Source organism: Schistocerca serialis, chromosome 3, assembly GCF_023864345.2.
Source record: "Schistocerca serialis cubense isolate TAMUIC-IGC-003099 chromosome 3, iqSchSeri2.2, whole genome shotgun sequence".
Classification (NCBI taxonomy): domain Eukaryota; kingdom Metazoa; phylum Arthropoda; class Insecta; order Orthoptera; family Acrididae; genus Schistocerca; species Schistocerca serialis.
In genome coordinates this window covers 793,849,843-794,086,908 of record NC_064640.1, presented here as the reverse complement: position 1 = coordinate 794,086,908, position 237,066 = coordinate 793,849,843, and the positions used below count along the sequence as shown (strand labels likewise).

Genomic DNA, 237,066 nt, shown 5'->3' with positions numbered 1-237,066 from the left:
GTCATCGAACCCATCGTTCTACCATTCCTAGACCGGCAAGGGAACTTGCTGTTCCAACAGGACAATGCACGTCCGCATGTATCCCGTGCCACCCAACGTGCTCTAGAAGGTGTAAGTCAACTACCCTGGCCAGCAAGATCTCCGGATCTGTTTCCCATTGAGCATGTTTGGGACTGGATGAAGCGTCGTCTCACGCGGTCTGCACGTCCAGCACGAACGCTGGTCCAACTGAGGCGCCAGGTGGAAATGGCATGGCAAGCCGTTCCTCAGGACTACATCCAGCATCTCTACGATCGTCTCCATGGGAGAATAGCAGCCTGCATTGCTGCGAAAGGTGGATATACACTGTACTAGTGCCGACATTGTGCATGCTCTGTTGCCTGTGTCTATGTGCCGGTGGGTCTGTCAGTGTGAACATGTGATGTATCTGACCCCAGGAATGTGTCAATAAAGTTTCCCCTTCCTGAGACAATGAATTCACGGTGTTCTTATTTCAATTTCCAGGAGTGTATGTAAAGTGAGGGGATAGGTAGTATTGTTAAATTTTTTAACTAGGAGCTAGTGATATTTGCTGAATTTCCTCAGAAGATTATAACATAACGAGTAACTGACTCAAAGTAGCAGTGTATCTTTCTGGTATCTATGTTTGTGGCACCTGAATAAATACACACCCAAAATGCCAAGCTATTCAGTTTATTTGCTAAGTAATCTATGTGTACCTCCAATTTAAAATTTTATCAAGATTTAAGATTTAAAAACTTGACTTGGTTTGCTTGTGTTATATCCTGATCATTGCAAGTTGTCTTTATTTCAATCCTTTCTGCTGATTTAGCTTCAAATTCCATTATTTTGGTTTCAGTAACATTCAGTTTTAGTCCGTTTTGATGGAACCAAGATTCGAGTTTTTCTAAAGTATTTTTGGTTTTTTCTGGAATACTTTCAGATTCCTCATTTTCAATTACAACTGATGTATCATCAGCAAATAAGACTGAATGAACATCAGTAGAAAGTGGTAGGTCATTTACGTAAAAAAGAAACAGATAGGGACCCAATATCGAATCTTGTGGGACTCTTTGGGGGAGTGTTTTCCAGTCTGAGGAATAATTGATTCCATTTGAAGTTAAACTTACTCTTTGTTTCCTATCTGACAGGTAAGAGCTAAACCATTTTAAGGCCGTGTCCCCGATTTCGTACATCTATAATTTGTGGAGGGGTAATGCATGGTTCACTGAATCGATAGCTTTAGGTAGATCACAGAATATTTCTGTGACCTTACGGTGAAACAATGTGTGTATAGTGTGCGAAGGACTGATAGTGAGATATGAGTGAACAGTGTGGCATTACATTATTTAATAAGTTATTTGTAAAAGAAGTATTGTACACCACGAGTAAATCTAATTATTGTCTCTAACTAGTAGTCTGTCAATGTATATGTATAAGAATTAGTTAATTTTAATTGCTCTAAACGTGTAAATACTGTGTCATGTCCTATATCATTGTAAAAAGAGATCTATGGATGAATAAAGCTACTACTACTACTACTACTACTACTACTAGTACTATCTTACTGTAGCTAATACGCACTTTTAACTGTACATTAACGTTTATAAAGCCAATACATTTCTGTTTCTTTATTTAACCCATACACTACAGTCTGAAGTATTTCTCGAGAAATAAAAGTATTAAAGTGAGAGGGCAGTTATATTTTTAGTTCATTGTTGCAAGCAGTACCCAGTTTTGTACGATTATTATAATAGAAGTTCTGAGTGTATTGATATGATCGATAATTTATCGCATAAAATTTCGTGTTTATATTAGTGATGTGTGAACTATCTTCAGCGACAATGTTTGAATTGTTTTTGTTTGAATTGGGAATACAGCGTTTTCATTTAAATGTGTAAAGGAAGTTAATCTTCCTTTACCAGACCTTCGTTAATATGTTATAAGCCCGATAAATCATTGTAGGCGAACTGTACGGCACTTATTAGTCTCTTCATTTTCAAATCATGGAATACTATGTGCTTTTTGAAAAAATATTTACATGTTTGGGAATGTACGAAATAAAACTAGCTGCGGGGAATTATTATTTACTTGAGTAAACGAACTGTAATATAAGTTTAGTTCACAGACGTGCCTTCTCTTTACGTGTTTTGGAAGTGTGTTTGTATGATCCTCGTAGCTTGTGGTTCAATATATATCATTACCGTGTTTGTGAATCCGACTGCTAACAGGAATATATCATGGAACTTATAATATACTCATGTGTGGACAATATTCAGTAGTGTACGAAAATGACAACTTTGTGGCGAACTGACGTTGGGGTGGTGTCATGTTTACCGGTGTCGGGAGTGCGCGTGAAATGCTAATTCTTTACTCCACTTAATCCGTTCAAGCGAATTCTGCTGCGTGGAAAATCTTGCGATATAAAGCTGCTGCAAATATTAGTGACCCTCAGAAGAGCTTCATCACTTCACCAAAGGATCGCAAACAAGACCGACAATGCTTTATTTAGAAGATTACTTGGAAAGTGAGTATTCATGTTTTTTGTGAAGTAGTAATTTTTAATATTAAGTTAACGATTCATACTTAGCACACCTGTATTTTACATTTTCTTGGCTAATAGTGGCTGACCTCCCGATGAATTGTTGTCTGTGTTATTAGCCTTACATGAACAAAATTTGGTGTTTCATTTGTTTGGGTGTGATTTTTCGATTGGCAAAATGTAAAACATTTTCTTTATGCCAAACATAGGAGTGCAAAATGTTTTATTTTCAATTATAATCACAGAGTACCACTGCAATGACCTCACAATTGCAATCAACCTGTGAATACATAATAGTGGAATTGTTGTCACACTTGTATGTGATGTATAGCAGCCTGTATATTAGAGCCATGACATTTCGCACATAGAAACATGTTTTTTTACACTGATGTGTACGTATGTCTGCACTCTTTGTTGAGTGTTGTTTGTACACACATTTTTCATAAGTAAATTTTCGCGGTTTTGCTTAAAGGATAGTTATTGATACATTTGGTATTTGACTCATCAGTTGCTCCATTGTGTAGCATCAGAAATTTTGTGTAGAACCCTTATGTATCTGAATCTGAAACATGAAAATTAAATTAATTGTGTAATTACTCATCATGACAAACTACTGAGCATAGTGATTGATACCTCATCTGAAAAGTAGCCCTGTAACATGAAACAGTTTGGGAATTTGTGATGACAACGGCGGGGTGCATTTTATAGTAGTATTACTGTATGTTTTGAAAACGCTGTGATTTTAGTGTTTAAACAAATTCTAAAATGTTCCAAATTGTCATCAGTTTAACAGATACAAATTTTAAGATACCAACATGACCTTTTTTAAATTAGCAATTATCAGTATGTAGAAATTGCATGAATTAATTCCCTCCAAAATGGAAATTAATCATCATCATTAATGTCATCCCAGTTACAGCATAGACCACACTATTATGTTTTCAGTGGTGACAGCAGTCTTCCACCTTCCCATCACAACTGCTGTCTATGATTAAATCACCCGTGAGATTATTTCTGCTGGATCAAGTGGAAATACACTTATTTTCACTGTGAACACCTGAATGTCAGCTTCATAAGTATTCAGAGCTAAACATTTTCTTTGGTACTGATTGTGGATTCAAACACTGACATCCCCAGTATCGTCTGCACTCGTGTGCATCAGTTTCCTACTCCTCAGTCGATGCAATTTCAAAGACTTCAGACAAACAGCTAATCTGTTTCAGCAGTTACAAACCTCTGCAGCGGAAAATTGTTTCAGCATATGAACAACCTTAGCACCATTGTTCAACCTTCCTTTTCTATTTTTTGACTTTCTGATACCAAAAATTTATGATGCAGCAATCTGTAGTCTACCATTGTGCAGCAGTGTTTCTTTGTAAAATAGTTTCTATTTCAGATACTTATTTGCTACTGTTGCTTGCCAGTTCTGTCATTGGAGGTATTAGCTGAAAGAGATGAAGCTCAGTCCCTCAACAACATGCCTTTACCTGCGGGCAGTGTTATATGTGAGAATGTAGATTCCTTCTCATGCTTCTCCCAATTCAACTTAAAATTCATGAATAAATTAAGTGCATTCTGCATAAAAAACAATGACCACTTGGCTAAATGACATTAATTATTGTTGTGTTAAGATGTGCACTGTTACGGTGTTTTTCGTCGATGAGTTTTCACTAGGATTCATTTGTTTTTTTAAATCATGTATGATGCATCGTAGGTTTAAGTGCCTAATGACTGTGTACGCAGAGTCAGATTCTGACAAGGGAGGATAAGATTTCATATTGAGTATTTCCTGCTTGCCTTTTGAGGGTGAAACAGTAGAGAAATAGCTTGAATGTGATTTGATGAACTCACTACCTGGTACTTAACTGTGTAGGGCAGAGTAGTCATCTGGATGTAAAATCTTTTAGCTTTAGAAGAAGACTCTTTAGTCACCAATTCAGAATCGAAGAGTGAGGCAGAACTGACAGCTCAATAAGTTGATCAGGGAACACCATTCCAGAAATAAAGGAACTAATTATTGCAAGTGTATTCATTTCTAATATATTTTCCCTGTTTTAAAATGAACATGCAAGTGACAGTGATATGTTATAAGGTAAAGAAAGTAGGAACTGTCTGTCATTGCGTATATAATGTGGAATACTTGCAAATTTTAAGCAAGTTAACTGTTGGCCATGTGGTGAATGAACATCATGCAGCAATCAGTTGTCAAATGTCTTTGTTTAAAAGTATGTAAACATCAATCTAAGACTTTGTAGAAATGAATTCTGAATTTGCTAAGTAGATCCAAATGGAACAGCTCTGAGAGTAACTTTGGGCGTGGCGAGAGACTTAAAACCAAATGTGCCCAGTACGTAAGGGGTTTATTATGCCAAATATTCATCAGTTGAGAAAGCATTCCATCACCAGAAGATACACAGACACTTACAGAAAACTTTCTCTTTTTTTGGTAGCATTACTGAATGATTAAGACACACAGAGTATGTATGTATTGTAAATAATCTTCTATCCCCAACTGAAGGTATAAAAATGCATAAAACTCAAAGAACAAACTGTTACACTCTGCCAAATATTCAGGCATAATAAGGAGAAACATTCATTTCTCCTTCACTCTATTTGTGAGTGGAACAGGAAAGGAAATGACTAGTAGTGGTACAAGGTATCCTCCACCACATACACCATTCATTGGCTTACGGACTGTGTATGTCGATGTAGGTGAAACACTTTCTTAAATCAGCATGGGTCTTGGGTGCTTGAGAATAGTTGAATAGCTTGCGCACTAACAATGGAACATTTCCAGGTGTAAATAAATGATTTTGATTAAATTTGGTGGGTATGCAGAGGAGTCAAAATGATGCACTGTATATTTTTTCATTTTTGCCTAATTTCTGTTATAAGGTGTAAAACATACCATGAAAGGTAATTTGGCATATTAGATTTAGAGGGAATATTTTCGAAACCATGATATAAGAAAACTGTGTTTCATATAAAATTTGAAATGAAATTAGCATTCTTGAAAGCTGTATGGTCAAAATTTGTAATAATTTAAGATTTTACAAAATATCCCACCACCATTAATTAATTTTGAAAATTGGAAACTTTGGAGGTACAACATGAATTAAGGAAGCTTTCACACCACCTCAATCCATGTGCTGTAAAGCTGGTTCCTCAAACACCATTTTTGGAAAGAAAGACATACACAATGTGCAGTCGCAGTATTTTCAACATACCTAATTAAAATACTTAAATGTTCATTGTCATTCTAATTATTTTTTACGTATTTTTGTTTTGTGTTTTAAATTGTTATTTTACATTCTCAATTCTTGTTTTTTTGTTTGTTTTTCAGTTTACCATTTCATATATACATATTTAGTTGACATGAAACAATAAGTCACTCATTATTATGATACAAAACTATTAGAATAATAAGAAATGCTTAAAATATAATGCCTTTTAATTTCTTTATTTCTTTATACACATCCCACACATAAAATTAATAAAATTGCTTCACATAACACACACAATGGACAACACAGTGTAAAACAAAATTCAGCCTTATTTGCAAATTGTGTGGACAATCTTCTAAATATCCTGATATGTATCAGGCATATTTCAGTTAATTGGATAACCTTCGCAAAGAGAACTTATTATATACTAGTGACTGCAGCTTGATTATATTGTTTCTCAAGTCGAGATTGATATCATAATCAATCAATAGAACTCTTTCCAAAAATCTGCTGTTCATGTTCTTCCAACATCAAATGCCTTGTTCAGCAAATGGTTGTACCTGTCCCATTGAGTTATTTGGAATCACCAGATAAATGATTTCTTTGTCCTCAGGTGTAATGCTCAAGACAGTTCTTTCACATTGACCACCCTGAAAATCTAACATAATACAGTTTTTTCTCCCACACAGGGAAAGAAAACTTCTGCCCAAATATCTTTTGATGTGGTCAGACGATAGTTTACCAGATTTTGATGGTGTCACAGGAACATTTGGGGCTTTAAAAGAGATTTTCAAATTCTTTGTCCAAACACTCCCCATTCTGAGTGTTGTACCTAAGGACAAGGAACTTCCAGAATGAGATTTTTCACTCTGCAGCGGAGTGTGCACTGATATGAAACTTCCTGGCAGATTAAAACTGTGTGCCCGACCGGGACTCGAACTCGGGACCTTTGCATTTCGCGGGCAAGTGCTCTACCACCTGAGCTACCCAAGCATGACTCACGCCCCGTCCTCACAGCTTTACTTCTGCCAGTATCTCGTCTCCTACCTTCCAAACTTTACAGAAGCTCTCGTGTGAAACTTGCAGAACTAGCACACCTGAAAGAAAGGATATTGTGGAGATATGGCTTAGCCACAGCCTGGGGGATGTTCCCAGAATGAGATTTTCACTCTGCAGTGGAGTCTGCACTGATATGAAACTTCCTGGCAGATTAAAACTGTGTGCTGGACCGAGACTCGAGCTCGGGACCTTTGCCTTTCGTGGGAACATACCCCAGGCCGTGGCTAAGCCATGTCTCCGCAGTATCCTTTCTTTCAGGAGTGCTAGTTCTGCAAGTTTCGCAGGAGAGCTTCTGTAAAGTTTGGAAGGTAGGAGACGAGATACTGGCAGAAGTAAACCTGTGAGGACGAGGCGTGAGTCGTGCTTGGGTAGCTCAGTTGGTAGAGCACTTGCCTGCGAAAGGCAAAGGTCCCGAGTTGGAGTCTCAGTCCGGCACACAGTTTTAATCTGCCAGGAAGTTTTGACAAGGAACTTGTTCACCTGGTGTTAATAAAAGGCCCAATGGGAAAAGGAAAGCCGCTGGGATGTACACGGTATTTGATATTGCAAGAATTTTGTGAAAGTATTTTCAGATCTAGTTCTGCTGAAAGATTATGGAGTCAATCTTCATGTTTTCTTCGACAAGGTTTTCCAATGCACTGAAATATGTATAATATAAGTATGGATATTTAGAGAATCACCCAGCACAATTTGTGAATCCTGTTTTACATTGTGTTGTCTATTCTGTGTATTATGTGAAGAAATTTAATTCGTTCTATATGCATGGTGTAAAAAAATGTGTTTTAAGCATGATATTATATCATAATAATGAGTTAGTTATTAATTTTAGTTAACGAAATACTCATGTGTGAAACTGTAAACTAAAAAATAAAATAACAGTGTAAGGCTTAAAACAAAAGTGAGTCAAACATATAGTTAGAATCATAATGAACGATTAGATATTTTAATTAGGTTTGTTGAAAATGCTGTGACAGCACATTGTGTACCTATTATTTTCCAGAATTGGTTTTTCAGAAACGTCCTTTATCATATATTGATGGATGTGGCATGAAAGCTTAATTTATATTTGTTTGACTTTCAGTTAACAGAATAGGCCTACTCGTTTGCGAAACTTTAAACTAAAAAATAAGATAACAGTGTAAGGCTTAAAACAGAAGTGAGTCAAACATATAATTACAATCATAATGAACAATTAGATATTTTAATTATGTTTGTTGAAAATGCTGTGACAGCACATTGTGTACGTATTATTTTCCAAAACTGGTTTTTCAGAAACGTGCTTTATTATATATAGATGGATGTTGCATCAAAGCTTAATTTATGCTTTTTTTTCAAAAATAATTAATGATTATGGTGTATTTTGCGAAATTTAAAATTATTACAAAAGTTGACTATACACATTCCAAGAACATTAATTACATTTCAGTTTTTATGTCAAACACATTTTTTATATTTCGTGGTTTCAAAGCTATTCCCTCTAAACTTACTATACCAAATTACCTTTCGGGGTGTGTTTTACCCCTTAAAAGTGAATCTGGGCAAAAACAAATAAAATATGTATTGCATTATTTTGACTCCTCTACCTACCCACCAAGTTTCATCAAGATCTGTAACTTACATGTGGGAATATTCCCTTGTGCCAACAGCCTTGCCACAGTGGTAACACTGGTTCCCATCAGATCACCAAAATTAAGCACTGTCAGGCTGGGGTAGCATGTGGATGGGTACCGTCCGGTCTGCCGAGCGCTGTTGGCAAGCAAGGTGCACTCACCCCCTTGTGAGGCAAACTGAGGAGCTACTTGATTGATGAGTAGCACCTCCGGTCTCGTAAACTGACATATGACCAGGAGAGTGGTGTGCTATCCACATGCCCCTCTGTATCCGCTTCCAGTGATGCCTATGGACTGAGGATGACACGGTGGCTGGTCAGTACTGTTGGGCCTTCCAAGGCCTGTTCGAACGGAGAGAGAGAATGTTCCCTTGTAGCACAAGAAACACCCTCAGGTAAAACCAATGACTGTGCTATTACCTGTTGGCCTTGACCTGGGACATCATCAAGGTGGCGGACACACTTATTTCAAGCTTATATAATATGGCGACCATAGCATTGCTTATTACGCACACAGACACAAATAATATGACTAAGATTTAATTGTAAAAATAACATGAAACAAACGTGACAACTGTGGGAGTTAGGGGTTTTTGGGTGGATACAAAATAAATATAAGACAATTCCACTATTGAAGACATACCAAAACAAATGGTAACATAAAAATCAAGCTCACGATATCCTCAATAATCAACAAAACTACAACTTAAAAAGTCTTGTGTCAGAAATTCGACCTATGTAGCACACACACACAGTCCACAATAGCACAAACTCGTATTTAGTTACAATACCCAGTACCAGAAATTTCAGTTGACCTGTACAGGTTAAACAAAATCCATAATACCACAAAACACACCTAACTCGATGATTCTAATATGTAGCTCTTAATTTAACTTGTGTAGCTAAAATGAAGCCCTCAGTTCAACAAACCAAAATGTGCCCTTACAATTAGTACTGACAATGTAACCTCAGCATTGTGGGTAAAAAAAACTGTATGATATCTACCGACCACAACATAACAGAATTACTAACAACAACCACCACCCAAAAAATCATAAAAAATTGTGTTAACACCGTTTTTGATATACGAGGATCATACATAAAACACACATTTCATATATACTACTGTAAAATAAAAAAAATGAAAATAAAAACATATTTACCAACAAGTGTCAGCTGTCACACAAATCTAGCAATCTAGTGGTAGGAAAAATAATATGTCATCCACACAATCTCTTGAACGGCCAGTCGAGACTTCTGAACTCGAGAACCCCTCCAGACAGAGCCCCGACAATGTCTCATGAACTGGTCTCTGGTCTGAGATGCAGCAAGTTTGGTCACTCTCCTACCTGCTCGCTAATTGTAACATTTCACATGTTCATCAGTTAAAGGGAATAACTGTAGGAATTTTAATTGTTATATGTCATCCCCCATAGTGGCCTGTGAACTTTGTCATATCCATAACTAACAAAAAACGAAACATAAAATTAAATACCAAACCATAAAAAACAAACCCAAAAATGAATGTAGTGTCCACAACTACCAACACCAGAATAACTTCTTAACAAACTACCAGGAACGCTCTCAATATTGTGCTGACAAACAGCAATCAAGGAGTTCAGTGAGTCACTAATAGCACTCAAAAACATCTTAGAAACATAAATGTCGCACACTAGAGAATGCCACCACATACTCAAACATGCCTTCTGTAAACACGATCCATTTCAAATACATTGCACCACCTTGATGTCACACACAATAACACAGTTACATTACCGAGCGAGGTGGTGCATTGGCTAACACACTGTACTCGGAGGATGACGGTTCAAACCCGCATCCAGCCTCCTGATTTAGGTTTACCATGATTTCCCTAAATTACTTCAGGTGAATGTCAGGACGGTTCCTTTGAAAGGACAGGGCCGACTTCCTTCCCAAATCCGATGGGACTGGTGACCTCACTGTTTGGTTCCTTCCCCCAAATCAATCAACCAACAGCCACATCACAGGTCAAAGCTGATGAGTGGTACCACAAACTTTGGTTGATCCGCACCCACGCAAACTGCATAAATAAATCATGTACACACCCTGCTATTTCTTGTGGATACCAAACACATCAGACTGATATGAGCCATAAGCTGAATTCAGACTGCAAGCCCCCACATTAGCTTGCCCTCTTGCATGCAGGATGGGTTAAGACAACACTTTCTACATCTGCCCCTTGTCACCCTCACTTGTAGCACGAGAGGTAGCCTCATTCACACCTAGCAGACTCCCCTCCCCTTTTCATATCCCCCCCCCCCTTACCCTCTCTGTCTCTCTCTCTGTCGGAATGACTCAATATATATGGCCTTATCACTGACTTTAGTACCTAGAGATAGACCTATTTGCCTTTTAAATTGGAATTCAGGTAGAGTCCTTAAACAGAAAAAAACAATTGTAGCACTTAATGATCACTATGGTACAGCTTTTGCTCGTTTCTCTTAGATGGATCTATCACAATCAGTTTCATTCAGGATGTGTCAATATTCCATGCGCTGTGTTAACAAACAACAGTAGTGGCAGGGTGGTAGTTCATTGGTGTTTTGTGAGTTATGTAGGTGTGTGAGATGGATATACCAAATGTTTCCCCAGTGTATGTTGCTGGGATAAAGAAGAAAATGGGGCAGTGTGAACTACTTAAGGGCACTCATTCAAGTATAGAACTTAAAGCCATATGCTAGGAGCAGGAAGCTTCATAAATGGCAGTGGGGAGAGACTAAAGCAGGTTATTGCAGTAGTTACCCCTCTCAGGCTCATCTTGCTATGATATCAGGCTTGATATCCTGGTATCTTTCTGTCAAATTGCGTGGAGTGGTGATCTACAAAACCACTTCACTGGCAGCTGTACTGAGAATATGGCCTAATTTACTTAATTGTGCCAGATATAAAGATAGAAACCAGACAGTACCAAATCCGGGTCGACAGAAGCATCCGATCCCACGCGTCGGCTTTGACCCGTGACGTAAGGGTGTTGTCGTGTGTGACGTCATGACGGCGCGGAGTTTGGTTTGAGTGTGGCTGTCTCCAGTTCTGTTTTATCTTATTTTATTTACTTTTCTGATCTGTTCGTTCTATCTCGTGAGGTTCTTTTTTTTAAATTTAAAAACACTTATTACTTATTTTAATTATCTGTTTCCTCCAATTTCTGTTTTAGTTTATTATATTTATCTTTCTGATCTGTTCGTTCTATCCCGTGAGATTTTTTTTTAAAAAGACAAAAAACACTAATCAGCTACAGAAGCATCTTTATCTTCTATGGGTTGCAGGGGTTACGACCCCTGGGGAGGTGGGTGGGTATTCATGCATGGCTGTCTTCACTTACACGTTGTAGCTACGCAAGGCGTCTAAATTTGTTTATATTTCGTTTGCCCCCCTCCCAAAACACCCCATTTCCCGCGCTTGTCCCGTTATTGTCATTAGGCTTCTTGTGGAAAGTGTGTGTGTTTGTTTTTGTTTCCACCATATTTGTGATGTCATGGGTCAAAGCAGACGGGCGGGATCGGACGCTTCCGTATTTCCCCAAATCCAACATGTGTAATTCTCTGCGTGAGGTCCAACCAACTTATTAATAAGACTGAGGAATCCCACCCATGCAGATTGAAAGTGAGCTGTATATAACATTCAGACCCTTATAAAGGTCCACAATATCTATGCTTCGAAGAAACATTTGAACTCCTTAAGCAGTGAACCCATTTTCTATAAACCTGTCCTCAGACATCTGCTAGATGCTGTGTGGCACGTGTAGAGGCATCCATAAATCTCCTGAAAGCTATTTAGTTGCTAGAAGACCCATGAAACAAAAACTGCATGACCACAGAGGCCACTACCTGTAACAAGAACCATAAGAAGATCTCAAAGAAACATGAGTAACATATGAAAAATCATGCAATGATACAAAACATGTTTTCTGTAGTAGACATGCCATTATCAGTTGAAAATAGAATGCTAATGCTGTGGCTAAAATCCAACAGGGCAGTACTCATTCATTTGAGTCATTTTTAATTTAAAACTAATAATTCCACAACTAGAAGTATGATAAGCACAGTTATGTGTTATATTGAAGGCAATGTACCAAAGAGATCAACATTCAGGTGTATAAAGTGGTGGTCAACAAGTGTTAGAAACAAGTTTGTTGTTGTCGCAATCTCTCTCTTCTTGCCCATTAATTAATCAAAGTGAAATTTCGTGAATGTTGCTAAGGTTGTTCCAGCCTTAGTAGTTGACTGACTTGTCCCTTACTTTTGCATATTTAAGAAAAAATGATTTGACAAAACCTACTGATGCTGAACATCACCCTTGACCCTTAAAATGATTGCTGTAGCATAGAATGTCATTGCTGCACAAACAGAAATAGGACACTCATTATATTTACTTTGCTTCCAATTCCACCTGTCTGCTTTGACTCATGACGTAATGGTGTTGTGGTGTGTAATGTCACGATGGCACAGTGTTTTTGAGTTATGGTATTTTTATTGTGTTTTAATTGTTCTAGGGAATATGGTGTTTTTTTGGGTTTTTGAGTTGATGGTGTTTTGGTTTAGGTGGTATTTTGTGAGTTGCATAGGTGTGTGAAGTTCGTAATTGTGATTTTTCTTTTTTTTTTTGGTTTGCCAGTTGGTATTGAGAGCTGTGTTTGAGCTTTATAGGTTAAGAGTAATGTCTGATTCGACTTTTCGGAGTTATAGTTGTTAGTTTTTTGGTATTAACAGCTTCATTTGACCTATATAGGTCGAGTGAAGTGTACTTGGTTTTGAGACTTTTTTAAATCGTATTTGTTTTGGGATGGTACTGTGTTTTGTATCCTTATATATTTAGCTGGTCCCCACCCTAAGCCCCCTATTCCTTGCAGTTATGCTGTTAGTTTCATTTTATGGTTGGAGTGAGACCTTTTTGGGACATTTTTATTTCTGTTTGCAATTGTTGGTATGTTTATGTAGTGATGACATTGTCGCCATTTTGTATACGCTGGAAGTAGGAAAGGAGGCATTTCTGCCATTTTTGATGACGTCATGGATCAAAGCAGATGGGTGGAATCAGATGCTTCTCTGATGCTGTTGGAAGATGAAAGTTGAGTTGGGAATTAGCAAAGACAACAAATGTGAATATGACGTCTTATTGTGCTGACAGAGTGGTTTGTAGTGTAGCCGAAGATATAGGGTAGATTAATAAGTGGCAATTTGTCAGTTGGTGAAGCCACTAAGTATGTTGCCATGAAATTAACCAAAATGCTTGTTATGACATATTTTATGCATATTGGACTTCTTGGAGTATTTTAATTCACTGGTTTTGGTGACGTCATGATCAATGCAGACAGACAGTATCAGTATATTCAATATCTTCGAAAATATGTTAATATTCAAAAAACAAATAAAACTCATTGTGTAGTGCCCACATCTACCTATCTTTAAAACCAAGTGTCTTGTTGTGTTGAACTGCATATCATAATACTTGTGTATTTTGTGCACTTATGTTCCCTTCTCCCATACTGGGTAATTTCGTGGCGTAATAATATAGACGAGGGCGGTGAAGTTTTTATCATGTTGAAATGAACATTGAGACTGTTACGTAGACCACTGACATTTGGTAGCTTACCTTGTTATTTGAATCGAGTTCCATACATGTGTTCGCTTTAATAAATTACATAGATGAGGGAGACTTTGATATTCAACTTTAGGTAAGAAAAACCTTTACTTGTGATGAAGTAATCATTCTTTATAGTGAAAATTTATATAATTTGTTCTAGTATTTGTATGTGTCCACAAAATAATAACGGCTGATCTGCTTTTAGATATTCTCTTTAAGAGAACTCTATATCTGTAATTCTTCTTATGTCATATAGACTATCTGTCACAGATTTGTATGTGTAATCTTAATTCTAAGTGTGACATGTTTTATTGTGTTGCAGTTGTGTATTTTCCTCATACAAACACTTTCCTTGATTATTTGTTGTCAATTCTCCGTTGAATTAATAATAATAATAATAATAATACTGATTATTTCTATAAAATAATGTATGTATGTATGTATGTATGTATGTATGTATGTAGCTGCAGTCTCACCCAGCATCATTTTACTTTGTTCTGCTATTTATGACAGTTCCATTACACTTTTTGGAGAATTTGTTCAAATCTTTTACATTAACATGTACCAATTACATACATGATGATGCATGTTACCAACTGCATTCCTAGGTTTGATAGTAAGTGAATGCTCGCGGAGTTAAATCTGTTAAATTGTCTGCACTGAATGTGTTAACAGGTTGGACCTTCAATTAATGCAACTTTTGTCTGAGAAATAATGTTTGTATGGGATTATGCTTTGCCCATATCATTGTAAAATTTCTCTGGTAAAGGGTATCTTGTGTATCCCATGATAGTGACAGTGAAGATCTTCAGTACTTTCCAATGAGGCTCAGTTCTTTGTTAGGTATTTAGTGTACTATTCCCTGAGAAAATTAAATCTGCCTACTATTGTATGTATGTATGTGCCCTTTGTGTGTGTGTGTGTGTGTGTGTGTGTGTGTGTGTGTGTGTGTGTGTGTGTGTGTGTGTTGTTTACCATTATGGGGTCTCTTGAAGTTTCTAGAGTGTTCTATATCACATACCCTCTATATTGTCTCTTGCACAATATTATCTTTTTTGTGAAGCTGCTTTTGTTATGTCATTTCCTTCTCTATCAGTATCAGTAACTAGACAGAGTTTCTGAAGTTTCCCTACAAACCTTGCAATTTTACTGTCATTTCTCAAAATTTTCTATCTTTGTGCCCATGAACTTGAATGCTTCTTCACATGTGTGTGTCATATCATACACTTTCTTAAGTGGAATTTGTTAAATCCTGAGTCTTCAGACATTTAAGTACAAAAACATTTCCATATTCATAAAGTAACATAGGCTATCTGCCCTACATTACTACATAGGATGTGTAGTCATTTGTTATGTCTGCCTAACTTCCAAAGACTTTTGGAGTTTTATTAATGCCTGTCACTTCTAATTTAACATCGCCTCAGAATAATTGTGTACAGCCAGAAATCATAAAAAGAATATTTGTGTAATAGTTCTTGCTGTCATTTAGTGAACTGAATTCCATGTTTAGTAGGCTGGAGCATAAGTGGCAGCAATTAATTTTTACCTTGAAAGAATATTGGGCAGACCTGACACGTGGGTGGGACATAGTGTCTGGTGTTTTTGAAAATAGGATAAGGTGGGGTAAATCCGACCTACTAATTTCTTGTGGCTATAAAACGCTTATCCGAGGTTTGATCTTAACATTATATACATTAAATTATAGGTAATATAAAGGAGCAACTGTTTGTAAAATATTTTTGTTATACCATGAATAGTTTTTGAGATATCCGCATTTTAAGAAACGTCCATTTTTGTCATTTGCAAAAATGGTGGGGTAAATCCGACCCCTATTTTGTTTGTCTGATTTTGCAAAGAAATAGTTCTAAATGAACGGTTTGTTTGGGAAATAATTATAAGCAATTACGTTTTTTACATAAATGAACAAAATGTATTCAAAAAATAACAATGTTTAGAGTACTAAATCTACTGAAAGTTAAATGAATGTAAATTTTAATTGGAAAAAGATGATTTCATTGCATGGCCGTGCAACAGCAATGTCGATCTCAAAATGTTAAAATCGCGAGCGACAGCTCGTAAAGACATTCCCATTTGCATTGTAGCAACTGCTCAACGAATATTGTTTTGATTGTGTTTTGTCATTTTTCATTTGTAATTTTGTACCATTTTCCTAAAAGTAAACAAAAATTCACTTTGTTTACATAAATAAATAATTCTATACACATAAACGATAAAAAATGTGCGGTCAGGTTTACCCCACCATTTAGCGGTCAGATTTACCCCACCATGCCATGTTTCATTTAACACACAGAAACAATTTACACGACATTTCCAACAAAATACATAAATAAATAATTCTATACACATAAACAATAAAAAATGTGCTGTCAGATTTACCCCACCATTTAGCGGTCAGATTTACCCCACCATGCCATGTTTCATTTAACACACAGAAACAATTTACAGGACATTTCCAACAAAAATGATACGTACACTGAATAGGTCACTAAATGCACTACAAAAATCACTTACCGTTTGTTTTGCATCATTTTATTCAATAAGGTAAATCTAGTGATGTAATTTGCACAGAAATTAAATTGAAACAATAAAAAACACACTTGTTGTCTTTTGGGTGTCTAAATGTCAAATGCAGCAAAGCTGTCAAGGTGACAAGGTGACATTTTCGTTATTTCGAATGCTCTATATGGTAACAGTAATGTGAAATCACTCCGTTATGCCATTTCTCACAAATAGAGGGCAGTCGGGTTTACCCACCCAGTCAGATTTACCCCACCTTATCCTATTTTCAATCTAGATTGTGTGTGTTCAGGGTAAGTACAGTAGTGTGAAGAAGAGAAAGGTAGCAAGGCCATAGTGGTAGTACAAAAATAAATAAATATTAAAAAATAGGCCTCTATATTGCCCTCAGATCCATAATTTGCTGTCAAAAAAGTCTTTCACTCTTTATTGTCCATTGTACCACTTATGATTGGTTCATTGTTTGAGAATACGGAAGTGTCCGATTCCACCCATGTGCTTTGACCCATGACATCATCAATATGGCAGAAATGGCTATTCTAAGAGTCTCCAATATGGTGCCTATGATAGCACTACATACACACAGCAGCAAACACGAAAATATGTATAAATAAGACATCATCTCCCTCCAAAAATACAACCAAACTAACGGGACAGCTGCAGGCAATTGGGGGTTTTAGGGAGGGGACAAGCTAAATATGACAGGGGGAAAAAGAAAACCACCCACACCACGATCCCAAAACACACAAGATGACGAACAAAACAAAAAATTACAAAATCTACAGGAATCACACACTTCCCTTGACCTATATAGGTCAGAGGCAGCTGACGATGCCAAAACACCAATGCCTACAGCAAAAACTATGGAAATTGGAATCAGACATTTCCCTTGACCACACCTCACAGTACCAAAACACCTATACCTACATATAAAAATACGAAAATTGGAATCTGTCATTTCCCTTGACCTATATAGGTCAACTATAACAACTGATACGAAAAACAATTACTTACCACCCACAAATTTCAGCCGGCCTTCACACACACACACACACACACACACACACACACACACACACACACACACACAGGATGCCATCAAACAAGAAGACAACATGTACAAACACAACCAACTCAAACCTTATCAAATTTTTTTCCTACATGAGTTTTGAGGAATGAACATTTAGAGATGACCCATGTTTGGTGCATTAAAACCCAATTATGATGACTTTCATGTTGGGTTTAGATACATACTTTCACTCCCCCCCCCCCCCCCATTTGTATGTACCAACAATTAAAATATGGAGAAAGTGACAATAAATCAAGTACTGAAATAAAGAAAATTATTTTTCAACAGAAATATCTTAAATGTTACTGTTATTGATGTTTTTATTGTAGTAGTTGTTGCTGTTGCTATTTTTTGGTAAAAAGAGAACGTTAGTGATGTCAAGCAACATTACTATTTTAGGAGGTAATTTATCAGATGTTCTGTGCACAGGTACAAGCATGGACAATAAAGAAAAGTGAGAAGAGTGTTGAAGCTTTTTGATGGAAGACGGTAAGGATTCCAATTAGTAAGGTTTCACAAGAAGGGGATACCACAAGGAAGCTCTGTGATTGTGTGAAAGTAATATTAATAATATAGGATCTACTTCAAAGAAAATCACAAAAGTACTTAACTGCAGCTGGAATTTCTGAAGCAGTTATGAAATAAATGGTGTTTGAGTGATTTCTAGTGTTGGAGGTTTAAATAACTGTGTGTGTCGTTCAGAACTGGAGTTCCAGTTTATAATTTTTGCATTTACACAGGAACAAAAAACATAGCAATTCTGTGATAAAATAGTTTAAATGTGTTGTGTGAAACCGTAACCTTAAGCATTTGTTGCCTAAAATCTGTGATACACAGGAAATCGGAGAATCACGTGTAAAAGCAACTTCAGTCAGAAGAAATGTGTGGTAGTAACTGAGACTCTTTAGAAAAATACATAATGCAGAGTTATTTAGAAGACTGTCGAGAAAGTGAGTATACTAAGGGAAAACAACTTAATGGTTTTCTTTATGTATCAATTTTTTTATGTTGTCTATAAACATGATTTTTTTTTATTATTTTTTTTATTTTTAGCTTTAGGTTATGTTGTGGGATTATGACCTCATTGATGTGTATCTAGCAAGTACGTGGATGGCAACTATGGAATCTTGAGTGGAGTGTGGTATTGCACCCATTTATTTATACCAGAGACACCTCGCATGTGTATTCTTATTTTTGTTTCACCTGCCACACTCAGCAGTTATCCCTCTTTAAGTTTAAATACTGATGTGGTATTACGACTAGTGTGTGTGTTACTTTTCCACTTTTTCATTGACTGTGCCTCGTAATGGCCTCATACGGATGGGAAAGTCCAAGGGAAGGAGGCACTTCTTATTAGAAAAGACTTGGTGGAGGCAATATTTAGCCATGGAAAGAATATTTTATTTATTGCAGGAGGTATTATTGTCACTGTGGTGCCAAAAGTATTATGGAATTTATTTTCTATGTACTCCAGATGGATCTCACCTATGAAGTTTTCAAGTAGTATGATATTAGCACTATAAGAAATTATGAATTTGAAATTTTAAAAAGGTTCAGGAGTTCGTTGCAAAATACCATCTTACAGCAGTGATAAGTGAGACATGAGAAAAAAATTACTAAGTATGGAAAAAAGCAAACAAAAAATTAACTTGCACTGGTAATAGCATAAAAAAGGAGTGCAGTAGTCAGCATATAATATATAGATACACACACTTCTGATGGATGAGTGATTGTTTTGAACAATAATATTTGTGTGTATGTAAATGAAAAACTAGTAATAAAAAACTTTTTGATAAGTTAATATAACATTCCCATACCACAAGATGAAGTTACTGAGGAGTTGTAAGGACCCATAAGCCTCTGCAAAAACTAATGTATATGCTAAATAGCATAAATAGTGTGACTGATTGTAGGCGATTAAAAATTTAGTGTGTGAGACTAACAGGAGAAGATGAGAAGAAGAAATTAAAGTATTGTGACTGATAATATGATTTGGATGAGGAATTATTTCCATTGATGCTTTTCAAGCAATTAGTTCATATTTCAAACTGAAAGAAATGTGAACAATTTGGACCATGAAGGAACAGCAGACTATAAGAGTGTGTGTGCAGATCAATGTAAAATCACTTGCTCTGTCTCATTAATAAAGACAGGTTGCTGGGAAATAACACTATCATAGTAATAAACAGAAGAAAGGTGATTTAGGGTAAAATGAGTAGAGATGAAAATCAATACAAAAGTAGCTCTGCAATTGTGTCATCCAGAGAGCTATGTTTAAGTATATAATGTGCATAAAAATTAGATCTGATGAAGATAAGTACATCATAATAATGATGATTATAAGCAATAGGGTGAGGTGAAGAATGGAGCTGAAAAACTATGTAAAAGCAAGAACAGAAGTGTTGAAATGATTGATGGGGTGTATCATGTGGTTCAAAGTGCAGGAGAAGCCCCTAAGTGTGGTGTTGCATTGGTATCTGTGGTCTCAGTTTTGTTACTTGCGTATTCAAGCAGCTTCTGACACTGGACACCATTCTAGATCTTGTTGCCATAGAAATATTCGAAATCATCACTGGGAGCCACATATGGGACCTTCACTTCAGAAACTGACTATGCATATCACTAGACTATGGATGCCACACAGACAACTTGTGCCGTGAAATAAACACTTATTTCACACAACTGCATGGATGGAAAAATCAACAAACTTGGAAGATAGCTTGAAACTAGCTGGAATGTGATTATTGTGAAAACTTGAGACTGATTCCCGTCATGATATTGGTTATAGTATATTTTCCAAAGTGATGATGTATATGATTACAGTAGTTTTGGAAAATATCTTGGTAAAGAAATGAAGTGGATGTAGGAAGTGTAGATTTTGCTCAGGTAATACGTTCATTATTAGGTACATGTTGTATACAGCCTTGGTTAGCAGAATAGCAGAGCGTAATTAGTATTGACATGGTTTCTTCTGCTTCATTTTTCATTCGTGGATAGTATAGGAAGAAAATAAAAAGAAAAGGAAAGGGTGTATTGGTAAATAGGTAATTAATTTCTGATGGAACATTATTTTTTGGTTATTTCAGATACTTTTAGCAACAAAATAAAGGGAGACAGTTACCAGTTTAAACAAACTTGTTGCAACAAAGGAGATATAAAGAGAAACTTACACCACTGTGATAAAAATAAGCTAAGAAAAGCATTAGTAATGATATTTATAGCACTGATGCTGCCATTATGGGACTTGCCATCATAAGATACATGTAAAAGTAAGGAAATGAGTTATAATTCAGGGGGTCCAGATGTATTTTTTTTCTTGGCTACTCCTGATCGGATTGTGAGAATGAAGAAGTTGTCACTCATGGTGCTACCTCGTTCTTTCCTTTCTTTCTTGCTTTCATGTATCCCCAAGTGTATAAAATTTTAGTTTCTTTTTCTCTGCCTGATCTCTAATGCTTTACGTTACAGCTCAGGAAGTGGAAACTTTTTATGTTGATGTATTTACAGGTCATCAGTTCTTATCATTTGCTTCACCTTCCAAGTCATGGTTCTGCCATCCGCGTATAAGTAATGTGTGTTTTCTCTTTTTTGATAACTGTCAGATGATATGCATGAGTATGTGTTATCACGCATGGTAGTACTAATTGATCAATGGTATCTTGATATTATGTTGCAAAGATAGAACTTTAATTTGACACATACCGTAAATAAGCCAACAAAATTGTCAGCACAATATATTTCAAAATCAAGATAATGAAAAAAAAGTTGAAATTTCTGTAATTTTGGCACATGGCTTATTGGGATGTGATTGTGTTGTTGTTTTCATGTTGTTGTTTTTTCTTTTTTTAATTATTTATTTTATGTTAAGCCTTTCAACAAACAGTAAATGGATTTTGGAAATGGGATACAAAAAGAGGAAGCTGAAAATTCTCTGTGTTAAAAATAAAATAAATTTATTAATTTTGAGTCACTTGACTCCAGCATTTTGTGTTTCAAATATTTCTAAAATATTTTGCTGCTATTTTTGGGGAATTTGAGGCTTCCTTGCAACTGTATTTTCAATTTATGATGCCAGTTGGGTGTATGTTTCAGATTTTTTTACACCAGTTCCATACTGCATTATCCAAAAAGATTTTGCAATTTTACAAACACAACAATATTTAATAATTCATAACATACTCAGTGTTTTGTGTAACTTTCTGTATCTTCTTTTGTCTAAAAAAAAACATTGTTTGTACAAGTTGTTATGTTCGTGCCAAGACTGTCGTAACATTTAGAACTCTTAATATCTTTCTTGTTTTTTCTGCATTTATGATGTGAAACTTTCTGTGTCTCAGTGATAGTTGATGACATTATTTGTCAAAATACACTACTTGCCAATGCATGGTGAATCAAGAATACATCATGCCTTAGATACTTTTGTTTCACAGATTTTAAATGTTACACAAAATACTTGAAATTTCCACATTTTTAATATCAGTGAACCAATAGTGTACACATGTCTATGGTAAAAAATCTGTTTGTGACATAACACATGTAAAAGAAATCTATGAGGATTAGTTAAGAAAGAAAAATAATTTTGTTGTTGACTTATTTGTCTTTATTTGAACTAAGTATTAAAAAATGAAAAATCTTATGTTCAATTTAGTGCCACTCTCCCCTTTTTCTAGGCATACTTGCTAAAGCATTTGAAATTTCTTGGCCCCGTACTACAAAAAATCACTTTCATAAGTTTATGAACAGTTCTGGACGAACTTCTGCTCTTGCTGATTGTCTTCAAACTGCTGTCCTTCCAGCACTTCTTAAATAACATGAACATCTGGAAATCACACACTGAATTATCTGGAACTTGTTTGTTACAATCAGAATGTTATGTTGCCCAAACTTTGAGAGTCCACAATAATCCATGTCAACAGCTAAACTAATTTGAAAATGATTCTATCTGGTGGTGTTGTTGCTTATCAAGCATCAATGTTATGTGAAGCAGTTCTTGTTCTGTAACAGCATCATGAACTTTGGTGTATTTGTTCTCCTTTTATGTGTAAATTAATTCCTGCCATTAACTCTTTCTCTGGCCTTTAAGAAACTCTACAAGAAAGACAACTAATCAGTCGTCTGTTAAAACTGTTTCAAGACTTTGGCAACTAACAAACAAATTTTCACTTCTAATGGGCATGGATTCCCTTGTATTCACCACTCCATGCTGCACATTAGCAGTCACATTAGTAGTCATCTTTTACATGTGCACTCTGCAAACCACTCAGGCTGCTTGATAGAGGGTACTTCCCATTGCATCACGTATTAGGGTTTCGTCCCGTTCCATTTGCATTTGGAGCATGGGAACAATGAGCGTCCCACCAGTGGGCTCTGAACTCTTTTATGAGTACATGCTTGGCTACAATGGGGCTCCAGCACTACTTCCCTTTCTGTGCTGCAAGCCTATGCTTCCTCTTCTGCCCTTCCATTGGATGGTCTCTCTAGTGCAGATCCCGTTTGGGCATGGTACGTGATTTAGGATCCTGTTTTTCAATTTAACTTCCAGCACACTCTACACCTTTTCATTAATAAGTACTTGGTCCCCATTGTGTATACAGTGAACTTGTGCCTGATGATACAACTTTGGAGGCTGTGGCTATTCAAGTAAGAACAATTCAGAACTTTACCATCTGTAATGTTTATGTCCTTCCCATTGGTGGAGTGCCTTAGAAGATATTGTTTGCATTGGTTCCCCATATTTACCGATCTTCGATAACTTCAGTACACATAATCCTTTGTGGGGTGAAGCGCCGATCACTGGCCGTGGTAAAGACATCGAAAACTTAATGGCAGAGGGTCACGGAAGATGGGGGGCAGGTGGCAGCCCCCCGACCTGATAAACAGCAAGTTCATTACTCAGGATACCCACGTGGTTGAGAACCCAAATGAAATCAATCAAACAAGCAGAATCGCCAAGATTGGTGAGAAGGCAGAGATCAATGGGTGGCAGGAGAAACATTGGGTGATAGCCTGCAGGCTACTTATCAAGTTCGTACATAACAAAACTTGGATGAGGGAGGACCAAGCAGAGGGTCCAATAGGTGATCATCAATTCCGCAGTAGACGTCCCACACATGGCAGGCAAGTGATGGTGTTCCACACCAACAGAAGACATGAAGGTATATCCCACGTGATCGGTGGATTTAGAGACATCAGTGGGAAAAACAATAGCATCCTGAAACTCCTGTAAGTGCAGGTGGAACAAACAATGGAATACTAGGGGAGCGAGGGAGGCTTTCGGATCCCAGAAGAGATCCACCTGAATCTGGGTCCAAGGACCTAATCAAGGGGAGGATGGTCGGGAGAGAATGTGGGGGAGAGGACAAGGAGGGGAGATGGAAATTGTGGCAGACAGAAGAGAGAGAGAGAGAGAGAGCCCAATTGGTACACACCCCTGAGGGCAGGCAGTGGGAGGGCAACATCTTGAAACCAAATAAAGAATAGAATAGGAGGGGTGAGCAGGTGAAGAGTGGGTAGTACTGGCATAGGAAACCAGGAGCTGGGACCGCCGAACCAAAATGAGAGGGATCCCAGTGTCAACCACAAGACTATCGACAAGGCTAGTGCAGAAGGCACTGGTGGTTAAATGGATACCACAATAGTGAACTGGGTCCAAGAGGAGCAGTGAGGAAGAGGCAGCTAATCCATAAACTTGATAACCACAGTCCAGATGAGACAGAACTAATGTCTGATAAAGGCAGAGGAGGGTTGAATGATCTGCACTCCAAGAGGTGTGAGCAAGGAAACGAAGGACATTGAGTTTACAAAAGAAGTAAAAAAAGTCAACCTTCCAAATGTGGATACGGAACAATAAAAAAACCTTGTCAAAAAGAAGACCCATGAAAAGGAACTGGGGGACCACAGTTAGATGTCCTTGAATCCTGGGATCTTTTATCTCCTTGCTAATTGATCATCTGCTTTGATTGGAAACTGCAGTTCGATAGGACTTTCCTCTGCACCGCCATCACAGAGCCCGACTATATGGACCATAGTATGATGACAGAAATGCACCACCCTCGACTTAAGGGGAGAGAATTGAAAATCGTGTGAGTATGTCCATGTGGAAGCTTGCCTTATGGCACACTGGAACTGTCATTCCGTAGAGGCCACCAAGTGGGAGCTAGTTTACATACAGAAATCTTCCACATACAGAGCAGGGGTGACCAATGGTCTAGTGTAGGTCACAAGTCCATTAGTAATGCTGAGAAAAAGGAGGACACTTAATATGGAGCCCTGTGGTATGGTATTCTCCTGGGTGTACAGAGAGCTGAGAACAGTGTCAACCTGAACTTTGAATGACTGGTGGGATAGGAACTGACAAACAAAACTCAGGAGGGGCCCCGAAGATCCCCTCACTGAGGGCAAGTAGGATGTAATGGCACCAAGCTGTGTCACAGGCCTGATGAAGATCGAAGAAAACTGCGACAAGATGGCAGTGCAGAGGAAAGGCCTACTGAACTTTGGTTTCCAATCAAAGCGGATGATTGATTGGAGACCATCCCTCCTAAAATCTGCATTGGTAAAGAGATAAAAGGTCCCAAGATTCAAGGACCCAACTGAGTCAACAAACCCTCATCTGTTCAGGTAAATTTCAGGTGACATTGGTCAGACTGATGGGCTGGCAACCACTGAGGGATAATGGATCCTTGCTGGGCTTAAGGACAGGAACCGCAACACTGTCCCTACATTTAGAGGGGAAAATGCCTTGGAGCTAAATAGAGTTAAACACCATGAGGAGATATCATCGCCGTGGAGGATTGAGGTGTTGAAGAAACTGGTCATGGATGGAATCAGAGCCAGGGGCTAAACTGTGGGGAAAAGAGAGGGCCAGTGGAAGTTCCCATTCAGTAAAAGGTTCATTTTAGGATTCCACCTGACAAAGAGTTATAGATAAGTGGGAAGCTTCAGACCTCTGTTTCCGGATAAGGTGGCTGGAAAGGAGGCTGACACCAATGTTGTAGCAAAATGGGTTACGAGGTGTTCCCCAATAACTGATGGATCTGTACGAAGGCCACCTGGATGGGCAAGGCCCGGAATATAAGACTGTCGATGACGACCTTGAAGGGTGAGGAGTGTAGCCCACACCCATGATGAAAGGACATAAGAACCTGGAGGAGATAAAGCATTCCCAATACACCCGCTTGCTCTGTTTTATTAAGTATTTATGCTTCTTCTCTCTCATAGGTCAAGGAGAGCAGGACAGAAAGGGAGAGCAGGCTTCTGCAAGATCTGGAACTGAAAGACAGCGGGCAACTTTGGGGGCACTGACTGGCTCCCGAGGCCAAGTTGTGGCAGTAGGTGTCCAGTCTAGGAGAAGCAGGGGGGAGGGTTTACGGGAGGGAGCCCCATCACCAGTGGGCACTGAAGAAGGGGGACGCTTCACCAGCTGGGGAGCAGGAGCAGCACACAGAGGAGAGTGCGTGGGAACTGCAGGGGAGGGGGACAGGAGAGGGAGACAGGAGAGGGAGGCGGCACTGGGGTAAAGAGGAGGGAGGAGGGAGTTGTGGCCCCACCCATGTAAGGTAGAGAGAATGTGGTGTCATCGTGTGATGTCACAAGCCTTTTGTAGGTCAAAGAAAACAGCAATAAGGTGTTGACGTTGGTCAAAAGATGTCTGAATGGCAGTAGCATCCCAGTAGGCATTGTGGAGGGAGAGATGGGGGCCCTAGGTAGTGACACTGAGGGAGGGACAGAAAGATTGGGAAATGGTCGCTACCACACAGGTCATCGTGTACCATCCAGTAGGTGGCTGGGAGAAGACCAGAGATCTAAATAGAAATATCGATGGCTGAGTAAGTTGCCGCACTGAAGTGTGTGGAGGCACCAATATTCAAGGGACAGACTCCAGCCAGGAGAGGTGGAGAGAAGAACACTGTGAGGTGTGAGTCTCCTCGATTGCACGAAGTTTATTAAACAGGGAGGTATCCTCCCACAAGAGCCAAGCCATGATCGAACAAAAAGGGATATGACACAAAGCCATAAATCTGGCCCCCGAGGGTCACGGAAGATGGGGGGCAGGTGGCAGCCCCCCCGACCTGACAAATAGCAAGTTCATTACTCAGGATACCCACGTGGTTGAGAACCCAAATGAAATCAATCAAACCATCCTCTGCCATATTTGTATTGGCCATACTAGGTTGACCCAGGGTTTTTTACTCCACAATGAGGCATCCCCACCCCCCATCCTTGGTTTTCTTCACAAAAGTGATTTGTCCTCTCAGGTTTAAGTCGTTGAATTTCCCTGTTGAATTGGAGTCCCTCGGTTAACAATGGTGTTAGTTACGGGGGCCTTGGTGTTGCTTCCACACTGGCCAAGTTCTCCCCTCCCTCCCCTCCCCCCTCCATTTTTCCCTATGTTGTGTCTGGTCTTTTTTGACATTTTGTTTCCCAATCACTTGTGTCTTTCTCTCCTGGCATTTTCCCTGTTGTGTTGTGTTTATGGTATGGTATGGAGATGATCGGGAAGGGTCACTGGTGGTGCTGGTGCCCCAACACATGTAGCGTTTCTGGGGCAACCTTGCTCTCTGCCCCCCCCCCCCCCCCTTCCTATTCATTCCTCTTCCTGCTGCCCTAACATTCCTTTTACCTCTTTGTTCGCCCCTTTTTCCATGTCAGGTGTCCTAAAAACAGTCTCTCTCTCCTCCCAAACTTATATATTGTAAAGTAAGGTCTAGCAACTGCACACCTTTCAAATATCTTTTACAATGTTCTCAAGTACTCCCCCTATGTCTCACTAGCTACCAAAATATTATCCACATATCCCATAACCTTTAGTAATTCTTTCCCTAACACTCAGTTCAGTGCCCTAATGAATGCTGACACAGACATTTTTAAGCCAAAAGGCAACATTTTGTACTAATACCATGATCTATCATATAAAATGGTGATGTGTGGTCTTGATTCTGGATATAGCAAGATTTTATGATATCCTGATGTTAAATGAGACTTGTAAAGATTTTTTTCTCATCTAAACTTTTGTATGGTTTTGCCCATATTTGCTGGGTGATCTCTTTCCAGTTTGAATAGTTTGTTAGCTTTTTGAGTGTGCAAAACAAGCCTCCCATCACCGTTCTTTTTTGCCACAATGACCAAGTGGCTGTTATGTTGACTACAAGAAGATCATTCTGTAATTCTTTCTGTGTGGCTTCTTTTCTCGCCTGAGGTATTTGATAAGATGGCCTAAAATATCCTGACAGGTGGGTCTGTAATAACTATTGGTTTCTTTGAAAACAATTTCTCTGTGTTTTTCTTCTAATTTGGTCAGCTGTTCAGCTTCTTCACTCCCTAAAGTAGCAGTCCCATAAATTTTTCTGTTAATGTCTTCCCAGGATAGTTCAGCTTCCTCTTACTTACTGGTCAGGTTTACCGTTCATCCGTTAGCATCAACCAAAGTTTCTTCTTCTTCTTCTTCTTCTTCTGCTTCATCTTCATATATTCGTGAAAAACCTGGTATCCTGTTGCTGTCATTTCCTCAAAAAACTTTTTCCTGTAGTGCAATCTCAGACTATTGGTAGAAGGCTCACTTCACCCATTATGGTAAATATTGCAATCCATTGCAAACATGCTTACCCGTGCTCATGGGAAATTGAAATGGAGATAGCTGCTGAGTAGGAGCGAGAGCATTTCTGTTGCCATGTTGTATGGTACTCGCCATCGGTATGACACTTGGTGCTGGGTGAGGCAGAGGGACAGTATCATCACATTTGATTACGACCAGGTCATGGTGTCCCACAGCATAGGCTTTCAGTCTTGGAGAACACTCAGGCATTGGGCTTTTAACATTTCACTGTGCCAAGGGTGTACCGTGAGTACCTTGATCCTGTAGGAAACTGTCATATCAAGACTTTGATGCTGCAGGACCAGTGTGCTGATAACAAGGGCTGCCACTATCACTTATTGTAGTAGCAAATAAATGTGCTACACTGTGCTCACCAGACTAATGTTGGACAACAACATCTGCTGCTGCTACTGCTGCTGCTACTACTACTACTACTACCCCACAAATGTACTTATACTCTCAACTGTTGAGTGTCTTTAATTCAAATGCTCAAGAGTTTATATTGATACTTTCAGTCTCTTGCAGGACTTGGAAACAGATTTTTGTGTTGCACAGTTATTGCTTTTTGGAAAGGCTTTGATAGAATACCACTAACAGATGAATTATGTTCTCACAAAATTATCATCTCTGTGCAAGAGCAGGATAAGAATCTTGTTGCTGATGCATCTAGCACATCAGTGTAAATGGTCATCAAAAGTACCTTAACATTGCGTGTTCATGTGGGAGTTGTGACAAGACAGTAGTATTCTTTGTGCAGAAAACACTGACATGTTTGGTGTAGTGCCAGCTCAATAAGCCCTGCATAATCTGAAAGGCTCTGCAGTAACTTAAAACTCATTTAGAAATTATGTAAAGGTAATTCACTTCAGACAGGTAATTGAAATTCCTCAATTTTGTTTCATTACAAAATCACCAGGTAACTGTAGAGTCAATGCATAACTTCAAATATATGGGCAAGAAATTTTGGAGTAGTCTCGGATGGAATAAAAGTGTGAAATAAATAGATGGAGATGTAGTTCTCAAATTGAACTTGATTTGAAACTTCTGTGGAAATGTAATTTGTGTCCATTATTAAGGTAAATGAAGAAACTCTGCCATGAAGTATTCTTGATTATTGAGTAAACAGTTTTTCATGTTGATAACTAGGGCAATGTTTTCCCTGATATGCACCACAGATTGGGAGATGTCCTCACTTTGTGGAGGAAAGATGCCCAGATTTTCAAGTAGCTCTTTACAATCAGCCTGATCACTACTTCTAGCTGTTATTCTTATGGCCCTTTTCTGCAGTTTAAAAACTGTCCATATTGTGTGTCTTTGATCTATAGAAAAGAATTTCATAGCTCAGAACTGAGTGCATGCAGATCTTGCATGCAGTCACCACAAGACATCAGCTGTTACAAACTGATGTTAAAATCATAAGAGCATAACATGCTGATGACATTCTTCTTGCCAGTATCTTTGTGTGCTCATTCCTTGTTGGCTGCTACTGTTCATCCCTAAAAACTTTGTGGTTGCTACACGATCTATATGGTTATCATCTATGCCTCATGTGACAGTGTTGTCCCCTGCTGAAGTGCACCCTGTATGTTTTTCCTATGCTTAACATTAATTTATTACGTACTGTCCAATTGTAAACATCCTTGAGGGTTTTATTTGCTTTCTGTAATAGGAATTCTGATGTTTTATCTGTGACTATGGTGTTGCTGTCATCTGTATAGAGAACTTGGCTGTGTTTTACATGGCCTTGCACATTGATATGACAATAGCACTAAATGTTATAATTCATCATCTCTACACCAGTGCTCTGTAATACGTACTACAAAGCTACTTTATTTTTGATGGACTGCACATTTTGATGAAAAATAGAACATTCTAAGCAAATTTGCTTGGTGTTCGTGCACTCCAATATGGTACTTTCTAATTTTTGCGTACGAGTTGAAGAAATCTCTAAGCAGGTTGAGATACTTTTAAGAGAGGAGCCTGTTGTCATGGTTTATTCTAAAATAATGCCTAGTTATCATACTCATGACAAGTTATTTGACTATGAGTGACCCCACATACACCTGCTTTACTCTCACCAATCAACTCCACCAACCAGCCTTCGCAGCCCTGTTGAGGTGCAGATCGTGCCTATGGTAGCCTAATGTCCTGTAGTCACTGCTGACTCCAGAGCGATGTGCATCCAATTAGGAGTCATCAGTGCCATCTCCGCATTGACTCACCATACAGCACTACCAAGACAGGCCGATCTTGCACCAGAAAAGCTTTACCATGTTGACACTGGTACTACCAGATAGGGAAGCTATCTTATTCGGGGCACCACCTATGTTGTATGCCCTGTCCCTGTACAAGCTTTCCCTGCCCCACCCATTATCACCACGTGATCATCATTTGTGAAATCCTTACACAAAAGCATTATACCCTCAGTCACCTGATTTAGCTCAGCACTTGGCTTAAAAAAGCTGGTGACCTGATACTCCTCCCATAATTTCTCTTGTAGTCAATGGCCTGCACCTCTGCTATGACTGCTGCCTTGCAGCAGTACTTACTTCTTCCCAACATTGGTGGTTTTCCTATCCTTCCTACCTGCAGGCAGAGACTACTGCACATTACCTTTTCCTACACCATCCTGAGGCTACTGTCCCCTCAACTCTGGCATCTGGAACCTGTTGCTAGTAGACACAACAAAACTATGACATCACATTTTCCTCTTGCTAGCCCTCCTACCAGCTGCCAGTTCCCAACCACCCCCTCGCCACTGCCTTCCCTCGTTCTCACAAGCTCTCTCCTAACTTTATCCATCTGTGCCTAAATGGCACAGATCATACTTTCTTGCACCTCTGTTAACCTATTTCTGTTGCATATTTTGAAATTCTATGAGAGTCGCCTCAGTGATCTGCACAGAGTCCTCCCAATGACATTCCCCCTAGCGAAACCATTTACTACAGCACCCACAATACATCCCACTACTTTATTCAGGGAACTCCCACAGTTTCCACTTATGGTCAAATAAAAAGTCTTTCTACAGCAAATGGAAAAACTTAAATATGTAGAACTAATGGAACATTATGAGGTATATTATGTGTGTTTCACTATAAAAAAAGAATGTAACTTCCAATAAGATGGTAAGTTCATTATTAGCGTATTTACAAGGGCATGCTGACAAGTAACACCTCAGAATTTACGCGAAACCTCTTAAAGCTTTTTAATTAAAACAAACTTTATTAACGTTCTACATCTTTATTCTTCATGTCTACATATTTATTTCTTAACATAATCACCTTGATAATGAACACATTTTGCCCAATGAGAGGCCAATTTATTGTTATCATCACTGTAGAATGTTTACTTTGTTGATGGAGCCACAGCCTCATCTCTGCTTGCACTGTTTCATTGCTATCAAAATGAAATCCTCGAAGGTGTTGTTTAAGTTTTGGAAACAGATAAAAATTGCATGAGGATAAGTCGGGACTTTATAGAGGATGATCGATGACAGTGAACCCAAGGCATCTGAATGTTGCAGATGTTGCAGCACTCGTGTCTGGTCTTTCATTGTTATGCTGAAGAAGAGATTGCTCCATGTGTGAATGAAGTCTTTTGAATTCATGCTTTCTGATTTGTAAGGATCACTCAGTACCATGCAGAGTTTATGGTGGTGCCTTCATGCATTCCAAATGCTCCACACCTTGAATGTCCCAGAACACACTGAGCATGACTGACTGCTGATGGCATGATCTTCAACTTATTTGGCATTGGTTATCCTTTGTGGTGAAACTCCAATGATGCTGTTATGTTTTTGGGGTAAAAATGGCGAACTCCGCTTTCATCAGGTGTCACAGTGTTGTTAAGGAACCCATAATCCTTACATTGAAAGCAAAAAAGAAATTGTTGGCAGATGACCAGTCTCCTCTGTTTCATATCAGGAGTGAGCATTTGAGGCACCCACAGCCCACACAGTTTTATGTACTGTAGTTCTGCAGTGATGACCTGTACACACTCTTATGATATGCCACACTTATCTGAGAGTTGTGTCTGTGCTATCCAATGATTTTGTCTGATGACTTCAACCCGGTTCTGATGAGCCTCGTTGCTTGCTGTACTTGGGCATCCACTCTGATCTCTGTCACACATGTTGAGGTTAGCATCACCGTATCCTTTGTCATGAGCACAAACAACCCAATATTGCAGATTAATTCTGTCCATACAATCATCAACATGATTTCAGTTGGAGGCACCATTTCTGAGATTAGAAACATGATTAGATTATGCTGTTTCCCATGTACCAACATGCTTATGTTACACACCACAATGGCACACCCTACAATTTGGTGCAGCTTGAGTCAGCAGAGCAGGAAAGTCAATCAAGTAATATGCGCGCCATATAATACCTCAACTGATATTGAAAACAGAATAAAAACTTCAGAGCAATTACTTTTCAGCATGTCCTCATAAACAAACGCCAAACAGAAGTTGCACCTAACAGCATTCAAAATAAGAATGTGACAAGAATTAGGCAGTTTAGATTCTATTGTGTTGATAAAAACTTCTGAATAATTATAACATTGATTTATTTTGTGTTAATGCATTTTTGCTACAAAATTTTTTTTATTATTGCTGGTTTTGTAATTTTTTGTTACTGCCATGTTGGAAGAACATTGGTTCTGATTTGTGTTTTCATAAAACAAACTAACTACTATTTTGAAGGTTTTCTTAAACATGTGTAATGTCACAAAATTGTTAGTAATGGTGCTAGAAACATGTTTTTCATTGTATGAATGTTTATCGTAGCTGTTACAAAAAATTTAACTTTTAAAAGTAATGTTTTCTGTTTTAATGATTTACAGTGTCCTGTAAAAATTTCTCATTTACCGAATGATGGCTTTTTTCCCATCACGTTTCAAATTTTTAGCTTCTGAATAATTTAATGTAAATGTAACTGTGACTTAGCAGTTTTCTATTGATCATGTGAAACAGAACAGTAATACCTCTTACTGAGTATTGTGCTTGATATATATGAAACAAGTATTGGCACTGATTTTGTGATAATTTGTTCACAGTGATAGAACATCTTCCCCAAGAACTGAGGGATCGTTTCACTGAAATGCGTGAGATGGACTTGACGGTCCAGAGTGAGTAATCGTTGAGAAAATATTAAAATTCTTTATGGTTCTTTTCTTCTTTATAAGTTGTTGAAAATACGCTAACTTTATCAAAGATTGGTTCATTGCCTTTCGTTTTCGTTTTGGTCTTCCATTGTCTGTCATTAGCTTTCTAATCTTTCCCATATTGCATTTAATCCACTTACGTTTTTGATAAAATGGTGGCTGAATAATAATCTTTCTGAGTTTATGTTGTGCGTGGGTGGTAAAGAGTTAGTGAGGAGTAAAACTATCTATTAGAGTAACTTTAACATATTATGTTTTTGGTTGTGATAGCCAATGATAAAATTGCTACCACTGCTGAGGTATGTCATAAGATCTAATGCTTATTTTCACTGTCAAATCATCCCTTGTATGTAATCCCAGGCCACTGTAAAATATGAGGTCGATTTAGAGATGTTATTCAGAAACACCATGATATTTTGGTTGTTACTTCACTTTCAGCTAAATGGCTTGGTAATAAAGCAAACTGATTAATTTTAATTGAAGTGTTGATGATGTCAAGAGTCTACTGCCTCTAAGACATTGTGGTTGCTACAACAGGTTTATTAATCTCATGCAAAATGAAATGTCTCTCTTCTCTATACTCATTCATTAATAAATGAGGGAGACAGGTTCAGATAAATGAAGATTTTCACTATGTAAACAAAAAATAGTGTTTGAAATTTACTCCAACTGTCACTTCTTAGACAGTGTGGATACTGTTGCAGTGATACAGCCATGAAACATTGGCAGGATGACATGAAGTTTACAGAGATCTTTTACAGTTTTTAATCTGTGTATATGGATACTTACCAGTGTCAACAATTCCCTTTTAAGCAACCACCTCTACATTGTCTTCACCTTCCAATCTATTTCTAATTGATTATTCTCATTTCATTACCTCTAACTTCCATCTGAAACATTTTATTCATATTTCTAACACTTGTCTTGGCTACGTATCTTACCATTTTAATTTCTTAACGTGTTTTTATATATTGTCCCTGCACTGGTCTTTCAGCATTCTGGTTTACATGCTTCATTTTGCCCCTTCGTCATTTTTGTCCTGTGTGAGCTAGTGTCTCGTATACGTATACTTTTTTGGGATGTTTATCATACTTTCAAATTATGCTTCATTGCATAGCTTGTACTCATTTAATTGTTTACCATCCTATCATGCCAGTCTATAACAGTTCCAATCTGCCTCATATTATCTACCCTTTTCGCAAGTGAGCATTGTTTACCATTTGAGTCCTCTTGGATTTTCATCGTTGGCACTTGGATCTTAGAATCTAGAGCTTCCATAACTTATTATTGGAACAGTTCCATCCTAGTCAAAAATTTCGTGTGTGTGTGTGTGTGTGTGTGTGTGTGTGTGTGTGTGTGTGTGAGAGAGAGAGAGAGAGAGAGAGAGAGAGAGAGAGAGAGAAGTGAATGACTTGTTCAGTTATACTGTAGTGTGCACAGGCTGATTTCCTTGAAAAGTTCAATGCAAAGTGTAAATGTTGTGTGCCACACTCTTCTGTCTCCCGAATACAGAATATCTGACAGACTTAACCTGTGGAACAGATTATGTCATTGCTGTTGATTAAACTAGGTTTGTTTAATGCTTCAGTTGATTCGCTCCTCCCCGATACCCAAGCCTTCCCAATCACCAAGTACTCCCCCCCCCCCCCCCCCCCCACATACGAAGGGTTTTTTTTTCCAACTGGGCAAATTAAGTAATTCCTTTCTGTTACATTGCATAAGAATTTGAAGAGTGAATGTGTTTGGAAGAGTTTTGAAATCTGGCATTTGTCTTAAAAAATTGAGAGAAATTCGCTAACCTAGTGTATTAAAATTTACGTGTATGTATATGTGAAAAGGATAGATTGCTATTCACCATAAAGGTGACACTTTGAGATGCAGACAGGCACAATGAAAAGTCTGTTGGACACTGAGCTTTTGGGCAAAGCCTTCTTCAGAAAAGAAAGTAGAACACACACACACACACACACACACACACACACACACACACACACACACAAAACCCGCCATCTCTGAACGCTCTAGCTGATAGCTGAACTGCAACTGTCATGTTGGATGAAAGCAATAATCTGTAGTAGAGGCAGGGAAGGAGGAAGGTTAGCAGGGTGCCGTTTGGGGAGGGGGGGGGGGGGGGGGGGAGAACAACATGCAGGGACTGAAGGCAGCGAGCCCAGGCTTCCAGGTGCAATGTTGGGATGCTGTGAGAGGAGCAGAGAGGGGAAAAGACTGGTGGGTGCATTGGCAGAGCACAGTGCACAGTGAGGGTGAGGGATGTGAATTGGGAGGAGGTGATAGGACAGAAGGGGCAGAAACTGTTGGGTGGAGGGTGTGGGGACATTGGTTATCGTAAGTTGAGGCTGGGGTAATTTTAGGAGTAGAGAATGTATTGTAAGGGTAACTCCCACCTGTGCAGTTCAGAGAAGCTGGTGGTGGAGGATCCAGATGACTCAGTTGTGAAGCAGCCAACTACTGCTCCTTTGAAGGGAAGGTATACAAATAAATTTGTGGCACAGCCATGGGCACCTGCATATCTCTGTTCTGTGCCAACCCATTTATGGGCCATCTAGACAAAATCTTCCTAGACTCCCAAAACCTCAAACACCTAGTCTAGTTCAGGTTCATTGATGATATCTTCGTGATCTACATTCAGGGCCAAGACATCCTATCCTTATTCCTTCACAACCTCAACAGCTTCTCTCCCATCCACTTCACCTGGTCCTGGTCCAGCATACCACCTTCCTGTACACTGATTTGCTCCCGTCTGATGGCTCCATCGACACCTCTGTCCACATTAAACCCACCAACCTCCAACACTACCTGCAATTCAACAGCTGCCATCCCTTCCACACCAAAATGTCCTTCCCATACAGCCTGGCCACCCGAGGAAGGCATTCTGCAGTAACAAGTATTCACTTGCCCAGTATGCTGAACGTCTCATCCTATGTATTTTCCGTCACCCTCCCAACCCTTACAATATCCTAATCCATCCGTATTCTACTCCTAATCCCAGCCCCTTACCACAGGGATCATATCCCTGTGGAAGAGCCAGGTGCGAGACATGCCCAATCCAACCAGCCAGCGCTTGCTATTCCAGTCCTGTCACAGATTTATCCTATGCCATCAGAGGCCTGGCCACATATGAAAGCAGCCATATCATATACCAGCTCTGCTGCAATTATTACATAGCTTTTTTTTGCTGGTATCACTACCAACTAGCTGTCCACCAAGATGAATGACCACCACCAAACTGTGGCCTAGAGCAAAGAGAAGTGGACCACCCTGTGGCACAACATGCTGCTGAACATAACATGCTTGATTTCAGTGGCCATTTCACAACCCTTGTCATCTGGATCCTCCCCTCCACCACCAGCTTTTCTGGACTGTGCACGTGTGAGTTATCCTTAAAACATGTTCTGCATTCTTGAAATAATCCTGGCATCAGCCTGCGATAACCAATGTCTCCATGCCTTCCACCCAACAGATTCTGCTCCCTCTGTCTTATCACCTACATCTATTTCATGTCCCCTCACCCTCATTGTGTGCCACTTCCTGCAACGCACCCACTGGTCTCATCCCCTTCTCTGATCCTCTCCTTTACTGTCCTCCCAGCCCTTTCCCCACAGCCTCCCAATGCTCTGTGTGGCAGCCTTGTCCTGTTGCCTTCTAGTCACTGCCCTCTCCATTGGACAGTGCCCTTCTCACGCACGCACACATACTGTGCTATCCCTCCACCTTTCCTGGCCCACTCTGTGTTGCTGTTGACCATTGCAGTCTGGCTACAGGGTGTATATGACCCAGGACAACCAGGAGATCTGGGAAAAACCCGGGAATTTTTTCATCTGGGAGAAAACCGGGAAAAACCCCGGAATTTTACATTGTTTTAGTTTTCAGTTAAATTTTTGTGATTTTGACTGCTAAGAACCAATACTCTAACAAAGTATATTATTGTATCCCACTTCTGCAGAATAATACTGCAGCAACAAAACATGAACAAGAGGAGGGGGAAAAAAAAATGAAAATAAAACTTGCAAACGTCTGCCAACAGCAAAGTGTGTCAAAGGCTTTAGGAAGACTATGCATGCTTCCTAACAACAAATTGCCTCCGATGAGTGTGATGTGACAGCTGTTTACATTTGATTCATTTGAGCGGTTGTGGGCGGGCTCTTGTGCGTGTGCAGTTGAGTCACATATGAGTAGTACCTTCTCCCACTTCTGGTTACAGATGTGTGGCTGGGCGCCACTACCCAGTATTGCCCCAGTTCGGAAATACTGTAGATCTGGGCTGATGCCAAGAGCAGTCTGAGTTGCAGTGGGGAGTCTCCACGTGACCCATGTTTACGTTTAGTGATTTTGCTGTTTCCTCTTCATTCATTGCTCCCACATTAAATGAAAACAAAACGGATTTCTGTGGCCGGGAGCTATCAAATGAATTAAAATACATTCACATAATTATGGAAGGCAGAAAAATGTTATTAGTTTCGCAGAACAATGAAGTTATTTTTGTCGGTTTGCTAAAGAGATTTGGCTTTTATTAATCTTTTGCACTGAGGCAGTCAATTTATTTGAAATGAGGTGTTTGATTCCACACTGTTGGCTAGTTTCAACTGTGCACATTTTCCATCTTCTAGCTCGTATGGCATTATGCCATAACAAAGAACCAAACATGAGATAATACAGTACTGGTACTCAAAAAAATGTTCATCCGATTTTGGATATATGAATGTGCACTTTAAGCCGAATTATGCATTTCAGTATGGTTCATGAAATTCCGATGCTCTGGAAGTATCCTTTGATGTCTTGTTTCTTTCATGACATAATACAAGGTCTTTTAATATTTTACACGTACGAACATGCGGACTTCCTGCGTCGTCATAGCTGCGCAAGGGCAGTGACGCCTGTTCCCTGGCACTCTCTGGCAACTGATGAAACGAACCAATTTATAACAGGTCATGGGAAGATATTGAGAATGGTGGTTTGAAAAGTGTTACTTTCAAAGTAAATTTCCTTTTATGCAAGATGAACTATGTACGAGAATGTTCGATGAATTTCATAAATCACAGAGTGTGTGTCTCTCGTTTAAAAATCAGGTCTTTGAGTACGACCATCTAGAAGGATTTCTAGCCTAGATGATCAGACATTTACGTCGTTATTAAAAATTTTACTGGCACATTTGTGTGATGTATCTTAAAGTGTAACATGTGCAAAAAAGATCAACATTATATGTGGAAGCTTAGCTTCTCTTGCAGCTTATTAATCTTAGAGACCAATATTATATGTGAAGGCTTGGTTTTTCTTGTAGCAACACTATGTATATTAATTTAAACCATTAACTTTTCTTATTTGTGTGTTCGCACTACTTAAGAGTGATCTTGCTATTGGCTGACTACATCAGGTGTCCTATGTACTCATCAGCTGGTGAGATCATGTGACATGAGCTATGACTGTCTTACAAAAGTGCATCGCAATCTCGATTTCTATGCTTCAGAAAGTAACATGTGGTGTTTGGTGGAATTCGAATTTATATCTTCGTAACACAAAAATATGCAGCGTACATGTTGCGGCACATCAAACAAAACATTTGTTTTTTTCCCCCTGAGTTTTGTTTTCTAAAGTGCGGGGAAATTCAACGTCTGTGTATAAAACCATAAACATTCTAAGGATTGATAAGTTTTACAGTGCCGAGGAAAAGTTACTGTCACTTAACACGGAAAATGCGTATTTTCACCCAGGAGAAAGTGTATTTTCAACCGGGAAATCTGGGAAAAATCCGGGAATTTTTTTGCCTTGTCCATGTATACACCCTGGGCTAGAGCAGCCAGAAATAGCCATTGCGTGTGTGATGAGTGTCTGCGTGTGTGAATGTGTGTACATTTTCATTTCTTTTCTGAAGAAGGGTTTGCCCGAAAACTCTGTGTGTAACAGCCTTTCTCCAACTCAACATGTTATTTTTATGCTGAGTAGCAATTTATCCTTTTCATAATATTGTTGATAGTCTAACCTGGACTTTCCATTGTTTTAAAGAGTAAAATTGTTGACTTGCTCAGCTATATTCTAAAGTACTTGTGCTAAATTTGCATTTTTGAAATCAGCAGGGTACGCTATGGTAGAACTCAGCAGTTCTCGTCAGCAAGACCCCCGTGATACTCAGTTTTTACCGGGGGGGGGGGGGGGGGGGGGAGGGGGGTTGGTGGGGGGATGGGGTGGGGGGTTGGTGGGGGGGGTGGGGTGGGGGTGGAAGAGGATATAATGTTCAATTGTGAAAATTTGTACATATATTTTTGTACATTGTTGTTGTTGTGGTCTTCAGTCCTGAGACTGGTTTGATGCAGCTCTCCATACTACTCTATCCTGTGCAAGCGTCTTCATCTCCCAGTACCTACTGCAGCCTACATCCTTCTGAATCTGCTTAGTGTATTCATCTCTTGGTCTCCCTCTACGATTTTTACCCTCCACACTGCCCTCCAATACTAAATTGGTGATCCCTTGATGTCTCAGAACATGTCCTACCAACCAATCCCTTCTTCTAGTCAAGTTGTGCCACAAGCTCTTCTTCTCCCCAATTCTATTCAATACCTCCTCATTAGTTATGTGATCTACCCATCTAATCTTCAGCATTCTTCTGTAGCACCACATTTCAAAAGCTTCTATTCTCTTCTTGTCTAAAGTATTTATCGTCCATGTTTCACTTCCATACATGGCTACACTCCATACAAATACTTCTAGAAACGACTTCCTGACATTTAAATCTATACTCGATGTCAACAAATTTTTCTTCTTCAGAAATGCTTTCCTTGCCCTTGCCAGTCTACATTTTATATCCTCTCTACTTCGACCATCATCAGTTATTTTGCTCCCCAAATAGCAAAACATATTGTACATATTTTATAGATATATTTTTTATATCTATAAGGTCAAAGTTTTCGACTTTCTGAACTGTGCTACATGGAATTTAACCTCAGTCTTCTTTTCATGTTTATTACACACTATTGTCTATATGTTAGTGGACCTTAGAAACCCAAAAAGAAATAAATGCATGGTACACCATAATGAGTACTGACAAAATTGTGACATGTGACACAGTGCCAAAGATTCGAGATACGTTGATAACGGGTTGTGGAGAATTCTGCCACCTGCTGTATGTGGTGCCCTACTCTGGGGCATATAGCATGTCATAGTGTGTATGATGTCCTTGAATTGCAATGTTTATTTCACATCAGGCTGACAATTGTACCTTACAGTAATACCCATCCTGCTGGGGTCCTCATGCACATAACAACATGGAGGGTTAATATGTCTGTGCGTATAGAGTGTAAGTATCCTTACATTACAGTGTTCTTCAGACAGGCACGCATATCTAAAGGACATTGTAATGTAGAGCTACCACTGTATAAGCGCAGATATTGTAACGATCCGTGATGCTATGTACATGAGTGCACAAGTCTGACATTCAACAGTTGTGGAACTGTTAGTCGAGTAAGTGCATCCACCACGGCAAGATCATACCACATGAGATAAAAAATATCAGTTTCTAAATTTCCTGTGGCGTAAAACAACAAAAAAAGATACCATGACATAGGTTTTTAATTGTCCTGAAGACAAATACAACATACGAGGGCCGTTCAGAAAGTAACCTCCACTTGATTTAAATAAATACACCAAGTTAAATAAAAATATTTTAATATATACATCTTACAACTACATATTTGCACTATTTTTCTACATAGTCTCCATAGCGATTGAGGCACTTATCGTATCTCTTCACAAGCTTTGAAATTCCTTCTGCATAAAAATCACCCGCTTGTGCCTGGAGCCAGCCTGTGACCGCATCTTTGAGCTCTTCGTCGTCATCAAACCGCTGTGACCCGAGCCATTTCTTCAAATGCATGAAGAGGTGATAATCACTTGGCGCCAGGTCGGGGCTGTAAGGTGGATGGTTGATAACGTCCCACTTGAAGGACTCAAGAAGGGCCGTTGTTCTGCGAGCAGAGTGAGGACGGGCGTTGTCGTGCAAAAAAACGATACCGGAAGTCAGCATACCACGGCGTTTGTTCTGTATAGCCCGTCGTAACTTTTTTATTGTTTCACAGTACACGTCTTGATTAATGGTCGTACCACGTTCCATGAATTCGACCAACAACACCCCTTTGGCATCCCAAAACACCGTTGCCATCAGTTTTCTGGCAGAAAAATCTTGCGAGGCTTTTCTTGGTTTGGTAGGCGAATTTGAATGTGCCCACGTCTTTGATTGTTCTTTTGTCTCAGGGTTCACGTACTTAATCCAGGTTTCGTCACCGGTCACGATTCTGTTTAACAATGGTTCTCCTTCGTCCTCATAACGTGACAGAAAGTCTAATGCAGAGGCCATTCTTTGAGTTTTGTGGTGGTCGGTAAGAATTTTGGACACCCATCATGCACAGAACTTACGGTAACCCAATCTTGCTGTCACTATCTCATACAAGAGAGTCTTAGAAATCTGTGGAAAACCAGTAGACAACTCCGACATTGAGAAACGTCGATTTTCACAAACTTTTGCATCAACTGTCTGAACGAGTTCGTCAGTCACCAATGATGGTCTACCACTCCTCTCTTCATCATGAACGTTTTCTCGTCCGCTTTTAAATAAACGTACCCATTCACGGACAACTCCTTCACTCATAACTCTTGGTCCGTACACGGCACAAAGCTCACGATGAATAGCTGCTGCAGAATATCCTTTGGCTGTAAAAAACCTTATGACAGCACGCACTTCACATTTGGCGGGGTTTTCTATTGCAGCACACATTTCAAACTGCCACAAAAACTAAACTAGCGCAGGTACGACGTTCACTCGACCACGGCTTGATGCCGACTGACCTGTTTAGTGCGTGAACGCACAGATGGCGTCGCTACTCCCCCCACAACCCGCACTGTGACCAATCGGAGGTTACTTTCTGAACCGCCCTCGTAAAAAACAACAGTGAAATCAGTTTTTAATTGCCTTGAGATGGGCACAAGACATGTTCATTAAGCTGTCTACTGTTCTCTGCTACAAACTGAAATTGAGAAACAGTGTGTTTCACAACAGATTGGAGTGTCTCAGGGATCATATTCAGAATGTGTTGTGCAATGTGTGCCTTCAGTTCAGCTACATTTGTAATCGGAGTATGGAACACTGCATCTTTCAGATACACCCACAGCCAGAAGTCACACGGGTTAAGATCAAGTGATCTGGATGGCCATACTGAAGGGAACTGACAGCTGATAATTCTAGCATTTCCAGAATGCCTCTACAGTAGCAGCTTCACTGGCTGTTCAATGCGCAGAGGAGTGCCTTCTTGCACAAAAATGATCGTACTCACACACCCATACTGTTGAATGGTTGGAATGATATCGGTGCGTAGAACACTCTCATAGCATTTACCAGTGACTGCACTTTTCTACATCACCACCTGACCCCTTCTGCAATGCTGCAGCCATACCTTCTACTGATGTCAGATCAGTTGTTTTCGTCCCTCTACCACGTTGCCCTTCAAAAGAAACTTTCTTCTCAAACTTCATAATAGTTTTCTCTAGACCCATGACAGACATCAGACCAATGCCTTTTTTCGCACCCTTGAGGGTCCAGAACTTGTGTAGGGTTACTGGTGCGCAGTCACCATTGTTGTAAAAGAGCTTTAACAGCAGCACATGATTCTACACAGAGACAGGCAGACTGAGTGTCTCATACAGCTGTGGAGCCCATGTCTTTTACTTTGCATATTGTGCCACTTAACAGTGCCAGCTAGTGGTAAAATTTTTGGTACTTCTTCCCCCCCCCAAATAACATTTTCTCCTTCTTCGATAATACTATGTTGAAATTCAACATTGTTCTGAGCAGTTGGTTTTTACAGCATTTTGAAACTGAAACTGTAATTATAAACACCTTGTAGATAATATTAAAATGAATGTTATTTACTCATAATGTTAATAGCATCTGGTGATATTAAAGTAGCATATCACTTCCCATAAATGAGTGTCTTAGTTTGCAGTTTGCTTAAGGCAGAAAAAACAAAAGTAGCTAGGACAGCTACGGAAGAGGAGAGCTACCCAAATAAGATTCCCTGCTCTTTATTTATAATGTTTGAGTTGCAGTTGGTGCATCTGGATACTATTCATAACTACCCTTCACACACAAATCATAGTTATAGAAATTCGAATAACATTCATTGGCCTATACTTGGTAGTTCTGCTTCCAGTCAGTGTGTTTGCAGCAGGTGCCACCATGCCTTTGAAGTGTCAGCTTTCCCACTGCTAACTAGCTCAAGCAACACACAGGCTGAACAGAGGTATTCTGTCTATTACTATTCTAATGGAGAACTGGCAACACTTTAGAATACATTTGTCAACTGTGTGGCCATTGATTTACTTCCTGAGAAATTTACTCAATTTTTTCCTTGTCATTAGATTAAATATTCTGAATGATTCTCATTTAAGGGATGATGTAGAGATAGAAAATGTATGTTTTTGAGTTCAGGAAGGTTGTATCAACAGAAACTGCAGCTTACTTCCCCATATACACTGGGAAAGCTCCATCTTAGCCATCACTGGAACAACAAGGGAGTGATGTCTGTTACAGCTGTACAATAGCTTACCGGTAAAGTGTTTGTCCTTTGAGGGGGAGACTGCATTTGTTTTTGGCTTTAGTCTTGCTGGAGTAAATATTTTTACCTCTTCTGTGGTAGAGCCACTAGCAGGCACACTGATGATCAGTAAAGAAATCTTAAGGCAAATTCTCCCCCATAAGTTTTGTTGCTACCTTGATTCTGTACCTCTAGAGTTGTATAGATGAAAAACTTGCATGACTGCACTTGTTAATGCCTGTTTTTTTTTGCTTTTGTCCATTGTATTGACTTAATTGTGCCACTCAATGAACTGTTAAGTGAATTTCGTTATGTATATACTCCTTCTGCTACATTTTGCATACTTCTGTGGTAGTCGTTCCTGTAACACCACTTCAATACAGTAGTGAACTGAACAAACACAGACCTGTTTTAAATACACCGAAAGTGCATATTATCCTGCCAATTTGTGACAATTTGGGATTCTCTGTTATATTAAAAAAAAGTTTTTATTAAAAATATTATGATGATAAGTTGTAATTCATTTGTATTAGTACAGTGCATACTATATGGCATTTTTCATAAGTTTATTAAATACAACAGATAAAACATAAGAGATAAATTAATCAACAACAATATAGTTTCTCAAATGATCTAAAACAGTCTGACAAGGCTCAAATAGTTTTTCAACTCCAGACCTGCAGACAGTATGTTGGTAGCACTTCATCTCCTTGCATCTTATGCTGTGGAAGAGACAATAAAGCTGTGCAGTTGGACATAATAGTAGGGTCAAGGGGCCTCACAAATTCTGTCTTAGACTGTGCATGGGAACAACTATTCTATTCAAATTTAAAAGAACTGCAGTCATCAATATCTTGTCAGTGCTGTATGTAATTGCCTGTGTGTTACATTATTATTCTACTACCCACCGATAATCAGTAAGTGAAATAAAATTAAGAAGTAGTATTACTAAAAACCAGTTACAGTTTAAAAACATTTTGAAATAGGAGCTAGTGACAACTAACAAAAATGTGCATTTTCAAGACAAGAAAAATTAAGACCTTAAAGAAACTCAGTTTATTTACGAACACCATGTATTCCCCTAGTTGAAGACTGTTTTCCATTTCAAGGTACAAAATTGTGTACGACAGATGAAGTATGACTTGATCATTCACACATTACAAACTAGTTTTAAAAATATACAGAATTTACTCACTATAAATCTCTGTATCTGAAGAATTAAAAATGTCCCCCAATATATTGCACAGAACTTAAATATATAGAACTCAAAGTATTTGCAAGTGCTGCACAAAACCTACTCTCATGCCTCACAATAACAACACAGTAGAAAATGCAAAAAACTGTTTATGGTGGATTCTAGTGCACATTTCTTCATGTGATTTTGAAATCAGTCAGTAAATTGAAACAGGGACCATTAATCATCATGTATTCCTAGGTACCTCAATGTATGACACTCTCACCTACACATTTCTTATTTTACATCTAACACAAGTTGTTAGTGGAAGACAGTGAAGCTGACACACACCACCTCTGGAACAGACACTGTGTGTACTTTTGATGTAGTGCTCTAATCTCTTGCCTAATGTGATGATGTTAAATGATGCTATGACAACTAGTTTTCTTATTACTACTTCTTTATCTGTTTCCATCTGTATAATGTTGACACTGGAACCACTTATATTTAATAACAGGTCATTACTATCTAGCAAAAAATTTGTGAACCTATATATACTGAGTGTATCTCCTAAGAGTCGTCAGGTGCATTTTCTCATGTGTTTTGGTACATATCTACAGTTTCATTTTTGCATTGTGTAGCTTGAGTCAGCCCAAATATTTTCTGCTCATTGCATCTCCCATGAGACACCCAGTGTCAACACAAAGCGTTGGCTTGTTTCAGACAAAATGATTTTTAGATTGAGATTTTATATGACCATTCAATAGGGTGCTCCCAAATTAGTCTAGTCCAGTATTCATTTTATCAATAGGTATTAACAGGACAGAAAACATGAAGAATAAACAGCAATACAGTAGCGACTCTGTATTGCTGCGTGCTTGATGGTAGCAGTCAATGCAGGCCAAGGGGATGCTGTCGCTGCTGGAGTGCTGGTTATTCTTCAGGTTTTACTGTCACTGTTAATACATACTGATAAAACAAATATTGCACGAGGTTAATCTGTCAAATGGGCATGTTAAATTCTGCATTAAAAATAATTTAATGGGGAAATGAACAGACACTTTATGCCGACACTGGGCATTGTGTGAAAGACTTGATATGCCTTTCTTTCTATTCATAGGGTGCCTTGCTATCTTGTTTCAGCTGAAAATTTTGAATGAGGAAATGTCAGACCACTTGTGTTACTGTGACAAATTCTGTGTCCTGAATTACCTGTCTGAGTTAACAGTACATGAAACCAAGCCACTAACTTCATTGCTCAGGCAAACCAATAGGGGGATGAACAACAATTGGCATTCAGACTTTGACTCTGTGCACAGCCATGTAACAAAATTTGATTCATTAGCTTACAGGTTCCTGAAATGATAAAGTAAATACTGACTGAGTATAGTGGTGCTGTGATTGAGACACTGTATTTGCATTTAGGAAAAGCATGGCTCATATCATTGTCCAGTCTTTCTGCTTTAGGTTTCCCGTAGTTTTTTTCCGATTTAGGATGGTTTCTGTGAAGAGGACACACCAGATTTCTTTCTCCACTTTCATCCTGTCCTAACTTGGCTCCGCCTGTAATGATCTTTTCTTAAGTGGGGTGCTAAATCTCCAATTTTCCTTCCTTCTTCCTTCAGTGGACTCCATGTTCTGTGACGCAAGTCAAATTTGTCCAGACTTGTTTGTATTCAATTTACGTAGACAGTCACATTCTTTTGGGTTTCAATGACTGAATCTAAATGCATTATTAGAGAGATAAGTAATTATTAATGGCAAGATATCAGCCATTTAACTGAATCTTCCATACTAAATTAAACAATTTGGAGGTTACAGAAAATAATTAATTATAATCTGGAAAATCTAATGACACTCTGGAGCCTACATGAACCAGGAATCCATTAAGGAGGGTGAAATGAAATCAGGATCATCCAGTAGTGATTTTTACAGCTTCCTCACTGGAAGCTGGTTGTTTGAGGGTGTACCATCTATTGCCTGAAATGCACTACTAGCATCAGCAGAGGTATCAGACAGTATTGGATCTGAATTCCACAGCACTTGAGTACCTTTTTGTTTTATGTTACAATCTTCCATTTAATGGACATTATCAGTGTTAACTGAGCAGAGCCATGACTAATTTGAATAAAAGAAAGAGACACATTAGCCCAGCTAATTTTTCATCATAATAATCAACCATTCAACATCTACTACTGGATGAGGGCCTGCTCTAGACTCATCATCATCATCATCATCATCATCATCATCATCATCATCATAATATTCAGATATACCAGTTGAAGTTGCTCCTGCTTGTTTTCTACTGTCATCTCCCCACCTCAAATTAGATCATGCTCTTGGTCTTTCCTTATATCTTGCAATCAGCAAAGAACTTCCTTGGTCCATCTACCAGCATTTCAACTCACTACATGTCACACTCAACTCTGTTTTCCTGTTTCTTTCCTGATCCATTTGATTGTTTTCTTGTAACTCCTAGTAATTCCTAACATTCATATCTCCATTGTTCACTGAACTACCATCAGTTTTTCAAGATTTTTCTGTTAAAAGTCCATATTTCATTGCCACAATTCAAAATTGATATTTGCGCCATCTGTAAAGGAACTTATCCATCCATTTGGTGTCCAAACAGTGGGGAGAAGGGCAATCACCACATACATACACAAGCACGTACTTTGAACTGTAGTGTCAACTTGAAGATCAGCTGACTGTCACTCTGTTTCACCTACTTCTTCTAGTGTCAGTGCAGGGATACGCTTGAGGTGTACTTCTTTTCAGTGTAATGCATTCAGAAGAATTGAAAGAGGCAGGAAGGGTTTGAGGATGGTTTACCCTTGAAATTACTTTGAAACTATCTGCAAGAACATCTTTATTTTAAATTTTATTACCGTCAGTCTACTGGTGATGCTTCCTGAATATTGTGTCCCCTTTTTGCTGTACTTGTACGTAACATCACTGTAGTCATAAAAATGTATTGGAATGAGTTTGGTGTTGTCAGTGTCAGTGACTCTCAGTAAAATGTACCCAATTTTTTGCTGTTGCTGCTGCCACATGGGAATTATATAAATGTAGCATTAAATAGCTGTACTAGTTGTCCTCTTGCTTGGTTATAAGTTACAACCAATGGACTTTTTCGGTTGATGTGAGTTGCTGTATGTGAATACATTTAGATGCAGCTTATATAAATGCTTGCACTGATGGTGTGAAAGCCAAGAATGTCTGTACAGTGACCCACACATGCTTATTACTCCTGGACAGTTGGGGCAGGATTGTCACAAATTCTTGGCGAGGCATGCTATGTTGGCATTGCCGCACAAGGATCATTAAGGCTGTGGTGGCACTCCTACTTAATGGTTTGCCTTGTCCTTTGTTTAGGAACACTTTTTTAAATCTTCCTCTTCTGATGGCAGAAGCGACTACAACAATGCTGCCCCAGATGCTGATGCATTCGCCTCCAAAGCTGCCAACACATACCCTGGGACGCGAACTGCATAGGGGATGTCTCGTAGAGGAAGGGGTTATGAATCTTCCATGTGCCCCCAGCAGCTCATTTTGTCAATGCACCTGACTATAGCAATATGCCTGATCGACAACATATTGTACCTGTTGGACACAATGAACTGTCCATACACTTGTTGACTTTTTGATTAACCAATGCTGTTAAATTTAGTTATCACACCAGAGGAAAGAGTATCACTGTATTGACTGATAATATCATTATAAATATTGGTGAAAGGTCAGGAGGCATAGTGACACAGCGCTTCAGAGAGAACTTGCATTAATAACTTTCCTCATAATACTGTTGTAATAGGGGGTGACTTCAACTTGCAAGGTACAGATTGGGGGAGACACATGATCAAAACTGGTATCAGAGACAGGTATTCGTGTGAAAATATTGTGTATGTCTTGTCCGAATATTAATTCATGTACATAATTAGTAAACCAACTCAAGACCTGCTACCAACAAACAGACCTAAACCTATACAGTGAGTTAATGTAGGGGAAAGTATCAGTGATTATAAAGCTGTGATGGCAACTGTGACTATAGGTATTACAAAGAGTGTTAGGGAATGGAGGAAAATATTTTTTCTTGGCAAGAGTTACAGGATTTAATTTGCAGACTATTTGAGTTGTCAACATCAAATATTCAACCCTGAGGAAGAAAACGCGCAGCATGAATGGGAAAAATTCAAAAACATCGTACAATATACCTTAGACAAATAGATTCCAAGCAAGGTCTTGAGGGTTGGGAATGACCCACAGTGGTTCAATAGCTTTGTTAGAAAACTGCTATATAAACAAAGAGTTTCATCGAAGATTCAAGAGAAGTCAAAAACTAACAGAAAAACAAAAGCTGAACAGAGCAAAAATAGACATAAGGAGGGGAACGAGAGAAGTGTTGAATGGATCTGAAAGTATAATTTTGTAAACCAATTTAACTAAAAATCCTACAAGGTTTCGGTATTATGTAAAATTAGTAAGGAATTCAAAATCATCTATGCAGTCACTAAGTGACCATACAGGCACCGAAATGGAAGATAACAGAGGGAAGACTGAAATACTGAATTCGGTCTTCCAAAATTGTTCCACTGCAGAAGTTGGTAATACAGTCCGTCCTTTCAATCATCATATGAACATCAAACTGGCAGATATTGACATAATAAATTGTAGAACAGAAAAGCAACTACAATTGGTTAGCTGGGGAAAGGCATCAGGACCATATGAAATACATGTAAAATTCTAAAAAGATTATGCGAAAGAAGTTTCTCCCTTTCTAGTAGTGGTTTATCGTAGTTCACTTGAGCAATGGAGGATACAAAGTGACTAGAAACGACTGCAGGTCATTCTTGTTTTCAGGGAGAGTCATAGGACAGATGCACAAAATTATAAGCATATATCATTGATGTCAGTCTGTCATAGAATTATGGAACATGTTTTAAGCTAAGAATTATGAAATTTTTGGAGGATGAAAATCTCCTCTGTGAAATCAACATGGGTTTCACAAGCAGATCTTGCAAAACTCAGTTCGTCTCTTCCTCCATGAGATCATCAACAGGTAGTACTGATAGAAGAGATAGAGAAGACTAACTGATACAGCATGAAGAGTAGCGTATTTCATCACAGGATCATTTAGTCAGTGCAAGAACTTTACAGAGGTTCCCAACAAAACTCCAGTGGCAGGTGCTACCAAGGAGGTGTTGTGCATCACAGAGAGCTTTGCTACTGAAATTTCGTGAGAATGATTTCCAGGAAGAGTCGGACAACATATTACTTCCTCCCAGCTACATCTCACAAAATGACCACAAAGAGAAAATTGGAGAAATCGGAGCTAATACAGAGGCTTGCTGACAGTGAGTCTTCCCATGTTCCAACTGCAGGTGGAACAGGGAAGCAGAGGGGATCAGTTAGCAGTACCAGAAGTACCCACCACCACACACCGTCAGTGGCTTGCGAAGTATTAATGTAAATGCAAAATATAAAGGAACATTTCATGGCAAGAGGCACACAGCAAGGCTGTTTTGGCTGATGTGGAACCATGATACCGTCACTTCTAGAATGCTCTTCATCAGGGATACTTCTGCTGAGATGAAGGCTCAGTGTAGAAAATGTTAGAGAATACCCCACTTGGAAGAACTGACTTGACCCAAAGGGCAGATCAGGAGTAGGCAAGAAAATAGTGCACACCTTTAAAATGTATTTTGAGTTTTATTTTCATAAGAAACATTGCTGGAAGCAGCTGTCGGATGTCAGGTCACTGTGTTTGCATAGCGTTTTCTGAGCTAGATCCAGGGCTTGTTCCCGAGCCTTGCTGAGATTATAGCCTCGGTCCCGGTTGATAAAGTTGTCCCTGGTGTGAATTGCAGTGGCTTCTCTAGTGACACTGCCCTATTATTTCGAAGTCTGTGCTAAAATCCTGGTATCCATTGCATAATTCTGTGACAAACAATGCTCTGTGACTGCCAACTTGTTGGGATATCGTAGTCGAGTGTGCCACTGGTATTCTCGGGATCGATCTTTGATGGTGCGCTTTGTTTGTCCAATATATCTCTTGCCACATTGGCACAGAATATGATAGACCCCAGTGTTTCGCAATCTCAGATAATTTTTTTATGCCCTTGTTTTATGCACTTGTTTTATTGGGTGGGTAAAAGACATTTCTTATTCAGTACATTTTCAGTGTGTGCCCAACTTTTCCCAATAGCACGCCATTGTACAGCATACAGGCTGTGGCTGCCTCTTCCCTCATGACTTTTACCATCTCCAAAGCTTGTACTGCAGTGGTAGGGTGAAGAACGTCAGTAATCTGCCGTAGTGTATTACCATTTTTTTCAGAACACGGTTTTGAAGCGTTCCAGTTCCTGTGGCACACTGTTTGTGTCTGAGATGGTACGTACCCTGTGTAATAGTGTTTTTAGTTCCCTGTTCCTCTGCACAGGGTGGTGGCAGCTGTCTGCAGGCAAATACAGGTCGGTGTGCATTTTCTTCAGATACACACCATGCCCCATGCTGCTATCAGCTCTTCTCTTGACCATCCAGGAATAGTATCTTCTTTCTTCTTTGGTCTCCATAGTGAATTTGGTGTTGGGATGTATGGCGTTCAGTTGTGCAAGTAAGTCAAGGAGTTTGTTCCTTCTGTGAGGTCAGATAATGAATATGACATGCACGTGCATTAGGATGATGTCAAGACTTCTTCCTTGATGTGCTCTATTGAGAGATTTGCAGCCACTGCTGAAAGTGGGCTGTCCATTGCAACTCCCTCCATTAGTTCGTTATACTCCCCATTAAGTAGAAAAAACTTGGAGTTTATGACATGCCTGAAAAGATCATAACTTATGTCCAATAAGCTCTAGTGTTCTCATAGAGGCATCCTGGAGAAAATGAGGTGATGTCAAAGCTCACTATGATATCAGAGTGCTTCAGCCTGAAGTTACTTAGGCATTTCACAAAATCTGCAGAATTTTCAGTGTGATGCAGGCATTTACCCACATAAGAGTTTAGAATTTCTATCAGGTATTTTGCCAGCAAATATATTGGAGTCCTGACATTGCTGACATTGGGGTGTAATGGCACCACATCTTTGTGGAAAATGGCGAGAATGGAAAGTGAAAAGATTGGGAATTTGTGTAGGTGCTGATAACCATACCATTGAGCACCCAACAACCCAAAATCATCATCATCACCATCACCACATTATGCTGCTTCAGGAGGTAGTCGCACCACCACCTGTTCAACTTCACTGATGATTTCCACAACCTGTGTCAACTTAGGACTGAGAGCGGAGTTAAGTCCCCTCCAGTCAGATTAATATGTCAGGCATGGGGCCTCCAGTGATGATTTGTCATTGAAACATAAAATTTTTAATGTTTAAAGACTTGTAGCCTTCCTGTGGGCAGTATCAGATGCCACCTAAGTAGCTCCATGTGTCCACTCTCAGGTCCAGAAGTTAAAATGATGGCAAGTTGAAAATGTAGTTTAAAAAGTTCATGGGAGTTGTACTCAAGACTCTACTGGGTAAAGTGTATTCTGTCATGTACCAAGGCAAGGCTGCTTGATTCTCCTGGCTACTGCAGAATCAATGTGATATATAGCCCGAGTAAAGTTTGGCACAGCATGCTTGACTTGACATCTCTTCAGAAATGCAAGAGCACTGAGCAAACACCACCTGATTTTCTTTAGGCTGCAATACATCTCCTCCTCATAAATGTGTGTGACATGGTTCTACATTTTCTCCCAGCGTATTTGTTGATTGAAAAGTTTCCCTGATAACGTGCCAGTATATGGTTTAAAGGCTGTGGCTACCTCTCCCTGCATGACATCTTCTGTTTGAACAGGTTGTACTGTAGTGGTGGGGTGAAGAGGGCACTTAATCTGTCAGTCTGAGTAGTCAATTTTTGGAACACAGTTTTGAGATGTTTCAGTTCCTGGGGCAGACACTCTGTGTCTGAGAGGGTCATGCCTTATGTAATAGTGTTTTTAGTGCTGTGTTACTCTACATAGGTTAGTGGCAGCAGTCTGCACAAGCCGTGGCCCATAGTGCCATCAGCTTTTCTCTTGACCATGGCAGGACTGATGACATAGCTGGTTAGTCCCAAACTCCCCCTCGTCTTCCTCCCCCTCTCCTCCCATCCCCTCCCCTCCCTCTCCCCTCCCTTCCCATTCCCTCCCCCTCCCCTCTCATCCCCTCCCCCTCCCTTCTCATCCTCTCCCCCTCCTCTCTCCTCTCCTCTCCTCCCCTCCCCTCTCCTCCCCCTCCCCCTGCTTCCCCCTCCCCCTGCCCTTTGCCTCCTTCCCCCTCCCCTTCCTCCTCCCTGCTCAGTCTTGACCATGACATCCTGTAATGATAGTCTTCCTTCTTCTTTGGCCTGAATATTGAATTTGATGTTGGGACGTATGGAGTTCAGATGTGCAAGGAAGTCAGAGAGTTTGATCCTTCCATGAAGCCAAAGGATGAACGATGAAGAGGCACCCTGGTGAACAATGAGACAATGTCAAAGCCTCACTAGTGCACAGGGCATGTAGATGTAGAGAGTCTGACCTAAGAACTAGAACACCTTCAATCTCTCTTCTGGGGGGGGGGGGGGGGGGGGGAACCTCTACTCAGAATGGCAGATTAAGCCCAGTCTGTGCCCCACCACAACAGCACACACAACCTGTGGAAAGGGAAGAAGTCACGGAGGAAGAGGTAGTCCCAGCCTTTATGCATGCTGTCAGGAAAAGGCGAATACGTACTGAAAATGCACTGAGTAAGAATAAAAGAAGGCGTCTACGCGGTTATGGTAAACAGTTCATTCCCCTACTGGGTCAATTCACTACCGATGTGACTTACAAATCAGTCACTCGGCCTATTACTTTTATTGTTGTCAGTGATGCGAGCTCCGCTAACCTTTTTGGCTTGGATGCCTTTCAAGATTTCAGTTTTTCTATCGCTGACACCATACAGTTGGTCTCCAAAGACGTTCCCTATCAATCATTGGAATCTTTAATCTCTGACTTTCCGGATATCTTTGAGGAGGGCCTGGGTCGTGTTTCAGACTTTGAAGCTCACTTAACGTTGAAGGCGTCGGCTCGCCCGCGTTTTCTACGTGCGAGGCAGATCCCTTTGGCTCTCCGCCCTCAGATAAAAGAAGAGCTAGACCAGCTGACAGCCCTCGGGGTCGTTCTTCCCATTTCTTCTAGTGAGTGGGCTTTGCCCCTCGTTATTGTCAGGAAACCCTCGGGAAAATTACGTCTTTGTGGCGATTTCAAGGCCACCATTAATTCCCAGTTGGTGGTGGACACCTATCCTTTGCCTCATGCTGATGAATTGTTCTCCGCCGTGGCGGAAGACCAATATTTTTCAAAAATTGATCTTTCAGAGGCTTATCATCACATACCACTTGATGAGGACTCCAAATGGCTGGCGGTCGTCAACACCCCGTTTGGCCTTTACCAATACCAGCGGTTGGCCTTCAGAATATCCAGTGCCCCGGCAATATTCCAGTGTTATCTTGAGCACGTCACGTCGACAATCCCATCCTCATTGCCAATTGTGTAGTAACACAGTTCACGTTTTCCGTCGCACTTCACGTAGCGTAGACCAGGAACTGTCTCCTAGGCATGCTCGATGTGAACTGACTGGGCACGGCCCGTGCTGCCTTAGTTGTTGTTGTTGTTGTTCCGCCAGCAGAGGTCGCGGCCGAATTCTCGCATGCCCTCTGGTGGACAGGACTCTACTTGCAGCAACTGCCGTCCGTGACATGCCATGCTGATGTGCATCTTCCGCGATCTTTCTGGTGGCTACTGCAGATATAAATAACTTGTGTTCCAGGCTTGGGGGCACCTTGTACACAATAACAGAGACTGTTGCAGTAAGAGGAGCACTTTTTTAACATGAGTACTGCTTACATAACCAAGTTAGATAATACACACTGATTGTAAACTTTACTTTCCAGGCACTTTCTAAACTTGGTTTTAAAAATCATGTTTAGTGTACCAAAAGCACTCCAGCCCTTATTTAATCTTCTGTTTTCATTTTTTATTTACTGTCAGACAAGTCACCACCAACTGCTACTCTCAATACAAAAATTCATCAGGTTCTATGGCTTTATTCTTAATGTGTACTTCTTTCATTTTGATGTCCACCTGCTTAGCTGGGTGGTAACGTGCTCACCTCCATGCAAGTGGGCCCTGGTTCAATTCCCAGCCGGGTTGGAGATTTTCTTTGATTGGGGAATGGGTGTTGTGTTGTCCTCATCATCATTTCATCCTCATCACCAGCGCGCAAGTCGCCCAATGTGACGTTGACTGAAATAAGACTTGCACTTGGTGGCTGAACTTCCCTGGATGGGGCCTCCCAGCCAACGATGCCATACACTCATTTCATTTCATTTTGATATGTTAGATATCCATTATTATAAATGAGTTGCAGGCTTACATTCAGTATTGTTCTGTTTACTGTTCAAATTCAATCTGTACCATATGCGAACAGTTCAGCGCCATCCACAAAGTGAAGGATGTTCATATATGTTCCTGTGTATTCCTTCTTCATTTTTCCAATTTCAGAGTTTGAAAATGTGCTTTTGGATTGCTGAGAATAATCTTAAACAATGGAAACTCCGGGTTGGTACATCAACAATGTAAGGAAACGATAGATTGCTACTTACTGTCAAGATGACACATTGTAAGTCACAGACGGGCACACAGGCACAATGAAGACCTGTACACATTAGGTTTCAGCCACAGTCTTCATCAGAAAAAGAAAGAAAAACACACACCATTCATTTACACAAGCAAGCACACCTCATGCACGCATGACCACAGTTGGTCGTCATGTGCATGTGAGGTGTTCTTGCTTGTGTGAATGAATGGTGTGTGTTTCCCTTTCTTTTTCTGATAAAGGCTGTGGCCGAGAGTTAATGTGTAAATGTCTTTTACTTGTGCCTGTATGCAGCGTAACATGTCATATTTGTGGTAAGTAGCAATCTATCTTTTCCTTACATTGTTGAGAATAGTTTTAGTGATATGGAGTTGCCTTGTTATTTATTTATTTATTTATTTACACGTCAAGTTCCGTAGGACCAAATTGAGGAGCAAATCTCCAAGGTCATGGAACGTGTCAGTACATGAACTTACAACATAAAAGTAATAACAGATAAAAATAAATGTTCATGAACCTGAAAAAATGTCAGTCCAGCTTAATTTTTCAAGGAACTCCTCGACAGAATAGAAGGAGTGACCCATGAGGAAACTCTTCAGTTTTGATTTGAAAGCGCATTGATTACTGCTAAAATTTTTGAATTCGAGTGGCATCTTATTGAAAATTGATGCAGCAGTATACTTATCCTTCAATTTTGAGTTTCCCACCATCATGTTGTAGTCTGAGGGAAGAGGTAACATTAACTTACATATTTTTCAGTGAAACTTCCTGGCAGATTAAAACTGTGTGCCCGACCGAGACTCGAACTCGGGACCTTTGCGTTTCGCGGGCAAGTGCTCTACCATCTGAGCTACCGAAGCACGACTCACGCCCGGTACTCCCAGCTTTACTTCTGCCAGTATCTCGTCTCCTACTATTTTTCAGTGTACTGACATTGATAGAACTGATACATTGTTTTTTATTAGTTCATAGTATGAAATCTTTCTCAAAATCTGTGACACTCAAAGGTGAAATTCACATTTATTGCCGTGTTCTGTAATTTTTTTGATGACTTGTAAAGGGGTTAATTCTGCTATATCCACTTCTAAAGCCAGCTTATTTCCTCACTTCATTAAAAGCTAATGTTTTTAATGTGGTTGGTTATAACTATTCTAAATGTTTGTACTTTATGGAGAGGAGGCCAATAGGTCAATAATTTTTTGTTTTTGTTTGTTTGTCCCCTTTGTTGTGAAGTACAACAGTTACAGTATTGTTCCATTTATAAGGAACTGTCTTCCTCCCCAGACAGTTTGTAAACAGTTTTCAAAGTTTCTTTAATATTACTTCACTTCCACCCTCAACCATTTCTATTGAAACACAATCATCTCTTGCTTTTCTTCTCTTCACACCCTCAAACGGTTTTATAAATCTGAAATGGCATTACATCTGGAATATCATTATCTTCATTATTAACTATGTGTGTTTCAGATTAATGGTAGCTATTGTGTCATCAGTGATCTTAATTGATGAAGTTTGTTGTGTCTTCTTCGTACTCTTACTTTTTTTTAGTTGTTTCACTTACTGTACTTTCATTTTATCTTCTCGTGTCCTGTTAATCCTTTAGCTGCTGTAGATGTTTTTGCTATGTGCTGAGCTCAACACTGCATCATTATCGCCAAATGTGTCTGCCTGTTCTAAGTAGTCTGCATCTGGGGTTCTGCCTGGGCTGGGGCTACACAAGTGGCCTGCCTCACCCTGTACTAAATATTTATAGAATGCTTTCTGTGATGATTCCTTCCATTGCTCTAAGATTTGTCACCACTGAGAGAAAAATAATTGTAAGTGTGAAAATTAGTTTCTGATTTTGGGGGTTGTCCGCAAATTAATGGTTATTACAAATACGCAGAGATTTAAAGATGGCTTTTCCTTCAGTAGTTTCTGATGCACCTTTGGTAATCAATTGCAATAATTACGTCTTGCTTTCAGTATACGTCAGTAGTTCATTGTTACTTCATAGCTTTGTTTCAGTTATCCCGTATGTACTGCATGTGATCTTCACTGTACTAAATAAACAAATAAATTTAAGTTAAGAAGATATTTTGGATCACACATGGGCATTTACTTTCTGTTCATGTACAATTTTACTGTTTCCTTGCAAGTGAGGCATGAGAGCCATCAATGATTTAATTTTCCTTTATGGCATTTTTGTAGTTAAGAGCAGCCTGTTACCTCTTATAATGAACAGAATATACTGATTGACTGTGACATCATTCTCATGTATTGGGATTTATTGTGAACCTCCATTAAAAACTTTTTTGTTTCACTTTTTTTGTAACCCGAGGCTTATTTGGTAGCTTAATGAACAATTTTTCGCAAGATTGGTTTAACTCTTAATCACTGGAGCAGGACAGATTGCCTGTCTGTGAGAAGTACTCTATGTAAACAGTACACTTACAGAACAGCTCTTGTCATCTTAAGAAATTTGGAAATGGGTTTCTCAAATTTCTGATAACTTCTTTTCCATCAGAAGAGGATGACCTACTTCTATGTCACACAGTTAGTAATACTTAATAACTTTAATATAACTTTTGAAATCAGGCACACATAATCCAAAATGTTCAACCTTTTCTATGTGTTTTCTGATGCAATAATTTGTTGGTAGACAGCTACAAAGGACAAGGTGGACATGGGCCTGAACAGTTTATGGGAATGTATGAAAACAGTATGCTTTGTGTGCACTTGTGCAATAAAATCTTCGAGCCTGTGGAAATCGAGATATATGAATTATTTTTGTTGGTATAGATGATTATTTATTATTTTTGTCTGCCTGATGTAATATATGCTGTATTTTTACTTTCTTGTGTTTCACAAATGAAATAGGCACCACAGGATTTCAAACCTTCAGTCTGCATATTTTTCAGCATCTTTTCTCAAAAATAACATAAAGAATGGCAGAATGCTTGTACCATTCCCTAGTTGATAGTTGTGTCCTAAAAGCGAATCATCATATGCGTGATTATGTGGATGAAAATCATTTTCTTTACAATCTAATATGTCACTAAATCATGCTTCCCTCCTAAGTTTTCATTATCACCTTCTTACTCAGATGAATTGTCAGTTACCTTTCTTGTTGAAACATAAGACTGCAATGTTACACCTGCTAATGTAGACAGCTTAAGACTGTTGCTTTCCGAATCTGTTTAGGAGTTATCAGTCTTATCAACAGACAGTTGTTCTTCCCACGAACCATACGCGACAGGAACAGAAAAGGGAGGTAATGACAGTGGCACGTAAAGTACCCTCCGCCACACACCGTTGGATGGCTTGCGGAGTATAAAATTAGATGTAGATGAATAATTTAGTCTGACTGTCACACTCTGTCAGTATCTCCACGACCTCTTCCTCAGGAGAATAGTGGATGAGACTGTCATTGTAATACCAGTTCTGATGAATAGTAATATGTAAAGAAAAATTAAATGTCACTAGACAAGATTACAACAGACAAAGTACCTGAACACAACTTAGCATCCAGAACTGCGAAAAGCTACTGATATATGGGATAGAGAATTTGCTGTATGCTTAAACATGCCAGTAGCCTGCAAGTGCCTGGTAGGTGGTATGACTGATACTCGTCATTAGTGCTCAGCAGACAGTAGTTAACTTACCAATAGCTCTCAAGGAAAACTCGCAGGCCATGCTTAAACTCATCAGCACTACCCTGGGGAGTGGAAGAGGATGATGAATTAATTTTTCATCAGCACTCAATGGGTTAAAGACATTTAGAAGTTTTGATTGATTTGGCGTATTTTATGACAGAATAGATAGTTGTTTGTGTGAAACTCGCAACTTTTAATGCTAAGAAGGCGCAGTGGACAGTCCATCAAAACTGATCACAGATCAGGCATGAAAACAGGAAGGTGTGCTGGGGGGGGGGGGGGGGGAAACAAAAAAAAAAACAAAAAACAACAACAGTGAACACACTAAGTCCGAGAAGTGCAATATAGAGCAGCCTGAAACAGCAGTATCTTTGTAGTTAAGTGTTGTGTAGAACTTTGGATAAGATACCAAAAATGGCAGTTGTCATAAATTAGTAAAAACTGCCAAGAAGAACATGTTTAACCCTAACAGTTTCTTCCAGGAAAAAAAAGGGAAGTAGACTTATCAAGGACTACTTTGAGATAAAATTAAAATTACCTATAGTTTATCAAACAATTAAGAAACTGTGCAGGATGTAACAATCATAAAGCACTTTAGTTTATAGTGAATGTAAACTCTTAAGACTAGGAGGAATGTGTTGCAAAGGAGCCATTGAAGTCGAGTGTGTTGCGCTTAGAAGCATGTCGTGGCACTCTGCTTTTCGCCACAGTTTGACTGTAGCCTTTATTCGGGTGGACAGCTGGTTGGTAGTCATGTCCACATAAAAGGCTGTACAGAAATTAAAGCAGTGCTAATATGCACTGAAGTGCCAAAGAAGCTGGTATAGGCATATGTATTCAAATACAGAGAGATGTAAACAGGCAGAATACAGCACTGTAGTTGGCAACACCTATATAAGAGAACAAGTGTCTGGTGCAGTTGTTAGATCGGTTACTGCTGCTACAATGGCACGTTATCGAGATTTGAGTGAGTTTGAACGTGGTTTTATAGTCGGCGCATGAGTGATGGGACACAGCATCTCCAAGGTAGCGATGAAATGGGGATTTTCCCGTATGACCATTTCACGAGTGTACCGTGAATATCAGCAATCCAGTAAAAGATTAAATCTCCGACATCGCTGTGACCAGAAAAAGACCCTGCAAGAATGGGACCAACGCTGACTGAATAGAATCATTCATTGTGACAGAAGTGCAATCTTTCCACAAATTGCTGCAGATTTCAGTGCTGGGCCGTCAACAAGTGTCAGCATGTGAACCATTCAACAAAACACCATTGATATGGACTTTCGGAGCCAAAGGCCCACTTGTGTACCCTTGATGACTGCACGTCACAAAGCTTTATGCCTTGCCTTGGCCCGTCAACTTCAACATAGGACTGTTGGTGACTGGAAACATGTTGCCTGGTCGGACGAGTCTCGTTTCAAATTGTATCGAGCGGATGGCCGTGTACAGGTATGGAGACAACTTCATGAATCCGTGGACACCGCATGTGAGCATGAGACTGTTCAAGCTGGTAGAGACTCTGTAATGGTGTGGGGCGTGTGCAGTTGCAGTGATACGGGACCTGTGATACGTTTAGATACGACTCTAACAGGTGACGCGCACGTGAGCATCCTGTCTGATCACCTGCATCCATTCATGTCCATTCCAATGGACTAGGGCAATTCCACTGGGACAGTGCAACACCCCACACATCCAGTATTACTACAGAGCGGCTCCAGGAACACTTTTCTGAGTTTAAACACTTCCACTGGCCAACAAACTCCCCAGAAATGAACATTATTGAGCAAATCTGGGATGCCTTGCAACGTGCTGAACAGAAGAGATCTCCACCCCCTTGTACTCTTACAGATTTATGGACAGCCCTCCAGGATTCATGGTGTCAATTCCCTCCAGCATTACTTTAGACATTAGTCGAGTCCATGCCATGCCATGTCGTGTTGCAGCACTTCTGTGTGCTCGTGGGGGCCCTACACGTTACTAGGCAGGTCTACGAGTTTCTTTATCTCTTCACTTCACTTCACAGGTGACCGTGACTCTCAAAGGATAGGTTATGCCTGTAATGGGACTGGACAAGGATCTGCTGGGTGCATGCATGAGATGGGTCCTGTACTTGGTTCTTCCACAGGGGCATAACTCGTGTGGCAACTGATTGTGAGTAGACGTGGTGATAGAAAACTAAGTAGTTTTTTTGATTGGGTGGGTGGTGGAATGCTGCTTTTGGATTGTTTGGAAGGATAATGTGTAGGATGTGCTTTTTTTACGGGTACAACGTTAAGTGGTCAAGGCCCTGGTGAATGATTTGATTAAGTTGTTCTCGTTTGAGGTGGTTTAGGATGATGAACTCTTCTGCTATTTTACGGGTGGGGTTGGAGGGTTAGGGCATGTGTGGATATGACACGAGAAAAATCTGTTTGGGGTGGGGGTGTAATGCCTTTCTGTGAAAGGCAGAATAAAGCTGTCTTCTCATGAGATGAGAAAATGCGTGTGGACAAGGAGCTGGTGACGTCACAGTGTGAAATTCCACCGTCCACTGCACTGCGAAACATAAAATGAAGACTCTGGCATGTCAGATTTTTGTCTCATGGAGAGAAATGTGACTAGTGGGATGTGACATCATTTTTACTTCACAATCGGAACTTAGAAGCCACCATATTGTATGGAGCTAAGCTCCATATTTTGTGTATGGATATAAGATGTTTCGGAGCATCAGAAAATTTAGGATTTCTCGAAAATGCGTCTTTTTAGTACGATTTGTTATAATAAAATGACAAGAATTGGCAGTTAAAGGCTTCCCGTTTTAATGCTTTAGTGTTACAACTGGTGTGCTATGAAAGTACACTTTTTCAGTGCTATGGCACGATGATAATTTATGAAAAGTGTATCATTTTGGTACAATATGTCATAGTTAAATATCAAACAGTGATATTTGTAGATGGCCATAAGCAATGTATATCATTTATAGAGGAGCAGGTGCTGTGTCCAAGCCGCAGTGTAGTTGATATAATCGTGAGCTGTAAAGAGAAAGGTAGCAGGTTCGTGTCCAGCTCCTTCCAGATTTTTTTTTCACCTTTTGTTTTCTGAAATATTCTGGGTCTTTCGTATTAAATAATAGAAGTATTATCTGCAATAGTCATTGTTATTTATTATGAATAATGTATATGTCGCAATTCTTGTTGTATAGGCCAGTGACTGGAATGTTTCCCCAGTGGTCAGAAATCTTAAAATGACCGCCAGTCTTTGTTGGAAAGTAAACACAAGTTACGTACCAGAAGTTCTTGCTATTACAAAACTGTGTGTAATATATATATCCACACATGCCCTAACCCTCCAACCCCACCCGTAAAATAGCAGAACAGTTCATCTCATATATATATATATATATATATATATATATATATATATGAGATGAACTGTTCTGCTATTTTACGGGTGGGGTTGGAGGGTTAGGGCATGTGTGGATATATATATTACACACAGTTTTGTAATAGCAAGAACTTCTGGTACGTAACTTGTGTTTACTTTCCAACAAAGACTGGCGGTCATTTTAAGATTTATATATATATATATAGTGGGATGTGACATCATTTTTACTTCACAATCGGAACTTAGAAGCCACCATATTGTATGGAGCTAAGCTCCATATTTTGTGTATGGATATAAGATGGATATATATATATATATATATATATATATATATATATATATATATATATATATATATATATATATGAGATGAACTGTTCTGCTATTTTACGGGTGGGGTTGGAGGGTTAGGGCATGTGTGGATATGACACGAGAATATACCTTTCTTAATTATGGCAAGCAGCTTTGGGAAAAATCTACTCTTTTGCTCAAATGAAATTGCAAAATGAATCTCGATCTTGAAATATATGTGATGAAGCACATTACTTCAGAGTGATGGTAGTAAATGCAACATTGAGAATACGGATATTATGCATGTGCAATTTGGCATTAAATGCCATACTTTAACAATATTCAGTTTAAAACTGAAAATTGGATGAAGATTCAATTGAACTGATTAATAAGTTCTAGTAGTATGTATTTCAGATTGTTGTACAGGATTATGTAGCATTCCTCTACCAGCAATTCACTATTTAAGTCATTGAAAAGTCCAGAATCTTCTTCACATTTTTTGCACTCTTCTTCAACACTCGTTAACAGAGTTAACATAGATATGTTTTATGTGTGTCCATTTTCATAAAGAAACTGTGTGATTTATGCAGCAGGTGCAGCTGGAAACTATCACTGGAGATTGCTGTTGTCACATATATGATGAGAAGCACACTCAGTGAGACGTAGCAGATCATGTCAGAGCATACAGTATGTGCAATGGACAACACACCTGGTGTGCTTTGCAATGAGAAACATACCCCGTGTGAGGATGACTTAAGGCCTTCTGCAAGCTGGGTATAGGATTGCTCGTCACTGCAGATACATTGTCCACCAACACAGGTGGCCCGACTATGTGGGAAAATTTTTTTACTGTGAGAAGGATTGCAGTTATCAAAGTGTAGGTACTGTTGATGATGGTTAGTGGGTTTGACATGGCCAGAAGTGGAGGTGAAGGGCCAGGTAGGTGGAACACTGGGCTGAGGTCCCGGTGAAACAGTTGGAAAAGATGTTGAAGCTATGGAGGAATGAGGATAGAGAATTTTGACCCTGAGCCAGGTTTAGGTCATTAAGATATTATCAGTGAACCTGAACCAGACAAGGGGGCTTAGGATGTTGGATTGGTATTAAGTTTTCCTCTAGATGGCTCATCAACAAGTTGGCTTGGAGGGTACCATGTGGGTGCCCACGGCCATGTTGCGGACTTGTGTGTGTATATCTGCCCTTCAAAGAAAAAATAATTATGGGCAAGGATGTAATCACACAGGACAAAAACTTCATCACCCCCTGGTAACATCATCCTAATACCATGTAACACTGCCTGTAACCTTAATAATGACTTAAACTGAGTGAGGAAGTGTGTCCCCAAGTTTCTTCAGATATTCCATACCTAGCTGAAGCCACTCATTGAAGCTTAGATCTTGTAGAGCTACCAAATTGTAGTAATTTTGATTGCTGTGTTTCAGCCTCTGTTTCAAGTAGTTCCAGCCATTTTATGTGGGATTACAATTAGATGTTTTAATGGGATACTTTCAGTATAATAGGGCTCCTGAGTGTTAACCAAACCAGGAATTTATGCGTGCAGTCAGTCCTCAGACATTGCTGCTGTCAACTTGGAAATTCTGAGTATCCGCAGCATATTCATCATGAAGAAGTAGAAGACAAGACAACACCTGTCACCAACAACATTGATATAAACCTCCTGGCGTATGTTCGTAATAACCTGAATGAGTCGCCCAGGTCATAACATGAAAGTCATCCGCAAAACATCACAGGATCGCCTCAAGCCTGAACTACACGCAGCACGCACAGAGGGTTAAACATATTATTGAGCCATTGGTGCATGATTTGAAAAGAGGTGAAGTTGCTGCTTGTTGAGCCACATACATGCCTTCAGTCAGCTCCTGTCCAAGTCCTGTGTTGTTCAGCCCATTGAAGAGTTGCATCTTTATGTGCTGCTATGAGCAATGGCCTTTTGTAAGATACCCTATTCCAGATGTCGTTGCATGCAGTTCTCTTTGTAATGTTCAGTCTGAAACTGGTTAAGATGAACCTGCACTCAGTTACAGGTACAATTCCTGTTGAGTTTGAAACTGATTATCATTAACAAGGTATGATACCCTTCTTTGACGTGTGTCGGTGAGCATCTCTTCACTACCACTATTATTTCACAGTGATACGTGGCTGCAAGTGGTGCACCATTCATTGTAGACGCTTTGGACAGTCAGCATTGATAAACTGACAAATTGAGCAACTTCATTCACAGCATGGTCATGGGCACATACAAATGTGGTAACTCTTGTCTGGCATTCCATCATATCTCCACATTGACTACACTGATTCCATGCAGCTGACTGCCATATACACATCACTTCACTACCATCACCTTTTTTCATCAGTGATGGTCCATATAACTGCCTCATAACAGTTCTTCAGTTCTTCACAATCTACTGTACTCCAGAGTGACTACTGTGCTTATTTAAAAGGCTTAGTTTCTCAGGTGTATAAGTAATGAGATAGTGGGTTTGGAGTCAATAGGGCATTGTGAGAGGTAGTGTTCAGTAGCAGCAAGGCCATGGGCATAGGGTATATTAGTGTGTAGGGAGGACACATCATCAGTGATGAGTAGGAATCTTTGGTGCTAATGGAGTGGATGTGGTTGGGAGATGGTGGAGGAAGTGGTTTGTGTCTTTGATGTGGGAAGGTAGGTTGCGGGCAATGAGCTAGAGATGTTCAAAAAAGTTTAAATTCTTTCTATAGGAACACAGTATGGTTAGGTTTTTGAATTTTGGGGCATATGTACATGCTGGCTGTGCAGGTAGTGGTGGGTGCAGGGTCCAAGGATTTGTGTAGGGACTGATGTTTATGCCAGTCTTCTGAGCAAGGATCACTATGGAAGGGTTTGTAGGTGGAGTCAGTTAGTTAGTGGATACCTCCTGTCAGGTAAACACTGCATTTAATCGTGACAAGTGGTGGAGCCTTTGTCAACAGGGAGGGTGAGTAAAGTAGGGTGTGACTTAAGGCTGTCAGTGGCTGTTCTCTCCTCTGATGAGAGGTTTATGTTTTAGGGAAAGCACCTAAGAAAGGATGGTGGGGCCAGGTTAGAGGTAAGAAATTTCTGGAATGTAACATGGGTATGCTTATGTGAGAGTGGGGGAGGGTCATGGCTGGATGAAGGAACTGGGAGAGGGAAGATTCACTGTTGTTCCTTTTGGTTTTAGTCAGAGGGATTGGTAATAAAAAAGTATTTCCATTTAGGGATCAGGAGGAGGAGAGTGGGTCTTCAATGAGTCCAGCATAACTGAATTTTAGTGTAGCACTAAATGTGTGGCCTTTGGATAGGACCTGGAACTTCTGTGGGATTGAAGGTTTTGGTAAATAGTTTGAAAACAATGTTTTTGGTTTGTTTGGTTTCTGGGTGTTGGGATGAAGTTTTGATAGATGGGTAAGATCAGGAAGGTAGGATCTGGATGCTACAACGATTTAACAAGATGTTTATTTGGGATGGGGTAAGCACCGTTGAGCAATGGTGGGTGTCATCATCATTAGTTTTATGCTGTATTAGCAGTCTTTTTGCCTTTCCATTTCCTGTGATCCATTGCTTCCTTCTTAATGCTGCTGTACGATCTGCCGTCCATCACATCATCCAGTATCTGAAATCTCTTCCTGCCTCGCATTCTCTTTTCTTCCACATACTTCTCTGAGGAAATTTTTATAACCCACGCCAACTCATTTCTTAATAGATGTCTAATCCAGTTTTGTTTTCTTCTTCTTCCTTTTTTTTTACATCCAGCAATTGTCTCTGTTCTTCCACTCTTCCTTGTATCTCATCATTTTTCAATCTATCCATCCACCTTATTCTTCCCATCATCTACCATGTCCATATTTCAGAAGCCTCCATCCGAGCTCTGTTTCTCTTCCTCAGTATCCACATTTCAGCACCAGACAAGGAGACACACCATACAAAACATTTTATTAATATTTCCCTGAAATCTTTGTCCATATAGCTGTGGAAAATTCTTCTTTTCTTACAAAAGGCCTCTTTTGCCAGTGATATTCTGGTTTTAATTTCTGTTCTGTTTTTCCAGTCAGTTTCCATCCTGATTATGAGATATGTAAAGCTTTGCACATGTTGTAACATTTCTCCATTCTCTGGTATCAGGTTCCATGGAAGTTGAATTCCTGCCAGAGGAAATGGACCTAGATGATCATTAGAGGGCATAGTATCGGCACAGCGCTGTTCTTGCGTAGCACGTGTGCGCCACCCTTCTCAGCATGTGAATATGTCGACCAGTAGTGTTCCTCACGGCCAGTATAGATACGATCACCCAGCAAATGGTCAGTCAGTTCTGTACTCACATATGATATTGTCAGTTACTATCATCGTTGTACAATGGACTATTCAATAACAACCTCACTTGTCAGTTGATTCTTCTCTCTGGTTGCATTTCGTGTTGTCTCTCTCTGTGTTCGCCTGTTGCAGCATTGTGGTGATTGTTTTCACTTTGCACCTCATTGTTGCATAGGTTGCTTTGGACTTGTTCTGGTTTATGTCTTGTCTGCTGGTCTTAGCTCGACTACCACTTGGTATCGTGTTCTCCACCACAGTCGTCTTCCTCCCCTGGGTTTTGATGCATACACTGATACCTGGTTACTCACAGATATAGCATATTCAGCATTATCTTTGCCCTTTTATTTTCTTCTACTTTACTTTTGTTTTCTTTGTATTGATTTTCATTCCATAAATCTTTCCTTTAGCTTCAGTGTTACCCAGTGTATCCTGTGACTTCTTTTCATCTGTTGCTGGAAGGTCTGTGTCACCTGCAAACCTCAAACGACATATTCTTTTTCCTCCAATTTTTACCCCCATTTTATCTAGTGGGCAGCAATCAATCATATTTTGTAAGTGTAGGTTTAAAAGTTAGGTGACAGACAGCAGCCTTGTCATACTGCTTTTCCTAGTTCTATCCAGTTTGTACTATCTTCTCTTGCTGTCACTGACTTTTTGATTTACATTAATGAGTTTACAAGTTGTCTGCTTTCACATTTCGCTCTCTCTTCCCTCATTATATGAGTTGCAAACTTGTACCAAGCCATATTATCAAATGCCTATTCTAGGTCTATAAAACACACATATAGGTCTCTTCTCTTTCCAATAAACCTCTCCCAGAATTTGCAAAACTCCTATTGCGTCGAAAAATAAATTGATCTTCAGCCAGATTTTCTGCCATTGCCTTTTCCAGTGTTTTGTCAGTGATTCTTAATGTAACTTTGCCTGCATGTGAAATGATGTTAACTGTCCTGTGCTCACTGCATTTCTTGGTTCCTTGTTTCTTTGGGGCTGGAATCAGTACTGTTGTCAAAGTCCTCTGGCCATTCACCACGTCATATATTTTGTTACATAACCTCAAGTTTTCTGTTATTCCTTCTTGGTTCAAACATTTTAGTGTTCCACCAGGTATTTTATCCGTACCTACTACTTTCCCATTTTTCATGGCAGCTGTTGCACTCTGTACTTCTTCCAATAAGATTGTTGATCCTTTCTCAGAATCATTAACACTCTTCAAGGGTTCAGGTACTGGTGTTGTCGGTTTGTGACCTATCAAGATCTTTGTACACTACATTTCTGTCTTTACTGAGAATTTTCGTAGTAGCACTGCCTGGTTTGTTTTGATCCCATGTTGTAGTCTTTACTGTGTTGTACAGTGAGTACGTATTCCCTTGCTCTATAGCTCATCAATTGCATCACATTACTCTTTTAGCCATTTTTCATAGCCTGTTCTATTTTCGTGTCCTGTACATTTTTGCCCTGCTTGTATGACATCTTCTTTCAGCATATTCCAGTGCTTTTTGACATTATCAGGTGGTTCTTTGTCTCGTAATGTGTTAGTAAGTTCAAGTGATAGCATTTCTGTAATCCTTTCTTTCCTGGATCTTATCATCTGTACTTCTTCTCCATGGCAGCTTTCTTAAGCTTTTTCATTTTTATTTCTATTTCTGCCATAAGTAAATTATGGGCACTATTAACATCTGCATCTGGGAATGTGTGCACTTTCTTGATACCATTTCTGTGTCTTTCCACCTTCGTATAAATCAGTTTGGTCTCCATATTTATCCCATGATGATTTGTAAGTTTAGGTTCTCCTCCTGGGAGTTCCAAACCATGTATCAGTCCTCCTTCCAAGGCTATGATTGCCTACTATGTTTCTCTCCTTTTCTTTTCCCACAATGGCATTCCAGTCACCCATTACTATTTTGTAGCATCCTTGGTCATTATCCATTATTTTCTCTTATATGTTGTAGGTTTCCTCTATGAGCTGGTTATCGTGTTCTGAAGTTGTCATATATTCGTCGATAATCAATATACGTTTTTGTATGCCAGTAACCCTGTCACTTGCATAGTCTACATGCATCATGCACTTAGCCATTCCCTTTGACATAATCACTCCTATTCCATTCCTTCCTTCCTTCCATCACATCCTCATCTTACCTCAGCAACTTCCACCAGCTTTGTATAATTCTCTTCCATTTCTCTTTTAATGTTGTCTAGTTTCTGTACTTGCGACAGTGGTCTGACATTCCAGGTACCAATTCTTGTTTTGATTTGATATTGTGTCTCCTTTCAAGTTGTGTCATGCCCCCCCCCCCCCCCCCCCCCATCATTTTCCCTCTCTGAGATGGGGCTATTTTACCTCCAGATATTGATTTAACATGAGGAGCAGTGTTTTGCATGGAGACTGTGTTATATAGGGAAAATAATTTGCAGTGGTATTATGTTGCCTTCTGTAGTTCTGGAGGCCACGTTTAACACGGGATACAGATGCCTTTTGCAGCCACCACCTATGGGTCGGATGATGCATTGCCTGCTGGTGCACAGGTGGTGTTTCATTTGCCTCCTACCACCCATATCTGGGGAGCATTGCTCTATCCACCACCTGGATATGCACTCTGTTGGCATAACAGGGTCTCCCGAGGAATAGTGGAAATATGACAATGGTAAATTGTGAAGCTTGTGGAGGTGGTGTCTGGGGTGCATTTTCAGATGTTGGTGTGCAAGAGTTCCAGTTTGACAGATAGGATGAAGGTAGCTGGGGTTGTACAGTAACATTATCTTATGGAAGTAAGTAGAGTTGTTTAGGGATGCCTTTGTCATTGCGATTTGTTTCTCTAGTATTAGTGTAGTTAGGGATATGGATTGGCTGAATCTGAAGATTTGAAGGTAACACAGAGTGTAATTATTATATTTAGGCTGTTGGAGGGTGGTGGGGATTCTGTGGGTCAGGCAGTATTTAAGGAACATGATGTGGAACTAGATTTTGGTTACAGATAGGGACACTGTTATGAAATGGTGTAGGTAGATGGAGCACATATCAGTTTGAAATAGGTTTTTGCTATAGGGAGCGGAAAATGATGGCAGCGAGTGATAAGTCCGAGTGTTGACTGAAAGGTAGTGCCTTTACCTTCATAACTCGTTAACAGTTGGCAGCATTGGTATGTGGCAGGTACTGTCTTGTTCTGTATCCTCTTGTCTACATCTCCAGTTGGCAGGAAGTCTCAGCATTGAACGGTTATGTTGTTACAGTGTAAAGTATGGAACCCTGCGCAGACGGTCGGTCAATGTGATTTAAGCAATGTTGTTGTTGTTGTGTTGTTGTGTTGTTGTGGTCTTCAGTCCTGAGACTGGTTTGATGCAGCTCTCCATGCTACTCTATCCTGTGCAAGCTTCTTCATCTCCCAGTACCTACTGCAACCTACATCCTTCTGAATCTGCTTAGTGTATTCATCTCTTGGTCTCCCCCTATGATTTTTACCCTCCATGCTGCCCTCCAATACTAAATTGGTGATCCCTTGATGCCTCAGAACATGTCCTACCAACCGTTCCCTTCTTCTGGTCAAGTTGTGCCACAAACTTCTCTTCTCCCCAATCCTATTCAATACTTCCTCATTAGTTATGTGATCTACCCATCTAATCTTCAGCATTCTTCTGTAGCACCACATTTCAAAAGCTTCTATTCTCTTCTTGTCCAAACTATTTATCGTCCATGTTTCACTTCCATACATGGCTACACTCCATACAAATACTTTCAGAAATAACTTCCTGACACTTAAATCTATACTCAATGTTAACAAATTTCTCTTCTTCAGAAACGCTTTCCTTGCCATTGCCAGTCTACATTTTATATCCTCTCTACTTCATCCATCATCAGTTATTTTGCTCCCCAAATAGCAAAACTCCTTTACTACTTTAAGTGTCTCTTTTCCTAATCTAATACCCTTAGCATCACCCGACTTGACTACATTCCATTATCCTCGTTTTGCTTTTGTTGATGTTCATCTTATATCCTCCCTTCAAGACACCTTCCATTCCGTTAAACTGCTCTTCCAAGTCCTTTGCTGTCTCTGACAGAATTACAATTTCATCGGCGAACCTCAAAGTTTTTATTTCTTCTCCATGGATTTTAATACCTACTCCAAATTTTTCTTTTGTTTCCTTTACTGCTTGCTCAATATAGAGATTGAATAACATCGGGGAGAGGCTACAACCCTGTCTTACTCCCTTCCCAACCACTGCTTCCCTTTCATGTCCCTCAACTCATAACTGCCATCTGGTTTCTGTACAAGTTGTAAATAGCCTTTCGCTCCCTGTATTTTACCCCTGCCACCTTTAGAATTTGAAAGAGAGTATTCCAGTCAACATTGTCAAAAGCTTTCTCTAAGTCTACAAATGCTAGAAACGTAGGTTTGCCTTTCCTTAATCTTTCTTCTAAGATAAGTCGTAAGGTCAGTATTGCCTCACGTGTTCCAGTATTTCTACGGAATCCAAACTGATCTTCCCCGAGGTTGGCTTCTACTAGTTTTTCCATTCGTCTGTAAAGAATTCGTGTTAGTACTTTGCAGCTGTGGCTTATTAAACTGATTGTTCGGTAATTTGCACATCTGTCAACACCTGCTTTCTTTGGGATTGGAATTATTATATTCTTCTTGAAGTCTGAGGGTATTTCGCCTGTTTCATACATCTTGCTCACCAGATGGTAGAGTTTTGCCAGGACTGGCTCTCCCAAGGCCGTCAGTAGTTCCAATGGAATGTTGTCTACTCCGGGGGACTTGTTTCGACTCAGGTCCTTCAGTGCTCTGTCAAACTCTTCACACAGTATCGTATCTCCCATTTCATCTTCATCTACATCCTCTTCCATTTCCATAATATTGTCCTCAAGTGCATCGCCCTTGTATAGACCCTCTATATACTCCTTCCACCTTTCTGCTTTCCCTTCTTTGCTTAGAACTGGGTTTCCATCTAAGCTCTTGATGTTCATACATGTGGTTCTCTTATCTCCAAAGGTCTCTTTAATTTTCCTGTAGGCAGTATCTATCTTACCCCTAGTGATATAAGCCTCTACATCCTTACATTTAACCGAGCGAGGTGGCGCAGTGGTTAGACACTGGACTCGCATTCGGGAGGACGACGGTTCAATCCCGCCTCCGGCCATCCTGATTTAGGTTTTCCGTGATTTCCCTAAATCGCTCCAGGCAAATGCCGGGATGGTTCCTCTGAAAGGGCACGGCCGACTTCCTTCCCCATCCTTCCCTAATCCGATGAGACCGATGACCACGCTGTCTGGTCTCCTTCCCCAAACCAACCAACCAACCAACCATCCTTACATTTGTCCTCTAGCCATCCCTGCTTAGCCATTTTGCACTTCCTGTCGATCTCATTTTTGAGACGTTTGTATTCCTTTTTGCCTGCTTCATTTACTGCATTTTTATATTTTCTCCTTTCATCAATTAAATTCAATATTTCTTCTGTTACCCAAGGATTTCTACTAACCCTCTTCTTTTTACCTACTTGATCGCCTGCTGCCTTCACTACTTTATCCCTCAGAGCTACCCATTCTTCTTCTACTGTATTTCTTTCCCCCATTCCTTTCAATTGTTCCCTTATGCTCTCCCTGAAACTCTGTACAACCTCTGGTTCTTTCAGTTTATCCAGATCCCATCTCCTTAAATTCCCACCTTTTTGCAGTTTCTTCAGTTTTAATCTACAGGTCATAACCAATAGATTGTGGTCAGAGTCCACATCTGCCCCTGGAAATGTCTTACAATTTAAAACCTGGTTCCTAAATCTCTGTCTTACCATTATATAATCTATCTGATACCTTTTAGTATCTCCAGGGTTCTTCCATGTATACAACCTTCTATCATGATTCTTAAACCAAGTGTTAGCTATGATTAAGTTGTGCTCTGTGCAAAATTCTATCAGGCGGCTTCCTCTTTCATTTCTTAGCCCCAATCCATATTCACCTACTATGTTTCCGTCTCTCCCTTTTCCTACACTCGAATTCCAGTCACCCATGACTATTAAATTTTCGTCTCCCTTCACAATCTGAATAATTTCTTTTATTTCATCATACATTTCTTCAATTTCTTCGTCATCTGCAGAGCTAGTTGGCATATAAACTTGTACTACTGTAGTAGGTGTGGGCTTCGTATCTATCTTGGCCACAATAATGCGTTCACTATGCTGTTTGCAGTAGCTTACCCGCATTCCTATTTTCCTATTCATTATTAAACCTACTCCTGCATTACCCCTATTTGACTTTGTGTTTATAACCCTGTAGTCACCTGACCAGAAGTCTTGTTCCTCCTGCCACCGAACTTCACTAATTCCCACTATATCTAACTTTAACCTATCCATTTCCCTTTTTAAATTTTCTAACCTACCTGCCCGATTAAGGGATCTGACATTCCACGCTCCGATCCGTAGAACACCAGTTTTCTTTCTCCTGATAACGACATCCTCTTGAGTAGTCCCCGCCCGGATATCCGAATGGGGGACTATTTTACCTCCGGAATATTTTACCCAAGAGGACGCCATCATCATTTAATCATACAGTAAAGCTGCATGCCCTCGGGAGAAATTACGGCCGTAGTTTCCCCTTGCTTTCAGCCGTTCGCAGTACCAGCACAGCAAGGCCGTTTTGGTTATTGTTACAAGGCCAGATCAGTCAATCATCCAGACTGTTGCCCTTGCAACTACTGAAAAGGCTGCTGCCCCTCTTCAGGAACCACACGTTTGTCTGGCCTCTCAACAGATACCCCTCCGTTGTGGTTGTACCTACGGTACGGCTATCTGTATCGCTGAGGCACGCAAGCCTCCCCACCAACGGCAAGGTCCATGGTTCATGGGGGGGTTAAGCAATGTACAGTCATTGAATTCTTGACAGCAGAAGGTGTCACCCCAAAGGAGAATCATCAGAGAATGACAGCAGTTTACGGTGATTGTGTTGATGTGAGTACTGTGCGTTGTTGGGTGAGTACGTTTAAAGACGTTGAGGTGGGGGAACATCTGACCTGTGTGACAAACAAAGAGTTGGACGTCCTGTGACAGCAACCACCGAGCTTCGATAGCAGCCACCGAGCTTCATAAGCAAAATGTTGACAGATTGATTTAGGACGATCATCGTATCACTCAGAGAGAAACTGAAGGCACAGTCGGCATTTCAGAAGAATGTGTGGGTCACATTATTGCTTTGGTTGGCTATTGGAAGATCTGTGCATGATGGGTACCCTGGATGCTGTCTCCTGAAATGAAAATGCTCAGACTTGAAATTTTCCAGGAACTCCTCTTGCGTGACAAGAATGAAGGTGATGCCTTTCTCCATTTATTTGTGACAGGAGACAAAATGTGGGTACACCATTACGTCCCCGAAATGAAACGTCAGTCTATGGAATATCGACACAAAGACTCTCCCCAGAAAAATAAATTCAAGACGCAGCCCCCAGCTGGAAAAATCATGGCCACAATGTTGTGGGAGGCAGATGGTATTATCCATGTTGATTTCCTTGATCGTGGAACAACAATAAATTCAGTGTGTTATATCACTATGCTGCGAACTCTGAAATGTCGGCTAACAGGGGTCCTGAAGGAAAAGGGAAATGTTTCCCTGCAGCATGACAATGCCAAACCACATACTTCATGTGCCACCACAGCAGAACTTCAGAGACTGAATCTCACCACCATATGGCATCCTCCATACAGTCCATATTTAGCACCGTCTGACTTCCATCTGTTCCCGATAATGAAAGATGATCTGCGGGGGACATCATTATGCTTCTCATGAAGATGTGGAGGGAACTGTGAGACTGTGGTTGCGGAAACAGTGTGTCAACTTCTTCCATGACGGCTTCAGAAAACTTGGCAGAAATGTATCCAGTTGGCTGGTGATTATGTGGAAAAGTGAATATTGGTAATTAAAAATCACATTCTAAGGATTATTTCTGCATTTTATTTAGTAAAATATTCCCATCCAAACCCAGTTAACGAAGGTGGAGGCATTACTTTTCATTCAGCCCTCATATGAGTGAACACTTGTGGGAGTACTGGAGATGAAACTGGATGATGAATGCTAGAGGGAGAAATGGAAAAATGGGAGGTACACATGTGAAGTCGGTGTGTGAAATGAGAAAAATGACCATGTGAGGTGCCTGTTCCTGTGTCCTGTACTCCCTCTGCAAGGTATTACTACTATGTAATCCCAACTATCTACACATGGTCCCCAAAGCTGAAACCCTTGCCTTCCAACATCTTGGAGAGCAGTTGAGTTTACAAGTTCTGTGTTGTTATCTGCACTGTTATGCAAAACTTAACGATGAAAATAACTTCCTCATGATGTCTCATTGCTGAGTAACTTAACTTAATGAAACATAGACCATACACAGAAAGAACTACTACAATATGGTGTGGATGGTAACTTAAAGAAATGCCCAATGAGACAAATGGCAGTGACACTTTTATTCAAAGAAACTAATTACACTGAAGTCATCAAGATTTGTGATGGTCCCCTGGACATTACAAAATGGGATCATGGTTTTTAATAGGGAGTGTGATCACTACGGATGGCACTGCATGCTCTGGAACGTCCTCCCATGCCGATCACAAGATTGGTAAGGAGTTCTTGTGGTAGGGCATTCCACTCCTCCACCACCATATTTGTCAAATGCTTGATGATTGTTAGTGCATGTGGACATGTTGCAGTATGTCTCCCCAAAACATCCCACACCTGATTGATGGGATGTAAGTCAGAGGAACAGGCAGGCTAGCCCATTCACCGAATATGCTCTCATTTCCAGAGCTACTCCACCTGCCCAGTTCAAAACTGTCATACATTGTCATTCATAAAAATAAAGTCGGGGCTGAATGCACTCCTGAAAAAAATACACATGGGGAAGGAGTAGTGTCAAAAGTAATATTGATTGGTGATGCTCAAAGATTTGAAGGTCAGACACCCACGCAACATTATGCCTCCCCACACCATAACATCTGGACGACCAAAACAATAATGTTTGACAGTGTAACTGGATGTATTGTATGTTCCCACCTCTCACCTTATGAGGGTGCGTCCAGAACCACTTATGGACAGGACCGATGACTGTCGCAGTCTGGTCCCTTGAATCCCCCAAACCAACCAACCAACCTCTTATGCACACTGAATCTGCTCCCATCCAAGAAGAGCATGCGATCCCACCCCTCATTGGTCCAGTTCTTTATGCTCTTAGTATTACAATAAATCTTTGGACGTGGTATACTCGCCAGTCAGCATTACTGTCATGCCGTGCTGCTTCCCCATGTGCATCTTTTCAGGGGTGGATTCACCCTCAACGTCATTTTTATGGATGACAAAGAATGACCACATCGAACTGTCCAGGTGTAGGAGCTCTTGGAATGTGAGGATTTTCTGCAAATGGATTGGCCTGCCAGCTTCCATGACTTAAATCCCTTCGAGCAATTGTAGGATGTGTTGGGGATGTATTGCAGCACAACCACATACACCTATGACCATTCAGCAGCAGTGAACTGCGCTGGTGGAGGAACACAATGCCACACCACAAGAACTCTTTACAAACCATGTGGCTGGTATTGCAGCATGTTGCAATGACATGTTGCAGTATGTATTGACATCTGTCAGGATCACACACCGTACTGTGAACATGTCCTGCCATTTGTAATGCCCAGGAGACCACCATGAATTGTGGTGACTTCAGTGTGATCATTATCTTTGAATAAAAGTGTAATTAATACTGTGTTTAAATTTGTCATATTTGCTTGTAATTTATACTGATGACTAGTCACGAATGTAGCTGTTTATTTTCAAACCAGACCTGCATTAATTGCGCTTATCAAAGCAAACGTCCACTGTGACATACAAGGGTAATGTCCACACAACACGTGCATATCTGATTTGCAAACGAACTGCTATACTTGAAACCACACATCAATGTAAATTACACACAACTGGGTCAGAAACTTAAATAAAGAATTGTGAAATCTAAGTTGCTGGTCTCTCCCCAACAAAATGTTGAAACTATATAAAAGTTCCATTTATGTTTGTGCCATTGCATATTTCTTTCAGTTTCCTTCTGTACTATACTGTAGCAGTTCCTTCTATGTAGGGTCCAAAGTTTCATCAACCTATGTTATTTGGCAGAGACACATCATGCAAAACGTTTTGTAGTTCTTAAGTTTTGCACACCAGCATATTTAACCATACTTCAGATAGCAAGGTGCAGTCACAGAAGCAGTTCAACATTTCCACATTTTGTAGTGACATATTCCTTCACATAGGTTAGAATATGAATGTCCCAGAACTCTCACATGGCAGTAGGGCACTGACAACCCTACTTCTGGTTTACAAGCCTCTAAAAGCCCTAAGAGTTTGAGAGTCACATGAACAGGGCTACATTTCAGCAGAGCTGTGCTTGGCTACATTTCAGCGGAACTGTGCTTGTAGCAGTCTCAGCCATGGGATCAATATGCCCAATTCACATGCTGACAACATGCCAGCTCAGAGTCCTCAAGTCAATAAATCAGCATTGTTATTGGCCAGAAAGTTGATCTGTTACTGATAATACATTTTATCCAATAGGGTAACAGACTTTTGACTTACCATGCTGTCTGCTGGGTGTATTGTTGAACATCCCGTCCGTGGTTTTTTCCCCCATAAAGTGATCCATCAAGAGTGTTTATTTGGAGACCTACCCTGATTCATTATCATCATCATCATTCTTCTTCTTCTTCTTCTTCTTCTTCAGTTTGTAGCCCCTTTCTGGGTTTGTTTGGAGCATAAGCCTCACCATCTTTTCCTGACATCCCACAACATGTCTTTCTCCACTCTGTGCCAGTCTTCTCCTCTCTTCATCACATAGTCCATCACTCCCACTGTCCATCCGTCTTTGTCTCTTGCCATTTCAAGGCTATGTCTTGGTATCCTACCAACTGCCACTCTTGTAACATGCCCCTGCTGCCTTAATCTGTGGTCTCTTGCATGTGTTTGTCTTTAACTATATTTCTCATTGTCTCATTCTTTACTGTGTCTTTTCTAGTAAGCCTGATTCTGCTTTGAAGTATCATCTCACAAGCCTGTATCCTGCTCACCTGCTTTTGCTTCATTACCCAAATTTCTGATGTATATGTGAGGAATGAAGCATAATATGCTCTCTGTAACACTTGCATTTTGGTGGTACTGTAACACTACCGCCCTACTCGGACGTAGATTAGCTATATAAAGCCTGTACTGTAATAAGTTCACGGGCTTCACCTTATGAACAAGGATTTTAGTACAAAAGTTGACCGCGTGTACCTAATAGAAGCAAGATCGGACTTATACTCAGTCAATAACTACAGTGATGCATCAAGCAAATGTACAGTATAATTATTCTTTCGCATGGACAAGAAGTACACACAGTAGATGCTACCTATAACTAACAATTCGGTCGCCAGCCTACTTAGGCAATTAGTGAGTTTTTCCCTGTACAAGTGAGTGCATGTACAAGCATAGTAACACGTAGTAATGATGCTTTATATGGCAAAGTTTGGAACCCGAAAAATCCACTGAACTAAAGTTTTCTCTTTTTGGTACTAATTTGGACGAGCTACATTTACACAACACCACACAGTAATGATTACTACGAACTGCATTTATTATGTTGAGCAGACTGAAATCGGGCATAGATTGCCCTAGCGTCGACAATCTTAAAAGTACACACACAATATCACTATGAATAATGGAAAAACACTATTACATTTAGGATTAATATAGAATTTAGCTTTACTGGTCAAATTTGATCAGTACACATCAAGGTTTGAAAGAATGGACAAGAGAAGGGGGGGGCCCTGAAACTGTTATGGTCGTTATACTGAAACTGTTAAGTACTGAAGGCAAATTAATACTTAAAATTTATCAATCTCTGGATAACTACTCTTTTGTCTTACTTCTGAATGATTTAACTGTCATTATTTCTGTCTCAAATTAATTAAATAACATCGCTAACTCAATCCAACAAAAACTCTTTTGTTCTTTACCAACATTTGCAACGATACACAGAACTTTAGATCCCTTTATGGCATAGATTAATCTGCTGATAATTTTCATTAACACAAATATTAAACTTTCAGTTTAGGATACTCGGATTGCACAATACGAGGTAAGGATCCTGTCTAGGTCAGTGATCAGGATAAGTCATGGCTAAAGCAATTCTGGTGAAAGTCACGTTATTATTGAACCATTTGAAACAGTTTCGACACTGGTCCACACAGATACACTTCTAAAGATGAAATAAATGTTTGACCTGTGCAAGTCGGTGCGGCGGTTGGCGGGCAGCGAGCTAGCGGGCAGCACGGCACACATGCTAGCACGGCTAAGGCTCACACAACATCGGCACTTTCCATCTTCTTAGCGTCGTAATCTTTCCAATTTTGTGCCTCAGAATATAGCCATGCCAAGTAGTCGTCGGAATCGGTTCATCCGAGGCTCAATGGAATCCACTTATCCTGGGTAGCCTCCTCGGTACAGTACGTGTACTTCCGACTGTTGCTCGCCTCCGACTGTGTTACTGAGCCCGTTGTGCCGAACCGCGCCCTGTGTGCGTTTTCCCGCCTCGCCTGCCTCCACCCTTTCCCGCTCCCCTACAGGTAGGGTATTCACCACAGGTTTTCTACTACACATATCCTAATGCATTACCTACGTATGGACCAAGTGTATAAATTACAATTTTCACATCTTACAATAGTTTTAACATTAAATACACTTTCCTTTGATTACCACATTATTTGAAATCTAACATAAATAATATTCGTTTCAAAAGTTACTCACAGTTTCTTTAACATGACACGAAAAGAATCGAAAAAGAAATTCAACACATTGCTATTATTAATTTGTCTAAATTCATAAAGAAAAAAAATTCTTATACGTATAATTCTCGTTACACATGCCCCTGTTTCCAGAAAATTTTCGTAAGTCCAAATTTTATGGGAACACTAAATCTTACAATTATACAGTGGTTCTGAATTTTTACTTAACTGTCCAAAAAGATTTACACTACATATTTCCTTTTGCTCACTGTATATAGGTTTACACTTTTTTAATACTTCAAGAATACTGACTTGTCATTTACTCAAGTGCCTTTTGCACAGTCCAACTTCCCATCACAATCTCTCTAAAATAGCAATTTACTTATTTTTTCTAAATTTCTCAAAGAAATAATTTAAAATTCTGGAATACAAACATTTAACTACAAAAACAATTTCATATTTTGTGTACACTATAAGAAAATTTATCGCTGCATGCTTTGAATAGCAGTCCATTTTCTTACTTACTAAACAAAACACACACACACATATTCAGAAAATTAACTACATATATTTGCTGCCTATTATGTGGATTTGGGCAGTCCTTTTTACTTCATATTGTCACATCTCCTGGATCACATTTACAATTTTCCATCGAGTATTTATCTGCCCTCATTGGTATTTGGCAGTCCTTCATATTATAGTTCATACACTGCCCATTTTCATTTTTGACAGTCCCATCTTTTATCTGGCTGATAGCATTTATCCTTTCTTTCAGCCCTTTTCTCCATACATTTTTACAGTTACAGTACAATTGGTAATCTGAAACTCACATAACTACATTAGCACACTTTCAAGGGTATACAGACATTTACAAAGACTAGATACATTTATGATAACTTGGGTTCAGCATAAGATACAGCACATTTACTCGTTCCTAGGTACATACAGTTTCAGGTCCACAATATTTCTTACACCTAAAGGTCTTTTGGATTTTGGGTAGATCAGGTAGTAAGCATTGTCGTGTGGAATATTCTGTATTAGATATGGTCCATTATAAATATATTTAAATTTTGAAATTTCATGGTTTAGTTCACTAGACTTTTCGTGGGTTTTTAAAAGAACATAATCTCCAATTTTAAATTTTGAAACTTTTAAATTTTTATTGTGTCTTTTAGATCTAGATTCAGCTTTTTGCTTTGCCCTTTTTATCACCAACTCTTTCTTTTGATCCAATCCCAAACTTGTACAAGGTGGAAACTCTAGTTTTTCTTCAATTAAACTTTTACTACTTCTGCCTAACAAAATTTCTTCCGGTGGAAATCCTGTAGTTTCATGATGTAATGTGTTCATGACATTCTCAAAATCCAATATAAATCTGCCCCAGGCTCTATGATTGTGACTGCAGTATGTTCTACACAATCTCCCTATTTCTCGCATGTACCTTTCAACCGGGTTGCTAGCAGGATGATAAGCTGAGATATATTTAACCTCCACACCATTTCTCTCCATTCCTTCTTTCCAAATTTTGGATATGAACTGGGGTCCATTGTCAGATAGTACTGCTTTGGGTTTCCCGATGGTCCTAAAGTATTCGACCATCCTATTAAATACAGCTTTTGCTGTTGCTTTTTTCAAGGGGTATAATTTCACAAATTTTGAAAATACTTCCAATATCACCAAAATATACGCACAATTTCCCGAAGTCTTCGGGAGGGGACCATATAAATCTACCGATAATAAGTCTAGGGTGTCTTCGGGCAACGTACTTTGCATTGGTCCCTTACTAGTTTTGTTCGGCACTTTGGCTTTTTGACAGACATCACATGACTTAATTCGTTCCTTTACCTTCTTACTGACACTACCAACCATCACTACTACATTATTCAATTTATCCAAACATTTCTTTGGCCCACTGTGCCCCAATGTTAAATGAAAATAATCTATGACCTCGGTATCAAACTGGTGTGGCCAACACACTCTCCATTCCTCAGTGGCTAAATCTTTCCTCCTATATAAAATGCCTTTAAATATTTTGTAATATTTCTTAATTTGAGGATACTGTACACTGTCAAAATTTACCTTCACTGATTTCCAGGTTGAATCCTCATTCTGATGGTATCTCATATTTTTACATATCTGCTCCATTTTCCTCTTTCCTGAAACCTCTTTCATATACCTTATCTGAAAAGTACCCTCTTCACCATTTTCATTTGGCACTTCACTCATACCATTAGGCAATCGAGATAAAGCATCTGCCACATAATTCTCAGTACCTTTAACATAGTAAATATCGTAATCAAATTGTTGTAGGTACAAAGCCCAACGAGTCAGCCTACCATTAAGTAAACGGCAATCTTTAAGAAAAGTTAAAGCTTTGTGGTCAGTATGTATAATGAGCTTATGGCCCCACAGATAATTTCTAAATTTCTTTAGCCCCCATATAATGGCTAAAGCTTCCTTTTCCGAAATAGTGTAGTTCCTCTCGTATTTTGTTAGAGTTCTACTTGCAAATGCGATAGTCCTGTGTTCGATTTCTTTGTCATTACAGATTTCTTGGAAAACTTCTATACCAATTCCATAAGCACTGCTGTCAGTACTCATATGGAAAGGTTCTGATAGTATGGGGTGATGCAAAATATTGTCCTTCAAAAGTTCGTTCTACAATTTTTCAAAATCTCTCATACACCCTTCAGTCCACACAAAAGCACTATTTTTCTTAAGTAAATTATTCAGATGAGGACTATTAAAAACTTGCCCCATGACGAACTTTCTATAGAACCCACATAAACCTAAAAAGGCTTTCAACTGTTTTCTATTTCTAGGAGCCGGACATCCTGATATTGCACTTAACTTTTCCGGATCCTTGCCAATGCCATTTGTAGTAATAATGTGCCCCAGAAACTTTATTTCTGATTTCACAAATTCACATTTCTTCCACTTAAGTGTCATGCCCCCTGCTTGTAGAGCAACAAAAACTTTCCGCAACAACTCGCAATGCTCTTGCCATGCTTCTGTAGCAATCAGTAAATCGTCTACATAAATGGTTAGCCGGGAACTCAGTTCTCTGCCCAACACAAAGTCCAGTGCCCTAATAAATACTGCCACAGAAGTGCTAAGCCCAAACGGCACTACTTTATACTGATAGCATTTCCCGGCGAATAGAAAAGCGGTATATTTACGGGATTCTTTACTTAATGGGATTTGCCAGTATCCGGCTGTCATATCCAGACTGGTTAAATACTTCATGTTATAAAATTTTTGGAGCATTTCGTCCAGATTTTCAGGTCTGTCTATTTCCTTCTTTACAATTTTGTTCAAAGTTCTAGCGTCGATAACTACTCTCACTCCCCCATCCCTTTTGTTCACTATGATAAGGGGACTATTATACTCGCTGCTACTTCGTTCGATTACCCCCCACTCTATCATTTTATCTATTTCCACTTGAACAGCCTGCCTCTTTGATACGGGTATCGAAAACGGTCTTACGAAGAAAGGTTTATGCTCTATGGTCTCAATCTGGTATTCAAAATTCTTAGCTAGGCCAGGTTTGTCCGAAAATACGGGGCGGTTACTATCTAAAATTTCAAGTAATTCTGCTTTCTGTTCGGGAGATATTCCCTCTAAATTTTCCACCATTCCCTTAAATTCCTGCCCCTGCTTGTCACTCTCATTTAATATTCTCTGGACATGGTACACCTCGTACTTGTTTGTCAACCCATCATTCCCTTGGTCGATCTCCAACAACAAAGAATCGATTTCTGAATCAAACACTTTCCCACTTTCTTCAAAATTTAATTCCAAATTCCTATATGTACTATTTATTTTGATCACTCCCTGGCTACAGTCAATAATAACCTTTTCTTTATCCAACCAATCTATCCCCAAAATCATTTCAGTACTCAAGTCTGCCACAACCAAGAAATCATGTTCAAAGTTTTGTCCTTTTATACTAAATTCAACCAAAATCTGGTTCTTTACCGACTTGCTAGCCTTACCAGTTGCACCAACAATTTTTACACCTGTCACTGACATAATTACTAGCCCAGGCTTATCACAAATATGTTCGAAAAATGACTGAGAAATTGCACTTATCTGAGACCCAGTATCAAGAAGTACTTGCAATTCCACGTTATAAATTTCAATTGGTATTATAGTTTGTTTAACCGTCGAATGTTTTTCATTACCGTGGTCTTCCTTGAGCAAATCCGGGTCGACAATAACATCGTCCCAAGATATGCTTTTAACATTCACTTCACATATATCTGGCGGTTTCTTGGGTTCCGGAAGTTCAAAGTTATCAATTACCTGAACTCTTCGCGAAATAAACCCTGCGTCGTCCGGTGGTTCTTTCTTTCTTTGTTCGGTCTCAACGTCTGGATTTTGCTTTGAAGTTACTTCCTCATTAGGTACAATACCGCAATTAACTGCATCCCTATTATTTTCACTGATTTTCTCATACCCTCTTTCAGTAAAAGTATATTCATTTTCCTTTACACCTGAAAATTCATCTTCACTAGAGTCATCACTACTCTCTTCCTCTACATCAGATTCACTTAAGTACGCTACTTTAGCACAATAGGGAGTGTTAGTACATTCATTTTCGTCTATATTTATTTATCTTTCATCACCCGAACTATCGTCGGAACCCGACCATTCCGGATCGCTTTCAGGTTCTAACATAAACGCTTTTCTGAGACAGGCACTAAGTTCTTCCTCTGTATTGTCGTCAGGCTTGGATTTCAATTCAATCTCCTCTTTTGGCAAAACGGCCTCATCCTCAGTTTTATTCACATCCACTGTGACTTCATATTCGGTGTAATTCTCGTGGACTTTAATTACTTTCAGGTAATCATCTACCCCTTCTACACGGTGCCTCTCGGTAGCAGCTTGTACTATTGGCGGACTGTTAGCAGAAGTTATTTCTTCGTCAATGCTGAGGATTTCATCCTCCAAATCCTTCCTATCATTAACCTTCATCCTATTGGCGGCACGCGTACTTTGCGCGGCGCTATTTATTCTCCCCTCTTCAATTTTGGGCCACGTCACTTTATGGACGTCCCTACTATCTCTCTTTCCACCAACTAATTTCTTCGCCTCATACTCCCTTTTAAAATCCTCCCACTCACATTGCTTTAGGCCCTTGTACAGATCGTCGATCTGCACACGCCAATCAGTAACTTCTGCTAATTCATTATCGCCTTTTACCTCATTGCAAACACTGCTAACCGCACCTCTCTGTGTACTCACAGTCTCATTTATTGTTTCCTTTGCCACGGAATTATCACTCATAAAATTTTCATTAGCTCTGACTGCTACGTTCGTACCTACTGCTGCCGTATTGCTAGCGGCTTCTTTCCGAACAGATGTTCGGCTAGGCTGGGCCGTTGCCCTCTGATGCTCCACTCGCCTGTTAACATGTAGCGCTCTGTGCGGCAACGATGATTCATTCTGGCTCGCACCTGACGCTTGTTTCGCCACAACACGTCGCGGCGTTCCATGACTGTCCTATCCTGTCTCGTTACATTACGGTCGGTCCGATATCTTTTCTTAAATCGGGGCCGGTATGTATTGTCCGCTTCCGTTTGGCCCGCAACGTTCGCGGAAATTAGTTTCCCGCGTCGTTATTGTTTTGCGCGGTATACCCTCTACCGCGACCTGGATTATTTCCTCTGCCTCTTCCTCTCTGTATTACATTGACGCGAAATCCATCGCCGTCGTTTCGTTCGTCATTGTGTCGGTTATTACGGTTACCAAAATTTTGATAATTGGCACGACTTTCGCGCCAATGGTCTTCATCTTCGACCCTTTCTAGAAATGCTTGGAAGCTACGATGATTGCTTCCTACGTACCTCTTGGAATCCTCCGGAAGCTTTTTATATAGCTCCCAGATAATTTCTGAATCTGATCTTCTACCTCTTAAGTGTGTCAATTTTCGGTACCAATGCTCACAGAAATCTTTCAAAGAATTCCTGCCCCGGTTATCATGCTGTTTGGCCATGATAAACTCGCGCCATAAATGGTCTTGCTTTTGTTCAGACCAATATTCTTCCGTAAATCTCTGCCTAAATTCCTCGAACGTCATTTGTTCGGTATCTAAATTTATTCCCCAACGCTTAGCGTCACCCGCTAAGGCGCTAATTACAATGTTTATCTTTTCCTGATCAGACAAGTGCTCAGGAAATACTCTCTCGCAATTTTTAATAAAATCTAACGGATGCCACCCGTTATGTTTCTTGGCTGGATCGAAGCGTTCCTCGCCTTCTAACAGCTTCGTAATTGGTGTGCCATTACAGACAACACCAGGCCTATCTTTAATTTTGCTCTCCAGATCGAAAATTCTGCCTTGAATTTTCGTAGTATTTTGTTCACAATTGTGAACACATCCGGCTACTTTTTTACTTAAATCACTTTCTGTGTCCAAAACTACCTTTTTCAATTGTGATATCCCGTGTTGACATTCGTTCACGATCTCAGTTTTAAGACCGAAAACTTTTTCGTCTACCTTAGTTTCAACCAGAGGTTCTACTTTCTCTTGGATGTTGAGAATTTCAACATCAAATCTACTATTAATGTTTCCAATTTCCTCCTGCATAGTATCCATATTTTTGTTAATGGTATCAATTTCAAGTTTCAGAGTATTTACCACAGAACTTAAATTACCCACTTTTTGTTCTACCTGTTCTATTTGTTTACTAATTTTAATTCCCTGTCCTTCGACCTGTGCTTTAATTTGATCCACCTGTGTTTTGAGTTGCTCGTCAACGTGTGTTTTGAGCTGATTAACCTGATTGCCGACTTGTTTTTGAAGTTGCTCATTCTGTGTTTTGAGCTGCTCGTCAACGTGCGTTTTAAGCTGCTCATTCTGCGTTTTGAGCTGGTGTCCCTGTGTTTTGAGCTGCTGATCAACGTGTGTTTTGATCTGCTCACTCTGTCCTGAAATTTGTTTGGTTAATTGTTCAAATAGATCGTTTATGCTTAAAATTTTCACACTGTTTTGTTCTACGGAATCGGTGTGTTCCGATCCTACTTCAAAAGTTTCTTTCGGTTCTTTCTTTATCTGTGGAGAATCAAACATGTCAGTGGATTCATTCACATACCCACTATCATCTACAAAGTCACCCTCTGCTTCCTGTTTTGTCCCTTGCTGTGTTCGAGGCGATCTCAACCTTTCAATCTGTTCATTGACGTGTTCGTGGTATTGTAAGTACACCAATTGTCTTCCGCTAACGCCATCTGTTATCTGGCCGCGTAAACTCCGGCTACTGCCAGCCGCATTCTCCATTTCGCTTGGCGCACCTACCCCGTCTACGTTTCTGTCCATACTAAATGCCAACTACACCACACTATTATACTTGGCTCACACTGCAGTTTCTTTTACTAAACTTTATTGCTATTCGTGCCACTGAACATCCACTGTTCAATCTTTACGTTAATTTGTAACCGACAACAACTGGATGTCCTGTCACCGGGAAGCCACCTGTAACACTACCGCCCTACTCGGACGTAGATTAGCTATATAAAGCCTGTACTGTAATAAGTTCACGGGCTTCACCTTATGAACAAGGATTTTAGTACAAAAGTTGACCGCGTGTACCTAATAGAAGCAAGATCGGACTTATACTCAGTCAATAACTACAGTGATGCATCAAGCAAATGTACAGTATAATTATTCTTTCGCATGGACAAGAAGTACACACAGTAGATGCTACCTATAACTAACAATTCGGTCGCCAGCCTACTTAGGCAATTAGTGAGTTTTTCCTTGTACAAGTGAGTGCATGTACAAGCATAGTAACACGTAGTAATGATGCTTTATATGGCAAAGTTTGGAACCCGAAAAATCCACTGAACTAAAGTTTTCTCTTTTTGGTACTAATTTGGACGAGCTACATTTACACAACACCACACAGTAATGATTACTACGAACTGCATTTATTATGTTGAGCAGACTGAAATCGGGCATAGATTGCCCTAGCGTCGACAATCTTAAAAGTACACACACAATATCACTATGAATAATGGAAAAACACTATTACATTTAGGATTAATATAGAATTTAGCTTTACTGGTCAAATTTGATCAGTACACATCAAGGTTTGAAAGAATGGACAAGAGAAGGGGGGGGCCCTGAAACTGTTATGGTCGTTATACTGAAACTGTTAAGTACTGAAGGCAAATTAATACTCAAAATTTATCAATCTCTGGATAACTACTCTTTTGTCTTACTTCTGAATGATTTAACTGTCATTATTTCTGTCTCAAATTAATTAAATAACATCGCTAACTCAATCCAACAAAAACTCTTTTGTTCTTTACCAACATTTGCAACGATACACAGAACTTTAGATCCCTTTATGGCATAGATTAATCTGCTGATAATTTTCATTAACACAAATATTAAACTTTCAGTTTAGGATACTCGGATTGCACAATACGTGGTAAGGATCCTGTCTAGGTCAGTGATCAGGATAAGTCATGGCTAAAGCAATTCTGGTGAAAGTCACGTTATTATTGAACCATTTGAAACAGTTTCGACACTGGTCCACACAGATACACTTCTAAAGATGAAATAAATGTTTGACCTGTGCAAGTCGGTGCGGCGGTTGGCGGGCAGCGAGCTAGCGGGCAGCACGGCACACATGCTAGCACGGCTAAGGCTCACACAACATCGGCACTTTCCATCTTCTTAGCGTCGTAATCTTTCCAATTTTGTGCCTCAGAATATAGCCATGCCAAGTAGTCGTCGGAATCGGTTCATCCGAGGCTCAATGGAATCCACTTATCCTGGGTAGCCTCCTCGGTACAGTACGTGTACTTCCGACTGTTGCTCGCCTCCGACTGTGTTACTGAGCCCGTTGTGCCGAACCGCGCCCAGTGTGCGTTTTCCCGCCTCGCCTGCCTCCACCCTTTCCCGCTCCCCTACAGGTAGGGTATTCACCACAGGTTTTCTACTACACATATCCTAATGCATTACCTACGTATGGACCAAGTGTATAAATTACAATTTTCACATCTTACAATAGTTTTAACATTAAATACACTTTCCTTTGATTACCACATTATTTAAAATCTAACATAAATAATATTCGTTTCAAAAGTTACTCACAGTTTCTTTAACATGACACGAAAAGAATCGAAAAAGAAATTCAACACATTGCTATTATTAATTTGTCTAAATTCATAAAGAAAAAAAATTCTTATACGTATAATTCTCGTTACAGTACGTCCTTGCCCTAGACTAGGCTTCTTACACACTGCGTGAAACCATAGGCTTTACTTCCTCTCTCACTAATCTCCACATCATTCCTCCCACTGTCTTTGGGTATGCTCCTCAGGTGCTTGCAACTTTCCACTTTGCTTAGTATTTGTGATATAATATTTATATCCATTACTGCTTTCCTCTTATTCCTCATTGTCACCATACCTCCACATGTCTTTACATTAAAGTTCAATCCATACTGTCGCACCACTTCCTCCCACATAATTAGCCTTTCGTGTAGCTCTCCTCATCCATTTCCCCACACCATTATATCATCTGCAAACACCATTGCTTTCATATTTTCACCCCCTATTCGCACTTCCACTCCTGTCATTATCACATCCACAATAGTGATGGAAAGCAAAGAGGATAGTATATTTCTATGCTTCAGCACATTTTTCTTTTCAAACCAGCGGGTCTTCTCTTCTACTACTTTTGCACTACTCAAACTTCTGTGATACATTTTCTCTATTCTTGTAATAGTCAACCTTCCAATTCCCCTTTTCTGAAGATTTCCCAGATGTTCCTCCTTTTCACACTACCATACACCTTCTCAGTGTCGAGTAACACCATTAGTAAATACTTACCGTGTTCGTAGGCTCTCTCTTGGAACTATCTTACACAAAAAACCAAATCCGCTGACAACTTTCTTGGTCCAAACCCATATTGTTCCTCTCACAGTCCTCCTCTTATTATCTTCTGTACTCTTTTTACGCTGATAGGTCCCCTAAATACTCACTAAGATGTAATAAAGTGCTGCCCACCCAGTTCATTGTAGAATCACCTTTTGCAGTCCAGCTAATTACCCTAATGTGTTCCTCATCAAGTGAATATTGTAGAATGTGGTCAACATATGCATAGTGTGAATTATAAAATTCAACAAAGCTTCCAGTGTAATCAGGAGATGTCATGTTACTTGTATTGACCATATGTTCTTTGCACGGTAGTAAAGGGAACTTCTAATTGTAGATGATACCATGTATTTGCCTTTGTTTGTTCTGAAAGGAAAAAGCAACATGGTAGCCCTGCCTTTTTTTTTTTTCATTATTGTACTTTGGATTTGCTTGTTCGGTGTTTTTTTGATTCTCTAGTTAGGTGTTTGATGTACAAATGATATGCAGTTATGAGGACACTGTAACAGATGAGTCTTCTGTGATGTTTAGATTGATTGCAAACCTGATTCAGGTGTCTGATGTCACTATTTTGGGAACTGTAATTTGTTACTATGCAGATGTTAACTTGTCAAAAGGTAAACTATCACATTTCAATGATACCACTGTCTTGGACTATGCAAAATAATTGAAAAGACGTTGTCATAATGTGGTTATACTTACTGTGTACACTGTTACATGTTAATGTAACCACCACATGCAGCTACACAAGCACACAATAGCAACCAGGTGGTCTCCAGGATTGCTGCTTCAATTTCCTTTGGTAACTAATAGAAAGAAACATGAGCAAAGATTCCAGAGGGAATCAGGAACTACAGTTGATGGTTAAATAATTATCATTCCCTGTGATTGTGCCAGGCTTCCCCTTTACTTTTTTATATCAAATCCTGCATGAATGGATGATAGACAGTTATACTTCTCTAGTACGATTTTCAATCACACTTAAGGTTGAAATGGCATTCGTTTGCATTGACAGTGTACACACTGTTTTGATTATATGTGACATGTAAAATTCTGCCTGGAAAAGAAGGGGATGGCTGGTGGAGCACCCAGAAGGAGAAGAGAAAATGCAATTAAAGTTTGTGATTGAGAGGGTACATGATTTTACTTCAGAGATAACAAAATCAAGTCAAATTTATGAAGAAATTGGCCGTATGAACCCACTTACCAGCACGACATTGCATACGCTCTCACCTGGATGCACGCACTGATTTTGTTGGGAAGGGTGGCATGAAGCCATTGTAGCTTATCCTGAGGCAAGCTGGCCCACAATTGTTTTCAGACATATTCTATAGGGGACAGATTTGGGGATCTTGCTGGCCACAGGAGTACCTCAACAACATACAGACATCTGTTGGGAAGCCATTGCACAACTTTATCACAAGTCAGTGTGATTATTACACACCATTTGTCATAAAAATATGTGTTTTATTTATTACAACATGTTTCAGAACTACATTATACCCATTATCAAGTTCTGTCAAGTAAGGTAACACAAATCATTACAATTTACGTTAATACAGTTATAAACATGTATGTAAGGTAAATCTATCCATATTGACCAGCGTTACATGACTTAAGATTAATATGTCATTAGGAACAGTCAAAAATAATCAGCAGGCAAGCACTAAACCTACATTGTCAAGCATATGTCTCATCCTTGTACATTTCTTAGTGGTGCATAACTCTCACAGAGCTCTGTTTGCTAACTAAAGTCAACTGCCAATCACCTACCAAAGACTGTACTATCTTGTTATGCAGATATCATAGTCACCAATGATGGAGCTGTCAACAGTAAAATATTTGAATGTTTGTGTTATGTCACAGCAGACCTAAAAACAATCTTACACCTACATTGCATGTTGGTATCTGTTGAGAATTACCCACAGGAAACATTAAAACTTGATGGCTTCTAAGGAGATTAGGTTGGTGGCTGCTTTTCACAAGAACATTGCTAAAGTGAGTCCAGAAATGCCCATTGAACACTTCTGTCTTTTTGTATAACATTTTTACATGTTCACCTCTTGAGGTACAAAATGTCTCTAATCCCTCTAAATTTGACAGCAAGCAGCCTTATTCTTCTAAATGCAGTACATTGGAGCTGTTTATGAAGTTCGTAATGAATTTTATTGAGGGCACTTTCTGCTGTGTGATTTGATAAATTATGTAAATATATAAGCGTTTTAGTTCTTAAAGGAAAAAGAGACTATAGTCAAGTCACATGAAAAGAAAATACTAGATTTTATAAAAAATAAAGGGGTGTTAAAAATGAAGTTTGTATGTGTGATGTGAGCAAAAAAACCTTTACTCTAAGGGCTACAAACTATACTAACTTAGAATCCTCCAATTAGGTAGTTGCTCTTTTACACAAAGGCTTGAAATACAATGTTCCATCCACACAAACAATGAAAAACCTCCATAAGCTAGTGGCTACAACCAAAATTATTGCAAATATTTTTAAAATGTCAAGAGAGGAGCAGTGTAATTATCATATAAGGCAAATAAAGTAATTAAAATGGATTATCAATTGGGAAAAAGAGCAGAGATGCAAAAGTGTTAAAACAAGTTAATCTGAAGCTGCAAGAAGTGTTGGTGGTGAAAACTGACAAAGGGAGCACAGACATCAGTACGAAACACAAAGATTACGTTGGTAAAGTAAATCAGATTGTAGAAGGAGAATGTGACTGTACTAGTCAGTTTCAGGCTGGTCTGAAGTAATGTCTAAAAGAAACACTATTTTTTTACTAAAAAAGAAATAGAAAACCTTACTGTAATTAACCCAGAAGCTCCATATCTGGACGTTGGATAAAGAGACAGTTAGAGGGGGGGGGGGGGGGGGGGTGCAAAGTTAGCTTCATTAGACATGACTGATTTTTATACATTTGTGCTGGTTGAGAAAACATTATAATGAGCAACATGTGTGAGCATAGAAAAATATCTTATGTAGAAATAGATATATTTATAGGATGTAAAAATAGATATATTTAGAGGATTTAGAAATAGATGTATTCATAGGACTGTTGAAGTTTGTCTTACTGGTCAGTTATTTTAAGTTCAGTGGTAAGTTTTACATACAAGAAAATGGTTTAGCAATGGGATGTACCTTGTCAGGGCAGATGCAGATGTGTTTTTGAATGCATATGAGACAACATTCTTTAAAGAAAATGTTAAGTACAGCAATAAACTGTGCATGTACACAAGATATGTTGAAGATATACTAAGTGTGTTCCCAGGCTCTGAGTAGGAAATAAGTGAATTGGTAAGTGACCTTAACAAGATGTTTGAATACCGTATTTACAGTAGAGTATTATCAATAGAAAATTTTAAATTATCGTGTTTTCATTAAAGAGATTCGAGCACACATGAAGGCTTATTGGCAATCATTCTTCCCGCAACCATTCGCAACTAGAACAGGAAAGGGGGAAGTGACAGCGGTACACAAAGTACCCTCTGCCACAAACTGCAAAGTTTCTTGCGGAGTACAGATATAGATGTAGATGTAGAACAAGAACAAGGCCAAAAATAATAAGCTAAAGACAGGAATATAAAGGTAACCCACATTCGTGGGTGTAGTAATTGATAACAGTTCATGCCACCTCGTAAACATAAAATTGCATTCTTTAAAATTGCAGTGCATAAGGTTAATGTCATTCCATTAAACTCTAAGAACAAAGATGAGGTAATGAGAACCCATAGATAAATAGTAGGAGAAAATGGTTGTAACACAGGTTTAATAGATAGAATTAGTGCAACGACTGGACACAGAAACCAACAAAATGAGATAATTCCACAGAAATATAGTCATGCCATATTGGGGAATAATCTCATAAACTGGTGAGGTTATTTAACAAGAAAGAAGTTAAAATTGCATTCCAGATGGATAAAAAATGCAGCAAAAGCTGAAACGTAAGATTAGTGTTTGTGAAAACTGGATGGTGAAAGTGAGAGTTTATGAAATAAATATTAAGATTGTGAGATGAAATACATAGGACAGTCAGGAAGAAACTTTAAAGTAACGGTTCAAGAACACATTGAAATGAATGGTTCATTGGCAGTAGCAAGGCACCTTACGAATAAGCAGCAGTCATTGGGAAGCATCACGAACAGCTTGAATGTACTGCATTTGGTTGCAGTCAAATTTAGAAGATACGGAGATATTTTTTTCTTTATAAGATGAACATGTGAAAATGGTAAACAAAAAGATAGAAGTGTCCAATGAGCATTTCTGGGCTCACTTTAGCAACGTTCTCGTGAAAAGCAACCCCCAACCTAATTGCATTAGTAGTCATTAATTTTTAATGTTTCCTGTTGGTAATTTTCAACAGATGCAAACATTGCAACATAGATATACAATTATTTTTACGATTTGCTATGACATAATACACAAACATTCAAATATTTTACTTTTGGTGGCTATAATATCTGCATAACAAGATAGTACAATCTTAGGCAAGTGATTGGCAGTTGACTTTTGTTAATAAAACAGAACTCTGTGAGAGTGTTATGTATACCAAGAGATGTACAAGAAAGACACATATGTTTAACTATGCATGTTTAGCACCTGCTTATTATTTTTGACTGTGTCCAATGACATACGAATTGAAGTATGTAAAACTACAGGACAATATAGATAGCTTTACAGGGTGTCCAGTTTCAAAATGCTGTAGAAAGAGAATTACTGCTCAGAATGGTGTCAAATTTGAACACCATATTATTGACATGGGGGGAAAAAATCAAGGAACAGAAACAATTTAACAAAAATATTAGTAATAGACGCCTCTGTTAGCAGTCTTAATGTAAATGGGGTCAGATACAAATGACAGTTGAATCACAGCAAGATGACTGTGGTTTGAGTTGCGCATTACACCATCTGCACTGTTCAGTGTGCATGACTGCAAAAGTTCGGCAGACAACAGTTGGGACACTGTTAGTTAGATAGCCCATCCACCATGACAAGTTCAAACAAGCAAGTTTGACCATCGCACAGAGTCCCATATGGATACTGTGGAATTGGTCCCTTACTTAGCTTGCTTTTATTGTGAATCTCTCACCCAGCGCAAAGTCCCAAGTGACTGGAAAAAAGCACAGGTGGTTCCTGTGTATAAGAAGAGTAAAAAACGGACCCTCAAAAGTACAGACCAGTATCCTTAACAGTTTTCTGCAGAATTCTAGAACATATTCTGAGTTCAGATATAATAAATTTCATGGAGATGAATAGCTTATGTCTGCAAATCAGTACGGTTTTAGAAATCATTGTTCATGTGAATATCAGCTTGCCCTTTCATCTCATGGTATACTGCAAACTATGGACGAAGGGCAACAGACAGTTCCATATTTTTAGATTTCCAAAAAGCATATTGCATGGTACCTCTGCAGACTGCTAACAGAGGTACGAGCATACAGAATAGATTACCAGATATGTGAGTGGCTCAAGGACTTCTTACATAATAGAATCCAGTATGTTGCCCTCTACAAGGAGTGTTGATCAGAGACTAGTGTATTGTCAGCAGTGCCCCAGGGAAATGTTATAGGACTGCTATTATTTTCTGTATAAATAAATGATCTGACAGAGCTGGCTGCAGAACAGTCCTACTGCTGCCAACATACATTTCATATGACGACAGTGAAGATAAGATACAAGAAATTATGGCATGTACGAGGCATATAGGCAATCTTTTCCCTTCACTTGATTTGTGAGTGGAACAGGAAAGGAGACGACTAGTAGTGGTACAGGGTACCCTCAACTACGTACCATATGATGACTTGCGTGGTACATATGTAGATGTAGATGTACCACATAGGATGGGAAAAATTAGTTTCTAAATATCATGAGACCAAAAATCTCATAACAAGCAAAAGGACATAAGTTTCATTGTTGTGACATGTTCAATGTGCTGTCCACTGTTTCCTGCCACAAGTTGAAATCAAGAAACAGCTTGTGCCACTACAGATAGGAGTGTATTTGGGGTCACATTCAGATTGCATTGCACAATGCATGCCTTTGTTTCACCTGCATCCATAATTGGAGCACTAAATGCACAGTCTTTGAGGTAACCCCACACCAGAAGTCACCTGGATTAAGATCAGGTGATTTGGAGAGCCAGGCTGTAGGAAAATGATGGCTGATAATTCTAGCATTTCCGAAGTGCCTCTGCAGCAGCCACTTCACTGGTTGTGTAATGTGCAGAGGAGTGCCATCTTGCATAAAAATTATCCTACATTCACATTGTTGAAGGGTTGGAATGACATTTGTGTGCAAAAGACTCACAATATGTTTACCAGTGATGGTACAGGACCGCAGGACTCATCTCCTAAAAAAAAAAAAAAAAATGCAATAAACAAAGAGATCAGCTCATACCACACAGTCGCCTTTGCAGAATGAGGTGGTACTAGTTGTTATGCGTGCAGATTTTTGGTTGCCCATGTTCTGCAATTCTGTGTATTGACATGTCATTGGAGATGGGAATGGTCTGTTGTCTATCCACAGAATGTTCCATGGCCATTCATTATCCCCTTCCATGCGAGCAAGAAATTCCAGAGAGAATGTTTGTCTTGCCAGTAAGCCAGCAGGATGCAACTCCTGAACGTGGGTGATTTTATATGGGTAGCAATGCAGGATGTTTCACAGGGTTTTATGCTCAGTTTTCAAGGTGTGTCCAACATTCGGGTGCTTCTCCATGTACTGCATGTTTGCACAGCACCACTCAACCCCTCCTGAAAAGCTGTGGCCACATCTTTAATAGATGTTGGATCCCCTTCCATGCGAGCAAGAAATTCCAGAGAGAATGTTTGTCTTGCCAGTAAGCCAGCAGGATGCAACTCCTGAACGTGGGTGATTTTATATGGGTAGCAATGCGGGATGTTTCACAGGGTTTTATGCTCAGTTTTCAAGGTGTGTCCAACATTCGGGTGCTTCTCCATGTACTGCATGTTTGCACAGCACCACTCAACCCCTCCTGAAAAGCTGTGGCCACATCTTTAATAGATGTTGGATCAGCTACTTTCTTTCCTGTTCCACATTGCACTTCAAAAGAACCATCTTTTGGAATTTTTTAATCATTTTCTCCAGACCCTTAGCACACATTGGACCAATGTCTTTTTTTTCATACCCTTGAGTGTCCGGAACTTCTGCAGGGTTACTGGCACACTGTCAGTATTCTTGTGAAAGAGCTTTACCAGTGCATGATCTTTCCTGTAGACAGTTAGGTTGGGCATCTCAGATGCAAACTGAGGAACAGCTGTGTGTTGTGTGCATATTTTGATGCATACAGTGCCATCTGCCATTCAAATTTTCATCCCTCCCCCATACAGCATTAACATGCTTTTAAAATTTGGTGTCATTCTGAGCAGTAGTTTACTTTTTACAGCATTTTGAAACTGGAACTTTAATTATGGACATGTTTATGTTACATATATGTTGATAAGTGTAGTAATGCAAAGTAATGATTTGTTTCCTTGTTTTATAGAGTTTGATAATGGGATAATGTTGTCCTGAAATGTGTCTTATTAAATAAATCACACATTTTTGGCAACTGGTGTGTAATAATATCTGTACTGATCGTAGTGACATTTCATAGGGGGACTTGCTGTGTGTGGATGAGCAGTGTCCTTTTGGAAAATGGTACCACAATACTTCCACATGAAAGGTAACACATGAGGGCGCATTATGTCTGTAACATACTGTTGTCCTGTTGGTGTCCCTTCAATCACTACCAGCAGTGACGTTAAGTCATACCTGATGGCTCCACACATCATTACACCAGAAGTAACACCACTGTGCCACTCCTAAAACATACTCACTGACAATAGTCAAGCTCTGCGATCCACCAGCAATTCATTCTTCCTGGTCATGGTGCCAGTTCAAATGCAGTCATTTGTCAACTTCTGATGATTGGGGTTCATATTCGTATAAGACTTTTTAGAAGATATCATAACCACCATTGATTGTAGACCAGTCACAAAGCTGGTCTGAAATTTTGTAAACTTGTATTTTATTCACTATTGAGTCTCATTGATGAGCAATGTGAGTTGATTTTCAGAAGATTGCTGTTAGCAGAAGCCATACATGCAGACCATTTTCTCTGAAGAGAATTTGAAATGTATGTTGGCTGCCCATATTTTTGGTTTCTCTCATGTGAACAGTGCTCATTTTGTCACCCTTCTATCAGTGAGGTTTTCATTTCCAGAAAGGGAGAGGACTGTCTATAACAGTAACATCTCAGCATTGCTAATCAGGACCTTTTTTTTTGTTTCTCCATGTATTCAACAGTGAAATCATTCTGCCACACTTAATGAGATTATGTCTAAGACAAAAGTTTCCTTTCGTGTTGGAGAAAGATGTCCTCTGGGATTACACTGGAGCAATTTCAGTAGTCACTTAAGTAGGATCGTGGTTGGAACCACATTTCCTTTGATTAAAAGTTTCCTGTTTATTGACAAGTCAAATCAATTGACTGCGTGCTTTAAATAACAGTTGGATTCTTGAGGTCAGTGTGAAGTTACTGGTGATATTGGCAACTCCATCAGGATGCCCATGTTTTGCTACCATATAATGCTCCACTATGACAGCATGAAATAAATCACTTTGTTATTAAGTTAAAGTGATTTCTTTGCATCTATGGTATCTTCTGAACATCATATTGCCAGGCAGCATCACATCTCATGGCGAGTTTATCTGACAGATCTTTCCTTTTCCTTTCTATGCATCATCCTTTTAACGCTTTAAGCTGTTCTGCATTTCTACGGTACTTTCAATTTATTATGAGAGAAAAAAATACAATGCAATAAAATCAAATAAAATGAAAAGGTCAACTTTTTATGCCCTGTAAAATTGGACACACGATCACTGGCACAGAATTTGCTGCAAAGTAATTTGAGAGATTAGTAAACTAGATTTGTGTAGTAAAGTATCATATCACTGTGATACCTAGAAATAGCTGCTTTGTTCAAAGTAGACCAGATTCATGGTAGAGACCACCACCACCACCACCACCACCACCACCACCATTATTTATCATCCACTGCTGGATAATGAACTTTTCCATACTTCTCCAATCTTCAGCTTTGTGCATTCATGTTTGCCCTGCTTGTTTCATTAGAGATCACCAATCCTTATTCCATTAGTTTGTCATGTGTATACTTTCTTGTCACAAGGAGTCCAAAACAGAATCTCCTTCATACATCTCCCATTATTTCACTTCTCTCAACTTCAGATTTGTTACAGTAATTGTCACATCTGGGATTCCTGTCTATTTTCTTACCCGTTTTTTAGTTTTTCTGTCCCTTCTTGTTATGCATCACGTATTTCCGTTACTTGTCGGGCAACACTCAGAATAAGAACATAGGAATTTGGGTAAGCTATTATGAGAGCATAGTGAGTACATAATCTTAGCCAATATAGACACTAAGCCATCACCAACCACCATACTGCAAGTTTATAGGCCAACTAGTTGTGCATATGATGAAGATATTGAGAGAATATATTCTGAGATAAAAGAAATTGTTCAAATAGTTAAGAGAGAGGAAAATTTCATTGTGACAGGTGACTGGAATTCGATTGTAGGAAAAGGAAGACAAGTGTAAATAGCTGGAGAATATGCACTGGGGAAAAGGAATGAAAGAGGAAGCTGCATGGTAGAATTTTGAAGAGCCTAAATTGAATCATCACTGACACTTAGTTTAAGAATCACGAAAGAAGGTGATATATGTGAAAGAGACCTGGAGATATTGGGAGTTTTCAGATTGATTACATAATGCTAAGACAGAGATTTCAGACCTAGATTTTAAACTTTAAGATATTTCCAGTGGCAGATGTTGGCTCTGACTATAATTTATTGGTTATTAACTGTAGGTTGCAACTGAAGAATTTGCAAAAGGGTAGGGAATTAAGGAGGTAGGACCTGGATAAATTGAAGGAACTATGGGTTGTTGAGAGTTTTAATGGGAGCATTAGGCAATGACTGACTGAAACAGGGTAATACAAAATGGGAAGCTTTGAGAAATGAAATAGAGAAGGCAGCAGATGATCAAGTAGTTAGAGAGATACAGGCTAATAGAAATCCTTTTATGTCACTGGTGATATTGAATTTAACTGATGAAAGGAGTAAATATAAAAATGCATCAAATGAAGCAGGTGAAAGGGAATACAGCAGTCTAAAAAATGACATTGACAGAGAGTACAAAATGGCTGAACAGGAATGACTAGAAGACACATGCAAGTCTGTAGAAGCATGTATAACTGGGGAAAGATAGCTAGTGCTTATAGGAAAATTGAAGAGGCATTCGGAGAAAAGAGAAGCAGCTATATGGATATCAACAGCTTGGATGGAAAACCAATATTAAGTAAAGAACGGAAAATGGAAGGTGGAAGGAATATATAAAGTGTCTGTACAAGGGGGAGGTGTACTTGAAAGCAATGTAATGGAAAAAGAAGAGGACATAAATAAATATGCAATGGGAGATACATAGTGCAAGAAGTCTTACAAAGAGGACTCAAAGAGCAAAGCCGAAACAAGGCCCCTGTAGTAGATGATACTCCCTCAGAACTGCTGATATCCTTCAGAGAGTTAGCCGTGAAAAAAATATTCCAGCTGGTATGCAGGATATTTGAGACAGGGGAAATACCCTCAGACTTCAAGAACAATGTAATAATTCCTATAACAAGGAAAGCATTTGTTGGCAGATTTGAAAGGTACAAATTGCAGGGAGGGAGACCAAGAGACGAGTACAATAAGCAGGTTGTAATGAATGTGGGTTGCAGTAGTTATTTCAGAGATGAGACTTGCATAGGATAGAATGGTGTGGAGAGCAGCATCAAGCCAGTCTTTGTACTGAAGATCCCAACAACATGTTATTTCGACCTTGTGACTTGCTGCCTTACCAATGATGTGAGTTGGAACATGGAACATTTTACTTATAAATAAGTTATCTACACTCAGAGGTACTAGTCTTTACAACATATGCAACACATTTATTGTTAAAGTTTTTTGATATCCAAACAGCCAACGGATGTATGTTGTGGATTATTGCATATATTGTAATTCATTATCTGTTTAGTTTCTGCATTATCTTTAACTGATAGGTGATGTACTGAGGATCTAATATTGTCCTTGCAAAAAGCTTGTTAATAGGGCACTTGAAAATGACCATGACCAAAAGTTTGAAATCGTGCATAAATAAACTAAAAATTAAAGCTAAAAGTGGCATGGGATCACATAAGGTTCCTCATAGTTTATAAACCCCATACTAAATGCCAACTGATGTTTGATCCTTCTTTCTGTTGTCTTGTGCTGTAGTCACTTCTAAAGCCAGCTAGTTATTTTCCCTGATTTAAGTGCAAGTTTTCTTGTAGACAATTAGTATTTTGGTAAAAATCTTGCATAACACTGACAAAAGGCAAATGGGCCTGTTGTCCTTCACATCATCTCTGTTCCCCTTCTTTTGGATTACAACAAATACAGTGTGTTCCAACTATCTGGTATCATTCTCTTAAACAAATGTGATATGAATAACTATGTAAGTTTGACTTTCATCACCTCTTGCCATGCTTCTATCATTTCTTCTGTTAGCCCACTGTTGCCAAACACTTTTCCTCGGCTCATGTACTGAATTGGATTCCCTACTTCCTCAGGTTGTCCTTCTGCTGTGTACTCATCCTCATAGAGTATTATCTGAGTGGTTTCTTTTCCTTAGGTGCTCTAAATAAATTTTTTCAAGAACTCCTCAGACACCATTAGCATGGTCTCCCAGAATGTCATAACAGTGTGCCATCTGACATCTTGACAGATGGGATATGATGTCTACCCAGCACAAGAGCCTACTTGTTTTCTTCATGCTTCGGTTTTTCTCAGTTGTCTCAGTTATAATCTTCTCATTATACTTTCTGACTTTTTCTTATAAATGTTTGGATTATTTGTGTTTAAGTTAGTTATTTACTTTTAATCCTTCTCTGTTCTTAAACAGCTATCTTGTGTCCTCTAAAATTCTGTTTTGTTTCTCCTTGCCCTTATCTGTACAATTGCTTTATTGTCTAGAGCTTTAAAGCTGTTCATATTCTTCTTCTCTTATAATTAATTTCTTTAAACAGTTAAACTGGATTTATGTTTAATGAGTAAAGTTTCTTTGTAACTTAGTGTCCAGTGCGATTCTGCATCTTACTACTGACACATCCTGTGCGATTTGTGTGTTGCTGGACAGCACATTGACAGTCTCATTTTAAATTCCATTTGGTCCTTACCATGTCCATTTTCTGCTTGAACCCAGTATGTTGTCCTGATGGTGAGTGTTCATCGGAGGTGAGGGTATCATCTGGAGTGCTCCAGGGAAGTGTGGTAGGTCCACTGTTGTTTTCTATCTACATAAATGATCTTTTGGATAGGGTGGTTAGCAATGTGCGGCTGTTTGCTGATGATGCTGTGGTGTACGGGAAGGTGTCGTCGTTCAGTGACTGTAGGAGGATACAAGATGACTTGGACAGGATTTGTGATTGGTGTAAAAAGTGGCAGCTAACTCTAAATATACATAAATGTAAATTAATGCACATGAATAGGAAAAAGAATCCCGTAATGTTTGAATACTCCATTAGTAGTGTAGCGCTTGACACAGTCATGTCGATTAAATATTTGGGCGTAACATTGCAGAGCGATATGAAGTGGGGCAAGCATGTAATGGCAGTTGTGGGGAAGGTGGATAGTCATCTTCGGTTCATTGGTAGAATTTTGGGAAGATGTGGTTCATCTGTAAAGGAGATCGCTTATAAAACGCTAATACGACATATTCTTGAGTACTGCTCGAGCGTTTGGGATTCCTATCAGGTCAGATTGAGGGAGGACATAGAAGCCATTCAGAGGCGGGCTGCTAGATTTGTTACTGGTAGGTTTGATCATCATGCGAGTGTTACGGAAATGCTTCAGGAACTCGGGTGGGAGTCTCTGGAGGAAAGGAGGCATTCTTTTCGTGAATCGCTACTGAGGAAATTTAGAGAACCATAATTTGAGGCTGACTGCAGTGCAATTTTACTGCCGCCAACTTATATTTCGCAGAAAGACCACAAAGATAAGATAAGAGAGATTAGGGCTCGTACAGAGGCATACACACAGTCATTTTTCCCTGTTCTGTTTGGGAGTGGAACAGGGAGAGAAGATGCTAGTTGTGGTACGAGGTACCCTCTGCCACGCACTGTATGGTGGATTGCGGAGTATGTATGTAGATGTAGATGTAGAAGTTTTCTTGAAAAATGTGTTTCAGATGTACATGTGCTTCTTTTCAGCAAAATTGCATCAGCATCTGTCTTCTATTGTTCATGGTATTGAATCAGAAGTTCTGTATTGAAAAATAATTTTTCTGTCTTCTTCTCACTTTTACTTTAAAGTCACCTGTTGTCTTACAGTATGAATCACTATTGTTTAACAGTTCTTGTAACTCCTCATAAAGATATAAATCTTCATCAGTGTGTGAGGTCTTGGAACTTAGAGTTTTCTATTTACAATGAGTTTCTTGTATTTTTAATGCTATTTGTGCTGTACTGTCAGAATTGTTTCAGTGTTAACCATTCAAACTTTCAAATTTCTTGCCAATGGTAGAGCCTACTATTGAGGTCTTATTTGATCCTCTTCCTTTCTTATACCTTTGTTATCCCAATGATACCCCACTCAATGTCACTTATTTCACTCTAGTTCCAATAGCTTATCTTCTGTTGTAAATGCTCTTCAGGTTTTTGTCTCTAGTGTGGTAGAGGAAGTTTACTTTTTATGAGTCATGATATTTAATTTTAACTAAACTTTGCGTAGCTAGGTGTGGGTGCAAAAGTTGTTGGAATTCCCTGTGTTATGAATATACTGCTAGAGTTCCTTCAGTCCACCACTTCTGATACACTTGAAGCCAGATTGAGACACCAACATCCTAGGAACTCAGGCATAGCACTCGGGCCTCTGACAGCCCTATCTATGGTACATTAGTCTGCAAGACTCCCAGAATTTAGTGAAACAAATGTCAAGTTTTAAACCTTCACAAAACATATCTCACAGCAGTTTCAGACAATTTGAAATTGCTTTTAATTATTGGTGATGGATGTCCACATGACCAGTTTGTGTAATAAACAGATGCCAGCAAATTGTTCTGCAGTGTGGTTAGTCAATGTTAGTCATTTAGACACTCCGGTTTTTACTGCAGAAATAATGTGGCCTGTCTGTAAAGTTTCAGACATCTTGTCCTCATGTTGTCTCTGATTCATGTTGGGGAGCTGCCTTGCTATGTATGGTCACCAAACTGAAGTTTGGGTCACTGTCACATAAGGCTGTGCTGCTAAGGGTTAATATGAATAGGATGTGGCATGATGGTGGTGATGGAATGTTGTGACACACACTTTGTGTGGTCCTGCTGGGACCTATGTGGTGTGGTTTCCCTAAATCACTCCAGGCAAATGCCGGGATGGTTCCTCTTAAAGGGCACGGCCGACTTCCTTCCCCATCCTTCCCTAATTCGATGAGACCGATGACCACGCTGTCTGGTCTCCTTCCCCAAACAACCAACCAACCAACCAACCTATGTGGCTTGTTAGGCCCTACCAGTTGTTGTGCCACTGCTGGCATAACACTCAGATGCTTGTGAACATTTAATCCTTTCTGGTCACGAGGTCAGTTCTGCGATAATGTGGCATCCCATGGAGAGATCATAACCATTGAAAATGGCACTCGGTAACAAATTGAGGTCGGTCAAGTGAGGTAATCATATCCCTTTATAGACCACCTGCATCACGAGCTGTAGGGCACAGTGCGTCAGAAGTAACTTAGAGAATATCACAAGTAAGGTTCCTGATCATGCTATTGTGATAGGTAGAGACTTCAATTTGCCATCTATAGAAAGGGAGACCAACAGAATTAAAACTGATCCCAGAGAAATGGGTTCATGTTAGATTGTTCTGAATGTCTTTACTGAAAATACTTCGAGCAAACAGTTAAAGAACCAATGCAAGAAGGCAATCTCTTAGATCTCTCAGCAATTAACAAACTCAAACTTCTCAAATCAGTTACATTGATAAGAGAATTGCTGATCATAAGGCTGTGAGAGCTTCAGTGACTATGGTTATTACAAGATATATTAAAAAAAGATAGGAAAACAGTTTTGGGTAACAAGAGTGACAAGAGAAATAACAGAGTAAGTAAGTACTCATCATCAGATATTCAGCTTTGAGGACGAAGATGTGGAGCACAAATGCATAGAACAGAAAATCAGTGTACAATATGCCATAGACAAGTATGTGCTGAGCAAGGCTATGAGGGATGGAAAGGACCAACTGTAGATAAATAGCCATGTTAGAAAGTTGCTTCAAAAGCAAAGAGAGTGTCATCTCTGATTGAAGTGAAGTCAAAGCCTGGTAGACAAACAGAAACTGAATGAAGTTGAAATGAGTGTGAGTATATTGTTGTGAGATGCATTCAATGAAACTGAAAGTGAAATTTTGCCACATGATCAGACTAAAAAATCCAAAAAGTTTTCTCTTATTTAAAATCAGTAAGCAGATCAAAATCATCTATTCAATCTCTCTGACCATATTGGTACTGAAACAGAAGATGACAGAGAGAGAGAATCTGCCATAATAATCCTACTTAGTAAGGATCCCAGACATGAGAAATAGCCAAATGAGTGCTCATGTGACTGTTGTTACGTTCCAGTTCAAAGTAGTGCATGTTGATACCTCGTAGTGCAGGCATGGAAAATTATTGTGGAAAATGCTTTTGAGGGCAGCTGCAACAGGTTGCTATTAGCATCATTGAATTTATTGATATTGAGGAGGAGAAAACAGTGAAATTGCTGATGGAAAAGATGACAAAATGTGCAAGCAAAATGTTGAGTAAGTCAGTGGTGTGCAAATTACAGCAAGAGGCAATGATGCTGAGCAGAACTGGATTTAAGTAATTACGCAAAGAGGAAAGAGCAAAGTCACATAGTAAAGATTTCACTGGCAGTATGGAAAAATGTATTACTAGGCAGCAATTTCTGCAGTGTTTTGAACTATATAAGGAAATACATTGTTCAAAAGAATTAGGGGAACACATGAATCAATGTCCAGTAGGTTAAATCTATTTTGATGCAGTCAGTACCTGTAGTCTTAATAATTGGCTTGAGATGTTTGCTTTCAATGTGCACAATTGAAAATCATTCACCACCTATTGGCTGTGTTGTGTGTAACAGTGTCAGGTGACCCCTCAGAAGGAACTGAGTACTGGTGTACCAATGTTTTCTTTCTTGTAAGGTACACAGATGACGGTTGTCATTTGTGGCCGTTGTATTCAACCAAGCACATGCAGTGCAACATATAATACAACGCAGGTTGCAAGAGCAGTCGGTTTGATCCAAAAAAGATATACTTTCCTTTGTACTGCTGCAGATTCCAATGTTCGGCCGTCATTTGTAGTTTGTGGACACTCTACAGGGAGACGTGCCAGTACACTAGGTGAGTTGGACAAGGTCACTGATGCATTACAACTTAATGTGAAGACCAATATGTGGCCATCTTTGCATAGTGGCATCATATAGGTACTGCCAGAGCACTGCAAGACGATCTCAGAAGGGCCACTGGAGCCATTCAGACTGCAGTGAGTAGGTTACAAGAAAGAGCCATACAACCTAGGCGTCCTGTTCTAGTACCTTGCTTGACATGACAACATCTTGCAGCGTGCCTTCAGTTCTGCTGTTCGCATGTCAACTGGCAATTTTGTCACTGGCAAAATGTGTTATTCAAAGAAGAGTCCAGATATCCTCTGACGCAAAGTGATGTCCGTGTTCGTGTGTGCTGAGCAATACCTTCCAGATGTTTTCCAGGAAATCAACAGATTTCCAAGGTTCTGTGATACTGTGTGGAGGCATCAGTGTTGACAGCCGCAGGGATCTTGTCATTGGCTATGGTCACTTAACCACCACACAGTAAATCGAACAATCCTCTTTGACTGTGTGGTGGATGCTGCATACAGAGGCTGGCCTGAATTCCTTCTGATGCCAGGCCCCATATGGCGGGCATCAGCAGATGTCTTGCGAAGCCTGGACATTGAAGTAATGGAGTGGCCAGTGGTGAATCCTGACCTAAACCCCATCAATCATATGTAGGACATGCTCGACAAATCTGTTTGTAGTTGTCCTATTCCACCACAGACTCTTCAAGAACTCTTTTGAGTTCTCATTGAAGAATGGGAATGGATACCACAGGATGACCTACGTAGACTTAAATGAAGCTTGTCACGTAGGTGTCGGACAGTGATAAATGCTCATGGAGGGAATAAATGTTATTGAAGCTCTCAAAGTCCAGTGAAAAGTACCCAGGATGACTGGATGAATGATTGTTTCCACTTTGTTTTTGACACCTGTTGGACATTTCATTTCTTTTTATGTAAATGATCAAGGATTTAATGATGTTTTGTTGTGTACTTAATTTGTGAAAGATAAAGGTTTAATGTTGTAACAGACCAAGTTCTCACTTATTGCTCAATGGAGCATGGCAGGAATCCAGACCAGAGTCATATTCCCGTAATTCTTTTAAGCAGTGTATGAACTTTGTGAAAACATCACATTTCTATTACACAGAACTGGACTTCTCCAAGAGAAATTCTTCTGCCTATGCGATCTGGTTTTAATAGGTGCTGGAAGAAATGAGTCGTCATGCGAAAATGAGGCAACATAGTTTCAGAAAAGGCAAAACTACATTAGATTTCTTGAGAGAGAGAGAGAGAGAGAGAGAGAGAGAGAGAGAGAGAGAGAGAGAGAGAGAGAGAGAGAGAGAAGCATCAGAATTAAAGTGGCTGCTGGTTTATTCAGACAAAACATGGATTTGTAATGCATTCAGTGCAAATAAAATTTGTTACAGTGATAGTGTGTGAGAAGTATTGTCCTAGTATACTCTGTTACTGCCTCTACTCCTTGTTTCTTGGGAGTAAACATGGAGGTGCTGCCAACCTGGCCAAGTCTTCAGTTTACTTCGCCTGGTAATGCCTGCCTTAAGAATTAATTAAATTTCCTGAAGATTCTTGGAATGAATAACTGTCTGTCTTTTGCTTTTCCTACAAATTGTTTTACATCTACAGTTAAACCAACACTGGTCATGTATTATTTGATTTATGTCTAGTTCCAGTTGTCAGATGTGAGCATATTCAGATTTTCATTGCCCTGATGACAACATGTTAAAGACTTTAAGTATTGTTCAGCACCATTATCAATGTAAAGACTTTGTGTTTTTGATGGTACAGAGTGATGCTTTAAACCTTTAATATTTTACGACCAGAGTAATGGATATCTAATGATACTCGCAGCTGTTGAGTGAGGAAAACTATTTGTAAATCGAGCAGTACAGGAACTGTGGTGGTTTATCTGTTTATTAATTACAACTGTCACAATGTCCCCTATAGGCCTGTGTTGTTTATGCTATACTTTCCCTGGTGATTCCAAATTCAATATAGTTTCCACTGATTGAGCACTAATTGTTTACTCATTCAGTAATGGTTATTTATGTGTATTTACGTGTTATACAGTAACTTTCTGAACATAGAGGATCAAATGCCACATTCAGTATCTAGTTTTGAGCATTCTAGCCTTTCCTTTACTGCTATTATCTCACTTTTTGACTATGTTACTACTTGACCGAATTTGTTATATTAAACGTGAACATTATATCAAGTAAAGTGATTAAAACACTGAGCTTGTATTCAGGAGGGCAGGTGTTCAAATCCCTGCCGAACTACCTATATTTATTTTCCTAAATCACTGAAGATGAATTTTGAGATTGATTCTTTGTAAAGATCATAGCAGATTTGCTGTGCTATGTTTGCCTGTTACAAGCCTGTGCTCATTTTCCTGTAATTTGATCTTTGACAAGGCATTATACTGTAAAATTCTCTCCTGTGTGCTAATTTTCTTGTCTATCAGAACCTCCCAGTTGATTGCGTCTTGTGCCAAGTACCACAAAATCTTTTGTAGATTTATTCTTTTAGTCTGTTATTTTCCTGTACGTCTACATAACTGCGGGAACTCCAGAATCTATTCTAGTGTGCCTCTCCTAAGTTTGTTATACAGTGTCTTTCTTCCCTGTGTTTCAATTTTTCATATATTATCATCATTTCTGTGAAGTTCTTCCTGCAGTTCTGCAGGGTTGTTCAATATTGTGTACCATTTGTTAAAGCTAAGGTGATTTGTCATTGCATCCATAATTTGTTCTCCTGAATTACCATGGTTTTATTTATTTCAAGAACCATCTCGTGGTGCTCTTTGAACAACACACGTACATTGAAAGCTGTGTGACCCCTTGTATTGTCCTGTTGATATATGCCATCGCGTCAAGGAGAAACTAAGTACATGTAGGAATGGACATAGTCCCCAAGGAAAGATGCATAATTGTGTTGATCCATTGTACCTTACAAAAATGACAAGATCACCCAGGGAATGCCATGTAAACATTCCCCAGGCCATAACCCTCTCTTCTCTGGCCTTTACCCTTCTGACAGTTGTTGCAGGGTGTTTACTTTTGGGTGTTTCGTGCTGTACGTGCCAACGGCTATCAGTCATCTGAAAAGGTCCCCTGTTGCCATTCTATGGACATCTAGTTACAGTATCGGCATGCAAATTCCAGTCCTTGTATCCGGTGAACAGCAGTTGGTATGGGTGTATGAATTAAGGACTTGCTGCGGAGGCTCATATGCACCAACATTTGCTGAACGGTCACTGAGGAGACGCTGTTGGTAGCCCCTCGGTTCATCTGGGTGGTCAGTTGCTCAACATTAGCATGTCTGTTTGTTTGTACACATCCCCACTGCCGTCATTCACTCCTGTCATCTATGGCCCATGGTGCACCACAGTTACCTTGGCACTGGTTTTAGATAGTGCCACTTCCATGCATGGTATACTTTAACCATGGAGGCACATGAACTGTTTATGAATTCAGTTGTTTCAGAAATGCTTCCACCATTGGTCTGAAAGTCAATGACCATGCCCTTTTGGACGTCAAATAAATCAATCCGTTACCATATTACGACAACACCTGCACTGTTCTTCGCATCCCCCCAACCTGCTTTATATACCATTCACTACTGGTGCTGTCACCTGCCGCCTGTGAGTGGTTATTGCACGTTGACTTTGAACGTAGGCTGTGGTCACATTAATGTAACTGGACCGTACAATATACCTTACGTTAGGGGAGAGATTTGTTGTACCAAGGATTCTTTTGTATGTAGACTGAGGTCCTCAATCACCAAACGAAATTTAAAATGACTGCCTTAAGCAGTATTAATTTCCTTTATAAATTTGTACCTGTAGAAACTACCTGCGAGGTATAGTCTCTCAACATTTGTATGATTTTTTTTTTGTATACATCACACACATTCGCATTGTATAATTCAAATAGAAATGTAAACATGGTATATCAAGAGTGAATTGTGGAATTACAAACTACCCATGTGGTTACCAAACAGCAACATTATAGTATTTCCAACTAAAATACTGTACTGCACTACAATATATAAAATACATGGCTCTTTACAACACTGTGCATGCTATTGTTGTTTCATTTTTCCACTGCTTTAAATAAGTTGTGCAGCTGTTTTTGAGAGGATGTGCCCTTTCCTTTCCAACTGAGTGTGATTTGGTTGACTGTGTCTCTCCATACATACACTTTGTTTATATTATCCAATATTTCAAATGTTCTGGGAACATCTTCTGTGCCTTCATATTCTTCTTTTTCTTAATTTTTGTCTTCTTTACCACACTCATTTCCCACAGCATCAATAGTGCCTTGTCATCTGTGATCTCTGTTTTATGTTCTAGTCTTCAAAATCAATGTTGCACTACAGAATGTCGTGTGCACACTGGATGCACTGCTGTTGAAACCTATGCCAGTACATTCTTCATCTGTTGCATTTTCATCAATGGAACACTGGTTCCAACAATTCCTGATAGTGGTCAGACTAATGCTTTGTTGTGCCAGGCTACCCAGCTTATATATGGCAAAGAGGAGGGTAATTGTGTCTTTATTCATTTTGAAACCGGTCTTAATCCCTGAATGTTTTACAATGAGTCGTATGATTGAAAGCAGTCAATAATAAAGTGCTATTTCACCACAGTCATAAACTTGATCATCATTTAAAGTTTCATCTACCATCACTTTGTGCAGTTTAGTTACCTCTATCTGTTTCATTTATTGTTTTCTGGGCTTAGAGGTAGTGGGAGTAAATAATGCTACAGAAATGCTGTGTGGAGACTGTGAAAAGATTTTTACACCATGGTGTATCAGGTTTTCAGTGTATATTGAGAATTGGCTCTTTCTTTTTTTAATTTGGCAAATGACAATATTGCCATCATCAATTGTGCTGACAAATGGTACTGGTGGGCAACATAACATTTTATATATGGAGCCAGTGTAGACGGAACACTGTTTGCTGTCCACAACTTTATAGAAAGGACGTTCAGACTGTGCACTGCAGGATTTGCATTGTTAGTAGTGTTAGTGTCATGAGTCGATGCTGTGTGCCAACACTGGTACAGTGATGTAGGGTTGAAACTCAAGCATCAGTGTGCATTACGGTTGCAGATAGTCAACATGAGTCTGGATAATGTGACTTTGGCTTTACTCATAAAGCTGTTTTATAAAAAAGGAAGAAAATGAGAAAAAGAAGAAGAGGTAATAGTGTTGCTGCTCTTCGCGACTATCAGTGGACCAAGGGAATATGGAGATGATGAGAGGTCCAATTATGCCACAAATTGTTGAAAAAGTTACTGTTGCCGTAGGCTGAGAATGCGGGACACGTGTGATCTTCAAGCGTGTGTGAGCTTTGTCACAGCATCTGAATAATCTGTGGTCCGCCATTCAAAAAGTGCTGCGAACAGTTGTCAAATGGTATCTGTAGTGCAGATGGTTGTCACATTGAGCAACATTTGTAACCTGGAACATAAACATGGTACATAATTAACAAATGTTACGCTCTCTTGTGGAAATTAAAACATTTCTCTTTCAGTGGTTTATTTGTGTCTTTTCTTCTGCACATTCTTATAAATGTTTTCACAAAGTTTCGTTGCCCTACAATCAGTCGTTTTTCATGGGGGTCCACTCAGGTAGCAAAAATTTAATTATAACTATCCTGTACATACCCACTCCCACTTGCTTCCCTTGGCAGTCTGTAAATGACATGTCCACAATTTGTGCCCATGGAGTGTGTTCACTTCTCTGTCAGAGGTGCACATCCAGTGGAAACTCCCATAGCTGCATATCTGCTGATGCTCCACCTGTGTGAGAAGCGTGTTCAGTATTGTTACTGGTTAAATTTCTTGCCTTACAATTATTCAGAATTAGAGATCACAGATTTCAAAATACTTCCTGTTTTCCATGTGTAGAAAGCAGAGTGAGTACAGTGTACTGGGTGTTTGTGAATTGGTTATACAAAAGTAACCTTTAATTTTGAAAAGGTAAATAACTTAATAGAAATGTTTGATCCAGAAATGACTGCAGCATATTTTCATGTTTTATTTACAAATGTTCAGTGTGGCTACCTCATGTAACACGAGAAATGCCCCATCTGTAATAAACTTCCCGCAAATCCTATAAAGCAAGTCTTTATGTGTGGTCACTACTGCTTGTGTTTTCTATTGTCACAGCTTGTTGACATTTCCTGGATGCAGAGGAAAAAAATACTCTGTCTTTAATGTAATCCCATACATAGAAGTCCATTGGGGTTAAATCAGGGACTGAGCGTGACAGTGCGGTGGTTAGCACACTAGACTCATATTCGGGATGACGAATTTCCCTAAATTGCTTAAGACAAATGCCGATGTGGTCCCTTTGAAAGGGCACGTCCGCTGTCCTCCTCCATCCTCCCCCAATCCAACATTGTCCACTGTCTGTAATGCCCTCATTGTTGACGGAATGTTAAACACTAATCTCCTCTTCCTCCTCGTCCTCCTCCTCCTCCTCCTCAAATCAGGTGATCATGAGGGCCAAAATATTGTTCCAACATGTCCAATCCAAGGTCACTTATTCCTATGGAGATACACGACAACTTCTTGATGATAATGTGGTGGAGAATGAATTCTGTTCCCATATCTTGTTGTCATTGATCCACTAGATAATGTTCAAACATGCCCAGGTACAGTATGCTCGTTACAGTTCACTCGGAAAAAAAGAAAGGACCGTAAATCTTGTTACAGCTTACAGCACAAAGAACATATACATTAGGTGAGTCCCATACATGTTTGATTACATGATGTGGTTTCTTTCACTTTATATCCGAACATTATGCCGATTCACTTTACTACAAGTCTGGAAGGAGCCTTCACGACTGAACACAATTTTATTAAGAAAATCATCTTCAGTCTACATTTTGTTGAACTTTTATACACAAAACTCAGCTCATTTTTCTTAGTCTTGTTCTTTTAATGCTTGCAACAGTTCCAATTTGTAGGGTTTGAATGACTTTCTTTTAACACTTGCAACAGTTCCAATTTGTAGGGTTTGAATGACAGGCATTTTTGTAATACCTCCCACACTGTAATACTAGGGGTATTCAATTCTAAGCTCACATGTCTTATTGCTTTTCCTGAACTGCGAAACTAATACTGCCGAACTTGTTCAGTTGCTGCATCACAGACTACCGGCCGACGCTGATTGTGTGGTACACATCTAGTTTTGGTGAAATGATTGTACCAATTGAGACTAGTTTGTCTTTGGATGGTGGCTAACAATATAGTGTCCTGAACTGTAGTCATAGATATGAATTCATGGAAGCATAAACAACACTATGCACATTCTACACCATTATATGACTCCAGGATGACTTTTGGAACAATTCATTTGCGCATGCCACCTAGCAGGGACATTGGGAACAGACAGTGTTAGTTGGAAATAAAACTTGAAAATATACTGCAATCCGTGCAGTATCAGATATTTCTGTAAGTTATTCACCCTATTCACAATTAAAGATTACTGTTGTATAACTAATTTATAAACACCCTGTATTTTGTTTACCTTAGTATGTTCTGTAACAATGATGCATATATTTATTGTGTGAGGTAGGTAATGCCTGAGTTTATTATTTATTTTTTGGAGTAGCCTTACATTAACAAGATTTCTAAATGAATGTTTTGTGCTACTGTGGCCCTGCAGGTATGGTGTACCTGTGTAGGGAAGGTCTTCAAAGTGTATTAGTACAGTGAAATTTTCTTGGGCTACTAATTGCATAGAACCTCAAGATCACCACAACATTTTGGGACTTAACCTCTCTCCTTCCATCCTCAGGCATGTCCAGAACAATTTAACTTCTATTTTCTTTCTCAGCCTGCTGCTGCTTTGACATTTACTTATTTTTCATTTTTTATTTGTGGCCACCAATTTTGGACTCCTCTAACTCTGGTTTGTCTGTCCTCCCCTTAGCTCTTGATCAGTTGACTGAAATGGATAGCGTTTTGAATAAAGGTTATGAGATGAACATAAAAAAGTTCATCAGAATATAACTGAATTAAATCAAATGATGCTCAGGGAATTATATCAGCGAAATTTATATAGTACCTGTAATGTCTCATATCCTGTTTGTGCAGCAAAACAACTGACAAATGGCAGAATTAAAGGAGATATAAAATACACCTAGAGAGAAATAAGTTTCCTGCATTGGTTGTTATCATTTCCATTTTATTTCTATTTTGTGTACTATGAAGTTACAGTCATGTAGCCACTCTTCGGTAAAATGTTGTAGTATGCAAAATAAAGTTAAAATCAAAATGAATAACACCCAGTTATCATGACTGTGGGTGCTGTTACAACTAAATATAAAATACAGACTGGCACTAGCAAACAAAAGTGTTTATGAAATAGAGAAATGTTTTAACATCCTAATAAAAACTAAAGTGTTAGGAAGTGTTTTGTGAAAGTGTTGTGTGGAGTGTAACCAGATATGGACATGAAATGTAGGTGATAAACAGTACAAGCATAAAAAATATTCACGCTTTTAAAATGTGGTAGTATGTAAGAATGCTGAAGATAAGATGAATATATATGATCACCAATGAAGAAGCATGATATTGAAATGGAGGAGAAAAAACATGAGTGAAAGAAGGAGTTGTTCAATAGGTCACATCCTGAGGCATCAAGGAGTACTAATTAACTATGAGGCATCAAGGAGTACTAATTAACTATGGGAAGTGTGAGGAGGATGAAAACTGTAGACAGAGACAAAGGCTCAACTACAGGAAGTACGTGCTAATGAATATAGGTTGCAGTTGTTGTGCAGGATTCAGTGGCATAGAGAGCTGCATCAAACCAACCTTAGCACTGGGGACCACAACAACTATTAATAATTTAGCTGTTGTGTGTTCTAATCTCAAAACATCTAACCATATTTGCCAATTATAAGACAGCCATTTGGTTTTAAGTGGGAAGTTTTTGCCCCTGCCCCCCACCCCCTTCCCTGTTCAACCCCCACACACCAAGTTGTTTTTGGTGACAATGAGACTAATTTGCTGTACATCTTAAAAGCACTTTTTAAGAAATTTAAATGCATTGTAGTGACTGGTATATGAACGTCAATTTATTACATGAACAGCTACATATCTATAGTACTCAACTGCTAATCTGGTGCATAGTCACATAATCCCCATTACAGGTTGCCAATCTAATGACTTTCAGGGGGCAACAAAAATTTGATTTTCAGTATTTCATATAGTTAATGACTGAATTCACAAATTTAAAATGTTGCCATAATCTACACAGTAAGGGCTATAATATTGTATTAAAGATTCAACACAATAAGTCAAGTATTACAATTAAAAATTGTAAATATGTCTTGAAGCAACATAACACATGGCGCACAAATTACCCAGTATACAGAGTGTGATTCAGAAGTTTCATGACTGATTCATTTCTGAGTAGGGGAGCGTGTGTGGACCAGTTCCGCTGGGTGGGGGAAGTAGTGGGGGGTCTCAGGGAACGAACTGATGCTGCGGCATTGACTCCGGAATCCTGAAGAGTGCACATCGCTTGTAGCGTGTGTGTGTGTGTGTGTGTGTGTGTGTGTGTGTGTGTGTGTGTGTGTGTGTCATTGACCTCGATTGAAAAGTGGGAAAGTTTGTTTGATGGTAAAGGAGTGATTGACAAGAAGTTTGTTGCTCATGGACAGACTGTCACAGGTGACTTTTATGCTGGCGTGCTCTGCCGCTTGAGGGATCAATTTTGCCGTGTCCGCCCGGCGATTGGATTCTCCACCATGACAACGTGCCTGCTCACATGTCGCGTGCCACCACCGAAGTTTTGGTCAAGTTCAATGTAACAACACTGCCACAGTCACTGTACAGCCCGGACTTGGCTCCAAGTGACTTTTTCCTCTTCCCCTGAATCAAGAGAAGCCTAAAAGGGAAGCGATTCGACTCCATCGATCCCATCCATCAGGCTTCAACGAGAGCCGTTGACACCATGATGTCCGAGGCCTTTCAGAAGGACTACGAACTGTGGAAGACGTACTGGGAACGTCGTGTTGATGCTGAAGGATCATATTTTGAAGAATTTTAGTCCGCTGTATGTAACTGTCCAATAAATTTCTAGTTTTGAGTTAAGTCTTGAAACTTTTGAATCGCACCCTGTATATTCATCTACTCTTTGAGAATGAGATCACGTAGCAAGTTCCAACAAACTTTAAACATAATCTATTACCATTACATGACTCTTTTTTGCTGACATACAAAATGAAGAAATTTCAAAGGTTTAGTGCTTGCTACATTTTCACTGTTCATGCAGTAAAACTTCAGCATCAGGCATGATGTTTTAATGTATTACTTCTTTACTACTAATTCTGTTCACAACATACTTTGCCAACAGTATCCACATATACCACTGCATGTTCCTACCAGATTATATTTTTGTACAACATATAGTTCAGGAAGTATGATGTCATAAACATTGAGATGCATGAAAAACTAGCTGTTGCTTAAAACAGAGTACAAATTACCCAGACAGTAATCCATCCAGTGTTTGATAATGGGAGCACATAGCAACTTGCAAGAAACTTTAAACCAACTTTACACATGATTTCAGGTCTTTTCCAAACTTTTTGTCACTTACATGTTTAACATATAATATTTAATTCATTAACTAATTTGTAAAGTAATCAGACGTTTGAAGCTGTTTTATACATGATAGTACAGAAGTGTGTCCAAATTTATGTATGCATACTATGCTTATACATTAAAGATTTTCATGTTTTGCCTTCCTAAAATGTTAGCTTTTAACCTCAATGACAGTATCAATCTGGAAAACAATTGTCAATAACATTAAAACAAATTTGCTCTCAACATAATACCATTATTTGGTATGATCATTCATATGCCCTTCACATGTTAGATGCTACATGAGAGGTATGAGAATTTCATTGTATAAGTCAAACCAGTTGCAGGATGGCATTCCACCACTAGATGTTTCGAGGAACTGCAGTACAATGTTGTATCATCTTTGGTGCATACAGGTGTGAGCTATAGTGGTGCACGTCAGAACATGTTTCAGTACTTCTGCAAATTGTGAAATGGATAATGTGTAGGAGCAACAGATTTGCATCAAATTTCATTTCAAGTTTAACGGAACTGTAGCTGAAATGCACCGCATGCTGACAGAGGCATTTGGTGAAAGTGCACTGAGTCAAGCTACAACATTTTGAGTAGGTCAAGCACTTCAAGGAAAGTTGAGAATCTGTGGAAGATGACAAACATCTTGGTCAACTGTCAGTCCCCACAAAATTGTAACAAACATGGGCTGTTGTACTGTACATGTCAATGAATTGTAGCTGATGAACTAAACAAGATGAATTGCAGCAAAGTTTATCCCTTGCCTTCTCAACATTGACCAACGAAACCTCAGGATTTAGACTTGCACTGAGCTGTGAAACAAAAGAGTTAAACAGTGTCCAAAATTCTTATCCAGAACTGTAACTGGTGGTGAATCTTGGGTCTATGGTTATGACCCTGAAGCAAAGCAGCATTCATCACAACGGAAAACGTCGTCATCTCCAAGGCTGAAAAAAGCCCAACAAGTTTACAGCAACATGAAGTCAATGCTGATCATTTTTTTCAACGTTCAGAGAATAGTGCATAAGGAGTTTGTTGTACCTCATCAAACTGCATACGGGCAGTTTTGTTGTGGTGTTTTGAGGTTACTGAAGGAAAATTTTCAGTGCGAATCTTCAGAGTTGTGTAAGAAGGACTGGTTTGTGCACCATGACAATACTCCCGCAAACACCTCTCTCATTGTGAAGGAATTCCTGGCCAGGAACAACATGGCAATAGTCCTCCACCCTCCTTATCTACCAGACGTAACCGCATATGATTTCTACATGTTCCCGAAGATGAAAATCGCAATAAAAGGGTGGCATTTTGACTGAATTGAAGACATCCAGACAGAATCGCAGTGGGTCCCTGAACACCCCTCTGTAACACTTCCTGTTCCTTTGTGTATTGACAGATGAACACAGCTCAGCTCATCAAATCTTCATAGTGTATAGTGTCATATTCAGGTCTACCTTTTTTTTCCCACGTTAATACTTCAGTGTAAATTGTACAAATGTTATGTTCCATAACAATAAAATGACCCTGTGTATTTTTTGTTATGCAAAGTACAGTAATATGCTATTGGTTATGTCAAAGTCACAACATTTATGGCGTAGTTGAAATAACTTGCAACTTTTGACAATTCTTTCTGGAGCACGTAGAGGGGGCCATTGTTGTCCGAACATTTCGTGCAATAAGTACAGTTGGCGTGTGTTCATTAACTGCCTGTCAGAAAGCATTGTTAACTATTAAAGAAATGACAGTACAGAACAGGATATTTGTGTCAATATACTATAAATTGACTCTCACAAGTTTTTTATAAGTGTTCAGCAAGTCGTATTTCCATGTGCCTTTCTTTGGGCGTCTCTGTCATTTTACTTATGTTTTAATCCCAGGTACAGTATCTGCCCTCCATTGTCTTTAGGTGTGTGGGATAGACTGTAGAGTGATTGTGTGGGTCAATGCGAGTGAGGTGGGAGCGAGGGAATGGATGTCATTTTTTAGGTTTTCTCCTCATTGTGTGACAACAATTTTAGCCACACACACACACACACACACACACACACACACACACACACACACACACAAAAGATATGACATGGCCCATAGTAGTGCTTTAGTGACTTTTCTGGTAGTCCCACATTCCGCACAGGTACAAAAATCCATACTAAGTCTCCCAGGCTGTATCTTGCTCCTCGATACTTGGTGTTCCTTTGCTCTCGGTCTTTCTCCTGGGCTTCTAGAGTCTGTGTACGAGCCAACTGCGTTCCTTCTTCAGTCCTGGTGAGGAGGTGTTTCATGTAGTCATCCTGTCACTTAGTTGAAATGAGAGTAGTGTCTCCACTGTCGTTTCCATCTCACACCCATGCAGCAGGAAGAACGGTATAAACTGTGAAGTGTCTTGCTTTACTGTGTTGCATGCAAATGTCAAGATGAGGAGTATTGTATTCCAACCTCTCTGTTCGACATCCAAATATGTGATGAGCATATCCTCTATGAGGCCATTTGTTGGTGGATAGTAGGCAGCTGCCATCCTGTGGTTGACATCAAAATGTGAAATCATGTCTGATACTAGTTTCTGCTGGAAAACTTTTCCATGATACGAGATCATTACACAGGGTGCCTCATGCTTAAAAATGCAGTCTTCTGAAAATAAATTGGCAATTTTTGGAGCTTTGACAGTTAGGACAGCTTTGGTGACAGAATAGCGAGTGGGGTAGTCACTGCCAATTCAACAAATATAAAAGTCAGTTGTCAGCTGCACAAGAAAACCTTGAGATATTCTGTGTTTTATATTTGTTGAGATATTCTGTGGCTGCTGAACTACAGCTATGAAAAAAATCGCCATTGCTATTATTATCTATTGATTCCCATTTGTCAACTTTAGGAACCCGTCCCCTCTCTCCTCTCCCCAAGAGGTTGTTTCCATTTTGATGGAATGGTGCTGCTGCAGGTTGGATTGATACCGGATGCTTTGGAGGAAATTCTTGCACACAGTTCCATTGGTGGCATTCTAACAGTAGCTTACATAGTGTGTTAACAGATCAGCAGAGACCTTGCCAGTGATACCTGCATCTGGTTCTGTCTAGAGTCTTGACAAATTTTCCATGACTAGATGTTGGATCATTGTGCAAGTGCTTCACGATAGCTGGCCATAGATGAGCTGGGATGACAAGCAACCATTTGGATCATAGTTCCTGTTATGAAGTGCTCTGGTTTTTTAATTGGAATTCTCGTTGGGCCGGTTCCTCCTCCATAAAGGCTACTATGATTTTCAGCAATGCTGGATCTTTCCACTGTTCAGCAACAATGATGCAATGATGACTGAGATTTCATCTACGCTGTCGCGTTCCACCAAAGGATTCCTGAGAGGCAGTAGGCATCCTTTTGCTGATGTTTGCCTTCTTGTACCACTGTGACTTTGTACTACTGAAGCTTCGGGGTCCATTCCACCAGTCAACCGTATGGATCATTTAGGCTAGTCAGCTGGGATATAGAATGGTGGTCTGTCACAGTGGTGAATGTTTTGCCAAATAAATATGGCTAGAATTTGTTGATGGCCCAAACAACTGTGGGGTACTCATTTTTGGTTGTAGAATAGCTCATCTTCAACTTGGAAAGTACTCTGCAAGCATAAGCTACCAGGTTTCCAGCACCTTCTGGAATTTGCACTAGAATGGCACCTATCCCATAACCCCTATCGTTGGTGTGAAGTTCTGTTTCAGCTTTCTTGTCAACAGTACTAGGACTGGATAAGATGCTAACATATGCTCAAGGACAAGGAAATATCTTTCTTGCACTTTGTTTGAGGAAAACTTGTCTCCCTACAGTAGTTCTTGCAAGAGACACACCTTGGTACAGAAATCCTTTACGAATTTCCAGCAGTACGAGCACATACTGAGAAAACTTCACACACACCATGAGTGTGCCAAGAAGTTAGAAAATCTGTAACTGCTTTTACTTTCTCTGAATTGGAACAGACTCAATCTCCAGGCCCCTGATGTCCTAAAATTTTTATTTCTTAAGCAGTAAAGAGGTCCATTTTTGGATCAGGTGGAGGCCTGCAGTCAGAACATACCACCATGACTATCAGGCTGCTTAGATGTTCTTCAAATGCCTTTGAAAAAATAAAAATATCATCAAGATTACAAAGACATGTAGTAAATTTAAGATGTCACAGCAGGTTGTCCATCATTCATTCAAAAGTGGCTGGAGTGTTACACAATCCAAAAGGAGTAACTCTGAACTTGTACAGGTCATAGTTATGAAGGCAGTCTTTTCTTGGCCACCTTTGTCAACCTTGCTTTGCAGTAGCCTGTCTGCATATTCATAGTTGAGAAATAAATGCTCCTTTCAGGCGTTCTAGGGTATCATCAATGCGAGGCAATGCAGATACATCTTTCTTATGATTTTGTTCAGTCATCGATATTTAATGCAGAAACGCCATGTACCATCCTTCTTCCCAAGGACGGGAGAAGAGCATGTATTCTCTGAAGGTTCAATGATGGCTTCTTGCAGCATCTTCTTAGCTTCCTTCTGGACTATCCATCATTCAGCCTGTACACTCTATGTGAGTGCTGGCTAATTGGTGGATGATACACAGTACTGATACCATGTTTTATTGTGGGCCATTTTGTATGTCTTTTCTCCACTCTGGATTAGAATTTATCAAAAAATTGACACAAAATGGATATCATTTGTTGATGTTATTCCTTGCTTAGGCCAGTTCCTACTGACAGTTTGATAGTAACTTCTTCCCCAGCGTTGTGTGTAGTGGTAGTGTAGCATTGTTCTTGATACTTTTTATCAGAATGAAATCCTTTGTTTCCACTTAGATGTTGATGCGGAATGTACAGTGGAAGGGTTTCCTATTACGGGCTCCTGGATCACAGCTGTGTCACTACCAATCAGGTTTTTTGTCAAGTTGTTCACCTCGTTCAGCGTGGTAGGGTGGAGAGGCCTTCTGGCAGGGCCTCTGATCCTTTGAGTAACTATTTTGCACACTGTCACTGCCTTTCAGTATATGATGGTGGTGCTCTCTTAGCTACAGGTGGGCTGTCACATGGGGTTGTGATCCCGGCTGCCCCACAGTCAGATGTGCTTCAGGTCTTACATCAGGGACATTGAGGGGTCTTGTGTGCCATGTTATTGACCCAACAGCATATGTTGTGGCCTGGCATCAATCATGATATCGTGCATCTTGTCGCAGCTTGCTCTCAGGGTGCTGCCCAACAGACAGCAATGCAGACAACACTCACTCCATCCGCAAGCATCTGTGGGAATGTGTCCATGTTGATTTTGCAGGATTCTTCCTAAATTCTTACTGGTTATTTGTTGCAGATGCTTTTTCTGAATTTCCATATGTTATTCGCTGACCTTCATCGTCAGCCGTGGCTATGATTCAGCCACTCTACAAAATTATTTCTATTCAAGGACTGTCTTACCTGCTTGTGACAGATGATGGTCCACGGTTTGTCTCCTGGGCCTCCCAAGATTTCGGCACCCATCAAGGCATTTGCCACGTGACTGTTCTTGCTTTTCATCCCCAATCTAATGCCAAGGCAGAAAGTCTCCTATGAATATTCAAGGTTCAAATTGAGAAGTATGTTGCGGACCCCTCCACAGACAACGTGGGTACCAGAGTCTAGCTCAGATGCTACATGGTTGCCAGCCAAGCACCCTCCTGTATCTGCTCAAGCCGTTCCACCAACACTCATTGGCATGGTCCTTGTCGCGATTTGCTCTAGGCTCCTGGATTTGAGCTCACGGGTTCAGCAACCAACCAAAGTGGATTCTGGCTATGATCCCCAGCTGCTGACGCCACCAATGTATGGTGTGACCCAGTAATGGGTTGGTGGCCCACCACGACTCTGCTGCTACTGCCTCTGCTTCCTTCCTCAGCACTAGTTCCGGCCTTGTGGGGAATCCCTGCTGCAGGGGCAGACCCGTCCTCCTAATGGAAGTCACCACCTCCTGCCACTCCTACAACCTCCAGCCACCCAGCTCCTGCTACTGGGCCTTTCTGCGATGCTTCACTGCCAATTATGATTCTGCTGCTTGCTGGGCCAGTGACTTCGCGTCATTCATAATAACACTTGAATCTCATGCTCCCTCAACCGAGCATCCGGCACCTCCACCATCAGTGCAGTCCCACCATGTCGAGGGACGGATGTCAAGATGCCACCAGTGCTCTTGTCACCAGTCCTCTCTTATTATGGTGCTTCAAGGGGGAGCAGGTGCCACACATGTTCACAGCCATGTCGCTTCTGCCCATAGTCACCTTTTCCAGTCCAGAACCCCCATTCCACATCTGCCATAGCATGCAGCATCTCCCACAGAGGCCTTGGGTGTTATAACAGTCACCCCAATGCCTGCATCAGCTGAATGTCCTTACTCCAGTTGGGGAGGTGTGCTATAACCCTGTACGTAATACTTGTATATGTGGGGCTGCCCACTATCCTATATTCTGTGAATGGCATCTGCACTGGCCGACTAGTAGAGGCCATCTGCGATGGGCCACAGGACTTGTGCACACAGCACGGCATCCACCATGCCATCTACCAGAGCCCTCCTCTACATACGCTGGTGCTCAAAATTAAAGCAAAAAATGAAAATTTTGCAAGATTGCTTTTATTTTGCCACAAAAAAGTATGCCGGCCGGAATGGCCGAGCGGTTCTAGGCGCTGCAGTCTGGAACCGCGTGACCGCTACGGTCGCAGGTTCGAATCCTGCCTCGGGCATGGATGTGTGTGATGTCCTTAGGTTAGTTAGGTTTAAGTAGTTCTAGGGGACTGATGTCCTCAGAAGCTAAGTCCCATAGTGCTCAGAGCCATTTCGTTTCAAAAAAGTATAAACAGGTGATAGCAAAGTCGAAACAATGTAAAGAACACAGAATGTAAACAACTGCAACACACACAACAATAGACGAAAGCGTCCTTTGTTTTTTCCAACTTAACAGATTTGCACACAAATTCTGACTACTGGTTAATGTGCTCACTATAGGGTTTGACCACCTCTGGCTGCAGTACAGGCCTGACAGCGACTGAGTATGCATTGAGTAACGTCATCAATGTCATGCTGAGGAAATAATGCCCATTCTTCCTATGGAGCTGCTCACAAGCCTTGGAGAGTGGTTGGTGGATGTTGATGTGATGCAGCCCGTCTTCCTATGCATCCCAGGCATGCGCTATGGGATTCAAATTGGGAGAGGAAGCAGGCCATGCCATGCATGCGGTATCTTCCATTTCCAAGAAAACATCAACCACTCATGCTCTATGAGGTTGAGCATTATCATCCATCAATACAAAGTCTGGACGCACTGTACCTCGCAACAACCTTACATCACATCCCGAGTCTTCTTCATGATACCTGACAGCAGTTAAACTTTTCCGATTCACCCATATAGTTTCATGAAGAGCTGTTTGGTCACATCCGAGAAACAACAAAATGGTTCACGTTAAGCCATTGAACCACATGAGTTTGGGACTGTCCTGTTTCCATTCTTCCTATGGCCTTCCAACACAGAGAGTCTGGTGGATGTCTTTTCTGTGTCATACTGAACTGTTTGTGTCTGTGTACACAGCGATTTTGGGTGTGGAACTACCCGGCAAACACTACTCTGTTTCATAGGTACCCTGACGTCATTCCTAGCATGTGTTGACAGTGTGTATGACTATATTGTGAATTAGACATAGGACGGAGAAATAGCAATTTGTTGCTTTAATTTTAGACACCAGTGTAAATGCAGTACAGTAGGCACTCACCCTCATATTGTGTTCATACTTACTGTCCATTATAATTATCCGGGCTGTTATGCCGTGGTTGGTTGATGAATCCTGTGTCAATTCCCAACGTTTCGTCCCCGTCTGCGGAGGACATCTTCAAGGGGGTCTGTAGCTCGATGGAAGTTCCAACACACCCACTGGCTCGCTACTGACTGCCGCTAAATTCCGTGTCCGCGTGCTCCCGCGCCGAGGCATGACGTCACGTGTTTTGAAAACGTCAGTGCAATTGGCCAATGTCCGCTGCCGTCGATCGCCATTGCCGTCATCCAATGGTGGACAGGTGGTACACATCTTCTTGAACACTGGCATCCATATACCGCTTAATTTCATGCTCTCCTCCTTTCGATTGAAATTATTAGGGTGTTTGGCAATATCGATTGCCTCCCTGTAGAGCCTTTCGTAATATCCACTTGTGACCGTTAGTACTTGCGTCTCCTCAAAACAAATATGGTGGTTACCTGGTTGTAAAGTATGGAGCACATTTGGGAGTTGGTCATATCTCATTTGTCTGATCCCCCCTCCCTGCGGGTCTGGGGGATTAGAATAGGCCCAAGGTATTCCTGCCTGTCGTAAGAGGTGACTATAAGGAGTCTCTCACGTTTCGGCCTCTATGTGGTGGTGTTTGACCTCCATTTTCCAAATTTTCCCGAAGAGCGAAACAATTGGGGAAGGGCACCTTACATGGTGCGTAGTGTCCATCATGTGCGGAGACCTCTCGCATCCTTCGTCGACGTGGATCTGCACTTCCGCTCATTCTCCAGCTGTTGGGCGAGGTCACCCTCCTGGGTGCGTTTTCCTCCATCCTCTGTGCAGTATCGCTTTCTGCACTGTTGACAATTATGGACTTCTTAGCTCATTTGCACCTGATATGCAGCACGGTAGCTAGTTCGTTGTGGTGGAGCTGCCATGTACCCTGTTGGTTGTAGCCCCATGACCACACAGGGATCTCTCTGCTGATGTCTGCGCCGTTAACTCCCCACATATGCCCGTCACCCTGGGGCATCGGGACTCCCGGCAATGGCCATCCTGCCAGGTGGCCTTTGCTGCGGTTGGGTGGCACCTGTGTGGGGAGATCCCCTGGTTGGAGTGGGTGGCATGAGGGCGGATGACATGCCACGAAGCGTAGTATGTCATCTCTTGCTGGTGATCCACCATCAGTCTCTAAACGGTCAAGGTCTAACTTCAGTGCTAAGAAATACGAACCCAAATTGTCACACTCTGGCCACACCATGGGAGGAACGCCAGGCTAAGGATGGCAGTGAACCTTATTTAGCCCGGTACCTCGCATGTACGAGAGTTGACGGGGAATCTTTCTTGTCAATGAAACCTCAGTTTTTTGTGGAGTATTTAGAGGACAAGTTTGGGGAGGTGGAGGGCTTGTCCAAAATGCGATCAAGGTTAGTCTTGATCAAAACAGCATCCTCTGTCCAGTCATGGGCACTACTCGCCTTTGACGAGCTGGGGGATGTTTTTGTTTCCATGACACCCCATAAGAGCTTAAATATGGTCCAGGGTATCATATTGCACAGGGACCTTCTTTTGCAGTCTGACGATTAGCTGCGCATCAGTTTAGAGTGGCGAGGTGTCAATTTCATCCAGTGCATCCACCGGGGTCCAGGCGATAAACAGGTTGCCACCGGTGCTTTCATCTTGGCCTTCGAGGGTGACACATTACCCGAGATGGTCAAAGTGGTGTTCTACCGCTGTAACATAAAGCCATATATCCCTACCTTGATGCGGTGCTTTAAGTGCTGGAAGTTCAGCCATATGTCTTCTCACTGTACTTCCAACATCACCTGTTGGGATTGTGGACATTCTTCACATCGCAATACTCCCTGTGCCCTGCCTCCCATCTATGTCAACTGTGGAGAGCACCATTTGCCTTGCTCGCCAGACTGCAGGATTCTCCAGAAAGAAGGAAAAATAACGGAATACAAGACCCTAGACTGACTGACCTACACTGAGACTAAGCGAAAATATGAGAGGCTACATCCTGTGCATATGATGTCAACCTACGCCACTGCTACAACAACGGTTCTACCATCTTCCATTCCACTGCATACAGTTGGCTCTCAGAGCCATCAGACTTTACCTGCCCCTTTGATGGTGGAGGGCACTTACCTCTCTGTTGCTCCTGCACAACCTACTTCAGGAGCACCCCCCCCCCCCCCCCCAACCATCAGGGACATCAGTCCCCACTTCTCAGCTGGAGAAGCGTAAGTCTTCTTCAGCTCCTCTTGCCAGGAAAGGATCCCTTGGGTCACCTCCTTCCCAGGTTCCTACCAGTGGCAAAGCTGACACCTGCCAGTGGCTGAAGCCACCACAGGTAGCTGGTCGTAGGGCCTCACAGTCCTCCTCAGTCCCTGAGACTGAATCATTCAAGCCCTCCCAGCCGGACAAACCTAAGGGGCAGTGAGGCACACGTAAAAAGAAAAAGCCCCCAAGAACTAAGGCACTGCAGTGGCACCCACACCACCACTACCCACAAGCTCTGTGTTTGAGGGTGAGGTGGAGCTTCTGGTGTCTGCTGATGACCTAGATCTCGCTGGGCTCTCAGACACATTGGATGTTGATCACACAGGTACTCATCTGGTGGCAGCAGGTGACCCTGAGGCGTAGACTGTGTCATTGAGTGTTTCATGCCTTCCCAGTCTCACGATCACGTAATCCTCCAGTGGAATTGTGGCGGTTTTTTTCTGCCACCTGGCTGAGATATGGCAACTGTTAAGCTTTACACCTGCTTTCTGCATTGCCCTCCAGGAAACTTGCTTCCCAGCAATGCATACCCCTGCCCTCAGTGACTATAAGGGATATTACAAGAACCGTAGTGACTATAGTAGTGTGTCAGGTACAGTTTGCGTCTATGTCCTGAGCTCACTATGTAGTGAACCTGTGCCCCTTCAAACCCCTCTTGAAGCTCTGGCTGTCAGGATGAGGACAATGCAGGAAACAACTGTCTGCAATGTATATCTTCCTTCAGATGGTGCAGTACCCCTGAACATATTGGTTGCACTGATTGATCAACTCCTTAAAACTTTCCTACTTTTGGGAGTTTTTAACGTGCATGACCCCTTGTGGGGTGGTGCCATGCTTACTGGCTGAGGTATGGAGGTCGAAAATTTACTGTCACAACTCGACCTCTGCCTCTTAAATACAGGTGCCCCCACATATTTCGGTGTGGCACATGGCACCTATTCAGCCATTGCTCTCTTGGTTTGCAGTCCTGGCCTTCTCCCATCTATCCACTGGATGACCTATGTGGTAGTGACCACTTCCACATCTTCCTGTCACTTCCCCAGTCTCATGCCCATGGACGCCTACCCAGATGGGCTTTAAACAAGGCAGGCTGGGAAGCCTTCACCTCTGCTGTCAGTGCTGAATCTCACCCACATGGTGCCATCAAAGTTGTCATTGAGCAGGTAACTACAACGATCGTTTCTGCGGCAGAAAACGTGAAAGACAGTCCCTTGGTGGTCGCTGGAAGTCGTTGAGGCAATCAAAGAGCATCGGCAAGCTCTACAGTGACATAAGCAGCACCCTTCTCTAGAGCACCTAATAGCCTTTAAGCAGCTCGGTGCCCACATTCACCAGCTTATGAAATGACGGAAACAGGACTGTTGGGAGAGGTACGTGTTGGCCATTGGGTGCCATACGTCACCTTCCCAAGTCTGGACGAAGATCAGACATCTTTTTGGGTACCAGACTCCAACAGGTTTCCCTGGCATTCACATCAGTGGCGTGTTATCCACCGATGCAAGCACTCTGCCGAGCACTCTGCTCGAGCCTCTGCGTCAGAGAACTACCCCTCAGCCTTTTGCACCCGCAAACAGTGGATGGAAAGGAAAGTCCTCTCATTCACTACACACCACAGTGAACCCTATAATGCCCATTTACAGAGTGGGAGCTCCTCAGCACCCTTGCACGTTCCCCTACACAGCTCCTGGGCCGGATCAGATCCACAGTGAGATGATTAAATGTCTCTCGTCTGACTACAAGTAACATCTCATCATCATCTTCAACCAGGTCTGGTGCAATGGCATCTTTCTGTTGCACTGGCAGGAGAGCACCATCATTCTGGTGCTCAAACCCAGTCAAAACCTGCTTGCTGTGGATAGCTACTGGCCCATCAGCCTCACCAACTTTCTTTGTAAGCTGCTGGAACGTATGGTGTGTCGGTGGTTGGTGGTTGGGTTGGGTCCTGGAGTCACATGGCCTACTGGCTCCATGTCAGGGCGGCTTCAGCCGAGGTCACTCTACCACTGATAATCTCGTGTCCCTTGAGTCTGCCATGTGAACAGCCTTTTACAGACACCAACATCGGGTTACTGTCTTTTTTGACTTACGTAAAGCATGTGACATAACCTGGTGACAACATATCCTTGTCACATTGTACGAGTGGGGTCTCCGGGACCTGCTCCCAATTTTTATCCAAAACTTCCTGTCCCTCCGTACTTTCTGTGTCCAAGTCGGCGCCTCCCATTGTTCCCCCATATTCAGGAGAATGGCATTCCACAGATCTCTGTATTGCGTGTGTGTCTATTTTTAGTGGCTATTAACGGTCTAGCAGCAGCTGTAGGGCCATCGGTCTCACCTTCTCCGTATACAGATGACTTCTGCATTTTGTACTACTCCTGCAGTACAGGTGTTGCTGAATGGCACCTACAGGGAACCATTTGCAAGGTGCAGTCATGGGCTCTAGCCCACGGCTTCCAGTTTTCAGCCACGAAGTCGTGTGTCATGCATTTGTGTCAGCATCACACATCCAGAACCAGAACTTTACCTTAAGCATAATCCACTCACTGTAGTGGAGACGTATCGTTTCTTAGGACTGATTTTAGACACCCAATTGACTTGGCTACTTCACCTTTGTCAGCTTAAGCGGAAGTGCTGGCAGCACCTCAATGCCCTCTGCTGACTGAGCAACACCAATTGGGATGCAGATTGCTCTACGCTGCTGCAGCTCTACAGAGCCCTTGTTCAATCCCACCTTGACTGTGGGAGTCTGGTTTACTGTATGGCAGCGCCCTCAGCATTGCGTTTACTTGACCCAGTGCACCACTGTGGCATTCACCTTGCAACTGGAGCTCCACATTGGCCATACGTGGCTAACGCATGGCTACCTCCTCCGTCGTGAGGACCCAAATCAGTGTCCTGGTGGAGGCCGCAGTCCCTCCATTGAAGGTTAGGCATGCACAACTGCTTGCCAGTTACGTTGCACACGTTCGTAGCTCTCCTGCGTATGCGAATTACCATCACTTTTTCCCAACCATGGTGGTTCATCACCCGCATCGGCAGCCCAGGTTCATGCGGTTCATGTCTGGTCCCTTCCATCTGAACTGGAGTCCTTCCCGTTACCACCTCTCTCGAGGTGCATTCACATACGCCTCCGTGGTGTCCACCTAGGCCACAGATTCTTCTGGACCTTTCGTATCGCCCTAAGGACTCCGTTAACTCTGCAGCTCTCCGCTATCACGTCCTCTCGATTCTCGACATGTACCGAGGCAATGAAGTGGTTTACGCTGATGACTCGATGGCTGATGGTCACGTAGGCTTTGCCTATGTTCATGGAGGACATATTGCATAGCACTCCTTGCCAGATGGCTGCAGTGTTTTCACTGCAGAGCTGGTGGCCGTATCTCATGCTCTTGAGCACATCCGCTCATTCCCTGGCGAGTCATTTCTCCTGTGCACTGACTCCTTGAGCAGCCTACAAGCTATTGACCAGTGTTACTCTGGTAGCGTCCTGTCAGGAGTCCATATATGCCCTGGAACAGTACCCGTCGTTCAGTGGTGTTTGTGTGGACTGCAGGACACATCAGAATTCCAGGCAACGAACTTGCCGACAGGCTGGCCAAACAGACTTTGTGAAAACCGCTTCTGGAGATGGGCATATCTGAAACTGACCTGCCTTCTGTCTTACGCCATACGGTTTTTCAGCTTTGAGAGACAGAATAGCATAAAAATATGCACAACAAACTATGTGTCATTAAGGAGACTACAAATGTGTGGAAGTCTTCCATGCGGTCCTCTCAGAAGGAATCGGTTGTCCTCTGCTGGCTCCACATTGGCCATACGTGGCTAACGCATGGCTACCTCCTCCGTCGTGAGGACCCAAATCAGTGTCGCTGTGGCTCACGAATGACGGTCATCCACCTCATGCTGGACTGCCCACTTTTAGCCACTCTGCTGCGGATTTTCAGCTTTCCCAGCGCTCTGCCTTCGGTGTTCAACAGTGGCTTTAGTTCTAAATTTTATTCGTGAGAGTGCATTTTTTCCATTTGATCTAAGTTTTAGCACATGTCCTTTGTCCTTCTGTATCCTACACCCTAGTTCTTTTAGGGTGGAGGTTTTAATGTGTTTCAGAGTGGCTGGCTTCTCCTTTTTATTCTCATGGTGAGCCAGCCATGGTAATCTGCTCTCTTGTTTTGATCTCTTCTACGTGTTTCTTGCATCTCTCTGTGGTTTTCATTGCCCGATTTTGTCCATTTTTGTGTTCGTTGCCCCTCTGTCATTCTTATGGATTTCTCCTTTCTTCCAGCTGTGTTTCGTATATCTCAATTATTTTACTCTCACTTTTGTGGAATTATTTTAATCGAAACGAGGGACCAATGACCTAGCAGTTTGGTCTCTCCCCTCCTCTTTTAAACTAACCATCCAACCAACCTTTTTTTTCCCTGTTGCATTTCCTCAGTGCACTGGCACGACTTGAACGATACCTCAGTTCTTTACTATAAGAAATTGGTACATGTCTTCTGCAACTCCTTTCATCAGATGTAAGATTTGGCCAGCTTCTGTCATACTTCGGTTCACAATGTAGCATAGAGGCAAAACATTCTGTATGTATGACTGTGTCATTTCCCCAGACACTGGACCCTGTTCTTCAATTGTTCTTCCACTAAGAGGAAGTGCCTCTGATTATCACCCAACACTTTCTTCGGTTCTGCTTGGAATTTATCCCAGCTATTGAGAGTCTCATAGTTGTTCTTAAATGGCTGCTGGTTCTGTGGTGTCTAAGTAAAACTATGCATTTGCCAAACATGTGATGTCATTCCACCTATTGCATTTGGCAACTTGATTGAATTCTTTTAGCCGTGTTGCTGGGTCCTGACCAGCATCTCTGGAGAACACTAAGGGATGCTTGGTTTGGAGTTGACTTAATGCTGGCTAGGAATACGTTCCTACCCTGAATGTACGGACAGTGAGAACTTACTGCTTGTATCCCAAGTTCCTGTCCATGTAGGTGAATACTTTTACATTGCCTAATTGGAGCTACACTGATGTAGATGTTTTGATTCCTTGCATTTCCTATCGAACAGTGTCATGTTATAACCACACTCGAGTCCAAATCCAAAAGCAGCATTGTCAATGAAGCACAACACTTAGAACTGAAAGCATACTTATTACAAACACCAACATGCAGCCAGAACTGAACTGACTTCCTGGACGGAGAGTGCAGCTATTTATATAAACATAGAATATTCCAGAATCCTGGTGGCTATACAAACAGAAAGTATTCTAGAATACATAAACAGAACAAACATAAGAAACTGCCAAAAAAGGTTAACACTAAATAACAAATAATCATGGTTGGTTGGGTTTGATCTGATGACCTGCAGCATGCCAGCCAGCAATGCTAACCACTATGCTACGCTGCATGCACCACAGTTAGCAGCAATATGTGTTCAGTCAGATTGAAATGAGCGTATGTGTGGATGAAGTCTGATTTATCTATTCCCTTTCGTTGTAACCAGTTCATTGACATGGATGTGGGGGAGTTAACTAGTTTCATTAACTATGCCTTATTACTGCCAGTTTTAATATCCTCTGATGGCTCATCTCTCTTTTCCCAAAACAAATTATCTACTTTCCTCCACGGCATTGTATGACTATCATCTAACACAGTGGCATGGTGTGGAGAATTATCTATTATCATTGATGAATTATGAGGAAAATTTTGGTCCACAAAATTAGAAAATCCCTCATTGAAACCTGTAGCAGTCATTTCTTTTCTTGAACAAAACAACTATAATCAGTTTGAAAAGAACCATGTGCCAACCGAGAGTGAAGGATAATGATTCTGCCACCCTTGTCTGTCAGTGTTCTTGTTGTTCCTTGGACTCTGCAGTTCTGTATCCCATTTGTAAGTGTGTGGCTTGTATTAATACGCTCCTTATAAAGCCACACAGTGTTTTCAAACAAAATGCTCTTCAGATCAATATATCACTTTCATCAATGATAAAAGTCTGGAATGACTCCTTTTAATGCTAGAAACAAAATTTGTGATAACCATTTCAAAAAGATGACTTAATGCCATTGAATAACTGTTCATTCAAGTCTGAAAAGAGTCTGTTATACTAGAGCATTCCTTTTGTTGGTAACAACCATTTACACATCTATGTATTGCATCCTGCTGTAGTGCATCCATATGACATAAATTCTTTTCGTACCTGGTGTTTCCATGGAAGAATGACCTGGTATTGATTCATTGTTCTTATCTTTCTTACTTTCCTTTTCCTTTCCAATTCTCAGCACCTTAAACGTATGAGTGTTGAAGGTGTAGACTGTTCTGACATCAGTCTTGCAACATGTCATCCACTGTTGCTCTCCATTCAAAGTACTCATGCACAAAGCACACACATTTGTGGTCGTGTCCACGGATTGGAATTTCCCTTCCAACCCCTTTGGTGCAAATTTATTATTGGATGACCTCTTGTATGGCGACATATCACAATGTTACTGAAACAACACTAATACAAAAATAATAATTCACATCATTTGACAAATGCAGAACACTCCAGTGTTTGAAAACAATGCTTCACAATGATAGCTGAGGGACACAGAAGCCACAGATGTTTGACACCGTATGCCACTGTTTACTGATGATGTGGCAACAGGGTACATTTTACCGAAAGACTTACTGGCGGAACCAAGAAGGGAACTTGGCTTATTCAAAACCAACATGTCCCCTCTACTGGGCCGAGCTTTCAAAAGTCACAAGTTGAGGTCATGCTGTGCAGTTAGGAGATGTTTCTGTTGTGAACATCCAATCTATTGGAAGGATTACAGCACTATTAGCAGCTTTGTTTCAAAGTTTTCTTACCATGAAACTAGAAATTAGAGAGTTATGCCCTCTAAGTTCCTGATTTCATTGTACAACCATTTCAAATTAAATGACAAGCATGATTGCTTTGCTTTCATGAGAAACCTCATGTAGAATTACCAAACTAGCTGGTGAGAATGGCCTTATAAAATAATTAGTGACTTCTGCGAATGTGGCATGGCTAACACTAATTATCTATGTCTGGGTGATTTGTGTGGCATAACGGTAATGAATTATCTGTACAAACCTTCCTTAAGAATCAGTCTACCTGTTAGTGAAAACTGTATCAAAATCCCTACAGCAATCTCTGAAATTAGTCTTCACAAGCAGACAGAAAAATGTTGCAAGAACTTTAATTTATAATGTTTGATGATTATGATCTCTGCCATTCTCAAACAGAAGTATAATTTTGTTTTTGCAATACATGTCATAGAACTGTCACATGATAATCCATCCCATTTCTTACATAAAAAAGAGCTCTTACAATCGACATACATTGTGTAGCCACACAAGAGATCTGTGCAGAGAATCTAATTCACAGTAAGTCTAGCTGAATGTCATACCCTGTACTACTGCAACACAATAGAAACAAGACTGCTTATATTATTAAGAAACAATTTTTATTGGCATCTCGGTGCCTGATATTTTAATTTTGTGAACTCTGTCCTTGTATTATGACAAGTGTTGTAAGAACTGGTAAGATTACTAACAGTCTACACAGACATGTATATACAGTGAATTAAGGAGACTTTATGCATATGTGTGCTCTTACCCATTATGTTCAGTTAGGTTCAATTTAGCTCTACCTGCCTGTATTTATTTCTTCCATTACTCATAATATTTCTACATATGAAAGTGGTGATCAGGAGGGGTTTGTCTGTGTAGCACATGCTGCAGGCCCCAGGCTTTCAGGGGCACAGTTGCATTGCCTAGTTTTTTTTTTAAAAGAATTAGCAAACTTGATTTGAAAGTAATAATATTGTACAGGTTCGTGTACTGTCAAACGGGGTGATTTCGGATGGCTTTGTCATTATTTTGATAGTAACTTTTGTATATATTGTTAGATCAAATTGATTGTTATGGAAGTGGGTGGGTATATTTGTAATGAATAAAATATCCCAGAACCAGAAAGTGTATGTGTAAGTATATTTATCTGAGGCAGTTAAATAAAGTGTCCGAAGTCACCCCATGGATTTGGGTGATTTCGGACACATGTATTTTTTTTTCTTTTTTATTTTGGTGACATTTCACACATTTTAAGGTAGTCCTGTGTTATGAATAAGTGATACGGAATGATGGTTTCATCATAGTTGAACATGTTGCTAGGTGAGAGATTTTCCAGGTTTGTCTTGATATTGGAGAAAAACATCTTAACAGTCTCTTCGTTCACATCTACACGAGCTTGTGTAATATTTTTGCTTAAGCAAACGGAAAGATTTTCTGACTGTCGTTTGAGGAATAAATGCACCCGTTCTTCTCCTGGCAAATTACTACAAAATTTCTGCTCTTTTTGGCCTGATTTATCAAGGTAGCCTTCAACTAAATATCTAATACCCAATTTAGTGAAGGGAAATCCCCAATGTGCAGCCCTCAAGATACCTTGCTTCAACAAAAAATGGTTCAAATGGCTCTGAGCACTATGGGACTTAACATCTGTGGTCATCAGTCCCCTAGAACTTAGAACTACTTAAACCTAACTAACCTAAGGACATCACACACATCCATGCCCGAGGCAGGATTTGCTTCAACATTTCTTCTTCTTCTTTATTTAGCTCTGGCTGTCCTCCCATTTTTTTTCGGATGTGCTTCCTGCACTCTATTTTGTAGGGTTGATTTAGGTATACCATCCTCTCCTGCTCTTATACGTTCTTGGCATTATCCGAAATCACCCCATACAGTACACAGATTTACAAAAACCATCATTATTTTATATCCTGGCACAAGAAACTCGACAAACTTGTACAGATATTGTCTCAATGTCGTTAGTTATGGAGCGCGTTGACAATTACGGTTACAATAACTTCCCTCTTGACGCAACAATAGAAAGTTTCCACTTTACGATAATGCATGGATTTTTAACACTGAGACTGTTTGTCAGTTATTCACCTAGGGAAACAATTGATGCAAAATAAAAGTTGCGGAAAGTTATAAATGCAATCTTGCGCTTAAAATAACTAGCACACAGACATTAAAATAAGTAACTCTTTGTTTCTATGCAGTGGCAAAGAGCAAATAACCCATACTGTCCGAATTCACCTCGGTGTCTGAAATCACCCCATTTGACGGTAGGCTTGATTATGCAACACCAGAAATAATTGATCGTAGATGTAAAATCAGTGGAAAAATGCTGCTATCGGGGCACAAAAAAGGTGAATATGCTCCTTTTTATTCAAAAGTTGACTGAAAAGTGGGGTGCTAGCTGCCTCACTCGACCTTCCTCAGCACCTTTAAAAATTTTCTTGTGTGAACATATTCGTACTCTTTTTAACATGCAACTCACCTCTTATTCCCACAAGCTCCTCTAACTGTAATTCGCTCACACCCACTAGTCCATCACTGTAAGTTGCTCGTACCCATCCACTCTCTTTTGCCCATTCTCCATTCTCATTCTCTCATTCACTCCCTCCCCCCCTGCTCCCCCTCCCCCCCAACTCATTGTCTTTACCTCTTTGGCTTTTCTAACTGTCACTGTCTCCTGTCTCACAGCCACAGCCCACTTCATTCTGTCCTATTACTGTTGCCTCTCAGTCACTGTCTCCCTCTTGCTTTCACTTATTGCTACCATCTCATTCATTCCTTCCCACTGCTGCTGTTGTCTCTTCACACTGTCACTATTTCTCTCTTCCTTGTTGTCATTTTCATAGGCTCTGTCTCTCATTATCACTGGCTCTCCCCCACTTCCACCTCTTCTCTTTATTCCCTGCAGCAGTGTATCCTTTACTCTGTCACTGTCAGCCATGTTCAACTGCCACTGTGTCCCTCTCTTTCTCTCTCACTGCCATTGTCTCCTTTGCTTTTTCTGTACAACAACAACTGTCTACTGTCTTCCAGTGTTTATTACTTTTCAGTCTCTTTCTCACTGGCACACTGTCCTTCTCACAACAACAAAAAAGTGTGAAATCTTCACATCCCAGAATTTATTGGGGGGAAATTTTTGAAGATAGTTAGGAAGGTAGACGAGGCAGTTGGTTCCCAACTTTTCAGTCAGTCTTTGAATTTAAACAGTAGAACATTCACCTTTTTGTGCACCATCGGAGCATTTTCCACTGGTTCCTTACTTATTCTGCAGGGCATGTCACATCACTCATACGAAAAGAACTTTATGGGTCAGTAAAATTTTGATAGTTTAGTTACATATAATTGAAATGAGGCAAAACTAATTGAACACATCAAACTGGATTTTATGTGCACAAAAATTTTCAATGTGCTTCAGTACTACGTGGCACTCCCAGAACTCTTTTATTGATAACAGAGAAAGTTTATAGCATACTTCTTCAGGCTATGTTTCTTTATAAAATATGTTTCTGCCTCACACCCGATTTTATGTGCGTAATTTTAACCTCTGTATCTCAGAAACAGTTAAGGATATCAAGAAAATTTTCACAGATATTTGAGGTTGGGTTCTTGGAAATATTTCGTAAAAATTTCAGCCATTTGCTGTGTGTAGCTGACTTGAAACCCGCAGCTCAGTTTTGATATCCAGAAACTATGTTTTTGGGGTTTTTCTCGATAACTGATAAAGATTTTTAAAATTCGAAAGATGGCACTTCTAGAAAAACGCCTAAAGAACATATTGTTAAAATTTGAGCAATTTGATGCAGTTACTTATTAAGATATTCACCGCTGAAAGTTAACGAGTGATGAAAAATGTTTTTTTCACTTTTTCTCAGGAACTGCCCATGAATTAAATGGTGCCTCCATAAGCCCCTTAAGGCACACTGTAGACCACATCTAATGCAAAAAGAACCAATTGATTTGCTCCATTTGCCTAATCTGGAGAAAATGTGTAAGACTCAAAAATTGACACTGTACTGTAGGATAGTTTCAACAAGATGATCCTTGTGTTGGCTATACAGATGGTTTGTGGCCCAAGGGCTGTCCAAAACATTTGACTCTACCTCTGTATTACCGATATAAGCTGTGGTGTGAGCCCTGGAAAAATCCTGTTTTTATACAAGGCGGTTTGGAGCATTTTGTTAGCACATGCTATAGCATATGTCTTTTCACTGTTTTAAATACATTCAACATCATTCTAATTTGTTAAACCATGTACTTGTAAAAAATTGACTTAAGAGTTTTATTTGTGTGTTTTGCCTCGCTTTGGTCTGCTGTGCATTATTATGGAACTGCTGCCACAATATCATAGTGTTACACAACCTGGGGGTAATTATCACCTGAGGGATAAAATGAAATTTCCTGAGGGGTAAAAACTAAATGATTCAGTTCCATTTCAGTCATGAAACTTAATTATTTTCAAAAGATCATTAATATTATGATAATTTTCTAAGACTATAATATTGATTATATAAGTTATTAATAATACTTTTTCTCAGTAAGTAACGTTAATGTGGTGGAGGTACAGGTTCCTCACATAGTCCACCCATTATACACGTATGTTCTGCTTTGTCCCGTACATCGCTGATGAGAAAAGTGAGATGTATACGTAACAAATGCTAAATATCTCAAGAACATGTCTACCCCATGTTGTAGACAGTACCTGCAGTAGCCAGAAATTACTTGTTTACTCGCTTCAAAACAGATAAATGAATTAATTGACAGCACGGAACAGCAGTTCACACACACACACACACACACACACACACACACACACACACACACACACACACACATATGTGCGCAGTAGTATTCATCCTCATCATTTTAAAGTTAAAAGTGTTCCCAGAAAAGTCTTTCATTCTAACAGTTTAGTTAGGTGCTAAAGTTGGTGATAATGTGTGGGAGGGGGTCCAGATGGCAGGGAGGGGGGGGGGGGGGGGTGAGGACACTATTAGCTAATGTCTAATTGCACTCAGGGGTAATGGTCTAAGAAAGGTTGGGAACCAATGCCTAAAAGTCATTTGTTGATCACAGTCACACATAACAACATAGGCCACTAAGTAAAATGGGAAGGGGGGCAGAATACTCGCAAAATATCACAACTATTCATTTGATTTAAGGTTAGTTATAATATAACTCACAGCACTGTTTTTACTTCTTCTTCTTCTGTGCTACAAGCGTTGATGGGCCTTGGACAGCTCAATAATCTTCCACTACACATCTCTGTTCTGCTTTTCACTTCCATCCTTGTATCTGCATCTTTGTATGGCCAGTCCACACATTGTCCGGCTATCTAACTCTTGGTCAGCCCTTCCCTCTGGTGAAATACAATCTGCCTTTCATTTTATTGATTTGGGCATCCTATCATTATCATCCTCTCCATGTGTCCGAACTAATGTATTTTCTGAGATTTAATATATTTCACTGTATCTTTGCCATATATAAGCTCTTGTATTTCATGGTTGTACCTTACTCTCCAACCTGCTGCCCTTCTCATGGACCCATAAATTTTTCAAGACACAAAGGAATTGTTGACAATATCTGCTGGTGACCATTGATTTACATAAGTGGACAAAGTTGAAAATTTGTGTCAGGCTGGGATTTGAACCCAGGTTTCCTGCTCACTATGCAGATGCTCTGACCACGAAGCCATCTTGACACTGCTCATTGCAACTGCACGAATACTGTAGCATGCCTCCCATCAGACCCAAGTGCACACTACTGACATCCGGCCATCCTGATTTAGGTTTTCCGTGATTTCCCTAAATCGCTTCAGGCAAATGCCGGGATGGTTCCTTTGAAAGGGCACGGCCGGTTTCCTTCCCCATCCTTCCCTCACCTGAGCTTGCGCTCCGTCTCTAATGACCTCGTTGTCGACGAGACGTTAAACACTAATCTCCTCCACTACTGACGTAGTGCCCGTGCCCTTTATCCTCATGACTCATGGCGTTTTGCCATTCCCATAAGAGTTCAAGTGTGGTGTGCATCTGCACTGAAGTGATCATTGGCCATGTTTGCCTTAATTATATATATGTGGTGTCTGTTCTTTTGGACATGGTCAGAATCATGTAATCAATTATGTACATTCAGAACATTCTATGTAATATCTTTTCTCCTAGATAGATTACTATTAGAACTGTAAGGGACAGTTAGATGAAAACAATACAGATGGAAAAAAGTAAGCAAACTATTTCTTATTTCAAAGGTAATTATCATAACTGTTAATAAATTTATCCCAGTGTGGCACAAGATAATCAATGTTTTCCAGGGACAAATGTTTGTGGTTGCCCACATAATCTTGATTATACCCAGATGTGCACCTCTTCGTCCGAAGGAAACCCGATGGCCACAAATGTCTTTCTTCAGGGCTCCAAAAATATGGAACTCACATGGTGAGAGATTGGGACTGTATGAAGCATGTATAACACAATCCCAATTAAACTTCTGCAATGTTGTATGTTGCCAAGATTGTTTTGAGTATGCTGCAGAAGTTTCACTGGGAAGCCATTAAACATCCCCCATATAGTCCTGATCTCTCCCCATATGATTTCCATAATTTTAGAGCCCTGAAGGAAGATGTTTGTGGCCATTGAGTTGCTTAGGACGGAGAGGTGCACATCTGGATACAATCGTGGTTCCTTAGGCAACAGCAAACGTTTTTCCATGAAGACATTGAATGTCTTGTCTCATAGTGGGATAAATGTATTAACAGCCATGGCAATTACTTTTATAATAATAAACAGTTTACTTACTCTTATTCCATCTGTCCTATTCTCATTTGACTCCCCCTTGTAAATCAATATTATACATTAACTGTATCAAAATTATAAAATGCTGGAAAGTCTCTGATTTATGCATTAGGCGATATGTCAACATGACAAAGCACAAGCCAAGTTTTACGATTCAATTGTTAGGATTTCTAGCAAGGGATGTACACATCCTCTCATGATCATATTGAGTGAGGGATGGTGTCTTGGTGAGTATTTTTAGAGGCCACAGCAGACTATTTTTTTAACATCACCACCACAGTCAAATGAACTTCGATATTACACATCATTTACGGAACTATGAAGCTAGAAAAGTTAAACTCCTTCAACAAAGAGGAAAAATACCACTGTATGTTCTCCATGTGGGAGATGAAAGCTACTATGTCTGTGTCATAAGAAATATCAGAACCATACCAAATTATTCCATTTTGTTATTTTCACTCAGTGCTGATGATTTGTATTTTGATTGTTTTAATAACATCAGGTCTCATGGACAGTATTCTAACACTTAGAGACAAGCGTCTCTTTTAAAACATTTTATTATTACACTCCTGGAAATGGAAAAAAGAACACATTGACACCGGTGTGTCAGACCCACCATACTTGTTCCGGACACTGCGAGAGGGCTGTACAAGCAATGATCACACGCGCGGCACAGCGGACACACCAGGAACCGCGGTGTTGGCCGTCGAATGGCGCTAGCTGTGCAGCATTTGTGCACCGCCACCGTCAGTGTCAGCCAGTTTGCCGTGGCATACGGAGCTCCATCGCAGTCTTTAACACTGGTAGCATGCCGCGAAAGCGTGGACGTGAACCGTATGTGCAGTTGACGGACTTTGAGCGAGGGCGTATAGTGGGCATGCGGGAGGCCGGGTGGACGTACCGCCGAATTGCTCAACACGTGGGGCGTGAGGTCTCCACAGTACATCGATGTTGTCGCCAGTGGTCGGCGGAAGGTGCACGTGCCCGTCGACCTGGGACCGGACCGCAGCGACGCACGGATGCACACCAAGACCGTAGGATCCTACGCAGTGCCGTAGGGGACCGCACCGCCACTTCCCAGCAAATTAGGGACACTGTTGCTCCTGGGGTATCGGCGAGGACCATTCGCAACCGTCTCCATGAAGCTGGGCTACGGTCCCGCACACCGTTAGGCCGTCTTCCGCTCACGCCCCAACATCGTGCAGCCCGCCTCCAGTGGTGTCGCGACAGGCGTGAATGGAGGGATGAATGGAGACGTGTCGTCTTCAGCGATGAGAGTCGCTTCTGCCTTGGTGCCAATGATGGTCGTATGCGTGTTTGGCGCCGTGCAGGTGAGCGCCACAATCAGGACTGCATACGACCGAGGCACACAGGGCCAACACCCGGCATCATGGTGTGGGGAGCGATCTCCTACACTGGCCGTACACCACTGGTGATCGTCGAGGGGACACTGAATAGTGCACGGTACATCCAAACCGTCATCGAACCCATCGTTCTACCATTCCTAGACCGGCAAGGGAACTTGCTGTTCCAACAGGACAATGCACGTCCGCATGTCTCCCGTGCCACCCAATGTGCTCTAGAAGGTGTAAGTCAACTACCCTGGCCAGCAAGATCTCCGGATCTATCCCCCATTGAGCATCTTTGGGACTGGATGAAGCGTCGTCTCACGCGGTCTGCATGTCCAGCACGAACGCTGGTCCAACTGAGGCGCCAGGTGGAAATGGGATGGCAAGCCGTTCCACAGGACTACATCCAGCATCTCTACGATCGTCTCCATGGGAGAATAGCAGCCTACATTGCTGCGAAAGGTGGATATACACTGTACTAGTGCCGACATTGTGCATGCTCTGTTGCCTGTGTCTATGTGCCTGTGGTTCTGTCAGTGTGATCATGTGATGTATCTGACCCCAGGAATGTGTCAATAAAGTTTCCCCTTCCTGGGACAATGAATTCACGGTGTTCTTATTTCAATTTCCAGGAGTGTATATATTACCAGTCGAACTAATTATCAGTGTGTCCCCCTCAACAGATGCATGGGAAAGACACTTTAGTGGATGGTCAATCTCCACCTTGTATGGGTTCTTGAATCCTGAGTCGCTTCCTGTCATGGTTTCAGTTCACTGTCAGTAACTGATTGCTATGAGAGAGAGTCATATAAGGGTCTTTCTTGTGTTGAAATCATTTGGAAGGTGCACTTTTGACACTGAAAGACACATGAGATCCTTCACCAGCTTCAGGAATGGGTCTTATGAGAATGTCTGTTGATTCTGTTTTAGTCACTTCCTTGAGGAATGGGGAAACTTTCAAATTTTGATGAATCTCTTAGATTAGAATGTGTTCTCATAGTGGATGGCTCTCTCTCAATCCCCCTTTTTACACGTGTCTAGATGCAATGGTTCTAGTACTTGTATTCAGTTTATCCCAATTATATTTATTTGTATTTTATGTCAAAAAATGGTTTATCAAACAGAGTGGATCCCACACACTTTAAAGTTGTTATCCCCTATTTTAATATGTTGGGGAGTGACTTTTGAGTGATGTAGGCTGATTTGTCCAATATAAACTAATACAGGTCCTAGTAACTTTTCTTTTAGTTGCACTAATCATAAAACATATTGTTCACCTATTTTAGTAACAATTTTATGATAATTTTAAGTGTTATATAGTAACACATTCCCTCTAACAGTGCATCATCACCAATAACATCCTTCATCTCTCACTGTTAGACCTGCAAATAATGAAAGGGAATACTGTAAAATAATCCTAGTCTCTGACAGTTGTAGGTCATGCAGTTCCCATGTTGATAAGGATTGGAAGGTTGTCTCTCTCTGTGCGTGTCTGGCATGGAGGTGGATTCTTCATTACAACCCTAAACATTGGCATGACCAGATATTCTCAAAGAAGAAAAACTTGTTTGTTTGGCTCAATAAATGTTCATGTTCATATTCAGCAAGCACACCAATTATCTTGCAATTGAATGCCATAACACCAAAATAATCCTCAATATTTGAACTGGAGTAGGTGAACTGTATCTGTCCCATTTTAGGATAACATGTACTCCTCATAATGACATGTACAGTTCAATAGAACATGAAATAGTTCATGGAATTAGGAGTAAAGGACGCAGCTCACTGAATAGTAGAAGCCTTGAGTCATCAAGAATGAAAACTTTGCTAGCTTTTGGATGAATCGTTTAACGAGCCAGAGTACACATGGAGATACTGTTGGTTAGAGGGACATTAAGCCCAAAAGGATTATGAGAGCAAAGAATGCATTGCAAGGATAACTCCCATCTGTGTGGTTCAGAAAAGCTGGTGCTAGGGTGAAGTATCTGAATGATTGGTTAAGTTCGGCAACATGAACTGCCACTGGGTGTTTAATTCTGCTCTTGGCCACAGTTTGGTGGTGGCCATTCGTTCTGGTGGACAGTTGGTTGGTGGTCATGCCCATATAAAATACTGTGCAGATATTGCAACAGGGCTTGTATGTGACATGGCTTCTTTCACAGTTGTCCTTGCATCTGATGAGATGGGCAAGCCTGTGGCAGGACCAGAGCAGGATGTGCGTGACGGGTCTTTCACAGCGATAGGACCCTTGGTGGCGAGTGGTTGGGAGTGGGTGTGGAAGTGGCACAGGAGCGGACCAAGATGTTGTTCAGTTTCGATGGGTAGCAGAATACCCATTTAGGAGGTTTGGGAAAGATCATGAGTAGTACGTCTCTCATTTCTGGGCATGATGGTCGATAGTCAAAGTGCATGCAAAGGACGTGGATCAGTTACTGCTGTTTAGGATGATACTGAGTGATAAAGGAGGTTCCTTTGCAGCTGCTTCTTGGGGGTGGTGAAAGGTTTAAGGGTGTGCAAGGATGTGACTCAAGAAAACTGTTTGCAGATAAATTAGGGGAATTGTGCCTTTCTGTGAAAGCCTTTGTAAGACCTTCACCATAATCCTCCTGACCTCAGTCTCTACTAACCCACCACACCCACACCCTCAACCAAGCATTCTCTTCTTCTGTTGTGTCACACTGTTCCAATCCACTCCTCCACATCATCATCATCATCATCATCATCATCCACAAACTCACTGGCCCTGGTGCCTGTTTGTTGCATTCCTATCCCATGCACCTGCTACCACTTCCTCTTTCCTATCCTGCACACCTGCTGTCTCCTTCAGGCCAAGCCATCAGATACATTTACCCAGCCCCTCCTTCCACTTCCCACCTGTTTCTACCTTTACCCACCTCACTTGACACAATCCCTCACACCAGTCTACCTGCCAAAATGCAGTTCTGGCATTGTGTGTTCAAAAAGTGTTTGTGTTAGAGATAGTGCATACATATAATGGATATTTTTTGACATAATCACCTATGTGAGTGCGACATTTGTCATAGGCGTCTACCAACTTTCTTTTTATCTTCTGTCTGTCTGTTGAGGTATGTTATATGGTGATCTGTGATAACTCATGTGAAGTGAAACATTCTTCCTCTAAACCATTCTGTCATCTCTGGAAACAATGAAGGTCACTTGATACCAAATCCATACTCAATGGGAGGGAGGTCCATTTCCTCCCATTTTTGTATTTCTGCAGACCAAATCCTTTTCATTCATAACTTTTTTCCAGGAAAGAAATGACAAAGAAATTAATTGCTAATAAGCAACCATTTTTGAAAATTAATTGCATATGAATTTTGTGTATGAGAAAACAAGAGCAATATCATAATGCTAAGGACAGTCGTGCCCCAGTTACAGAATTTCACTACAGACAATGTCTCAGTGCTGAAGAATGTCATCAGATAGAATAAAACAATATCTTATGCCAGAAGAATAGGGAGATCTAGAAACAAAATTGTGTTGTAGTTGTAAAAGAATTATCAAGGGGAAGATCCCTTAACATACTACACCTTTCCTATGATAGAGTGGAGCTGATAGTGACCAGCCACCATTGTATTAAATATTTGGTAACTACTTTGTCAGTTGCTGTGGAGTTAAATAAAAAATTTTGTTAGTAGAAGGAAAAGTTTTAAAGGCTGACCTTCTGAGGCAAATTGAGGAAGTTGATCAATTATTAAATCACTGAAAGCTAGACTCGTGGACATGATGAAATACCAAACAGGCTTGTGAAAGTCAGTGCACTCTTCATTGATGTTGTATTTCCATCTGTGCAATGTATCTTTCAGGGGCAATCATTTTCCAGGGATATGAAAACACTAATTAGTAGAACAACTTCATATAATGGAATAAAGATTTCATGCAGACAATTACAAGCTAATTTTCTTCCTGTCAGTATTTTTGAGAAGGCAATGTAGAAGAGAGAGAGTAATAACACCTTTCAGTACACATTTTGGTTTCAGAGTCACTGTTTGGCTTTCAGAAAAGGGCATCAACAAAATATGGAATGTAATGTTTTATGTCTCAGATGCATGTAGGACTAAATGATAAGTAGAAGACAGTAAATATCATCTCTTCTTTGACAAAAACATTTGATTATGGGGATGTGTACTATATCTGTACTTTTGCACACAATTTGAAACATTACAAAAAGGAAAATGGTACATCAGTTGTTGCTGTCAAATATAACATATAGCAATCAGAAACGAGTCCTCCAGTGCCAACAAACAGAGGACAAGTTTGAATCTTATTGGGACACTGTTAAGTGGGGATGGGGTTTGCCACAGGTGTATGTTCTTGGTCCACTGCTTTTTATAATATATATCACTGACTTGCTAGTAAGCATGTCAGAGGATTGCTTTTTTTCTAGTTGAAAAACAAGAAATATAATATGAATGATTTACGAAGTGTGTTTGTAGGTAACATCGTCTCATGGCTTACAAATAACAGATTGTTGCTTAACTACAACAAAACACAGTGCAAACACTTTCTGACTTAGAGCTCTCATAAAAACAAAATTTTATCCTAAAATAATAAAGTAATCTTTGAAAGTGAAAACTCTAAATTCTGAATACTTGAATGAGATGAAAAGCTTTATTGGAGGTATCTTGTTAAAGTTATTGTGCATAAACTAAATGACACTATCTTTTCTATTAGAATAATCTTCAATGACTCCAAGACATAAGAACTTGTTTACTTTGGTTACTTTGACTCTGTTCACTCTTACAGTACTGTATTTTGGAGCAGTACTATGTACTCAGAAGGGATATTCATATCTCAGAAAAGGACATTCAGTACAATGTGCCTTACCAGTTCAAGAGCTGTGTCTGTCTGAAATCTGGCTCTGCCATCCCTGTAAATAATACTCTTTTATGCGATGTGTACTTAATAACATGGGGTCATTCAGAGGAACATTCAACATTGAGGGGGGGGGGGGGGGGGGGTGAGGGGAGGGGAGTTAACACTCCCTTAATGATTGTACGGCAACATGTTCACTAGTCTTCAGATTCCATTTTCAGTAGACTTCCAGCAGAACTGGAAAAAAAGTAAATCACACACTGCCAAATCTAAGCTGTAAAACTCCATTGTACTTAGAGATGACAATGACATATTGAAAATATTAGTATTATACCTTCGAGGGGGGGGGGGGGGTAATGCAGTTCAGCTGAATAGGCGAATGACCTGCAAACACTGCCAGCACCTTGTCGACTTCACTGCCAAGTAGTAAATACTAACACTATGCAAATTTAGCTGTCACTTTTCGTCCTGCAAGTGAATTGTTTAACCCATTAACAGCCAAATTTTTTTTCTTCAATCTACATTTATTTCTTGGTTGCTGGATTGACATACACTGGGAGAAAGAATGTGAAGTAAAAACATGAAATAACATTGAAATAAACATAGTGTTTAAGTCGATCCCCAAATGGGGAACAGGGCACGTGCCGCTCTCTTTTTAAATTTACCTATATTTTTCATACCAAGCAAAGCATTCCATATTGAATCCTACAGTACACACCTTCAGCCATTTTTCTTGAAAATTCCACATATTCTTTGTTTCCCAAATGTCATGTGTTCAATCACATGTCCAGTTGCAGAAGTCCTTAGTTCAGCTGGTGTACGTGAAGTTGATGCTTTCGGGTATGATGGATGTCCTGCCCTTTTTGGGACAGAAGCAGCAGATGATTGAGCAAGATATGTTCTTGCCACCATCCTTCTGAATTGGAGCATTAGAATATTTTCACTCATGAGGCAGTAGATATGGGAACTTCACATGGCCCACTGTTTGATTCTGAATCTTGCTAGTTTCCTGTGAAACAAATGTTTTAGATATTAGTGCCTGTAAAATCGAACCATTTCCTCATCAGTTCTCAGGCAATCAGAAAAAAACCCTTGAAATTTCATGAGATTCTTATTCAGCAAGTCCATCATGGGAAGAATTTTGGAAACTTTATCCTGTTCATCAGCTGGGATTGTGTTCAGATGTGTGTTGTCATTGAAGTGAAGTTGGCACTTGATTTCCAGATATCTATTGTGGCTCATACACTGTAGAATGCGCCTTGTATCAGTGTTTTCATCTTCATTCCAATATAACTGTTCCTTTGGGAGAGTGTGGTATCCAGTGAAGCGCAGTATACCAAAGAACTTTTTTATGCATTAATTGGATAACTCAAAGCTGTGATTATTCTTCTGTGTAGCATGTCAGACACTTTCACTAGCAGTCAAGTTCTGTACTTCATCAAAAAATTCTTCAGAGCAGTCAGTTGCAGACCTTCCTTTTAGCGCTGCAGCCAAATTGCAGTTGCTCGGTTCACTTTCTGCTAGATCAGGGTAGGTTTTACTGTAAGTTATATCTTCTGTTGTCCAGTTATATGTGATATTAGCTTCAATTTTCTTCTTGCGAGGCCTGAATTTTGCTCATCCTCCCTTTTTTTTCTCTGGCACATCAGCTGGAAGAGTATCTTCCAATATATTTTTGCCTATATCATCACAGTCGGGTATGCCATCTATGCTATCTGGACGGAGCTCGACAATGTCAATGATCTCATTCACTTCACCCTGATCATAGAAGCAGCCAAGATACTGGGATCATATACAATTGCTTCAATTTCCATAATAGAAAGTTCTCTGTAATGACTAATTTTGTTTGGCAAGAAAAGAAAAATAAAATGTTATTTTAGGCGGAACCTGCCATGAGCCCGAAATGGAGTCCGAAATTCAGAGAGCCCTCGTGCAAAAATGAAATGAGAAATAAAGAACCAGTAAACATCTTCTAAAACCATTACAGAACATATCTGTACATAGGTGCTTTAAGTTATATATATAAGAATATAATGTATGCTGTTTTGAAAATGTTCAACTCTTGTAACTCTGAAAAAGTTTACTTCTTCACACATGTAATCCTGTCGAATTCACTCGTTTAACAACTGACTAACAATCAATGCACAAGCTTGACAAACACTGAGACGAGTATGCAAAAAAGTAACAATTGTTGCCTACATAATTTCAAATACAAAATTTACGTTACAAAGACAAATTACCAAATTGGGGATCATGGTAGTTTATGGGTTAACACACTGATGGCCAGTGGGGACGCGGCCTGGCCTAGCCCTGAAACGTTCATCGTTATGCTTGCAGCAGCCAACGTGTTGAGTGTGCAGCCAATTTAGACATTATAAAATTTTACATACTTGATGAATAAAACCACAAAAATCAACACATCATCTCTTTTGGAGTTATGGGCATACTGCAAGCTGCTCGCGAAAAGTTTAAGAAACGCTGCAGTTTTAATGGAGATGCAGAAGCAGCAACTAACAGCAGCAGACAGGAACTATTGTTTCAGTGCATCTAAAATGTGTTAGCATGACATAAGACACACCCAACTTCAGACAGTGGATGCGGAAGCATCTGAAAAAGAATCCAAAACTGGTAACGGGTAGAGTTAGTGGGTGTTATCTCATTTCTTAAGTATTTTTATCACAGCTCTGCTGTAGGACTCCCAGCGTGCATAAATTAATAAGAATACCGATTTCTGTGCAGGACAAATTTATTTGGCTAGTATTTCCAGTCAGCGTTAGCAGGCGAATTCTGTTTTACACCTTGAAACAGATGGAGTTTTTTGTGAAATTGGTATCACATTATCATTTATTAACAAACTATGGTTGTGTGGGGTATCAGACATAATTCGAGACTGGCTTGAGGATTTCTTCGTAGAGAGCATACGACATTTTATCTTGCATGGAGAGCCATCGACAAATACAGAAGTAACTTTAGACATACTCCATGAAAATGTGTATAGAACTGTGCTTTGTGGATTAAGAAAAGGCTGGGGGAAGGTGAATCTGCAACCAAGTAATCTTTTGAGTACTAGTTGCATATTTAATCTGGTGGATAATATTACTAGTAACCTCAGAGTTTTTGTAGATGTTGAAGTTACAGTACAGCGCTGTTACCCAAACTAATTGCGGGACATGGGCATTCGGAAAACTGCTGATAATCAGACTGTATACTTTTATTTGCCAATAACAATATCTGATACTGGTTGCTTTCATCTTGAGCTTCAAATCATCGCAAGGCAATATCTAAAGATGTAAATGCTTCAGAAACAGCTGATATATTTTCATCCTCATTTTCTCTCTAGTTGATGATATGGTGGTGGCATCAGCTTAGTCAGTGACGCAGTTAACAGTTTCGCTGTCCTGTATGATTTTGCGCCCTGAATCTGCATCGTCGACACTCATCCATTTTGGAACATCATATTCACCATATTCAAAGCAGTTGAGCATTTCAGACATATCATCCTGTTTGTCATTGTCAATTAGACTTTGAGAACTTTCCACATGTCCAAAATCTTATTGGAGGCACCATATCCAAAATCTTATTAGAGGCTTTTACACTATCCCATGCTGCTCCTGTCATGTAGGATGCATCTTTCAAATCAGTATTCTTATGATTTCTCAATGGACTTTCTTCTCCCTGCTCGTATCTTTCTAACAATAAATTATGTAACAATTCTTTTCTGTAAAGCATTTGAAAGCCTTAATAACGCCATTGATCCTTGGGCTGTAATAATAAGGTTATGTTAGATGGAAGAAATATCACTTTTATTAACTCATTCTTTCCATTTAAGATATCACAGGGATGAGCTGGTGTGTCGTCAAGCAGTAGTAATGTTTTCTCCCTTTCGCCAATCTGTAACTGGTGAGCTTTTAGAGAGGGTACAAAAAACTCCTCCATAAACCATTCCATGAAAATAGTACTATCAGTCCAGGTGCTCTTTTGTGAGGCGTAAAAAATAGGCATAGGAGACATTTTAACATGTTTGAAACAAGGCAGTTTCTTACATTCATACCAATGATGAACACAGGCAATCGCCACTACCAGTAGCATTAGGACAAGTTAAAGCAGTTACACGATCCTTGCTTATTTTCGACCAGATTCTACTGCAAGAGTTTTTTTGTAGCAAAGCATTCCAGTTGAACCCAGTTCAAACTACATTGTAAACCGAAGGAGGGGCACACTGCAGGCAGTCATAATCCAATTAGTTTTTATTTTTCTTGCAAATCTAGATTTCGGCTATAGACAGCCATCTTTAGTGCATTTTCGTCTCAATTCAACAGACTCGCGGTAGTTCGTGTCACCAGATATTCTCACAGATGTATAGGCAGAAGGACACTGAAGTACTTGTTTAAGATGGTTATTTATAGCTGAAATCTAGATTGATTCACGCAAATGTTGAAGAGCCTGAATTGGCAGATGCTTTACGTTAGACACTAATCACCCTGCGAAAGCCTGCTTACAGTTTCAGGATGATGATGATGATGATGATGATGATGATGATGATGATGTTTGGTTTGTGGGGCACTCAACTGCACGATCATCAGCACGGGTACAAAGTCCCTTTTTTTTTCCACAGTCCAATTTTTTATGCAGTCCAAACTAGCCACTGTCACGAATGATGATGGCGATGAAATGATGAGGATAACACAAACACCCAGTCCCCGGGCAGAGAAAATCCCCAACCTGGCTGGGAATCGAATCCCTGACCCCGTGATCCAGAGGTAGCAACGCCAGCGACTAGACCACAAGCTGCGAACTTACAGTTTCAGGAACCAGTTTTATGTAAACGATGTAGAGACATTCTTGAGCCCCTTGTGTATCACTCCCATAGGGACTGTGAATGTGAGATTAAACTACTGTATATGGGGCTACCAAAAAGTTTCTGTTCGGAGGCCACACTAACCCCTTACCTACATGTCGGTACTTGTATACCCGCTTCGGAGTCACACTGGGTTGCATTCGGAGCTAGACCACACAAAGGGAAGACAGAAAGGAAATTGCTAGAAAATTTAAATAAAAATCCCTTTTGATAACATCCGTGATTTCATGAGAGTCTGTGACAAACGACGTTCAATTCCTTTGCTGGAAAGCATCACTCTTAGCTTAAAACGGCTGATAAACAGGCATTTAAACATTCTTCCCGTGCTTTATATGTGAATAGAATGAGTGTGGTACCATGCTAAGTACCATCTGCGATGCACTTCACAGTGATTTGCAGAGAATGTATGTAGCCATAGATTTAGAAAATACACAGGCAAAATATTCTAAAAATATTTGGAATGTGTACTCTCTTCACTGGCATTATCGTATACATGTCTTCTTGTTCACAGTGAGCTGTCCATGTGCTGGTGTTTAAAGTCTTTCCAGAAATAGATGGAAACTTATGCGCTAGGTTATATGTACAGCGTTGTTGGACACATCTACACGAAAGTACAACACCCATTAGCTATTTCATTCAGTCGTCTAACAGGTCATGAAAGAATCTGAAAACAATATTATCAATCTTAGAACAATGCATTGTGTTGCTATAACCATTTCGTTGCAATACTGTGTTTGCTGCCAAGTGACATTACGCCAATGAAATACTTACAGTGGGTCTCATCACTTGACTGGACGAGGGAAAACCACTTGGAAGATACTCTGTCTTTGCTCACGGGTAATACGGTAAGTGAACTTTGGTGGTTAACTGTTGGTGATTTTGTGCCAATGTAGTGCTCTGTACCTTGATTATCAAGTGTCATTCTTCGGTACTTGCAGCTGTTGTAGGTTCTCGGTAACTATGTTTGTGCGTAGGCTGATTGAGGTGCAAAACTTTCTCTCTATTGCTGCAGCGATTGCACTGTATTCAAAGTATTTAGAGCCAATCTCAGATTCTTGAAACACTGACGGAAAAAAAATCACAACACCAAGGAGGAGTTGTGTGACATAAACAGTAGTTGGTAGGCGTGTTTCTACATTTGAAATATTATGTCTATTCAAATTTTGCAACAGTTGCATAAGAACAGCGCTAGTAACACAACTATGAGGCTGCAAATCAGGTTTGCTTTAAATACACTCTGTAACGCTCGTGAGCATTAGTTATCTATTAGATTAGATGTGGTGAGTTGATTGTAGTCAATAATGACTTTAATGGTCCAAAGACGCCATTATTAATGCCTCATTGATTTTTGACAAGGTCGTGTAATAATGCAAAAAGACTTGGTAGGAATTCAGCCATTGTACAGGATTGCTGGCAGTGGTGCTCACAAGAATGTATGTTCACAAGAAGACTGGGCTCTGTAGGGGCTGGGGGCACTACCGAGAGGGAAGACTATTGTGTTTGGTGTATGGCTATGGCACATCATACTGCATCTGCAGCCGCAATTTGAGCAACAGTTGGCATCACAGTGACACAACAAACTGTTACAAATCCGTTACATTCAAGGACAGCTCCAAACCAGATGTCCTGTAGTGTGTGTGCCACTCATCCCAAACCACCGCTATTTGCGACTTAAGTGGTGTCAAGGGAGAGTTCAGTGGAGGGCAGGGTGGAGGTCTGTTGTGTTTTCTCATGAAAGCTGGTTCTGCCTTGGTGCCAATGTTGGCCGTGTTTTGGTTAGGAGGAGGCCAGCTGAGGGTCTGCAACAAACCCGTGTGCGTGCTAGACACTCTAGGCCTGCGCCTAGGGTTATGGCTTGGGGTGTGATTTTGTATGACAGCAGGAACACTCTCATGGTTTTCCTATGCACCCTGACTGCAAATTTGTACGTCAACCTGAAGATTTGACCTATTGTGCTGCCATTAATGAACAGCATTCCAAGGGGTGTTTCCAACATGCTCTACAGTGTGTCAATATGTTGCCTTGGCCTGGTCGATCACTAGATCTATTCCATTCGAGCACATACGGGGCGATATCGGACAACTCCATCATCATCCACAAACAGCATTAACTGCCCTTTTATTGACTGACCGCATGCAACAAGCATGGAACTCCATCCCACAAACTTGAAATCCGGCACCTGTATGATACAATGTATAGACATATGCATGCTTGCATGCAAACATTCTGGCGGTTACACTGGTTATTAATGTATGAGCAGTTCACATTTGCGATTGCTTATCTCACAGTTACATTATCCTGTGACCTTGCAATGTTAATCACCTGTTTATGGAAACTGGCTTTGTGCAGGTCCCGTCAGTGTATATAAACTTGTGTTTCATGAATCTGAGATTGGCACTAAATACTTTGAATACAGTGCAATCGCTGTGGCAGTAGAGAGAAAGTTTTGCGCCTAAATCAGCCTACGCACAAACATAATTACTGAGAACCTACAACAGCTGCAAGTACCGAAGAATGACACTCAATAATCAAGGTACGGAGCACTACATTGGCACAAAATCACCAACAGTTAACCACCAAAGTCCACTTACCCATGGGCAAAGACAGAGTATCTTCCAAGTGGTTTTCCCTCGTTTTCAAGTGACGAGACCCACTGTAAGTATTTCATTGGCGTAATGTCACTTGGCAGCAAACACAGTATTGCAACAAAATGGTTATAGCAACGCAATGCGTTGTTCTAAGATCGATAATAGAGTTTCATACTAATCTGAAATCCCTTATTTCATCCATTGCCTTACCTAGACTAATGTATTCCCAAAATTTCATTACTTTACATAAAATATTTTTTGGTGTTGCGATTTTTTTCTGTCAGTGTATTTGCATGTTTTGTAGTGCAACATTCAGTGGTAGCAGTAACTTGCAAAGGTATATTAATACCAAACGTCTGAATATGGTCCTGAAATTTAGGTGTAATAATTGCACTTATAACACTTCTAGACATGACAGTTTCAGGAGAGATAATCTCAAACACCAAAAGGCATGTGAAGATAATAACATTTTGTGTCCACAAACAAGCGTCATCAAAAGCTGTTGGTTAGTGACAAAATTGATGGTTACAGCCTAGCCAGCATAAACGTTATGTGTCATTCAGCAGGGGGAATTACTGTTTCCTTTTGCAAGATACATGTCGGCCATCATTCGGAGCTAGACCACACAAAGGGAAGACAGAAAGGAAATTGCTAGAAAATTTAAATAAAAATCCCTTTTGATAACATCAGTGATTTCATGAGAGTCTGTGACAAACGACGTTCAATTCCTTTGCTGGAAAGCATCACTCTTAGCTTAAAACAGCTGATAAACAGAATTGTAGCAGTGCACCAACAGTAGATTGCATGATAACAAACATACTGTGTGTCCTGCGACAGCAGAATTTCCAAGTACATACATCTGCTGCCTTTGTTGCACTACCCATTACACAAGTTATATTTTGCACATGTGGGCATTAAATTGTAAGAAAAATGGGCTTAAAACTGTTCAAGTGTATCAAAAACTGTGAAAAAAACCAGCCGGGTGCTCCCGAGGGAACTTGGAGGAGGCCAAAGCTGCTCCTCACTTCACTGCCTCAAGACACAAGTCTGCTCATGTGCAACACAATTGGCTTATGGCTTCCATTGATGGAGCATCAGCAGATACCATGACACATCCTAACCGTAATTTGTAAAGTGATCTTCAGTTTTAGTTTCTCTGGGACAACTGTTCACAGATACGATTCACTGGACTCTGCAACTCATTTGGTATTCAGAAACAAACCAGTTCCTTTTGTGGTAACATCAAGTGCTTACAGTGAAGAAAAAACTAAATTAATGTTCATTGTGTTTCCGTATTATATTCCTGTTCACAGAAACTGGCTTTGTGCAGGTCCCGGAGTTTCATACTACTCTGAAATCCCTTATTTCATCCATAGCCTTACCAAGATGTAATGTAAAAACTGTGATTTGCTACTTAATTTCATGCGTGCTCATTCAAATGATGATGACTTTTCAATAGTAACTGGGAATTGTGGTACAAGTGATAATAACCGAGCAGGGTAGCGCAGTGGTCAGTACACTGGACTCATATTTGGAGGACGATGGTCCAACATCTGACTACCCTGATTTATGTTTTCCACTAGTTCCCTACTTTACTTAAGGCAAATGCTGGGATAGTTCCTTTGGAAGGTCACAGCCACTTTACTTCTCCATCCTTCCCTAATCTGAGTTCGTGCTCCATCTCTAAAGAACTTGTTATTGATGGGACGTTAGACGCTCCTCCTCCTCTAGCGATTTATGGTCGTGCCAATAAGCATACGCCCCAGGATTACTTTCCAAGTGCAAAGAAATGATGTACCATACTACAAATAACTTTCAGTGACAAGGAAAAGCCTGTAAATTTTTTATTAAAAATGGGAAAAGCTGCCTAATTTAATCAATGTAAAAAGCCAGTTCCGTTTTGTAGGATCAGAAGGTGAATTGTATGAGCGGAAGAAAGAATTATACAAAGATTCACAAGCAAAATGCACATTGGTTATTTCTGGGTTTCCTAGTGATGGTTAAGCAGATTGAAGAAATCGTACAAATAGGATGTTGTAAAATTATGAAGTTTATTTTAAGTTGACGTATAAAAGAGTTGCCGTTTTAGGTGATACGGTTGAAAATTTCGTAACTGACATGAAGGTGAAGCTTGCGGTTATTCCAGTGACTGCTAAACAGTCAGATTCTCCCTTTTGCGGGGAAAAAAGAATGCAACAGCTGATTGTTATGACATTTTCGTATTGAATAACAATAGGTGATAAGCATCAATGAGATACTATTTTGACACCTTTATATCTGCATACAGGAACTTCGATGGAAAGTAAGACCTTGAACAAAAAAAAAAAAATTGTTTACTGAAATAATGTAATCAATGTAGAAAAATCTGGAAAGAAGTCATTTTAATTATTTCATTCAAAACTACTACTTACCAGTTGCAAAATTTTTTGGATTCTCATGACAATATTATTAGGAACTTGCTCGGCAATGTATTTTTCAATAGATCATTGTCATTTCAGATTTTTCATGTGAACTGTATTATTTAAACTTAAGTCATTTGTGTATTATCAGTTTCCATACTCTCGTTTTGCAAACTTGAACTTGTATGCCTGGTATTCAGCACATTATGCAGAAGAACGGCCAGCGCCATTTCTCACTCCATACAAATTTTGTCGAGATAAAACTGGTAATAACTATGAAGTTCCAATAAATGCATCAATTATTTTGTTAAGGTTTTTATAACATGATGTACTTGTGTGTACTGTTCTATTTCAACAAGTGAAATTACCTATTGAAATTATGGGAAATGAATGTCATGTGATATCAAAACCTGCCATGAGTTTTATTCTCACTACATACATTTGGGAGAGTTACTGCTGCAAATGTTTCAGTGTTAGATTGAAGTAATCCAAAAACATTGTAATAAATAATACTTTTGATATGATTTCAGTGCTTAAATTCGCGTGTGGTTCCCACATAATGTGAAAATGTTTTCTCATGTCATGATTGCTTCTGCTCACTCGCTGATTCACATGCTAGGCAGGAAGGCCTGTACAAACTGCAAGTATAAATAGTTCAGCATGCAACAAAAATGAGTAACTTTCACAATTTTTTAAAAAATCCTTGCAGTCTGTCTCAGTTGTTAAAATTGTGACACTATGTTTCTTTCGGTGAATTTGTCCTACGTAATAAAGTTTAGGGCAGGTTTCCACCTGTCAAATTGCACCAATCCCTTGTTAGTCTCACTTATAATTTAGTTTGTTCTAAGGTGTTAAAATACCTTATGTGACTTCATTTATCTCTGATCAAAAGGAAAATAAGTCAGGAATATACCAGAGGAAAAGAAATTTGTCTATAGTGCAGCATATTTGCCATGATATTGGTCACCAGACTGTGCTTATCCTTGTAGTTAGGTGTACACCACAACACTGCAGCCAATAGTAAGCTTTATTGTCAGGTTGGTCTTACCTGCAGCAGATAGCTCTTGATGGTATCCAAACATAGAGCATAAGTAAACATAGTTTGCCAATTTGATAGGTGCTCAGTAGGAGCCTTCCAATTTTGGTGAGATTTCATGTATTTTGAACCCTGTAATAATCTGCTCTATTTACCTGAAACACTGCTGCTGCTGCTGCTGCTGCTGCTACTACTACTACTACTACTACTACTACTACTACTACTACCACCACCACCACCACCACCACCACCACCACCACGCTCCTTAAAAAATTTGTGTTACGTCATAAGACCATAGTAAACCAACATTTATATATTTTTTGATATTAAAGGGACAAAAATAATAAAAATTCAGTGTAGTACAGTTATTTTATTTAAGATGTAAAAACTTCACCAGCATGAAAAAGTTAAGTGTCATTTTATTATCAAAGAAAAGGGCAATGTTTCATTAGGTTTGCTGGTATGTCAGTGACTACACCAGGAACACATTTTGCTTAGACTCATTATCATCGAACAGTTCCGGCACTGAGAAAATGTCCCTTTCATTTAAGTGTTATGAGGGGTTTGTACCTTCAAATACGAGGGCAGTTCAATAAGTAATGCAACACATTTTTTTTCTGAAACAGGGGTTGTTTTATTCAGCATTGAAATACACCAGGTTATTCCCCAATCTTTTAGCTACACAACACTATTTTTCAACGTAATCTCCATTCAATGCTACGGCCTTACGCCACCTTGAAATGAGGGCCTGTATGCCTGCACGGTACCATTCCACTGGTCGATGTCGGAGCCAACGTCGTACTGCATCAATAACTTCTTCATCATCCGCGTAGTGCCTCCCACGGATTGCGTCCTTCATTGGGCCAAACATATGGAAATCTGACGGTGCGAGGTGGGGGCTGTAGGGTGCATGAGGAAGAACAGTCCACTGAAGTTTTGTGAGCTCCTCTCGGGTGCGAAGACTTGTGTGAGGTCTTGCGTTGTCATGAAGAAGGAGAAGTTCGTTCAGATTTTTGTGCCTATGAACACGCTGAAGTCGTTTCTTCAATTTCTGAAGAGTAGCACAATACACTTCAGAGTTGATCGTTTGACCATGGGGAAGGACATCGAACAGAATAACCCCTTCAGCGTCCCAGAAGACTGTAACCATGACTTTACTGGCTGAGGGTATGGCTTTAAACTTTTTCTTGGTAGGGGAGTGGGTGTGGCGCCACCCCATTGATTGCCGTTTTGTTTCAGGTTCAAAGTGATGAACCCATGTTTCATCGCCTGTAACAATCTTTGACAAGAAATTGTCACCCTCAGCCACATGACGAGCAAGCAATTCCGCACAGATGGTTCTCCTTTGTTCTTTATGGTGTTCGGTTAGACAACGAGGGACCCAGCGGGAACAAACCTTTGAATATCCCAACTGGTGAACAATTGTGACAGCACTACCAACAGAGATGTCAAGTTGAGCACTGAGTTGTTTGATGGTGATCCGTCGATCATCTCGAACGAGTGTGTTCGCACGCTCCGCCATTGCAGGAGTCACAGCTGTGCACGGCCGGCCCGCACGCGGGAGATCAGACAGTCTTGCTTGACCTTGCGGTGATGATGACACACGCTTTGCCCAACGACTCACCGTGCTTTTGTCCACTGCCAGATCACCGTAGACATTCTGCAAGCGCCTATGAATATCTGAGATGCCCTGGTTTTCTGCCAAAAGAAACTTGATCACTGCCCGTTGTTTGCAACGCACATCCGTTACAGACGCCATTTTAACAGCTCCGTACAGCGCTGCCACCTGTCGGAAGTCAATATACTATACGAGACGAAGCGGGAATGTTTGAAAATATTCCACAAGAAATTTCCGGTTTTTTCAACCAAAATTGGCCGAGAAAAAAAATGTGTTGCATTACTTATTGAACTGCCCTCGTATATCCTCCCATTTGTGAATAAATATATCTTTGTTCACAGGCCGTTTCTGGTTATCAAGAGATGGCATCATGGTATTTATGGTTGCACTATACAGTATGCATTAAAACTTTCAATAACACCTGAGTTAAGTTTATTGACATACTGTATAACCATGAACACACCATTCTGCTTGCTGATTGGTTTCAGTTTTTTTACGGTTTTGTTAGAGCCTCTCTATTCTCTGTAGATGCTGCTAACATTCCCATTTGATTTCGTCTGTATGATTCCCAGTCTTCATCTGAACTTTCATCACTAATTTCTTCTTCTAATAGATGTTCATTCCTAGAATAATCAAGCACAGTCTGGATTTTTTCCTTCTTACATTGTTTACTAGGGACTATCACTAGTTGAGAACCATTTTATGATGTATGAAGCAAATGTTCCATTCTTTATGGATTCCGGGAATTCTTTCACATTTTCAGTGCTGTATCTGCATATCGGCAAGGTCCTAGCTTTCATTGCCACTTGTACCGTACTATAACAGCATTATTCTCTTAACAACACTCATGTTTCGGTGTAAGAAGACTCATCCCAAGTTGAATGAGGTCTAAAACAAAGTAATGAAAATAGTGTGGAGCTACTTTATCCACTTTGTCTGTGGTGGAAAGTTGCACCAGTTTTCCCAGAAAATGATCTTCATGGCTGCTTATGACCTTGCAGTGATAAATAATCTGTCAATTATAATTTTGTGAGTATGGTTTGATAACTAATTTCCACATTTGTCTCCTGTTAAGTAGTTTCCTGGCAGCAAAATATTGCTTTCTCTAGACAAAAATTATTTCAAAAATATGGTAGTACATGTTTGATTAACAGGAAATAACCAAGATAGCAAACAGCAGAATAACTGAAATGTATGCACTAGCAGACGCTGTCAGCTGTTGGACAGAACTGAAACTGTTTTGAAATGTTTATTAAGAGTATATTCTAGACAGGATTGGATCTTGTTTCAAAGTTGGAGCAAAGTTACCCCAGTAAGCACAAAGTGTCCCTGCTTTGCAGTACTGCTGCTACTACCACCTCCACTACAGATTTTCAACATCTATGATATATTTATGTTTCATTTATAACAGTGTAGCTTGAAGAGGGAATCAGTTTTATTCTACTTACATAATCTGTTAAGTTCCTACTTTCTAGCTATTCTTGCAGTTACGTGCCAGAAAACAGGAAAATTTTTAATCACTTTTTGTGCAAATCCATTTTATGTCATTGATCCCACAACCATGGCTACTGTTACTTTGGGATTGTGAATGCAAAGGCAGATATTAAACAAAAAAAAAAAAAAAAAAAAAAAAAGTCAGGAATACAAATATTTTATTACCACAATACTAGATACCAGTGTAACAAGTTCAAAGGTACTATAAAATTTGCCGGCCGCTGGTGGCCGAGCGGTTCTGGCGCTACAGTCTGGAACCGCGCGACCGCTACGGTCGCAGGTTCGAATCCTGCCTCGGGCGTGGATGTGTGTGTTGTCCTTAGGTTAGTTAGGTTTAAGTAGTTCTAAGTTCTAGGGGACTTATGACCTCAGCAGTTGAGTCTCATAGTGCTCAGAGCCATTTTACTATAAAATTTGACATTTGTTGAACAGAATCATATACTTAAATTGCCTTTATTTGATTTTCTAATTAACATAAATCATGCACAAAATTTGTGGCATCAGTGCAGAGTGTGATATCCTTGCATAGCAACTCAAGATGTATAATTGTGCCCCATGTGTCCAGATTGGTTTGCAGTAATGTCTGCCATTGATGATAAAGTGCCCCTTTGAGCTCACCAAAGATCCATGGAGGCAATGTTAGGGTTGCATTCCTTCAACCTAGTGTTCTGTGCATGTTCAGTTTGACACAAGTCTGGCTCTGACCACTTTTTCATGTTGCAGGTACTAGCTTCCCCCTCAGTTCTGCCCCCCCCCCCCCCCCCCCCCCCCAGCCGTCCACATGTAACACAGAAGAGTCCCCCATTTACTGTTGTGTAATGTTATTCCTATAGAACAGCTGTCACAGTACTCCTAGGTAACATGTGGTGGTGTACATGCTCTCAACATGATACCACCGCAGAGGTTTCAACAGTGCTGTTGCCATATTGGTTCTTCTTTCCCACAACATTGATAGTGTTGTAAAGTGTTCCAGAGTGAACCAAAAGGGCAGATGATAGGAATCATGTGCATAGGTAAACCTCAACTCTTTTTGTGTACGGGACACTACCCCACTGTTCCTGAGCTCGCTCACAGTGTGCAAGACACACAAGATCTCTAGATGGGCAGGTCCTGTGTTGGCCTGATAGATATATTTGGGTAATTAAGCAAGAAAACTCTCCTGGGTCTCTGCTGTAGCATACTGCTGATTAATCTCTCTCCTGGAATCTTCTTCAGAGTCATGAAATCACATTGTAAATGACATTTACTTCCTAAACCTCCTCCAACAAACTGTTACTGACATCTGATCTGTCAGTTATCTGGCTACAACTAATGTCATCCAAATGGGTTTGATGTGCTATCTTGATTTGCTAGTATTTGAGTATGCACAAAATGCACAGTCAGAGCCATTATACCATAGACCACTGTCTTACCATGCATATCATATTTCTGTGATGTCCTGTCACAGTTTAGTCTGCACCGTGTCACAGTACGTTTCTGTGGATGTTGAGGGTTCGTTGTATTGCTGCCATGGATGTATGATGACTAGTCTTGCCACCATGTGATGTGAAAATCCCCTTTATGTCATCAGTATTCATCAGTACCTAGCCTGTATTCCATAATATGATACAATATTGCAGTTCCTGTGTTTTTATGAATTAAGATGCAATTCCATTATGATGCATCATAATTGAGAATAACACAGGCACTGCAATATGTATTTATCTGCCGACACAAGGCTAGTGATTTCCAAGTAAAATGTCTCACCTGTACGGGAATGTACATATCAGATGTATGAGCACAGGTTGTAGATGTGTGGTTGACGACATATGGAAGTTTAGGTCTGGCCATGAGTCGTGCACAGATAGCCAAATGGTAAGGTGACTGCTCGCGATAAGCAGGAAATTCGGGTTTGAGTCCTGGGCTGGCACAAATTTTCATTGTCGTCATTCCACTCTACAGCTGATGGTTGTCCATATTTGCAGTTGCGAATATGCTACCTGTATTTCACATATTCCATGATCTCGAGTGCCAGTTTGCTAATTCAAATAAATGTGCCAAAAGTAAGAAGTATTTCTTGTCTTCATGTCCAAACCTCTTTCCTAAACCACAGGTATTTTTCCTGGTTGGTGATTTCACACACAAAGCCTGCTGGGTCTCTCTGTAAGCCCAGAGATTCACTGCAAGGTAAGCCATGTATACGTGGAGGCTTCCACTGTTGTATAGTCCCGAAAGTGTCAGAAATAGTTTCACAGTGGGTAGCAAATTTATTCAGAGTTCATAAGATATACCAAGCAATCTGGGTGTTGCCTTGAATTAGAATGAAAATGAAGACATCAGTAAGGAATTGTAGCAGTAAATAAAACAGTTTCTATCCTTGTTATGATGTGAACCAGTAACTATTATGTTCCAAGGAGCCAAATGTTACATCCTTGCTGCTAATGATAAATGGGTGGAAGGTGGCCCCAGGATTTGTCACCTAAGGAATCATAAAAGGCAAGCAAAAGATTAGTTGACGCAAGTGCACTTTAAATAAATATAATTTACTCAGCTTGTGCAAAAGAACTGCCTCACTGTTGACAATTTGGGGCAGCTGTAGCTAGCTATAAACAGAGGCCCGACATTGGCATGCATCTAAGTACACTGAATGTTTGATGGTAGAGCTAGCAATCAATAATTTGGTTAACATTTGACACCAACTAGTGGCACACAGATAATCTTGGCTAGAAGCAATATTGAACTAGGTGACTGGTGCCCAGGTTTCTGTCACTTATAACGCTGTCCTGGTAGTCTTCATTGGTTGGCGGGTTGGAGATAATTCATTGGTGGTGATGTTCAATGTGCTGCTCCCTGCACCCGCAAGAATCTTTGAGGCACCAGCTCCAGCAGTACCAATAAGCTACAGGCTACGGTACTACCCCCCCCCCCCCCCCCACCTCCTGAACCTCTTCACCATTGGCAGGCAGGGGAGGGGAGGGGGGAGTATGGCAGCAGGAAGTGGTGAGGAGACAGGAGCCGAAGCTGTGGCTGGAGTCAACCTCGTGTCTGCATCATGGCATTTGCCTTAAGACCTACCCAGGACACTAGCCGAGAAACGATACTGAGGGCATGCGCCTGCATCCAGTGATGGTACAAGGTCTTCTGCTGATCAAACTGCAAATGTGTCTTGAAGAGGTGTGACAGTCCCCTGGCTAGCCGCAGAGTGGAGGGAACCAACAACTGTGGACGTCTGCTACTTGCTTGGCAACAGGATCATGCAATTTACAGCTGCAAAATTGACTCGGGGTGCGATTGCTGCAATCCTCCTGGGCCCTGTATCAAAAATGTGCAATTGCCAAGCAACTTTATGATGTTGCCACATTCCCAGTGACAGGTGCCAGCTGCCGGTGTGGGTGCAGCAACTGGAGCAAGGTGTGGTGGTGCTGTCCGTGAAGCAACACCACCAGTCATGCGCTGTTGTGATGCTGGGAGCAGTAGGATGACAAGAATAGCAGCAAAGCTTAGTCCCATGTGTGGTGGGTGTGTAGTTTATCCATCTGCTGTGTAAAAAGTGCGTCACAAATTGAGGTCCATTATTAGTCACAAGCCACTCTGGTAAACTCTGAAGGCAAAATTATGGATTGCAGAGCTTGATGTGTGCACTGTGTTATTGTAGAGCACATGGGAACCACAAAAAGAAACTTGCTATATGCATCGATGACAATTGGATAACGAGTGTTCCAGTAGCATCCAGCAAAATCCAAATGCAGCCATTGCCAAGGTGTGTCAGGCTTCAGCTAATTAAAGGACTGTTGAGGAGGGGCTGCCTGGTATTTCGTGTGAGCATGGCACTGAGCCATAATCTACTCTATTTGTGAGTCCATGCCAAACCATGTGCAATGAAAATGAGCTAATAGTTTGGTGCAGACTATGCCCAGTGACCCTGATGAAGCAAACTAAGAGCATGTCTCTGGAGAACATTTGGAATCACAACACATGATTGTTCAGATTCAGTGCATAGAAATGTGACACCTTGTAGCACAGACAAGTCGTGCCGATGTGCAAAGTATTTTTGAACTACTGGGCTAACAGTATGTTTCATGGTCCGAGGCCAACCAGTGAAGACAGTGCAACAGAATCTGCAAGTCTGTATCCAGTACTGTGGCATGGACAATCTTCAGGTGATCTAATGGAAACTGATTCAGTGCGTCAGAGTCATTTGCGTCAGTGTGGCAACAAGATGTTTCTGCTGCATCAAAGCCTGCATCTGGTCCCAAGGAAAGACATGAAAGTGTGTGTGCTTTGACATGCTTGGATGTGGGACTGTACATCATCTTGTATTGGTAGAATGATAAGTGTTGCAATTCCTGTGCAATGCAATTGGGGACCGTGTTGAAAAGTGTCTGCAAAGTCTTGTGGTTGGTGACCAAGTAGAACTTCCTTCTGTACAAATACTGATGAAATTTAGTGTATCCATAGATAATAGCAGAAGCCTCTTTCTCCATTTGAAAATAGTTGCTCTGAGCTCTGTTTAGCAATTTGGAGGTAAAGGCCATTGGTCTGTCAGCAGAACCAATCCTGTGCGAGAGTACAGCGTCACTGCTGTACAAAGAGGCATCCATGGCCAAGAATACAGGTTTGGAAGGAACAAAATGAACTAGGCAACGATCACTGAGAAAAGCTTCTTTGAGGCATCAAAAAGCAATATCACATTCCTGCAACCACACAAAAGGTACATTCTTGTGGTGAAGGTGGTGCAACAGTGCCACAATTTGAGCTGCATTCTGAATGAAGTGGATGTAATATGTCAGCTTCCGTAGCACTGACTGTAATTCAGTAACATACCTTGGAGGTTTGATGTCACAAATGGCCTGCTAGTGAGACTGCTTTGGATGAACACACTGATTATTAATTACATGCCCCAATTGCTCAGTCTCTGTTTTAAAGAACACACATATGTCTGTGTTGGATTTAAGGCCTGAATTGGAACAGGGTGCACAAATTACTAAGGTTCTCATCTGCCGTGCCACCTGATACCACTATATCGTCTAAATAATTTGTATACGAAGGCACAGATGCAGTTAATTCCTCCAAATAGCATGGGAAAATTGCTGGTGCAGATGCACTTCCAAAAGGCAAACAAAGGAATTTGAAGAGTCCTCTTGTGTATTAATGACAAACACTTGCAGTGATTGTTCATCTAAAGGGATCTGGAAGTAGGCATCACATAAATCAGTCGTGGAGAAGTAACGATCAGCTCCCAAATGGTCCATAAGTTCATCGGGTAGAGGTAAAGGAAATGAATCGATCACTGTATGAGGGTTCACTGTTGCCTTGAAGTCTGCACAAATACCCAGTTTGCCTGAAGGATTCTTGATCAGTACTAATAGAGATACCTACTAACTGGCTGTAATGGTGCCGTAACGCCACTGTCCTGCTACTGTGAAAGTTCCTGAGCAACCTGTTCATGGAGCGCATGTGGCACAGTGTGAACCCCGAAAAAGTGTGGCTGTGCACTATCTTTTACGGTCACATGCACAACGAAATGAGAAGATTTGGCTGCAAACAAGTCTTTGAATCCAGCACACAAGTGAGCAACACTGTCCTTCGAACCAAAGGGAGTAACTGACAACACATTTTCTACCACACGCACCCAAACAAATCAAGGCCAAATATACTTGCACTATTCTGCGAATACAGTCTTTTGCAAATTCTGGTACACAGCAGGAAAGCTGCAAGAACTGAACACTGGAATGTCTTGTCAATCATTTGCTGTAAGCATAGAGTGTGATTTGTACAGCTTGGGCTTGCGAAGAAGATCATTAGTATTGTGACTGAGCAAAGAAACTGTGACACCCATATCTAATTGCAACTGAATAGTTTGGCCAGGTATCACAAGGTCTACAAAGAGTTTGTTCGAGTGGCGGTGAACCGAAGAAGAAGTTACTGGTTTTTTTGAATTGCACAGCTACCATATTTCTGATCCACACTAGAAGCACTGTTTTGTTAAGAATACACAACATGTACAACAAAGTTTGATTTCTGTGGGCATATAGTAGGAGAGGGAGCCTTCTTTTTCTGGAAGCATACTTCTTGAACATATCTGTTCTTGCTACATGAAAAACAAGTTGCGTTTTGTGACAGGCACGTGTGATGCTTATGCACTGAGGAGCAGTGCGGGCAAGACTTCATGCCAGTACCTTGCTAACCTGGCTGTTTATGTGGCTGACTATGCTGAGCCACATAGGCTGCTGTATGCTCGACTTTTTAAGCGGTATGTTTACGTGGATGTGCAGTGCTATTGCTAGGTGTCACAGCGAAAATTTTGATTGAGAACTATCTACAACACTGTCACAACAGTCTTGATAGTCAATAATTTGCAAAACTTGCTGCAAAGCGGGGTTGGGATACTTGAGAGTGTTTTTCCTTATTCTATTATCACCCACATTCTGAGTAATAGTGTCACATATCGTGAGGTCAAAATATATTTGCCATATTCATATTTAATGTTAAACTACCTAGTAAGCCCACGTAAGTCCGTCACTCACTTTCTATTATTTTGTCCTGACTGCTTCTTTAGTTTGAAAAAGTTAAACCATGCAACCACCATATGGACTTTCTCATCATAGTATCTATTCAAAGCATAAATTAATTCTTCACATTGTATAAGATCTGGCCACAAAATGGGGACCAATTTGCAGCATGTTGTATACACTCACACTCTGGCCATTGATTAGAAAAGGGGTTGTTTAACAGTACCTAGTGTTTGGTGTGCAGATAGATGAGCTTCAAACTGGGCTAAGTACTCTATCCAGCCCTCTTTGTCCTCCTCAGATAGGTGAAATGGAGAGAGTAATGATGGCTGCCTAAGTTGTGACCCTGCCTAGGTGGTGGCATCTGATTGTGATTCTCACTGGCTGCTGTCTGCATTTGAATGAAGGCCCTCATCATCTCAGTAAGCTTGGTCATTATTTAGCACCTGTAACTAAAGAAGCTGTGTTAGATCGAGCATTGGTGCCAATGGCAGTTGTGGCACAGCTAAGTGCGGGGCAAGCATACACGGGGCTGGGGGTTGAAGGTAGCTATAGCAAAGCAAAAAATACTAAAGCTAAATCAATATGTGGCAGCAAGAACAACTTAACTGAAAGAAAATGGAAATCACAGATGTGAAACAGAAATATCCACACACACAAATGGTAAAAGCGCTACAGAAATGTCCAGAAAGCAATGAAAAATTCAACAAAGTTTGTTACTAGATGTTATGATGTGGTATGGTGAATGTGAATGTGATGTTCTGAGGAGCCAAATCTTATGTCCTCACTGCTAATGATTCAAGAGCGCTTCTAGTTGAGATTACTTGCATTTCACCAGTTGGTGTCGACAGTGTACTTAGATGCACGCCTATGTTGGGCCTCTGCTTATAGTAGCCACAGCTGTCACAAGTTTTCAACACTGTAGGAGTTCTTTTGCAAGAGTTGAGTACATTATATTTATTTAAAGTGCATTTGTGTCAACTAATCTTTCAAAGCACTGCTCGCGGCACCCACAATAATCTTAGAGGAACTGGCTCTGGCAGTATCTATAAACTATGATACTACAGGCTTGGTATTTAAATTATAACACAAGACCAAAAAATGACATGTTACAAAACTCAAAACAAGAAGTGGGAGTTAGTGTGTTGGAAGTTAGACTGTCATAGCAGATATCACAAGAGTATGCAGAAAAAATTATTCCATATTGACCATGTCTAATCAGTAGAAGACCTGATAATGTTATTTGAAGCAATACAGATGAACTATATCTGAGAGTGAAGGATTTCAAGCAGGGGAGCACAGTCTTGTAGCTCCACTGAGGAAGTAACAGCCAGAAGAATGAAATCACTCTACTTAGCAGGTGATATCTTGTTGCCCATTGATGATTAAAAGAAAATATGCTCCAGATGCCCCCCCCCTCCCCACTTCAAATTAGTTTGGGAATCCACTAAAATGACAAAAATTAGCCATTGTTACATACAAATGATGTTAAACATAAAGTGAATGTATAGATTAGCCGCTTCATTAAGACTAAATGACCACTAGAGATGTGTTACATGTACTGCTGCTAGAACAGCCTGTCAAAACTGGTTAATTGAACTGTGACTGATTGCTGCTGAAATGAGTCACTTTTTTATGTAATCTTTAGATATGTAACCTTGTTGACATAACTGTTTACTGAAAGTGGCAGTAGTCATAACATAAGCTGCAAATGAAAATCTCTGGAAATGGAAATTAATGATTCATTGCTTTTGAAAAAAAGATTTAGCTACATATATTTGATTCTTACTAATACCTGACTTTGTTGTAGCTGTCCTCCTACTACTGCTGTGAATTTCCTATAAAATAATTTACCATCATTCTTAGCAAGCTGAATAAATTATAAACAATTTAATTATATGCAATAATGTAGGAAAAATTCCAGTAAATACTGACATTTATATTGGCTCTTAGTAAGTGGCAATCAATTTCCTGTATTAGGATAATATTAACAGAAACTATTATCCATTGGTTTAGATATATTTGAAACTGTAAAGGATGCCTAATGCCTGCCATAATATTGAAAGCTGGTTTTATTTCTTTCAGATAACCTTGAAAGTCTTGAAAAACGGGTGAAGCTCTTCTTTGCAGCAGCGCGGAGAATGAAAGCACATGAGAAAGACCGTGAATATCAGCTGATATGCCGAGACTATATTAGAACACTGGACTTTGCAGGTATGCAAATAGAAGTTATAGTTTGCCCTTTGTATTTATCATCAATATTTCTTTCTATTTAAATACTTGTTTCAGATGAAAAAGTGGCAATGGCTACCCAGATGCATGACTTGGTGGAAAGATACTTGAGAAAACTGGATCAGGAACTTCTCAAATTTAAATATGAACTTGAAGCAGATCATCGAGGAATTACAGAAATATTAGAAAAGAGTATGTTTTTCATTTGCAAATTCTAAAATATTGTATCCCAAGTAAAAAACAAAAAGATTTCAGTAAATAATAATAGTTATGTTCTGGATCTCTGCACTTACACCTACCAACTTCCTGCTCCATCAGCCCCAGCGCCCACCAAAAAAAAAAAAAAAAAAAAAAAGCTTTTGTCTCACTTGAAAAATATTATCTTAACTGTGTTGTGCAACATATGGAACTTTCATGTGTATAACTGAATTTTATTGTCAGACTTCTTTCTCTTTATTTCATTTTACCTCACACTCAGTAAAAGAAATCAGTTTGTTTGATTATTGTTTGTGCCTCATAGTTTGTTCATGGTTTCTTAATTAATGCGGGTGAAAGCTGTTCCTCTTACATCAATTTTAAGTATATTATTGCAGTGTTGTATGTACAGATGCATCAAGACTGATTTTGTAGAGAAATATGTGTTATTTGGTAAGGAGTCAGTTGTTACGAAATTTCTGTCTACAAAGCAACCAGAAGTTAAGAAAATCTTATCTTTTATTTTAACTGACAATATTACACTTCAGTGTGATTAATTATTTTGTGGCCTGTGACATATATTCGTTAATAGTTTTGAATACATAACATGGCCTTGGTTTCATGTTTATTTTGGTTACCGAGTACTTCTGTTTCAGGATCTTTGGAAATGGACCAACCATCTGTCACAAAGCAACAGAAGGACCACTATAATTTCACAGTTCCAAGGGCTACGCATTATGGTATGTTGGAATCTCACTAGTTCCATTTTGTCTTATGGTTTTACTACTTTTAATTTACGTATCTTGAATTTTCAATAAAAAGAAATATTATTTTATCCATGCTGTATCTTGCAAACAATGTGACCATTAAGGATTGTTGAAGAATCAACCAAAGACAAATGTAGAGTAAAAATCAATAATGGGCCAAGTGCCAAAAAATCTGATTCCGAGTTACGTAGTATTTGTTTAGCTATTTATTTATTTATTTATTGACAAAACTATTTTAGTGAAAAAACCAGTACAATATTTTTTATTTATCACTACAGCAAGAGTCATACAACTATTGTGATTTTTTTTGAACTTCCCTTCCTTTGAAAATAAATATTTTATTCTTAGAAACACAGAACGTGCTTAATGCTGTACAGGTATCGGCAAAAACAAGATAAATACTGATGAAAGAAATCACAAGTGTTCATCAGTTTTTTTATAATAATCATTTTATTGCTATATTTTGCAGAGATTATCCTGTGGTTAAATTATTTTTGGTCCTTCATTTAATTTTGTAAAGGACAAAGAAATTTTAATTGATTAACTATTTGAAAAATGTTCTGTTAGCTACTTTAAAAGACAGCAGCATTTGTTGCAGATCCTTTTTCTCTTCAGCTGACAATTTGTTTTTAAATTGTTGTGATGTTAAAATAAAATTCTTTATTTTGTCAGTGGTAACCCCTTCCTTGAAAATCTTGTAGGTGCTCCAGTCTTCAAGTTCGTTAAACACTGTTCTCGTCTTGACAACACCAGGTGCATTTTTTTTCACTTGAATTCAACTACATTTGGAAATATTTATTTTTGTTGTGTTATTGTGTGTGTCGGCTACTTTTTTAAAATGAAAAAGTCCTGAGGCTGGAGCATAGTAACCACAAATGGCTTGTTAGGTGTTGCATTCTCCATAAGTTTTACAAGATTCTTAGGTACTTGACACTCTGACATTCTTCCAGCCTCTTACATTTTTCAATCTGTGCTAAATCTGTGTCATCTGCTGTAGAAAATTACAAAGCTTTGTGGCATTTAACCTGATTTCAGCCTCAGCAGTAGGCCAGCACATAACAATCCTGCTATCTTTCGGGCCTTATCTGCACTACGAGAAATAATTGTAGTGCTTAGTTTGCTCTTCAGGTTGTTGGCAGTGACACTTAGCTTGATTTTTCAGGTCTAACTAAAAAATAATTTTTTACATGTAGTCCATTATTGATTTCCACTCTACAAATACTTTTAAAAGATCTTTCTTTAATCCCATAACTGATTTTGAGCTACCATACCCATCTTCAGATGGTTGACTTTTCAAATCATATTTAATGTTTTTGTTATCAGTATTTCATCAGCTCTTGCACTGGACAGGAATATTTGAATATTTAGTGCCACTCTGTATGTTGTGTGGATGGCAAAAACATGCTAGTGTTCCCATATCTGAGTAGGTAAAAGCTGAAACAGATGCATGCATTTACATATGTTTCCGTGGACAGCACTCCATCTTGCTTTGGTTTTTAGGCTTTTTCAGGGCAATGCACGAACTGTTGGAGTGAAAACAGTGCACCCATTTTAAATAAATCTGTAAGGCACACAAACATTTCATATTCTTAATGTGAATTTCAGTCTGAGGCATGTGCTTTACATTCTATGTTTTTGTTTACAATGCAAAGACCATCCAATAAGCAAAGATAATGCTTACTTCATATTAAAAAGAGACCTAAATTAACCAAAGAAAGTATGTGGGAGTTGCAGTATGTTAAGAACAGTAAGGACAGAAAAATACTTATATTCTAAGTGTGAACTTCTTATGTAAGGGCTATAGGACATGTTGTTTTAAAAAGTTTTATTTATTTATTTTTTTAATTCACTCTCCCCTTCCCCCCTTCTGCCCCCCCCCCCCCCCTCCTAGTAACTAGCAGCGGGAATTTTAACAAAACATAGTGTCGGAAGTTCCATGCGGCTTCTCGCGGATGATGCTGTAGTATACAGAGAAGTTGCAGCATTAGAAAATTTTTGCGAAATGCAGGAAGATCTGCAGCGGATAGGCACTTGGTGCAGGGAGTGGCAACTGACCCTTAACATAGACAAATGTAATGTATTGCGAATACATAGAAAGAAGGATCCTTTATTGTATGATTATATGATAGCGGAACAAACACTGGTAGCAGTTACTTCTGTAAAATATCTGGGAGTATGCGTGCGGAACGATTTGAAGTGGAATGATCATATAAAATTAATTGTTGGTAAGGCGGGTACCAGGTTGAGATCCATTGGGAGAGTGCTTAGAAAATGTAGTCCGTCAACAAAGGAGGTGGCTTACAAAACACTCGTTCGACCTATACTTGAGTATTGCTCATCAGTGTGGGATCCGTACCAGATCGGTCTGACGGAGGAGATAGAGAAGATCCAAAGAAGAGCGGCGCGTTTCGTCACAGGGTTATTTGGTAACCGTGATAGCGTTACGGAGATGTTTAATAAACTCAAGTGGCAGACTCTGCAAGAGAGGCGCTCTGCATCGCGGTGTAGCTTGCTCGCCAGGTTTCGAGAGGGTGCGTTTCTGGATGAGGTGTCGAATATATTGCTTCCCCCTACTTATACCTCCCGAGGAGATCACGAATGTAAAATTAGAGAGATTAGAGCGCGCACGGAGGCTTTCAGACAGTCATTCTTCCCGCGAACCATACGCGACTGGAACAGGAAAGGGAGGTAATGACAGTGGCACGTAAAGTGCCCTCCGCCACACACTGTTGGGTGGCTTGCGGAGTATAAATGTAGATGTAGATGTAGATGATTACATTCATTAGAAAGCCCATGCCCTAGAGTTAATGGAAAACCTTAGTTCAGTTCAATTTGTTATATGTGTGATTCCAGCTGTAAGTGATTTAAAAACAAAGAAACTAGTTTGTTCTGTTTTCATTTCACTGATAAGCTACACCCTCAAATTTTTGGGAAATTCATCATACTGGGATGATAATTTTAGAATACAGAAGCATGTTATAAGAATTATATCTGGTGGTAGTTCTGAAACACTATTTTGAGGGTTGTTCAGAGAAATTTGTTAATGTACAGCAGTTCAAAATACACATTTCCATTGTTGTTCCGTGGTGTTGCCAGTTTTTTTTTCTGTTCTGTTTGTATATTTACTAGTATTACACTCATAAATAATCATTACAAATACTATATAGCAGACTCTGCTCTCATCATCAATCACAACATGCACTGTTCTTCCTTCCCTTTCTGTTATGTAATTTGTTTAATCATCGAAAGTGCACTGCAAGACGATGATGTGTGACAGGAAGCCTCGTGATTGGTGTCTTTGTTTGTAGTCCATCTACCAGTAAACAGTTCCTGATGCTCCTGGCTGACGATGTGATTCAGCTGCAATATTGGTCCAAATCTGTGCTGCTTGCACTGTGTGATCAGTATGGGGTGCTCATCTATTACAGTGTTTCGGGAGCAAATCAGTATGCTGCTGCTATTCAGAACTTGCCCATTGAATACATGCACCTTTGCTGCTTTTCGTTAATACACAGCTGATTGACTCCTCGTTGTTGAACATGTTGGGCCATTCTTCAGAAGGGCCATCCAACATCACACAAGTCTGCAACAGAAGCTTACTTAAATTCAGTGAATTGCACAAATTGTGCTCAATCAGTACTGTAGTCATGTTTACAATGTTTACTAAACTAACTTAAATTTCACAGCTTTGAATCATTGCCTTTCATTCCCTCTATAAGTGAAGTGTGTAAATATAAACTTCATGTGCCACATATTTATAGGTGCTTCTTTTTAGTTTTTCGTTACTGTAATTTTCCTTCACATTCGTAAATTCCGTGTCTTGGTAATTAACTCTCTAAGATAAATTGTGTGTTGTAATGGGAAATGTACCAAAGTGTTAAAAACCATAACAATAAACTCCAGAATGAGATTTTCACTCTGCAGCGGAGGCAGATTAAAACTGTGTGCCCGACCGGGACTCGAACTCGGGACCTTTGCCTTTCGCGGGCAAGTGCTCTACCATCTGAGCTACCGAAGCACGACTCACGCCCGGTACTCACAGCTTTACTTCTGCCAGTATCTCGTCTCCTACCTTCCAAACTTTACAGAAGCTCTCCTGCGAACCTTGCGGAACTAGCACTCCTGAAAGAAAGGATATAGCGGAGACATGGCTTAGCCACAGCCTGGGGGATGTTTCCGGAATGAGATTTTCACTCTGCAGCGGAGTGTGCGCTGATATGAAACTTCCTGGCAGATTAAAACTGTGTGCCCGACCGGGACTCGAACTCGGGACCTTTGCCTTTCGCGGGCAAGTGCTCTACCAACTGAGCTACCGAAGCATGACTCACGCCCGGTACTCACAGCTTTACTTCTGCCAGTATCTCGTCTCCTACCTTCCAAACTTTACAGAAGCTCTCCTGCGAACCTTGCAGAACTAGCACTCCTGAAAGATAGGATATAGCGGAGACACGGCTTAGCCACAGCCTGGGGGATGTTTCCAGAATGAGATTTTCACTCTGCAGCGGAGTGTGCGCTGATATGAAACTTCCTGGCAGATTAAAACTGTGTGCCCAACCGGGACTCGAACTCTGGACCTTTGCCTTTCGCGGGCAAGTGCTCTACCATCTGAGCTACCGAAGCACGACTCACGCCCGGTACTCACAGCTTTACTTCTGCCAGTATCTCGTCTCCTACCTTCCAAACTTTACAGAAGCTCTCCTGCGAACCTTGCAGAACTAGCACTCCTGAAAGAAAGGATATAGCGGAGACATGGCTTAGTCACAGCCTGGGGGATGTTTCCAGAATGAGATTTTCACTCTGCAGCGGAGTGTGCGCTGATATGAAACTTCCTGGCAGATTAAAACTGTGTGCCCGACCGGGACTCGAACTCGGGACCTTTGCCTTTCGCGGGCAAGTGCTCTACCATCTGAGCTACCGAAGCACGACTCACGCCCGGTACTCACAGCTTTACTTCTGCCAGTATCTTGTCTCCTACCTTCCAAACTTTACAGAAGCTCTCCTGCGAACCTTGCAGAACTAGCACTCCTGAAAGAAAGTTTGGAAGGTAGGAGACTAGATACTGGCAGAAGTAAAGCTGTGAGTACCGGGCGTGAGGCGTGCTTCGGTAGCTCAGATGGTAGAGCACTTGCCCGCGAAAGGCAAAGGTCCCGAGTTTGAGTCCCGGTCGGGCACACAGTTTTAATCTGCCAGGAAGTTTCATATCAGCGCACACTCCGCTGCAGAGTGAAAATCTCATTCTGGAAACATCCCCCAGGCTGTGGCTAAGCCATGTCTCCGCTATATCCTTTCTTTCAGGAGTGCTAGTTCTGCAAGGTTCGCAGGAGAGCTTCTGTAAAGTTTGGAAGGTAGGAGACGAGATACTGGCAGAAGTAAAGCTGTGAGTACCGGGCGTGAGTCGTGCTTCGGTAGCTCAGTTGGTAGAGCACTTGCCCGCGAAAGGCAAAGGTCCCGAGTTCGAGTCCCGGTCGGGCACACAGTTTTAATCTGCCAGGAAGTTTCATAACAATAAACTGTTTGAACACAAGGCTTGTAGTTCATGAGAACTTAACTGCAAGGGAAGTACAACTGATTTTTACAGTTTGCTGCTAGTTTTGGTGTAGTCATACTGACAAATCAAATGAGTGGCCCAAATTGATGACAATAGCAGTGTTTGTGAAGACTACGAAAACAAGTAATGTTAATTGCATTGAAATGAGATAGTTGCTATACATTAGAAATGCAGAATTTCAGCATTTGACAACCGGAGCTGAGGACAGAGATACAACATACAGAAACTTAATCAGTACTCAGTTTGTAATAGATAGAATTAAAGCTTGAGCAGAAGTTACCAAAATTGTGGTTTGCTTAGTGATAAAGGAGCTAATATGTGAGGTCATCATTGCTGTCCAGGCAAGAAATAACTATCCAATTACTGGTGCACAGTCAAGCGAGTTGTCTTGGTATTGATGGCCCAGACATTAACACTCTGGTGGGCACGCCATGGCATTTACACCACAATTATGTCTTCATACTGTTTTTAGGCAAACCAAAGGGTAAAAACTGAAATGAAACCGCATGTCATTGCATTAATTATTTATTTCAGATAAAAGAAAAAAAAATTAGCCAACTCTGTTAAAATATGTTACATAAATAAACATCTTCAGACAGAACAAACTTCCATCCGCTGGTCATTAGCATCACGAGATAAACACATAACGTTCTGACGAGAATGCTTCTTGTTGACATTGTTTCCACAATTGCTGCACGATGTCTTCGTCCCGGCATTTTTGTTTCATCTACATATGTGACATATTTCAGGTTTAGGTTTGTCAGGAACTGGGCCTCCTTTTCTGAATTTTTCAAGAAATATCTGTATATCTTTTGGAAGGTTCATTAGTTTTGCTCTTTGTCCTAGATGAACATTCATAAGACTACACGACAGGTTTTTTTATTGTCTGGGTAGCGGTTAAAGATGACGTTCGAATTTATTCCTGCAATATCAAGATGTTGACAGAATAAGGCCAGCGACCATCTCCTGGTTATTCTGGCTGTTGTATATGATGCACACATCTGATCCATAGTATCCACTCCTTCCTTGGTTCCGCTATAGTCTAAATTTACTGCTGATTTCCCACTTTCGACGTCAATTTCATTTGTATCATGCATCGTAGAGATATTTGTGACAGTTGAAGATAAACAGAAATCGTACTGAAAGCCATTGATTGTCGATTTGCTTTCCCTTGTGTTATTAGCCTGAAATTTAGGTGAAATTCCCCCCCCCCCCCCCCCCCACCAAAGTGGCAATGGTGGTCAACTTTTTATGTAGTAGATTCTGATGTAGGCTATAACTGGTGTAATAGTTATCAGTCATAACATTCCTGTTCGTGCTTTCTATGGGAGTTACTAGTCTTTCGACAACATTTTCAGGTTTATTTGATTTTAGATATGGCCCAGCGAACTGTTTTTCCCAATACACTTCGAAATTGATGATATAAAATGTTTTTGCGTCACTGAGGGCCTATATTTTGATACCATACTTCACAGGCTTATTTAGAATGTACTGTACAAAACCATAATGGCCTCTAAAGGCCTGCAGCATTTCATCAGTTGTCACAAATTAACTGGCATTATAATGAGCAATATAGTTCTTTACAAATTCTTGGTGAAACTCACGAAGAGGTACCAGTTTATCTGTAGACCTTCATTCAATTCTTCTTTCTATATTGTCAAACCTAATTGCTCTAAGAATAAAATGGAAAGGTTTATAACTGAAAAGTGATTGTAAGATAGCCATAACAGCACCATCAGATGCTCACAGTTCACCGCAGTTGGCATAATGTCCTTTCTTTATGCCAATCATAAAAATTGCACCGAAAAGAGCATGAATTTCTTCTGCTGAAGTTGAAGTGTCTTTCCAATCACGAGCTCTAGAATGGTTGGTATCACTACATTTTTTTCCCGATCCTTCTCTTGGTATGAACTACGATGTCTTCTATCATGTTTTAGTGATAAAAAGATAAAATGCATCTAAAGGTATAAGTGTGTTTCTGGCAGTCCCTTTTGGGCCCGGTAAAGTTCTGGTAATGTTTTTAGCACTTGTTTTCCCTGCAGCTAGGGGCTGAGTAATCCAAAGAATTTCACCATCTTCTCCAATATAGAATGTATAGTTACCTTTCGTAACATCATGTGCTGCTGTTTCTTCACTGTCATCTTCTTCCTGTGACTGTTCGGATTCACTACTGTGGTTGTCAGCTTCAATAATTTCCTCTTCCATATCAAAATCAATTTCAGATTCATCACATGTCAACTCATCTTCCAAAATTTCCACTAGAATTCATAGGATCTCTTCAGGATTCCCTATAATATCACTTACCCTGGAAATAAATATTGTGTACCCATAAAACAAAAAAATAACACTCTAAACAAGAATATGCATATAATGTTGAACAAATAATTACATGACTAAGCGCGTGGTGGCAATCACACTGCAGAAGCAGAATTGAAGTTAACACTGCTGTTGCAACAGAACAATGACCAGGTTTGGTTTCAAACAAGGTTACACACATTCCATGTAGGATGAAGACTGCATACTAGATTCCATGGAAACTGACAACTAGCACCAGCCAGTGGACAATCAAAAGTGTTGTGGTGCGTATGCTGTGGCATGCCCACCAGAGGGTTAATAGTGAGGTAATGACTGAATGTCAAATCGTGGTCTTCCTTTTCCTAGTAATTAACTACAACCATGCAGGGATTACAGAACATGGTGTTGCTGGTAGTCATTTATGAAACTGAAGTCAAATAGAATATTTTATGAGTCATATTTCTGTTATAAAAAAATACTGAGAATAGTGTGTTCCTTACCAATCCTTATTGTACTAAATCTTTCAAGATTTTTGTTAATATCTGTAGCCATGAAAATTGAGATTTTTCTTGTGTTGATAAGTCTGCAACTGCTTTTTGAACATTTCACTGCTAAATGTGTGTTTGAACTAACATACAGTATTTACAGATGCTACTATAGCTTCCTATGCTAACACAGTACATAACTGTAGTTCTCTAACACTATATGTAAAGATGATCATGCATGAAGTACTACTGTACGTGCACTAAACTGAGACTACATTTTTCTGAATTGTATTGGTAATATATAGCAGTTAATTATACAGGGTGTCCCAGGAGGAATGGTCAGTGTTCAGGGATATGACAGGAATGATCATTTGAAGCAAAAAATTCAAGTGAACATGGGTTCCAAAACAGTACTTAAAGATCGCATCCTATGTAAGTGACAGAAGTGACCGTTAGTGCGCAACAGCTTCAGATGACAAAACACTACCTCAGATATAGTTATGGAAGTGTCCTAGGTGAGTAACATCCATGGCACTGCCTGTCCTCTGCTGCAGCTTGCGATGTTTAAATTCAGACATGTTTGAACCTTGTTGCTGCAGACACGTGACAGTGAGAGTGACGGGTACGAGTCTTCTTGGCAAAGCACTGCAGCGGACGTGCCAGCTGCTATGAGATACTTATCATCGGATTTTAAGCAAACTATGTGGTAAAAAAAAGTTGATTCTTCCACCCTTTATGGATTGATATCTTCGTTTGATGAAGGACTGAATTTATTTTCATTATTTGTCATACTTACTGTGCTGTATGAAACTAAGTAAATGACTGCACGAAACTTTTTATGAGTTTGCAGAGATAAAATCGCATTGCATAGACATTGCATATAATTCATTTTAGACCATACATAATTTCATATGAAATGCAGCCAACATATCAAAGTTGTATTTAAAGTTGAGAGCGGAATGATACCTGTTTCCATTCTTGAGATATTGGTTGTTAATACGCATCCAAATCATTTCCTGCTCATTGGAAATCAAGTGGTTGTAAAAATCATCATATTTCATAAACAGTTCAAGATATCGAAATGAGGTTTTTTTTTGGAAATGACAGCACACAGAAAGGATGTATTTTGTTGTATGATTAACACTTGAGTGGAACTGAAGCAATACTCCCCATAAATTCCACAGTGACTTTTCGTCCAAATTTTCATAGCTAAATAAAGAGTGAGGTATGGGCAAACGGTATTTCAAAATGACCAGTGTGCGGTCTAGTATTGCAAGTAAATAATTAATTGCTTGAAAGTAATCAGGGTAATTAAGGAAAGTTTAACTGTTGATTTGAGTTAAAATTGAAATATTTAATGAACAGCTGCTGCTGCTAGCTATGTAAATGAAGTGTCAAAAAAATTCATCTCTTCAAGGCCTAGCTACTTTGAACATAAAAAGATACTTTGGTGTGATATTTAACTGTCAAAAAGGCTTCCTTCAAATCCGTATGAGGAATTTCAGGAACAGAAGACACTAGGAAGGCAAATGAGTTGTGAACAAGATCATGCTTTGTGAATAAAACTTGAAAATAAAGAAAAGTAAAAGAAATTGGTCAAATATTTTGTGAAATGATTTGTCTAAAAGAAATAAAATAGAGCAGAGAAACATTTGACATGCCTTTGAATGATGCTTAAAATCATGTACAGAAAGCGACGTCCTTCAAATATTTCTCTATTTCTTATTTCTTACCTTTAAATAAATCATTTCACAAAACTTTTCACTTTTAACAGAACATTTTTATTCTTTACTTATGCAGATTATTTAGATTAATTGAAATACTTGGCCTTGACACTTATTTGGCAAGACCTAAAAGATATAATTTGAGATGCAGTGTTAACAATATAGATAAAACTTAGTACACAGAATTGGTGACAGGATTGCAACTGAGTCAGTTAAAATATAAGAAGCAGCCAGCCCTGAACCCAGGACCAAACAATGATCCATATTACTAGGCTGCGACACTACCAATACACCCCGTACACCGCCTGCAGATCAGAACTCTTTCATCTATATTTAACTAGCCAGCTGTTCTTTTGTATTTATAGGCTGTTGAAAGTGTTTGGTCATGTAAAAAACATTTGTCTTTAATTTATTGATGAGATAGTCGGACATCTCTCTGCTCATCCATATAGTTTCAAGGAATTTGTCATGTGATCTTCGTAGATGATGATATAAATTGTCAAATTCTCCGTTAATATTCCTCCCTTTGTAAATTTCATGCCCAGTGCTCCTTTATCGACTTATCTTCTTAAGTAAAGCTAATTTTGTTGCCTTACTCTTGATATAAAAGATTCTGTGGTTTAGGGGTACCATTTCATAGAAACAGCTGGTTGGCTCTGGTAGCCATCTTGTAGCGAGAGATAGTCGCTCACAAATGACACACCAGAGTGTATTGCCCAATGCTGCCACTTATTGCTGGAGTGTGACGTATCCAGAAGTTGCTCACTGTCAGTCACTTCTGACACTTAACATAGGACGTGGCCCAAGAGCTACGATATTTGTTCCATAGAAGAGATGTGTTTCATGTAGCGAAGATGAACAAGTGCTAATAGCTCTTAAGGTATGCATATTAGAGCTCATGTTTACTGAATATTTTTCCCTTTTTTTGGTCAAGACACAAAAAACAAAGAGCTTGCAGTAAAAGAGATTTGTTTCAGGTGAAGTAGTGCTCATAACTCTTAAGCCATGTATTTAAGAGCCCATGTTTACTAGACTTTTTTTGCTTTGATTGATCATTCCTGTCACATCCCTCAATATTAACCATTTCTCCTGGGAAACGCTGTATTGTATGTTGACCTGACTTCAGTAATTTGTTTGCAGACTGGTTCACATTGTAATGAGTGATACTCCATTTTATCCTTTCTTTCACTTTATTCTCATCATCCCCAACAGTATATCATATTATATGAAACAATAAAAAATTATTTCTGCATGTATGTTACAAATTTAAAAGATAAAATTGATATTCGCTTAACTTTCCACAGAAAAGAAACGTGAATCAGTGTCAACGGCACATGCAGCAGAGAAAAGAATGTGTGTTGAAAAATCTTTACCAGTTCCAGACCCACGTCAGTCAGCTACAGTTTCAGGAAGGGTGACTCCTTCTACTACTCCTGCAAATACATCGAATGTGGGATACAATTTAGGTCACATAGGAGCAGGTGGAAATGCTATTGCAGCTGCTGCTTCTCAGGCTATAGCTGCAACCCAACAGGTAGTAACACGCGCGCGTTGCGTGCATGCGTGCGTGCGTGCCTTATATATACATGATGAAAGTTAATGACCTTGATGTCCTTATCAGTTGGTAGCTATAACATTTTCATTTGAAATTGTGTTTGGACACAACCACCAACCAGCTGTTCACCCAGATGAATGGCCACTACCAAATTGTGACTAAGAGCAGAGTTGTCCATCCAGTGGCAGAAAACACTGCTGCCCACAGCATGCCTCACAAACCATGGCATCTAGATCCATCTCCACAACAGCAGATTCTCTGAGTTGTGTAGATGGCAGTTGTTCTTGCAACATATCCTTGGATTTTATAGCCGTCCTGGCCTAACCCTCCACTACGCCATGCCCCGCACCCACCTCCACCCATGGCCCATGACAGTAACTTCCCTCATCCTGCACTGACACTCTCTTCTACACACTCTCCATCTTCCTCTGATCTATCTCCCCGTCCCAATCCGCTTATCCAAGACATAGTGCTCCATGCACAACTTCCCTAGCCGCAGCCCGTTCGAGCTCATCTGTACAGCATTCCTGTCCCAGGCACTTGTTTCCTCTCCTTACTAGCTATCAGTCACCCTTCCCCACCCCTTTCCATGGCAGGCATCACTAATCATCAGCAATCACTCTTACATGATTTGGCATTTATTGTAATTTTAATTCTGTGACTGGATGCTGTACCTACGCCCACTAATGTAAATTATCCTATGGGAGGAAGATTGTGTGCACCATCTATTTGTGAACTTTTTTCCTATTGGAGTTCATATTTCAACTATTTGTGTCTCATGGTTTTTGAGATGGAGATAGGGAAGCAGCTCAACATTTGCCAGGAGATGTGTGGAAAACTGTCAAATAATCACACCTGGGGTGGCAACACTTGGGGTGGCAACTCTGCCAGACCAATAATAATCAGTTGATTCTACAGATTTGCTTAATGATTTCTGGCAGTATAAAAGTATAAAGTGTGGTTCATAATTCTTCTGTTATTTGGCTTCTGTATCTAAAAAATAATGTGTTTCACCCTCTCATGTTTTATTTTGTGTCACTAGTGCATAAACAGGGGATTACTATTATTATTATTGTTGTTGTTGTTGTAACGTGAATTAGCCAGAGCATCAATGAATGTCACTTTGTTTTATTTGTAATTTGGATGCAGTTTGAAAATCAGGAGAATTGCCAAACTAAGTTTTTCGATCAAGCTTCAATTCAGGTACTCCAGGACTAGAATATAAATCAATTTCTAATTTGTACAATGTTTTTGGAGGTCCTCCCCTTCCTCTTTTATTTCTTCTTCACTGGTGACTGTAATGCTTCATAACCCATAGACATAATAATTTTCATAATGTCACTCTGTGCTTCAGGCTGGCTAATAAGAAAATGCTTGCAGCAGAAACAAATTCTCTCTCCGTGAGTGAGGTTTTTTAATACATTGCATCACCTTTCAACAGTTTAATTACATTATTTAGTTCAGATTGAACACATCCACTGTGATGTAGATCGCCTTCATCAGTCATGGAATTCTCTGGCAGAAAAACTCCTTTATTAGGACTCTCTAGGATAAAGTGAACAATAGAATCTAATGGATGAGGGAAGATAGAGTAATTTAAACATGTTGTGTTTTGTTAATTATGTTTTATATATTTTGTGTACTTGTGTGAAAGAATCATTTTAAGGTGATATTGTGCTTTTACCTGCAGATGCAGCAGGGACGCCGAACTGCAAGCCTGAAGGCTTCGTATGAGGCCATAAACATAGGTGTCCATGCTCATGAATTCAGTATAGGCAAAGAGCTGGCTGGTGCGGCTCAGACTGCTATTGCAGCAATTCAGGAGACAACAAAGAAGCAAAAAAAGTAAGAGTCTGAGGGGTAATTTTTATTTTAACCTAGTAAGATTATGACATTGAAGCTTTCACAGTATTCTGAAATTGAGATTATCTAAGGTCGATTTCCAGAGCAATCAGCCAGAACTACATATCATTAAGGTTTCTTCGCATATGTCTCCAATTACAACAAGAAGGACGTGACATGGAATCAGTTAACTCATAAGCACCAATAGAAAATTTATTTTCTCTGAATATTCAAGTTCTGTTGTTACACATACATTTGATTCATGAAATATTTATACAGGTAATGGAAACTCTTGAATAGAATATAAATGCTTATAGAAAGAACAGACCACCATTCACACTGGATGGAATTACTGTGTGGCAGATAATGTCTCAAGGCATTGTGAACGTACACTTGACAACACCAAAAGTGTATTCTAGACACATTCATAGAAGAAAATACCTTTCTGCAAATAGAATTCGCTGTTATTAGCTGTAGGACAACACACAGACTCTTGAATAGGGAAATTTTTGCTCATTTTTGCTGTAGTTGAATGGCTTTCTATTTAAAGGAGCTATGCAGTTAATTTTCTTCAGTAGGTGTAACTGTTTTTATGTTGTAAATCAATTAGGGGTCACTTGAGGTGGCAAGTATGGTAAAACTGATGGCAATGTTTACTGATAGCCCTCATGTATATGATGGTTCTGACTTCTGGAAAAAATTATCATAATAATAAATTAATTCCATTGTAGCCTAGAAGAAAGATGAAGATAATCAAAAGTTGATTATTCAATCTACATAGCAACAGAAACAATGAGGTTTTGTAACATATTTATTGGATACCACTCAAAAGTAACTCTTGTAGAAGGATTCAGTTCATTGGGCTTTTATACCGAGCGAGGTGGCGCAGTGGTTAGACACTGGACTCGCATTCGGGAGGACGACGGTTCAATCCCGCGTCCGGCCATCCTGATTTGGGTTTTCCGTGATTTCCCTAAATCACTCCAGGCAAATGCCGGGATGGTTCCTCTGAAAGGGCACGGCCAACGTCCTTCCCCATCCTTCCCTAATCCGATGAGACCGATGACCACGCTGTGAAGGAAGGCTCTTGAATAACAAACTTGTGAAGTTGGTGCGACCCGCAGTGGGGCGGCGCCATGCTGTGAATGTGTGTCGGCGGTATCAGTGGTGGTGGGTATCCAGGCGATGATGAGGGGCACCGGAGCACAGCACACTGAAACACTCCACCCTCGTGGGGGTGAGAGAATGCTCCCAGGCCTAACAGTCACAAGGGGGTTTTTCCCCATAATATTACTTTGAGTTCTTAAATCTAGGATTACAATGGTAATTGCCCAAGTGGGTGAATGAGAACATTACAAAATGACAAAAATTTAAAGAGAAAACAAAATAACTTACATGAGGGTTAAAACTCGACAGTTAAATTGTGATTCCATAGACTTTACATAGAAATACAAATCCATTACAAAATTAGTTCATTGACCTGACACCTAGACTACAACTTAATTCTAAGGGGGGGGGGGGGGGGTCATGCCTGATCGCATGCACCAAGGTTGGCAGGTAATTTCAGGTGTGATATTCACCTTCAGGTTGTGGGGGTGGTACTACTTCTCGGAAGGAAGTGAAACATTTGCAAAACCCTCTTTTACAGAGTATCCAGGATACTATAATCAGAATTATTACAGTGATGATTACCGAACCAGCGCTGGGTAATACAACGGTGGTTAATCGCTTGGTTTGGTGCCAATCAGCAATATGTGAGGCCACTCGGTCAAGAGCAACTTGGTTGTGTTCCTGGGTAAGGAGATGATTGATCGATTGGAGTAGATCTGAATCATTGGTATTCGGTAAATTCTTCAGCTTCTCATGGTGATGGATTTTAAAAGAGAGTTCAGGAAGGTATAAGGTAAATGTGGGAATGGTGACATGAAAGGTGGAGTGCAATTGAGCTGATATCCTCATAGAAGCAGCGTATACGTCACATCTTGAACTATTATACACTAGGCCACTATTATTCAGTGTTATCCGGTACGATTCAGTCTCTGACATTGAACGGTGGCACACCAGGGTGGCGGTGACAGTCTGTGGAACAGCGAACAGAAAACTGTTGCCAACATGCTGAATTATTGGTTGACGAAGTGAGACTAGAACACGAGGACATGGAGAGGTAGTGGTTTCAGCTAAAAACAGTGACATCTCGCACTCAGTAGTGTTAGTGTGTAAAATTAGCGTGGAGCATAAGTAATGTGTTGTATGGAAGCAACTGGATAGTTCAGCGCGAGTGAGAGTGGCGTGAGTTTGTCGATCCCGACTAACTATTAAAAATTCTTGAGTCTGCCAAACAACATGGTGATGAAGGGTAGCCCAAGAGACTGGAAAAGTGTATATTTGATAGCACTCGTATTCGCAATTTGCGCACGTGATTGGCAACCTCATTCGCATCCGAATACCGTCAGAATTACGGGTAAGTCGGACCTCCAACGCAGCATAGTAAAAGGGGAGGTTGCTTTCCCGCACGGCATAAAGCATTTGTTTAGGGGCCAAAATTTGCAAGGACACATTGTGTAGCATGTGCAAGAAGGGCTCTGAGGGTAACAGATGGGGACTGAGCTTTCCTTGCAGTCCGAGTTGAATGGCCGAGTGTAACATGTGCACGTGTAACTGTGCTGTGTGTATATTAAATAAAAGAATCTGCGTGGTCTTCATAATGTCCAATGTGATAGTTAGATTACGTAATCCCGAGCGAAGATGAGTCCACTCTTGGTTAAAGGATTGTTCAAGTGCACCATAGTGTCGTGTTAATCTGTCGGCTACAACTTGTATTTGTCTAGTTGTGGCTAACAGGTTATTCTCAAGATGTGTCAGGCGCACCTGTTGATGTATCAACACTTCGTGATTAACTTGTGTTTCCGAAAGCGCTTGCTGTGTGTCCAAATCCCAGCGTTTTGCGTCTGTTTCGTCAGGAGTCCCAAAGACAGATTTTAATAATGTACCTCCAACGGACAACCAGGCTCGTTTGAAACGAGGCAGTGGTACTGCATCCCTAATACTGTTCAATTGACTTCGAAGGGTTGAAATAATTCTAGTCACTTCCCACAAAGATCGGAGAAACTCATGTTCCTTCGTCTGCGTCAAGAAGGTTTCATATTTTGACAATTGCTGAGCTGTATCATATAAAGCACGGTCTTCCTCTTCTAATAATGTTAGGTTGACATCAGCTAACACAATAGCATAATGTGGAGTATGCACCAGATTGTGACGACGTCCAAAGAGCACGCCAGATGTGGAAGGGTAGACGTGAAATGGAGGCGCCTTAACGGCGACGACGACAACCATTGAGATTAACATGCTGCCCATTGCGGATGATAAATTTACAGCCATTTGAACGGAGGTTGCTTTCAGCTTCCAATGTTGATAACGGTCGACTGCGAGAGAAAGTATTAGTGCCCCTAGAAGTAAAAATTTCCTGGCTTACTTGATGAGTAATTCAGAGATGACGGAGGGGGTACAACGTTGTAGCAATAATTACCTGGCAAGTAGCGACGATGGACCCGTTCAGTCACGCTTACTGATGAAGAAGGCCACGAAGTAGAATCACGGCAGGCAACCAACAGTTTGGCAGCCGTGGGGGTAGCAAGGCGGCAAGACAATGGTGTAATTCGACACCGAGTATCCGCTGATCAATCACGCGTCAGCAAAAAAGACGCTGAACGCGGAGGCAGTACTACGCAGCGCAGACTAAGCGTAACTCGCTGGAAAAATTTTTCTACCTGCTATGGGACGAAGGCCAAGTGTCATCAATTAATTTGAGATTTTGTACGAAGAAAGTTTTTTTTTTTCTTTCTTTTTTTTTTTTTTGAATGAATAAAATGAGATGGAATCCTGTGATCGCGGTGTAAACCTGCACAGCCTAGGCACCTCCCACGCATTGGCCACTACGCAGGGGCACCCACCCTGCTAAGGTTCGACACGGCGAGACAGGTGAAGTACTTCATAAATTTCAGAAATAATATTGAGTGGTTTTTCAGCTGTAGAAAACCCGAATGAGGGTAGGACAACTCAAGTTAACTCAATAATCAAAGGATCTTTACTTACAGAAGTGGTCAATAGAAGTCGGAAATGAATGTTAGCGAGAGCGAGTCTGTTGCTCGTGAATACAGAGGCTGGGTGTGAAGCAGTGGAGGCGGCGCAGCGCAGCTTTATCAGCGCTGAGCCGGCAGAGTGCTGAGCTCATATAACAGCGTCAGAGAGCGCTAGTGGCTCTGCGTCCGAGACTAAGACATTGTAAGTGCAACTTAAAAGTAACAGTTTATTGCAAAGCAATAATACACAAATAGCTGATGTCACAAAGATGTTTGATTCCATTTTAACAGAACAACTTAAGTGTTCAACAGGTAAATTGACTACGTTGTTGATTAAAAGAAACTGCTACTGAACATAACGTACATACGTACGTACTTCCCTTTCCCCTTCCGAAGAGTGGAGGGCATGAACCATAAAAGCCTTGTTCATGTACTTAGTATATGACAATAGAGGTCTGGTAACATCAACGAGTTACACCAAGGTAGTGTGGATATGGACAGTGTGAGTGTGTTGTAAGTTGTTATTGGGCGTATGAAGTGTTGTGTAAATGTGTGACTAATGGTAGCTGATGGTGGATACGAATTGAAGGCCAATAGGTGCTATCAGAGATGCTTCCAGTCGAGAAACAATGAAACTTAAAAGGGAATACCGAATATGACACCAAAATAGCGTATAACCATAAAGTGTACTAACATTAATCATAACTATAAATTGATAACAATAAAACATGACATTGAAGTAATAACAATTGACAAGAAATAAAATAAAGGAAATATTTCCCGAACATAAACTTCCGAATCGGATACGAAATCCGCCAGGGGAAGTTGTTTTTTTTTTTTTTTTTTAGTCGGTTGACGAAGTGCATAAGGGACTACGTCAGTAAAATCCGACAGTGTGTGTATATAACAACATTGTTCTTAAAAGTGCAGTTCGCACTCAACTAATCCGTTCAGCAACGGAAAAGGCTGCCATCTGGGGAACGGTATCTGAATCTTTGGCAGAATCCGATGATTTTGCAATGGAATTGCCATCTAGAAGAAGGTGGCGTTGTATAAAATGTAATAAAAGAGCGTCTGGGGCTCAGTTCATTTGTGGTTGAGTGCCAAAGGTGTAGTGTGAGTGCAAATTGTCTCACGGTAATTGATGTATGAATTGTTTTGTGGTCAACCGAGGAGCCTAGGATTCGGTGACGTGTAAGTACAAGTTCGCAGTGCGTATGAGCTACCTGCGAGTGACTCGACTATTAAGTTCAGCAGTGCATTAGTGCAATCTGCAGACTTGGATTGATGATTATATAATTTGCAGGGCAATGGGGCAACCTGCGGACAGTGCTAAGGCAACCTGTCTAATAATTGAGGGGTAGGCAGTGCATTGGAGCTATCTGCGATACCGTGGTTAAGCGGGCCTAAGGGCGTCCGTCTGACTTAATAAGAATTAGTGTAGGCACATGGGTTTCCTGCGATACATGTAATAAAAGTATCAGCGGCGTTATTAGCGACCTGCTGTACTAGGGAAATGTCGACTGTTCAAGCAATAAAAATAGCTCTGAAGCTAGAATAGCATACATGCATAAATAGCGTCACTTTTTGTGCGCGCAGTACATAACACTACATAAAATGAAAATCATGAACTATAAATCAATAGCCCTAGCATAATGACATAATTAAAAACAATGACATATATTGACAGGAAAATAAAAACACAATGATGTATAATAATAATGCTGTAAGTAGTCGGAACGCTCAACGTTAACATGTAACACTGGCCACCTGGGGCTGGCTGCTAGGCTGCGTGTGTGTGAGTTTTAAAACTGACGATAACAAATTGAACTGAAAGGACAACTAGGCACAGTTCCCGTAGCGCTTACATCACCGGCTAATTAGAGGCAAAGTACGTATCTCACAATGGATCATCGGCCGATATTTTGGGGCAAGACTGCAACAAGGGAGAGCAATATCTCGGTGTAAATGGTGGTAAGACTAAAAGACCGGTACTGTCGGAAGAGGGTACCTAACATGTTGTAGGGGCCTCCTCATCGACAGAAGAAGAAAAACAGGATAGAACAATAACCACGGCGGTAGAGTAAAATAAATGGGGAGGGCAAAAATAACTGCGTAGCAACCAAGGAACAATCGTCCACCCATATACGGCAGCCCGGACGATTGGTCGTTTGTGCCTCGTCAGTAGCGTGAAAAACCCGTGGCATTGTATTGGTTTGCCCATATCTGGCCTTGTCCAAGGCAGTTCGATGTGTGAGAGGGTTAGGGCTGTAGTTTGTAACTCACACAATGAATCAAAGCAGTAGTGAAATTTCACTTATAGGATTGGCAGACTAAGGTATGCAGAATAATGTAAATCGTTAATAACTTCGTGTGATTTATCCAGCTAATGTGAAACAAAACGAGGAAAAGAATTTAAACAATGAATCACATCTATTTAATATTTATGTTAAGATTTATTGGGATGTTTGAATGAATTTTGTTTGCCGTGGCTTCCGGCTGCATGAAAGAAACCAGCCTGGAGCTGTTAGCGAGCGCGCAGCGCAGGCGTAGGTGCGGAGTAGGCAACGGCACATCAGCGGTTATGTGAGAAGGCATGTAGCCGCGAGAGGCCGGCCGCTACTGCAGCGACAAATATCACGCGCTTAGCGTGTACCAGAAATAACGATGAATTAGAAATTGCTAATTATCTAGCATAAGAGTTTTTTTTTTTTTTTTTTTTTTTTTTTTTTTAAAAAAAAGGCTGTTAGTTATATAAACTGATGGTAAGTGCATTGTAGTCTGTCATACACGGAGGATAGGGCAGTAATTTGCGGTTTGTTTTTGTAACTACTCGGACGCGCCGCGTGTTGAGACGCTGGAGGCGGCAGCGCACGTGGTGATAAGATACGTCATCGCGCGGAGCGCTGTTACTGGCTGAGAAGGAATTATGGCCGCTGGCCAGTTCTTGGCGAGGAGAAGGGACAGCGCTGAAGAGGAGGGGAGGCGACAGCTGATGTTTTGCCCCGCCAACAGCTGGTCCCGTAAACAAAGCGTACGAGGCGTATGCATTTCAAGTCCTGGCTTTATCTGTTCCGATTACTTACGATTAGCTGCAGCAAATACAGAACTAGGACATATAGTACAATACACTAGACGTCAACGTAACAAGTATTAAGAAAAGCTCGGAGTAAAAATACTCCACATGTACTGGTTTGCCAAATAGATGGCAATAGAGGACATTGAAGAATATTATTCGGAGTTAGCAGCCACGGTTCTGCCAACACCAAGTGTAATGATTGCATTTGAAGCAAGTCAGTTGCGTGACGTCTAATGCGTGGCATTGCTTGCAAAACATAAAACATAATCATACATATAAAAATGAGCAAAAATACATGACAGGACTGGAAACTGACAATTGAGAATGGCTGGGAACTCCGTGGTGGCCAGGCACATCTTGCTTCGAAGTCCCTGGAGAAAATGACTTAAACTAAGCTGCAATAGAACATATCATAAAACTCTAACTAGGCGTGATTAATCACGCGACCTCAACCCATAAGGGTGTCGATTCCGCAGAGGGTATCTACAACCCTGTGGAGGTAATCTCCTCCGTTTTTTATTTCGTTTTTGTTCTACTTGAGGTGGAGGTGACACAGGCGGATCGGGGGCTGCGACCTGTTGTGGTGACACAGCCCTACCGTGGTAAGGTTGCAGGCGGTCAAAGTGCACTATCACCGTACGATCGGTTAATTGCAGTTCTGCATTGACTGGTGAGGTCAACCGTACAATCCGATACGGGCCTTCAAAGCGGGGAGAGAACTTTTTAGTTCGTCCCTTTCTGATTGCCGGGTTTCGTAGTAACACTAAATCACCTGTCTGATAAGTCGGTAAAACAGCATTTTTGTTCTGCCTGTGCAACAGTTTATTAGTAGCTTTGATATTATTCCTCTTTACCTTATACCAGATCGCTTTTAGCCGGCGGGCTAAACCTTTTACTTCCTTTATTTCTACACCTTGAGGTAGTTTGTCTATTTCGAACGGCGAATTCATCGGCCGTCCAAACACAGCTTCGTAAGGGGTATACCCTGTGGATTCATGTATTCGGGTGTTGTATGCCGAAGAAATATACGGTACATATCTGTCCCAATCAGCGTGCGTTTTTGCAACATAATAGGATAACATTTTACAAATTGTACGGTGTACGCGTTCAACGCGACCGTTGGCTTTAGGATGGAAGGGAGTTGTACGCCATTTTTTGATTCTTAATAATTTACAAACTTGTACAAATAAAGCAGACATGAAATTGGTTCCTTGATCCGTTAAAATGGCATCAGGACTTCCAAAAGGTAGTATCACACGATTTACAAACTCTCTCGCCACAGTTTCAGCTGTCATGTCGGGGAGGGGAACCAAAATTAGATAACGTGAAAAGTGATCAATAATAGACAAAATGTATTTGTTACCTTGTTGCGACTGTGGAAAAGGACCTTGGAAATCTAAAGCAAGAATTTCGAAGGGTGAAGATGCCTGAGGAAGTGTTTGCAGCGGCACTCGCGGATGCCTATTTTGTGCTCGTTGTGCACACGGCAGGCAAGATCTTACATACCTGTCCACATCACGTTGTCGGTATTGCCACCAATAACGTGTCGCAATTCGAGCGTTCGTAGCGCGTTTTCCGCTGTGACATGCTTGGATGGTATCATGGCATTGCCGTATTATACGTTGCTGCAAGCATTCCGGTATTACCAAACGATTCCCATGTGGAGTTCTTCGATACAAAAGGTCGTCTATTACTTCAAATTCTGGGAAGGTGGCGTATCTTTGACATTGAACGTCCACCTGCTGTGCTTCTTTTAACTCTTCAATTGATACCTCATCTGATTCAATGACACGCACTTTTCTACTTAACGCATCAGCATTTTGATGCAACCGACCAGGCTTGTGCCGAACTTCAAAATCATATTCTGACAGTTTCATGGCCCAGCGCATAAGTTTGCTGCTAGGGTCTTTAAGATTCAATAACCATTGCAGAGCAGAGTGATCGGTAAGAACTGTAAATTTGCGACCATAGAGGTAACATCTAAAATAATTAATTCCAAAAAGAAGGGCAAGCAATTCCTTTTCTGTAGTACTGTAATTAGTTTCTGCTTTATTCAGTTGACGAGAGGCATACCCAACGGGTTTTTCCTCACCATCTTGCACTTGGCTTAGGACACATCCTACAGCAAAATCAGATGCGTCACAAGATAAAATAAAAGGTTCAGCGAAGTCTGGGTAAACAAGTAGAGGTGAACTAGTTAAAATAGTTTTCACTGTTTGAAAGGCGGTCGAACATTCATCCGTCCAAACAAAAGGAGTATCCTTTTTCAACAATTTAGTAAGTGGTTTGGTAATAGTAGCATAATCTTTAACAAAACGGCGGTAATAATTTGCAAGGCCAAGGAAGGATTGTAATTCCTTTAAATTTGTTGGAATAGAAAAAGTGTCTACTGCTTCAGTTAATCGTGGATCTGGTTTGACTCCGCTGGAACTGATGACATGACCTAAATACTGCACTTGTGATTGAGCAAAAGAACATTTTTCTAATTTTAAGCTTAAATTAGCATTTTGCAAGCGCAACAGTACACTGCGTAGATGTTCAGCATGTTCAGCAATGGATTTTGAAAATATAATTATATCATCAAGATACACAAGGCACATAGTAGGTTTCAACCCACGTAATAGCAGATCTGCAAATCGCTGAAAGGTTGCTGGTGCGTTGCGAAGCCCGAAAGGCATCCTTAAGAATTCATATAAGCCGCCAGGAACTACAAAAGCTGTCTTAGCTCGATCTTCAGGAGCAATTGGAATTTGATGATACCCACTGCGCATGTCTAATGTTGTGAAGTACCGGCAATTGCCCAGACGATCGAGTGTTTCATCGATCCGGGGTAATGGATAATGATCTGGAGTAGTAACTTTGTTTACTGCTCGCATGTCTACACAGAGGCGATAGGATTTTTCTCCGTCTATAGATTTCTTTGGAACGACTACAATTGGGCTAGACCACGCACTAGAAGAGGGTTGTATTATTCCTGCTTCTAGTTGCTGTTGTATAGTTTCCTCTACCACTGACTGAAGATGGTAGGGAATTCGGTACCCTTTTTGAGCTATTGGCCTAGCATTTCCGGTTGGAATCTCATGTTGGATTAGATCTGTTGCTGGTAAATATTTCCTGTCTTCAAACAACCATGAATACTCATTCAATACTTCATTTATTAGCTTTTGTTCATGCAATGGGAGGTGACTAAGCTTAGCTTTAAACTTATCTGTCAGATGTGACGTGATTGTCAAAAGGTGTTGAGAGGCGGCAGCAGTCTTTTTCTTTTTCAGAGAAGGGGTTCTCTTTGACAGCTCATCTTCTGGGATAACCTGTAAGCTGGCTAATACTGTACCACGCGGTATGAAAGCTTGCTTGTGACTAAAATTGTCTAAACACACGGGTACGCAATTTTCTTTCTGTACTTGCTGCGCTTTGCACAGGCTACGTTTTACGTGGACCTGCATCTGGTCGAGAGTTTCATTCTGGCAGAGTGGATCTACCAAGAAATGAACCTCTTCGGATTCACGTATCCCGACAGGCACCCAAAGGATCTTTCCTGTGCCTTCTGGTATCTCCACGGGATTATCGGCTTTTAGCATCGTTATGGGAGACTCTGAAACTTCGGAAACGGATCCTTTTTTCCCAGTTCCGCTCGCCCGCAACGTGCAGTCACGTCCAAAACGGTGCACGTTGTCGCCGAATTGGACGGTATTTAACCTATAGTCAATAATCCCCTGGAAATGACGCAGAAAGTCACTTCCTAGGATGATGTCGTAATCCGTGCGCCTGTTTCGTACAACCTCCATCGTAAAAGCATATTCTGTGGAGTCCAACGTGAACTCAATGCAACAGCTGCCATCAGGTTTCACTATGCCGGGACCAATACCACTGATATGGTACCGCGGCGGTTGCAATGTTCTTTTATCTCTCTTCGATAAAAATGCCAAGCTGATCTGTGCGCCTGTGTCAATTAGCACGCGTATTGGTTTGCGGCCTCTAACACCATCGACAACCACGCTTGCCACCTGCGTGATTCCCTTATCAACTAGAGGGGTCACTATTTTTAACGGGGGCCGGGAGGGGTGGCACTTCCTGCCCAGCGGCCGTTTCCCGAATTCTGTGGTTGGTTTGCATTTCGCCTGGAATTTGCAGGCGGTTGTGGCCTACTATTTGGACAATGCACGCTTTGGTGGCCCATGTTCCTGCACTGATGACAATATGGCACGCGACATTGCTCTGCCACATGTCCTTGTCTATTACAGCGCCCACACTTAGTATCGTTCGAAAAGACACGTCGGGGCTCACTTTGCCGCGCGGAGACGGCCACAAATCGGCTCGCCTCCTCTCTCAAGAGTGCTAATCGCACGGCTTTGTGTAAGGTGCGGGGGGAAGCTACCTTGATTTCGCCCCCTATTTGAGGGTTTATGCCACGAATAAACACGTCTATCGCACGACATTCTGATTCTTCCAACAGAACTTCGTTACGAGCAGAACTGGCACTTAGTGCGTACGTGTGGCATGCGACGCTTCGAATCCTGTCCGCGAATGCTTCTAAATCTTCACCCGCTTTTTGCTTGAGGGTGGAAAGCAAGTCGCGATAGTAACTAGTACCACGTTTGTCTGTATACCTTTCAATCAACCCTGTTGCAAGGGACTGGAAGGTAGGGGCATTTTTCAAGCTCTCGACCGACTGCACGTAGTTCCGCGCTTCGCCGGTGAGTTTCATTTTCATCACGTTTAAGAGAAATTCATCTGGCCAACCGCAAAGCTTTCCGATGTCCTGGATATTCTGGACAAGCGTTTCAATATCCTCGTGTGGCTTTCCAGCGAACGCCGGAATAAACGCTACTGCTGGGAAGCTCTGCACCAAAGTAGAGGTGGCTACTGCCACAGGTGATTCTGCACTAGTGAGTGGTGGAATCACCTGCTTCGGCTGTTCTTCCACTAGCACTGGCTTAGCAACATTAGATTGCGGAGAAGCCATTTTAAGATCATCTATCTGTTGCTTAAGCTCCGCGTTAGTTAGAATTAATTGAGTTAACTGGGACTGCAGCGCCAAGAGGGGATCCTCATCCGCTCCGGCTGCTCCTGCCTCCGATTGCTGCCTGGTGATCGGCATGTTACAATAGTGTGGGCACCTACACCACCGTAGCGTCGCTAGCGACTTACATTATTTGGTGGCGTGCAGACGACGGACGGCGGCGGTGACGACGAGCGGCGGCAGGCGCGTTGATCACGCGTGGGCGCAGCAGGCGGCGGGCGACAGCATGGGCAGCTGCGACGGCGGGGCGGCGCGAGGGCCGCACCCCGGACCCTGGCGCAGGCGGTGACCCGTGGCAGCTACGGACAGCGGCAGCGGCGGCGGCGAGCGTGACTGCATCGCGGACCCTCCTCGGCTCGCGTCCGGCGGCGAACTGCGTCACGCTTGTGGCGCGCTAGTGCGCGGCCACGCACATTCTGCAACGCAGGCGACCAGCTGGCACGCGCATGGCGCGCTGCAGCCTCGCCACGTTCGGTCTAGTTTCCCTTAATTGCTCAAACTCGGCCCCTTCATAGTACTCATACTCAACTGATGCGTTGATTTTACAACCGTAAGGTGGGTCGCATCCCACTTCTGACACCATTTGTTTGTCAGGATAGAAGTCAGGAGCGGAGGGCGTTGTAAAATGAAAATTAATTGAGTGGAATGGACCCAGTTTATTCTTGTAATGATGGTACAGTGGTGCCTACGTAGGGCTGAGCAGCCCCAAGAGGGGTTGCCGTCTGCTCATCAGAGAGGCAGAGGCTAGAGGAGCGACTACTCGGGGCCGAGGTCAGAAGCTAAGAGAGCGCGGAGCTGTTTCCAAGCCGCCCTCGCCGCTCCCGGCCGCGTCCCCACGTGATCACACGATTAATCTCTGATTGGAGGATTGATTCCGCCAACGCGCCTTGCTAGTAGCGTGCCCCCGTCAGCGCAACCAACCCGTGGGACTTGAGTCTGACCGAGGAGCACGTGGCAGGAATGTGCCGACCATGGTCTTCCGGCCAGCACCTTCCACCACAGTATGCCCAAGCCGGCTACGGCCGAACATTATGCATTGAAAATTTATTTAAATAAAATTTTGTCGGCAATGATCCCTCTTGGGGGTCTCCTCCCTGCACAGTTGGAAGTAATTCATAAAATAACTACAAATTTCATAAAACATTTAGAGAGATACATTTCATTAATTGCTGATGTACCAGTCTTAACTGATGTATAGTATGTAATGAGTAATGGGTGACTATGTATGGATGTATACTGATTCATCATAAGATACTTATTTTCTGCTTGTCACAATAGATATTTTTCTCGGCACACACTAATCGGGAGAGTTGGTGATCATCACAAAGCTTCCCCTTGAGATCCGCACATTTGCTTTGTATTCCAGCCTCCTGAAGTTGACATTGAACCATGCCAACAGACCCATGAAACACAGTATGTTTCACAATTGAAAACATGTTCTGTTGTAGGCTGTATATTAATGTATTTTATTTAATTTGTGCAATTAGCTAATTTCAACCTTAAGTCATTTTCAAGTACCTGAAACTGAAATACAGCAACATGGAAGAGACTTTAACACTGACTGCATGCATCACTATGTAGATATAAAACATTAACTGACACAGTAATTCATATAAAATATATGATTTCATCAAGTATTTTAAGTGGAGAAAGTCCATACATCGTTATTCATGTTGGCATGATTCGACATACTTGTCATTTTGTAATTTGTTGTGATTATGTGGTCAGTTAATGTTTTATACAGGAGTCAAGCCCGCTGATGAAGTGGGCCTGGGATAGGGCATAGCCTTGTCACACCATGGCACCAAGTGCAGGAGGCAGGTGGTGGGACGAAGGTCTGAACTTGTGACTGCTCCTTACAGCTCCATGTCATCTCCTTGTCCCTCATAGACTCCAGGTACTAGTAGTACTGCAGGGCTACAAATCATTCTGCTACAAAATGACAGCTATTTATACAGGATAGTAGTGCACCTGTTATGCCAGTGTGCCGCTTCCAGTCACGTTCTTCACCAGTGAAGCCTGTCAATGGAGAAATTCCCTTTCCTGTACTGCAAGGACGTATCTTACCACTGGGTCAGCAGGTTTGGAGAAGCTTAGCAACTCATCTTGCAATGGATAAACAGTCCAATGCTAGCTCCATGCTCTAGCCAGCTGCCAGCAGCTGCTTTAATACATTACCACAGTATTGCCGTAGATATGCGCACAAAATAGTAGTGGCGTCACACCACTTCCCTTCTGTGTGAAGTTTCCACTTAGAACCAGTCTGCAACAGGGATTCCTGCACCCAGTGAACATCGAATCACATTTTTACAGAACAAGTTTCCACCACTATAGTGTCTGGTGGCTTATAATACATGGTTCAAAGACCACATGTAACCTATGTTACTGGCTACTTATTTAAAACTCCACTTAACATCATGCCATTACTTTTTTATCCTGGTAGTCATGCACCCTTGGGAATTCTCTTACTGTATCCTCACAGCTCGTTCTGTGACCACATATGCTCCTAAGCTCTAGGGAACGTATTTCTCATCAATACACAACTCTGAAGCCCTAGGGATCCAGTCTACCAGAATCTGTGTAACCAGCACATTGCGATGATGTGCAACTATCCATCTTACATGGATAAAGGATACATACAACAGAGTTGGAGCCACTACGGCAATATATCTTGCAACACTCTTTAAGTGACACTTGCTCAACTCAACCGTCCCTGTACTGCACCACATAGCGCATCAACTGCTCTGCTGAAATCTGTCCTCCTTGTGTGGCTTTAGGTTGATTCAGGGAATGGGTCAGTTATATTTTCAGTGTGTTACTGAGGAAGGTTAAATTCCATATTGGAAGTACATATCGTGCTTCATGTGGCCAGTACATCTGTTACCGTGCTATGTTCGACTTGGTTGTCCTCTTGACCATTGGGAAACTGGAATGGTGGCCCTGTTATGTCACATGCTGTCCCATTAATCAACAACCCACTACCTCTCAGTTCCACTCTCTCTGACCTTGTGTGCAAACTCTGCTCATAGTATTTTGCTATCACTACCGCAGTGTCATACATGGAATAAATCCAGTGTAATCCTGCTTAGTGGTAGTAATGTTTAGGTTCCATAATATACCTCAGACAGTTAGATGTATTATCTATAGAGATCATTTGAAAGATTATTTTACCAAAATGATGTGGAACGAGTTAGTTTACAGGATATGTAACACACAACGAATAACATAATTCTTTCACCAGATCAATTTAACATACCAAGAAAAGTGATGTCGTATTGGTAAAACAAAATGATTTCCTTGAGAAGTCCAGTGAAATGGTACTAAAACACATCCACTCCAATCATCTCTAACGGCTTTGATGCGTCCAGCAATCTTTGCAATGGTATTCTCTTATGACTCAAGTCCTCATGCTGTGCCCACTGCACAATTTCTTTTTTACATATTGATCCATAAATTCCTTCCTTCCTTTCCACCAATACGTCTCAACCACCCTTAGGTTTGTCACTCCACACCTTCCTTTAATCACTTCCCATAAAGTAACACCAAAAATATGGATTCCGTATATGAGGCTCAGCATCTCCTGTGTAGGAGAATAGTTCTTTTCTGTTCTATGCAGTTGTCTTGATGCATAAGCCACAGGATGCTTATCACCAATAACCTCGTGACTCAAAATACACCACAAAATGGTTAGATTAGACACACGATAGTAAAAATTTCTTCTGAAAATATGGAAAAATCGAAAGTGGACTCAAGTTTAAAGTTTCTTTCAGCCTGTCAAATGTGGCTTGACAATCCTCCATCCATGCAAATTTTGTATCAATTTTCAACAGCTGCATGAGTAGTTGCGCTATATAAGCAGACCCCCTCACTAATTTCCTATAATAATTTGAGAGTCCCAAAAATGACAGTAGCTCCCTTCTCAAATTTAGACCTGGGAATCTTTTACTGCTCGTACCCGTCATGGATCTGTTTTTACCCCGTCTTTGCTAATTCTATGCCCTAAGTAAACTACATCCCCTAAAACAAAATGACACATTTCCACAATCAGTGTCAGATGTGCACCCTGCAGCCTCTTAAATACTTCCCTTAGTTTTAGCATATGCTACTCCTTGTCTTCCAAGAACACAATTATATCATCCTGGGTAGACTAGATAGTGGTGGGTCTTCAACCCCCTCAATGTGCTGCCCAGCAATCACCAAAACATTGCAAGAGCATTCTTCAACTTGAGTGGCATCCATCGATAGTGGTAATGACGCCAGGGTACCCAGAACAGTTTTCAGTCAGTTCTTCAGAACCACCTCCAGCTGATGGTACCTACTACTTAAATCCATGGTAGAGAAATACTAGTGCAACCCCAAGTTATCGATGGTCTCCATGACATTAGGTACAGGGTATGCATCAGTCGCTCTCTTAGTATTAAGATGATAGTAGTCACAGAAGAACCTCTACTTCTTAGAACTACCCATAGACTATTTGTACACCATCACAACACCTGCTTCCCATGGACTAGTGCTGTCCTCTATAATTCCTTCAGCTAACTACTGGTTAATGAAATCCTTCATAATTGGTTGGAAATATCAATGTGTCCAATGAGGTTTACAGTACACTAGTGCTTCATTCTCTGTCAAAAACGGGTCTTCAATCTCCAACAGTAAGTCTTCCATTCATACTTTTCCCAGTCCCTTCAGGTTCTCTACCTTTTTACATAATGCAGCCTTAGTAGCGGCCTGTTGCTGCCAATGGTTTACACCCTCTGTGCACCAGTCATCCTCTGAAATGTCCAGATTTGCTCCCAACATCCCCTTCGTCGCTTTACACCTTTGGGATCAAAATGATCCAGACTCACAGGAATTACCTTCCTGCTGTATTTCCCCTGTATGTGTCTCCTTTATCAGAATTGCTCATTGAATGTAATACATCATTCTCCCCCATGGCTCTGTTACACACGTTGTACTGTCAGTCCGGCTCTACTCTCACCCAAAGTGATTTCCCGGTGCCACCTGGCACACAGCCATACGAATCAAACCATAGTGTATTTGCATGCAGTTTTCTTGGATCGTCCAGTACAGTAGATGCATTTTGTGACAGCTCTCACATTGGTGACAGCTTCCCCTAGCTGGAAAGTTATCATGCTAAGTTCCACCGCATATTGCCAGAGGTTGGTTTTGGACTGATGTTGATACAAAACAGTTAACCATAGAATCATGCAGTAACCGTCTCTCACATGAGGCACTACTTCCCCAAACTGCTTATGCTAGACGTCCTCAACCTGAAAATCTATCTCCACTGACTCCAATGCCATTACATCAATATCACCCACCCTACACAAGCTAGAGCATGATGGGTTCCATTACCTCAAACCCAGTGGGTCTCTATTGGCCTCTGACACTTGTGTGCATCAAAACCTATGCATTTTGCCTCCTACAACACCTATTATTACACATTCTGCCTCTGCATACATATTCACTGCATCTAACAGCAACGCCTTTCGGTGGACTCCGGGTTTCCTCTTGTGCTTAATGGCTGCTTATTTCCTTCTTGCCCATCTCTCTTACTGTTGCCAATATTCTGCTGCTGGTACTCATCGCTTTTAATCTACTGAGGTTGGTAGGGTAGCACTTCCTCTGCACGTGCCTTGTTCATCTACATCTGTAACGTCTCACATTTCTGCACAACACTTCACACTTATCTAGTACACCCGTTGACACATCAATCTCCTCAAGTTCCAGCACTAGCGTGACAGCCAAAAGTAGATTCTTTGGAGTACCTGTGCATACCCTTCTTGAGATATCAGGGGATAAACCTCTCAGGAAAGTGTCGAGCACTCTGTGCTTCGCTTCAGGCAGTGAAACTTTATCCACTTTGTCATTTTCTCCCCAGCTCATATGTGTGCACATTCACCACTGTAGGCAAAATCCTCCAAGGTTTTACATGCCACTTCGTAAGAGTACTCGACTGCTCCCAAAGAAAAGCTTGTCTTCTTCTGTTTCTTATACCTCTGCAGAAGCCCTTGGTTCAACTGCCCCCCCCCCCCCCCCCAGTTCATCAGTGTCCCCCATACAGCTCTTAAAAATCTTCACATCTCCTACCAATCATAAGCTCGTCATCCGCAATAACTGAGCATCGGGCCAACCATCCATACTTGCTGACATTGGCAGGTCCTCCAAGAAAGATGACCTTCAAGAAAAGGAATTGATTATACTGGTGGTATACACCTCCTGCTCTGATGTCTGGAATGATGTGAATTGCTTATCCTTAACACAATTTGTCCACACAACTGTGTGTTATCTGCCAACAGCTGCGCTAAATGTGCTGCCTCTGGCTCTGAAACACCCTGTGTCTCTGACTCTGCCACTGTGCAGCAGGAATAACCTCATCCTATACAATATCATCATCATCATCATCATCATCATAATCATAATCATAATGTTTATCAACGTCATACCATGTCATTCGATCTTATTTGATGGGTCGACGAATGAGGCTTCTCCACCGATTACAGTTCCAAACCTTTATATCCCTTTACCTGAATCTTGGTTTTCTTCTTGGTCTTTTATCTCAGAGTTTTAAATCATATCTTACTCTTGGTATCCTGTTAACATCCATGTGTTGCCTATATCTGTACCATGTCACCTTCTGTGAAGTTATTTTGTCTTGTACTCTTACAACTTGAGCTGTTTTCAGATTTCCACTTTTCATATTCCATCGGTCCTTGTCTTTCCGACCATGCTATGGACAGATCCCATCTCAGTTGCCTGAATTATGCTGGCATCTTTACTTCTCATAGCCCATGTTTCACAACCATATGTCGGGCAAGGAATGTAATAGGTTTCATAAATAACTGTCTTACATTTTATCATTTCTTTATTGTTCCTTTTTGGGTCTTTGACAGTTCAATAGAAGTTACCACCTGCTTGGATTCCGTGAGTGATTTCTTGAACCAGTATCGGAGACAACATTACCAAGATATTTAAAATGGTGGATCATCTGTAGCTACTTCCCATCCATTTTGATATGTCCCATTAGTCGTCCATACCTTTTCACGACCATTATCTCACTTTTCTGCAGAATGAAAGTGAGACCATATACTTCACCAGTTTTTGCCCGGGTAAATTTGATATAGAAGATCTTTATAGAGTTCAGTCACAGACATTACCATTTGCCAACAACATGAATTTCAGTTTTTCACCTCTGATTGTTTGTTGTCATTTTCCATGGATTTTGTCATTAAACCAATGAACTAAGAGGAGGAGACTGAACTCCACCTTCTCTACCCCAGATTGCATGTCAAAGTTTCAGTCATCCCTTCACGTGTTTTCACTGTGCAGTGGCTGTCCTTGTATAAATTCTTGATCCTGTGTACCATGTCATCTTGTATTCCAGTTGTCTTTAGTGTTTCCCAAATTTTTTCTTGTTCACTGCTTCAAATGCTTTCTTTATATTTAGAAAGGCTAAGCACAGGTCTCGGTTGTGTTTTTAGTATTTTTCCGTAAATTGGTGGGGAGCAAAATTTAAATGAGTTGTTGATCTTCCCTTCCTGAATCTATACTGTACCTCCAAGTGTTTTTATTTTGATGAGGGGTCTGATCTTACACTCTTTAATTCTTTGCCGCGCGGGGTAGCCGTGCAGTCTAAGGCGTCTTGTCACGGTCCGCGTGGCTCCCTCCATCGGAGGTTCGCAGGTTCGAGTCCTCCCTCGGCATGGGTGTGTGTGTTGTCCTTAGCTTAAGTTAGATTAAGTAGTGCGTAAGCTTAGGGACCGATGACCTCAGCAGTTTGATCCCATAAGACCTTCCCACAAATTTCCAATTTAATTCTTTCCCTCTCTTTCTTATACCCACTTGGAATGTTAAAGTGATACCTCTATAATTACAGCATTTCTTTCTATCACCTTTCTTGAAAACTGTGATTATGATGCCCATTTTACAATCAGCAGGTACTGTTCCTTCTTCCCATGTTGTACAAAAGAGTCTGTAGATACACTGCTTTGCCAGAACTCCCATGGCTCTGATTGCTTCTGTAGTTATTTCAACAACACCAGCTGATTTTCCAGTATTGGTGTATTTCTAGGCATATTCAACATCATTCCAAGCTATGTCTGTCTCCTTGAGTCAAAGGGATGGGGTACAACACTGTCTACTTGTGTATGCTGTACATAATTTGCTTTTAACAGCTCATCAGAGTAAGATTTCGAAGCTTTTTTGATCACATCACCGCCTGTTATGAGGCTTCCATTACTATCTGTTAGATATTTGGAATGTTCCTTGTCTCTCTTTCTATTTTTCGCTATCCCATATAGCATTTCCTTATTTCCATTAACATTCTTGCTGAATTATTGAGCCACTTCTCTTGTTCTGTAACAACTAGCCTTGCTTGATTCTTAGTGATTATGTATAGTTCCTGCATAGTCTGGTCTCTGAAGTACTTTCTAAACCTGTTGTTTTTGTTTAAGACAGCAGTTCTTGTTCTGTCATTCCACCATGGAGTTTCTTCCCATTTTCCTGTGCCACTGGTTCGCCCAAGGACCTTCTTTTTTATTGTCATGAGATTTTTCTTTCAGATCGTTTCATTTGTTCTCAACTGTTTTAATATGTACTTGGAACTGCATTCTTAGTGTTGTCTTGGAACTCTATACACAATACAAATATATAGCAACTCACACACAACAAGTTATCATCAAATTAGACACTACATTTCGTCATTAACCCCCTAGACTGATTGCACTGCCTTGCAGCTTGACCGCAATAGTGATCTCGTACTGGTTCTCTGCACTGTGCAATATGCCTGAGCAGATTGCACCTACATCTACACGATTACTCTGCAGTTCACAGTTAAGTGCCCAACAGAGGGTTCACGAAACCATCTTCAAGCTATTTCTTTACAATTCCACCCTCAAATAGCATTTGGGAAAAATGAACACTTAAATCTTTCTATGTGCGCTCTGATTTCTGTTACTTTATTATGATAGTAATTTCTCCTTATGTAGGTGGGTGCCAACAAAATATTTTCACACTCTGAAAAGAAAGCTGGTGCTTGAAATTCCATGAGAAGATCCTGCCACAATGAAAAAGCGTTTGTTTTAATGTTTGCCACCTCAACTCGCATATCGTATCTGTAACACTCTGCCCCTTATTTTGCGATAATGGGAAACAAGTTGCTCTCCTTTGAACTTTTTCGATGCCTTCCGTCAATTGTATCTGATGTGAATCTCTGACTGCACAGCAGTACTCTAGAAAAGGGCGGACAAGCTTAGTGTAACCTGTCCCTTTAGTAGATCTGTTGCATTTTCTAAATGTTCTGCCAATAAATTGCAGTCTTTGGTATGCTTTCCCCACAACATTATCCATGTGATCATTCCAATTTTAAATTGTTAATAATTGTAATTCCTAAGTATTTAGTTGAATTTACAGCCTTTAGATTCATGTGATTTATCATGTAACTAAAATTTAGTGGATTCCTTTTACTACTAATATGGATGTCTTGACACTTTTCATTATTTAGAGTCAGTCACCACTCTTCACATCATGCAGATATCTTTTCTAAACCATTTTACAATAGTTTCTGACTGTCTGATGACTTTACAAGCTGGTAGATGACAGCTTCATCTGCAAATAATCGAAGAGGATTGCTCAGGTTCTCTCGTAAATCATTAATGTGGACCGGTAACACTTGGGGTCCTATAACAGTTCCCTGGAGACTGCCAAATATTGCTTCTGTTTCACTCTATGACTTTCTAACAGGTACTATGAACTGTGCCATTTCTAAGAGGAAATCATGAATCGAGTCACACAGTTGAGATGATACTCCATAGGCATGCAGTTTGATTAGAAGTCACCAGGGAGGAATGGTGTCGAAAGCCTTGTGGAAACATAAGAATTCCATCAATTTGACATCCCCTGTCTATAGCACTCATTACTTCATGAGAAGAAAGAGCTAGTTGTGTTCCACAAGAAGAATATTTTATGCATTCCTGTTGGTTGTTTTTCAATAAATTGTTTTCCTTGAGGTAATTCATAATGTTTGAACACAGTATATGTTCTAAAATCCTGCTGCAAATCAATGTTAGTGATATGAGTCTGTAATTCAATGGATAACTCCTATTTCCTTTCATGGGTATTGGTAACCTGTCCAACTTTCCAGTCTTTAGGTGCAGATCGCTTGATGAGTGAGTGGTTATATATGATTGCCAAGTATGGGGCTATTGTATCAGCATACTCTGGAAGGAACCTAACTGGTATACAATCTGAACCAAAAGCCTTGCCATTATTAAGTGATATAAGCTGCTTTGCTACACCAAGGATATGTACTTGTATGTTACTCATGTTGGCAGTTGTTCTTGATTTGAATCCTGGAATATTTACTTTGTCATCTTTGGCGAATGAATTTTGGAAATCCATGTTTAGTAACTCCTGCTTTTAGTAGCACTGTTATTGGGAACATCGCTATTGTTATAACACAGTGAAGGTATTGATTGTGTCTTGCTGCTCGTGTACTTTACATACAATCAGAATATCTCATGGTTTTCATGCCAGATTTCAAGACAGAGTTTTGTTGTGGAAGCTATTAAAAGCATCTCACATTTCAGTTCGCACTAAATTTTGAGCTTCTGTAAAACTCTGCCAATCTTTGGGGTTTTGCATTCTTTAAAATTTGGCATGCTTGTTTTGTTGCTTCTGCAACAGTGTTCTGACCAGTTTTGTGTACCACAAGGGATCAGTACCATCTCTTGTTAATTTATGTGGTATATGTCTCTTTATTGCTGTCGATACTATTTCTTTGCATTTCAACTTTATCTGGTGGGTGATAACATGGTCAGATTGGAAGGAGTGGAGACTGTCTCTTAGGAAGATGTCAAGGGAATTTTTATCTGTTTTCTTAAATAGGTGTAGTCTGTGTTGATTTTTAGAGGGTTTGTACGTTACAGTATTCAGTCTCACTGCAACAACCTTGTGGTCACTAATTCATGTATACATCATGATGCTCCCTATTTGCTTAGGATTATTAGTTGCTAAGAGGTTAAGTATGTTTTCTCAACTGTTTACACTTCAAGTGGGCTCCTGAACTAATCTTTCAAAGTAATTTTCTGGGAAAGCATTCAGTATGATTTTGGACAATGTTTTATGCCTACCACTGACTTTAAACATGTAATTTTTGCCAAAACATCAAGGGTAGATTGAAGTTGCCATCAACTGTAATTATATGAATGAGGTACATATTTGTAATGAGACTCAAGTTTTTTTTTTTTTTAACCGTTCAGCAGCTATATCATCTGAGTCAGGGGGTCAGTAAAAGGAACCAATTATTAATTTATTGTTGTTGTCAAATATAACCTCTACCCATTCCAACACACATGAACTATCTGCCTCTATTTCACTACAGGAAAAACTACTTTCGATAGCAATAAACTCTCCGCCACCAACTGTATTTAATCTATCGTTTCTGAACACAGGTCTTTTGAAAAAAATTTGGCTGAACTTATTTCTGGCTTAAGCCAGCTTTCCATACCTATACCAATTTTAGGTTCAGTGGTTTCTGTCAGTACTTGGAGCTCTGGTTCTTTCGTAGCACAGGTACTACAATTTACAACTACAATACTGATTGTTGCTGGAACTACCTTCATTCTGTGTATGCCCTGTACCCTTTTAAACTGGCAGCCTTTCTGTAGTTTCCTGAGACCCTGTAACCTAAAAGAAGAAGAAGAAGAAGAAGCAGCCAAGTTCCTTCCACACAGTCCCAGCTACCTATTTAGCTATTTCCTGTGTGTAGTGGATCCTGGAAACCCACCACCCTATGGTGCAAATTGAGGAATCTGCAGCATACATGGTTGCAGAACCGTCTGAGTCTCTGATTCAAATCCTCCTCTCAGTTCTGTACCAAAAGATATCAGTAAGTTCTGTTGGCAGTTCTACAGATAGTGAACTCTGTTTTCATCTCACATGTAAGACTGGCAGTCTTTACCATTTCAACTAGCTGCCCAAAACCAAAAAGAATTTCTTCCAATCCAAAGTGACACACATTGTTAGTACCGACATGAGCCACCACCTGCAGTTGGCTGCACCCTGTGCTCTTCAATGTATCTGGAAGCAACCTTTCCACATATGAAATTACTCCTCCCAGTATGCACACAGTGTGTACACTGGATCCCTTCCCCTCCTTGGCAGCCATATCCCTAAGGGACTCCATTTGCATCTAACATTGCAGCTTCCAGCTACCAGTAACTCCACCCTCTGTGACTGCCCAGTGCTTGCAGGCTGAGAGGCTTCCCCTGAAACAGGGCAAATGACTGCACTTGACTCAGGAATTTTGTCAGCCACAGGTAGTGCCAGAAACCTGTTCGCCAGATGAACTGTGGAAGCCCTCTGATTGCGGCTCTCTCCCTAGAAAGTCTATCACTGCCTGCCACACTTTGGAATGACCTCCCACTCGACCATGGGTGAGGTGTCAACTTCAGCGCGGTTTGTACCCAGGGCAGCCACAGTAGTAGACTGATTGAGGGACACATGGGACATGTTTAATGTCCCTCGAATCCCCACATCTAGCTCCCCACAGTGATGACTGTTGGCAACAGCCTCAAGCTATGTGGCTGGAGCCAACAGTCCCTGGAGCTATGAGCAAAGGGTCATCAACTTAGCTTGGATCTGAATACAGCAGTCGCAGTTCCTAACCATAGCAAAGATGACGGAAATGTATTCTAGATAGTAACCACACAGGTAACTGAAAATAAGTTGCTCCTATTTCAAGTTCATAAAAATATAACATAAATGAACGGTGTACTTGCCCTATCTGTTGCAGGAATGTAAGGAGCTGTCATGCTGATAGTGTAACCCACATTGAGTTGTTCTAACCAAAAGAAACAAACGAAAGCTTTGTACGATAAGAGGGTCAATAGAAGCAACGGTACTTTACACTATCCTGCTATTAAAATAAAAGACTATGTCTAGTAAGCACTCAGAACTCATGTAGTAGGTTTCACTGTGAACATCTAATAGGCATCAAGTATTGCTCCCTTCAGTCAACCCGAAATTCAAAAACATCAGGTAGTTCTTCTGACTATTTTACTCAGTCATTTGCATTCTTCCAATGCGGGGTATCGACCATGCCCCTGTCGGCACATGGCAGGGCCCATGTGGATGGCAAGGTGACAGCCAGTGCCCAGCCAGCTGCCTGCAACGTGCATGCTCAGGATTGCTGATTCTACTGCCCAGTATGTGGCATGTGACCCAGTCACATGAGCTGCACCACGATCACACGGTGTCAGCTGCACTTGGTGGTGGCTGGAATTGTTGCTGCAGTAGTCGACTCCTTGGCGGTCAGCCATGTCCTGGTGGGTGATGGCAGGAGGCACAGCTGCACCTGCTTGGGTGGTGGTGAAAGATGGCAGCTGTTGTGCCTGGCTGGGACTCGACCCACTGCCTCCCTGGCCAGGAGCCTGGCTCGCTGAGGGAGTGGGCCTGTTGTGCTGTGGTACCAAGTCTGTAATATGGGTATAGTGTAGGAGGCAGGTACTGCGACAGAGTCCTGAGCTCATGATTGTTGCTGGTGGCTTCATGTCATCCCATTGCCCAGCGTAGCCTCCACAGCCTAGTAATACCACTGGACTCTGAATGAGTCTGTTAGAAAGTGACAGCTATTTATACAGGATTGCAGAGCACCTAATATGCCAATGTGCTGCTTCGTCTAGTTCTTGACAACACCACTGAAGCCCTTCAGTGGAGAAATCCTGTTGCTCGTATTACAAGAACCATATCCGATCGCTGGGGTGGCAGATTTTGCAATCCAAGCCTGACCTATCTTGCAGTGGATAAACAGCCCTGTTAGTGTAGTCAGAATGCCAGCGTGGTGCACCAGCAGCAAGCTGCCAGCAGCTGCCGCAATGCTTTATCACCCTACTCCCATAGATTTGCCTACAGAATGGTAGTAGCGCTACAGTGCTTTTATGTGGTGTACGGTTTGTGGTAAGTGACACAGTAATGCTTGACTTCTTCAGCTAGAATCAGAAGTGTCCATTATTTCTGTGAACAGTACTCTACACTCTGAAATGTTACTGGTTTCTGTGTAATATGGCAGACAGTTCAAATTTTAGCCACTACCACTCTTTGTATTTCCACCAAGCCCTTTCCATTTGTGTCATTGAGGCCCGCTTTCATGACATAGCCGAGTCTCATTTCCTCTTTATAGTTGTGTATTCTGTCTTTTGTTTATTAACACAAATGCTTGTGTTTGTTCTGTTAAGAGTACAGTGTTGTACTACTACTGTACTGCGTGTGACGGCGACAGAGCTTGTGTCACCTCTACTACCACATTAATTTCTTTTGTCATAATTGCTGTTTAAAATTTTCATATTAAAATATGTATTCATATGAGCTGTTTAAATTTTCACATTAAAATATATTCATATTAACAGAAATTGATAGAACAGATCACTTCTCGTCTGAAAGGCAAAGTTATTTCTGCCAAACATGTAGATTAAAAGCAGTGATTACTTTTAAAATTGTGAAAATACACACACCAAAAGGGGGTTTATGTTAGAAAAAAATTGGAATATGCTGATAAACTGAACAAATAGGCAGCAAGAAAGGGATACTTACACTTTGGTGCTGAAAGATAAAACAGAGCTGAAGAAGAGGTGCAGAAGGGTGGAAAGAGATCAACTGTTGGGTTAGAAAAAGTCCCTGATCATACTACTCCTTCTTCACACATCTGATGTCACGGGGGTTGCCCAGAAAGTAATGTACTATTTTTTTTTTTTTTTTCTCGGCCAAAAACAGTGCTACGAATGTGAAACGTTACATATATATTATTTGAAGTTGCTGTCACGTCTGACAGATAGTGTAGCTGCAGGACAGTTTCAAAATGGCATCTGTAGGTGATGTATGTTACAAGCAACTGCCATCATTGAATTTGCCTACACAGAAAGAAAATGTGGGGAATATTAGCAAACGCTTGTGCAAAGTCTGTGGAGCAGCTGCTGTCGACAGAAGTACAGTTACTCGTTGGGCAAGGAAGATGAGGTCATCAGAAGATGGTTTGGTGGAGTTCCACGATTTGCAGCAGTCAGGGAGACAATCCGTGGCTGTCATACCTGACATGTTGCAGCGAGCTGATGTCATTTGCGAGGACAGACACATTATGACTCGGCAGTTGGCACTGCATCAGTCAATCTGCAAAGGAAGTGTGGATGCAGTTATCTGCACTGGTGGGTATTCAAAAGTGTGTTCAGGATGGGTCCTGCGGTGTCTCGTGGTGAATCACAAATTGCACAGAAAAAAAATTTGTCTTGGTTTGCTGCAACGTTTTGAAGCTGAAGAAGTGTCCCGGATCGTGACAGGTGATGAAACCTGGGTTCACCATTTTGAGCCCAAAACAAAACAACAGTTGATGGAGTGGCACCATTCTCACTTCCCAGAGAAGAAAAAATTCAAAGCAACTGCTTCCGCCGATAAGGTCATGATCGCCGTGTTCTGGAACTGTGAAGGTGTGATTGTCATTGATGTGACATCAAGAGGCAGTACTGTTAATTCAGAAGCATATGTCAACACATTGACAAAATTCAAGACACGCTTCTGGTGACCTCACCGTCACAGCAACCCAGCAGATTTTTTGGTGCACGCGATAATGCTCAGCCTCACACAAGTCTGAGGAGTGCTGAACACATCGTAAAACAGACTTGGACAGTGTTATCCTATCCACCCTACAACCCTGACCTAGCCCCCTCAGACTTCCACTTGTTTGGGCCTTTAAAGGATGGCATTCATGGACGACATTTTGAGGATGATGAGGAGATGATTCACACAGTGAAGCACTGGCTCTGCCACCAGAACAAGGATTGGTACTGACAGAGCATACATGCCCTTGTTTCATGCTGGAGGAAGGCCATAGAACAGGATGTACGAGGGCTATCCACAAAGTACATTACGTTTTGGAATTAAAAATAAATAAAGTATTGGAAAATTTTTTATTATATGCAGATGAAAGCCACACTTAAATACTACTTTTCTACATAGTTGCCATTTAAATTAAGGCACTTATCGTATCGATGGACGAGCTTGGAAATTCCTTCGTCGTAAAATTCGGCCGCCTGCGCTTTCAACCACGTGGTTACCTCTTCTTGAAGCTGTGCGTCGTCATCAAAACGCTGCATAGCCAGCCACTTCTTCATTGCTGCGAATAAGTGGAAGTCGCTCGGTGCCAGGTCGGGACTGTATGGCGGATGAGGAAACAACTCCCACTTAAAGATTTGAGAACTTCCGTGTGGGCCCGGGCGTTGTCGTGAATCAGTAAGATTTTTGAGCCCAACTTTCCCCTGCGCTTGTTTTGTATTGCTCTTCTGAGGTTGTGCAGAGTTTGGCAATACCTTTGAGAGTTTATTGTAGTGCCTCTTTCCAGGAAATCCCCAAAAATAACACATTTTCTGTCCCAAAAGACAGTCGCCATCACCTTCCTTGCCGACATTGTATGCATGCATTTCTTGGGTGTTTGGGGGAATTTGTGTGCCCTCACTGCATTGACTGCAATTTTGTCTGGCAGTTCACATGCTTAACCCATGTTTTGTCACCAGTAACGATGTGATCGAGTAATGAGTCGCCATCTTTCTCGTAAGCGTCCAAAAACGTTAACACTGCAGCCATTCGCTGATTTTTGTGAATATCTGTCAAGATTTTTGGTATCCATCTTGCACAAAACTTGTGGTAACCAAGCTTTTCGGTAATGATTTTGTGCAACAAACTTTGTGAAATTTGTGGAAAACTCATAGAGAGTTCCGTTATTGTGAAATTACGGTTTTCACGGACCGCGGCATCGACTTTTTCGACAAGTTCGGCAGTCACTATGCTGGGTCTTCCACTTCGCTCTTCGTCATGAACATTAGTCCGGCCATTTTTAAATTTTATGACCCATTGACGCACTCCACCTTCAGTGATTATGTTACCCCCATACACTTCACAAAGCTGCCGATATATTTCTATCGGTGTACAGTTTTTTGCAGTCAGAAACGTTATTACAGCACGCACTTCACACTTTGCGGCATTTTCAATTAACGTTGACATTTCAAACTGTCACAGTAACTCAATGGAGTACAGCACGAGCCTCTCACTAGCACAGCAAGATGCCGACTGAGCGGCGGAATGCCATGACACCAAGATGGCCGTGCTAGCCCCGCCCCTAATGGACACAAACGAAAACATAATGTACTTTGTGGATAGCCCTCGTAGACTACGTGGAAAAATAAGATGTGTAGGTAAAACACCATTCTTTCATGTGTGTGATCCTCATTATATTTGATAAAGAATTGTTGAAGAGAAAAAATGTGGTGCATTACTTTCTGGACAGCCCTCGTAAATTCCAGCAAGGCAATCACCATCCCAAAAAGTCCATGCCTATGTCATAGAGATGTGAGAAAGCCTTCTAGTTTTTACCTCATTTATCAGCTATATACACAAGGCAATATCCAGTTTAAGGTTAATTAGCAGCTAGCCTGTCACCTCCTTAAACTGTAAGTGACAATGAGATAGAAGCTTGAATTAAAGCAGCTTTTCTGGCAATGTGCAGGAAGTACATAAAATGTTTCCTCAATTAGCTTGTGATGTTGAAAAAGCTCTAATTATAAATCATCCCAACTTTGACATTAAATACTGTGTGGCACTGATTGGAATTATTTTAGTAATTTTAATAGTTATGTATGGTATAGATCTTATTCTTAACCAGTGCTGCTTAGTTTTTTGTCTTGCAGTGTAGCTGTCTCTCTTTGTGGATGGAGACACAGTTTATTACAACAACTTACTGAGTGATATGATGTAATGGTTAATAAACTGGATTCATTTTCAGGAGAAGAGGAGGCATATCCCCCTTTCAGGCATTCCATTGATTTCATAGATAACTTAAACTGAATGCATATACTCATCGATAAATTAAGTGCTCACTTTTTTCCTTCTCCTCTGAAGCAAATCAAATTTTAATTTAGTAGCAGCAGAATTTTATTTCCACTCTCAGGCTTCCTCATTAAGCCTACGTGTCTGCATTATTTGAAGCTTCTATTGCTGTAACTAGTGTAAAATGTAATTTTCTGTTTTCTTCCACAAGTACTTGCTTTTTTCCTTGCATTTCTGTTTTTAGTACTGGCCTGCATTGCTTGTTTCCTCATGCTGTTGCTTCCCTTAAATTTACATGTGTAGTAGCTTGTGATCACTATAGTTATCAATGGGTGTGCCATGGTGGATACACTGGTTCCTGTCACATTACCAAAGTTAAGTACCATTGGACAGACCAGCACTTGGGTGGGTTATGATCTGGGTACACCACGTACTGTTGACAATTTTTCCTTTGCCTGTATGGCAGAGAGGATACAAGGAGTGGTGGCATAAAGTCTGTGATCACCAGTCTTTGCTCCAATGTCTTGGATTCAATTTCAAATCTCTCTGCAGTGTTCCAGGAATTGAGAGGATGCAACATTGTTGATGGTGATCTACCCATTCAGTCACCTACACTTAACAGATACTTACTCACATGACTGTCACACTTTGCAAAGGAAAGGTGCTTGTGGTATTGAAGGATAGGAAAAGCCTTTTCAATTAGTTGGTTGGACCTGCCCTTCACGGTCTCCCAGCCATTAAGGCATACATTTTTTTTTTTTTTTTTACATAGCAGTGTAGCCTCAAGCAGTCCAACCATCTCACACCTTCCTCAGACATGTCACTTTCTTCTTCCTGTTTCCATATTTAACAGTTCTTGATAATCAGCACAAAACATGTGTCTTAACGGGAAACACCAAAGGCTGGTGCTCTTCATTGCTTGCTAACAGTTTGCGCTGACCAGTGTGTGCAAAGTATTTCTTTTTGTTTCGTATGTTCAGAAAATCTAGAAACATTTCCAGCAAATACAACTCCCTCACCCCTTGAAAACATTTATATGTATCTTCTCTGTGTTACCTATGCCTTATGTAGCAATTGTTGTTTCAGATTAGGATTTTTTCAAACTTTTGCTTGTATTTTCACACCTGTGATTGTTGCCGATTCATTTTTGTTGTGGCACATCTGAATAAAATTGTTTAGTCTTGAGAGCTATTGTTATCATAATGGGCGTAAAGTAACCTCTGCATATGAACCTTAATCATAGTTATTAAAAGTGCTGTAGTATTGACAGTTTTGGTTGTTGCATCTTCATCATTATCATTGTCATCAACAGCAGGAGTAGCAACAACCAGTTCAGTCACTTGGTTATGTGGCCTCTTTGAGCCAGCATGCAGCATAGGTTCCCAGTAGGTTATTCTGTTTCTGCTTATCTTGAGCTTCCTGTTGTTAGTTCAGTCCATCTGTATTTCTTAAGTCTTTGTCCCATATGTCCGGTGGTGGTCTTTTTTGGTAAACAGGACTCCAATGTGGTTATTTGTTTTGACCATTGCCATCTTTTGTTCGAATGATGTGACCAGTGCACAGCTGTTTCATGATATTCATTCTTTCCATTATGTCGCTAACCTTGTTGTATATCTGATATCAACTGAACTGCTGTCTTTCTGCCTTTGGTCGCATATTGCTGTTTATTTTAAAGAGAAAAAAAATATTTATTTGGCTTAACCTTGTAATTTTAGTAACACACATGTAGTAGTCAGCAGTTAAGGGCATTAATACACACTTAAGAAATGGTACTCAACTTAAAGAAAGCTAGATTAAATCCTGATGGTGGAGAAAAGGTTGGCTCGCAGGGAGAATAGACATGATGTCGCATAGTTCCTGATCACCAGACTGTGCACCAATGCATTAAATTAAATCCGAATTCTCTCTTGAACATGTAAGGGAATGTGTCATTGTTAATGGAGACCTATCTTGTTTGGGGTATTAATCTCGGTAATGTTTGAAAGGAATGTTTATTGCCTGGGCTCCGTTTTGTCTTGTTCCTCTCTGATTGCTGTAAACAACGTGAATGTAACACCACACTGTACTCATATTTATTTATTTATTTATTACTTTGGTCAAATTGTTACAAATTTGGAAGATGCCCATCGCCAACTCTATAAGACATTTAATTTTTCCAGGAAATCATCGCATGCCTCATCAAATCAAGGTACAAGTTCCAATGCATCGGCTGTTTCAAATTCTGTGCATCAAACAGTTGCTGTGGTTGAAGAACCGATAGCAACAAATGAAGTGACAGCAGTTGACAATTCTGATGGCAATGATTGGGCATATGATCCAAATGAACCAAGATACTGTATTTGCAATCAAGTTTCTTATGGCGACATGGTAGCATGTGATAATGAAGATGTACGTATTGTTATATTTCTCTTTGTAACACCCATGTACTCAGTTTTATATTGTTACACATGTATGTTGTTAAGAACATGTCTATTTTACTCATGGGGATCACCTTTGTTTCAGTGTCCATTTGAATGGTTTCATTATGCATGTGTGGATGTGAAAGCCCCACCTAAAGGAAAGTGGTATTGCCCACAGTGCACTTCAACAATGAGGCGGCGCGGTTCACGGAAGAATTAAATTAGTGACATAAGATATTGTAGGAAACTGAAATCAGGAAAGAGAAATGGGTCATTACTTTCATGACAGCAAAAAATGCAAAAGTAGTGTACCATCAATCATATTTTACTCTTTTTTTTCTAATGAATTATAATTGTGAGATCAAAGTCTAGAAATTATGTGATAAATTTTTATTTCTATTTAATATTTTTTATAATTTCTTTTGTTCAATAGGGAAGTTCCATTTCACTTTCCTAAATTTCAACAGGTTGTTTCCTGATACTAGAAAAAAAATAAATAAAAAATAAAACATTGTGCCAAAAAATTATACATAATTATTGTGGTGTTTAAAATAAAATGAATTGAATTATTTTTTACATTTAGCCTTAATATTAAGATATTTGTAATCTCCAGAGCCAATTAATCTTTTATGTGTCATCCATAATCTAACACATTTTAATATGATACACAAAGCAGAGGAGTTTGCACAAAAATTTTTTATTGATTGTTGAGGATTTATGAGAGTTTGAAATAACAGAAAGTCATGATGTGACCCTTGGAAAGAAAAATTTGATGACTTGTGGCAAAACTTAGCTACATAATATATGAGAACTGAACATAATTCCATAGTTAAAGAAATGTGTTGAGAGTCTGCAAATCCGTAATCAGTCTCAGGGGAACGAGTCTCTTCTAGTCCAAGGGCCTGTGAGTCCTGACTGCTTTCAGCTGGTGGGCATGTAGCAGAGGCAGATGGATTGTGAACTTCTGTGATTGTAGCTCCAGCAAAATCCACTTCAGTAAACATTGCACTGTTGGTTAGTACTATACCAAACCTTTGAAGCCCAGCAGGAGTAACTCTATTTAAAAACTCTCCCCAAGCAGGTGAAAAACTTGATACTGAGTTACTTGACTACCAAGGTTATTTTGAAAGCATCTCCCGATAGCCTGAATGTAAAAAGTGTTGAAAGTTCCCATAAAATATACGTCCAGCAGCTGCAGATTTTGGCTGCAATGTGGGAGGATGCAAATTACAATTGTTTGATTATTCATAGCCTTTTCAATGAAGTCAACGTTTCTTGTGTGCATAGCATGTCCATCAAGTATTAGTAATACTGGATCCTTTTTTGTTGGTTTAGTGGTTTAGTATACTCCAGAAGGGAACCAACTTTTTCTTCTACCGTTTAGTGCAAAAACCGTATCTGATTTAGATTGTACAGTCGAAAGCCCCCTTTCACTTACTGTGTAAACCCAATGAGTTGGATATAAGCGACTTTCCTGGACATCCTCTAAAATATCAAAGAATTTCATAACATTTATTCTGGTAAATGCTTGGGCAGCTCTAGCTGCTGAAGATGCCTCTGGTTTTCTCAAAACAGTTTCAGGAGGTGCTTTCTGAAGCCTCTAACCCAATATTTCCAAACTAATTTTTTGTCATTGTTTCAATTATTAGGGCTATTACTCTATTCTTCCAGTTCGTAAGCAAGGCTACGTATGCTCACAACTGTAATTCCATAAAAAAAAGTCCATATCCAAAAGATGTTGTACAAGCTTCATTAAAAATAGCACGGTAGTGACCTAGACGTTTTTTATTTCCAGTTGTGTGCTGATTTTTGTTTAGAACACAATGTTTTAGAATGTTCCGAGGTATACTAAAGGTTTTAGCAGCTGTTTGTCAGTGCATACCATCTTTTTCACAGCATAAATAGTTACATGCATTGCCTGAGAGTCCTAGGTTTGCTGCTAGCTTTTCCTTTGGAAGTCAGACGCCATAACTGGAGCTAAACAAAAGCATAATGCTCATAAGTAATTCAAAGAGAAATGCTATCTTAGTTTGGCAAGGATGAAGCTAAGGAATTACAAGTAAAAGGTAAGCTATGCATTAATACCTAGTTTTAATAATTGGAAAAGTATTTAAATGCACAAAATGAGATTAGGCTTGGTCTCATAAAAATAGTTTACACAAAGTACAATGTGTGTAGTATTGGCAAAGTGGCCACAGTTGTGCCATTCAACATGTTTTGCCATTACAGAAACACGATTCTACAATTTTAACAATTAACACTAGGTACTACTTTGAAACATGCTTTTAAAGGTTACATCACATGGATTTCAGTTATGACTGTCAAGTCATATATATAAGTCATAACAGTTAATATAGTACACTTAACTTACATCAGCAAGTTGAAAAACGTGAAAGTCATGGATAACTTCTGAACAATTAATCAGAATACCTTCTAAGATCAGCACAACACTAATGGCATACTAGCAGAGTAGTCGAGGTGTTTGCTCTTCAGTGGTAACAATATAAGGAGGAAAACCAGCCAGTGACAAGTGTGCTCGCCATGGTCAGTATGCCCACCCTTACACTATTGTTGCCAGTCCAACTCCAATGTAAGTGTTTCAGTGAGTGAGGAATTTGTAATACTTAACTCAAAAAAAATCAGTAACTAAGTAATTCTCTTCATGAACTATTTCCATGAGAAAGGTATTGAATTAACTTTTACTTTTAATGGCGATAAGCATTTTACTGTAAGATCCTAATTTTAAAAAAAATCACTCGCTCACACTCACATGTCCAAAAATATTCTAAATGGTTTTGAGTAAAGCAACATCTAAATTAACCAAGGAAGTTAGTTAGTTTGGTGCTCTTCTTGCTTTTACACAGCTATCGTGTAATCACAAATATATCAACATACACTTACCAAACAATGAAATGTTAAAAACGGAGTAATCATTTTTGTTAAATTTTACTGTCAGAATCAAGTAATTTTTAGATTGTTACCATTTATGAGATGAAAAATCATTTGCATCCACTAACTGACAGTGAAATTTCAGTAATCTCAGTCGGTAATTTTTTTTTTTCAACATAACATAAATGCCTTCCAGTCTTTGTTAAGAAAATATGACAATTTTTCCTATATAATTAAGACACTAAGGTAAATATTAGGAGTGGGACCAGGAACCTATCACAAGTAGTATGACTTGGGTCAATAACAGTGTGTAGGAACATATGAATTATACTATATTCATAAAAGGACACATAATAAATACTGGCCCATACTAAGGACAACAGTGCTTTGCCTGGAGGCTACGATACGAAGCACTGTGTTGCTGTAATTGAATATTATTTTATTTTTATTATTATATTTTTTATTATAATATTTTATTGTCAGTGTTTACACAGCTCTTCTTGTAATGAATAAATGCCACTGAGCACAACTTAACCATTCTACACCTTCCCCAGCAGAGCCAATGAATGTCCGAAGCAATAATTCAATGTAATTGATTAGATATTAGCCTTTTATCCGAGCTAATATTTTGTCGATATGGTGGCCGAGTACTGATTTTTGCTTTGTCCTCCGCCAGCACAGAGATACTTCACTCCAGCTTTTTGTATCCTATGGTTACAAATGGATCAGTAAATCGTACGATAGTAGGTAGATAGGTGGCTGTTCTGACACAAGGCAGGTCACCAATGCAGGCTTTCAAAAATAAAAATGAGGTGGTGGTGGCCCTCAACTACGTACCCTCAGACTCGGAGTTGAAATATTAATAGTTTTGGCTGCTTTCATTGTCTAGTGGCTGAGGTATGTAGTTGCTGCATTACAGACCAAATACTGATGAGTCTACAGTATACAATATCAATATACACATGAATCGAATGGTCATAGGTTCCTATCACTTAGCAATTGCGAATTTTGAGTGCAACATAGAAATTTATAAATGAAAGATTGCAATTAAATAAAATCTGCAGGTACTATAGTTAACTACTTTAAATGACGAGTGTGATAGCAGAAGTACCTGTAAGAATGCCTTTTATTACTGCAAAACACTTATTGGTGTCAATGATCCAGCAATTAAATAAAATATAAGTTGAATAACAGGGAAACAATAGATACCTACTTCACATAATTAGTTATGAACAACAACATAGCTCGCAAGGTATTCACTTCTAAACGCTTACTATATCTTTGCTGCAGAAGCCGTGAAAATCTCACTCACTTCTAAACGCATACTACGTCTTCGCTGCAGAAACCATGGAAATCTCGCAAGTGCACAACTCGGCACTACGAAATATTTCTATCTCCCGCGACCATGTGCAAACTGCTCCACACTCCAAGTCTTTCCTGTGAGCCGATGCTCCTCCCCCACTTCCATATAGTCGCTCCATTCTTTGGTAGTCGCCAACCATAGTAACGAGTGCCTTGATTGACTAGAGTGCTCCCGCCATGTCTCCAAGCCAACGCACACTCACACACGTATTGAAACACATACAAAATACTGGATTTACATTTAAATAACTTGAAATTAAATAAATATTCCTATGGCTGGACCATAAACACGCTCTAACACACATTATTAAATATGTAAACAAATCAAATAAACATATATCAAAGGAATAGAAACAAAAGTAGGCTAGTAGCCTAATGTCTCTGTGCTTTCTAAAACACAGTAAATATTTAACCAATTTCTTCATGAATAGTATATATTGGATATAAACAAAGACATAGATGAATAAATATATTGATAAGCATGCTGCTACCATTTTTTCATGTAACTGTGGAGTACTTATGGACTGATGCGGTCAATAGTAATTGGCCACTTTGACCTCCAATAACTCGTATACTATTCAAGTTACATGTCTGTAGTTCATACCAATTAAGGTTTACACTAATAGCTTTTTAAAGACATGACGATCAACAAAATCCGATGAACCGTTTAGATTTTGGAAATTTGTTGCTGGGTGTTACTTGTATAATTTACAGTCAGATACTTAACTTTAAACTAATAAAGATATTGAAAATCTGATTAAACCATCAGAATCACGGTGCAAATAATGGTAATGTACATGTTTCTTTTTAAGGTATCATGATTCCTCTGGCTATTATTAATTTCTACATGAACTGTGAAATGTCTGCTATTATGGTTTCACAAAGTCCACCATCTTTGACGCTCTCGGCATACAAATCTCTTTCTTCAACACAAAGCACAGTCCTCGTCACAGCGTCAACATGGAGTTCCCAGCCACACAGTCGCCTGGACCACGTGTTGGGGCTACCCCTATTGCTCCGGCCAATGCTCGGCACCATGCGGCCGCCGACGAGCTGTGGCCCACCGATAGGCCCCCGCACGGCCATGCCAACTCCGAACTTAGAATATTTTCAGGGCGCCACAACTCACCTGTTACCTCACACCAGTGACACGATCAACGACGTCATCAGATTTCCCGACCCCTCCCCCAGCCAACAAACGTCAATGGCTCTATACATAAAATGGCGGGAAATTCAAATTTTGTTAGACTTTCCTGCCACTCCTATGACAACACTGTGGAAGGAGGGCTGTTGCCTTAAGTATAAAAGGAGTGAAATGAAAAAATCCAATGGGGTGCATTGTCATACTGGTAGCAGTAGGTCATGTGTGCTAAGTATAGAACCCTCTGGAATACTGGCATAGGCTCAATGATATCAGAAACCATGATGGCAATCCAAGATGACAGACCTGGAATAGTGGCACTGACACTGGCTCTATGACATCAGAATGCAACACTGGGAAGACTGGCACTTTGACATCAGATTACCCCCAAGTATTTCTGTTTTGCCTGCAGGTCCAGGCCTGTCTGTCAGACAAAAGAGGTCAATCTGCTATTATTCACTCAGAGATGTATGATAACTTACAGAATTCCTACATACTGCTTCTTCTAAATTTGTATCTTCCTACTTCATATCTTTCACACCACGATGACAGGGAAAGGGCACTCTGAGCTGCTCCATGCTGCCCACACTGCAGCTGAATTCGGAAATTGCATCTATGGCAGCCCACAAATAGCAGAGTCCGGTGCACCACTGCCACCACAAAAAGGTTATGCAGCACCAAGTTGTCAGCTGCCAAGGTCACCGTGTCATGTAAGACATATGAGGCCAGCAGCCGGGAACCAGCCCACTGTCCACCAGTGACAACTCTGCACACAAAGATGCTGCACGAGACTTTCAGTTCAGCTGCCTGAGCGCAAAGTGGAGACTAGAAGTTATGATCTCCACCAGTAGTATGCTGTTTGTAATAGTGCTGCAGCTACAGCCCACGTGACTTGGGTTAAATTGATGGAAAACTTCAATAATTGAGGCACACATTCATCATCCTGAGGTGGAAAACTTGTATGATGGTTCTGAAGCCAAAACAGTAGGTTCAGATACTATGCTCATAAAATTCATCACAAAAATTTATATGTAGAATGGACAGTGGCTATTTCTCTAGCAGTAACAGAGCCAACCATCACAGAGACATCAAACATGCAACCCTATATGTACCAGGCATGTAGCAGTAACATTTGAAAATGAAACACACACATAATTATATTATAACTTTCATGGCCATTAAAACACAACAAATATACACAAACCAAAAAAAGTTTTGCATCACCTCTGTTCTGACAGTTCTGGAACCTGTACAGAAAATTGGAATAGAGATCAACATAAACATCATTTCCGCCCTTTTTATTGCTCATGAAAACCACACATTGCATGTTGTACCACCATACAGCGAGACCTTCAGAGGTGTTGGTCCAGATTGCTGTACTCACCAGTACTGTCTAAGGCATTCAGCTTGACTGTGTTGTCTCCAAACATGTCTCTGACAATTGTCTGATTGAAGGCATATCCGACACTCATCCGTGAAGAGAACGTGATGCCAATCCTGAGAGATCCAATCAGCATGTTGGGCCCATCTGTACGACGCTGCATGGTGTTGTGGTTGCAAAGATGGACGTCGGGAGTGAAGGTGCACATCGTGAAGCCTATTGCGCACACTTTGATTCATAACATGACATCCTGTAGCTGCACGAAAAGCATTATTCAACATGGTGGCGTTCCTGTCAGGGTTCCTCCAAGCCATAATCCGTAGGTAGCAGTTATCCACTGCAGTGGTAGCCCTTGGGTGACCTGAGCGAGGCATGTCATCAACAGTTCCTGTCTCTCTCTGGATCTCCTCCATGTTCGAACAACATTGCTTTGGTTCACTCCGAGACACCTGGACACTCCTTTTTCAGAGCTCTTCCTGGCAGAAAGTAACAATGCGGATGTGATCAAACTGCAATATTGACCGTCTAGGCATGGTTGAACTACAGACAACATGAGCCATGTATATCCTTCCTAGTGGAATGACTGGAACTGGTCGGCTGTCGGACCTCCTCCATCTAATGGTTGTTTACATCTTTGGGCGGGTTTAGTGACATCTCTGAATAGTCAAAGGGACTGTGTCTGTGATACAGTATCCACAGTCAACATCTGTCTTCAGGAGTTCTCGGAACCGGGGTGATGCACAACTTTTTTTTGTGTGTGTATATGAATGGAAGTATGATGCTTGCTATCAGATTAGATTAGATTAATACTTGTTCCATAGATCATGAATATGACACTTCGTAATGATGTGGAACGTGTCAGGTTAATAAAAGATGTCTGTACAAGATATTACATTACACAAAGTATTGCATGACACTAATGTTTAAGTTTTTTTTTCCTTAATTTATATCTAAAAATTCAGCCAATGAGTAGAAGGGGTTGTCATCTAGAAATTCTTTTAATTTATTTTTAAATGTTGGTTGGCTATCTGTCAGGCTTTTGATGCTGTTTGGTAGGTGACCAAAGACTTTTGTGGCAGCATAATTTACCCCTTTCTGTGCCAAAGTCAGATTTAAACCTGCATAGTGAAGATCATCCTTTCTCCTGGTGTTACAGCTATGCACACATCTATTACTTTTGAACTGGGTTGGATTATTAACAACAAATTTCGTAAGTGAATATATATACTGTGAGGATTCCTAGATCCTTAAGTAGATGTCTGCAGGATGACCGTGGGTGGGCTCCAGCAATTATTCTGATTACCCGTTTTTGAGCAATGAATACTTTTCTACTCAACAATGAATTACCCCAGAATATGATGCCATACGAAAGCAGTGAATGAAAGTAGGCATAGTAAGCTAATTTACTGAGAGACTTATCACCAAAATTTGCAATAACCCTAATAGCATACATAGCTGAACTCAGACGTTTCAGCAGACCATCAATGTGTTGCTTCCAGTTTAACCTCTCATCAATGGACACACCTAAAAATTTTGAAAATTCTACCTTAGCTACAGACTTCTGTTCAAAGTCTGTATTTATTACTGGAGTTGTGCCATTTAGTGTACAGAACTGTATATACTGCGTTTTATCAAAATTTAAAGAGAGTCCGTTTGCTGAGAACCAGTTAATAATTTTGTGAAAAACATCATTTACAATTACATCACTTAGTTCTTGGTTTTTGGATGTTATTACTATACTTGTATCATCAGCAAAAAGAACTAACTTTGTATCTTCATCAATGTGGAATGGTAAGTCATTAATATATATCAAGAACAGTATAGGACCTAAGACCGAACCCTGTTGGACCCCGTACTTGATAGCCCCCCAGTTTGAGGAATCAGCTGTTGTTTTAACATTACATGAACCACTTATTTCAACTTTCTGCATTCTTCCAGTTAAGTATGAATTAAACCATTTGTGCACTGCCCCACTCAAACCATAATGATTTAGCTTATCTAAAAGAATTCCATGATTTACACAATCAAAGGCCTTTGAGAGATCACAAAAAATACCAATGGGTGATGTCCGGTTATTCAGAGCATTTAATATTTGATCAGTGAAAGCATATATAGCATTTTCTGTTGAAAAGCCTTTCTATAAGAGTAGTGGTCAATACCCTGCTTGTACACCAGATTTCAGGACGAAAAACTAAACTGCCATCACCAGCGGAACACCACTCCAGTTTCTGGAGTAATACGTAGTCCAAAGCTTCCAGCACTGGCCATTTAACAGACCCATCATGCTACCAGCACAGTAGGAACTGCTTCCATAAATGCTTTGCAGTTATTTGATTCACAAGCTGTGGATGCACTGCACTGTCAGCTGGTGACCAACAGCATGTATCCCACTGGTTGCAGTCAGCCGTTGTTATGAACTGCACTGGTAAGCAAATCTTCTGCCATGTTACAGAGCTTTTAATCTAAGTTTTCATGTTTCACTATGTGTTTTCCACTGCAAACTTCAGATCAGACTCTCCATAAGATTTCTAAATGGTGACAGACAACATACATACAGCAAGTCAATTAATTTTCACAGCAATGTTGTGGTGAAATCAACAAATAATATGTCGAAATCAATAATATTTCCACCTATAGAAGTGTAAAGCCCCTTTCCAGGTTTATTCTTATGCTTTTAAAATGAATGTAGTACCGACAACACTAAATTTTACAACACTGAATTTTGTGCTGAAAATGGTAAATATCCACTGAATTTTCATGTTAAGGTGTACCCATTTTTTGTCAGTCATTCACACAGAATGCCCCCATCCTCAAAAAGTTCAAGAACGGAAATCAGTGGAATATATTTCTTGGAAAGCAACACAGATAGCTGAACGCATGGAAATTAATACATAGAGTTCTAATGTAATTAATAAGTCGTCAGGTCCAAATGGAATCCCAATTCTGTTTTACAAAGAGTACTCTACAGCATTGGCCCCCTAACTTAGCTTGCATTTATCTTGAATCTCTCTCCCAACACAAAGTCCCAAGTGACTGGAAAAAGGGCAAGTGACTCCTGCATATAAGAAGGGTAAAAGACCGGACCTGTAGAATTACAGACCAATATCCTTAACATCGGTTTGCTGCAGAATTCTAAAACATGTTCCGAGTTTGTACATAATAAATTTCTTAGAGACCAAGTAGCTTATGTCCATGAATCAGCTCTGTTTCAGAAAGCATCATTTGTGTGAAACTTAACTTGCCATTTTCTCATGTTATACTGCAATCTATGGATAAACAGGGTGTATACGACCCGGGAGATCCGAGAAAAACCCGTGAATTTTTTCATCCGGGGTAAACCCGGGAATTTTTTGGAATTCCGGTAATTTATCATTGTGTTAGTTTTCAGTTAAATTTATGTGATTTTGACTGTTAAGAACCAATACTCTAACAAAGGATATTAATGTATCCCGCTTCTGCAGAATAATACTGCAGCAACAAAACATGAACGAGGAAAAAGAAAAAAAACTTTAAGTCGCAAAGGAAATACGGCAACACAACAATAAAACACAGTGCTCATACAAGCGTTTGCCAACTGCAAAGTGTGTCAAAGGCTTTGGGAAGACTATGCAATGCTTCCTAACAACAAATTGCCTCCGATGAGCGTGACGTCACAACTGTTTACTTTAGATTCGTTTGAGCAGTTGCGGGCGGGCTCTTGTGCATGTGCAGTGGAGTCGCGTATGAGTAGTGCCTTCTCCCGCTACTGGCTACAGACGTGTTGTTGGGCGCCACTATCTAATATTTCCCCGGTTCGGAAATATCGGAGATCCGGGGCTGATCGACAGAGTAGTCTGAGTTGTAGTGGGGAGTTTCCACGTGACCCGTGTTTACGTTTAGTGATTTTGCTGTTTCCTCTTCATTTATTGCTCTCACATTAAATGAAAACAAAATGGATATCTATGGCCGGGAGTTATCAAATGAATTAAAATACGTTCGCATAATTACGGAAGGCTAAAATATGTTATTAGTTTCAGGTTTTATCTCCACCCTTCTGACAGTCAAGCAATAATCGCCTTGCTGAACAATGAAGTTATTTTTGTCGGTTTGTTAATGAAATTTGGCTTTTATTAACCTTTTCCGCTGGGGCAGTCAATTTATTTGAAACGAAGTGTTTATTTCCATATTATGAGCTAGTTTCAACTGTTCGCTGCATTTCAAAGGTGCATGTTTTCATCTTCTAGAACGTATGGCATAATGCCATAATAAAGAACCAAACATGAGATAATACAGCACCGGTACGGTACTCAAGAAAATGCACATCCGAATCTGGACATACGAATGTGCACTTTAAGCCAAATTACGCAGTCTAGTATGGTTCACGAAATTCCGATGTTCTTGGAGTATCCTCTGATGTCTTGTTTCTTTTATGACATAGTGTAAGACCTTTCAATGTTTTACCTACGAACATACGGGCTTCCTGCATCATCGTAGCTGCGCAAGCGCGGTGACGCCTGTTTCTGGCGCTCTCCGGCCACTACTGAAACGAACCTATTTCCAACAGGTCACTGGAAAATATTGCGAATGCTTGTTTGAAAAGCGTTACTTTCAAAGTAAATTTCCTTTTATGCAAGATGAATTATGTGCGAAAATGTATGATGAATTTCTTAAATCACAGAGCGTTTGACTCTCATTTAAAAATCAAGTCTTTGAGGGCGTACATTTAGAAAAATTTCGAGCTCAGAAGATCAGACATTTATGTCTTTATTAAAAAATTTTGCTGACACATTTGTGTGATGTACCTTAGAGTGTAACACGCGCAAAAGAATCAACATTATATGTGAAAGCTTAGCTTCTCTTGCAGGTTATGTGAATATTGTATGTGAAAGCTTTTCTTTTCTTGTAGCAACGCTGTGTATGTTAATTTAAACCATTAACTTTTCCTGTTTGTGTGTACGCGCTACTTAACAGTGATAAAGTGTATTTTCACCCGGGAGAAAGTGTAATTTTAACCGGGAAATCCGGGAAAAATCCGGGAATTTTTTTTCTTGTCCGCGTATATACCCTGATAAAAAACAACAGGCAGATTCCGTATGTCTAGATTTCCAAAAAGCATTTGACACGGTACCCCCCCTGCAGGTTTGCGCATATGGAATAGGTTCCTAGATATGTGAGTGGTTTGAAGATTTCTTAAGTAATAGTACCAATTATATTGCATTTGACAGAACGTGTTGATCAGAAACAAGAGTATCATCAGAAGTGTCACATGGAAGTGTTATAGGACCCCTATTATTCTATGTATACAAGGCTATACAACGAGTGTCTAAGACTGCAGAGATTTGCGAATATCTGGGAAAAGATTAAGGTGGTCATCATATACAGGGTGTTACAAAAAGGTACGGTCAAACTTTCAGGAAACATTCCTCACACACAAAGAAAGAAAATATGTTATGTGGACATGTGTCCTGGAACGCTTACTTTCCATGTTAGAGCTCATTTTATTACTTCTCTTCAAATCACATTAATCATGGAATGGAAACACAAAGCAACAGAATGTACCAGCGTGACTTCAAACACTTTGTTACAGGAAATGTTCAAAATGTCCTCCGTTAGCAAGGATTCATGCATCCACCTTCTGTCGCATGGAATCCCTGATGCGCTGATGCAGCCCTGGAGAATGGCGTATTGTATCACAGCCGTCCACAATACGAGCACGAAGAGTCTCTACATTTGGTACCGGGGTTTGCGTAGACAAGAGCTTTCAAGTGCCCCCATAAATGAAAGTAAAGAGAGTTGAGGTCAGGAGAGCGTGGAGGCCATGGAATTGGTCCGCTCTACCAATCCATTGGTCACCGAATCTGTTGTTGAGAAGCGTACAAACACTTTGACTAAAATGTGCAGGAGCTCCATCGTGCATGAACCACATGTTGTGTTGTACTTGTAAAGGCACATGTTCTAGCAGCACAGGTAGAGTATCCTGTATGAAATCATGATAACGTGCTCCATTGAGCGTAGGTGGTAGACCATGGGGCCTAATCAAGACATCACCAACAATGCCTGCCCAAACGTTCACAGAAAATCTGTGTTGATAACGTGATTGCACGATTGCGTGCGGATTCTCGTCAGCCCACACATGTTGATTGTGAAAATATACAATTTGATCACGTTGGAATGAAGCCTCATCCGTAAAGAGAACATTTGCACTGAAATGAGGATTGACACATTGTTGGATGAACCATTCACAGAAGTGTACCCGTGGAGGACAATCAGCTGCTGATAGTGCCTGCACACGATGTACATGGTACGGAAACAACTGGTTCTCCCGTAGCACTCTCCATACGGTGACGTGGTCAACGTTACCTTGTACAGCAGCAACTTCTCTGACGCTGACATTAGGGTTATCGTCAACTGCACGAAGAATTGCCTCGTCCATTGCAGGTGTCCTCGTCGTTCTAGGTCTTCCCCAGTCGCGAGTCATAGGCTGGAATGTTCCGTGCTCCCTAAGACGCCGATCAATTGCTTCGAACGTCTTCCTGTCGGGACACCTTCGTTCTGGAAAACTGTCTCGATACAAACGTACCGCGCCACGGCTAATGCACACATCAAATGGGCATCTGCCAACTCCGCATTTGTAAACATTGCACTGACTGCAAAACCACGTTCGTGATGAACACTAACCTGTTGATGCTAAGTACTGATGTACTTGATGCTAGTACTGTAAAGCAATGAGGCGCATGTCAACACAAGCACCGAAGTCAATATTACCTTCCTTCAATTGGGCCAACTGGCGGTGAATCGAGGAAGTACAGTACATACTGACGAAACTAAAACGAGCTCTAACATGGAAATTAAGCGTTTCCGGACACATGTCCACATAACATCTTTTCTTTATTTGTGTGTGAGGAATGTTTCCTGAAAGTTTGGCCGTACCTTTTTGTAACACCCTGTATATAAATGACCTGGTGGATAGAATGGGCAGCAATCTGTGATTGTTTGCTGATGATGCTGTGGTGCAGGGGCGGTGTCGAAAGTTGAGTGACTGTAGCAGGATACAAAATGACTTAGCCAAAAATTTCTAGTTGGAGTGATGAATGGCATCTAGCTCTAAATGTAGAAAAATGTAAGTTAATGCAGATGAGTAGGGAAAACAAACCCACAATGGTCGAATACAGCATTAGTAGTGTGCTGCTTGACACAGTCACATAGATTAAATATATGGGCATAACGTTGCAAAGTAATGTGAAATGGAATGAGTATGTAAGGGTCATAGTAGGGAAGGTCAGTGGTCGACTTGGCTTAATTGGGAGAACTTTAGGAAAGTGTGTTTCATCTGTTACAGTGTTTGGGTTCTACACAAGGTCAGATTAAAAGAGGAAATCAAAGCTATTCAGAGGTGGTCTGCTAGATTTGTACCGGTAAATTCGATAACATTCAGGTACTGTGGTAGTACTTTGGGAACTCAAGTGATAATCAATGGAAAAACAAAGTTCTTTTTGAGGAGCACTATTGAAAAAATTTAGAGAACCGACATTAAATGCTGACTGCAGAACGATTCTACTGTTGCCAAAGTACATTTCGTGTAAGGGTCACGAAGATAAGATTAGAGAGATTAGGGCTCGTATGGAGGCATATAGATTGTCGTTTGTGAGTGTAAGAGGAACATTGTTAGCTGCAACAGGTAGAAAATATACTTTGTTGGTGCTGCACATTTTTCGATTTTGACTGAGGTAAACTCACAATGCAGTGTTCTTCTTCGGCACGCAAGTGTACAGATTGGCATACAAACAGCTAGGTAAAAACTTTGTGCAATTTGCACGTTTATTTATATGTAATAGCCGACTGGAATTTTCCTACAAGGCGCAGAAGAACATTTCGAAGGGCGACATGAAGAAGAAGAAGTAGAAGCGCAAGAGGAAGGAGAGCTATTTCTGTGTGATCGCTTGTACAAGAGTCGTGCGCTGATTTGAAAGTCTAGATTCGGCTTTTTGAAATTCTTTATTCGTAACAATGTTAATATTACAATAATAGCCCACTACCTAACTGATTAGTGGGTCCTACAATGTACAATATTATTCAACATGGAGCTAATATCTAATAGTGTTGTTACAGTTGATTCTAATGGGCAAGCTACTTTTAGTGTACTGTTGAAAACTACATTTGAACTACTTTTCTACTATGTTACACTACCTGCAGCGATACAGATGTGCCAGCAAACTATAAACATACTATTCAGGCCGTGCCTACCAAGCTAACAGCAGTGTGCATGGCCCTAGCACTGGGCTGGCCCTGGAAACTTAACTTCCACTGCAGTATCCTAAACTACTACTTTCAAATGACTATTTCTACTTAAACTAATCTATTTCTAACTAATTAAAAAACTAGTGCAAATTCCTTCGTCAGTTACAAATGCACCTCCCTCCTAGTCCATGATGTGGTGGATTCCAACAGTAACGGCAATCGGCCAGTCCACGCCTCGAAGATACAAGGCAAGTGCATGTGTGTTTTACATTTCACTTTGTACTGTTGTTATTCCTCAGGTATTCCCTCAGAATCTTAGCTGCTACCTCATTGTCCAAGCTACTAAGAATTTCAAAGGTATTTTGATGTCTGATTGGGTGTCACGGTTTGGGAATTGACGTGTCAGATCAACTGTCACATCATTGTGTGTGGGGCACTCATAGACTACACGGTCAGGGGTGCCCTCCAAAGCTCCACAGTCACACAAGGGCATAGCCCACTTCCCAAACCAGCACAGATACGTCGGATAGGGACCATTTCCCGTGAGAAAGTGCAAGATACCTCTGCTGGGCTTGAACTACTTAAGTTGCATCCGTTCCCTAATGCTTTTCAGTAACATGTAAGTTCTTCATCCTGTCTTGTCAGTCTCCCAGATCTCTTGCGACAGATCCTCCCCTCACCTTTTAATCGTAATTTTGTCACCTGCTTGAGCCCTCAAGATCTTGGCTGCCTTTTCAATTCTGCCCTTCTTCACCAAGTACCAGGCTGCTTGCTTGCAAAGCCCCATTAACATAGCAAGGTCCCTCCTGGACTTGTCCTATATGCCCCAGTTGATCACAATAGCATGTTCCATTGCACTCTTTGCATGGTCATGGCAGTCGTGACCCTCATGAGCCTGTGTGGCCCAACTCTGGAGCTGTAACCCAGGATAGAAGTGAGAATACTATCGTGATGTAGTTTAATTAGATTTGCTGGGAGACAGAATCACTTATGTCTGATTCCGATGAGATTATGAAGCACTTCCAGTGATCTTTGAGTCACGGTATCAATGTGCGTGGCGAAGTTCCACTTTTCATCGACGACAATTCTCAGGTATTGGGCCGCACGATACCAAAGAATTGGTGAGCCATCAATCCTTATAGTTGGATTTGTGAGTATTGTCCCTTTGGTAACACATTGGTAGATTTGTTTGGGAAAATTTTCATTTTGGCTTTTCAGCACCTTTCTAATAATAAAGACATTACCTGCTCTATCTTAGGCTCTAGATACACGTGGCTACTGCCATCATGTTTGAGGCTGAGTAGGCTATCACCTCCAGCACGTTGTCGCTATGTTTTAGACTGTCCAATAGTGGCTCCATATTAATGTCTCAAAAGATTGGCCCCAGGACAGAGCCCTGTGGACACCCCATCGCTATCCTTTACCAACACGCTCGCTAGGGGTGATACCCAGACATTTCTTCCCTCACAGTAGCTCCTCAGACAACCATGTAGTGGCCCTGGACACTCTTTCTCCCACAAGCAGGAGAAGATTGAAGGCCACCACAAGTGTTCGAAGGTACCACTGATATCCACCATGATGCCCACTATGTACTTGTGCGGAGCTGAGCTGCAGGCCTTGGCCGCCAGGGCAATAGCTTCAGACATGAATTGCCCTGGCTGAAAGCCAAATTGCCTGTCACTCACCTACATAGCACTCCGTATGCTTCCAGTATGTCAGCCAGCAACTTTTCAAAAAGTTTCCCATGTATGTCTAATAAGCATATAGGTCTGTATGACTTTGCCTCTTCAAATCACATTAATCATGGAATGGAAACACACAGCAACAGAATGTACCAGCGTGACTTCAAACACTTTGTTACAGGAAATGTTCAAAATGTCCTCCGTTAGCAAGGATACATGCATCCACCCTCCGTCGCATGGAATCCCTGATGCGCTGATGCAGCCCTGGAGAATGGCGTATTGTATTACAGCCGTCCACAATACGAGCACAAAGAGTCTCTACATTTGGTACCGGGGTTGCACAGACAAGAACTTTCAAATGCCCCCATAAATGAAAGTCAAGAGGGTTGAGGTCAGGAGAGCGTGGAGGCCATGGAATTGATCTGCCTCTACCAATCCATCGGTCACCGAATCTGTTGTTGAGAAGCGTACGAACACTTCAACTGAAATGTGCAGGAGCTCCATCGTGCATGGACCACATGTTGTGTCGTACTTGTAAAGGCACATGTTCTAGCAGCACAGGTAGAGTATCCCGTATGAAGTCATGATAACGTGCTCCATTGTGCGTTGGTGGAAGAAACTAAAATGAGCTCTAACATGGAAATTAAGCGTTTCCCGACACATGTCCACATAACATCTTTTCTTTATTTGTGTGTGAGGAATGTTTCCTGAAAGTTTGGCCGCACCTTTTTGTAACACCCTGTATATGATGACCACCTTGACCTTTTCCCAGATATTCGCAAATCTCTGCAGTCTTAGACACTCGTTGTATAGCCTTGTAAGAGTTGCAACTAGCTGTGGGCGAGGAACTGCACCACCTCTGCTACAGTACCATCTGGCAGAGGGGCTTTACCTCTCTTTAGAGATGTTATTTGAGCAGCCACGTCCTCCTCCAAAAACGGTATACCTTAACATTATTTATATACAGCTCGGTCTTCCTCTCTGATACGACACTGCTCATCTGTATCTATTCCTGAAACTTCGTCAGCCAACAAGGACTGGAACAGGACCTCAGCAGTCTCCCGCCAAGACTTCCTCATCCAGTACCCGACCCTGATGGTGGACAACACCGTAGGCGATCTTATTTTCTCTCTTACTAATTTAGATGGAACGCCACAGGAGACAAGTGCCAGCTGGTCCGGCACATACCGCTCCCAGCTTCAGAGTCTGACAGCTCTTATCTCCTTCTGAAAAATCTCCATGTCTTCCTGGTACTGCTGAAGCCAATACTGTTTATCTTCCCAGACGACACTTCACTGGTAGTACCTCCTCAGCCTTCTGACAGATTGACACATTGTCCCAGTTCGGCATACCATCGTGATTTAGAGGCTGCTTCGGCTCTCCTCCTGGTTGATACGGCTGCTTTCACTGCCATGTTAGGTGCCCTTACCGGTTCCTTAGCGTATTTCTCCATGTTGTCGTCACCCTCTGGCAATGTTTGAATGTCGCTACCTCGTCAGACACTCCCAATCAGTTCCATTGTAATTAAGCAGAACATTCCATCCTAAGTCCCAGTGGCACTCTCTGTCACTCAACATAAATGTTATCAAGTTATGGTCACTTGGGTGGCCCTGTTGGGTACTACCCAGTTCTTTATGTTGTCTGTGGCACCTGGCGTCGCCAGAGAAGCGTCTATGTTTGTGCCATCATCTGGCTTGTTAGCCACCGCAAGTTGCATGGCAATCGCCTCCTCTGGCTTCCCTCCATTGGCATCTCGAGTGCCACTGAACCAAAGGGGAGACTTCGCGTTAATGTCCGCCACCATGATGACTTTTCACCCCCACAACGCCGTGATCTCGCTAGTGAGAAGATCCAGGTGCTCATCAAAGTTCCCAACGTACTGAAAATACATATTTACTATGTAGAGCACTGTCATAGAACACGAAAGCTTTACGACGTTGCAGTGACTCTTTGACAATTGTGAGACGATTGTAGTTCTCAGCGCGTTATTGATGGCAACTAGCAGGGCCTTTGGCCCATCGCCAGTACTTACGATTTACCATGTGGCGGCCATGAAAGCAATTCGTCCAACAAGGGGGTACACCTCCTGCAGACAGAGCATATCCAGCCCTCTCTTCTCCACCACATTACGTAGCTCCTGCATCACGAATTTGCTGTTTTGCGTCTTTAATTGCCCTACACTCACTTCCATATAATGGAAAGTAAGTGTGGACGTTGCAATCGAGACACGTCTTTTTCCAGTTGAGCGCAATGCACCCATTGGCCTGAACTGTCTGAACATAAGTTTCATCTAGATAAAAGTTCTCATTTCGTCTTTCGAAAACCTTCTTGACGAGATCCCTCAAAGCTACGAAGTCAGTGGGGAGATTCATCGACTTTAGTTGTACCCTATCTACAACCTCCATTGCCGAGACGGTGACTTTTCTCCCGTGTTTATGTCGTCCTGGACCAGATTCTGCAAAGCAGTGGCCAGGACAGCCGGCTCCTATAGTTGCGCAAGTTGCATGGCGAATTCTAGGTGTGGATACAACCTTATGGGGTCTGCTCACATCCCTCTAATAGGGAGAGGCGAGAGGAGATTTGTACGGAAGTTGTTGAATTTGTACTGCTCACCATAGTGTCCTGAAGTTGGCCGACCTGTATTTTATTTCGTTTTGTCTGGGCTCCGAGGTCATACTTGGGTCATTCCAGCGACTGGCAGAGAAGGTTGAGAAGTCCAACATTGCACACAAAATTTGAACGGAGCTCATAGTTTGCAGCCTTGTTCCTAGAACTGATTGTGGCCCATTGGTTCTGAGCCAAGTGGAATTACTCAACCAGAGACCTTGGAGGTTCTGTGACAAGCTAGCGAAGAGGACATCAGTCCGTGCTACAACTGGCCACCTCCCAACTACCCTTTATGGATGGACGAGCTCAACTTTGTATTTACATGTGGGAACTCCCTATTTTTATTGCGTATTCGGATTCTCTGCTAACAAATATGTGCTGTTTACTCAAATCATTGTTTCCCTTTCATGGTAGACGGCACTGTAATCGACAATGTCAAGTGTGCCTGTTTTTGCATTTGATTCTCCATTTCAATTAGCATGTAAATGTAGTCCTTTGTGTTATAACGTTTGACGTTTATGTTTGGAATTTACTTTAGTATCGAAAATTTGATTGTACAGTAGAAATAACTGGCTACTTGTGCTGTAACATCATTTTCTGTCCCTACAGGGTTGATTGCGGTGAGTACAGTATGATTAGTTGCATCAGTCTCTGGTTAGAAACTGTGTTTAGCATGATCCAGGAACAATGACGTGAATGCAATAGTTTTCTGTTCCCATCAGGATGCTTTACATTAGCGATTCCCTGAGCCTCTCACCATTGGGGTGATTGATTTCGGTGAATACACTTACCTCTGCCGGCCGCGGTGGCCATGCGGTTCTGGCGCTGCAGTCCGGAACCGCGGGACTGCTACGGTCGCAGGTTCGAATCCTGCCTCGGGCGTGGGTGTGTGTGATGTCCTTAGGTTAGTTAGGTTTAAGTAGTTCTAAGTTCTAGGGGACTTATGACCTAAGATGTTGAGTCCCATAGTGCTCAGATCCATTTGAACCACTTACCTCTCACCACATTTGTAATTCACAATACTCTCTCAAACTGTCAACCTTCCATTTCGACACATTTATTAATTTGTGCATGGAATGCTTGTCTACATCTTAAATGCATGTTGGATGAAGATTGTTTAAAGGCATTAATCC

The 237,066-nt window shown here is 40.6% G+C and overlaps 1 protein-coding gene across 2 annotated transcripts; it reads left to right on the top strand.

Moving 5' to 3' along the window:
• The first annotated feature begins 1,855 nt into the window (after window positions 1-1,855).
• On the top strand, window positions 1,856-217,230 carry LOC126470634 (inhibitor of growth protein 3). 2 transcript variants are annotated; one of them, XM_050098612.1, is made up of 10 exons: window positions 1,856-2,527; window positions 18,501-18,613; window positions 33,315-33,386; window positions 169,649-169,777; window positions 169,853-169,987; window positions 170,647-170,730; window positions 182,114-182,343; window positions 184,055-184,209; window positions 216,415-216,643; window positions 216,758-217,230. In XM_050098612.1, the coding sequence occupies exons 2-10, from the start codon at window positions 18,583-18,585 to the stop codon at window positions 216,872-216,874; spliced, it is 1,182 nt and encodes a 393-aa protein (XP_049954569.1). In that variant the 5' UTR covers window positions 1,856-2,527; window positions 18,501-18,582; the 3' UTR covers window positions 216,875-217,230. The 2 variants fall into 2 exon arrangements, with proteins under 2 accessions (XP_049954569.1, XP_049954570.1); XM_050098613.1 differs by lacking the exon at window positions 18,501-18,613 and having other exon boundaries at window positions 1,857-2,527.
• Window positions 217,231-237,066: the final 19,836 nt, after the last annotated feature.

Coding starts and splice junctions, on each gene's coding strand:
- LOC126470634 (XM_050098612.1), top strand. CDS start 18,583: ATGCAGAGTTATTTAGAAGACTGTCGAGAAA. Junction 169,988..170,646: donor TACAGAAATATTAGAAAAGA/GTATGTTTTTCA, acceptor CTTCTGTTTCAG/GATCTTTGGAAATGGACCAA. Junction 184,210..216,414: donor ACAACAAAGAAGCAAAAAAA/GTAAGAGTCTGA, acceptor TAATTTTTCCAG/GAAATCATCGCATGCCTCAT.